This window comes from Papio anubis, chromosome 10, assembly GCF_008728515.1.
Source record: "Papio anubis isolate 15944 chromosome 10, Panubis1.0, whole genome shotgun sequence".
NCBI classification, from domain to species: domain Eukaryota; kingdom Metazoa; phylum Chordata; class Mammalia; order Primates; family Cercopithecidae; genus Papio; species Papio anubis.
In genome coordinates, this window is record NC_044985.1 from 34,899,602 (window position 1) to 35,187,959 (window position 288,358).

Genomic DNA, 288,358 nt, shown 5'->3' on the forward strand with positions numbered 1-288,358 from the left:
TGGGCTAACGAGGTGACTTAGGATGGGGCCCCCAAGTAGCCTCAGGATGAGGCCAGGCACCTGAAAGACGCAGTGCATAGAGGATTAGAAGGTTGAAACTTTCAGCCCTACCCACCAACCTCCAGGAAGAGGGAGGGGAAGTCTGGAGACTAAACTCTATAAAAACTCTTGAACAATGAGACTTGATGAGTTTCCAAGTTGCTGAACACAAGGAGGAGCAAGGAGGGTGGCATGCCCAGAGTGGGCACAGAAGCTTCTTACCCTTTCCCCATCCATACCTTGCCCCAAGAATCTTTTCCATCTGAGTTGTACCCTTTATGACAAACTGGTAAATGTAAGTAAAGTGTTTCCCTGAGCTTGGGGAGCCATTCTGTCAGAGGCGTTTAACCAGAGAGACTCCATCTTGAATAGGGCCTAGGTAAATTAAGGCTGAGACCTACTGGGCTGCATTTCCAGGAGAGAAGGCATTCTTAGTCCCAGGATGAGATTAGGAGGTCGGCACAAGATACAGGTCACAAGGACCTTGCTGATAAAACAGCATGCAGTAACGAAGCCGGTCAAATCCTGCCAAAACCAAGATGGTGATGAGAGTGAGCTCTGCTTCTCCTCATTATACTGCTCATCATACACTCATTATAAAGCATTAGCTACTAAAAGACATTCCCACCATTGCCATGACAGTTTACAGATGCCATGGCAACGTCAGGAAGTTATCCTACATGGTCTAAAAGGGAGTGGAACCCACAGTTCCAGGAACTGCCTGCCCCTTTCCCAGAAGACTCATGAATAATCCACCCCTTGTTTAGCATATAATCAAGAAATAACCATAAAATAGCCAACCATCTGCCTCTGGAGTAGCCATTCTTCGGTTTCTTTACTTCTCTAATAAACTTGCTTTCACTTTATGGATCTGCCACGAATTCTTTCTTGCACAAGATCCAAGAACCCTCTCTTGGGCTCTGGATCAGGATCCCTTCTGGGTAACAATTTAAGCAAATTAGGAGGAGGTGGTCATGGGAACCCCTGATTTATAGTCAGTCAGTCAGAAGTATTGGGGGCCCAGACTTGCAACTGGCATCTGAAGTGGGGCACTCTTGTGGGACTGAGCCTTTAACCTGTGAGATCTGACACTATCTCCAGGTAGACAGTGTCAGAATTGAACTAAATTATAGCACACTCAGTTGGTGTCCAGTGGAGAACTGATGTGCAGTAAAAAGCCAACCCATTGTTCAAAAACGTGTTCTGTGTTTGAGTGCAGACAGAAATGGTGAGTATGTGTTTCACCAGACATATTCTGTCCTATCATTCTGTCAGATAAATGGAAGGATGCATTTCTTTATTTTCTCATAAAGGGAATTTTTCTGAGGCCTCATTCTTAGACACAAAAACTTCCCATTTATCATCTTTTCTAATGGATGTAAACAGTATAACTGCTTTCTGCCACCTGTCTAATGCAGAGCACTAACATATTAAAAAGTGTGTCTTGACCTGTCATCTCCTCCTCTCGACTCATGTCAACATTTCAAATTTTGTCCCATTTAGGAAAACGAGGATTCTTTGTCTGTAGGATGTTTGAGATCGGGTTTATAAACAGGTGGAATTCTCTTTCCAGAGGAACAAGGAAAATAAACTAGGAAAGCCTTTTGGGTGAAGATGCAGGTCATTAGCAGCTCGACACGCAAGAATTCACATTGAACCTGACCATGTCTGACCTTAATGCAAATGCTCACCCTGGCCCCTGCGGGCTGGGGAGTGAGAAAAAAGCATGACAAGATGGATCCTGGCAGCTTTGCACTCGGGCAGAGACAGTAAATGCTCTCGCCACCCCAAAGCCCACCATTCTATGCTGTGAAATGATCTAGGGCTATATGATAAGGAACAGAAAGTAACATTGTTTTGTTGTTGTTTTTATCTGTCGAATCCAAAGAGGCTATACATTTAAGGCAGTAAATGGGCTCAAGAAAAATACCAGAATGAGGAGCAGGCTGTCCTAGGTGGTGGAGGAGCAACAGGTATGTGTGAGATGAAGAAAAGGAACAAGATCCTCTCCACAGTCTTGACCAGCTCCAGAGTTTCTTCTCACCCTCCTCCTCACCTCCTTGCACAAGATAATGTTTGAGATGATGAGACTTGAGGGGCAAACTTCTAGTTCATATCCATTCCCTGCACCCTTGCTGAAACAACTTCCCATGATTCTCACTGTGGTCTCCCTACTTCACAACTCCAGCCAAGCCCGGGGGAAGTCTTAGTTCATGAGGGATTAAAAAGAGATCCTTGTGAGAGGCAGGTGCAGTGCTAAGCACTCAACACACACCATCTCTTTTAATCCTCCCTGAAACTGCATAATTATTACTATTGTTCCCACTTTACTGATGAGAAGATTGAGGCTCAAGCATCTTAAGTGAGCAGCCTCGGGCCACCAGCAAGTCTGAGCTGAGATGTGAATCTAGGTGTTCTGACTCCAGACCAATGGCTCTGGGCCTGTGAATTTCAGTTTCTGCTTCTACAAATCCCCAACCCCACACCCGCACACACTCTAGATTTCCAAAAGCATGAAGCAGAAGCACACATGAAGCAGAAGTGTGCTTGAGGAGAGCACTGAAGGCCCGCTCCAAGTACTTGCTGAAGAAGGGAAATTTACAGGGAAATGAGATTTGCTATGAAAACGGCATGGTCCAGCTCCAGTGCTAGACTCCAGCTTTTGGTGGGGAGGAAACTGAGCCATGGTATAACAAGATTGCCATGGGTAGCTTCATATTTGAGAATAAACCAAGCTCCCGGGCCCTCAGTATGAAGAATTCTGTGGGAACCTGGACTCACACCAAACCCTGGGCCACCAAGTTGCATGGTTTCTTCATGTTCTCTAGTAGTGTTCTGAGTTGACCCAGAAGACAGGGATATGGTAGAAAGGACTGAAGGATTCATTGGATACCTAATTGGATATTTATCCAATTATCCAGAAATATAGTGGAGAGGATTCCAATATGAATCAATTACATTAAATTAGGTGACTTTTGAAATTTGTCCAACCCTAAGATTCCATGAGAAGAAGTATGTCTTTGTATTATTGCATAACTTTGCATATCAGGGAAAAGGAAGATGAGAACAATAATAGAGGTAATCACAAGTATTCACTGAGCTCTCACTAAGTGTCTGGCATTCCTATCTCTTGATTCTTAGATGCTGTAACCCAGCACCATATGGACAAAGTCAGTGGCAAGAGGTAGAACAAGGACAGCAACAAATTAATTAACTAAATAGGAATTTAATTTGAGTGGAGTCCAAGGGGAATTGTAATTCATTTTGGCAGGTTGCACAAGACGTGTCTTGCCCTTCAACAATGCAAAGAAAGCATTCGACAAAGGAAGCTTCATGAGACTGCCCTACCATTGCCAGTGTTCCTGGCAACATACACGTCCACAGGTCTGCAGAAGAAAACACAGAACTACCTAAAATATAATAATTCTGACAAGTTATCCTGACATGAGGGGCAAGTCAGATCTTTCCTCTAAGAGCCTATAGTGATGATCATAGCCATAACCACTATTTGGAAATACACTAACATATGCAGTTTCTCACTTCATTGAGAAACTTCATTGAGTTAAGTGAGTTTACTCCACTTAATTGAATGTTATCTTAGCACCAATTTGCCCGTTTTGGACTCCTTTCCAAATGGCTCCCCAACTAGATCACAAGTTCCTTGAGGACAAAGCCCTGCAAATTTCTCACCCCTCCATAACAATCTCTGATAAGTACAAAGTAGTGTGCAGTAAACACCAAAGGAATGGGAAAAAAAATCAGTTCTGATGTGGAATCAGCAGCCACTTCCGCATAGTGCATCTGTATAAACTGTCCATTGCCGAGACAGCAGCTTCAATATATGGTATCTACCCCAGTCTCCCTGTCTTCTGAAAAGTCTCCTCTAGCCCAGTGGATGCCCATCAGACTGCTCTCTTCTTTCTGTGCTTCAATAGCCCCTTGAAGTTCTCTTTTTTGTTGAGCCTCTTGAGCCTTTAGGGGCCCTGTTGTTTGTCAATCATTTTTCACACACTATAGTCCTATGGAACTTTGCTGTTTTAGCTATCCCAGAGATTCTCAAACTTGAGCAGGGCCCACACTTAGATATTCTGCTCTGGAATAGAATCAGGAATCTACAGTTGTAATCAGCCCCACCAGGTAATTTCTGATACAGGTGGCCCAGGAATCACCCTGAGAGGTGATAATGTGCTAGCAGCCCTCACTCTCAGCGCCTCCTCGGCCTCGGGCCTCGGAGTCCACTCTGGCGGCACTTGAGGAGCCCTTCAGCCCCTCACACGGAGGGGCCAGCCGGCACCGCAGGCCCAGGGCAGTGAGGGGCTTAGCACCCGGGCCAGCAGCTGCAGAGGTTGCGCCAGGTCCCCCAGCAGTGCCGGCCCACGGGCGCTGCACTCAAATACTCACCAGGCCTTAGCTGCCTCCCAGCAGGGCAGGGCTGGGGACCTGCAGCCCTCCATATCTGAGCTCCTCCCCCTGTGGTGGGCTCCCGCGTGGCCTGAGCCTCTCCGACGGGCGCCGCCCCCTGCTCCATGGTGCCCTGTCCCCTGGACAGCCCAAGGCCTGAGGAGTGCAGGCGCGGCTGGGGACTGGTGGGCAGCTCTGCCTGCAGCCCTAGTGCAAGATCCACCGGGTGAAGCCAGCTGGGCTCCTGAACTGGATGGGGACTTGGAGAACTTTTATATCTAGCAGGAGGATCATATGTGTACCAATCAGCACTCTGTGTCTAGCTCAGGGTTTGTAAATACACCAATCAGCACTCTGTGTCTAGCTCAGGGTTTGTGAATACACCGATTGATACTCTGTATCTAGCTAACCTAGTGGGGACTGGAGAACTTTTCCATCTAGCACTCTGTGTCTAGCTCAAGGATTGTAAATGCACCAATCAGCACTCTGTATCTAGCTCAGAGTTTGTAAATACACCAATCAGCATTCTGTGTCTAGCTCAGGGTTTGTGAATACACCAGTTGGTACTCTGTATCTAGCTAACCTAGTGGAGACTTGGAGGACTAGCACTCTGTGACTCTGTGTCTAGCTCAGGGTTTGTAAATACACCAATCAGTACTCTGTGTCTAGCTCAAGGTTTGTGAATACACCAATTGGTACTCTGCATCTAGCTAACTCTGTATCTAGCTAACTAGCACTCTGTGACTCTGTGTCTAGCTCAAGGATTGTAAACACACCAATCAGCACTCTGTCAAAATGGACCAATCAGCTCTCTGTAAAGTGGACCAATCAGCTCTCTGTAAAATGGACCAATCAGCAGGATGTGGGTGGGGCCAGATAAGGCAATAAAAGCAGGCTGCCCAAACCGGAAGTGGCAACCTGCTTGGGTTCTGTTCTACAGGGTGTAAGCTTTGTTCTTTCAGTCTTTGCAATAAATCTTGCTGCTGCTCACTCTTTAGATACACGCTGCCTTTATGAGCTGTAATACTCTGACAGCGAGACCATGAACCCACCAGAAGGAAAAAGCTGCAGACACATCTGAATGTGTGAAGAAACAAACTCTGGACACACCATCTTAAAGTACTGTAAGACTCAAGGCGAGGGTTCGTGGCTTCATTCTGGAAGTCAGTGAGACCAGGAACCCACCAATTCTGGACACAGCCGTTTGAGAAACACTGACTCCGTCAAAGGAATTATGAAAATAGGATTTTAATCTAATGATTGATTATTATTATGATTCCTAGGAGCTAGAATTTCGAGTGTGCTTTGTCTCTGGGGTCCTAGAATCACTGCTGCTGTTCCCAGAATTAGGTTATCAACCAAAGGGTTTTCTGAAAGAAAACACTAGAAACAATCCCTGATTAAGTCAGAAAGCTGTCCATGTGCATAGATACCAAACTGAGAGGGAGTGAAGCCAGAAGTCAGTGGGAAAGCAACCATTTTAGGAGAATGAGGTCAGATGACAAATGTCACGTCACAGTGAAGGGATGTCACAGTTCTTAACAGTGCAAGAGGTCAGTGAATTACCCATGTGGTTTGTCTCTGACTGAAGCCACAAGTTCCTCTCTGTGGCCATGCCATCATTAACTTAAAGCAGCAATAGTCTTTGCTTGCCAGAGTTTATATGTAGTGTGAGGGAGATCCTTAAGCAAAACTGTGAAATAAGTTAGGGTAATCTCCTGTACATTTCTCTTTCTCGGTTATCTTTATCCCTATTTTGTTGTACAAGCTTCCACTTATTCACTTAACAAGGTATTTGAGGGCGTCAGATTTTCTTTCCTCTCCTCCACCTGAACTTACTTTCCAAAAAGCATGTGTACAGTTAAGGCTAAAGAATTTAGATAGCTAAAAACATGTCTCCCAGAATTACTTATATCTTCATATGAATACATTATATTTATTTATGCCTAGTTACATCATTGCAAATTGTCAGCCAATCATGGGGAATATATTTTTTCAAGCAATGGGAATTTATAGTACTTCTTGGCACAGATATGAGACTAGCTGTCTCGTTGCACAAATTTCACAAGACAATTGAACCATCGAGGCCTAGAAGTCATTCACAGAGAAGCCATGGACAAGGTTGGTTGCATGATTTATTCTGTAGGTATCCCCTCCCCTTAGTTCCCATAATACCCAAGTTTGCATTTATCTAGTATTTTTCACACCATTTGTGCTGATCATTTATGTTTCAGTTTCTCCCCTTCCCCCACCAGACTCCATCTCCTCGGTTCAAGTGACTCTCTTGCCTCAGCCTCCCAAGTAGCTGGGATTACAGGCATAAATCACCACGCTTGAGTAATTTTTGTACCTTTTTTTTTGAGATAGAGTTTCTACCACCCAGGCTGGAGTGCAGTGGCACAATCTCAGCTCACTGCAACCTCCATCTCCCTGGTGCAAGTGATTCTCGTGCCTCAGCCTCCCAAGTAGCTGGGATTACTGGCATAAACCACCATACGGACTTATTTTGTATTTTTAGTAGAAACAGGGTTTCACCATGTTGGCCAGGCTGGTCTCAAACTCCTGGCCTCAAGTGACCCACCAACCCCGGCCTCCCAAAGTGCTGAGATTACAGGCATGAGACACTGTCCCTGGTCAGAAACCAAGTCTTTCTTGATCATCACCATTCAGGTACATAACTAGTACTCAAAAAGATACATGCTGAAAAAGTGAACTCAAGTGACACATACACAAGATCCAGGAAAGAAAAAGAAAGGAAATTTACCTTCCCTGCCTCTATAATTCAGATTACCTTACCCATCCACCTCCAACAATAGCTCATGGTATGAGCAAACGATTGGTAACCACGGTTATGTAAGAAAAATGAAAAAGAAGGGGAAAGAACTAAAATGATATAGACATACTAAAAATTTAGAATAATTTGCATCTAATAGGTATAAAAATTTGTAACATTGAGGTTGCATAATTGTTGAGTTTTTTTTTTACCTTTTCATGTTTTTTAAAATTTACCCTAGTTACCGTGATAAATTGGTAACTAAGGAATTAATAATAAAGTGATGAAAAGGCTGTGGCATGGGTTTTTGCAGAGACTGCATTATTGCACACCCATCTTCGACAAGGCAATTTCCCCACAATAACTCTAGTTTCACTGTATAATTATCTCAACCACTGATATTTCTCTAGAACTATAAGAAAGCCAAGTGCTACGTAAACAGGCCTGCTTGTTCACTGCCGATAGACCAGTCTATCTGTAAAAGCAAGTACTCTAAAAGAACGCTCCATGAACGCAAATGAGTCGGCTCTTGATCCCTTCAGATCAATCCTTTTCTTAATCCAAGCTTTGATTTGTTGTTGCTCCTTTGGTTTAAATCAGATAATGTAAGGATTGGAGCTAAAGTAAAATAATAGAGATCATAAGTATTTTATTATTATGTTACTTGCAATGTTATCATTTTGTCAGAGCTATGAAACTACCTTCATTTTAAGGCATGTGTTCTACAGTTTACCCCTCAGATAGGGCTTAAACTATTAGTATAGATAGAGAAGGAATATAAAGGGTTCCTGTGGTTTGGGTGTAGTATGCCCCTGCCAAAACTCATGTCAAAATTTGATTCCTAAATGTAGCAGCGTTGAGAGGTGGGGCCTAGTGGGAGGTGAGCCATAGGGGCAGATTTTTCATTAATGGGTTAGTGTCATCTCACGGGAATGAGTTTTCACTCTCACAGAACTAGTTCAGTTACCACGAGAGCAGGTTGCTCCTTGTGTTTGCTTTCTTTATGCACCCACTCACCTTTCCATGTCTCTACCATGTCTTGATACAGCACGTGGCCCTCACCAGAAGCTGAGCAAATGCCAGCGCCATGATCTTGGACTTCCCAGTCATCAGAATTGTGAGCTTAAAGAAACAAAAACAAAAACAAACCCTTTTCTTTATAAATTACCCAGCCTTTGGTATTCTGTTATAGTATCACGAAATGGACTAAAACAGGAGTAAAGGACATATATGTAAAGGATTTTTTTTTCTCTTTGACTGATGTAGAAATTCACTAGATCCATATGGGACTAGAGTATATATATACATATACATATGTATGTATGTATATATATAATCTAAAATAAAAAGTTATATTTATATAATATTTATAGTATTGACATGCTATAAAATGCATCCATTTGAAGTGTACAATTCAATGACTTTTAAGAAATTTACAGAGTCCTGCAACCATTACCAAAATCCAGTTTGAGAACATTTGATTCCTCTGAAAAGCTCCCTCATGTTCATTTGCAGCCACCACCCCACTGTTTCTACTCCCAACAGCAGGCAAACACTAATCTGCTTTCTGTCTCTGTAGGTTTGCCTGTCTGGACGTGTCATCTATGGGATGTTCATTGAATCATACAATATGTCCTGTTTTGCATATGGCTTCTTTCACTCAAAATTTATCCATGTTATAACATGCATCAGTTACCTATTCTTTTTGTTGTTGCTAAATAGTATTCAATTACAGGCATATATCATTTTTAATCCATTAACAAGTTGATGGGTATTTAGATTATTTCCCACGTTTGTCTATGGTGAATAATGCTGCCATGAACATTTGCATACCAATCTTTGTGTGCTTTGTGTGGATATATGCTTTCATTCCTCTTGGGTAGATTCCTAGCAATGGAATTGCTGGGTCACACAGTAAATTTAAATTTTTGAAAACTGACAAACTATTTTCCAAAGCAGTTCTCCCATTTTAAATTCACACCAGCAATACATGAAAATTCCAGTTTCTCCATATCCTCACCAACACTTGTTACTGTCTTTTTTATTATAGCCATTCTAGTGGATGTGAAATGATATCCCACCGAAATTTAATTTGCATTTCCCTAATGACTAAGGATTTTGAACATCTTTTCATGTTCTTATTAGCAATTCTTGTATCTTCTTTTGTTCGTTGGTTTTGTTTTTGTTTGTTTGTTTGTTGAGATGCAGTTTCACTCTTGTTGCCCAGGCTGGAGTGCAATGGCACGATCTTGGCTCACTGCAACCTCCACCTCCTGGGTTCAAGCGATTCTTCTGCCTCAGCCTCCTCAGTAGCTGGGATTACAGGTGCCTGCAACCACATCCAGCTAATTTTTTGTATTTTCAGTAGAAACAGGGTTTCACTATGTTGGCCAGGCTGGTCTCGAACTCCTGACCTCAGGCGATCCACCTGCCTCAGTCTCCCAAAGATCTGGGATTACCAGCATGAGCTACCACACCTGGCTCATTGGTTTTTTTTAACATGAAGTTTTTAACATTGAATTTTAGAAGTACAAAAATATTTTATAATTGTATGGCCTAACTCCTTTATTTTAGAAGAGAAATGAACACTAGAGATACAAACAGGTTTGCTCAAGGCACAAAAGCAAACTGATGGTAAATTGGCATTTTAATTTCCTAACTCTGAATTGAGTTAAATTCAGATTCACTTCACCTGCAGTAATTAAGTTATTCTCTAATATAGTTATTAGTGGAAATAAACTAATGAAAAGCCAAAATCGTAGATTCCTTGGGAACAAAAATCACGTGTTCCTCATCTCTGTGACCCTCTTTGCACCTACCATAGTCCCTTCTCCATTGTCGGCACTTAAAGAATGTCTGCTTAAATAAGGAGGCATCAGTGAAGCCTCAGTCCAGTCAGAATTATGTAACAGTCAAGTGCAATGATAGTCCTCGACTATATCAAGTATACTCTGGGTTTCATATCATTATACAGCCTTCAAAAAATTATTTTAATTACTGTGGACACCAGCCATCATAAACCTACTATCTCAAAGTGATAAATCATTTGAGCATCTACCTCAGCATTATCCAGCATGTATTCCGAATACAGATGCCCAGGTCTTATTCCAGACTAACTGAATCTAAATCCTTGAAGGCAAGACCTGGGAGTCTACATTTTTCAAATACCTCCAGAAACACTTAAGCATCAAAAGAAAAAAAGAAACGAAAGCCACTGATACAACAGATTCTGTGCAGCACATCATAGGATTATTTACTTGAAAGCATTAGGTAGAACAAGGACTGGTGATTTAGAAGGGATTCTAATCATGGAAAACTAAAAGAATGTCCCAATTGTTGAACTACCTCATGAACGACTAATGGTATACACAACCTCCTAGGAAGTCTTTAAGAAGTTGGGATCAATAATCCATATTGATTTTACAAAAGCATTAAGGGACAAAACACTCCTTGATTGTCACAGACATCATTGCAAAAGGCATTAATGGGCTCTCTGCTGCATCTCACGGAGCTGCCAACACCAAGCTCTGCTCTAGTTATTTGGAACGTAAGATTTTATAGGTAACATCCATCTTGATAACATGTCTGCATTTGCTTTAATTGGATTTCAGAAACTTGTACCACAACCATATCTAAGCAGTCACTATTGCAATGTATCACCTCCAACAAAAAAATTAGGCATAAAAGAAAAATGTAAATGATTAAGAATGAACTAAAGCAAATGCTCAGAGAAGATGGATAAACAAGACTAGTAGAATTTCTGTTTCTCGGCTTGCCGCTTCTCATCCAATCACTGTCATCAGTATCATTAATGAGGCATTATGTGAATGTCAATTGACCATTTGTATAGACTTGCTCAAACTAGAACTTCCTCTATTCCTTTTCATGGCTGGTACCACAACTAAAATAAATGCTCCCACGCCCAACCCTGCAATCCACTCCTCTTTGTGTATGTAGTAGACTGCGTTTTCCAAAGATAGACACTAAAATATTTCCCATCCCACCTGCTGTTCCACAGTGTGACCCTGCCACCTCCCCTTACCCCCCATTTAAGGTTGGAGTCTATTTTTCAACCTCTTCTTGAATTTAGGTGAACTCTGAGACTAATTACACGAGAAGTGACACCGTACCACTGTCAGAATCATCCTTAACTATTTCGACAACTTCTGCTTTGTGACTTTTGGAAGCCAGACATCATGTAAAAAGTATGACCACCCTGAGCAACAATTTTTTGGGAAATCCAAGCCACCTGGAGAGGGCCTAGAAGATGAGACCCCAAGAGGAAGAGGCCAACACCGCTGAGACACTGGATGTGCCAGTGTGGTAGACATGTTGGAGGTAGATCCTCCCCATCCCCCATCCCAGCGAATGCTGTGATTGGCGCTCATCACCCAGCCAAACTCTCTCCACATTCCTGACCTACAAAATCAAAGAGCAAGAGAAAACGGTTGTTTTAAGGCACTAAATTGGGGATGGCTTATTATCTATATAAGAATAGATAACTGAAACAAAACATTGAATAGTGCTTTAGCTTATTTACCTTATGTATTTGTTTACTTACTTGTCCGTCTGAATGTAAGCTTCATCAGGCCATGGCCTTTTCTGTCTTCTTCTCCATTGTGTATGCAGTTCCTGGAATAAAGTAAGTGTTCAATAAATATCTGTTGAATTATTATTGAATTCATTTTTGTCACTGGAGAGTCTGCAGGCAAGCAATAATGTACTCTGGTTGATACCAGTACATTGTGGGACTGCATATTATACCAGTTCTTCTTTCATTTTTATTGGAGGCATTCATCTTTGTGAGGAAATACATGTCATGAGTAGTCCAGAAAACATAGGAACAAGTGTCACATCATCACACTGATTAACCCATTTATGCCAGAGGTTGCAAATTTTTTTGTGTGAAAAATCAGACCTTGGTGATGACCTTTAGCAGTAGGATATAAATAACTCCACAAGCTTAATGTTCCAATAATGGAACACTAGGCAAATGGATTAACTGCAATTTTCAAAAGCAGACCAAGAGACACATTTCATCTGGGGCCACCAACATTTCATTTTTAGTACAACTCCTGAGCTCCCACCAGGGTCACAAAGTAAAGAAACCAATATTTGCTCTATCAGAGCAACTGCTGATACAGGGCCATACAAAAGGAATGAACTTAAGAAATTACTTGGAGAGGGAGTATGGCTTTCAAGGATAAGAAAGGATACGCTGTATCAGAAATACCAGTAAGAGCTTGGATTCACAGTTTTATATGTTTTCAAGGTCCTCAAAGTTCTTCACTAAGGATTTGATTGTCCCAGCATAGTACTGAATATAATTTTCCTCATTGAAAGACTGATATCAAAGTCTATTCATCTCCTCCTTAATGCACAATAAAACCTTGAGAATTTCAGCAGTTTTGTGTCTGCTAGCACATTGGAGTGCTTATAAACTTGCAATTGGAGCCCTTCCTAGAAAGCATATTTATATACCAAATGTATGTTTTTAAAAACAATTTCTCTGCTTCTATAAGTAACATAATAGTAATAGACATATAGTTTCTCCAATTATTTTGTCTACAAATTAACTTAGAACATTAAGCAGCAAGGGTACCCTCACTTTACCAAAGAAAGTCTGTTTCCTCCAAAATGTCAGAAGTTCATTTTCCCTAGCTCAGGGTAGCAAGCAATTACAAACCTATGCCGTTCCATGCTCTGCACAGATGTCATTGGTAGATGAATGTGCATGTCTTATATAGAGCCATTAGCCCTAGAAAAAAAGATTGATAATAGCAATGAGAATGTTAGCGAGCCTTTGTTTGCCCTTCCCTGTTTTATATGAGGTTTTCTTCGTGCTTTTCCCTTTTCTTACAGAGCATTGTAAATGCATTTGCCATTTGGTGATTTTGTCAAGGATTTTTCAGATTTTCTTTACATAGATGCTATTCATCTATTCCCATAAGTGTCTGTGAAACTGATATTCTAATATAAGATTTGGTTTCTAAAGTTGTACAGGATGACCACAAACAGAAATTTACATTAACATGTTAAAATTTCCTGCCTCAATATTTTATCTGTATTCATTAATTTATTTACCTTAATGTCTCAGTTTTAAAACACACTATCCTTAATGCAGGGTGCAAACCATTATACATGTTAAATGAGTCAAATTGCGCCCTCTGCCAATATCAGTATGATACCCATCCTCCCACTACACCCACCATCACTAACACCCACAGCCTAAACAATCACTCTTGGTTCCCAGCTGGGGCTTGCAAACAGAGATTCTTGTTGCTGGCACTTGTATAAAATGAAACTATTAAGGAGTAAAATACCTGAGATGCTTCTAATTGCAGAAAGATGGCTGGGTTGTTAGCAAGAGAGTCTAACGCTCATGTTGATCACAGTTTTTAAAAGTACAGTCATGCACCATGTAACAGTTCCATCAGTGATGGACTGCATATAAAACAGTGGTCTCAGAAGATTATAATGGAGCATACATAGAAACCTGATATATGGTACTTGATATTGGCATTTTAGGTCAAGTAGGGGAAATGATTGATATTCAGTAATGGTGCTTGGATATTTGGTTTTCACATGAAAAATATATGTATCATTTAGGTTGGTAAGTACACTCTATGAGGTTCACACAACGAAATTGCCTAACACATTTCTCCGAACATATCCCTGTCACTAAGCAACACAGAAGTGTACTCTTTTTCCCCCTTAAAGTAATATCATGACATGATGGTCACTGAATTTGTTTGCTCAGGCTATAGTAACAAAATGCCATGGACTGGATGACTTAAACAAAAGGAATTTGTTTCTCATAGGTCTGGAGGCCAGAAAGTCCAAGATCAATGTACTGGCTGATTCAGTGCCAGGTAAAGGCTCTCTTCCTGACCTGTAGACAGCGACTTTCTCATTGTGTCTTCACATGGCAGAGACAGAGAGAGAACAAGCTCTCTGGTGTCTCTTTATAAAAACATGATCCCATCACTAGGTTCTAACCACATGACCTCATCTAAACCTAGTTACCCCCAAAAGGCTCCATCTCTAAATACCATCACCCTGGGAGTTAGGATGTCAACCTATGAATGGAGAGTAAGGGGAGACAATAACTTAGTCCATGGCAGTAATTAAGACCATGATGAAAATTCAGGAACAAAGCAAGGCTAAGAGACCATTAGAGGAACTAGTCAATAGTGTTCTCATATTTTATAATAGCTCCTGTGCCCAACTATATACTGTCTGTCTACAGACTTATTCTCCTTGAAAGCAAAATGTAATATCTATGTTTCTATAAAATAGGAGAGCAGTTTTCAGCTTGTATTTGAAAGTTTAAAAAGTTCTACCAAAATAAGCAAAATGTAATTCCCTCTTACCCTGCCACCAAGGGACCAAATAAGAGAGGCAGCCAACCAGGTAAACAGTGTACTCTCAGTAAAGACACAGAAAGCTACAAAGCTGTAGGAAAGAAAAAGAAGTCACTTCCAGGGCAACTTAACCAGCAGCAGAGATTTCACAGAAGCCCTTACTCAGAAGCAGAGACTCTTGACTTCAGAAGACATCTGCATCTTAAACACAGAAGAGAAAAACATTAATACATTGTGGGAGACCAGAATATGCCACCCCAAAATATGAAGGATTGTTATACTGAATTAAGAACAAGCAGATGCAGAACAGCTCTCTGCCCTCCGTCTATTTGCTGAAAAGCAGGAAGCAGATTTACAAAGATAAAAGGTATCCTGACCCCCTTCTCTAGCAGGGAGAGAAAAAAATTAACCACCGAAGACAGCTTTGGACACATGTCAGCCTGGAGATGGGATCAGAGGAATCTACATTAACAAGCTTCACTAACTCACCTTTATCTGCCTTCCCACCATTTGCTGCCACTGGAGATTCAAAGTCCTCTCTTTTGTCTTGTCACTTCTCTAAAATGTCACTGTTCTTTGTTGAAGATGTATATAATCTGCTCAAAACCACTTCTTTAAGACTTTTCATCTCTTGGGTGTTTCCCATGTTATTTATAAAATATACATGTTAATAAATTTCTGTTTGTTTTTCTCTTATTAATCTGTCTGTTGCTCCAGGGTTCCATTTCAACAAAGAACTTATGAGAGTTGAAGAAAATCTTTTTTTTTCCTAGAACCTCAGAGTAGGATCTATAGAACCTAAAAATTTAAGAAAATTAGACTGGTTTAGAACAGAAATTATTCCCTTAACTATACCTGATTACATATGTTTACCAATGTCTACTAATGGGGCATCAGAAATTAATATCACACTTCCAATTTTTATCAACATTTATGTATTATAATAATATAATTTTCATTCTATAAAATGGCTTAATTCTCAGTCAATCCTTTTTATAATTTTCATAAAGTCATGAAGTTTTAAAACCCTCTAGATACTAAATGTCCAAGCTGAGAAGGTTAAGTAAGTGATATGTTTTAGAATTGCTGTACTCACAAAGATTATTTGTATCTCCCAAGAACTTGGTACCTCTCATTTGCAATGCTGAAATTAGTTTATGAGTCATTGGTGCTAGCTTAGTTCACATAAATCTATACAAGAACAAAGATCATAGATGGCAAATTATTGTCTACTTCCCCTCAATGTACAAATCCAATTGAAATCCTACCCATCAGACGCAAAAAAGAGACAGATGCCACCTAGTGTCTGATAGCCTCAAGTGCATCCCAATGCTACTCTGAGTCTAGTTCCATTTCAGTATTATCCAGATATAGCTACGTCAAAAGTTCCTGTGATATGTTACATGCAAAGAACACTCAACACATTCTGGTGCTAGTTTTCCTATTAACTAGATGTATCATGTTGGGCAAGACCCCCAGGTGTCTTGAATTAGTTGCTCTCCATGACCTCTTATAAGTAATAGACTCTGATTTCAGTTCTGACTAATGCAAAGCCACCTGTGGAAATCTAACCTTTTTACATTGAAATCTTGAGATAGAGCAGAACCAAATTCCAGAAAAGCAAACAACATTTTCCAGGGCTAACCTGTGATGTACATTGACTTCACTCTGGAAAGGAGAATGTTTTCTGTATAAATACAGTACAAACATGAAATTGAGACACAAGTGCACATTACATCACTCCAAGTAATGATTTATCATCAGGTATAGCAAGGAAAAAACGAAATAAAGTCAAGGTGACCAAAACTCTTGGTTTTCAAAAGACCTCTAACAATTCACTACGTAAAGTATGATAGCTGCTCAGACTTTGTCTTATAGTTTAAAATAGTTAAGAAAAATGTTCTCCAGTTTTATGTATTAACAGGTTCTGTAAAATTTCTTTTTAACTAGACCACATAACAAAATCTTTCCCAAAAGAAAAATGAATGGAAAATACAGCAAAACATGGCAACTGCTAAATCTTGTTTCTTACCCCTTTAATTCTTTGTATCATGTTCTATTCTCAAATGATTTTAGTAACCTAGAAGGTAGTCAGGCCCGTGTCCAGTGGTTTATATAGACAGATGACAGTGTCATACACAGGAAATCTGTCCATGTTCTAAGAGATCTGCAATTGATCTGGCCTGCTTGGTGAAGGTATTTCTAACCTGCTACTTAGTCTATAAGATTCAGGTGAACAGTATTTGGGACTCTGACATTGAGAAGTATGAACACAGATTCATTCCATGTGTACTAACACAGTAAAATGTGACAAATGATTTGCACTAATGATGCAGAAAGTCTGTCCACAAACCCATAGAGGACACTTGGTGTTTTGTGCATCTTTTTACCCTGACAGTGCTTTTCAGCCTGGAAAGTCATTCCTACTAACTTGAAACAACTCAAGACAAGTCCTTCAGCCTGACCACAAGCCAAGCTTATCTTGATGTAGATTGAGCTTCTCTGCCTGCCAGTTTCATCCCATATGTCAATTACGGAAAGCTGCTTATTATGTTTTTTCCATCCTTATCTGTCTAATGTGGAGGACGATCTCTTCAGGCAACCAAAGCAGATTCTGTCATCTCTGAAGGCTTAAGAGCTGCTAAGCAGTTACCTCTCCCTGCCTCCTGGCTCTGAACTTTCCTGGTGTCAATCATCAGCTCTTCTCCAAGAGCAGGCTTCAGATCCAGCTCTTCCATGTCATTCCACCCTTAATCCCATCTAGGATCAATTACATCTCTAAAAATGAGAGATGTTTTCACCTCTTTGAAATGATACTAAATGGACTTGATGGCAGAGGGGCCAATGTTCCTGATAGGGCACCTTCCTTCAATTTTCTGACTCTCCCTGAAGGCCAGTGTCTGTGAACTCCAACGGACTTGTGAGTTCTTTGTTGAGTGCCAACTGTACACGGTACTCTACACAATAAATCTCTGTGTTTCCTAAAAGCCAATTATTAGATCATTCTTCAGCGATCTAAAACTGAGTTATCTTTAGTTTTTCCTTCAAGCTAAATAGCCCAAGTATTTTACATTCATTTTCCTCTGCCTGTTCTATTTTCCTCTAGTTCCCTTTAGGTCTTCTTCTATCTTGTCAATGAACAGTGCACATTCTGCAAACAAATACACTTGGGCACAAACTGAAAATAAGATAATTTGTCACTTCCAAATATTTTGTTTCTGCATAGCAACAGCATTATCCTTATTTCATGAGCCATAGCAGAAATTTGCCAACACCTGGTAAGTTTTTTATTTCTTTCATGTGGTGCTTAGTCATTGTCCTTTCTATCTTTGTATTTGGGCTTTTGGTCCCACTACATGTTGGAAATGTCATCTTATTTTCTTGTCTTCCTTGACAATATATACAGGGAGGGGGTGGCCTCTTACCTGACCTGGGATATTATAAAGGACATAGGGTAGCATCGGTAACCCTTTCAGATGTTCTCATTTATGATTACATGACTTGAATAATCTATAAGGTGATTTTGTTGAAAAGACTTAGGGGATGATACTGTAATTCCTACATGTAGAGCACTTTGAAGGACTTTCACATATATAACCCATTTCATTCTCATAGCCTTACTTTGATGGAGGCTGAGCAAGGCAACATATTATTGTCCACTTTTTACAAATGCAAAAACCGAGGCTTAGAGCAATTGATGACTTGCCTATTGTCACATTACTAGTAGAAATGCCAGTCACAACAAAAATCCAGGCTTTCTGATTGTCTATCCAAGAGTCACTTTTCTACACCAGGTTTTTCATTCTTCAGTAGGAGCCGTAAGGACTTCCGTGAACCACTCAGGGACCCGCTACAAAGAAGGAGGCCACATGGCCAGGGCTTTATGCCCTAGCCCCTGTTTCAATCAGGGCAGGTTGACACGTATCTGTTTTATCAATTGAGTTTCTGTTTAATCTTTACTGTATAAAATTTCTGCTTAGAAACATATGCATTGTTTGAATACTCAGCACCATGCTAAAAAGAACATCAAGGGAGTAGAAGCCATAAAGGATGGGTGGGTCCAAAAAAGAATAAACAAGCTAAGACATGAGTAAATTGAGGATCACCAAATATACAGTCAGCTCCAAGTGGCATCTCTGTCTAACAGCAGACCTGCACATGAGTAGATGTTAACCCCTCAGAGAATAGTAAAAGGGCAGCAGACATTGTTTTTATTCTTAGTCAATATGAAATCTGTACAGAAAATGGAATGGCTCTATAGAAAAATGCACAGACACATACAACTCAATTACATTAACACCTATGTAACAATAATAGTTCAGCAACCCCTAGCATTGGCTGCCGCAGCCAACACAAAACCTCACGCCCCTTGCTCACTCTGCCCTCGTTCTCCCTTGCTGAGCCCTTATTCATGTCCAAGGCCCAAACTTCTCATAAATCCTTATCTTTTCTTAGAAAAAAAGGAAGAAAACACCCTGAAAAACAAAGCTTCAAGGAAGTAAGTGCATGTGCCTCTCCTAAGGGATGTAGCATTTTAAAAAGAGGACTCTACCAAGGGAAAGGCTAAGGTTGAAGGGAAAAATATGAATGGTTAATGGTCCAAGTCCAACTTCGATGAAGATGTAATTTATTGATTCATTTATTTTTAATTTTTTAGAGACAGAGTCTTGTTCTGTTGCCCAGGCTGGAGTGCAATGGCACCATCATACCTCACAACAGACTCAAACTCCCGGCCTCAGGCGATCCAAGGAGGTAATTTAGAATAGGAGTTCTCCCTGGGATGCTTCGTGTCTGTCCACAAAGACACACAAACATCCCTTGGCATACGACCACCCCATCTGGGAGCCCAGGCAAATCTATGGTGAAGCAAATGGAGCATAAGCCTTAGAGCCACTTAACACTCCAGACCTCCAGCCACAGCCCTGGGAGAGGTGCTGCAATGTGTTTTTTCAAAATTGGCAACAGTGAGGTTGTTTGTTTGTTTGTTTGTTTGTTTTTAGCTGTAATTGTTTAAGCTACTGGATCTTCCCATTCTGACTTCTCCATCACACTTCTGTCTGTCATGTCAGGCGGCATTAGAGTGGCTACAGGCATTATTGGAATCCTGCTAAGAAGCTGAGTTAAGGTGTATTTAATTTGGTTCAGAGGATATATTTATGTGGCCTACAGCTGTTTCTTTATGTAATTAAATTATTCCTTGCTGTCTGTCCCATTGTGGGAATGACTTCCAGAAACATTTGTATTATCAACTACACCATACTATGAAGGACAAGCACAGAGGTCACTTTGCAATACATTTGTCTCATACAGCACCCAGCTCTAGAAGTATGTGGGCAATAGAGAAGAAACAAATTTTTAATTGTATAGAACCAAAAGCTAGATTATGGAGAATTCTTCAAACCAACAGACTGGTAAAAGTCTAAGTAGAGGATTCATTTACCATTCTTATCAAAACGGAAGTTCTCATCTACTGGGGAAGACTCACTAATGCAGTGTATATGGTTACAGATAAACTATGTTGTTTTCTGGAAATTATGTGAAACTGAATTTTTCAAAACTCCTGTGTTTATTTTATTATTTTATTTCTGAACCAGGGTCCTGCTCTGTCGCCTAGGCTAGAGTGCAATGGGGCAATCATAGCCCACTGCAACTTCCAACTGCTGAGCCCAAGCGACCCTCCCTGCTTGGCCTCCCAAAGTGCTAAGATTACAGGTGTGAGCTGCTGCACCCAGGCCTAGAGTTCTGTGTTTAAAGGGCAACAGTGCTACATAGTCGTGCATTTGCGTGCGGTCAAGCTTAGGCACCCCAACTATTGAAAATAACAAACAGATTTCAGTCAACCATATTACATGAAACACTGAATTGTCTTTGTATTCTTTCCATAGAAAATAATATTACAAAATAATTTCACATAAAAAAGCAACACAAAACTCAACAGCCAAAAATATAAAGAAAGGGGTATTCTCAAGATGTGTCAGACAGTTATAATTTAAAATATCAAGGCATTTTTCAGATATAATGATATCTGTAGTATTTGTCAATTTTATAAAATTTATAATTTGTTTAATTTCTCTTCTCATTCCAAATAACACCATCCTTGGTCCTTGTTATATATTTTTAATCTTCTATTATTTTTCTTTAAAAGGATTCCAAAATTGAATAAACTTCTGGCCTACAAACCTTGGATTTTCTTTTGCTGAGAGTGACATTTGAGGTGAATTATGCTTGGAAAATTTTGTCCTCACAGCTACTCAATGTAAACTTCTTAAACTCAGTAAAGATCAAATGTGATTATTTCCTTTCCTGTCCAAATTTTCTATATGCTTGTGAATTCTCTTTCAGTACATCACTTAAAGCAAAACTGAAGGATTCTTCATAATTTTTAGTACTCTCTTCATCTTCTAGAAAAAGATGAATCATGGTTATAATTTTTATTTTTACCACTGTCCTTTGTTCAGCCCCACAAATGATTTAAAAAGCATAATCATTCTTGCAAAAAAAAATTCAGAATCATTGCCAAATGAAAATGATTCATTCTGTACCAAAAAAGAAAAAACAATGCACTATTAACAATAAAAGCTTTGCAAGCATAAAAGTTGTGAATCCATTTCTCAAAAATCTATTTCACAAGACTATTCATGCCTTTCATTTAAGGAAGCAATACTCATATATTTTAAGTTTGCACATGTATATAATTTACTAAATTTAAATCAAATATAATATAATGTATCTACAACACAGTGTCTAAGTATGAAAGTCGGTATTTTAATATAATTGCCCATTTACATTAAAAGCCTCTTATAAAAATCTTTTCCCCTCCTGAAATATCTTTTTTCCCAATGAGAATAATAGTCATAATTACAGAGTAGTAACACATGACAGATAATGTTCCAATTTTAGAAAATTAGCTCTTTCTTAGTCTTGCAATGAAACCCCTTTTATCTGACTTTGGTATCGGTGTCATATGGAATAAGGGTATTATTTGGCTTTTCAGGGTAAAGAGACACCTAGTAAAGAACTCGCTCGGACAAAATTCTTATATTAACTAACACTGACAACACTCAAAGAAAACCAGGATAACCGAAAAGAATGGTTTTGTTCAACCTGAAACAGTTGTTTAAAATTACATTTAAAGCCATTTTTTTAAGTTAAAATCCAGTTTAATATTCTCAGCACATTGATTTTTTCTTCTGGTAAACCTGAATGTCTAGGGAACCATTTCCAAATGGGTCTTGACATTGTAGAAGTCTAGTGCTACATCCACTCTGTTCAATTAATGCTTCAAAATGTAGTCTTCAACTCCCCAAGCCAGAATATCTAGAACATTCAAATAGTCAATAATAACAACATAGTGAAGAGTACTGGCCAATGTGTCTATGTCCAAGCCTACCGCTGTCCAACCACAATGTACTGGTCTCTAAAGTGAGAAGTAGGAGGATGGGTTAAACAAGGTTTTTGTTTTGTTTTTAAGACTTGCTTTTTGGGTAACTCTCTAACCATGGATAAGGCCATACTCTCTTTAATTCTCCCCATAACCCCAAAAGGTGATTATTATTTTCTCCATTTTACAAATGAGATGAGACTCAGAATGGGAGACAAACAGGTAGAAGTTTCCAATTCTTACGACTGCCAGAGATTTTGCTGGTTATTGTACTTACTATTTAAAAATAACTCTGCCAGATCTTTACTCTTCAGTATAGGAAAGTTGGTCTCAGAAAGTCTAAATTGCATTACTAAGAAGTGGCAAATATGGGGCCAGGCGCGGTGGCTCACGCCTGTAATCCCAGCACTTTGGGAGGCTGAGGTGGGCGGATCACGAGGTCAGGAGATCGAGACCATCCTGGTTAACACAGTGAAACCCCGTCTCTACTAAAAATACAAAAGATTAGCCGGGCGTGGCGGCGGGCACCTGTAGTCCCAGCTACTCAGGAGGCTGAGGCAGGAAAATGGCATGAACCCGGGAGGCGGAGCTTGCAGTGAGCTGAGATCATGCCACTGCATTCCAGCCAGGAAGACAGGGCAAGACTGTCTCAAAAAAAAAGTGAATATGTCTGAATCAAGGTTGCCTTGACTATAAACCTTGTGTTTCTTCTACATAGCTGCTTCTTGAATCGGCTTTTCTCTTAGCTCTTTCCAGTCACATAAATGGGCCAATGAAAGTGAGTGAGCTGCCTAACCTTCAAAGATATTTCAGTGTTCCCCCAAGAAGAGCTCCAATTCTACTTGTGAGGAGATGTCTCCCTGAGCATTTCCATCAACCTAAAGGCAGGTTGGAAGAAAGAAAATTACTAACAGGCTTCAACTTCAAGTTCTGTGGGCCCAGAGAAACTGTAGCTATCATTTTGGAACAAGAACTATAGCATGAACTCTGTTCATAAGAATCATTCATCTTTAAAAATATCACTACTGTAAGTCTGAAAGAAATGCTTTGAAATATAAAGCATTGGGTAACATGAAGGTGAATACGCCTTCAAAATTAACATCAAAGTGCTTAGCACTTTCACTGAATGAACTGATTCAGCCATACTAGACATTATATTTTTTGTTGTTGTTTTGTTTTGAGACAGGTTCTTGCTCTATTGCCCAGGCTGAAGTGTAGTGGCACCATCTTGGCTCACTGCAATTTCTGCCTCCCAGCTCAAGCAATCCTCCTGCCTCAGCCTCCTGAGCAATCCTCCCTCCTCAGCCTCTTGAGCAGCTAGAACCGCAGGCTTATGCCACTATGCCCGGCTAATTTTTTTTGTATTTTTTGTAGAGATGGGGTTTTGCCATGTTGCACAGGCTCAACTCAAGCAGTCTTCCAGCCTCAGCCTTCAAAATGTGGGAATTACAGGTGTGAGCCACTGCGCCTGGCCAAATACGTTTCTAAATCAAGAAAAATTTCTAACAACTTTTCCAGATAATAGTCTTGCTTTTAAAACTGAGACATACTTCTTTCCAAGATCAAGAAGATTCAGTGGCAGCCCCAGAGACCAGACATGGACCAGACATCTGCCTCACCCACAGTGTAGACCAGATATCTGAGCAACCCAAAGAATGAACTAAGGCCTGGTACCCAGCTGATTGTCTATGAAGAAGAACAAGATTAAATCCCACTCTCAACCGTTTGTTAAAATATGACAACATTTTGAAAATTAGTCAGAAGGGCCATTAAAAAGGAACTCACAGATATCTTTTTGGCCCCAAGAATAAAAATAAAGGCTAAGCCAAAAAGAATATTTGAGATATAAGCAATTTAGGGAAAGAATTGTTGCACCAGCCCTAATACAAAGGCACAAACAAAAAAGTTGAATGTTTTATTTATAATCAAAACACAGGGATTTATCAAAAAGAGTCACTTTTTTGGATATTGAGATTCATTTGAATAATTAAATATCCCCTCCTCTTCGAGAGCAGAGAGCAACTGCTGTTTCACTACAGCATGAAATGTAATGTAAGAAGGACTTAATTATGAGGTGAACATCATTTCTCCCAAATGAATCTGCAATAGGGGAATACACATAAAATTTTGTCACATACCACTATCTCATGGACTGTGGGCAAATTTCTGAAACATTAATTTGTCCTTAACCACATGAATGAATCAACGTTTTGAGAGCCCTGTCCTAAGATGGAAAAATAAAATTCTACATATCTTTTGCCTGTTTGATTATAGTATCTTACTAGCAGCACCTGCCATAGCATCTGTTCTCTGACAATAATTAAAAAAAAAAAAAAATCCAGGTTTGTTCTTTGTATTTTTCCTGTTAGTTTCAGCTGTTCCCTGAGCCATAAAGCCTGAGATAAATCAGTTTAAAAGATAAGCTTGAGATTCTAAAAAAGGAGCCAGTGAGATAGTGAAGAAAAGAGATACAAAGGACAAAGCACGCAATCAAAAGCTGAATCCAAGAGGAAACGAGGGTCTGGGGAGCCTTTCATCTCTAGATAATCAATTCAGATCTGTTGCTGATATGTCCCCATTATGTTGTTGCTGGAAATTGCTACCATCTGACAAACACCTAGTGGATGCTAAAATTCTGTTTTTAGATGTACTTTGGGGCAAATCTGAACCAATCTTCCCTCCTTACCTTCACCACACAGTGATCTTTTCCCAAATCCCCTTAACAGATCTGATATCTGGATTCAAGGGAAAACTACTACAGATATAATGCATAACCACCCTCATCATATAGGAAATGTATTCTTCCCTCGGGAGAGCTGTTATATTCTATTATAACTACCTTCCTCCCCTAAGAATTGTATTGGAAATGTCTGTCTCTTTGACAAAGTCACGCCATGTGGATTATCATTTACTGCTCTTCTGACTCAAATTAATTTCTATTCCTAAAATGTGGTGCATTTTATATGCTCCTTCATTCTGATGTGGAAAGGAATACCACACTGTAGAATCTAAAGAAAGACTTCAGGTACTAAAATCTTCCAGTCCATTCCTTTACCTAAAAAAAATTATAAGAGTTCCCTTAGAGATAGTCACAATCTCTGACCCTGTTAGATAAATAAATTGTGACACCCAGGAAAAGCGGTGGGGAGGATTTTGTGATAATCAAAGGAAGGGAAAAGTGGCAATATTTAAGCAGAGTGTTTCCATTGGCATTAGCAAGCTTCTGCTTGAAACACTATCCTGAATGAGTCGTAATATTTCTCCAATAAAATGGTAAGGCCTAGCAGTTCTCTTTCTCTAATGGGTTATATTACACAAGTATCTGTCTATTATGGAAACTGACTTCTTCAATATTCACCAATAGACATGGAATGCCATTAGATAACTGAAATCAGTGAACTACTCCAGAATCCACAGCAGCCCCAGGGTTTCATAGCGCTGGGTATTCCAGGACTGAACTTCACTGGACCCCAAGCACTGTGCTACTCAGCATGTCATTGACACTCCAGTGGCTCTTCAGCTCTCCCAGGTTCACTCAGCGGGTGAGTTTACCCTTCTTAGAAATCCAAGAACACAGATTCAATTTTGTCTTCAGCCAACTGATTCTGCCCCGTTGCAAGATTGTAAACTGATCCCTTAACCGACAGCCTGCATGCAGTTATCCATTCCAGGTCCAGGTGAGGATGGACATCAGGCCCAACTCATCACCTCTGTGAGGAAGCCAATGAAGACCCTGAGGGGTATCTGTTTGCATATTGCTTGTAAGAATGAGGACTCTGTATTTTTCTTGTACCCTCAATGAACAAAGGGCTTATTCAGGACATGGAAACAAAAAGTAATGTCATCCGACAGGGCTAACAAAGGTTAGGTATTACGTGTGTATTGGGAAGAGCCTGTCACGAAAATTCCCCAACCCTTGCCATACTGTGGATTCAAGACAGTGCTTTGGAGTGACAATGATGATATGTCTTTGCAATGCCCAGGAAAGTCAGCTGATGTACTTCCCAACCCCAAGTGGCAGAACCAGGCAAGAGTGGTGGGATCTCTAGGAAACCTGCTGTGTCACCAATAGAACAGCCCATGTGTCTCTTCTACTCTAGGCAGTCTTCTATTCCGATGTTTCTCACAATCCAAGAACACTGATATTGATCCCTAAAAATAATAAAGGCCAGAACCTTCTGATTTTCCTGCTTTGTCTCTTGATAATTCAGTGTTATCTCTTTCATCATGAGTCCCATGAATGAACACTCCCAAATCTCCCCCATGGCTTCCCAATACTCCCTCCTGAACCCCTGCCCTATTTGCCTTATATTGTTGAATACCCAAAGAGTTTAACTGTGTTACTGTAACATAAAAGAAAACAATCCAAGTTGTTATCTTGCATATTGTTTTCTTCACTTTACTAATTATTCCATTCTACCTTAAGAGGTTGTATCACTCCATTTTCAAGCTGTTGATAAAGACACACCTGAGACTGGGAAGCAAAAGAGGTTTAATTGGACTTACAGTTTCACATGGCTGGGGAGGCCTCAGAACCATAGCGGGAGGTGAAAGGCACTTCTTACATGGCGGCAGCAAGAGAAAATGAAGAAGAAATGAAAGTGGAAATCCCTGATATGCCCATGATATCTCAGGAGATTTATTCACTATCACAAGAAGAGCACGGGTAAGAGCAGCCCCCATGATTCAGTTACCTCCCCCTGGGTCTCTCCCACAACACGTGGGAATTCTGGGAGATACAATTCGAGATTTGGGTGGGGACATAGCCAAACCAGATGTTAATGTCAGCTCTGGTATGAACGAAAAAAGATATTAATTCAGATTCTAAACTTTGTAAATAGTTAAAGGCCAACAAAGACTATGATACAGCTCCAACATCATAATGAAGCATAGAGTTTGCCGTCTTAATACTTTGCAGGGAGTGACAACTATCACCCCGGTGAGCCTCGCATGTTTGATTTATGAAAATGTGTGATGACTTACCAAAGGAGATTTATATTTGTTGTCCACTATGAAAACTAACCTTACCAACCAACACAAGAAGCAATTTCAAAGAATTATTTTCTTGCTCTAGTATTGTTGGTTTCTCTTCTGCCATTATCCTTTTAATCTTTATTCTTTTTAGCCCAATCATTGATGTAAACGTGAATCTCTTGTTAATTTGAAAATTGCTCTGTTTGTTTGAAGTGGAGGTAAAATGATTTATCATAAAACTGCCAGAAACTGAGTTTTAATGTATTTCCTCAGTGTCCCATTGCACTTGATACATTTCCAGCCCCAGAAATTCCTCTGTCAGATTAAGTGACACTTCGTGACTAGATGAGACTTCATCCCCACTCTTACCCAATGCTAATCTACTGCCAGAATTGTAAGCAACTGCTTTCATAGCTGAGGCCAACACACAGTCTAACAGGAAATGCCTCAGAATGCTTAGTCTGTCAGGCGGCAGTAGCTAAGGCTCATTAGGGAGGCTCTGGTTCCAGATTTGCCATGGCAACCTCTAGAGATACATATCTAGTATGTTAGTGACATGCTGACATCACAGTTTGCTCCTTGAAAGAGGGGCAAGCAGAGGCACGACTCCCTTATTATCGTGGTGATAATAATGCTGCTGTTAAAATCATGCTGTGTCTGGGGGAGGAAGGCAGAGAGGTGCTTTTACAGTTTAAATCGCTGCCCAAGATAAGAGCATGGAATATGTTACTGTTTTGCATGTTTTTTTTTAAGAAGAAAAGTGGTTTGCTATAGCAGATAAAAGTCTATTAGCATTTAACCAAAAAAAAAAAAAATCTAATGTATTATTCCGCTTCCAACCAATACTTTACTGTAACAATGAACTGTATAATAAATACAGTTTGTTTCTAATTATACAACCAAATTTAGGTCTTTTTCATCTTATTTATTTTATTAAGCATTGAAAAAACAATGGACTATTAATTCAGTGGGAAACTGTAATGGTGGAGCTAAAGCTTGGGACAGGCAGTCAGATTCTTTCAAAACTACTGGATTTCATTTCAGTATCCCCAAAGACAGAATGGGCACACATGGGATGAGGCATGGTGAGAGTTAGTAATGATCTTCAGGAGGCAGCCAGTCTGCACTACTCTTTGAGCTGGAAGAAGGGATGTGGGTGGGAGCGAGCATGTCAGAGAAACAGCAGAGTGCCATGGAAGAATGGGACTGTCATCATCAGGGGCTGGGATGAAGATTATCTTGTTAAATTCTGAATTTTCGCTGGGTGGGAGGTCTAGTTCTGAAAGAGGAGAAATTGCACAGCTGAATTGACAAGGTCCCTGTGAAGGTTGAGCTGTTGTCTTCAGCTTATCAAAATCTGGACCAGATTTCTATTTTATCATAATCAGACAGAAATCACAAGACAGTAGGAGATACAAACTGGCAAAAAAAAAATTTCCTTCTCATTTTATTTCCTTTAAATGCAGTAAAAACTCACATCTAGATATTACCTTTTCTTAACCCCACTTCCCTTACCATCTACCACCCTATTTATTTGCTCTCCTATCTTTTCCCGATGTCTTCTACTTTTCTTCCCCCATTCTCTATTAAATCTAGTCTAAAAAGGATTTTGACCACCTCACTCAAACAAATCTGCTCTTATGAGGTCACCAATGATTTCCACTGGTCCATATTCAGGCCTCATCTTACTTAACCCATCACTAGTTTATGAAGTTTATGATGGAACTGATTCACCGCCATCTTTGACATTGTCTTCACCTGTCTCAGGGATACCAAAGTCTCCAAGTTTTCTTCCTTTGTCAATGAATCATTCCTTTTTCCATATTTTTTTTTCCATTTTTATTATTTTTTTTCTTCTCTTTATCCCCCCTCCCTTCCCCAATTGTTAAGATGTCCCAGAGCGTTGACTCTCTTGGCTACCACTATCTTACTTAGTCTCTTGGTTTTAAACACATTATGTATGCTAGCAACAACCGGATTTAACAGGCCAAACCTGCTCTCTAAACTCCAGATAAAACAGCTTATTTGACATCACCACCTGGCTGCCTAACAGAAATCTCAAATTCAGCATGTCAAACACTCAATCCTTTATTTCTGGCAGTGAGGACAGAGGACAAAGAAGCTGGCTGGGCCTTGCAACTCAGAGCATCTGGGCTGGGAAATGCAGCAGGACATGGAATTGGTCGAGGGTAATTAAAGAACTATGCGAATTCCATTTTAGACCTGGTAGGTATTAGCAGTGAAAGATGTCATTAGGTTTTATGTTTGGCATGTATAATAGGTTCAAATATAAAAGAAGAGACACCACCAAAATAAATAGATCCACAGGGCAGTAAATTCTTCCAGTGGTCTCAACTTCCTCAGTAATTACTTGATAGTTTCCAATAGTAACTGCAACTTTAGCCATGCATATTTCCCCATTTGAGGGAAATCTCATCCCTTGTCTACCTCTAAGATCCACCTTATAGAGGCCATGGGAAAACCTCCTCTTTGCTCTGAAGGTTTGCTCAAAAATCAACTCACAAAAGGCAGATAAATTAGAGAAAAGGCATATAAATTTACTTAATATGTACACAGGAGCCTTCAGAATGAAGACCCAAAGATACACAGAAAATGTTCCATGTTTATGCTTAGGTTAAACAAAGTATTAACATCCATGTAGAAATATTGGACAAAAAGGGTATGATCTAATGCTCATACTGAGTACAGAAGCCCAGCAAGGCCTGTCTGCTTAGATTCTTCTTGGCTTCTCTGTTGTAAGCATTCATTCCTTCTGGGTGTGGGACGGGACTCTCTCTGGAATGGGTGTCTTGTGACCTACAGTCAAACAAGGTAGGTCAGATCATTTCTTTATGTACAGTTTTCACACAGAAAGGCTGAGAGGAAGTTAGGTAATATTTTTAGGCTTTACGGCTGGCTTTGGGGAAAGGGGATCCTGGTTTCTATGATCTGCCCTGGGAAAAAGGAATTCTAGTTTCTGTGGCTAGCCTTGGGGGAGAATGGGACAGAGAGACCAGAGAGAAGGAGAAGGTCAAAGAAAAAATTTTTGCTTCTGAGGCTGCTTCTGAGGCCTTCATTTTGGGGTATTGTTTTCTGTTGAGTCTCAACAATTTCTAGAATGTTGTGCAATTCAGCAACCCGTAGAGATATATTCCTTAGAGTTCTGAGTTATTCAGTCAAATATAGCTTCTTCTGAGGTGTCCCTTTAGTAAGAGGTGCCTTCTCATTCTTCCTTAATTCATATACTAGCTAAATACAGGAACCCACATGCATGCATAAACACATATCTTGAGGAAATATGGTAATCCTCAAAAGAACAGAGTTTCCAGTCACATTAAGAAAGAAAATCATTGTTGTCCACCTTTACACGGTCACTATTAATATTAGTATTTTTGTTATTTTGAAAGGCAGTGGCAGTTGCCCTTTGTAGTCCCTCTTATTCTCACCCTGGGAAAATATTGTGTGTGTATATATTTGTGTGTGTATATATATATATATTCATATAATAAAACAGTTTTTAAGAACTGAGTAAAAATCTGAGGCACCTAAAAAGCCATCTTTCTTTTTTCATTATACTTTAAGTTCTGGGGTACATGTGCAGAACATGCAGGTTTGTTACATAGGTATACATGTGCCATGGTGGTTTGCTGCACCCATCAACCTGTCATCTACATTAGGTATTTCTCCTAATGCTATCCCTCCCCTAGGCCCCCACTCCCCAACAGGCCCCAGTGTCTGATGTTTCCCCACTGTGTCCATGTGTTCTCATTGTTCAACTCCTACTTATGAGTGAGAATATGTGGTGTTTGGTTTTCTGTTCCTGTGTTAGTTTGCTGAGAAAGATGGCTTCCAGCTTCATCCATGTCCTTGCAAAGGACATGAACTCATCCTTTTTTACAGCTGCATAGTATTCCATGGTATATATGTGCCCTATTTTCTTTATTCAGTCTATCATTGATGGGCATTTGGGTTGGGTCCAAGTCTTTGTTATTGTGAATAGTGCTGCAATAAACATATGTGTGCATGTGCCTTTAGAGTAGGATGATGTATAATCCTTTGGGTATATACCCAGTAATGCGATTGCTGAGTCAAATAGTATTTCTGGTTCTAGATCATTGAGGAATTGCCACACTGTCTTCCACAAGGGTTGAACTAATTTACACTCCCACCAACAGTGTAAAAGCATTCCTATTTTCAGATCACATAAATCTTTTGCCTTTTATTAATGAAAAGCCTTCTTTCTATTGATGTCCATCTATTATGACAATGAGGCCCAACAGAAGCTTTGAAATTCAAAATTCTCTCTCAGTTGAACAGCCAGGTGAAAGTCCTGAACTCCCACTTTTCTTCTGTAAAATCAAAACAGGAAACAGTTGTGATCCTTCTGTATGATGAAACCCCAGAGATTGAAGATTGAGTGTGCACATAGACAAACACAAACATACACACACACACACACATCACCTCTCAATACAGATGTTGAAAATAGTAGCTTGATTGCCAAGGACCATAGGAGGCACTGCCTCCCTGCCAAGCCAGTGGATGTCTGCCCCAGGCTGCCAAGGCACAGATTGGGCACGGGTTGACCTCAGTGAAAAGGGAACTAGTACTAAGGTTTAGAGTTCTGGAGAAGATACCTTGCCTTGGACTAATATTGTTGTTGACACCAATAGTATCACCTCTCCTGCTGCCTTAAACACTATTTCCTATCAGAGTAGTATTCTGACGGGTTGCCATCATGTCTTGTACTCAATATCCATCAAAGATAGAAGAGAAAGAGCTCAGGTAGATTTTCAAAGTGTTTTATTTGAAACCTTCTTGCAAAATTTGAATCATAAACATAGTGTTATATAAACACACCTGGAATTACAAGTGTGAGTCACCATTCCCAGCTTTCTCATCTTTAAGATGCATACTACCCTAAGCAAATGGTAAAGATATCGTTTAATAGATGCTAGGTCAGCATCTGAAAGGCAGAACCCACAATATCTGTTGATAAAGAACAAATTAAAGGAGCTCTTAGATTTGCAAAAATACATGGGCTAGCACTTATTTCTGAGAAATAACAATAGTACAAAGAATAAAAATTACGCTAGTTATTTTTACTACTCATTCTACAAGTATTTGTTAGCTACCTACTTTTTAATAGGTGCTATAAGTGACATTGGGAATACAAAATAAACAAACATGATTCATGACTTCAGAGCACTCACATCAGGACTTCAAGAATTGAGAGTAAAGATACACACAAGGATACTCCTATCCAGTAATCTCCCCCACCCGGTTCATTTTATAGTAACTCCTTTTTCTTCCAGTGCTATGAATACACACAAATGAGATTGCCAAAGTTACACTGCAATAAGAATTAAAATTTGCTATGAAGCAGTTTTTTTCTTGACCATAGTTAGGTAATATGAGTTAATAGTTCTCAAAGTAGACTGGAAGAAAAAGCAAGATAAGAGGCAACTGATTATGGTAATAAAATAGTTAAATTCCATTAAGATCAATTACCAACATAGGGATCTTAGCAATTTTCTTTGTAATCATTCTCAATGGTCCTTTCTCTTACTGCCTTATGCCACAATATTTATTATCTAGAAAGGAAATTAACCCAATCCTCTCATCTCTTCCTGGCTTGATTCAGAGGGCTCATTTTCTCATCAGAATGAATCCTGCATTCATTCCATTCTTTGATTGTGTGATATTCACATTTCCTTTGATTTGCCCCAGGACAACAGAATTTCAACACCCAATGTGAAGTCCACATGTTGCAAAGGATAACTGGCTTTTGCTGAGTGTCTATAAACCAGGGCTGGCTTCTTTCCTATTCCTAGTCTACTTTATTGAATACTGTTGTTTTAAGCAAAATCAGATGCTTAACATCCTGAAGTATCCTGTAAGCTTGAACCTGAAAAATAGTTACATATATAATGCTTATGTATTACTGCTATGGATACTTCTAAAATTACATATTAGCTTTCAGAGACAAACCTTATATCTACTCAGCAAATGGCTGTTACGATCCTGAATGCATAGTGTGACCCATTTAAACCAGATCAATCTAAAGTAGTTAAGTCCTTGGACTTCAAACTGTGCTACAAGCTGACCAGCTGCCTATTAATAAAGTAAGTTACCTATATCATCTGTCCTTCAGTTTCTTTACTTTAGTCATTTTTTATTACCATAAAAAATGGTATTACCACTTTTTTATGGTATTACCATAAAAAAGTGTTGAAGTGGGGAGTAAATTAGAAGCTTCTTCTGGATGTGGGGGTAAAAATTATAATAAAATACCAACTAATCCAAGTTGATATTCTCTTCACACACACCCCCAAAAAGGATGCCATTTGAGGTAGTGTGCAATCTTACAATATTCATTTATTCAACAAATATATATTGATCATATAGTATGTGCTAGGCATTGTTCTAGGTATTGAAATAGAGCAGTGAAGAAAACACTCTTGCCCTTATGGAGTTTACATTCTAATAAGGGAAAAATAATCAGGGACAGGAGAAATAATCCAGGAACGTGACAGAATTAGTTACTCATTTGCACAATAATGCAGGACTGATTATTTTATAGGGGGAAAGACTCAGAGTCGTGTGACATAAGTCATTGCCTTTTTCTCAGATGAAATTAGGAAAAAAATTCTCTTCTCAAGATAATGTGCTTACTTTCTTGAGAAACTCATGAGGGAATCAATAATCATGTTCATTATCGGAGAGGCAAAAATAGGAATTGGAGCACCAACATCCATTCTCTGCCATGATATCTAAGCCCACCTCCTCTTGATGAGTGGAGAGAGTCTCCTCTAGCACCTACACAAAGTATGAGGCCCCCCAGTTTCTAAGACCCAAGAAAGGACCAAAGGAAGTGTTGAGAGGGGCATTTCTTCCTCTAATAAAAGACTGAAGATTCCCAAAGCAGCCCCAGGGCACTTGACTAAGGACCATGAGGGGCTATGTTGAAGCTAAAGGGCAAAAAGAAAAGAGAAGGAGGGATTGGGACCAAGCACCCGCAGGTGGGCACCCTCTCCTGGAAGGGGGAAGTCCGTAAGGCCCTTCCCTTGAGTCCTGTAAGGGAACAACAAAGTGGCAACTTTGAGATTCATGTTATCCCCAAGAAAATCAAGTGTGTGTTTGATCTGAGAAAAACTAAGCAGACAGGAGAGTCTCAGGAAAAGGATGGCAATTGTCCCTGAAGCATACTGCTGGGATTTCTATTGGAGACAACACGTGCTCACTCACACACACACACATGCAGACTCGTATATGAAGTTTCCACAGATTATCACCAGCAACACAGTGATGCCCTGATAGATGGCAACAAAACAAAAACAAAAGCTTCTACATATGAGGTTGTAAAACTGAATTCTAGATTATCCCATACACACACATACACACACACACACACACAAGTGAGCAAAAAACTTCTTTAGGACAGAGGAGGGACTTTGCATGGGGAGTAAATAACGCATTCCATACAATGCTTGGAACTTCCTTGGGGAAATGTACTCTGGCATTCCAGAGCATAATCATGCAAATAAAGTTCCCAGCAGCTTCTACATGGTTCTATACCAAGTAAATGGGTCAAAACAGACTCTAAGCCCTGTGTGACCAATTAACTCCACAAAAACACACACTAAACTTTATTGCAAATTTGAGCCACATAATCAAGTGATATAAAAATGTGTATTTATGTTCTGTCTACTTATAGTTTACATATGGATTTGACATGTAAAACAGATTACATTACTGAAAATAAGTCAGAATACATAGCACACTTTTGATTACTATTTCATAGGGGCCTAAGGAACAGAGGGGAGACCATGAGGTAAAGAGTCTCAGCAGTTACAGGACTGACACTTAGGTGAGTATAGGTTACCATATTATGTATTTTTTCCCTTTACTTAAGAACTTGAGCCATGTGCATACTATAAATTATGGAATACATATGTTATTTATTAATTAAATTCTAACTATAAAGTTACAAAGCGGTACAAATATGGATAAGTCATTAAACTATTTTCAAAGGAAATGTTTCAGTGTTTTCGTGTTTGAATAGCTAAGTTAATTGATTGAACATGTTTAAGTTTTATTCATATCCATTTATTATCAATTGAGTAAGGCTTATAATTAATTCTAGAGATACCAAAACGTATGCATTTAAAAAAAATTGCTCAAAATATGTTTCACTTCATATTAAATTATTTCAACTACAAAATACAGCCAAAACAAACACATTTTAAAAGCAAGGCAATTTAAGTACAGAGTTGGTGATATTTTAGGTTATCATTACAAGTTCTCCTAGGCAGTTTATTGGCAAATATGCTCTCAAAGACAAAGCTTTTGAATAGTAAAGAAAATACTTGGTTTAAAAACTACCTTTAGCCTAGACAGTCTTGAGAATCCTAACTTCTTTGGAGTGCAAATAGCTAGACTTCAAAGAGAATGAGAAAGCTGTATACACACACTCCAGAGATGTCCTCAGAGCCCACAGTCAATAAGAGACGTGCTGGGAAAGTGAGCTCTCTTACCTGCCTCCATCACTTCTTCAGAAAAGAAGATGAATACTTTCCAGACAATGCCCTGAGCAGAATCACTCCCAAAGCACTGGGGGAGAACTGCTTCTCCACAGTACAACAATCCCTCTAGTGGCTGGGTCAGTAGGGTAGGTATTTCCATGAGCCTGCTGGAGAAGACCATGTAGCAGTCTGTAATTTTAAGTTTTGGTCTTTCACTGGAGGTTTCCAGAAATTCAGGAAACTAACCCATCCTCTACTCAGTAGCGCCAACGTTTGTCTAAAAGTGACTTCAAGGATAGCTCCTACCAAGTCTAACACACTTATTCATATGAACAAAATGGTAAAGGGAACCTAAATTTTGCTTACTACAAACAAAAATTTTATAAACATCACTGAATTTAGATACAATAAATGTCAATGTAAATACAACAATGTCAAACTTAAATGATATCTGTAAACTCAGTATGTCTGGTCTACTATATACATTTTAAAGAACATCATCCTAGATGAACTGAGATCTAGGTTACCAAATAAAACAAATTAAATTTTTTTAAAATTCCAAACATACAACTTTGAGATCTGAACAAAGGAAAAAAATGACTTACTGTATATCCAATAAGGAAAATGAAAATTGTATAGACCAGTCATCTGGATGGATTACTGACTTCTTTTTGGCTTTCATTTTATTTACTGCATATCTGTTGGGTCCTTTTGCATTTTGTTCAGATCTTACAGTTACTCCTAATGAGGTTTATTTTGACCGTGCTGTTTAAAAAAGTACCACCCTGCCCCCTATTCTTTTATTCTGCTTTGTTTTTCTTTATAACATGTGTGACATCGTATTAACAACATAATATGTTTTTATTTATTTATTGCCATATCCTTCAGTAGAATGCAAGGTTCTTCAAAAATAAGAACTTTGTTTATTTAATTCACTGCTATATCTTCAGGACCTAAGACAAGGCTTTGCAGAAAGTAAGACCTCAATAATTATTTGTGGATAGAAAAGTAAACGGAGACTTTTAGGGCAAGTAGAGTCCATTGACATAAAGTTTCCAAATTTTGACCCTTCCATTATATCAGTAAGATACTGTATTAGTCCATTCTCATGCTCCTATAAGGACATATCTGAGACTGGATAATTTATAAAGGAAAGAGGTTTAATTGACTCACAGTTATGCAGGGCTAGGGAGGCCTCAGGAAACTTACAATCATGGTGGAAGGGGAGGCAAACACGTCCTTCCTCACATGTCAGCAGGAAGAAGTGCCAAGCAAATGGGGAAAGGCCCCTTATAAAACCATCAGATTTCATGAGAACTCACACACTATCACAAGAACAGCATGGGGGGTAACTGCCCCCATGATTTGATTACCTCCCACTCAATCCTTCCCATGATACATGGGAATTATGGGAACTACAATTCAAGATGAGATTTGGGTGGGGACACAGACAAACCATATCAGATAATATACACTACCAAGTGATAAAGTAGTGTATTTCCACTATGTACTTAGGAGAATAAATAATGAAAGAGAAATAGTGTTACAGATTTTGATATGCCAATAAGATGAAATTCACAAAAAATTTAAAACACATTTTTAAAAAATGCACAGCCAAAGTCTTACTGTAGCCATTAATCATTTGAATAGCATCCTCCAAACCACTTGGTAGGCCTTTGTATACTACTAGGACACATGGTGGATATGCCTAGAGAGCCATGTGTCAGCATTCTCTTGTAGTCTAGGCTCCTGGAAAAAGAAATAAGAATTTTGTAAGAACTATAAAATAGAGTAAAATATACCAAGAAACAATTCTACAAAAGAGACTATTATGTCCTTTGGGGAAAGCCCCCTTTCTCTGTATTTCCCGTGGCAGACTCCCAAGTCAGAATGCCTTTTTAAATGTTTATTTTTATTTTACTTTAAGTTGTTCCAGGATACATGTGCAGAACGTGCAGGTTCGTTGCATAGGTATACATGTGCCATGGTGGTCTGCTGCACCTATCAACCCATCACCTAGGTTTTAAGCCCTACATGCATCAGGCATCTGTCCTAATGTTCTCCCTCCCCTTGCCTCCACCTTCCCGACAGGCCCAGTGTGTGTTTGTCCCCTCCCTGTGTCCATGTGTTCTCACTGTTCGACTCCCACTTATGAGTGAGAAAATGCAGTGTTTGGTTTTCTGTCCCTGTGTTACTTCGCTGAGGATGATGGCTTCCAGCTTTATCCATGTCCCTGCAAAGGACGGAGTATGTCTTGAGTTTCATTAAAAAGTAAGTACTCTAACATTGCAGTTTGTGAGAGCTGGTAAAATATAAGAATTGAGAGATCAAATTAAAGGAAAATAGTGTCTCCTTTCATTCCGTTTCTTTGACTAACAGTTTGACCAATATCATTTCTAATGATCAAGCACCACTTACGTAAGAAGTAGTGTAACAATACAATTTCACTTGTTTTCAGAAAAGGGATTAATGTTGAACTTGTGGTTAAATATTGTTCTAGTCCCTCCTGAAACCCACTAAAGTAACAATAAAGAGATGGGTAAAAATGGCAAAGCCCACGAGGCTAAAACAGTTGTAACTGGGAAATCAGTGGATAAATGGCAACTGATATGGCAGAGAGGAGTAAGCCTAGACTTAAGTTAGCAGAGAAAGCCCAGGAGCCCCAGAATATCTCAGGAAGTAGAGACATTAGGTAATCTTAGAAGTGAGGATTCAGGTGAGGTAGAATACAGAATGGTAGATAGAATGTCAGTAGAAACCTATAAATGTCTGTATAGAAAGTACTGCACTCCAGATCCGACATAGACACACACACATACACACACACACACACACACACACACACACATATACCCCTCATTCAGCTGGAAAACTACTTCTCCTCCAATGAGAATAACAGTGTCCTTCACTTCAATATAAATGGAGATGTCTACTGAGTATGATGGAGTAGCTTACAGCAGAGCTAAGAACAACTAGAAAGGTTATTTAAAAAAAAAAAAGTAAAGCTGTTTGAAGACATATAAGAACTACTGAAATAATGGATTGAGAGGAGGAGGGAAACAGCAGAGAATGGGCTGACATTTCTGCAGTGGCATTCCCCTAGTGCATTGCCAATTCTGACAGCAGGGCAAGAAGTTGGCAATGCAGACTTTTCTCAGGCAGAGGAGAAACCAGCAAAGATTTTGGCAGTCTTCTGCTGCTTGGAAGATAAAAATTGTAACAAAGCAACAAACAAATAGAAAGTCCAAAGTCACAGTGAAAAAGAGAGAAATGGAAAAAGAAGACTAATACTCATCTGGTATTACCCTTAAGACATGAGTTCTGAAGTATCATGGAGCAGGAAGCTGAAAGCTAAGCAGAATCTTTCAAGGAACAGAGGGTAGATTTTTATGCTCTTAAAGTGCTAAGAAGGCAGGATTAAAGTTCAGGGTTTGCCAGTGGAAAGGGTCTCAGTGAATAAAATAAGCTCTTGGTTGGAAGACCTGCAGAGCTACACCCCAAGAGTGGACCTAAAACAGAAGTAGAAAAAGACATCCCATATTCACGGATTAGAATAATTAATATTGTTAAAATATCCATGCTACCCAAAGCAATTTACAGATGCAATGTAATCCCTATAAAAATTCCAATGACATTTTTACAGAAATTTTTAAAATAATTTTAAAATTAATATGGAGTCACAAAAGATCCCAAATAGCAAAAACAATCTTGAGCAACAAAAACAAAGCTGCAAGCATCAACTACCCTATTTCAGAGGCTACTACAAAGCTATAGTAATCAATACAGCATGGTATTGGCATAAAAACAGACATATAGACCAATGGAACAGAATAAAGAGCCCAGAAATAAGTCCATACATTTATAGTCAATAACTACAATAACTTGGGAATCTTCTGTAATAACTTGGGGATCTCCAACAGATTCCCCAAGAACACAAAATGTAAAAAGTACAGTCTCTTCAATAAATGATGCTAGGAAAGCTAGATAGCCACATTCAGAAAAATAAAATTAAACCCATATTTCACACCATACACAAAATCAACTCAAAATGGATTAAAAACTTAAATGTAAGACATGAAATTTAAAATACTAGAAGAGAACATAGAGAGAAAGCTCTACAACATTGGTCTTGGCAAAGAATTTTTGGATATAACCCCAAAAGCATAGGCAACAAAAGCAAAAATATACAAATAGGATTGCATCAAACTAAAAAGCTTATGTACAGCAAAGGAAACAATCAACCAAGTGAAGAGGCAAGCTACAAAATGAAAGAAATATATTTGCAAACCATGCATCTGATAAAAGGTTGACATCCAAAACATATAAGGAACTCAAACAACTCAATAGCAAGATAACACATAACTCAATTTAAAAATGGGCAAAGGGGCTGGGTGCAGTGGTTCATGCCTGTAATTTCAGTAATTTGGAAGGTCAAGGCAGGCAGATCACTTGAGCTCAGGAGTTCAAGACCAACCAGGGCAACATGGCAAGACCCTGTCTCTACTAAAAATACAAAAAAAAAAAAAAAATTGCTAGGCGTCATGGCATGCACCTGTGGTCCCAGCTACTCGGGAAGCTAAGGTGAAAAGATCGTTTGAGGCGAAGGTTACAGTGCGCTGAGATTGTGTCACTGCACTCCAGCCTGGGTGACACAGCAAGACCCCGTCTCAAACTTAAAATTTTTTAAAAAAGAAATGGGCAAAGGACCTGAGATGGAATTGCAAATAATACTTATTATCTCACTCAACTTTATCTCTGGGGCTATGGGTAAATTGCTGACATACTATTTTAAGTGCTGGTCCACAATTTTAAAATAGGAGCTGGTCCACAATTTTAAAATAGGACCTCATCTCTGAGAATATCTTGAATCAGTGGACACTTCTACTTAATTTTCACACACTTATCTACCAACTTATTATTGTAGTGGTCCACCTTATTAACCTTTTATGTTCATCAGCTTGGATGATATAGGTTACAGAAAATAAACAAAGAGGTATCCTCAGAATTATTGCTTGTTGGATTATCAGATTCTAGTTTTTTTTTTCCATCATACTTTTTTATAATTGAATGATCTGTCAGTTTTTCACAGAAGGTTTTTGAAGAGAATCTTCAGATATGCCCTTGGTTAAGTCACTTCTTTCTGGGCATCCATTGCTAATCAGAATAGAAGACAGACCACATCAGAGGCACCAATACAGCAAAACTCCAAGTGGATGGAAACTATAGACACATCTTATTTTACCTGCAGAGAGATTTGGCGGGGGGGGGATTATTTATGTGTGTGTGACTGAGAGGGTGGTTGGTTGCCAATATATAAAAATGTTACATAAAGATTCAAACATCCACATTTCTAGCTTCTTCAGAAGTCAGATCTGGCAACACTGGGTCCAAAGTCTCAAGAGGCGGCCAAAGGAAAATTCCCCCTTTGTCTCCAAAGGTTTGCTGAAAAGCCAATTCACAAAAAGCAGATGAATAGGAGGAGAAAGGGCATAGAAATTTATTTTAATGTGCATAGCATGGGGGAATTGTAGGAGAATGATTACCCAATAACCCAAAGGGGTCCAGATTGTTATATACCCTTCTTGTTAGGGAAAAGGAGATGGAGCAGTGTGGATGATGTTAATGGGTTAGTAAATGATCTTTAGAAGAATTCAGTGGGCTTGAGGAATATACAATGGCCTGGGACAAAGTCTGTTGGACCCTCAGAGCAAACAGTGGTTTGTGACAAAAACCTGTCCAGGTGTGTTGACAGACTTTAGTCTTCCTTCCTGCAATATAGTTCAGTTAATAAAAACCCACAGAAGGGACCAGAAGTCATCGTTTCCTTTTTAGGAGGCTCCAGATTTTAGGCAGATGACAGAACATGAAAGAGTAACTTAATCCTGTACTTCGGGGAAACAGAGGACTGAGAGAGGGGAAGGTGGGTGGGTAGGTCAGAAAGATCTTTAGGCTACTTTTTCAGTTTAGCATGTCAAAGGGCCGTATTTTGGGGTATCATTTTCTGAGCCCCAATTTCACATGAGAACAGGTCAGGGCTACCCTCTTCCACAATAGCTTGATTTCTCTGGTTCTCCCAGTGCCCTCAAACCCACATTACCCCTTAATGTGACCTGACCCCTGAAATAGGTGAATCCTGATTTCCTCGTGTATGGAGCATTCTGTTATTTTATAAAATACCATCAATTAGTGTGTTATGTCATTCTTGTATTGCTATAGAGTGCTGCCTTAGATAGACTGGGTAATTTATTTTTAAAAAGAGGTTTAATTGGCTCGCAGTTCTGCAGCCTGTACAAGCATGGCCCTAGCATCTGTTCAACTTCTGGGGAGGCCTCCGGAAGCTTTTACTCATGGTAGAAGATGAAGTGGGAGCAGATATTTCACATGGCAGAGTGGGAGCAAGGGAGAGGTGGGTGCCACACATTTTTAAACAACCAGAACTCATGAGAGGTCACTCATTATCACTCGGAAAACACCAAGCCGTGAAGGATCTGCAGGGACTCAATCACCTCCCACCAGGCCCAACCTCCAACACTGGGGACTACATTTCAACAAGAGGTTTGAGAGGGCACAGATCCAAACTATATCAATTGGTATTGGATGACTAATAAGCATTTCATAAACATGTGCATTGGTTAAAACTATGTTGCCACTATATATGATTTCTTTATGTTTGAGATCATAGGTAAACTCGATGCTCTGAGTCTGAGTTTCCTCACTGGTAATTAAGGGAATGGGTTGCCAAATGAGGGGCTACTGGGGCCTAGTGGTTCTATGCAGCCCACTGCCCTCACTCTGAATTTAAGGCTGCTCCTCACATATGCCCAGATATTGAAACTGAACAACTAGAACCTGGAGAAAATTTCCATTAACACTCCTCTGGTTTATGAAGTAGATAATATAAATTGTAAAATGGTATTTCTAAGAAGCAATAATAAAGGGCTGAGGGCTATCTTCTTAACAGAAATATTGGAAGACAGAAGACAATGAAGTTGTATCTTTAAAAAGCCTTATGACAATAATTGCCAACATGGAATTCTATACTTTGTGAAGATGTTTCAAAAATCCAGATGAAAAAAAGACTTTCCCATCAAGCAAAAGCTTTGAGGATTTGTTGCCAGCACAGCACATCTGAATGAAAAGAAATACTAAAGAAAATTCTTTGGGCAGAGGAAAAACAGTTCCAGAAGCAATGGTGGAAATGAAAAAGGAATGAAGAGCACAAGAAAAGGTAAATTCATGAACTAAATGTAAAAACAAAGGAAGTTTGACTATGCAAAACAATAGGTCTGCAAAACACTCACTATGAAAAATGATGTCTTTGCAGGGTTTCAAATATATGTAAAATAGTCACAAAAATTTATGACAACAGTAATTCAAAAGGAAAGAAGGGGTAGAATTGCAGTAAAGTACTCTAAATTTCTAACATTATCAGATAGGAGGTAAAAGTAAATAGACAGCCCACAGTAAGCAGACATTACAGAAAAGCCCCTCATGTAAAAGACAGAGACCAAAGTAACAACAAGCAAATGGAAATCAGTCTGAAAAGAAACAAATACAATGTAGACAGGGAAAGACAAAACAATAAATAACATACTCAGAGCAAAAAAAAAAAAAAAAAAAATTAATAGACTTAGAAAGATCAGAAAAGATGTTGCATCCATGAAATAAGAAAAGAAAGCAAAAAATGAGCATTCAGAAACCAAAATTTAAAGTACTTTCGGAAATTTAAATGAAAATAGAAACTAAAGACTTGGAACCAACCCAAATGCCCATCAATGATAGACTGGCTAAAGAAGGTGTGATACATACACACCATGGAATACCAGGCAGCCATAAAAAAGGATGAGTTCACGTCCTTTGCAAGGACATGGATGAAGCTGAAAACCATCATTCTCAGCAAACTAACACAGGAACAGAAAACCAAACATCACATGTTCTCACTCATAAGTGGGAGTTGAACAGAGAGAACACATGGACACAGGGAGGGGAACATCACAAACCAGGGCCTGTAGGGGAGTCAGGGGCTAGGAGAGAGATAGCATTAGGAGAAATACCTAATGTATATGACAGGTTGATGGGTGCAGCAAACCACCATGGCACATGTATACCTATGTAACAAACCTGCACGTTCTGCACATGTATCCCAGAACATAACATATAATTAAAAAAAAAAAATCAGCTAGACATGGAGGCACATGCCTGTAGTCCTAGCTACTCAACAGGCTGAGGCAGGAGGATCACTTCAGCCCAGGGAGTTGAGGCTGCAGTGAGCTATGTGTACCACTACACTCCAGCCTGGGCTACAGAGCAAGAGCCTGGGGAAAAAAAAAGAAGAAGAAAAGAAAAGAAAGGTTCAGTATTTAAATAAGTAAAAGTAGTTTTCATTTTCCTAATTTTGCAAATCATGCTCTAGTAAATATCTTTATAATTAAAGTTTATTAAGGAAAAAAATTTCAATAACAGGATTTGAGGATAGTGCTAAGTAATCTCTCAAAAGACAGAGTGAAAAAAAAATAAATAGGTGAAATATAAGAGAGGAAAGAGGAGAAACAATTAGGATCAATCCAGGAGATCCAAAATCAGAATAATAAGAGCATTAGAAAAAAAAAAATAGATAAAACAGAAAGAAGGAAACTATCAAACTTTTTTTTTTTTCAAAAAAATTCTCAAAACTGAAAGGCAGGAGTTTCCAGATTAAAAGTACTAACAAAAGCAATGAAAGAAAAATGCATTATAAGCCACATCATTAAGAAATTTCAGATCACCAGGGACAATAAAAAGGCCCACTCATTTCCAAAGAGAATTAAAGAGCAAACAGTCCATTCAATGGATCAAGAATTAACATCACATCAGATTTCTCAATGGGAACACTGGATGCCCTGACAGCAGGAGCAGAGCTTGCAAAAACTCTGCAGCAACCTGACTTTCATCTTAGAATCTAGACCTGGCTAAACTAGAAATCATGTGTGAGGATAAAATTAAATCATCATCAGACATGTAAGGTCTCCAAAACTTTGCTTCCTATGCCCCTTTCTTGATCAACTCCTAAATGGCATTTTTCTCAACTAAAATATGGGAGAAAACCAAGAAAGGGGAAGACAAGGGATGCAGGATAAAAGAGATCCGTGACAGAGGCAAGTTAAGAGAACCTTCACAAGGTGGCGAGGGGAGGCTGAAGGATGGCAGTTGTGTGTCAGGCCTTGGCAGACAGTCCAGATCAGAACAGGAAAGAGGAGCTCCAGAGGGATGCGCTCCCAGCGCTCTACCTCCCCACAAAAAGGACGTAGATAGGTTGCATTGTTTTCACATGTCCTGGTTGTACTTGAGAGAAGATTTACACTTCTGGCTGACAGTTTGGAAATAAATTAGTGATAATTGGTGTTCAACTACACAGAAACCTAAGGAAAGAGAAAAAGAAAGAGAAACAGACAAAAAGGGTCAATTATTTACCCCAGGAAAACCTAACTTATAAAAGATGAGAACTGTAACCATAGCTTGCTACACTTCACAGCTGTGAATAGTTACATAATACCAACAATGTAAACAGTGAATATTGATTTAATCAAAAATCATAATGCAACAAAAAGAGAGGATGAAGAGGGAGACATATCTTGGGGTTGTGGGAGGTGACTTTAAGAGCACTAAGTTCTTGCCTTCCCTATTAGTAAGGGGCCAGTAAATAAGACCTAGAATGGGAAACAAGTCAAGAAATAACACTACAAGCAAGTTATTTAGAAATATGGCAATAAACAGCAGAAGAAACAGCTTAAAGTTGAAAGAGGTAGTCTCTGGGGAGTTGGAATGGAGGAGGGAAGGGTGAGACAGGATATTGCTGTTTTTTGTTATGAGCTTTGTAGAAGGTTTGACTTTTTAAACAATGTACATGTATAACTTTGATAAAACAATCTTAAATTTAAAAAGAGAGAGGGTGACAAGAAGCTTTGAGAGCTCCAAAATAAAACTAGAATGAAGCATTGGTATGACACTAAACTTGAAATGCTTGAATTCTAAAGCTAAAACCTTGCTTTCTCTAGTCCTCACTTTTCTCAGGGAGATTGATTAATTCAAAGTAAAAAAAAAAAAAAAAGAAAAAAGAAAAAATCCCTGTGAACTACTAATTGCTAGCAATTAATGTTCCCTTTTACTTAAGTCCAGTTACAAATCATTGTTGCCTAAGAACTAGGACTGCCAAGCTTATTCTAAGGAGGCGCGTAGCTCATAAGGTACCTTATAAAAGCCAAGGTGAAAATCTACACTTCTTGTTCTAGTTCCCTTGTGTGACTAAACAAAAGGCATGAATAGTAATGTAACTGTCTGTAAAGCTGAATGTGTACCAGGTGCAAGGACAGATCGCACTTCATGTTAGTGAATACACCAAGGATTTCATTACTAAACGACTTCAATCTGCTGAAAAGAATTACTGCCATCAGAGGACCTTTATTAGCAGAAGCAACTATGAATGAATGAAAATGCAACATAAAGCAATATAGGCATTTCCAAAAAAGCACTGGAAGATGAATAGCTCTTTTAGATTGCTCCAAAGAACAGCTCCTCCTCCCTATTTTCACGTCTAGCGAGAAATGGTGTGCTGCTTTCTGTATCACACTGTTTTTCCAGATAGCTATTAATAAAGAAGGCTCTCCTTTGCTGCTTTCTTCTGCCTATCAGTATTTTAAGCTAGCATTGACCCTAAGAGGGTCAGAGCTTATGCTGATGTCAGGTTAGCACGGCATTGCAGCCATGAATCTCATCCATGGTTTGAGGAATTAAAGTATAATAATGGAATCCTATCAGCTATCTGCTAACTTATGTATTTGCTTCAAATTACTTACTCGCTTAAATATTGATTTTTGCCCAATGACCATAAGTGGTGAAATTTACAATGCAGACAAAAAAGTCCAGTTAGTGAGGTCGGCCGTATCTAGTTTCCCCTATTTTCAGCTGCCAACAAGAGAGTATTTCTCTTATTTTGAAACATATTTTCTCCCATAGAGGGAATAAGAATGACTGTGGAACAAGAATTTAGGCAACATGCATTTTGGAAAGAAACCAATGTGATCTGGGTTTTGAGAAATTCTGGCTATGGAATGTTTCTGAAAATAATTAGTCAGTCGGAGTATTCAGTTAGCCATTTCTGAAAACTTGATTTTCATTGTGCTGGCCACTTTGGCAGGCTTTCTAATTCTCAGATGGTTTCCATCCATTCAACCTGAAAACATAAGTGCTAATTGTCTTGCTCTGGACTCTCTTAGTAGGTGTAAACTTCCCATTTGAGTCATGAGGGTCCAGCCCCATGATTCTTGTTAATGTTAATAAATAAAGCTGTATAGTAAAATCTTGGCCAGAGTGAAACAGCTCTCAGAACATATGGACTCAAGATGATCATTCACACCAGGCACCAAGGAACTCAATCCAAGAACCTCAATGTGTAGTTTCTTCATAGCTCAGACTGGTTTTCTGCCTCATACGAAGGAACAGGTAAAAAGAACTTCTACCTTGACCATTTGATTCCTCACATTACATTTGGCAAAATTATGTCGCACTTTTCCAGTGTAGAGGGGAATTGTTAAGGTGAGCGTTTTTTACTCATCACCACCTTCCTCAAGGAAGAGATTTAAAAGGCATAATATGTGGAGTCCAATCTTTTGGGAGAGACAGGACCTAACTTGAGACAGTTAATTGACAATGATAGGTAGAGTTACCTAAATGACAAATGAATGACACAAATGAAATAATGCTAAAGGAATTGGGGAAGGGGAGGTACATGCTTTGGGCAGGAAAGGTAGATCAGAAAGAAGTGGCAATGAGCTGAGCCTTAGAAAAGTTTGAGATAGAACTAAATGGAGAGGCAACATAATACAATTTTTAAGAGTATGAATTCTGGAAAAATCTACCTGGCTGTGAATCCCACCTCTGCTGTGTAATAGCTGTGTGGTCTTAAACAACTTGTTTAACATTGCCAAGCTTTAATTTTCTCTCTTGTAAAAATAGGATTAAATAGTATCTGCCGTCTTAAGCGGATGCCAGGTTAAATTTAATTAAAACATGTAAAGGACTTAGATCAACGTTTAGCACAGAGTTGCTGTTGTTGCTATATAACAAATAAGAGAGGAGTTCAGAAGGCATTCCAAGAAAGGGAAATATCCCAGCAAATTAATAAAATATATTTAATCACATGATTACACTGAAATGAAAAGCTCATGACAGCACCAGCATCAGAAAGTTTTTCCATTTGTTCCTCATACTGGTGAACTGACAATTTCAAAAGGTAAGTACGTAAGTGGTAAGATTTCACTTAAATAAAGAATTACCCATATCTGTGTTGGAAATTTTGATTATTTGTCTAAAATGTAAAGAGTGGAAGCATATGTCATTAATTTTTAAAAAGGCAGTTCACATATTTTTTTAATGACTTCAGTCAGACATGAAGACCCAGGTGCATTAGAGGCAGGCATTGGTGCAACACTAGAAAACAAGAAAATGAGGTGCCAAACAGTCCACATGATTTAGAACTCATTTCTCCAGTCACTATGAATGCAAATGTCTCATTTACATAAAATCCACTCATATAGATGCTAATCGGGAGCAAAGGAGAGGCTACCACTTTTCCTATCTAGCATCAGAAACAGGAAATCAGAATTCAAATTATTCCCACTGGAAATAGTGATAGGATCTTTCAAATTGTTATGTTGATCAGCTTTAATATTTTGATATTCAAGAAGTATCTATTGAATAAAGAGTATTTATGGAGTGTTAACCATGACCCAGGCATTGTCCTAAATGTTTTTAATGCATTTTTCATATAATTTTTTACAACAACCCTAATTAGAATGTTCCATTATTATTCCTTCTTTTGCTGATAAAGAACTGAGGCTTAGAGAGGTTAGGAAAGTTGCCTTGTATCCCAAAGTAAGTGTGTCTATCTGATTTTAAAGGACATGCTTCCTGCTCAATGTTAAAATGTTTAATCTAACTCCATTGGCACCCACCTCTCACCTGCATCTGCCCAGTTCTACTCCCATTTCCAGAAACAGAGCATCCAAAGAGAGGCTCCTTTTCCTTTAAGCCAGGCAGAAATTTATGCAAGGGAGAAATATGGAAGGAATAAGTATGGTGCTAGGGACTATGACAGAATTGTCCACCTGACTGCAAAGGAAAAAGCCCAATACTTACATGCCATTGCATGCCATTCTGTTTTAATCAGTCAACAGTAGCAACAATCTAATTGAGGAATTGAATTGCCACATTAGGTAGGAGAAGACAAACTGCTTAAGTAGTTGTTTTTAGCAAATATTGAAGACAGTTTCAAAGGCCCAAGGCGAGGAAATAAGATTTGTGCATTTACAGCTAGATGCATCTGATAATTTCTCATAACGTCAGAGTTCTTAAAATGTTTTATTTCCGGCAATCTGTAGGAGTAAGACATTAGAGCCAAGTGAATCAGCCTAGAACCTTGCTGCTGATTCTCTGATTTTGAGAGCAATATTTATTTTCCTTTTGAGAAGATTGTTTTAGGATCTTGCATCTGCTTCTATGCCATTCAGTTGGCAGCTGCTTCTCCCTGTTTCCTCCCACACCCACCAAGGTGTCTCCGCTCTGCCAGGAACTCCCACGCCCCACCTCCATGAGTTCTTACACCCACTCTGCTGTGCAAAGCTCCCTCGGAGGGGTCCGTTAATATTGCATCTCTTAATTCCAATCACCACCCCTATCACAAAATACAGGGTAAGCTCACTCTATGAAAGAGTTGGGGGTAAAGTCATGTCCAGCAGGACATGACTAAAACCTTTAGTTAAATGTAGTTATTCCAGAGTTCATGGGAAAAGTGAAAAAATAAAATAAAAATTTAAAAAGTAAGCCCTTCTCAGGTGAGTCCCATGAAGACACATCCATGTTAGTCTCTTTTGTTCCCCCGTCTTCTCTCTTCTGAGATAGACTCTTTCTACAAACCTTTAAATCACAGGCCTATATCCACCTTTTAGGAGCAATCTACTGCCTGACCCCAAGAGTTTATTTTACTTTAGGATTAAGCCATAAGACACCTGCAGTAGTGGAGTCCCAAATCCACATCTAGCCATGAATAACAGCACAGTGGAGGATAGGCGGCAGGGACGTGAAGTACTAGTTTCCCCCACAGGTCCAGCTGACTCTCTCATTCTTCCTGGTTATCCAGCAGAGAAGCATTGGATTGCTACATACACCGCAATTTTCTGCCAATAGTATCAGAGAATTTTCAGAAAATTGCAATCTCAATTCATATTAAGGAAGATAAATATTTCCTTAAATATAACATGTACTGACTTTTTTCTTCAAAATGTGTCATTTCTCACACATTCATTCTCCTTCTTCTCATGCCCAGGAAAAGCAACACCTTTTATGCCACTGAGCCAGCTGCCCCCGATAACCATCATCTGGTTACATCAAGGCCTGGTCTCAGCATCTAAAAGTCCCTTTTCTTTCCCTCAAACTTGATCAGATTCCTGGACATAGCATCCCTCATACTTGTCTCTGTAAACAGAAGGATCAAGTGAAAGCTCACCATTGTCTTGTTTACAGTAACTGTTCTGTCATCAAGAGAGAGGTGCTACCACCTTCATTTGAAGTCAGAAGAAATGTTACTTAATACAAATAGAAACCAAATAAAAAATTTTTAACATACTTTCATTCTGAATCTGTGGCCTTTTTGGGGAAAGTCCATGCATTAGTTCTATACGTTTTGTAAAATATTTAATGCTTGTTGGTTCCATTGTTCTAGGCAACACCTACTCGGGTTCTATATTTTGTGTGTAGCTCCTGGACAAGGCTGTTGTATTTATACGCTATCCAGTGGCAGGTGTTCCGTAAGTTGCTCTGTATTAGAGTAGTCTGAAGAGTGCCATATATATTTCTGCTCTTCAGAGTTCAGAGTCCCTGCTCCCTCATCTCTTCCCTGTCTTCTCTTTCTCTGACTTCCCTTATTCCGTTTTTCTATCCCTTCCCTTTTCTGTCCATATATTTTCTTCCCAGGATATCTGAGAACTAAGTATCAGAAGCAGATCTGAAGCATCAATAATGAGCAGTTCCAAATTATAGGAAACTAAAATTGAATACTATGTCTTCCCAGGTTCTTAAAAGTCAATGCATGTGAAGCAATATTTAGAGCCTGAAATTGATTTAATATCTGAGACACATTTTTAAAAATCCATAGATGGGAAGATTAAGGAAAGCCTGACAGAAATTAAAAAGTAGTCCCTTTATTCAGTGGTTCCTAACAGAAGGGCAGAGGGAATAATTTGAAAGACATGGATTCGACCCTGCACAATTCCAATGGTAACTGACAAGACAGAAATGATTATCTAAACTAGGGGTAAGGAAATTATGGCGTACAGGCCAAATGCAGCACACTGTCTTTTTGTATTGATAAGGTTTTATTGAAACACAGCCATGTCCATTCATTTGCGTGTTGTTCCTAGCTGCTTTTGCACTGCAGTGGCCAAGTAGTTGCTGCAGAGACCTTGTAATCCACAAAGCCTTAAAGATTTACTCTCTGGCCCTTTACAGAAAAACTATTGTAATATTTGGAAAACATGTGACTAATATGTTAATATGAACAGAAACAAGATCTCTAAAAGTATATTTGTCAATCAAGTTTGTACCTTGCATTGTCTTTGTTTTTTGAAGTTGGCGCTGCTGTTGTGATTGTTAGGACATGCATGTTTATGTCCTCAAGAGCTTATCAGTAGTTAAAAAGATGTTCAGAGTCTTTTTCACACATTAGACACATAAAATTTGGCCTTTGGCTTAGTCATTGTCAAGCCTATCAGCAAAACCTCATATAGGCTTCTTAGAGACTTTTCTTAGTGCTGCTTTTGATTGCTAAAAACCATGACGTTCCAACAACCTAAAGGCATTCATGTGATGGTTAAGAATACAAAGCCAAACTTCATTCCTTCAAATTCTGATTCTACAACTAATAGCTTTGCCTGTTGTCTGTAACAGTGGGGATAATAATAGTACCCATCTCACAGATAAAGGTGTTTAGAATAGTGCTGGGCAATATGTACACTCTGTCAATATTAGCAGTAATCATTACTATTTGAAGGTATACTACTCAGTTCTGAAACATGCGTTGTGTCTTCCAAGGGAGCAGTTATTCACTTTACCTTATAATTCTGCAATTGATTGTGTGGTCCACATGAGGTATCATGATAAGCATGGCCGTGTCATAGAATTAATTCATTAGTCAATCAGTATTTACGGAGCATCCACCCCATGCAGAACAAGATATTAGAAACTGTGGGGATTTAAAGTAAACATGAGATACAGTCTTATTCCTGGTAGAATTACTAGCATTGATATCTGGAGGAACTGACCTATCTACCCACAACACAAGCAAATAGACGAGAGACGGTGATTAGACTCTGGCATTCTTACAGTTAAAAAGGGAAAGGGAAATGAGAACATCTTTAATAAGGAATAAGGCATGGAGATGCAATGTAATTAGTCTGTACCACTCAAGTTACTGTTTATAAAAATTCAGATGGAAAAGAAAGCTCTGCCAAACTTGTGTTGATCATGGAAGAAAGGCTTCATGGACAGGGAGAAATATGAGTTGATGTGAATAGGTAGAGACAGTAAGGGAGGTCTTGCTGAGCAAAGGCTCACAAGGTGGTTTGTTCATGGAATGGGCAGTGAATAGATCACTCTGACTGGATATGAGGTGCAGTGGCCGGGGGCCATACGTGAGATGTAAACTTGACCTCCAATCTAATGGCATGAATCGAAGAAGGAAATGAATGAAGACATAGAGGGGCCCACTGTGGGCTTGGCATAGAAATTGCCAGCCTCTTAAGTTTCCAAACCATGGGCATTGGTTTGATGTTATGTCCTGCATTTAAAAGTTGTGCAGCTCTTGGCTGACTCTTGAATGTAATTCTGACTGTGGAGACAGGAAAGGAGGTTGGGGACAGGTCAGTTTAACATTAATATTGAGTAGCATAATGAAGTGAGATGTTAGATTCCCAACAATTTATCAGATGGTTTGGGGGAGGATCAAATAAAATCGATGAGGAAGCTAATAGGCCACGGTTGAGGTGTAAAGAGGGAAGCGTGTGATGTGGAGATAGATAGGAAAGACTTGCAGAGTGAGAACAGAAAAGGTTTATTACAGACTAGTCACAGGAAATGAAGGAGGGAGATGGGATAAATTACAGATGGCATAAGGGCAGCCCCAGATTACTTTAGGAGTAATGGTGCCCCTGGCCACCATTGGAGAGTGGCAAGGAGAACAGACTCTGCCTTGTTGCTTTTAGTTCCCTGCAGGTATAGGGTGGAAATCAATTGTCAGAAAAAAATGGCTTAACAAACATCACATATAAATGTATGCTGGATTCGTTTTGGGGTGAGCTTCAAAAAAAATGGCCATAGCTCTGGTCATAGCTTATAACATCCATACCTCATTAGCTAGAAAATATTTCCTACAAAATTGAAACTACAGTCTGTATGTGGGGAGCTGACTCAGCACCAAGCTGTCCCTTTGGCAGCAATCTGGGAAGAACTACCCACCGTTGCAAGAGTGAGTGCCTCTCACACTGCGTGTCTGGTTTAAAAAAACTTAGTGCCTAAACACAGTGCTCAGCCACCATGCTCTTTCCAAAATTTATTGTGTGAACAGCCCACCACTCCACAGTCCTAGCCCTCATAGGTCTCTAGAACAGAAGAGGAGGACTTATATACCCAGTGGAGTGATCATAGGATGAAGAAAAAGGTGGGAGTATGTGTCTAAAATTTACCAACTTACAGTAGATCCCACTCTTTCCATTTAAACAGTCTCTTTTAAATAAACAGTCTTTCAGATTTCTTTCTTTCTCTGACACTCCCAAGATGCAGAACTTCAAGCCCCTTGAAAACTCAAGGTGTTAAGATACTCCCAAGATGACATCTGGCTATTTGGAGGGGTTAACAGATGTGAGGTGGCAGGAAGGGGACCCAAGATCTACGCAGTTGGTTTCTTTAGATGGCCTTAGGACTCTATGGCCATGTGGTCATGTGGAGGCCTGGTCCCTTTAATGCAGTATAAGGGAGCTAGCTAGGTAGAGATGCATTGCCCCCGTCTACATCCAAGAAGTTAAGATTACCATTTTCCTGCCTTGTGGGCTCCACTGCATTAGGGTCACTGATGCCCAATGAACAGGGCAGAGTAATGGCAGCCTCAATGCTCCACCAATGGCAGGGCCCACTGCCTCAGCACTGCACACCAGTAGGCACAGAAGCACACAGCTGACTACCCAGAATCCAGGGAAGTGAGTCTGAGCTAGAAATAGAGGAGAAAATAACTGCTGATATTCATAAGCTCATTTGAGCCATACTTCCTGAGTACTTATTAAAAATATATGTATTGGGTTGAGTTTTCAAGGGGCTTGAAGTTCTACAATGTCATTTGGGGATAAAAGCCAGTACAGTATACAAGTTATGTAAATATTCAAACTGTGCATTATCGTGACTGTAGGCAGAGTCTCATTCTGTCGCCATAGTCAGCAGCTTTAAGAGAAGAGACTGCTCTTAGCTTCTGCTTAACAAGCACCCACTGACCCAGCCCTATCCTCTACCTTCTTAGGGCTACTTCTTAGCTCAGCTGTCTTCCACTTCAGCACCTGAGTTCTGGTATCCAGAATCAGTTTTTGAGGGAGAAGGGCCAGTCCCCTTACACTCTCCTTATATACATTTTAAATGTGTTTTAAACTTCAAAGGTTTAACCAGATTATGATAACAATAATGGCTAACATTTGTTGAATTCTTACATTATACTCAGCACATTTACTTATGCAATACACATAGCAACATTTGGAGGTTTTTAAAATTTAAACTTTCTGCCCCCACCTTTTCATGAAGATGCAGGCACAGTGAGGTTACCTTGCTTGCTGTCGGTCACATATCCAGTAAAGTGTCAGAATTAGAACACAAACCCAGGCATTACACTTCCAGAACTATGCTCTTAATCAGAGGTAGATGATAGATTGATAGATAATAGATGATAGATACTGGCATGGTATCTGGAAAATTAGAGGAAAGCAATATTAAAAGTAGAATCTCAGACCTTTATATGTGGAAGGTACTACAGAGCCCATCTAATCCAGTAGTTTTCAAACAAGACTAAATCCCCGCTAGGGAGCAGACTCCAGGGATGTCATAGAGATTGAGGGAAAAAGAACAAGCAAACCAGCAGGGCTCAGAGCTCCTCCTTTCCTGCTATAACTTGTAATTCTGTATTTATCTGTTTTACATTTAGAGATTCTGTGTAAGCATCTTTTTGTAGAAAGAATTATGCTGCTAAAAATAATCTGAGAATCACTGTTATCTATCCCAACACTCTCATCAAGAAAATGGGAAAACTGAGATCCAGGATCATCTGAATCACACAAGAAGGTTACAGCAAAGTTGAACCAAGCACTCACCCTCCTAACTCATTGTGGAAAACATAGAATACCCACAGGTTACTTTCAGCATTCTTGTCAGGCCAGATGACCTACAGGTCACATGTGGCAGACTTCCAAATTAACCCGCCTGAAGGAGGTCTTGGGATATATGGCTTACATCCTGTCCTTGAGTAAAGAATCTTATCTGAGTCCCTCAAATCTTATTGTGAGTTCCTCCAACTGTTGATGTACTGATAAGTACATAACCTGCTGACATTGAAAAGCACACTGACTTAGTTCTGATTCATGAAGTTTTAAGGATTGTCTTGCACATAGAACATTTTGGCCTATATGTTATAATCTATAGCCAATGACTGTAATTTCTGTATTTTACTCTCTACTGAAAAGAACAACTTTGGTATGAGGAGTCCCCTACTCTTCTCCTAAACTTTCCTGTAAAAGCCTTCTGTTTTAGTCCAGTCTTGCACTGCTATAAAGAAATACCTGAGACTGAGTAATTTATAAAGACAAGAGGTTTATAGAGGCAGAAATACCATTTAATCCAGCAATTCCATAATTGGGTTTATACCCAAAGGAATATAAATCATTCTATTATAAAGACACATGCACACATATGTTTATTGCAGCACTATTCACAATAGCAAAGACATAGACTCCATCCAAATGCCCATCAATGATAGACTGGATAAAGAAAATGTGGTACATATACATCATGGAATACTATGCAGCCACAAAAAGGAATGAGATCATGTCCTTGGTGGGGACATGGATGGAGCTGGAAGCCATTATCCTCAGCAAACTAATGCAGGAACAGAAAACCAAACACATAGATACTAAAATACACACACACATACAGAAAACCAAACACCATATGTTCTTGCTTATAAGTAGGAGCTGAATGAGACACAAGGACACATGGTGAGGGGAGCAGCACACAGTGGGGCCTGTCAGAGGGTTGGGGAGGTGGGGGAGGGAGAGCATCAGGAAGAATAGCTAATGGATGCTGAGCTTAATACCTAGGTGATGGGACGATCTGTGCAGCAAACCACCATGGCATACATTTACCTTGTAACAAACCTGCACATTCTGTATATGTACCCCTGAACTTAAAATAAGAGTTGGAAATCAAAGAAAAAAACAGATTTAATTGCACTAACAGCTCTGCAGACTCTACAGACTTCTGCCTCTAGGGAGGCCTCAGGAAACTTACAGTCATGGCGGAAGGTAAAGAGGAAGCAAGCGGCTGGGCGCGGTGGCTCAAGCCTGTAATCCCAGCACTTTGGGAGGCCGAGACGGGCGAATCACGAGGTCAGGAGATCGAGACCATCCTGGCTAACTCGGTGAAACCACGTCTCTACTAAAAAAATACAAAAAACTAGCCGGGCGAAGTGGCAGGCGCCTGTAGTGCCAGCTACTCGGGAGGCTGAGGCAGGAGAATGGCTAAACCCGGGAGGCGGAGCTTGCAGTGAGCTGAGATCCGGCCACTGCACTCCAGCCTGGGCTACAGAGCGAGACTCCGTCCCAAAAAAAAAAAAAAAAAGAGGAAGCAAGCATATCTTCACACGGCCAGAGCAGGAGAAAGAGAGAGGAAGGGGGAGATGCTTCACCCCTTCAAACAACCAGATCTCATAAGAACTCTTTCACGAGAACAGCAAGAGGGAAGTCCAACCCCATGATTCATTCACCTCCCATAAGGCCCCTATTCCAAACTGGGGATTACAATTGAACATGAGATTTGGGTGGGGACACAGAGCCAAACCACATTAGCTTCCAACTTGTAACAGACTCTGGAACACGCCCAACTTTGTTGATGTGTCTTTCCAGGTCCATCCTCACATTTGGTTTCCAGTAAAACTTTATCAGATTTTTTCTGCCTCAAAAGCCTTCATTTTGGCCAACAGGCAGCTATTGTCGATGAAACTGACACTTGATTTTCATAGATTAGGGGAAGGGTGAAGCTTGCCAGGTTCTGACAAATGACAATCCTTCAATATTAAGGTAAATGTGATTCAGAAAAAAAAAAAAAAAAAAATTGTAAAGGCTTCTTATTCTGTCACTTGCCACCTGCCTCTTGGTTAGGAGTTGTTCCTGTGGTTTACTTGAGTTCTTTACTCACATAAGAGAACTATCTGTTAGTGCTGTGTCTGATGCTGTGAGCCAAAACTGCCGAACAGAGAACAAGGGCTTCATAAGCAATCCTTATCCAAGGTCAGCTGTGTCCTTTTAAGTATCAAAGAAGCATTGCTTTGCTGTCAGAGAATTCCTAAGGTTTATATAAGGATGAAGTACAAATGTTTTGCTGCAAGGAGCACATGAAGGCAATACCATCCGCTTGACTGTTTAGATCATTCAAAACAAAAGGTATACCTTGACAGAAGCAACTTACAGGCTCAGAAACCTGAGGTTATTGTTCCAGACCCATCTTGTGAAACAAAGGTTGTTTCACAAGAACAGATGTACATGATTAATCAAACACATAGATACTAAAATACACACACACACACACACACACACACACACACACAGCACAGTGCCCATTTATTAACTCACAATGAGAAATTCTGCAACCAAATAGACGGCATTGTTCATATCCACAAAGTATTGCTTCCTTCCCATTAAGCAAGTGATGCACGTAGCAGGTGATCAATATACATCTATTGAATTAATGAGGGGAATCAAATTATAAGCAGAATGTTAAGTTATTGAATTACAGTGAGAAATGCAATTCTCAAAGAGAGTGGATGATCATACCGTCCCAATCAGCACATTCATTTACCATCAACAAATGGCTTGTATTGGAAACCAGGTTACCAGAAGGCTGGGGAGAAACTGTGGAATCAGAGTTAAGGGGGACAGTATCTTAAGAAATGATTCTCAAAAAGGGACAGTTAAGGCCTGTTCATCTAACATTGAATTAGATATTCCAAGGAAAACACAATGATTGAGTCCACTAGTCGGGACTCCTCTTTCCGTGGTGAGTTGGATGGCGCATGCCCACACCTGCCTCTAATTCCCATTCTGTAATTTTATCTCTCACCAGATTCACAGCAGTCTCACCAGCCTGAAGATGGTTCTAACTCTTTTTCCTTGTGTTGCCCAGCTCTGCTGTGATCCATAAGGCACTGCTTTTAAAATTTAAACTTTCATAAACTGTCTTATTTCCTTTTTTGTGTGGAGGAAGGAAAGAGGAAGAGATGAAACATGTTTTAGCCTCTTGGTAACCACAACCCAAATTACATAAAATGAATCATTTCTTATTTTAGTAATTCTGTAAGTTTAGAAGTCCATACAGAGAGAATGTTTATGCTTGACAAAGTAATATAAAGCATCATTTATGAGACAATTGCTAATATCTATCACATTTAGACTGGTATTATGAATAATTATGAGTCAATTACATTTTCCAACTCTGTACTGAAAGTATGTTTTTAGATCCCTATCAAGCTGATGCTATTTAAAGCATTTAATTTATTGATATATTAAGCATGTATTATAATAAATGCTATGCCAACAAACATAAAGACAGACTCACTAATATTTTATCAGACAAAATAGATCGCTTCTAATAATTTCACATCACATCTTGCTTCCACTAAAACTCAGTCATCCATCCTTCAGTTTCAAACCTACTGCTCCATCCTAAGTACAGCATGGGTTCAAATAGGTGTATCTTATAGCACATCCTCCCATCCTCTGTTTTAGCAAACTTCTACTAGCTTTGTTGGGTGTCCCTATTCTGAATTTAAAGACCTTACATCAAGAACATGTATCTTCTTCTCTTCCTATAATAGTCAGAAATATAACAAAAATGTCACAAAGGCAACAGAGAGTCCAGGAGATGGACAAAGAAACAAAACTCCCCAATGGATGCAAAAGGGTCAAGGCCAGTGAAACTCTATCTGAAATTACCAGCCCTGGGAATTTTCCAAAAACAAATGAAAGCTTACATACAGCATGCATTCCAGGGATTATGAACTCATTTTGGCTTATGCTCTTTAGAAAGGTCTACAGCTGCATTCAAAATATATCCAGCTCATCTGTAGGCTTGGGGACTGACATGAAGCCAAGCGCCCCAGCTGGGACACGCAGGCAGGAATCAATTTAAGCCTTTCTGGCAGGACGTGAGGTGGTTTGCTATAATGAATGTTAAGGAGGGAAACCAAACCATGGAGAATTGGGTGTTTATCCTTCCTGCGTATTAAAGAGATGATAAATTGATGGATGAAAGCATATAGGAGATTCTCAGAAAGCTATTGTTCATGCTGGGTAGGGCTATGTCAGTTTCACCATGAAGACTTAATAAAAATAAATCAGGGTTTGAGGGTTAGGGAAGTCCCAACCATGCTGTTGAGAGGAGAAAGATCACCTGGGGCTTCAAGCCCCGACTTAATAGAAAAGACAAGGCATTCATTTGTAGACATCTCAACATCAGTAAAGTAATAAAGCTCCCAAAGTTCTTAGAATTCTACATTTTTATTAATAACCACTGCCAAGGGAGCTAGTAACTATATTAGAGAACCATATTTCAAAAGTAAAAATGATACAGGAGAGGAATATTTAAAGCCTGAAATCAATTTTATAAGTACCAAGTGAAGTGATCTATAAATATAGTTATAATCCAAGATGTGCCTATTTGGGTTACGAGAATTCAAATTTATGAAGCATTTCATGTAATATCTCCTCCTTTGGCTTCTGAAGTATTTTTTCCCATTAATAGAAACCAATTTGGATTTTCTTTACCTCCGTGCCACATGCAGTCATCTTTGCAGATGTAGTTAGCTCGAATTGCATTAAATTATCCTCTCAGGAAACTCATGGTATGCTCATTTATAGCAGCAGAAATAACCTCAGGAATCATGCCATTTATGACGTCAACTTGTCTATTTAGTATGATGTCACTCGCATTGTTTCACTGCATTCTTTTGTCTTTGAATCGTTTATTGTTGTTACATTTTTACTTGCTTTGCAATACAGTTTCAACTGTGCTATTGTCCTACAATAGTAAAAGAATATTAATATATAATTTGGGGGCATTGACAATATGTGGGGTACTGTGCTAAATATTTTGCACATATTAATTTACTAATCCTCACTCAATCCTAAGAGGTGGGTACTATTATTATCCCATTTTTCTGATGAGGGATCTGAGGCACAGATTAATTAAGCAATCTTAATTAATCTTGAAACTACAGAGGTGGTAAGTGGCAGAACTACATCTGAATGTAGTACCTAGTATACTGTGATAAGGGCTGTAAAATTGCTTAACAAGAGCAAGTAAACAGCTGCTTTCTAATTAGCGAAGGGATAACACCTTGTCAGGGGCTAGCATAACTTATTTTAACAGCTATTAAAATAATTGTGCCCAATTTAATGGGATATTTTGTTGTTTTAGTGTAAGTGAATGCCAGTTTGAGGGCTTAAAAACACATGACTTAACAAAACACCTACAGGATCTGAATACTGAAAACTAGACAATACTGATAAAAAAAAAAAAAAAAAGAAAGAAAACCTAAATAGAAAGACATAGCATTCATATGTTAGAAAATTCTACATAGTGGAGTTATGAAGTATCCCCAAACAGACCTATAGATTTAGCAGAATTTCTATCAAAATCTCAGCAAAGATTTTTATAAACATAATTTATTCTAAAATTCATATGAAAAGGCAAAAAAAATCTAGAATAGCCAAAACAATTTTGAAAAAGGTGAATAAAGTTAAAGGAGTCACTCTAACCAATGCTGAGGCTCATTGCATAACTGCAGTAATCAAGACAGTTAGCACTGGTGGAGGGAAAGACACGTGATCAATGGAACAGAACAAAGAAGCAGAAATGACCCACAGATGTATGTCCGAGTGATTTTTAACAAAAGTGCAAAAGCAATTCAATGGAGGGAGGGTAGCCTTTTCAACAAACAGTTTTGGAACAATTGGACTTCCATAGCAGAATAAAAAAAGGAAAGGAAAAAAAAGAAAGAAAGAAGCTACACTTAAATTTGATACCTTAAAAAAATCAACACAAAATAGATCACAAACTTAAATATGAAATGTAAAACTATAAAACTTTTAGGAAAAAATCTTCAAGATCCAGAGCTAGGCAAAGTGTTCACAGACTTGAAATCAGTAATGCAATTCATAAAAGGAAAAATAGATAGATTGTACTTAATCACAATTAAAAACATTTGCTCTGCAGAAGACCCTGTTAAGAGGATAAAAATATAAGCTAGAGATGGAGAGTAAACATTTACAAATTATGCGTCAAAGGACTAGTATTTAGAATATAAAAAGAACTCTCAAAACTCAATGGTAAAAAAAAGAAATAATTCAGATCAATAGGGAAAAAAAATATTTTTTAGACACAAAAGGAATAAAAGACCAAAAATTGTTTTAAAAAAGCACACAGTCCAATTGAAAGATTGACAAAAGACATAAACATTTCATTGAAGAGGATATATAAATGGTAAATAAATACGCAAAACTATATTCAACATCATTAGCAATTAGAAAAATGTATATTAAAACCAAAATGTTAAAAATGGTTAAAAAAAATTAAAGAATGTCAACACCAAATGTGAGCAAGGATGCAGAGAAACTGGATCATTCTTGCGTTGCTGATGGGAAAGTAAAATGATACAGCCACTCTGAAAAAATATTTGGCAGTTTCCTACAAAATTAAAAATTAAATATGCACTTGTCATATGATTTGGCAATTGCACTCTTATTTATTCCAGAGATATGAAAGTGTTCACCAAAGAATAATCTGTACATAAATGTTCACAGCAGCTTTATTCATAATATACAAAACCCAGAAATAATCCAAATGTCCTTCAGTGGCTAAACAAATAGTGATATATCCATACTATGAAATAGTAGATAGTAATAAAAAGGAATAAAATATTGACAGATAAAACAATTTGGATAGATCTCAAGGAAATTATTCTGGAAAAACAAAGCCAGTCTCAAAAACAGTTACATTCTATATGATTTCATTTATTTAACGTTCTTGAAATAACAAACTTATAGAAATGGAAAACAGATTCGTGGTTGCCAGGGGCTAGGTTTGGTAGGGAAGGTGGTGGGTATGGCTATGAGGAACAACCAGAGGGAGACTCGTGGTAGCAGAAGAGCCTTATAGCTGGATTGTGGTGTTTGTCACACAAACCTACACGTGATAAAATTGTATACAACTACACACAGACACACACACACATGCAGGTACATAGATTGTACCAATGTTGATTTCCTGGTTTTGATGGTTATGCAAAAATATTACCATTGGGGGAAACTTAGTGAAGGGTACCCAGGAACTCCCTGTCCCTGTACATTTTTGGGGGACTTCTTGTGAGTCTATAATTCTTTAAAAACAAAAAGTTAAAACAAAACATGAAATTATTCCCTATTTCAATTATTTGTAATTACATTTTTGATTTATGATTTATTCCTTCAAGAATTTTTTCAGGAATAAATTACGCTTGCAAAACAGGAGAAGGCTGTTCAGATAAAACACTATCCTTTTCGTTTTAAGCAGAATGCTTCCTAGAGGGGTTTGGAATAAGAAGCAATGTACATTACATCCTGGGTTCCCTGCTCTGAAGAACACATGCCAACTCCCAACATTTTGATACCAAAAAACTAGGTTCTAATAACATCAGGGACAAACTTGAGAGCATAAGTCAGCAAAAGACAACATTCAGACTGACAAATTTATGCATTATGGTTTTTGCTGAAATCAAAAACAAGTATTATAAACTTTATAGCAAATTTAAACATTTTTTAACAAACAAAAAATGTACCATATGCAAAAATTTGCATTTAAGCTACATGGCCCTTTATTGGTGTATGTATAGATATCTATACTATATATCTCTACCTATCTGGTTGTTTTTATTTGGCGTATTCCAACATGATTTCTTAGACCATCAGGCTCTCACCATTAGAAGTGGTGGCGGCTTGGGATGGAAAAGCATCTCAAGAGTTTATCAAAAAGGAGTTGAGGCTGAGCATGGTGGCTCACGCCGATAATCCCAGCACTTTGGAAGTCTGAGGCGGGCAGATCACGAGGTCAGGAGTTCGAGACCAGCATGACCAACATGGTGAAACCCCGTCTCTACTAAAAATACAAAAAATTAGCCAAGTGTGGTGGCAGGCACCTGTAATCCCAGCTACTTGGGAGGCTGAGGCAAGAGAATCGCTTGAACTCGGAAGGTGGAGGTTGCAGTGAGCCGAGACCACGCCGCTGCACTCCAGCCTGGGTGACAGAGTGAGACACCATCTCAAAAATAAAGACAAAAGAAAAAGGAGTTGAAAATGACTCCTGTATGGCTTCTGTGCTTTTAATAAACATCATTTGAAAGATTTAACAGTAGATGAGTAGAAATATATAGATCACATTTACCTATCTTTCAAGTTCATATGAATATAAAAGTTGAGGGAAATTTCTTTGGCAAATCTCAGAACATTTTCTCAATGATTTAGTGTATGTATAAACATCAAAATGTGTCTAGGTTTTTCAACTAAAACCTTTCTATGGTGCATATTTATAGTTTTATAGGATGGTTTCAATGTTCATAATAATTTGAAAATTACACATTCAAATCAGAGATTGCTTAGCTCTCCCATAAAATAATAAAAGATGTCTGCTAAAACACTGTATAAAAAACAGCTTGTTCCTGGAGCTAGCTAAGGAAGTAGGTGAGGGTTCTATGATTCCAGTTAACAAACATTTCACGCCGGTGCATGACTCGACGTAGTCTAGGCTGGTTTGCAATGTCCAGCATTCATTGTTTCTTTGTCACAAAATCCAAAGCTCTTCACCATATGGTGTCATTTTTGAAATGTTAATCTGAGTGGAGCTTGTGATGCCACTTAGGTTTCCAGCTGGTCTCTGTATTGGCTATTTCACAGACATTAGCCCTGTTTTGAATTAAACTAAATTAGGGAATAAAATGAGATATTGTCATGCAAAGTCAGGCAATATTATTTGACATCTGCACCATCTCTGAGAGCTTTATTGAGTGGCTATTTTTAAATGTAAACTAAGAAAGAAAGAATACATAAACAACTTAAGACTAGATAACATATTAATGTAGCATCTTAGGAGATAATAACAATACTTGAAGAATGACCTCCATCCACACCCTATGTCTATTTAGGCCAGAGAGAAGGAAGTAAATAGCTTTTTCTAAGACATTTACAGACCGAATGCATCAGTTTTGCCTGGCTAAGGAAACGGCCATTAAGATGTATGTGGATCAGAAATGCACATGTTCACTTTTTATTTTTTCACCTTCCTATCATTTCCAAAAGACACTTATTTGAAAGTAGAGAGATGGATAAAAGGAATTCACTCTGCTTTGCATAATAATTTAGCATACTAAATCCACTGGAAGAGAGGAATCTTGCTGATAACTACACAGGGTTGGCAGTTGGTGTGGCTAAACATTTCTCATTCTCCTGTAGCTTTACTGTCCCCTGCCTGAGAATCAGAATTTGTCCATGGCAGATGTGTATCTGTGTGTCTCCTGTGTGGATGAGGGTGTATCCATGGACACTGTTACTCACAGGAAAATCAGAAACAAAAATTCATATCTGTAACTTACACTGGAGATAGACCTTGAAAAGGACTAGACTTGCAATGCCTAAATTCCTCCCCACCATCCCTCTCTCAAAAGTTTTCTGCAAGACTTGGGAAATCAAGGGTCATTAAAAACTATTCTGCTGTAGCTACAGAGCCTAATTCTACCCCAAATCCCAGGACTTGTTGCAAGGCTTTGCTTTGAGGATAGAGATGGATCCAGTGTGTGCACAACCCCGTGGGTCAGGTGGTTTCCTGTGGAGTCAGTCCAGGTTTGCCCAAGGAGATCTGAAGAGAGACTGTCACAGAGAAGGGCAGACCTGAGATTGTGTGAGCAAGGGCAGGAATCTGGATGTGTCCCAGAGAGGACCACCTGTGAAAGCTTTAACTTCTTGAAAGCTTTCCTTTTGAATTTTTTTCCTTTCGACAGTTCTAAGTATCTTTCCATGTAAGTTCCCTTTAATAGAGCCCCAACCCTTCAGTGACCTCTGGTCTACCCATTCAACTGGATATTCCAGTGGTGCAGAAGAAAGGAAGGACAGGGGTGAAATGTACCTCACATTTGCCCCTAGCCACTTCTTGCCTCTTTCTTACCCTACATCCGTGCCTCATCAAGGAGGCCCGCACTCCCGAGTTCCAGGGCCCCAGCTGATAACTGAAGAGAAGTGATTAGAGACTGTGTTATGGAGTGAATGTTTGTGCCCTCCTCAAAACTCATGTGTTGAAACCCTAACCCTCAATGTGACAGTATTAGGTGGTCGACCTTTGGAAGGTGATTAGGTCAGGAGGCTGGGACTTTCATGATGATATTGTAGAAGGGAAAGAGTTTCCTTACAAAGAATCTTATAGTCTGGGAACAGTGGCTCACGCTTGTAATCTCAACACTGTGGGACGCTGAGGCAGGCGGATCACTGGAGCCCAGGAGTTCCAGACCAGCCTGGGCAACGTGGTGGAACTCCATCTCCAATAAAACTACAAAATTTAGCCAGCTGTGGTGGCACACACCTGTAGTCCCAGATACTCGGGAGGCTGAGATGGGAGGATTGCTTCAGCCTGGGAGGCAGAGGTTGCAGTGAGCTGAGATAGTGCCACTGCACTCCAGCCTGGATGACAGAGTGAAACTCTGTCTCAAAAAAACAAACAAACAAACAAACAAAAAAACCAGAATCTTATGATCTTATGAGGATGTCCTTATAAGAAGAGAAAGAGATATTCTCTCTCTCTCTCTCTCTCTCTCTCTCTTCCTAGGAGAGCCACCCAGGAAAGCATGCACATAGAAAAGGCCATATGAACACACAGAAAAGGCCATATGAACACACAGCTAGAAGGCAGCTGTCTGTAAGCCAGGAAGGCAGCCCTCACCAAAAACTGAATCTGCCAGCACGTTGGTCTTGGACAGACTTCCCAACCTCCAGAATCATGAGAAATAAATATCTATTAAATGTCTATTAAATAATTAAGCCCATCTAGTCTCTGGTACTTTGTTACAGCAGCCCAAGCTAAAACAGATTGCAACTCAGATAAGAAACAGAGATGAAATAATCAGGGTCTGATTTCATACAACTTTCTTTTCCAGAGTGAGTTCATGTTCTTTGCAGGGACATGGATGAAGCTGGAAACCATCATTGTCAGCAAACTAACACAGGAACAGAAAACCAAATACTGCATGTTCTCACTCATAAGTGGGAGTTGAACAATGAGAACACGTGGACACAGGGAGGGGAACACCACACACTGGGGCCTATTGGAGAGTAGGGGGCAAGGGGAGGGAGAGCATTAGGAAAAATAGCTAATGCATGCGGGGCTTAAAACCTAGATGAGGGGTTGATAGGCGCAGCAAACCACCCTGGTACTTTTATACCTATGTAACAAACCTGCACATTCTGCACATGCATCCCAGAACTTAAAGTAAAATAAAAATAAAATAATAAAATTAAATTAAATATAAGAAAAATAACTTTTTTCTTTTCCAAATACCCTACAAGGATAGTGATCCCAAAAGCTGTCAAAACCAACTCTTATGTTAGACTAGATGACATTTATTATTTTCCAAGTGCCAGCTGTCTTGACCACTTCACTTGCATTATATTTGAACAACAATGCTGTGAGGTAAATGCAGTCACTTTCCTTGTTTTACAGATGAATGAGGAGAGACTCGATTAATTAACTTGCCCACTATCAGAGAAATGGAAAGCAGTGAATCCTACTTTGAAAACAGGTGGTTTGACTCCAAAGTCTATGTACCAACCACTATCCTAATCCAGCCATTTTCTGACTTTCCTTGAGTTAATAACTCAATTCTTTTGTACTTTTATGCTCCACATTTTTTCCCAGAAGCTTAAACTTTCCAAAGCTCTACTTCTTGCTTTGACCCTATCATTTTCTGCTCAAGAAGTTTGTTGGCCCCTTCTTCTGTGAAAGACTCTCAGCCCAGAAAGACTTAAGGGTAGGTCTGGGCAGAGTACTTGTCATTAACTAGTATCATCCTTTCAAGAATCTACTTTTCTCAGATGGTATGGTAGTCTGTATTCCTTCTTCCAAACCCATATTTGGTTCCCCTCTATGTGGAAGGATGGCATTTCCCCACCCTACTGCACTCACACAGGGCCCTGTGATTTGCTTTGGTCAATAAAATGTGAGCAGAAGCAACATGTGTCTCTTCCAGACAGAAGTTTTAAGAGCCAGCACCTACTTTGCTATGGGCTATTTTTTCTTTATCTGAGCAACTGGAAATATTCTGTTGGAAGTTACTCCATCTTCCTGGGTCCTAGGCTGAAAATGACATGAGGCAGAACCTCAGCCAAGCCACTATAGATATGGAGCATACTGAGTAAGAGACAAATCTTTGTTGTTGTTGGTCACTGAAATGTTGGGGTCCTTTGTTATGGCAGCAACACCTAACCTAACTGACTGATACAAGTGGATAATCTGTATTTCTAAAGCTGCCTCCTGCAGCTGTGAAGCCCCATCTCATTGTGCCTCTGCTTCTACTTCACAGTTTGATTTATCCTCCGGGGATATTTACCAATGTCTGTAAACATTTTTGGTTGTCACAAGTGGGGCATGCTACTAACACCTGGCTAGGGAATGCTGCCAAATATCCTACAATGAACAGAACAGTCCCCCACAACAAAGAATTATCCAGCCTAAAATGGCAATATTGCCAAAGTTAGGTCTACACTAACCACCAAAATGATCCAACTTATTGATGTATTATTAGGAGTGATTTATTTTCAAGGAAATAAAATGCCCAAGTAGTCTCAATAGCTTAAAAAAATAGTTAATTTTGTTTGTTTTTTTGGCTAATACAAAGGTCAACACTAGGCAGTCCAAGAATGGTATAGAGGCTGAGAGATGTCATCAGGAGTAAGGCTCTTCCTACTATCTGTCCTGCCATTCTTAGTATGTGAGCTCATTAAATTCATGAGCACGAGAAAGCTGCTGCTCCCCCAGCCATACACACAGATTCTAAGCAAGACAAAGCAAAGAGGCAAAGATCTGAGCCAACCACATCAAATCCATTTCATCAAGAAAGCCAAAGCTTGTCCATACACCCCTCAGAAGATCCTCCCTTAGGTCCCATTGGCCAAAGCTTCTCCACTTAGCATCCCAAGTACCAAAGGAAGCTAAGACTGTGCATATTTAGCTTTCCCAGTCTTTATAGTAGAAAAGGCAAGAGGAAAAAAGACTGAGAATCAGTCTTTAGAGAGCAATCTTACAGTATCTGTCTTTCTCTGGTTTTAGGCTGTAGACCAGTTACACTGACTTGTGTCACGAGTAAGGAAGGGGGAAGATGACATGTAAAACTGTTTTGAGATCTATGGTCAGGGTTCCATAGACAGCTTTGTGAAGTGGGATGAAAAGAAGCTCCTCCTTCTCCTTCCAGTGTCCCTTCCAGGCATTCCAGTGAGTCATCCTCCTGTTTCAAGCTCATGCCCAAACTGAAGCACCTGTCCTGTGGTCTTCACAGCCTGCCACAACCTGTAGAACCACATGAAGACAGGTTTTCCCAGCATGGCCTCATGTGAATTCTAGGATGTGAAGGCAATTGACTAGCTAGGAGTCAGGCATTCTTGGACAGTAGTGTGGGAAGCTAGCAGAAAGACAAGAACAGTGACCTTTGGCCTAAAATGTCCTAAATTTTGGCAATGGCTTTGTCTTTCATCTCAACTCTCACCACACCTCCACATCAGACTAGTTAGTCCTTCTGAGGGTTTGCAATCTATGACTCAGTTAATAGGGGCAATATGTGCCCAGGAGGACTTCTAATAGAAAATGCATCCATATGGAAATGCAATCCAAAAGCATCAAGGAGCACAGATGATGCATTATGATAACCTTAGTTCATTCAGTAAGTCAGCAAAAGTGTGTGTCACAGTAAATTAGAAATGACTAAATACTAGCCTTTTTGCCCATTTTAAGTAATATTCCTTAATGACCTTAAATGAAACAGAAAATTAAAAATCTGTGAGATGAAGAGAAGAGCAAATTGAAATACATACTCAGATACAGTATGAAAGCAGCAAAAAGTTAATAGTTATTTCTATGTTTAGTGCACTGATAGAAAAACAGAGCTGTCATAATTGTTTTACAATGTTACAATGTGAGTGTTATTCTTAATGTACTTTTCATTCAAAGGCCAAGAGATAAAAAAGGTAATATATAGGAAAATGACTCAGTGTGTAGGCTAGATCAGAAGTTGGTGCATTATGTACTTAACTTCTTCCAGGTTTTATTATTACAGTGATTCCTTATTTAGGAATAGAACTCTTAGATACTAGCCCCTAAATGAATGGAGAGCTGTATGCCACACAGCTTGGAAATTGGAAAATGATTTGGATGTCATGATTTCTAAGCCTATGTGTTCGCACTTAAAACCTCTCAGAATTAACTTATATATCAAAGCTGACCCAGTGAAATGAAAACACCAAGAGATCATCACACCGTTCTTGGGGATAGGAGGCTTCTTTGGTGTTGTAAACAAGAAAAACAAAAGCACTGAATCTGGGGTCAGAAAATGCACTTCAATCTTTGCCTCCACCATATATTTACTAGATGTGACACTATGGGCAGGCCTTTACATCTCTCTAAACCCCAGTTTCCTCCAAAATCTATGTAAGTTATCTGCTACTGAATAACAATTTACCCCCAAAACTTCGCAGCTTAAAACAACAATAAAAATTTATTATCTCACATAGTTTCTGTGGGAGAGTTCAGAGGCAACCTACCTGGATGGTCCTAATTCAGGGTCTCTAGCGAGCTATTGAGATGCTGACCACAGCAGTGTTCATTTTAAGACGTGACTGGCCCTGGAGAATCCTGTTCCAAGATGCTTACTTATATGGCTTGTAAATTAGTACTGATTATAGGACCACTCACTACGTGGACTGTCCTCAGGCCTGTTTGAGCTTCCTTACAACATGGAAGCTGGCTTCCTCCAGAGGAATAAGCATAAAATGACTTTTTAAACCATAACACTCTTTACAATTATTACAAGTGTTTCATCCTAATTCCATCACGTGATCAAGAATGTAAACTTGGTAACAGGGTTGGTCAAGAAATCTATGTGTATGTCCATATATATATGTGCTTTTTAACTGACTTTTTAATCAAACGTATACATGTACATGGTTTTAAAACTCAGATAGTGAATAGTGCCATCAGGTTTACAGAAAAAAAAAGTCAGGCACATACCCTATTCCTGTACTTCTCAAAAATAGTCACTTTTAATTCTTTTAGCATTTTAACTCAACCTATACAAATAACCTGCATGAACTATTTTTTTAATTTATAATTTTAGAAATAATTTATTGGCTTCCTAATATTAGAAGTTTTAACTCTAATACCATATTCACCTCTTCCTCAATTCCCAAAAATATATATATTATAAATTAAAGAAAATCAATATTCAGTCTGTGCATAATAATATTGGTATAAAGCTGGGTCTTAGCTAAGCTGTATAGGGTATTAGGTAATTTCTTTTTAATGATGATATTCATTTTATCTGCAAAGGAGACTAAAAGCTATAAGATTTTTTTTAGTATTATGAGATACAGAGAAACAGTTTCTTCAAGGTTTAATTAGCAATAAATCATGTTGATTTATTCAATGCTTAGCAAGGTTGTCTGGTGACATTTTTTTAATTGTGTAAAAAAAGCCAAAAGCGGTGGTTCCCACTTGTAATCCTAGCTACTCAGGAGGCTGAGGCAGGAAGATTGCTTGAGACCTGGAGTTTTGAGATTAGCTAGGGCCACAAAGCAAGATTCCATCTTTAAAAATATAAAAAACAAATTAGTTGGGCTCAGTAACATGAGCCTGAAACTTTTGTCCTAGCTATTCAAGGGGCTGAAGTGGGAGGATCACTTGAGCCCAGGAGTTTGAGGCTACAGTGAGCTATGATCACCACTCGGCTTGGTAACCGAGTAAGACCCTGCCTCTAAAATTAATTAACTAAAAAGCTTTTTTAAATAAAATATACTTAACAAAAAATTTATCCTCTTAATCATTTTCAAGCAGACAGTTCAGTGGCATTAAGTACATTCACATTGTTATGTGACTATTACCATCATCCATCTTCAGAACTTTCTCATCTTCCCAAACTGAAACTCTGTACCCACCAAACTATAACTCCCCACTACTTCACTCTTCAGGCAATCGCCATTCTACTTTGTATGAATCTGACTGTTTTAGATACTTCATATAAATGGAATCATAAACAATATTTATCCTTTTGTCACTAATTTATTTCACTTAGCATAATGTCTTCAAGATTCATCCATGTTGTAGCAAGTGTCAGAATTTCCTCCCTTGTTAAGACTTAATAATATTTCATTGTATGTATACACACATGTTGTTTATCTACTCTTTCAGTAGATATTTTGGTTGTTTCCACCTTTTTGCTATTACGAATAATATTGCTATGGACTTCGGAGTACAAATATCTCTTCAAGTCTCTGCTTTCAAGTCTTTGGGGTATATACAAAGAAGTAGAATTGCTAGATCCTAGGATAATTCTCTATGTAATTTTCCTTTTTTTTTTTTTTTTTACATAATGGCCACCCTAATGGATGAAGTGGTATCTCGTTATAGTTTTCATTTGTATTTCTGTAATGAACTCTGATTTTGAACATCCTTTCATGTGCTTATTGCCGTTTATAAATCATCTTTGGAGAAATGTCTAAGTTTTTGTCCATCTTAATTAGGTTGGTTTTTTTCTTATTGGATTGTAGTTCTTTTTCTATCCTGGATATAATCCCTTATCAGATACATTATTTGCAAATATTTTCTCCCATTCTGTGGGTTGCCTTTTCACTCTGATAGTGTCTTTTGATGCACAAAAGTGTTTAATTTTGAGGTAGTCCCGTTTGTCTACTTTTGTCTTTGTTGCTTGTGCTTTTGGTGTCAACATCTAATAAGTCATTGCCAAATCCAGTGTCATGAAGCTTTTTCCCTATGTTTTCTTGTAAAAGCTTGATAGTTTTAGCTTTTGACCTATTTTCAGTTAATTTTTGGATATGGCATAAGGTAAGGTAGGAGTTCAACTTTGTTCTTTTGCAAATGAATATCCAGTTTTTCCTGCACAATTTGTTGAAAAGAATGTCCTCTCCTCATTAAGTAGTCTTGGCAGCCTTGTCAAAAATCATCTGACCATATATCTGAGTTTATTTCTGGGTTTGTATTATGTAATGTACAACTTTTTGTTTTCTTTTGAGTTCATAATTGCCTTATCCTTTCAATTGCTTCATTTCCATGTACTTATCATTAATTCACACCCAACCGGCCCAGACATATAAAATTCCTCTCATTATAGTTTTTAAAATCTGGCAGTAGATGGGGTTTGATGCATTTTCTTGATTGTTTTGAAGACATTGCTCTCAGAGCCCTCTGCCTCCCTGCTCCTCTTTGAGGACTTCTGCACAGCTATTATGTGGATGGGAAATTATGTGGATGGGAAATTTCATGGTCATATCTTTTTCAAGTAGATCACATTGGCTGCTGTATGACAGATGAACCTAAGAGGTGCAGAAACCAGTTGGAAGACTAGCAGCATTCCAAGGAAAAGCTAAAAAAAACCTAAACTAAAAAGAGCATTAGAGATGGAAAGAAAGGGTAGAATTCAATAAATATTTAGGAAAAGATGTGAGTAGGATGAACTGATTATTGGTAGGGTCTAGGATGATTCCCCATATTTGGACAAAAGTAGATAAAACCTGAGCATTTGGAAGTACAATAGATAGATAGATAGAGATACATATCTATACAATAGAGATATCTACATAATCGATTTTTTTAAATATTAAATGTAGTTAACCGCTGTTGATGAGAAAAAGACCAAACTGTAAAATATTTGAAGAGGTTTATTCTGAGTCACTATGAGTGACTCAGGTAATATGAGTCACTACAGCCAGGGACGTAGCCTCATGAAGTCCTGAGAACATGTGCCTGAGGTGACTGGATTACAGCTTGCTTGTATACATCTTAGGGAGACAGAAGTTACAGGCAAAGATATAAATCAACACATGTAAGGTATATACATTGGTTCAGCCTGGAAAGCTGGGACATCTCAAAGGGGGCACATACAGGTCATGAGTAGATTTAAATATTTTCTGATTGGCAATTTCTTAAAAGAGTTAAACTTTGCCTAAAGAGTTGAAGTCAGCAGAAAGAAATGCCTGAGTTAAAATAAGGAGGGTTTGTGAAAGCCAGGGTTCTTGTGATGTAGATAAAGCCTCTAAGTAGCATACTTCAGAGAGACTAGATGGTAAATGTCTCTTTTTGGATCTTAAAAGGTGTCAGATTCTTAGTTAAATCTCTTCTGGATGAGGATAAGACCTAGAAAGGGAAGGAGATTCTCTACAGAACATAAATTTCCCCCACAAGAGATGGCTTGGCAGGACCATTCCAAGATAATGTCAAAGAAATCTATTTTGGGGTAAAATACTTCAATTTCTTTCAGGGCCTTTTATCTGTCATGTGATGCTATACCAGAGTCAGGTTGCAACTTGTCATCTTATTACTACAAAACGTCTGTTTTGTCAGTCTTACGACTTTTATCTTCATGTTAATGCTGGTCAGTTGTGCCTAAACTTCAAAGATAATGGGGTATAATGAGGCATATCTGACCTCTCTTCCTTTCATCGCCTGAACTAGTTTTTTGTTTTTTGTTTTTTTTAAAGAAAAAATATTTTAATAAGCACTTATAATTCAAATAATGAATTAATATAAATTATAGTGTTACATAAGATTATAAACTTAAACAAGATCATTAGAAAACATTTTCTAAAGTTCAATCTCCTAAGTCCAAAAGTATCCTAATTATATAGCTATATTATTATTATTATTATACATTAAGTTCTGAGATACATGTGCAGAACATGCAGGTTTGTTACATAGGTATACACGTGCCATGGTGGTTTGCTGCACCCATCAACCCATCATCTACATTAGGTATTTCTCCTAATGCTATCCCTCCTCTAGCTTTTTAGGTTTCTTTGGAATTCCTTTAGCCAGGAGGGGCTCTGTTCAGCCAGTTGGAGGGCTTAGAAATTTATTTTTGGTTTACTTTGCATCATGAGATAATGGATACCTCATCTCTGGAGACATTTGAGCAAAGACCAAAGGAGTATTTTTAATCTTTTTTAGGTTATGAATCATTTCAGAATTAGATGGAAGCAAAACTACATACATGTGCATGCATGTGCACACACACACACACAAACACACACACACACATTTTTGTATATATATTTAACCTCTAAGTCAATTAGGTGAAGAGAAAGCAAACTAATTGATCTTTTGCAAGGTATAGTCCTTGGGCTGACTGAGGTAGGATCAATGAGCTCTAATTAGCTTCCAACTCTCATTATTCTAATTCTATAAATAATAAAGTACTACCTGTTACTGTGTCCCTGCACCAAGAATGCATTGCCAAACTCACCTCACCATGTTTCCATTTGAGACAGGAGTTTGGCAGGACTGGTTTCACAAGATACAGGTCATAAAGACGCCACTGATAAAACACGATGCAGTGAAGAAGCTGGCCAAAACCAAGATGGCAACAAAAACAACCTCTAGTTGTCCTGGCTGCTTATTATATGCTAATTATAATACATTAGCATATCCAAGGAAACTCTCACCAGCACCATGCCATGGCAACGTCTGGAAGTTACCCTATATGATCTGAAAGGGGGAGGAACCCTCAGTTCCAGGAACTCCCTGCCCCTTTCCTGGAAAACTCACAAATAATTCACCCCTTGTTTAGCATATGATCAATAAACAATCATAAAAATAGCCAAACCAGCAGCCCTCAAGGCTCCTCTGCCTATGAAGTGGCCACCCTTTTATTCCTTTACTTTCTTAATAGACTTGCTTTCACTTCACTCTGTTGGCTTGCTCTCTAATTCCTTCCTGCAGGAAGCCAGGAACACACGTGGTCTCCCAGGCTGAACCCCAGTTTGGGGGTTTACCCTGTAACACATTACTTACTTACATGTATTGACCTCCTTGAGGGAGAAGTCTTTCTTTTACCCCTCTGGATGTCCCTATCATGAAGCACAAGGTTGATTAAATAAATCTTATCAAATAACAACATAGGGAGATCAAAGTGGTATGGTCCTTGCCCTCTAGCAACAGTGTCTGCTCTTTTCCTTCTCTTCCCCAACCACTACCACAATCCTTACCCATTAGAATTACACTAACTACTCAAGTTCAATTCTGTATGCTAAGACATTTAATATTTCTATTGGACCCCAGTCATACCATTAGGGAGTCTATGGAACCCATTTAAGATTTTGAAGGAAATCTTGATAGCCCCAAATTATGTACCCCAGCCCCTCCCCCCAAAAGAGATTTTTATCCTTTGATTACTGCTTAGGAGGGGATATGGTGGTGAAATAGGCACAAGATGGGAATTTGGGGATTATCATCCAGTTCTTAACTTATTCTGGGTCCTAGAATTAGCTCCCTTTCTCTTCTTGGGCTTCAGTGTTTTCATCTGTAAGTGAAAAGACTTAACTGGACCATAATAGCTAATAGGCTTTCTTTTGGCCCATCTCTGATCAGATGGTTCCAACTGCCTGGTGCACTGTGCAGAGGAGGACTATGAGGCTGGGTCTGGGCCAGCGCTGAGCAGCACCCTGTTTGGATGGTTTCTGCAATGGAGGGGCAGGGTATATGCTGGCAATATGCCAGCCCCAAGGTGGATGGTCACTAATGTCCCATTCAGCTCTCTAAGTCTGTGACTAACACTCTTATTTTTCAGCCTGTTAACCTTTTTGTTGGTTTCAATTAATGCATCTCTACATTTTTCATGTCCCTTTTTAATTGAGGAGACTAAAATTGGATAAAGTGTGCTTGAAAACTTATCAGAGATGTATAATGTCATAGTTCCTAAATTCCACATTCCACTTACACGTCATAATAGTTGCTTCTTTAATTAGAATTGAAATGTCAACCCATAATATATGAGACACATGACACTAATAATAACTAATTGCTAGCTGTAGAGAAATATATAATATAAAATAAAATAATTCAGCATAACATATTATATTAGTTTCTTAGACAGTTCCTGTAACAAATTACTACAGACTGGGTGGCTGAAACAACACAAATGTATTCTCCCATGGTCCTGGAAGCCAGATGTCCAGAATTAAGGTATTGGCCATCATGTTCCTTCTGAGGGCCCCAGAGAGGAGTCTTCCTTTTTCTTCCTAGCTTCCGCTGGTTGCTGGCAATTCTTGACATTCCTCAGCTTGCAGCTGTATTGCTCCAGTCTCTGCCCCTGTAGTCACATGGCACTCCTCCCTGGGAATCTGTATCTCCAAATCTCTCTCATTAGAGGAAAGTCAGTGGATTTCGGGCTCACCCTAATCTAGTATGATCTCAACCCAACTTGATTGCATCTGCAAAGACCCTATTTCCAAATAAAGTCACATTCACAGTACCAGAAGTTAAGACTTCAAGACATCATTTTGGGGGACACAATTCCACCCACAACACATATCATAGCAACCTCTACACTTGCCAAATAATTCATTATTAAATCATGACAGACATCCATGCTTCATCTTGCATGTCTTGATGATAATGATCTATAATTATTTACCTGGAATGGTATCATAAGTTCTTGGTGAATAAAAGCACCAGACAATAGTATAATAGAACCTTATTTACAGGATATTATGTAAAATGTCTATATGTAGAAAAATGCATTGAGAAATATTTGAATAAGGCAAGCATCATTTTTATAAGAACAAAGCTTTAGATTTATAAGCTAGACACAATAATAACACCACCAATAAAATATATTGTTTCCAATGCTAATACTTTTCAAAATAATAAAAGCAAAAGTAAAAACAAACATACCAATTTAAAAGACATGTTTTTATATGTTGACAAAAAAACAAAGATAATTGTTGCTTTTATATTTAGTCCTAATCCTTCCAAAACCTTTTGTTAACCAATGATCAAAGATGAAAAGGGTCTTGCCTTCTTCCTCATAAAGGAAGAAATTCTTTCCCCAAAGTCCAAAGTAGCTTTATTTAATAGATCACTTTTGCCCCTTAATATTATTGAAAAGACTGCCCCTATTATGTTATCTCTGACTAAGTTGTGGCAAAAACAAAGTTGACATCAGTTATTTGGCCTCAGATGAAGCTACAATAGAGAAATCAGAAAAGCAGTACAAAGAAGGGAGCCAAGACAAACATGAGCCTGGGGGCTGAACAGAGACCCAAGTATGCACCGTTCAGCAAATCTGCAGGGACAACCTTGGCTAAGAGCTGAAATCAGTGGTCAGTGGGGCATGCAGCTTCACTACCTCCACCTGACTTTTAGTGTGTCATTATTGCAAATTAAATAATTCCATTGAAACATAAAACATTCGCTACACTGGCGGCAAAATCTTTTGATGCCAACATGTGACAAATGTAATTGAGTTCTCTTCTACTAAAAGTCAGACTATCATGGAGTTCAAATCCAAATCTCTCAGACCTTCTTTGTCCCATTTAAGAAGGATGGTCGTATAGGCTCTGACATAGTTGATTTTTTTAACTGCAAAGGAAGGAAGTTCCTTTAAGCCTAAAAAAGCAAAACCATCTGGTATTGCACAGCTGTGGAAATATTGTGTATCTAATTATTTATGGAGATACCTATGATTTGGCCTGGATATATCCCAAAAGACTTTGGAAAAGCAGAGTTTCCTTGCGGGTTCAGATCAATAGCTTCTAAATGGTTATTCTGGTTCAAGATTTTTCTCATTGGAATGAAGAATGGGAAAACCCTGTTTTCATTAAAGAACCACAGAAATGTCATCCTGATTTATGTCAAGACATCAAAGAAGACATGCTATGAAGTCCTATAGGAAAAGTCATTCTGACAGTCATTCCATAACTTTGGCCTTTAAACTTCATTGGTCAGAACAGGTGACAGAAATATATTTAACAACAAGTGTAGTATCTAAACCCCTAGTTATTTATTGCCATATACGTTCTACAGATTAACTACTAAGAAATGATAATCCACCCTCTTTAAATAAAATCACAAAAAATGTAGAACTTTAGAGTTTAACACTCAATAGAGATTTTCTGCTTCATGTCAGGACACAAGACTAGGTTTTTTGATTTTGTTTTTGGTTTTGCCAGACAAATCTTCCCACAGGAAAAAAAAAAATAGAAAATTAGAAAGACATTTTTAAAATATAAATGCTTGAAGGCATCAAAGAGTTTCAAAAACAGATTTTTTAAAAATCTAAGATTTGACAGAGAAAAGGGGTACAGAGAAATGAGATCAACTTTCAGTGTGTTTTACCCTTAAGCCTCTGCCAATTTACCAGTGGTATCTTAAGGACTGAAAAGTTGAGCAGAAGCCTGTGTCTGGAAGGATGAGAGACCAAACAGCACTTCCACTACATCTTAAGAGGCTGAGGAGGACATAAATTGGAATTCAGGATATACCAAGTTCTGTGGTTTGAATGTGTGTCCCAAAGCAATAGCATGGAGAGGTTGTGCCTAATGGAAGGTGTTTAAGTCATGAGGGCTCCTCCCTCATGAATAGATTCATGTTGCTATAGAAAAGGTTCATGGAAGTGGACTCTCTCGCTCCTACTCCTGTTTCTCTGCCATGTGAGGACACAATGTTTCTCATCTCAAGAACTCAGCATTCAAGATGCCATCTTAGAAGCAGATAGACTAGACCCCAACCTGCGAGCACTTAGGTTTTGGACTTCCCAGACCCCAGACCTGTTAGAGAATACATTTCTGTTCTTTATAAATTGTTCAGTCTGTGGTACTCTTTTATATCACCATAAAATAGACTAAGACACCAAGGAAAAGGAATCTTGATAAATAACCAAGACGTTCAGCTAAGACTCCTGAAAGACAATTGGGAATCCTTATAAATATGATGAATCAGAAACAATGTTAGATCAGCCATCAAAAATACCAAAATCTAACTTTGAATCATCTCAATTCCTGGCTATATTAAGGTGACATTCCATTATGCTAACTGTCTAAATCAAAACACAAGCCAATCCTTTTTGAAAAAAGATTAAAATCATTCAGAATCCAATTTCTCATATACGACATCTAGCATTAAATCCAAAATTACCAGGATACAAGAACACTTGACCAAAAATCAAGAGAATAATATATAATAGTAATAGATCTACCAAAACCTCATTAGAGTAATTAGACATGAATTTTTTTAAATTGTGATTAATACCCTCAAGAAGTTAGATGGCAAATTGAAGAATTTCAGCAGAGAAATAGAAATTATGAAAAATATGAATTTTAGAACTAAAAATATATAAGCAAAATCAAGAACACAACTGATGGGTCTAATAGCAAATTAAATACAGCTGATGAGAAGAGTTGTGGACTATAAGTTTGTAAAAATATAGACTGATGCATAGAGAAACAGATAGAAAATGTATAAATAAGCATAAGAGACATATGATATACATATGTACAGTTGAAGCCCCAAAAGGAAAGGAGAGAGAAAATGGAGCAAATGAAACATTTAAGAAAATGGTTTTCCAAAACTGATAAAAGAAACCAAGACACAGATTTTGGATATGTTACGAACCTCAAATAGGATGAATACAAATGAAAGAACACCTTAGCACATCATGGTAAAATTCCTGGAAATTGAAGACAAAAAAAAAATTATAAGCAGACAAGGAGAAAGAAGACAATGTTTTATTCAAAGAAGCAAGAAGACTAACAAATTGACAGATGACTCCACAAAAGAAACAATGAGATCCGGGAAAAGTGGAAAAGCATAATGAAAGTATAGAAATAATCCTGTTGCTTATTTAGTCCCACTCTGACTCACCCATCTCTGATAGAAAACTCCTCCCAGAGAGGTATCTAGCCCAAGATGACAAAGCAAAGTCAGACCAGAATTTTACGTTGCCCTAAAATTCAGTCTTCTAGTTTACTTGTATTCTTCTCACTCAAAGAAGATAAACATTTTACCCTACCAAAGAAACTACTCTTTTCTATGCATACCCTTTTCAAATATGTATTTGGGTATTCCTTCAAAGAAAATACTTTTATTTATTTATTTATTTATTTATTTATTTATTTGAGACAGAATCTCACTCTGTTGCCCAGGTTGGAGTGCAGCGGAGTGATCTCAGCTCACTGCAACCTCCATCTCCTGGGTTCAAGCAATTCTTGTGTCTCAGCCACTTGAGTAGCTTCCAGCAAAAAAAAATTTTTTTGTATTTTTAGTAGAGACAGGGTTTCACTATGTTGGCCAGGCTGGTCTCAAACTCCTGGCCTCAAATGATCCACCCGCCTCAGCTTCCCAAAGTACTGGGATTACAAGTATGGGCCACTGCACCTGACCAGAAAATACTCTTTATATAACCCAACTGCTAAATTTTGACTAGACATACTAACACTTCTGAAAACATACAGATTTCATTTTTGTTCTTAACAAAGAACTCTTGGAACTAGGAGAGTTCCTACTAAAAAAAAAAATCCCTAAAGTATAAAATTCACTGGTTCATTTTAAGTACTGCATTGCCACTTTGTCTAAAAATTGGGTAAAAGGGAATATCATTTGCTGTGTGTGATGCTTTATTCAACGGAATACCTTCAATTCCAATATCTCAAACAGGACACAACCACTTTTTTAGACAACCTCTATAGAACCACTTTTAAAACAAATGTCTTGAACATATGAAAAAAAAAATCTTTCAGTGCTTAAAAACTTGCACTTGCCTAAGTCATCTATTCCACAGCTCTGGCAGTAAAGATTAATAAATGTCATTCTTCTTAATGCCATATCAGAACATGTGGCCTTTCAACATACACATTTGTGCAATTCAAAACCATGGGGGGTCTCCTTAAATGACGTTTCCTGAATACATTCAGGGATACAAATTGCTCTGCATGATGAAAGAGATCATTAATGTTTCTCATTTTTATAAGACATTATTTCCATGTTTTACATAATTGTAATAGTTAAAGAGGGTATAGCAAATAAAATGGAGGCAGCTCACTATTTAGAAAGGTAAAGGTGATTAAACTTGCTATAAGAATTTTCTGTCAAATTTACAGTAAAGAATTAGAGACTGTAAAGCCTGAGGAATTAATTCTGGGAATATGAAAGCATTTTCTGTGTCACTGCATTAGCAGTGCCCTCAGATTGCCTCTTGAAATACTGCATAGCACTGAGGGCACCAAATGAATACGAAAAAGTAGGTTCATTTTGCTGCTACTAAATGCAGAACTTTATATCCCCGACTAATGTTTTAACACTGGTCATTACCTAAAAATAGTCTCATTATTTTTATTAATTGCCGATCAATGTTTGCCCTTTAAGTAAAGTCCATGAGTGGGCAAAAATCTACTTTTGCCATTGAAAATTCTGTATCTTTTCAGTAGTATCTGTTTAACATTGTCTTACCATGGTAAATATCTCAGTAACCACCCATGTCTGTGCCAGATGGAGGTGACTGCTCTAACTCCACATGCACCTGTCAGCAATCCAGCAATCTAAAAGAGTTAAATGACTCCATCTGCTCTTCCTGATTGCCTGGAGACTACCCCTCAAGTGTTAGTGGTTTTGTTTGTTAATAAATAATAAAAGGATGCTTTGTCAATTATGTGACTTGACTGATTCATAATTTGTGCTAACAAATTTCTGTCAATATTGAGTGACTCAATAAAGAAGCATTTATTAGGTACTCACTGTATATCTTTATTTTGCTAGTCGCTATAAGATGTAGGAGAAAATAAATATATCATTTAGAAGGAAAACATACTTAAAATCTTCAGAGAATTTCCTAGAAATTTACCTTCTCCTGGTTGTCACCTCTGGTTTAAGCTCCTAACATTTTTGAATTTGTTTAGGGAACATCTCACCATCCTTTTCATGCATCCTGTTTAATTTCACACTACATTGACCTAGATGTGGAACTGTTTGACTTAATTTCCCACAAAGCAATCAGTCCTCTGGATATCTATATATGAAAAAGATTTGACTGCAAATGTGGGATGTCAGGGAATTTGCACGGCCACAACACAAACAACCTGAAAATGCAAGTTGAGATATTTCTGCTGTGAAAGTCACTTGGCCATTTGCAGAACTAGAATTTCAGTCTTCTACCATGTTATGTTCAACTCTCTGCTCACTCCCTTTTCTCTTTCTTCTTGTGCTTCACTACCAAGTTCTTCTACATTTCAAATTCACAGTAGCTTTTCATCTTGGCTTTTGCCAATCTGTGTATTCAGAATGTCTTTCTCACCCCAAATTGGCTGGTCAAGGTATTTTCCTTAAAAAGTCTATAACCTCCTTAAGAGGAATTCTGGAATCAACCATTAAAGTTATAAAATATTTTACCTGATATATTAATAATTCCCAAAGCTATCAAAGTAGTGGAGAAAGTGGTAAACTCTCGCATTACCTCCCAGCTGTAGAGTCGATTTACACTGCCTCTAGAAATTTAACAACAGTTATTAAAAATAATAACGTTCATATATTTTTGCCCTGGAATTCCACTCCATAGAACTTCACATACTTCACAGTAAATACTCAATATGTGATAGCTATCATTATTGGTTATTATTCTAAGGTAATTAAATTTATACCTCTTAAATGCATAAATTGTTCTTTGCAACATTATACATTATAGAAGAATTTGCAAATGGTATGTAAAATTGGTGAAAAGCTGAACTGAATACTAATATTTGATAGGATATAATGCAGCCACTAAACATTTCCATGTTACTACTGGAATATGCCTTTATCATCTCATAAATTTTTTTGTTAAAAAAAGGATCAGAAAACAAGGTAACATTTATACTCTGATTGAAATCATAAAACAAACATGTACATAAATGAAAATTGGATGAAAACATATACAAAAGAAAAACAGAATATAAGATACAGTAGTGTGCCTATTGGTGTTTTAATATTCCTTTTTATTATTTCCCTTGTTGTAACGGCCTTTATATAATAAAAATCCTAATAGTTCACTGTCACCAACAAGTTCTTTCTCCAAGATGAACCTGAAAGTCAATATAAATTTTTGATGAAGATTTTAGTGAACATTCCATGAACAAAGTCTTTCCTTCAAAGGTGATTGAGATCTCTGGAAACAAACTTGAATATGATTTGTTTCATAATTTAGAGCTCCCTAGAAATGCTCTTGGATTGTCTGCTGCATTTCAATGGTATCATAATCTCTATCCTGCATGGTAAGTGGAGACCTCGGCTGTGAGGCCTACTGGGGAGTTTGAAAGGTTTCTTCCTGGATTCACGGTAAAATGGAAGGCTCACTTCTCTTGAGCCCTTCCTCTAGGGCTGTTGTCTCCAAAGTGAAGTGTGCACATCTCAGGTGGTACACAAATACTAGGGCTTCTGCATACATTTATTTATATCTTATTCTTTTAAAACTTATTTTAAGTGCTTTTAAATTTACATATTATTTTAATAATTAGTTTCTCTAAATAACATAGGGTGATAAATATGTTTATGAGGACACCTGTTCAAAAGCTTTTTTTGACAGATGTTTGAACAAAAAACTTTTAGAGAACACTACTCTGGAGGTGAATTAGAAAAGTCATCATTAAATTTAGCTTCAACAAAAGCAGATGCTTATCCTAACATGATAGGGTATCTCAACCATCACCTCAGTTCAAGCATCTTGCACTGCTCCGTTCTTCCCCCTCACATCCTCTTGACACACATATAATGGCTTCCCCACCATTACCCTGCCAAGTATCCAGGCCCTCTACTTAGCACTAGACTTGGGTTTGTGTGCATCCTAGAGCCTTGAGGAATGTATCCGCAGAGGATAATTAGGGGAGGGGAGTTCACCCAAAGTTTTATGACATGGATGGGTGTCCCTCCTTAAGCAAGTGATAAGTAGAAATGGAGCAAAATGATCTCCAGTTTTAATGGCAGAATCAATTGTCAGAAGCACCCAAAGTCAATGGCAGACTCTCACTCAGTAAAGGCTAAGTGATAGGACAATGAGGACACAACTTTCACAAATACGTGGTCCTCTAGGTGCACTCACTTAGCACTTCCAGAGCATTCTCCCTTCTCCAAGATCACCTTACCAGCTTCAAAGGAGGCCGGGCACAGTGGCTTATGCCTATAATCCTAGCACTTTGAGAGGCTGAGGTCGGGGGATTCCCTGAGCTCAGGAGTTGTAGATCAGCCTCAGCAACGTGGTGAAACCCTGCCTCTACTAAAATGCAAAAAATTAGCCAGGTGTGGTGGCACGTGCCTGTAGTTCCAGCTCCCCTGGAGGCTGAGACATGAGAATTGCTTGAACCTGGGAAGCAGAGGTTGGCAGTGAGCCAAAATCACACTACTACACTCCAGCCTAGGAAACAGAGCAAGACTTTGTCTCCAAAAGAAAGGCGGGGCCTCTAGCCCCCATACTTACTCTTCTTACTCCGCAACCCCAATTTGCAAGTCATAGTATTCATCTGCTGTGACTTCTATCACCACCACTACTAAACTGGTTGTAAACAGGAACAGTAATGATGATGATAATAATATACAACCGCACCATTGTGCACCTGCCATATGCCATTCATTGCACTAGCTCTTTATTGAATGATGGATACTAATAGATTTATAGAGATTCTCACAACAGTGATAGTTTATGGAATCAGTCCAGGGACAATTTTAAATCTTTTTCTACCTAAGAGTCATCCCTTCATAGTTAGCTCTTTACGCGAGTTGCAACTGCCAGTAAACAGGCTGAGTAGGGCTTGCAGAAGTTTTAAATTTGCCCTGGTTCTGTTGCATTGTGCTGTTGTATTTTAAGTTCATATGCCTTTGGTCATAATAAGATCCTCCAGGTTGCCAGAGTTCCTACCTCTCTATATTGTCTTACACTCAGCATCACATGGTTATGTTACCTGTTCAACTCTTCAAGGATTACATTTTCCTACCATTTTACTCTAGACTGAAAAGGATCTTTACAATGGATATTTGCGGCCCTCAGCACAGCTGACTCATTAACCATCTGCATTCACAATTAAACTGATGACCCCAAGAGCTTGAGAAAACTGAACGGAACAAGAATCTTTTGTGATTTAGTGGTGGTCTTTTACTACAGGAGAATCTTTGAAACAGCCTGAAATAGCTTTAGAGTTACTTTTCCTTCTTGGCAGGGCCTTCTGTGTAATTTGTACATCCCAGTATAAAACGACTATGTGGGATCCCACATTCAGAAAACAGGAGAGGGAAAGGCTGCTTACTGTTATGGAAATACAAAGCTTTTTCTTAAAGTACTATATTACTAATAAAACATAGTAGAGTTAAAAGTGATAAATGAGTAACAACTCAAACTTATACATTCCCAAAAATATTTTTGGTGTCCAATTTTTATATGAAGCAATATAAATAACAATTTATTAAGTAACGCCTTGATTGATAAAATTTTTCTGCAACAAAATACTAGCAAATCATTTCCAGCAGGATATCAAAAAGCGAGTTCACCACAATCAAGTAGGCTTTATTCCTGGGATGGAAGGTTGGTTCCACGTATGCGTATCAATAAATACGATTCACCACATAAACAGAATTAACAACAAAAATCACATGAGCATCTCAATAGACACAGAAAAGGCCTTCGATAAAATCCAACATCCCTTCGTGATAAAAACCCTCAACAAATGAGGCATAAAAAAATCTATACCTCAAAATAACAAGAGCCACTTATGACAAACCCACAGCCAACATCATACCGAATAGGCAAAAGCAGGAAGCATTCCCCTTGAGAACTGGACAAGACAAAGATGCCCACTCTCACCACTCCTATTCAACCATAGTACTGGAAATCCTAGCCAGAGCAGTCAGGCAAGAAAAAGAAACAAAAGGCATCCAAATAGGAAGAGGGGAAGTCAAACTATCTCTCTTCACAGACAGTATGATTCTATACCTAGAATGCCCCCAAAGACTCTGCCAGAAGGCTTCTAGAACTGATAAACAACTTCAGTAAAGGTTCAGGACACAAAATTCATATACAATAAATAGTAGCATTTCTATACACCAATAACATCTATGTTCAGAGCCAAATCAAAAATGCCATCTTATTCACAATGGCCACAAAAATAATAAAACACCTAGGAATATAGCTTACCTAAGGAGATAAAAGACTTCTACAATGAGAATTACAAAAACACTGCTGAAAGAAATCAGACAACACAAGTAAAAAAACATTCCATGATCATAAATAGGAAGAATCAATATTTTAAAATGGTCATATTGCCCAAAGCAATTTACAGATTTACTGCTATTCCTATCAAACTACCAACATCATTTTTCACAGAAATGAAAAAAAAAATATTTAAAATTCATATGGAACTAAAAAAGAGCCTGAATCACCAAAGCAATCCTAAGCAAACAGAACAAAGCTGAAGGCATCACACTTCCCAACTAAAACTATACTACAAGGTTATAGTAACCAAAGCATCATGGTACTATTACATAAACAGACACAGGTCAACTAAACAGGATAGAGAACTAGAAATAAAGCCACACACCCACAACCATGCTGGACCCCTTAAAACTGGATCCCTTCCCTTTACCATATACAAAAATTAACTCAAGGTGGATTAAAGACTTAAATGTAAGACCTAAAACATAAAGATAAAATCTCTAGAAGAAAACCTAGGAAATAGCATTCCTGATATTGGCTTTGGCAAAGAATTTATTACTAAGTCCCCAAAAGCAATTGCAACAAAACCGAAAATTGGCAAGTGGAAACAATTAAACTAAAGAGTTTTTGTACAGCAAGAGAAACTATCAACAGATTAAACAGACAATGTACAGAATGGGAGAAAATATTCACAAACTATGCCTCTGACAAAGGTAATATCTAGACTCTATAAGGAACTTAAATCAGCAAGCAAAAAACAATCCCATGAAAAATGGGCAAAGGACATGAACAAACACTTAACAAAAGAGGACATGCATACAGCCAACAAATATACGAAAACGTGCTCATCATCACTAATCATTAGAAAAATGCAAATCAAAACCACGAGACACCACCTGACACCAGGCAGAATGGCTGTTATTAAAAAGTCAGGACAAGCGTGGTGGCTCACGCCCCTAATCCCAGCACCTTGGGAGGCCGAGGCAGGTGGATCACGAGGTCAGGAAATCGAGACCATCCTGGCTAACACGGTGAAATGCCATCTCTACTAAAAATACAAAAAACTTAGCAGGGCATGATGGCAGGCGCCTGTAGTCCCAGCTACTCAGGAGGCTGAGGCAGAAGAATGGCATGAACCTGGGAGGTGGAGGTTGCAGTGAGCTGAGATCACACCACTGCACTCCAGCCTGGGTGAAAGAGTGAGATTCTGTGTCAAAAAAAAAAAAAAAAAAAAAAAAAGTCAAACAACAACAAATGCTGGTGAGGTTGCAGAGAAAAGGGGGAACTCATACACTGCTGGCAGAAAGGTTAGTTTGTTCAGCCACTGTGGAAAGCAGTGTGGAGATTTCTTAAAGAATGTAAAACAGAACTACCATTCGACCCAGCAATCCCATTGAGTACATACCCAAAGGAAAATAAATCATTCTACCAAAAAGACACATGCACTCGTAAGTTCATCACAGCCCTATTCACAATAGCAAAGATGTGAAATCAACCAAGATGTCCATCAATGGTGCACTGGATAAAGAAAATGTGGTGCATATACACCATGTAATACTACATAGTTAATAAAAAGAATGAAATCATGTTCTTTGCAGCAACATGGATGAAGCTGGAGGCCATTATCCTAAGCAAACTAAGGCAGCACAGAAAACTAAATACTGTATGTTCTCACTTACAAGTGGGAGCTAAACACTGAATACACATGGACACAAAGCTGGGAAGAATAGACACTTGGGACTGCTTGAGGGAGGAGGATGGGAAGGGGCCATGGGATGAAAGGCTTCCTATCGGGTACTATGCTCACTACCTTGGTGACAGGATCGTTCATTCACCAAGTCTAAGTGACATGCAATTTACCCATGTAACAAACCTGTACATGTACCCCCTGAACTAGAAATAAAAGAAGGGGGGGAAAAACATATTTTTGGCTTGCTCTTTGGCAAATTCATTTATTAAGATATCAACTTCATTTTAAATCAATGTAATTGAAAGCAATGTCAATTGCTCTTGACAAATACAAGGTTGCAAATATAGTTTGGTAATTTTTAATTCTGAGAAAGATCTTTTTGCTGATGTAACTGTTACAGGAGCTATTAAGTTTTTTTATGGGCTTAATTCTTAACATATGTAAAATAGATGATGATACTGTTAGTGTACGGGGTTTTTTTTCCTACAAATGTATCATCTGTGTCATTTCTAGGACTCCTTTCATTGATTATGTTTCCTATTATAGGCTGCATTTTCCTGCTTCTTTGCATACCTAGTAATTTTTAACTAGATGTCAAATACTGTAAAGTTTACTTTCTTTTTCTTTTTATTATTGAGGAGACATTTCTGTCACACAGGCTGGAGTGCAATGGTGCAATCTTCACTCACAGCAACCGCTGCATGCCGGGCTCAAATAATCCTCCTGCCTTAGCCTCCCAAGTAGCTGGGACTACAGGCAACTACACCTGTCACCACGCCTGGCTAATTTTTGTATTTTTTGGAGAGAGGAGGTTTTGCCAGGTTGCCCAGGCTGGTCTCAAACTCCTGGGCTCAAGCGATCTGCCTGCCTTGGCCTCCCAAAATGTTGGGTTTACAGGTGTGAGCCACCACACCTGGCCTGAAGTTTACTTTAATTAGGTACTAGATATTTCTGCCTCCTAAAAATATCTCTGGGTTTTGTTCTTGGATGCAGCTAAGTCACTTGGCAACACTGTGATCCTTTTGGGTCTTGCTTTTCAGCTTTCTAAAGATAAGACCACAGCAGCATTTAATCTATGGATAACTGTGTCACGCTACTGAGGTAGCAAATGTTTGAGTACTCTACCTAATGCTCCAAGAATCATGAGGTGTTCCACTCTGGCTGGTGGGAACAAGTCCTGTCCTGTTCCTGGCCCTCTGTCACTTGTCAAGACTGTCTTGCTTGTCTCTGCCTGGAGCCTATCCTGTGGCATATACACAAATATTAACTCCTCAGCCTGAGCTCCAGGAAAGAAACTGCTGGTACTCAGAGAAGATATTAAAAGCTCCCAAACTGAACATCGAAGAATGAACAATACAATGTCTGAGATGAAAAACTGAGTAAGAATAAAAGCAGATTTGATATCTCAGGAGAACAGATAATGAAATTGAAGCCATTGAAATAGAAACCAACAAAAAATTAATCACAGAGGGGGAAAAAAGATTTAAAAAGAAATAAAGTACCAGTAAGCTATGGAACAGATTCAAGCAGCTTAATATATATATATATATATGCCCTGGGAGTTCTCAAAAGAATGGAAACAGGGGAAAGATGGGAAAAAACATTTGAATAAGCAATATGCAAAAACTTTTTGGAATTTGATGAAAACTATAAGCCCACAATACAATAAGATTATTAGAAACCAAGCACCAGAAAATAATAAATGTAAAACAATGCACGTTTATAATTAAATTACTTAAAATTGGTAATTAAGAGAAAATCTTAAAACAAGCCAGAGGAGAAAAGGAAACATTGCATACCACTGGGGCTCAGGCCACACCACCCCAAAATATGCCAGGAGACCAGAATATGCCACCAAGGCATGTTGATTACTTTGAGTTAAATGAAACTGAGAACCAGCCAACACAGGAAAAATTCTTCACCTCTCCCCTCAACTCTCTAAAATAAAGCACAAAACTCCCCTTTTGTAAAGGAAATTCACATTTATAAAGGACATTTCCATTAGTAAACTTATCTGTACCAATGACAGAGCTGTTCAGAGAAAACTTTTACCACCTGAGTTTTATCTGCATAATGAGGCAACCTTTATTTACCATGCAATTTCTCCCTTCACGCTGTCATAACTCATCTCCATCCCAGCACTGCACTAGAAGTCTCAAGCCTCTATTCCTTTCTGGAGCTCAGGATGCTATATAAGCTTCAAACATCTGGCCCTTTTTTGAGTCTCACATTTTTGTTGGACTCCATGCGTACGTGCATAATTAAAATGGTTTGTCTCATCTTCATCTGTTTTGTGTCAATTTAATTCATAACCCAGCCAAAGAACCTAGGCAGGGACGACAGAAGCCATTTTTCCTCCTCTGCAATATAGATAACAAAAAATAAGGACAACAAATTTCTCATTTTTTAAAAAAAGGTACAAAACCAAAGTCAATAAAATATCTTTAAAGTAATTAAAAGAAATTAACTGCCAATGTAAAATTGTACATGCACTGAAAATACGTTTTAAAAATTAGTCAAAATAAGGCTTCTTCAGTGAAAAAACAAAAAACAAAACAACAAAACCTGGAAGAATTCGGCACCAGCAGACCTGTGCTGCAAGGAATATTAAAGAAAGTCCTTCACATGAAATGAAAATTATACCAGACATGTCTTGAGCTAAATAAGGAATGAAGAATAGCACAAACGGTAAATATGTGGGTAAATAGAGACGATTTTTTAATGTTTTAAACATATCATTGGAAGTTTAAGAAATGTAAAAGAGGCCGGGCACGGTGGCTCACGCCTGTAATCCCAGCATTTTGGGAGGCCGAGGTGGGCGGATCACAAGGTCAGGAGATGGAGACCATCCTGGCCAACATGGTGAAATCCCGGCTCTACTAAACATACAAGAATTAGCTGGACGTGGTGGCGTATGCCTGTAATCCTAGCTACTCGGGAGGCTGAGGCAGGAGAATCACTTGAACCCGGGAGTCAGAGGTTGCAGTGAACCAGGGAGTCAGAGGTTGCAGTGAGCTGGGATCACACCACTGCACTCCAGCCTGGCGACAGAGCAAGACTCCGTCTCAAAAAAAAAAAAAAAAAAAACTTCAGGACCTTCTAAATTTATTATGCCAAGAGGGAAGTTAAGCCCTGGAGACTGAGTCTTGCAGCATGTCTGCAACTTCTGCTTCTTAGTTGTGGATTAACTCTCTTCTTCATTGTTCTTGTTAAATACATGACTGGGAGAAACCAGAAACCAGAACTTCTCCCCTTCCAATCACTGATCTGTGTTCAAGATTAACTGCCTCCTTTATTGTCCCGCACTTAACTAACCAAATGGCACCCAAGACTTGATGACTATTACGTCTTTAGTGTGGAAGTTAAATATGCCTTTCCCCAAAGAAAAAGACCACCCTGACTAATATCATTGTTACTGTGTCAGCCTTACACAGAAAGATAGGGAAGTTCTGTTAGGCTTCCGTAAGTTTTGTCTATATAAATGATCCCAAACTTCAACATTTCGGAACGCTGACTTCTTTGGAATCTGTGCTTCCCAGGTGACTCGTCCTCAAATTTCTGCACTTGAATAAACCCTCTTTAAATTAAACTCTGACCCTTTTCACTATTTAGGTTGACAGAAAAATTAATAATGTAATAGGGTTTATATACAAACATATTTCAGAGACATTGCAGGTTCAGTTCTAAACCACTGCAAAAAGTGAATATCACAATAAACTGTCACACAAATTTTTTGGTTTCCCAGTGTATTAGTCTGTTCTCATGCTGCTAATAAAGACATACCTGAGACTGGGTAATTTATAAAGAAAACAAGGTTAGTGGACTCACAGATCTACCTGGCTGGGGAGGCCTCACAATTATGGCAGAAGATGAATGAAGAGCAAAGGGACATCTTAGATTGCGGCAGGCAAAAGAAAGCTTGTGTAGGGGAACTCCCCTTTATAAAACCATGGGATCTCATGAGACTCATTCACTGTCCCAGGAACAGCATGGGAAAGACTCGGTCTCATGATTCAATTGCCTCCCACCAAGTCCTTCCCACAACACATGGGAATTATGGGAGCTACAATTCAAGATGAGATTTGGGTGGGAACACAGAGCCAAACCATATCACCCAGTGCATGTAAAAGTTGTTTATAATATACTATAGTCTACTAAGTGTGCAATAGCATTATGTCTGAAAAACTATGAATATACTTTAATTTTAAAATGTATTGGCCAGGTACAGTGACTTACACCTGTAATCCCAACACTTTGGGAGGCCAAGGTGGGAGCATTGCTTCAGGCCAAGAATTTGAAACCAGCCTGGAAAACATAGTGGGATCCCATATCTATAAAAGTAAAAAATTAGGTATGGTGGCAGGTACCTGTAGTCCTAGTTACTTGGGGGGCTGAGGCAGAAGGATTGCTTGAACCCAGAAGGTTGAGGTTGCAGTGAGCCATGATCACTCCACTGCACTCCAGCATGGGTGACAGAGTGAAATCCTGTCTCAAAAAAAAATTATTGTTAAAAAATGTTAATGATCATCCGAACCTTCAGTGAGCCATAATCTTATTGATGGAGGATCTTGCCTCGATGTTGATGGCTGCAGACTGATCAGGGCGGTGGTTGCTGAAGATTGAGGTGGTTGTGGCAATTTCTTAAAATAAGATAAGAATGAAGTTTGCCACATAGGTTGACTATTCCTTTCACAAAGGATTTCTATTTAGCATGCAATGCTATTTGATAGCATTTTTCCCACAATATAATTTTCAAAATTGGAGTCAAACTCTGCCACTGCTTTATCAACAAAATATTGGTAATATTCTAAATCCCTTATTGCCATTTCAACAATGTTCTCAGCAACTTCACCAGGAACAGATTCCATTTGAAGAAACCACTTTCTTTCCTCACAAAAAAGAAACTCCTCATTAGTTGAAGTTTTATCATGAGATTGCAGTAATTCAATTCCATCTTCAGGCTCTACTTCAAATTCTAGTTCTCTTGCTCTTTCCACCACATCTGCAGTTACTTCTAGTGAAGTCTTAAACCTCTCAAAGTCATCCATGAAAGTTGAAATAAACTTTTTCCAAACTCCTGTGAATGTTGATATTTGACCTCCTTCCACTAATCACAAATGTTCTTAATGTCATCTAGAATGAGGACTCTTGTCCAGAAGGTTTTCAATTGAGTTTGTCCAGATCCATTGGAGGATCTCCATATTGCTGATATGGAGAAAATTTTAATGGTTGGTCTTGTCCCTATCCATGGCAGCTACAGCCTTACAAAATGTATATCTTAAATAATAAGACAAAAGTTAAAATTACTCCTTGACCCATAGGCTAAAGAATGGATGTTGTGTTAGCCAGCAGAAAAATGACATTAATATTTTTGTAGATTCAAAGTGAGAGACAGGTGACTATTCCCTTTACTTGAACACTTAGAGGCCATTGAAAGGTTATTAACAGGTCTAACTTCAATATTGTTCTGTCTCAGGGAAAGAGGAGGCCCAAGGAATGGGAGAAAAATGAGAATGGCTGGTGGGTGGAGCAGTCAGAACACACACACACACACACACACACACACACACACACACATCTATTTATTTATTTATTTATTTATTTATTTATTTATTTATTATTTTTTGAGATGGAGTCTTGCCCTGTCACCCAGGCTGGAGTGCAGTGGCGCGATCTCAGCTCACTGCAACCTCTGCTCATCCAAGGTTTAAGCAATTCTCTGCCTCAGCCTCCGGAGTAGCTGGGATTACAGGCGCCCGCCACCACACCCGGCTAAGTTTTTGTATTTTTAGTAGAGACGGGGTTTCACCATCTTGGCCAGGCTGGTCTTGAACTCCTGACCTCATGATCCACCTGCCTCGGCCTCCCAAAGTGCTGGGATTACAGGCATGAGCCACCGCGCCCGGCCTCACACACTTATTGATTAAGTTTGCATCTTCTATGAGTATGGCTGTGGTGCCCTCAAACAATTACAATAGTAACATCAATGATTACTGATCAGAGATCACCGTAAAAAAAATAATGAAAAGTTTGTAATATCACAAGAATCAACAAAATGTGATACAGACATGAAGAAAGCACATGCTGTTGTAAAAAACGGTGCCAATAGACTTCCTGAAAACAGGGTTGTCACAAACTTTCAACTTCTAAAAAAATGTAGTATCTGTGAAGCTTAACAAAAGGAGGTATGCCTGTATATAAAAAGGTAAAACAAAATACAAATAGCACAAAGGCTGGGAGGAAAACAATATGGAAGTATACTATTGAGGGGTCTTTTACCCTACATGAAATGGCACAATATTACTTAAGTTAGGCTTGGATGTGTTAAACTCTAAACCCCAATGCAACTATAGAGGAGCCAGAGATTCACCTCCAACCCCTTTTTTAGCTCTTAATGGGCTTGTCAGCTGGATTTAGAAACCAAATTGACACAGATTAACAAAACAAAGTATAACACTTTTATTAATTTCACGTGTACATTCGGATCTTCACAAGACAGTGAAGTCTAAAGAAGTGGCCAAAGCAAGATGCTTTTATACTTTTTAATCAAAGAAAAACAAATGTGAGATAAAATGATAGGACAGGTTGGGCACAGTGACACATACCTGTAATCATAGTGCTTTGGGAGGCCAAGGCAAGAGGATCTCTTGAGGCCAGGAGGTCAAGACCAGCCTGGGCAACAGAGTGAGATCCTGTCTCTAAAAAAATTTTAAAGTCAAAATATTAAAAACTAGCTTGGCATGGTGGCACAGGCCTATAGCCCCAGCTACTTGGGAGACTAAAATAGGAGCATTCCAGGAATTTGATGCTGCGTTGAGCTATGATCACACCACTGCACTCCACTTTGGATGACAGAGAAAGACAGGGTCTATTTGGAAAAACAAAAGAAATGAGAGGACAGTGAAAATCCGGCTCAGGAAAATCTGGCTAGGGCAGTAATATATTCCAGGGGAGACACTAGGAAATACATGGGAGAGTGTAAAACAGGTGCAAGATAAGGGTTCCTTCATTAAGTATGAATATTGAGGTTCAATGCAGACTTCAATTCCAAGTCACTGGTGATCATGGCTTTCTCACCCTGGTTTGGAGAGGGTACTCCACCAGAGGAATCCTTATCACCTGCTGCATGCAGAAAGATAGGTCAGCTCACCCTTTCTGAAACTAAATCTCTCCAATGTTTTCAACTCAAAATAATCTGTACAACAATTAGGCATATTTTGGGATGGTACTTTCTTCACTTCTTTACCACCTTGCGTGTGTGTTTACACACACATACAATACACCCAATAAGCGGACAAAAGAGAAAAAAACAGAATTCTTTTTATTTCATTGAAAAGAAAATATTCAGCCAGGTGCAGTGGCTAACACTTGTAATCCCAGCACTTTGGGAGGCCAAGGCAGATGGATCACTTAAGGTTGGGAGTTTGAGACCAACATGGTGAAACCCTGTCTCTACTACAAATACAAAATTACCCAGGCATGGTGGCGCATGTCTGTAATCCCAGCTACTCAAGAGGCTGAGGCAGGAGAATCGCTTGAAACCAGGAGGCAGAGGTTGCGGTGAGCCAAGATCACACCATTGCACCCCAGCCTGGGCAACAAGAGTGAAACTCCATCTCAAAAAAAATAAAAAAAAGAAAGGAAAAAACAATATTCAATCAAAAAGGAGGCAGAAAAAGACAAAAAAGGGAAAACTGAGGGACAAGTACAAAATAAATAGCAAGATAATTGCTTTAAAACCAACCAATTTACTAATCATATTATAGGAAACAGTCTAAGCACCGTGGTTGAAAGGCAGAGATTATTCAATTGGATAAAAAACAAACAAGACCAACTGTATGCTATATACAAGAAATGTACTTTAAGCATAAAGACACTAATAGGTCAGCAGTTAAAAAGATGAGTAAAGATAGATCATGCTAACACTAATCAAAAAAAAAATGCCAAAGCAGCTATATTAATATCAGCCAAAGTAGATTTCAAAGCAAAGAATATTACAAAGATAAAAGAGGGTCATTTTATAATAATAAGTTCAATTTCTCACAAAGAGTAAGAATTCCAAAGGTTTAAGTACCAAGTAACAGATCTTCAAAATACATGAGACAAAAAATGACAAAAATACAAAGAGAAATAGGCAAATCCACAATTTTGGTTAGAGATTTTATCATCTCTCACATTCTTTTGGAGGGCACACAGAGCATGTATAAAGATCAACCATTTTCAGGGCCATAAAACAACTCTCAATAAATGTAAAGGTTTTGAATCTTACGATGTATGTTCTCTGATAATAGTAAAACAATAGAAATCAATAATGAAATATACCTGGAAAATCCCCGCATATTTGGAAACTTAATAACACACTCCTGGAGAAACTATTGGTCAAAGAAGAAATCAAAAGCAAATTTAGAAAGTTATTTGGAGCTAAATGAAAATGAAAGCAAAACATATCAACATTTGTGAAATGCAGCAAAAGCAATACTTGGAGGGATATATAGTTCATAATGTATATATTAGGAAAGATAAATATTCTGAAATCAACAACCCCCTTCTATCTTTGGAACGAAGGGGAAAAAAATTAAACCCACAGTAAGCAGAAAAAAAGGAAATAATAAAAATAAAGACAAAAATAAAAACAAAAAATAATGAAGAAAATTTATGAAACCAAAAACTTTTTAGAGATTAGTAAACCTATATCCAGACTGATCAGAAAAAAAGAGCATGAAGACACAAATTACCAATATCAAAATGAGGGAACATCACTATGAATTCTGCATGTATTACAAGGAAAAATACGCTGGGCGCAGTGGCTCACACCTGTAATCCCTGCACTTTGTGAGGCCGAGGCAGGCGGATCACTTGAGGTCAGGAGTTTGAGACCAGCCTGGCTAACGAAAATACAAAATTTAGTCAAGCAAGGTGGAGGGTTCCTGTAATCCCAGCTACTCTTGAAGCTGAGGCACGAGAATCACTTGAACCCAGGAGGCAGAGGTTGCAGTGAGCTGAGATCGCACCACTGTACTCCAGCCTGGGTAACAGAGCAAGACTAAGTCTCGGAGGGGAGGGGAAGGGAGGGGAGGAGAAGAGAGAAGAGAGATAACTTTAAGACAATAATCTTGACACCTTAGATGAAATAGACAAATTTGTTGAAGTCAGACCACCAAAGCTGATGTAAGTGTAAGAAGATAACTTAAATAGTTCTTTATCTATATTTAAGACACTAATAGGTTAGCAGTTAAAAAGATGAGTAAAGATGGACCATGCTAACACTAATCCAAAAAAAAAAAAAAAGCCAAAGCAGCTATATTAATATCAGCCAAAGTAGATTAAATCTATTTTAATCTACTATTTATACTTTAATAGATTTAATAAATCTATTAAAGAAATTAAATTTGTAATTTTAAAACTTTTCATAAAATACAGTAACTCCAGGTCAAATCGCTTCATTGGGGAATTCCATCAAATATAAGGAAGAAATAATACCAATTTGATATGGTTTAGATGTTTGTCCCCTGAAAATCTTATGTCAAAATATAATCGCCAGTGTTGACGTTGGGACCTGATGGGAGGCGTTTGGGTCACGGGGGCAGATCCTTCATGAACAGCTTGGTGCTGTCCTAGTGATCGTGACTAAGTTCTTGCTCAGTTAATTCACATTGGATCTAATTGGTTTAAAAGATTGTGGCACCTCCCCACTTTCCCTCTCTTGCTCCCACTCTCACCACATGACACGTCTGCTCCCCCTTTGCCTTCTGCCATGATCGGAAGCTTCCTGAGGCCTCACCAGGAGCAGATGTCAGCACCACACTTCCTGCAGAGCCTGCAGAACTGTGTGTCAGTTAAATCTCTTTTCTTCATAAATTACCCAGTCCCAGGTATTCCTTTAGAGTAATACAAAAATGACTAACACACAATTCTACACAAATTCAGAAAATTTAAAGAGAAATACTTCCCAATTCATTCTATGAGGCCAGCTTTACTCTGATTCCAAAACCAGACAAAAACTTTACAATAAAAGAAAGCTATAGACCAACATTCCTCATAAATATAGATGTATGAATTCTCTTAAGAAGTGTGGAATATAAGATTGGTTTAACATTCAAAAATCAATATGATTAACTACATTAACCAATTAAAAAAGGAAAACCATATGATCATCCCAAAAGAGGCATAAAGAAGCATTTGACAAAATCCAACATCCATTTAAAAAAAAAACAAAACTTAAAAATAAAAACCTCTCAGCTAACTGAAAATGGAAGGGAATTTCTGCAGTCTAATAATGGATTTCTATGAAAAATCTATAGTTAACATGCAAATAAAGATAAGGAACAAGAATTTCCACCATGAAAACCCTTCATTCAGCACTGTAGTGACAGTTCCATCCAATACTATAAGGAAATATGTATACATACATACATACATACATACATACATACATGGCATTCACATTGGAAAGAAGGCAGTAAGCATTTGTCTGCAGATAATATACTTACCTACCAAATTTACCAAAAGCCACTGGAACTAGTAAATGAGTTTAGTAAGGCTGCAGGATACAAGATCAGTGTATAAAGAGCAATTGCATGCCTATATACTAGCAACAAACAATCAAATTAAAATTTTAAAACATCTTTTACAATAGCACAAAAATAGATCTGTACCAAAAAAAAAAAAAAAACTGCAAAATGATACTGGTTCCTATGTTTTTGCTAGATTTCTATACTGCCCACAATTTCCTTCCCATACTTCTTGGCTGTATCAGTTATCTCATGGAAATTGGAAAGATTGTCATCCAGGCCTCCAAAGAGCCATTCTCACCTGATCAGCACCCTCTATAATGGACTGAATTAAACTGCTCTGGAAATAGTTTCAATTAAATCGAAGTATAAATATTTTGGGGCATCACAGGCAGGAATATCATCCCCTTGGTTTCCTATTTCTAAGGAAAAATATATTTGCCAACCATAAAGTGAATTGGGACATTATTCTAGTTCCACAACAAGAAAAGGAATATTTTTTATTTTTAAATGACACCTAATAACTGTAAATATTTTTGTGGTACTGAGTGATATTTTCAAACAAGTATACAATATATAATGATCAAATCAGGGTAATCAGCATATTTATCACCTCAAATATTTATCGTTTCTTAATGTTGGGCTGAGATACAGAATCAACTTAAGTGTCCATCAACAGGTGAATGGGGCTGGGTGTGATGGCTCACAATTTCAGCCCTTACGGGAGGTCAAGGAAGGAGAATCACTTGAGTCCAGAAGTTCAAGACCAATCTGGGCAACATAGTGAGACCACATCTCTACAAAAAAAAAAAAAAAAATTTAATTAGCCAAGCAAGGTAGCACACACCTGCAGTCCTAGCTACTTGGGAGGCTGAAACAGGAAGATCACTTGGGCCCGAGAGTTCGAGGTTACAGTGAGCTATAATCATGCCACTGTACTCCAGAAAGGGATGGAATATTGATTTAATTTTCCAAACCTGAGATCAAAGGAGGAATATTTGAAATACTGTACACAGCTCTTTTCAAATTGTTTTATTTAAAAGAAGATGTATTACAGCCGGGCATGGTGGCTCACCCATGTAATCCTAGCACTTTGGGAGATCGAGGCAGGATGATCACTTGAGGTCAGGAGTTTGACACCAGTCTGGCCAACATAGTGAAATACAAAAATGCTAAAAACACAAAAATTACCCAGAAATCTTGAACCCAGGAGGCAGAGGCTGCAGGGAGCTGAGATCATTCCACTGCATTCCAGCCTGGGCAACAGAGTGAGACCCCGTATCAGAAAAAAAAAAAAAAAAAAAAAAGATGTTTTTGGGAAGAAAACAGTTACACAATTTTGGAATTCCACACTTGCAGAGCTTTTCTTGTAACTAGGACACAGTTCCAACGCCTGGAGGCTCCAGACCTGGATGGAATTGTTGTTAATGCTCCTTCGAGATTGGCCTCACGCAAGTTTTCTCTCAGATGTATTGTCATCAGCTACATTTACTTTAACAGACATAAAGCAGGAAAATATTTCAGAAAAATATTGTAAATGCATTATCAATCAGTAGTGACTAGAGGTTTTTCTCCTAGCAAATTATCATAAAGCTTTCTGAGGCAGATTGAAAAGCCACTGGTGAACAGTCTTATTTATTTCTGCCTATAGATATTTTGTGATCAATTGTAATAATATTACATCCCTCATTTCTGCTGTAATATATTCAATTACATAGTTAACATTTCCTGCTAACCTTTTCAAATACAGGAAAGCGAATTCCACCTACCTGATTGGTGTGTTTGTCTAATGCATATGTTATTCTCATTATCCTTAATTCAAGTGGACATTTGCTTTCTTTGGTTACATAGCTGGGTAACCAGTTATTTACCTGATTTGGAGATGCATTTAAACTCCTATGTCTCAGGGGATTGATTCATACATATTGTTGTCATTATACTTTCTCTTAACAATTTATCTCTCCCAACAGTCTCATAAAACAGGTTGGTATAACTTTACCCCTTTTATAGGAACCCAGAGACATTACTACTATATTTTGGGGCAAATTTGTGCCAGCCAGCCAGAAATGTTGTCTTAGAGCTCATGAGGTTCCAATCTATCACATATCCCAGACATACCCCACCTCCCAGGAGAGGCACAATTTGGGGGACTGTTATAGCAAAGAGCTAAGAAAGAAGAAACCATTTTGAAAAACATTTATAATACAGGTCCTTAATAATTAGCCGTGCTAAGTAATTGTAATACCATGGGGCACAGAGGACCTTGTCCAAATATATTTTTCTTTCATAATTAAGATGTATTCACGGAGTTAGGAAAAATGGAAAGAACATAAACTATTCCATATAAGGTTCATATTTCTAGGAGTGTTCTGTTTTGTTTGGCATAAGCAATGAACTTGAAGGCAGAAGCATAGCTGGAAATGCAAAATGTGCATCTGTGCTTAATTAAGAACATTTTGAGGACTGCATATTAAGCAATATAATTTTAAGGTTCAATCATTATAAAATGACCAAAAGCTAAGAGTAAGTCAGTCAGCTGGTTGTTTTGTCTATAGACTCTAATTTTTGTTTTCACTTAACTGATTTTTTTTTTGTCTAAACAAGCCGATAGTATTAATTCTATTTAATACATACTTATCCAAGAAATAAGTTTTCAAAACCACAGGTGTCATGAAATCCACTGTAATTTGGTTTATGAAAATTAGAAAAGTAGACCAAACTCTATGTAAAATTATCTTAAGGGTTTTCAGGCCTAGTCAATTCTCTCCATCCAATTAATTTCTGCCTCCATTCATTTTTCTGAGAAAAATGAAGTATTTGATGGTCTTTTTATAAGGTTCCGGCTATAGGTTGGTGCAAAAGTAATTGCCATTTTGGCCATTTTTTTTTTAAACACCTCAAATCAGGTCCTAAAGATAGTAAAAGGACAGTGCAGAGGCCTGAAGGCACCAGGGATTTGCTGTTCATAGCGCCCCCAAGCAACCATCTGAGCGCAATCATACCAGGAGCCCAAGCCAAACTTTCCGCTGCCCAAAGCAGAGATTTTGGCCCAAACCACTGGTAGGACAGACTTCCACAAAGCCCCTCAAGATCTTTAATATTCATCTACAACAGGGTAGCTGCAGCCAAGGCTAGAGTTTAAGGCTGGGTCTAGAACATACTTACATGAAACAACTTTGTACAACTGAAGTTTACCCAAAGAAGTTTCAGTTAGTTTGAAGTGCAGTCAGCCATTTTTGGACAACTAGGCTGAACTATATCTATAAATTTAAATATATTTATATACAAATACCTTATAAAATATAAAAATAAAAATAACCTGAGGTTTATCATTTGTTTACCTATTAGAGAGCAACAAATTCTACTGATAGAGACACAGAGAGAGAAACAGAGACCTTATTTCAGAAATTCTCTGTCCTTAAGAATGGTATTTTTTTTAAATTTTTATTGAAATATATACTCAAAAAATGCAGCCATTGTACAGTTTGAAGAATTTTTGCAAGCTAGACATACCTGTTTAGCTGACAGATCCAGAAAGAGAAAATATCAGCTCCCCAACAGCCCGTAGGCTCACAGCCCTCACTTCCCTCCCCTGCACCTGCCTCCCTGAATTCCAGCCCCCAGGGGCCTGTTCCAGCCCTGCATTGGAACAAAATGCTCCCAAGGCCTGCTTCAGTCACTCCTGCAGTGCCAAGACTCTGTACAAATACCTCAGAATGCATTTATATCACCAGAGCCAGGGTGTGAGGGGAGCACAGAGGAAAATCCTGAATTTATTGAGTTTGAACCTTAAATTACTTTGTTGACCAAAATGGGCTGGGGAGTGAGGATCACCTGAACCCAGGAGTTTGAGGTGACCATGAACAATGATCAACACTGAACTCCAGCCTGGGTGACCAGAGTAAGACTCTATCAAATAAACAAAGTTCCTCATGGAAACAGCTTATGTATTTCTGCCTTTGGATTATCTCTCCATAGAGGTTAGACCAGGTGGAGAAATTAATGTCATAATGGCTTTCAACACCACCCTTTGTTTCTGTCCTTATAGTCACACATGTCTACTTTATGAAAATTCCTGGCCCCCAGTACAAAAACTCAAAATATTTGTCATCAGGTTTCCACCAATAAACTCACTAGCTCCATGTAAATTCTGAATTGTGACCTCAGCTCAGCTGAGACCTCCACTACAATAAAATGGATCCTTTTCTACAACTGAAGCAGCAGGCTGATATAGAGGAAAGACCCCTGACACGCCTGGGTTTCAAATCTAGTCTCTGTCACTTACCACTTGTGTAACCTTAGGCAGGCTACTTAATGTCTCCAAGTCTTTGGTTACTTATCCATAAAATGGATTAGAATGTCTATTTATTCAATGGAGAACTATAAAACAGCTCAGTACTTGAAATAACTATGTATTCAACAAGTATTGGCTCGTGTGTACTTTTGCCAGCCTCCAAGAATTACGTAGAGGTGTAGACTTCAATGTTGTACCCTACATCTGAATTGCCATGGGTGCCACAGAAACTGATATCCTCCTCTGTCTGATACTTGGCTTTCTTTCAAGTCTGTTCAAGTCAAGCAAAGAAGATTTACAAAAACATTAGGCTATATTTTCATTAAAATATCACTCCAGATACTACCACCTTTGAAAAACCCAAACAAGTACAAATGGGTCTTCTTTTTAATATAAAATTAATTTCAGTTCAGTATTATGAGTTTTGCCACTTTCAACATAAATAGAAAATCTGAATTTCCTTGGTTGAAATTCCAATAAGATCTACCTTGTTGGGTCCTTTTAATTTTTCCTACTTTTTCCTTTTCAATATTATCTATCAATATTAATATAAACCCAACTTTTTCTTTCTAGAAAATCAGAGCGAATATCAAGATACACATAAAGCATATTAGGAAGCATTTCTGTTGGATTTATCACTATACTCTTTGAAACTTAGAGTCAAGAAAAGACTTACACACAGGGAGAACACATATCCCAGTTTTCCCAGGACATCTGCCCAACTTATCCTTGTGTTCACCTATTGTCCTGAGTAAACTGTTAATAGTACCTTTCACTCTCAAAAGTGATTAGCTTAAATGATAAATTGTATGGTCATGGACATATCATGTAGTCAAACTGTTCAGATACCTGGTGCATTATCAAAATAGCCTGAGAGGCATTTTAAAAGTATATACTCATGGCCAAATTCAGTGGCTCACACCTGTATTCCCAATACTGTGGAAGGCCGAGACAAGAGAATTACTTAAGCCCAGTAGTTCGAGAGCAGCCTAGGCACCATAAGGAGACCTCATCTCTACAAAAAAATTTTAAAAATTAGTCGAGTGCAGTGGCACACGCCTGTGGTCCCAGCTACTTGGGAGGCTATGGTGGGAGGATTGCTTTAGCCTGAGGGGTCAAGGCTGCAGCGAGCTGTGATCGCGCCCCTGCACTCCAGCCTGGGCAACAGGGCGAGACTCCATCTCAAAGTAATTAATTAATTAATTAAGTTAAATAAATAAAAGTATTTACTCTTTAGCCCTATCATGTACATAAAAATCAGTATGGGACTCAGAAATTTATCTTATGAAGGTTCTCAAACAGTTCGAGTAGTCAGCCAGTTTTTAAAATAGCCTTGTCTACTTTTGCCCCTTGTCTACTCTTCTCTAGCAAGGGAGGAACTTCCCCCAGAGAAGGCTGAGAGATACCAGAGTGTGTTGGTTTTTCCTCAATTAGAGACTTTTTAGAAAAAGACTGATATCATTTCTAAGAATGCAGATGAGGTGTCCTGCCAGCTTCTTCAGGTAGCTTCCCAGGATGATTTCAGCATTCTAATAATGAGAAAAGGTAATATTTATGGAGAATTTACCGTATGTCAGATGCTATATTGAGTACTTGATTTGTATTGTTTTATGTAACTCACTTAAAAACTCTTTAAAGTCTCACCAAACGCGATATATGGATGGGAAATAAGTATATTTAAAAAAATGTTCACCATCATATATCATGAGGGAATTGCAAATTCAAACAATGAGACACCACTACACACCTATTAGAATAACTAAAATCTAAAGCACTGACACCACCAAATGCTGGTCGGGATGCAGAAAGGCAGAGCCTCTCATTCATTGCTACTGGAAAATGCAAAATGTTATAGCCACACTGGATAACAGTCTGGCAGTTTCTTACAAAGTTAAACGTATTCATACCCTACGATCAAGCAATTGCACTCCTTGGAATTTAACCAAATGAATGAAAAACACAAAAACCTGCAGCATTATTCTTTATCACCAAAAGTTGGAAGCAATCAAGATGTTTTTCCATTAGTGAATGGATAAATAAACTGTGGCAGATTCAAGCAATGGAATATTATTCAGCAATAAAAAGAAATGAGCTATCAAGCCATAAAAAGGCATGAAGGAATCTTAAATGCAAATGGAAGAAAGCAATCTGAAAAGACTACATATTGTATGATTCCAACCATATGACATCCTGTAAGAGACAAAACTATGGAGACATCAAAAAGATTATTGGCTGTCCACTAATCCAGGGGCTGGGGTGGGGAGAGGGATGAATAGGCAGAGCACAGAGGATTTTGAGGGCAGTGAAACTATTCTGCATGATACTGTAATGGCAAGTACATGTCATCACACAATTTGTCAAAACCCAGAGGATGTACAATCCAAAGAGCAAACCCTAATGCAAACTATGGACATTAATAAAATGTATCAATATGGGCTCATTAATTGTAACAAATGTACCATAGTAATGCAAATGTTCCTAGTACCAGGAAACCTAAAATGGCTCAAAAAATAAAGTCTATTCAGTTCAAAAAAATTATATGAGATAAAGACTATCGCCATACCCATTTTATCAATAAGAAAACTGAGGTATTAAAAAAAAAAAAAAAAAAAAAAAAGTCACTTGCTCAAGATCATATTATCAGCAAATCAAAATTTGAATCCAGGCAGCCTAACCCCAGAGCCCATGATTTTTACCTCTACACCTCAATTTTCTAACCTGTGTATCTATTGAAAGCCTATACAAAACCTAAATCCTTTTTTTCTTTAAGTACTATAGAAGTGTCTGTTAAAATGAACCAATTTCTCCCCAGGGCCTAATTTACTGCCTCCTTATAATAAGTGCCCTCAGGCTCACCAAGAACATAACCAAACATTACCTCCTTCAACACTCTGGGGCACCTTTGTGACTGCGATAGTAATTCACTTCATTAGCCATATCTCTTAGCAGTCTCCGTAATTTTAATGAAGAATTGCTTCCCTAGTGTCAATGTCATCCAAGATATTTTTAAAAAGAACCACACGGGAAGTCACCTGTTGGAGTTGGTTACTGTGGAACTTCAGATACCCAGGACATTTGCTTGATTTTTTTTTCCCCCACTAGAAAGTCAACTAGATGCTGGGAGAAATTAGACTCATTAACTGTTACTGTGTCTACCAAGGATTGCTGCCTTAGGGTAGGAATCAGAGGAACAGAAGGGGCACTGCAGGTTTCCGAGTCTATGTCATCCAGTCACAGCAGCTGATACCTGGTAACACTTGTGATATAAACACACCAGCCCTTCAGAGGGATTGCCTGCTGGGGAAGACGCAGGGTTCATAAAGTACTCTGAGCAATGGCAACCTCACTGAACTTCCTAGGGTGAGGAATCTAAAGATCAAATCTCTTTTGGATGTGTTGATACGATGGTTTAAAAAGACAGCCTCACTATTTCATAGACATCTCCTGTAATGTTAAGGGTCCATATAAAGGGAAACAAAAATGAGAAAATACTAAGATTAGTATCAAAAGGCTGAGTGTCCCCGGAGGCCTTGTCTGAGTCCCAAGGTATCTGTCATCCTTTCTCTCAGCAAATGCATACTGAGTGCTTGCTGTGTGCCAAATATTGTCCTGGATGCTGCAGATGGATCGGTAAATAAATGGATGAGGCACACTCCATCAAACTATTACCCCATTAGCTCCATGAACAAACTATCAGCACATGTCTCAAAACCAAGAATTAGTTTGTTTACATGAGGTTTCTAAATTTTCTTTGTTGACAAATATTTCTGCTTCTTATGTAAAACGTTATTGAGTCATACGCAGATATTGGGTAGGAGGAAGAGGTTGACAATGTATAAGTGGCAGAAATGTGTGAGAAGTATCTGTAAGGTAAGGTTTGAAGAGGGCTACATAATGAGAAGCCCCATCATCATTCCATGCCCAGAGTTCACCTGCTAAAAATGCTAACAAGCCTTTAGGGAGGAAGAGAGTAATAACAGTCATGGCAAAGATCCAGAAGGCCAGAACCCTGAGGCTGGATACATCAGTCCTGGGAACTTAGCTTCTGGTATGAAATAAACAACTTAGTTCAAATTCATTTACAAAATGAAATAACACTTTAACTTACTAATTATCACATGACCATACATATTACAGGCTATACTAAAGCTCTCTCAAGCAAATAAACCATTCGTTGAGAGTTAAACACATAGAGAAAAACACAACTAAGGAATGTCTTCCTCTTTTTTGTTTTGAGACAGGGTCTTGCTCTGTCACCCAGGCTAGAATGCAGTGGTGCAATCACAGCTTACTGTAGCCTTAAAGTCCTGGGCCCAAGCAGTCATCCCACTTCAACCTCCTGAATAGCTAGAGCCACAGGTACATGCCACGACACCTGGATACTTTTTTATTTTTTGTAGAGACTGGGTGTCGTCATGTTGCCCAGGCTGGTCTCAAAATCCCGGGCTCAAGCGATCTTCCTGCCTCAGCCTCCAAAAGCGCTTTGATTACAAGTGTGAGCCACTGTGCCCGACCTTAGTTGTTTTTGTTTTGTTTTGTTTTGTTTTACTAAAGACATTGCCATTGCCCCTAGACAGATAAGATAAATTAGATATAAATAGCTTCATTTGGGGGCCACTTTTTCCTGCCATAATCACCTCACTTAACATTTTGCACATGTATGATTAGAAATGCTAAAATAAAATGTCAAGTATATTTTGGAAATTAGAATATAAAATAGGCAGCTGGTGACATTATGGTCTTAATGTGGCAGGATGAGCTTTCCTTTTCCTATCAATGCCTTCTAGCTTTGCCGCCTCACTCCTTCCTGGGTGGGGTAGAGGCGACTTAGGTGAAAAAGGAAATTAGATGGAAATACTTTTGGTATAATGACTGTATCAGTCAGGATAGACAAAATTATGCTGTGGTGATAAACGCCCCCAAGAGCTTGGTAACTCACAGCTACAAAGGTTTTCGCCCTGCTCAGGCTGCGTGTCCACTGGCCCTTGGAAGAGGCTCTACTCCATGCTGTCTTCACTCTGGCACCCAGTCCAGAGTGACATCTCAAAAGAGGTCTTGTAGCAGAGGAAAGAAAGAGAGTGATTGAAGCCCAGACAGATTCCTACAGCTTCTGCCAAAGTGATACATTTTATTAATTAATTTTACCTTTATCAATCAGTGGTGCAGGGGAAGTATAATTCTTCCTAGGGTGAAAGGAAACAGGTATTGGTTTTTACAAAAAATCCAGGCCGGGCGTGGTGGCTCACACCTGTAATCCCAGCACGTTGGGAGGCTGAGGCAGGTAGATCATAAGTTCAGGAGTTCAAGCCCAGCTGGCCAACATGGTAAAACCCCGTCTCTACTAAAAACACAAAAAAGTAGCTGGGCGTAGTGGCGGGCGCCTATAATCTCAGCTACTTGGGAGGCTGAGGCAGGAGGATTGCTTGAACCCAGGAGTTGGAGGCTGCAATGAGCTAAGATCATGCCACCGCATCTCAGCCTGGGCGACAGAGAGAGACTCTGTCTTAAAAAAAAAAAAAAAAAAAAAGCAATCCACCACAATAGTGCATCAATATTTTCTATGAAATGCAGCTTACTTCAGCAAAATGAAGTATTGCTCTCTTCTAGAAGGTTACTTCTGACCAATGGAAAGGAGCTATGGCAATGAACAATATAGAAGGATTGGGAATCTCCTATAGAACTGAGCCCTGGAGGAGAGCCAAGCTTAGAAGAAATATCAGAGGACACTGGGGAGGGAAAGATCAATACTTGGGAAAGAAAGGATATAAAGAACTCCAACTCTCAAAGACTGCCAATTTTGCTTCTAATACGCATGTTTTCTTCTTCTGTCATAAACACATTTTAGCAGGGCATATAGTGTCCCATAATAAAGATAATTCCCAGCCACCTTTCAGCTGATGTGGACATGTGACTGCATTCTGGCCAAGAAGCTAGAAGCAGAGGTAAAATATGGCAGCTTCCAGGATACTCCTTTAAGAGAAAGTAGACTGGTGTCGTTTGCCCTCTTCTTTATCCCATCCTTCGTCCTGCTGCCTTTCAACAATGCTGCCACCTTGGATTTCGTGTATGACTACCACACCCTGGAGCAGTGGGGCTGAGAGTTGGAAGAAGCCTGGGCAGATGGGAGATTCTTGCTGTGTGTTATAAGCCTCTATACTATTAGGCTGGTACAAAAGTAATTGTGGTTTTTGCCATTACTTTTACTTGCTCAGAGTTGTACAGCTAGTAACTGGCAGAGCTATAACTTTTAATTGCAAAAACCACAATAACTTTTGCACCAACCTAATATTTCTGTTGTATTATCAGTTTAATTTTTAAATATTTACACAAAGAAAAGAAAAGGAGATTGTTTTTTTAAAAGTCAAGCAAGCACACATAAAGGAGGTGGGATTTGAACTGGGTCTTAAAGAATCCATAAAATTTAGAGAAGCAAGAGTTAAAGAGGAGGACGGCAAACTGACATTTGTGAAGTATCTCTTAATAATAACTTGCAATTTCTGAGCAGTTTCTCTATACCATGCGCTTGTGCTAAGCACATTATTTTATTCAGCTTTCACACCAACCCAGAAATGCCATCATCACCATTTTCAGATGAAAAGACTGAAATTTTTAAAAAGTGTTTAAAACCTCTCTCAGAGTTGTATAGCTAGTCACTGGTGGAGCTATAACTTTAACCTAGATTTGTCTACCACAGAAGCTCTTCTCTTTATTTAAGGTTAAAAAAAAAAAAAAAAAAAAAAAAAAACCACCCAGGAAGACCAGGAAGAAATGCACCTGATATTTTTTTTTTTGGAGAGTTGGGTGACATGCTGGAACCATGTTCACTTAGAGAAACACTAAAACTTCCTCCCATCAATTGGTGAATGCCCTCTGAACTAAAACTAAATTTAATATTAGCTTTAAAAGAACACAATTACAAAGATATAGCATTTGCAATCAAAATAAAAATTGCATAATACTTTCTAAAGTCAAGTAAAACATGTTTAGATTATGTGCATTTAAAAATTATTTATGCTACTATTTCTGTCTATCTATCTAGAAAATTAAGTTATCTGTATTCTACATAAAGCAGGCCTTTAGATTAAGGAGAATCTTACAGAGCTTACATTTCAAAGATATATTTCATATTATACTCATTTAACCATCTCAATTATCTTACTTAACTTTGAAATAACACCTGTATTTGCAATAGACTTTGCAAACCCATTACTCCAGTGCATAGTCAGTTAGCAACACCACATAGATAGAAAAAGCATTTGGGAAAACAATCTAGTTCTGTCTAATGGAATGTTTTGCTGTGGTTACTAACTTTTGTTTTCAATATTCTCATCAGTGGTAGAAATGACTGCTGAATTTATAGTCTTCAGAATTTCATTTGAATAAGCAAATATAATTCTGTGCAATATCCCAAATTTAATATACATTATATGCTTCTTTAGAGAACTATAACTACAGAATCTCTGCCTATAATAAGTAAACCTGCAATTGTCTAGCATTGAGATGCTTCAGTGAATAAAACAGCTGATTGAAAATAGAAAATTTCTGCATTTTCCCACTTTAAAGTTATACATTTCCAATAATTTCACATACACCAAACTGTAAATATGTGTAAAATTTGTATTTTATCAGGATGTGAGCTCAGTATCTACAACAATTTTTAAAACTGGAATGAATTATTTCAAATGACCTATAGTTGACAAAGGTTGTAACACAATGATATCTAATGCCAAGTTCTATGGCAGGAAAAGTGGTACAAATTGAAAACGCATTGATTTCTTACTAAATTTTACATAGGAAGCATTTAAGTAGCCCTTTAATGTCTGTTTCTTGTCTGAGATGATATGTTTTCATAAATGCAAATAGCTCTTTCATCAGGTTTAAATCATGTTAATACTTGGGGTTCATTTCTTCTCTATACAAACCTATGAAAATACAAGTATTTGTTCAAACTCATTCAAACCATGTCATTTGCAAATCTTATTAGAAGACGTGTAAGAAGGTCTTGGCAACACTCTCTACTGTATTTCTTGATTTAAAACTATCAAAGAGTCCTTTTCAGTATATATATTAAAATGCCCAATTATTCTAGAAAAATATACTTCTCCTCTTTGTATTATTCATCATTTCTCATTGTCCAACTACCCCAAAGAAGTCCACTGAGTAAGCTCAAATTAAAAAATCAAAATAAAAGACTCAGCTATTGGTTTCCTGCAAACACATACACATTTCTTCTTTGGGTGCTTCTCAGCACACCCTGGTGTGTAGTAGCAAATAGGTAATCTCATGAAAACAGTGATAGGGCTGTTCTGGATGCTGCACAAATCCACTTTATGAAGGTGTCCATGGTTTTGAAAAGTATTTGAAACTTTTTTCATGCTATGTAAACCAATGAGAAAATACGATCAAAGTTGCCTTTGGCACAATCAGAATATTTTACAAATATTTATTTGCTTTCTCTTCACAAGTTATGGAGATGTAGGCATTCAGATCATTGCAAATGACAATTCTTTATTGAGCCAAATGTTTTCTACCAGCCTACAAAATATATTCATGTCATACTTCAAAACAGGTGGAAGTTTTCTGCATATAATACATGTTTGAGATAAAAGCCAAATTCCCTATAATCATCAAAATTTTGCATACTTCTCTAAACACAACCTGATTGACTTCTTCCATTGTTTCACCTATTTGCCACTGACCCACTTTTTAAATCTTAAAATCAACAGTTAGAAGGATGAACAGTGGAGGAATGTCCTCACTAAAGAGACCAATCCAAACTAATTGTAAAGGCTAACAGTAATGATATGAAGCACCTACAACAGAGGCAAAGGATAGGTCTGCTGTGGAGAAATAAGTCCAAGATCACTGAGTATTAAATGCAAAACAGATAACAGTGTGGTGGGAGTGGAGAAAGTAAAATTCATAACAAAGTAGACAGAGAGAGAGCCATTCTTCCATCTTCTTTGAAGGTTTTTTAAGCAAAAAGAGAGACAGAAGCCTACCTCAATGTCACACTTCCAATGACCACTCCCACAGTGCTAGTGGGAGTATAAATTGGTACACTATTGGTGGGAAATTACTGTCATCAACAACCTTAGAAATGTTCAAAAACTTTTGTGAGGCACAATGACTCATGCCTGTAATCCCAGCTCTTACAGAGGCAGAGGCAGGATGATAGCTTAAGCCCAGGAGTTTAAGACCTGCCTGGGCAATATAGCAAGACCCTGTTCTCCACAAAAAGGGGGGGGAAAAAAAAAGGCCAAAAAAAAAAGAAATGTTTAAAACTTTTATCGGGGGCGGAGCAAGATGGCCGAATAGGAACAGCTCCAGTCTCCAACTCCCAGCGCCAGCGACACAGAAGACCGGTGATTTCTGCATTTTCAACTGAGGTACTGGGTTCATCTCACTGGGGAGTGCCGGACGATCGGTGCTGGTCAGCTGCTGCCGCCCGACCAGCGAGAGCTGAAGCAGGGCGAGGCATCGCCTCACCTGGGAAGCGCAAGGGGGAAGGGAATCCCTTTTCCTAGCCAGGGGAACTGAGACACACAACACCTGGAAAATCGGGTAACTCCCACCCCAATATTGCGCTTTAAGCAAACAGGCACACCAGGAGATCATATCCCACACCTGGCCGGGAGGGTCCCACGCCCACGGAGCCTCCCTCATTGCTAGCACAGCAGTCTGTGATCTACCGGCAAGGCAGCAGCGAGGCTGGGGGAGGGGCGCCCGCCATTGCTGAGGCTTAAGTAGGTAAACAAAGCTGCTGGGAAGATCCAACTGGGTGGAGCTCACAGCAGCTCAAGGAAACCTGCCTGTCTCTGTAGACTCCACCTCTGGGGACAGGGCACAGCTACACAACAACAACAACAACAACAAAGCAGCAGAAACCTCTGCAGACGCAAACGACTCTGTCTGACAGCTTTGAAGAGAGCAGTGGATCTCCCAACACGGAGGTTGAGATCTGAGAAGGGACAGACTGCCTGCTCAAGTGGGTCCCTGACCCCTGAGTAGCCTAACTGGGAGACATCCCCCACTAGGGGCAGTCTGACACCCCACACCTCACAGGGTGGAGTATACCCCTGAGAGGAAGCTTCCAAAGCAAGAATCAGACAGGTACACTCGCTGTTCAGAAATATTCTATCTTCTGCAGCCTCTGCTGCTGATACCCAGGCAAACAGGGTCTGGAGTGGACCTCAAGCAATCTCCAACAGACCTACAGCTGAGGGTCCTGACTGTTAGAAGGAAAACTATCAAACAGGAAGGACACCTACACCAAAACCCCATCAGTACATCACCATCATCAAAGACCAGAGGCAGATAAAACCACAAAGATGGGGAAAAAGCAGGGCAGAAAAGCTGGAAATTCAAAAAATAAGAGCGCATCTCCCCCGGCAAAGGAGCGCAGCTCATCGCCAGCAACGGATCAAAGCTGGACGGAGAATGACTTTGACGAGATGAGAGAAGAAGGCTTCAGTCCATCAAATTTCTCAGAGCTAAAGGAGGAATTACGTACCCAGCGCAAAGAAACTAAAAATCTTGAAAAAAAAGTGGAAGAATTGATGGCTAGAGTAATTAATGCAGAGAAGGTCATAAACGAAATGAAAGAGATGAAAACCATGACACGAGAAATACGTGACAAATGCACAAGCTTCAGTAACCGACTCGATCAACTGGAAGAAAGAGTATCAGCGATTGAGGATCAAATGAATGAAATGAAGCGAGAAGAGAAACCAAAAGAAAAAAGAAGAAAAAGGAATGAACAAAGCCTGCAAGAAGTATGGGATTATGTAAAAAGACCAAATTTACGTCTGATTGGGGTGCCTGAAAGTGAGGGGGAAAATGGAACCAAGTTGGAAAACACTCTTCAGGATATCATCCAGGAGAACTTCCCCAACCTAGTAGGGCAGGCCAACATTCAAATCCAGGAAATACAGAGAACGCCACAAAGATACTCCTCGAGAAGAGCAACTCCAAGACACATAATTGCCAGATTCACCAAAGTTGAAATGAAGGAAAAAATCTTAAGGGCAGCCAGAGAGAAAGGTCGGGTTACCCACAAAGGGAAGCCCATCAGACTCACAGCAGATCTCTCGGCAGAAACTCTCCAAGCCAGAAGAGAGTGGGGGCCAATATTCAACATTCTTAAAGAAAAGAATTTTAAACCCAGAATTTCATATCCAGCCAAACTAAGTTTCATAAGTGAAGGAGAAATAAAATCCTTTACAGATAAGCAAATGCTTAGAGATTTTGTCACCACCAGGCCTGCCTTACAAGAGACCCTGAAGGAAGCACTCAACATGGAAAGGAACAACCGGTACCAGCCATTGCAAAAACATGCCAAAATGTAAAGACCATCGAGGCTAGGAAGAAACTGCATCAACTAACGAGCAAAATAACCAGTTAATATCATAATGGCAGGATCAAGTTCACACATAACAATCTTAACCTTAAATGTAAATGGACTAAATGCTCCAATTAAAAGACACAGACTGGCAAACTGGATAAAGAGTCAAGACCCATCAGTCTGCTGTATTCAGGAGACCCATCTCACACGCAGAGACATACATAGGCTCAAAATAAAGGGATGGAGGAAGATTTACCAAGCAAATGGAGAACAAAAAAAAGCAGGGGTTGCAATCCTAGTCTCTGATAAAACAGACTTTAAACCATCAAAGATCAAAAGAGACAAAGAAGGCCATTACATAATGGTCAAGGGATCAATTCAACAGGAAGAGCTAACTATCCTAAATATATATGCACCCAATACAGGAGCACCCAGATTCATAAAGCAAGTCCTTAGAGACTTACAAAGAGACTTAGACTCCCATACAATAATAATGGGAGACTTCAACACTCCACTGTCACCATTAGACAGATCAACGAGACAGAAAGTTAACAAGGATATCCAGGAATTGAACTCATCTCTGCAGCAAGCAGACCTAATAGACATCTATAGAACTCTCCACCCCAAATCAACAGAATATACATTCTTCTCAGCACCACATCGTACTTATTCCAAAATTGACCACGTAATTGGAAGTAAAGCACTCCTCAGCAAATGTACAAGAACAGAAATTATTACAAACTGTCTCTCAGACCACAGTGCAATCAAACTAGAACTCAGGACTAAGAAACTCAATCAAAACCGCTCAACTACATGGAAACTGAACAACCTGCTCCTGAATGACTACTGGGTACATAACGAAATGAAGGCAGAAATAAAGATGTTCTTTGAAACCAATGAGAACAAAGATACAACATACCAGAATCTCTGGGACACATTTAAAGCAGTGTGTAGAGGGAAATTTATAGCACTAAATGCCCACAAGAGAAAGCAGGAAAGATCTAAAATTGACACTCTAACATCGCAATTAAAAGAATTAGAGAAGCAAGAGCAAACACATTCGAAAGCTAGCAGAAGGCTAGAAATAACTAAGATCAGAGCAGAACTGAAGGAGATAGAGACACAAAAAACCCTCCAAAAAATCAATGAATCCAGGAGTTGGTTTTTTGAAAAGATCAACAAAATTGACAGACCACTAGCAAGACTAATAAAGAAGAAAAGAGAGAAGAATCAAACAGACGCAATTAAAAATGATAAAGGGAATATCACCACCGACCCCACAGAAATACAAACTACCATCAGAGAATACTATAAACACCTCTACGCAAATAAACTGGAAAACCTAGAAGAAATGGATAATTTCCTGGACACTTACACTCTTCCAAGACTAAACCAGGAAGAAGTTGAATCCCTGAATAGACCAATAGTAGGCTCTGAAATTGAGGCAATAATTAATAGCCTACCAACCAAAAAAAGTCCAGGACCAGATGGATTCACAGCTGAATTCTACCAGAGGTATAAGGAGGAGTTGGTACCATTCCTTCTGAAACTATTCCAATCAATAGAAAAAGAGGGAATCCTCCCTAACTCATTTTATGAGGCCAACATCATCCTGATACCAAAGCCTGGCAGAGATACAACAAAAAAAGAGAATTTTAGACCAATATCCCTGATGAACATCGATGCAAAAATCCTCAATAAAATACTGGCAAACCGGATTCAACAACACATCAAAAAGCTTATCCACCATGATCAAGTGGGCTTCATCCCTGGGATGCAAGGCTGGTTCAACATTCGCAAATCAATAAACATAATCCAGCATATAAACAGAACCAAAGACAAGAACCACATGATTATCTCAATAGATGCAGAAAAGGCTTTTGACAAAATTCAACAGCCCTTCATGCTAAAAACGCTCAATAAATTCGGTATTGATGGAACGTACCTCAAAATCATAAGAGCTATTTATGACAAACCCACAGCCAATATCATACTGAATGGGCAAAAACTGGAAAAATTCCCTTTGAAAACTGGCACAAGACAGGGATGCCCTCTCTCACCACTCCTATTCAACATAGTGTTGGAAGTTCTGGCTAGGGCAATTAGGCAAGAGAAAGAAATCAGGGGTATTCAGTTAGGAAAAGAAGAAGTCAAATTGTCCCTGTTTGCAGATGACATGATTGTATATTTAGAAAACCCCATTGTCTCAGCCCAAAATCTCCTTAAGCTGATAAGCAACTTCAGCAAAGTCTCAGGATACAAAATTAATGTGCAAAAATCACAAGCATTCTTATACACCAATAACAGACAAACACAGAGCCAAATCATGAATGAACTTCCATTCACAATTGCTTCAAAGAGAATCAAATACCTAGGAATCCAACTTACAAGGGATGTAAAGGACCTCTTCAAGGAGAACTACAAACCACTGCTCAGTGAAATAAAAGAGGACACAAACAAATGGAAGAACATACCATGCTCATGGATAGGAAGAATCAATATCGTGAAAATGGCCATACTGCCCAAGGTAATTTATAGATTCAATGCCATCCCCATCAAGCTACCAATGAGTTTCTTCACAGAATTGGAAAAAACTGCTTTAAAGTTCATATGGAACCAAAAAAGAGCCCGCATCTCCAAGACAATCCTAAGTCAAAAGAACAAAGCTGGAGGCATCACGCTACCTGACTTCAAACTATACTACAAGGCTACAGTAACCAAAACAGCATGGTACTGGTACCAAAACAGAGATATAGACCAATGGAACAGAACAGAGTCCTCAGAAATAATACCACACATCTACAGCCATCTGATCTTTGACAAACCTGAGAAAAACAAGAAATGGGGAAAGGATTCCCTATTTAATAAATGGTGCTGGGAAAATTGGCTAGCCATAAGTAGAAAGCTGAAACTGGATCCTTTCCTTACTCCTTATACGAAAATTAATTCAAGATGGATTAGAGACTTAAATGTTAGACCTAATACCATAAAAATCCTAGAGGAAAACCTAGGTAGTACCATTCAGGACATAGGCATGGGCAAAGACTTCATGTCTAAAACACCAAAAGCAACGGCAGCAAAAGCTAAAATTGACAAATGGGATCTAATTAAACTAAAGAGCTTCTGCACAGCAAAAGAAACTACCATCAGAGTGAACAGGCAACCTACAGAATGGGAGAAAATTTTTGCAATCTACTCATCTGACAAAGGGCTAATATCCAGAACCTACAAAGAACTCAAACAAATTTACAAGAAAAAAACAAACAACCCCATCAAAAAGTGGGCAAAGGATATGAACAGACATTTCTCAAAAGAAGACATTCATACAGCCAACAGACATATGAAAAAATGCTCATCATCACTGGCCATCAGAGAAATGCAAATCAAAACCACAATGAGATACCATCTCACACCAGTTAGAATGGCGATCATTCAAAAGTCAGGAAACAACAGGTGCTGGAGAGGATGTGGAGAAATAGGAACACTTTTACACTGTTGGTGGGATTGTAAACTAGTTCAACCATTATGGAAAACAGTATGGCGATTCCTCAAGGATCTAGAACTAGATGTACCATATGACCCAGCCATCCCATTACTGGGGATATACCCAAAGGATTATAAATTATGCTGCTATAAAGACACATGCACACGTATGTTTATTGCAGCACTATTCACAATAGCAAAGACTTGGAATCAACCCAAATGTCCATCAGTGACAGATTGGATTAAGAAAATGTGGCACATATACACCATGGAATACTATGCAGCCATAAAAAAGGATGAGTTTGCGTCCTTTGTAGGGACATGGATGCAGCTGGAAACCATCATTCTTAGCAAACTATCACAAGAACAGAAAACCAAACACCGCATGTTCTCACTCATAGGTGGGAACTGAACAATGAGATCACTTGGACTCAGGAAGGGGAACATCACACACCGGGGCCTATCATGGGGAGGGGGGAGGGGGGAGGGATTGCACTGGGAGTTATACCTGATGTAAATGACGAGTTGATGGGTGCAGCAGACCAACATGGCACAAGTATACGTATGTAACAAACCTGCATGTTATGCACATGTACCCTACAACTTAAAGTATAATAATAATAAATAAATAAATAAATAAATAAATAAACTTTTATCCCTGTTGGATCAATTCTAAAAAGTCTGACCAATTCTAGAAAATCTATCTTAAGGAAACACTTCCAAATAAGGGAAACAGCTTTATGCACAAAATGTTGTTTAGGGATTAATGATTTACAACAAACAAATGGTAAGAATAACACACTAGTAGACCCATTAAATAAATTATTTCCCAAAGGAATATAGCCACTTAAAGTGGAACACTCTTGCCACAGGTAAATAAAAATGTTTATGATGAGTGAAAATACAGTATGATCAAACTATGTCGAAAAACTAGTAAGCTAAAACTATGCGTAAGCAAAAAATGAAATGTGTGCACACTGGTTTTCCTTTCAGCGGTGGAGTAACATTTCTCCTTTTCTGTATTTGTCTTTAAAGAACATATATTACTTTTGCAATGAATAATAATCTGACAAATGTTATCGTTACATAAATAAACCCAAAAACCCTCTATAAAAAGTTAAATGAGGACAAAACCCAAAGGAGGAAGTAGAGCGACAAAGTGATTATTTTCTCTTTCCCACCAGCTAAATATAGTACTGAAATGTTGATCCGGGCATTGGGTTTTCCTACTTCTAATGAGGGGTCTGCCACTAGTCTCTGTGTAAGGATCTTCATTATTCAGTGCAGGCTAGCGTTCAAAGCTCACTTGGCAGTGTGGATTAAACAAGGAGGCTGCGCACATTCCTCAGTTTATCAGCAAATCCACAGTGACATGCATTTTCTCTTTTTCCTCTACTCATGAATACTAAAACCATGAGCTGTGCAAGGCTCTCTATTACATGTGTGCTGCGGGCTAAGAGGCCATCTTTATCACCCCCTCCTGAGGGTGGGCAGGCAGCTCGGTTTCACAGCACTTTACTGTTTACTAGTAAGGCTGGTGGGTCAGCCAAGAGCCAAGAGTTACATGAGCAATTTCTTTGAATAATGATTAAGAAGGGGTGTGTGGATGTGAATAGATGAAAGAAAAACTAAATTTTATCTTTCTAGTGAAAGAAGGCCAGCTTAGCCACAATTTAAACATCAAAGTCAGAGACTATTTTTAAAAGCTGAAAATTCCAAGCAGTGGTTGAAACAGAAAAGCTTAACTTTGGCAAATGGAAGCCATATCCCTCTTTATTTATTCCACCCATCCCCCTTTCCCTGTTCCTTTTGAAAAGCCCTATGGGGCCATATTATGCTGTCAAAATATAGCCTCTATCAGACCATATCAGGCCATAATTAGTTTCCTCTTGTTTGGGGTCATTTCATTTGTTCAAAAACACTAATTTTAAAACCAGGGCAGAGATATCTGGTTGACTCTTTGTTTGTTGTTTGCTCTTGTACAACTGACCTAGAAAGCCCTTATCTGTGTTATTAAAAAGCATTATTCTGTAATTCAGCCACTGGAATGCCAGAAGTCACAGTGCTTACTCATCATTTGGGGTATAACCTCTCTGAGCAAGCAGACAGTTGATACAAAGGAAAAACAAATGGATATTTTCTGTAAAGGAATATTTTATACCTCTTCACTCAGAGCCTGACAATGTGGGTGCTCAAAAAATATTTGATGAGCCCATGAAAGCTGTCTCGTATTGTCTTAAGATCATTTTATAGGCAAGAACCATATCTTATAAATTCCTTTGTCTCTTCCAGCACATAACACAGCTATGGCTTCAGAATAGGTAGTTAATCAATATTTTCAGGTCAATAAACAAAAAATTATTTTTAAAGTAAACATATAAATCCTGCTAAGCAAGCTCTATGCAAGCTACCCAAGAATACATTTGTCTCTTTGTCTCTACTTTCTGATAGCCAACTGATTTTCATACACTGATATCCAATCCTTCTCTGTCTTTTCAATTTCATCATACACTATGACTCCCCATTTATACCAGCTTGAATGGAATTTTATCTTGAGTGTGAATAATTAAAAATTATAACTCATAATGAGTCCCTCCCATACCCCTCTTTGTGAGACCTCATGTACTATAATAAGCATACCCTGCCACCCCTGTAAAGAAATGCCTTAGCCCCAAGGCAATATCAAACCACCACATACCCAGCTAAAGGAATCAATAACCACTTTACACTGGGATTTGACCAGAAGCAAGGCAACTATTTTTTCAAATCTAATTTTTTTGGAAAAGGTAGTGATAAAATAACGCTGATTATACAGACATTTAGAGTCTGTCTGAAACCTCCCGAAACAATTTTGTCTGTAAGACAGTAGTGGCTCAATAAATACGGCACCATATAAATATATAGCACAATGCATTCAAGTAACTTATATAGTCATTCAGAGCCACAGATAATTTCTCAGGGCTCTGTGAGAAAACTGACATGCTACATAACTTAATTATCAATGCCTTACCCAAGACTCAAGGCAAATATTACCCATCAATAAGAGGCAGAATTGGGAATTAGGTTTGTCTAAGGAAACCTAGTCGTTCATTGGAAGTTCTGTCTAGCAGACCTTGTTTAAAAAAAGAAAGGAGGAGGATATTAAAAACAGTCTAGTTGGACTGGAAACTTGAATAAAACATCTTGGAAAAATAAGTATGTCCAGGATATCAGCATTTCTATTAGATTTGGGGAACAAAATGTTGGCGGTTTTCAAATTGCTTCAGGAGATTCAGCTTGTGTGAAAACTACACTCAGTCTTGTCTTTGAGGTCCTATTTGGCTTAATCAGACCAAAACTTTGCTCAACTTCATTCTGTTGCCCAACTACAGCTCCTGCTGATGCTCTGCTTCCCTGAGAAAACCCAAGTCCTCAGGATGTCTCTAAACAAGCTACCAGTCCTCCTCTTACCTCTCAGACTTCCTCTCCTAATTCCCTCTCCCTCGTTCCCTCCTTTCTGCCATCGCAGCCTCCTTGCTGTTCTTAGTGTAAACTAGGCCCCATCCCACCCCTGGGCCCTTGCAGTTGCTATTCCTTCTGACCAGAATAGTACCAGTCTTCATGCTCCTACATGGCTTCCTCCCTCACCTCCTGCTCAGAGAGCATCTTCCCATTACACCCGCTCTGATGCCCCTATCTAATACTGGAGCTTCAAATTCACTCTCTCTTTCTCTCATCAAGATATAAGCTCCATTAAGGCAAGAATTTCTGTTGGTTTTGTTCACTACTCTCTTCCAAGAGCCTAGAAGACTGCTTGGAACATAGGCTTTCACTAAGTATTTATTGAATAAATAAAGGACTAGATGCTAGTTTGAGGTTAATTTATTTGCTTTAAATCTCAATTGATAACACATTAAGTTTGCTTTCACATGGTTTTAGATACCAATGCCAAAATAAAATGTAGATCAAACCTTCTCTCTCCGACCATAACTGTGATCATCAATGTTTCGTTAAACAATGTCGTTTTAAAACCTATGCCCATTGTATGCATTTGTTGAGGTTACCAAGCTGGGGGAAGGGAATGGAAGGAGGTGTAGATGAAAGAAGAATGACAGATGTTGACAGCTGTTGACTCTGGGTGGTAGGGGCATGGATGTTCAATATGCTACACTGTCTGCTTGTATACATTTGAAATGTTTCATAATGCAAAGATCTTTTAAAAACCTATATTGAAGTCCCTTTCCAAATCAAACTGGGAATAAGGAAAAAGAAGATTTATAATTTTCATGTTAGCCTGTAGGCTGTTACATAGTGTCTTTCTTTATATTCACATTTTTAAAACTCTGCACTTTCTTCAGAAAATTGCTCAAAAACACAGCCTCTAGGAGTTGGAATTCCCCTGGATAGACTGTAGTGGCTTTCCAGCCTTGAACAAGGTCTTAAAACCATCAAAGTCTGAGGCCAACCATAGAACACGCTGTTTGGAAAGAAGGATTGTAGATCACAGCCTTGGGTGGCAGTTAAGGGATGCAACTCCCAACCGGGGTGAAAGCAGGTAAAGGCACGTTGTATACACCTGCACAACCTCCTCCTGCTGCCTGGAAGTGGGAAATAGCCCTGATTACACACCCAGCTGTGGTAAGCCAGTTCTCCTCCCCCTGACTCATCTCTGTAAAATATAGCCAATCTACAGCTCCAGGAATAGCTAAAAATCTTTTACAGATAATGACAGATTTTTGCATTAAAAAAACTTTTTGGAATTCTAAAATAGTCCTAAAACAAATAGAACTCAGTACTGGGTTTTTGATATTCCTTTTAAGATGTCTACAATCTTTAAAATTCAAAAGACACATGATTTTACACAAGAAATTTTGTCTGTCTTGCAACATGGTGATCATTCAACCTTGTTGATGTGCTTTTTAATTTATTCAGAATATGAAGTGTGTTTTCAAGCTGGAAGAAGTTCTAGTCTCATAGTTGCAGAAACATGTATCCTCTGAAACAGTCAGGAAGTATATATTACAGTTCTCATCAGCTTAATCAAGTGAATTTGACATGGCTTAATGATTCTACTGTGACCCCAATCCATTCGCCAGCCACAATTTATCAATTCATTAAGGCTCTAACTTGAGTAAAAACAGAAACATCATCTTAAGCCACAAGTCCTTGATTCCTTAGCCAGTTATTACATAGCAGATGAGTGATATGAAATTTTCAAGAATAAACTATTTGAACTGGAGGTTTTAAAGACTGGTAACTAGCAACAGCTCAATGAGGTTGGCTGTATCTGCTGCCCACCTTACATATTTGTCATAAACAATTGCAGAAAAATAATTTTTAAATGCAATAAGATATTAATTTAACAGAATAAGACATGAATTCAACAAAAAGCCTTTTGTCACCATCTCACACCCATTAGGATGACTACTACACACACACAAAAAAAAAAAAAAAAAACAGAAAATAACAAGTGTTGGCAAGGTTGTGGAGAAACTGGAACCCTTGTGCACTATTGGTGGGAATGTAAATGGTGCTATATTTAGCCACTATAAAAAACTGTATGGTGGTTCCTCAAAAAATTAAAAATAGAATCACTACATGATCTGGCAATTCCACTTCTGTATGCATACCAAAAAGAATTGAAAGGTCTCAAAAAGATATTTGTATGCCCGTGTTCAGAGCAGCATTATACACAATAGCCAAAAGGTGGAAACCACCCAAGTGTCCAATGACAGAAGAAGAGAAAAACAAAAATCAGCCTTAAAAAGGAAGGAAATTCCAGACATTTCCTACAAGAAGATATACAAACATCCAAAAAACATGAAAAAATGCTCAAAATCACTAATCATCAGGGAAATGCAAATTAAAACCACAATACCACCTTACTGCTGCAAGAATAATCATAATCAAAAAATCAAAAAAATAATAGATGTTGGCATGGATGTGGTGAAAAGGGAACAACACTTTTACACTGCAGAGAGAATGTAAATTAGTACAACTACTATGGAAAACAGTATGGAGAGTCCTTGTAGAACTAAAAGTAGAACTACAATTCAATCCACCAATCCCACTACTGGGTATCTATCTAAAGGGAAAAAAAAGTCATTTTATGAAAAAGACACATTCACACACATTTATAGCAGCACAATTCACAATGCAAAGATATGGAATCAACCTAAGAACCCATCAACCAATGAGTGGATAAAGAAAATGTGGTATATGTACAACACCATTGAATACTAGTCAGCCATAAAAAGGAAGGAAATAATGTCTTTTGCAGCAACTTGGATGGAGCTGAACACCATTATTCTAAGTGAAATAACTCAGGAACTGAAAACCAAGCATCGTATGTTCTCACTTATAAGTGGGAGCTAAGCTATGAAGACACAACGGCATAAGAATGATATAATGGGCTTTGGGGACTTACAGGGAAGTGGTGGAAGGGGGTAAGAGATAAAAGAGTGCATATTGGGTACAGTTTACACTGCTCGGGTGATGGGTGCCCCAAAATCTCAGAAATCACCACTAAAAAACTTATCCATATGCCCAAAATCCACCTATACCCAAGAACTATTGAAAGAAAATAATAATATTCACATTAAAAAGGAAGGAAATTCTGGCACATGGCACAACATGGATGAATCTTGAGGACATTAAGTGAAGTAAGCCAGTCACAAAAAGACAAATACTGTATGATTCCACTTAGACAAGAAGCTTAGAGTAGTCAAAATCACAGAGACAGAAAGTAGAATCATGGTTGTCAGGGGCTGGAGAGAGGGGAGAATAGGGAGTTGTTATTTAACGGGTATAGGGTTTTCGTTTTGCAAGATGAATGGAGTTTTGGAAAATTGGTGCATAATAATGTAAATTAATTAACACTATTGTTCTATTCACTTAAAATGGCTAATTTGGTACATTTTTATGTTATGTGTACTTTAACACAATTTTTAAGAAGTCAAGGAGGAAAAGAGAAAAGGCTTTTGTCTATCTGTTGGATCAAAACCTTAACTCCTATTCTCTAGTCTTTTGAAACCATTCCTGACAATAGACGCCCAGGTAGCCATGCTTCTAACTCAGCACTCAGATGAGCTGCTCCAGGGATACAGTGTAAACCAGTTGGGAGCACCAGTGCCTGGCTGCAGACAGCAGAGACGAATCTGGGTCTGGTGCTGTTGACGAGGTGCCACTTTGAGGGACAGGGAGATTGAATTTGGCTGTGTCCAATACCACAAAATGCACTTGATTTTAAAAGTCCAAATCAGGGCTTTCAACTAACTTGACAAGTGGCACACATTGTAGCAAGGGCCATCTTATCAGATGTACCATTCAGGGCAGAAAAATGTAATGGTACAGACACAATTTTGGGTTAAACAAATGCGTCAAGAATGGTACTCAGACCACAGCTTCCTGCTGCCCACTCATCCTTGAGGCTCCTAACCCACCCACAGATGTACTGAACCACAACTAAAACCAACTATGGGATACAACTGTAGAAGTCTGGAGCCAAAAGAACTTTCTGAGATATCTGTCTCAAGAATAAAAAAGAAATTTTAACTTACGTGGCCTCCCCAATCATTTGGTAATAGCTGCCTTAAATGTGATGCTGGAGAAAGATTCTAAATCTACATCTGGACACAGTGGGAAATCGTGCCTTGATGGGTTGGTTATGTCTGTCCAAGATTATTGAGACCGAAACAGAGCTGGAAATAAAATTACCAGCTGAGTCTGATCTGTTGAAGAGCAGAGTGAATTCCCAAGTATGAAAAAGTAAGTCGCTAAGCTATAAAAGAGAATTTGTTTTACATATCCTTGCCAAACTTCAGCCCACAGAATAGGAAATTACCTGGGGCAAAAGGTAATTCCAGCTGTGTTGAAGAAGATAATCAAAACTCACTTCCTTTTTCTGGGGTGGGAGGGAAAAGGAAGTGAGTTTTGGATAACTTCTTCAACACAGCTAGAATTTTCCTGTGAGATGAGCCTCCAGACATGAGTGAGCTCATCAGAAAGGAGGCGGTAGAGAATCACAGAGGCATGAGGCCACCACGTCATCCCTCTATGAGGAATACAAACAAAAAGGCAAATAAGAACAAAACATCCATAACAATATGTGCTTTTTAAGAACCAGAAGGGAACTTAGAAACTTCTAGTCTAACTTTTTTTATGTGACTTTTTTTATAGAAATTATCTCTTATCTCTGTTCCTTTACTTATTAATCGCTGTTGTTTTAGAGTTTGTGTCTAATAGCCCTGACATCTGGATCACATATGGATTTGTTTCTGTTTTTCCTTTGGTTTTGAATCACATGGTCCTATCTTGCTGTATCCCAGTTAGCTCCTAATTACCATATTTGTATATGAAAAATTACAGAGGATATGCTAGCCTACTCCACAGAGTGATTTTCTTCACAAAGGCAGTTAGACCAAAGACAGATCCAAGTAGGAGCCGAGATGCTTTGAGACTGGGTTTCAGCCTTTGAGAGGGCTGGTCTATTTCTGGTTTGCTCTTTTTCCTGGGGTCTAGTCTTTCAAAAGTCTCAACTCAGGTGTTCACCATGGCTCTTCCTCCTTGGTTGGTTCTGAGCCAGTTTTCTTTGTGGTATTTTTGGGCGGTTGTTTGTTGGGTTTTGTCTCCCTAGCTTTACGAGAAAGCTGAAAATACTCAGCCACCACTTCTTACCCAGCCTGTCATCCCTGCTTACAAATCAGCAGCAAATGTAGAGAGGAAAGTAGTAGAGAATTTTCAGGATCACCTCGATGTGTTTCCCTTCTCTCTGTCTTGACTCTTGAAATTCTGGCTGCCTTGGTTGCTTTCTGATGACTTCAAATAGTTATAATATATTTATATCTGTTCTTGGTGATAACAGTGATGTGATAGAGGCTTTTTTTTTTTTTTTTTTGAGATAGAATCTCACTCTGTCGCCCAGGCTGGAGTGCAGCGGCATGATCTCAGCTCACTGCAACCTCCACCTCCCAAGTTCAAGTTATTCTCCTGACTCAGCCTCCTGAGTAGCTGGGATTACAGGCATGTACCACGACGCCCAGCTAATTTTTGTGTTTTTAGTGGAGACAGGGTTTCACCATGTTGGCCAGGCTGGTCTTGAACTCCTGACCTCAAGTGATCCACCCACCTCAGCCTCCCAAAGTGCTGGGATTATAGGTGTGAGCCACCACACCCAGCCTGATGTAGGCTTTCTATGATAGCCAGGAGCAGAAGTATATTTAATTTTAACAGATTAGTTTTTCTACTACTGGATAGTTCCAAAAATTATAAAATTGAAAAATACAGAAAGAAAACATTCACCCATAATTCTATCATCTATCGATTTAGTATTTTAGTATTTTCTGAAATTCTTTTCTCCTATGCATTTGTGTTGGCCCTTTTACTTCGTCATAATAATAGTGTGACTATAATCTTATATATTAGCAAGAACTCTAAGGAAAAGCATATAATTGTTAAAGTGTAAATTTCATTAGAACTCTTTATTAAACAATATGAAGATTCAAATAGTCAGATGTAGTCTACAATACCAAAGATCTTATGATCTAATTAAGGAGACACACACGAAAAATAACACTTTATAGGTTTTCAACTCAATAACGAGGCAGAGTCTATTATCTAATTGCTTGATTTAGCAACAAATAATGAAAATACTTTCAACTTTTTCACAGACAAATGGCCAAAGAGAACTTTAAACTTAAATTTACACCACAGATCAAACAAACAAACAAAAAAAAAACATGGATTTTCTAGGGTGCTTGCTTAAGCTTCTTCTTTTGCTTAAAAAATATATATATAAAAATATTTTTCCCCTGCCTTTTATTTATTGTTTTTTTCCCAATAGCAAATACCCTACATGTGTTTGTGAGCCAGTAAGCTTTTAGCTGACCTATATATCTACTTAATTTAAGATCAACCCACCTGGGTACTAAGCTGACCACAACCCTGACTCCTGACAAGCTGTTATCCCGTGAAGTCCATGTTCTAAGTATAGAATTTCACAGTAGGGATTTTCTACATCTATGTTGTAGAGAAAATTATGTGTGTAATAATAGATTTTTTTTTTTTTTTTTTTTTGCTAGGCCAACTGAGTCAGCACTTTGTAGTGTTAACATTTAATCCCTCTTCCCTCTTAGGTTTTTGATTCACACTTGTCCTGGAATCAAGGCAGGCCAGCATGATGCCTTGGAAGTCATTCTTCGGGCCAGAGAGGACCAGGGAAGGCTCATGACATTTCTAATTCTTTTGCTGCCAGACCTGATGAGCAGCTGCTTTCAGAGGGGTCTCCACCTCCAGGGTGCTTAAACCACTTAGCCAACAAATCTGTGAAGCATATCATGTATACTGTAAACTGGTAGTGCGCATGAATCTAAAGATTTCTCAAAAATGGAGTGTAATGTCCTGCATGTGTATCCCAGAACTTAAAGTAAAATAAAATTAAAAATGGAGTGTAAAATTATGAAAATATTTGAAGCTAATTCATCCTTCTGAACAAAGTGACAGCTACTTCTATTTGCATATCCAAACTGAAATTTCTTTAAAAATAAAGTCTGGTGTGTTATGAAGTTTATGTTTCAAATAAAATGATTCATAATACCTTGAGTTTTATAATATCTATTATAGTCAACATAAACAAATTAACAAGCCCATCAATGCAAGTAAATGATTTAACACGAATGAAGCTAAGAGGTATTTCATGTAAGTCACAGAGGACTTTGCAAGGGATGTAACACTTTTTTATTCTTATTTTGTATAATTTCTGGATTTCTTCAAAATGTATATAAACTAGCCCTTTGGCACTTACATATTCCCAGACACTCACAAATTCCCAACTTTTAATTGAGAATTTTTTTGATACCTCCTGGCTCTCTTCCAAATTATGTTTTCATCATAAGCCAACTTTCCTGGACAGATCTTCACATCACTAAAGTTTTACCCTCTCACTCAATGGCTATGTTCATACACACATATACACACACACACACACACACACACACCCCTAATGTGATATAATTAAAACTATATTGATGTAAAGGTGATGGACAATGGACAGCTGTCTAGGCTCACCAGGAAGCAAATGTTCAGCTGGCACCTACTACCCTGAATCCAACCTCAATTCACACCTTTTCAAAATTGTGATAACGTATCTATCATGGACACTGAGATCCAAGAGAAATCACTACAACCTGCAAATGCCAAAGCCTTGAAGGATAAAGATCAATTGTTATTGACTATCTAATACTGATACAAAGCTCACAGTGCAGTATATAAATATTCTTAGAAGGGCTTTAAAAAGGCAGCAAGGGGACCCTGATGACTTGAAATAGATTCACCACTCAGAAAAGGAGAACATTGTGGAATTATCAAAAGGTTCGCTTTAAAAAAATGGCTAGTACAAGTACAGAGGATCAAATAAACAAGCCTTAGAGATTCTCAATCAAATCTGCTCTTCCTTGTGCTGGTTGTGTCTTTGAGGGATCACTGAAGGTGGATGTCCCACTTAATACTAGTATCATTCTAACGTATTAGAACAAGCATCCCCTTTATTCTACCCACATTTATGGCAGACTTATTTCCATAAGCATTTTTGTAAATAATTATACCTTAAGTTCTTCTAAGAACTTTCTGCTGCTATAGCACCCAAAGAAAAATATTTCAAGTTTTGGCCGGGCGCGGTGGCTCAAGCCTGTAATCCCAGCACTTTGGGAGGCCGAGACGGGCGGATCACGAGGTCAGGAGATCGAGACCATCCTGGCTAACACGGTGAAACCCCGTCTCTACTAAAAAATACAAAAAACTAGCCGGGCGAAGTGGCGGGTGCCTGTGGTCCCAGCTACTCGGGAGGCTGAGGCAAGAGAATGGCGTGAACCCGGGAGGCGGAGTTGCAGTGAGCTGAGATCCCGCCACCGGCATCTCCAGCCTGGGCGACAGACAGACTCAGTCTCAAAAAAAAAAAAAAAAAATATTTCAAGTTTTTTAGAGGTCATAAAAGAAACCCAAATAGAAAAGCAGAGAAATGTAATAACAAGGATCATTTATTATGCCAAGAAATAAGCTTCAGTTTCCACAGTTGAAATCAAAGTCAAAGCCAGAAAAAAACTTGAGCAATAACCAAGAAAAATGGTTTTCATCTTTTAATAACTCTTTCTATTCCTTTAAGATTTTCAAAAAATCACTAGAGTAATTCAAATAAACCACAGAAAGAAATGGGTGGCAAATGACAGTGATGGGATTACAGCATGATAGTTGCTAGAACCTAGAATATAATGAAATGAAATTTTAGCTCCATAGATTGTAACAGCATAGGAACTGCTAAAAGGCAGCACTAGACAGGCTTTTCTCACTAGCTCAAAGACTCAGCCAAATGCCTGAATCTGACAAATTCATTTCCCATCCAGAATTTTTTTAATCTTTAAAAATCTAAAGACATGTAAAGGGAAGAAGTCTTCTAGTGTCGATTGACAAAAACCGTGCATTAGAAATGCAAGGGAAGAAAAACTTTCCTTCATCCAGTGTTTGCAAGACTAGAATACTTTGAGGAAGTATCCAGGCGTACCCAAGATTTAAGAGTGCAAAAGCCTTTTGCATTCACCCTGCCGTTCTTTGCATTTAACATCTGTCAAGTGTCAAGGAATGAAGGACAAAAGAAAAAGGAGGAGATAAAGAAACACATCCCAGCAAGTTGTTTAGGCTTTTCCTCTGTCCAGTGTTGATTGGAAAATGCATGGTACCACTGTCTTTCTCTGAGTGGTTGACAATTGAGTAAATAAAATGGAAAAGAGAATCTGAACATGTGCTCAAGGAGGATTTTTTAGACCTGGGAACTTTTGTGTGATGATTGGTTAATTCTTATAAAGCAAGAGTCTAATAACGAATTCCTGATGTTTATGTCACACGATGTAGCATCCCAGGAAGCCTGTCATGGAGCAAGTCAGTTTAGCTCTCTGGGCCTCAGCTTCGTATATACATAATGAAGACAGACAGATCATAAACCCCATCTTCAGTCTTAGCTCGAAAAGCCCTTCAACCTGTAAACAAGAAAGACTCTTTTATATGTGTGCACAAGGCTAGTTATTACCATTGTCATTCCTTCTAAGTCAAAACCATCCCTTGGATTCACGGCCCAGCAGCCTAACAAAAGCAACATATGTAATTCATTTATGATTCTCATGAGTGAAGTATACTAGGTGGGAAATTATACACTAGGATTACATGGGCAATTAACCAGCTTTGTCAATTGAAGGAGTGACAGCTGTTAATCATATCTCTTAATTCTTCTCTATTTTTAATGTTATTATTACCCTTATAACAATTTTCTGATTGCTTTACTTTCTCCCAGTCTTTTTTTTTTCCTTCAGAAAATCCTAACTGAACTCTTCCTGACCTTCTCTTATGCTTGATAATTTTCCCCCTGGAAACTCTTGCTTCATTTCATTTCAGCCTTCTAGTTTCCTGATTCTTCTAGCTCCCTCTGCTGATTGTAACCAATTTGCTTTCAGGGTCTAGACAGTTATCAAATAAAGGACTAACTCACACTCCTGCTCTGTAACCTCCACTGACGGGAGAAAAGAATGTGTTATTTGGTTGCATTTGGAGGCACCTTTCATACCATATAGTTCAAGCTTTTAGGAATAAGAAAACTAAGTTCCCTCAAATATGCCACTGAAAACAACTGAACTACATGATTTTTAACATCCTTTAGTAGTTAACCATTGCCACACACATCTGGGGGACCCTAACGAGTTTTCACACTGATTTTAAGTCCATATCTCCAAACAAACCACATTTTTATTACCATCACTACCCCCTAAAAATTCTGGACAAGAGAAGTTAGTTCAACAGCTTCTCTATTCCTCAGGGTTTTTGGTGGAAAACAGCAGACTCTCCTTTGGCTAATTTAAGCAGTAAGGAGATTTATTAGGGGATAATTTGGTAACTTACAGAAATCATAGGGAGACTAGAAGTTCTGTTTCCAGGAAAATGCCCCCAAATGATGCCACAGAACTAGAGTAATGAGGATGCTGATGCTAGTAATGCTACCTTCATGAATTAAATTCCAGGGCTTGACTTCACTGTACCTGCCACCACCTCCAGTACAAATGCTCCTCTTCTTACCACCTCTACTGCACCTGCAAGTCAGCTGCCTCCATAGCAATGCGTTGGGGCTCAGAAACCAATACGCCCAAAATATGGTGCTCTGACATGCTGAGCTGAGGAAGAAGCCTCAAGATCTCTCTGACCTCCCCTCTGCCTCACTCCTGTCTCTCAGTCCTCTGTCTCCCCCACAGTATAGGATAAAGTTTTTCTCTGAAGTTCCCTTATCTGCCTGAAGTCCGGACCCACCAAAGAAGAAACAATTATTTCTGGTCCCATCCCAGAGTGTTCATTAACTGAACTCATATGACAGGAAGAAAGCCTGAAGCCTGTCCACACACCTGGACACATTTTTGTCACAAATCACCATCTGTTCTGTGGGCCCAAGAGACTTTGTCCTAGGCCATTGTGTATGTTTCAAGCCCATTGAAATCCCTCCAAAAATCATCTACTATCCCCCTAAAGTCATCCATACTTGCCCATCTCCCTTTCCTTTAAAAAAAAAAGGGTATACCCCTTTTGTACCCCATTGTGTGGTGTGGGGTAATCACGCTGTTATTTTCCCTGTGCATGTTAATAGATTTGTATGCCTTTTCCCCTATTAATCTGCCTTTTTTTGTTGTTGTTTGTTTTATTTTCAGCAAATCTTTGGAGGTCATAGGGAAGTTTTCCCTTGGCCCCTACATATGCAAACCAGAGAGGTCAGCATAAGCCTGTTTCCTCATGCCCTTTCAAACCAAAGCCTCACATAAGCATGCCTTATTGAAAGCCTAGCATGCCACGCTTATGCCACAAGGGACACTGAGACCCATAACATGGAAATTGCCCCAGATACGCGAAGGCTATTCAAAAACGGATGGGCATCCAAAGAGCTCCCAAACGTGGACCTCAGGCACTAAATGAAAAGCAGAATCTGAACCCCTTCCTGCTCCATTCCCCTGGCCTTGCCCATTTTATTAAGGCACAATTACATTCACAGATGATTTGGATTTGGCAGTCAACAGGGAGCAAGAAACATTCTTTTTATCCATATGCACATCCAGAGCAATACTGGGCACACAATAAGTGTCCAGCCAGACTTATCCAAAAATGGAATGCTTATACAGTGCTTATATTTAATCCAACAAACAAATATCAAGCATCTGCTATATCCAAGGCTTGTTTTGGATGCTGAAGGATAATACATTGATGAATTAAATATGGTCCAGTCCTCAAGGAATTTACCTCTTGGGAACAGGAAAAATATGTAGGGACTAAATTTAATGTATTTTTACAAATACTATGCAATACAGATATATGTAAAATGTGCCAGGAAAACGTAAGAGGGACAAGAAATTAATTCTCCCTCGAGTTAGAAAGCCGGGGAAGAAGCGTAACGATGTTGAACCCAAGGTGCAAAGAGTTTTATAGAGGAGGTAAAATTGCATTTCAAGCAGAGGACTAGTGAGAGCTAGAGCTTATAAGCACTTGACCATGCCAGGCATTCTCCCAAACATTTCACATGTAGTAAGTCGTTGAACTCAGTCACCAAACCCATGGGGTGGCTACTATTTATATTTGTGTTTCACATAGGATTCGGACATGGGAGTCCTGATTCCAGCATCTGGGCTCCACGCTGTGACCCCCCACACTCATGCTGCAATAGCACAGGCACAGGCTCAGAGGTATGAAGAGCATCGTGCATTCAACGAAGAGCAGCAAGTTCAACAGCCTTAAGGATGGTTACCGGATATAATGGTTTGGAGGTAAAGACAAGCCTGAAACATATAATCAGCCTTAAGCACCTTAAACATCACTTTTAATCAACAAGTATTTAAGACCAGTGTGACTTATATTTTCCAGAACAATAGTGGAGGAAGGGAAGGTGACCTTTGTTTTCTTTTTTCAAAATTGGCAATAGAAAAATTAAACGCTGTGCTAAGAGGCTAGAGTCTTTCTCTGTTCCTAAGTGCTCCTCCAATTAACTCTGGGCCTGCCTGAGTACACCTAGCATGGGACCATCCTCTCCCTCTGACAGTGTATGCCTGAGGTGCCTCTGTTCTTCATCCCTTACACCACATCCCTGGGACCACAGTTGCTTCAGACGGAGCACAGCAAATATTCTATTAAAGGCAAGTTCAGAAACCTCGTCACTTGAGGCGCACAAAGTGAAAGCCACCTATTTTTTTTTAAAACCTCCTAAACAGAACCATTTCCCACTAGAAAAGAAGGATCAGCTGGTTTACTTATGTGACTCGGCCATCCCTGACGTCTGTGATCCTGTGATATGATTCCAATTTGCCTTCATGGAGGGCCGTCTGCTGAATTAATTGTATGCACTCCTTTGTGCTCGCCTCTAATGTTTATTTCATTACAATATTTACAAAGGGACTTGAGAAATAAGTCACTATGCAAATGGAAGTATGAATACAAGATTCAGAGGAATATTAAAATTCATTAACCTTATTTACATTTAAACTATTATCATGTATATTTGAGCATGGTGCACCTGCCAGAATGGATGTGGAACCACATCAGCAATCCATTGAATAATCTATTCACTGTCTTTATTTCCTTGTCAAGTAAAGTAAAAACTTCCTCATCTTGGACACATTTAAAATCACTACCAAGCTGATTTATTCATTAGTGGTTCTTATTTCTAGAGAAGTCTAATACAAATTTCAAGTTGTCCTTTGGCATTTAGAGGATCTACTCCCTTAAATAATTTTTCCGTCTTTGTGAATTTTGAAGTACAGTGTTTCTCTTATCACCCACTTAGAAATGAACTAGACCAAGCTTATCATTTTGGAGGCTGACAAACAAAGGCTATGCCGGCCTGACCCCTTCCCCCAGCCCAGAAACCTCAGTTCTATAAGAAAAGAAAAATTAAGAAAGGAAAACAGTCAAACTGGTGGCTTTCTATTGTTTTCCAGTCCTTTATTCAGCATGGTCTTGATTCAGTTAACGTATGGGATCAAGTGGCAGGTCAAAACAGTAAAAGCCACCATGATGAGATTTGATGCCTTCTGTCCCTATGAGAACTGAATCTGCCTTAGTCCACTTGGCTTTGGGTTAAGCAGCCAAAAAAAAGAAAAAAGACAAAAAAGGGTGATCTATAACTGCTGTCTGACAGGGTAGATGCAATTAAAGGGCAAGCTTTTGTTCAACAAAAGTTGTTCAAAACCATTTGAATGCAAGTTGGCAAGTAGACACTGATGAGAGATCAACACAACAGAAGGATGATTTTCTGAAAATCCAAAGGAGCTCACAAGAAGGGAAGAAGCCCAGTGGTGCACGTTGCAAGGTTCAGAAGAACAGACCCAAGGATACTACAGTTGAAAAGAGAGAACAGGGATTTCTAACAGACCCTTGTTACCTTATTTCTTCTGGGTTTGTGATACAAACACCTCCTCACCACTCCTCCACATATCTTCGTAAAGTTTGTATGTCCATAAAGGCTTTCTGAGTGAGTGGATTCTTTGGAGGGGTGTAGAGACTTCCACCAAAGTCAACGTGCTGCCAGTCAGCCACAAGGACCTGGAGCAGAGGACTTAGTGAGAAGAGATCCAGAGAATGTGTGGAAGTCTAGGAGATGCCTTGATTATCATCAAGCCGTGGAAACGGTGGGTTTGAGCAGTGGTTCTTAAGCTGCAACCTCCATCAGAATCACGTGGAGTGCTTGTTAAAACAGATCGCTGGGCCCCACCCCCAGAGTTTCTCCTTTAGTAGGTCTGGAGCAGGCTGGGGAATCTGTAGTTTTAGCAAATTCCCAGGTGATGCTGATACTGCTAGAATGGGGGAAACACCTGGAGAATGTTCCTATCCAGCGCTGGAGACCTGGGGAGGCCTCAGCTGACAAGACTTGGGTGACTATCACCTAAAAGCCCTGCTAACTAGAAGGCAGTGATTCTTTGGTCTGGATGTATGTTTGAATCACCTGGGGAGCTTTTACGAACTATAGAGGCCTGGGCCCACCCCTCCAGTTAAATAAGAACTCTTAGAAATGAGAGACTAGGCCTTGGTATTTGTAAAAACTCTCCAGACAGTTGGCTGTATCGGCAGTATCAGGAGGCACTGATGTAAAATAACAGTCAAGGACAAATTCCTGGAGAGCAGAAGCTGTGCTTTCTGGCACATAGAATTCACACGTGGAGAATGGACAACCCCAGGCAGTGGGAAGACAGCAGAATTTAAGGAATCACACCATAGCTGCCCACTGCAAGGGCACAAGGGCAGCAGGCAGTCAGGAGTGGAGTAGTTCTTTCTGAGAAAAGGCCTGGAGATCAACACACTTCAAAATAAGAGTGGGAAGGAGTAAGAGCTTTAGAAATGGCATCTACAAGGTCACATATAGAGGGAATCATTTATAAGTCTTTGCATTAGGCCATTTTTGCGTTGCTATAAAGAAATACCTAAAACCGGGTCATTTGGAAGCTTCCAATCATGACAGAAGGTAAAGCGGGAACAGATGTTTCACATGGTGGGGGCAGAAGAAAGAGAGCGAGGCGGGAGGTGCCCCACACTTTTAAGCAACCAGAGCTCGCGAGAACCTACTCACTATCACGAGGAGGTACTAAACCATTCATGAGAAATCAGCCCCCATGATCCAATCACCTCCCAACAGGCCCCACCTCCAACATTGGGGGTTACATTTCTACATGAGATTTGGACAAAATCCAAGCTATATCAGACCTGTAGGAAGAAAGAAACTTATCAATCTCTTTAGTTAAATCTATGTGTAGCAGTAATAACAACCATTGTAATGCCATGTGCACAAGTTAGAAAGTGGGAGCTGAAGAGAGATAAACTCAACAGGGAGAAAATATGGTACAGATCCAACAGAGCTAATGTTTATTGTTTACACGTGTGCATGTGTGTGTGCATGTCCCAGAAGGGTTGAAGCTAGGGCCTGAGGGCATCTCACTTGGGCTCTCCATCTTCTGTCTAGTTAAGTCTTCTGATGTGCTGGGAGCCAACAGACTCATAAAGGACATGAAGTGCATGGACCCTTGGGAATCCAAAGTCACAGACTTGTGTGTCCGCCTTGCAGAGAGGACCCAAGTTGGCTAAATTATGTGGATCTCTATGGAGCAGAGCTTTTTAGGAAAAAAATAATGGTGGTTCGGGGGGAATGGTGAGAGGAAATGCCCAGCCACCCACAAAACTATCCAAGCATCTGGAGAAAGCAGTGGTTCCAGGAGCCTTTATTTGAATCACTTTGCATGCCCTAGAAATCCTTTTGTAAAGCAAATAGCCATCACATCAAGATTTTCACACTTTATTTTTAGCATAAAAACAGCCATCAAACAAAATCATATTGGAAATTGAATTATAATGCAAATAGAGACAGAGTTTCTCCAGAGAAAACAGGGGCAAGTCCCAACTCCCACCCCAGACTCCCAGATTGAGGTTCCCCTTATTCCCTAATGCCATCCCTGGGAAGCCTTGTCGATCACAGTTTGAAACCCACAGGATAACTTCATTAGTATTATGAATCTGAATTTTTCACTCAGAAAGCTGATCTTGCTCTATACAAGATAAAAACAGAACTGTGGTGTTTTCATTGAACTCTGGCAAATAAGAGATTAGGCCATTCTTTGGTTTTCAAATGATGAGAGATGCCAGAGGAAAAACTGTCAGCATAATTCAGGATAGCTCAAAGAGCAATACCATGGTTGATATGGAGTGGAGCCTCCTTGTCTGGCAAACCAGTTGAGGCATCTTCATTTTATGCAGAAGTCTGTAGAGGTTGAGTAAATCACTGCCCCAGGCTTGTCTTCTTGGTGTATTTATTTTCCTAAGTACAAAAGATGTAGACTAGAAGTACCTTTACCCCTGAGCTCCAAAGTCAACCTGCCTGGAACCGAATCCTATGGCATAAACACTTTTACAGCTGGGTGGTTTCATTACTAGATTTAAAACCTTCTATCACCAACAACAGAAGGTCTCTATAAAATAGGAGGCATAGCAATAAAGACAGACAAATGAAAATGGGAATATGTATAGGTGGCACATCTGGCCTAGATGGGTAAAATCGGAGCCCATCAGATGGCCCATTGGAGTTATCTTGGTACCATGAACATCCCTGCTTGCTTCCCTTCACTCTGCCCTAGTATTTTCTAAATTGAATCTTTAGTCCACCTTCATTCACTTAATGCTTTTCTCTCCTCCCTACCCCAAACCTTCTTTTTTGTATAATCCAGACTCCCAGCATAGAATCTAAATGCTATGTCCTATCTGGGTATGTCCAACAGTGAAAATATTTCCAGATCCCAGGAAAAGCTGGAGCAATTACTCTCAGCCATGCTTTCCCAGCTACACTATTCTTTTCTTAGCCATGCTTTCCCAGCTACACTATTCAAAGTTGTGCTTATCCAAGGTTGATAGTTAAAATATTTAATGATGGGAATTGAAGGGGCATCCATGTCCTTACTGGCACCTGCCTATTGAACATCAGTCCGCTATTTAGGACATAGACTATTACGATCTGGCATAAACACTTTGAATCCTCAATAAAACAATAGCATTCCAGACCCCAAGAAACAGGGTAAAATGAATGTTTTATTGTATTTTACATATTTCAGGTGTATAATTTGTTTTGATATACACACCGCTATGTGTCGCTAACAACACGGATATGTTCTGAGAAACATGTTGGTAGGCAATTTCATCATTGTGTAAACACCACAGAGTGCACTTACCCAAACTCAGATGGTACAGCCCATTACACACCCAGCTATATGGCATAGCCTATTGCTCCTAAGCTACAAACCTGTACAGCATGTTACTGCACTGAATACTGTAGGCAATTGTAACAGAGCAGTAAGTATGTGGTATCTAAACATATCCAAACACAGAAAAGGTACAGTAAAAAAATGGCATAAATAAAAAATGGTACACCTGTATGTGGTACTTACCGTGAATGGAGCTTGCAGACCGGAGGTTGCTACGGGTGAGTCAGTGAGTGAGTGGTGAGTGATGAGAAGGCCTAGGACATTACTGTCCACTACTATAGACTTTATGCACACTGTATACTTAGGCTACACTAAATTTATTTTTAAAAATTTTTTCTTCAATAATAAATTAATGTTAGTTTACTGTAACTTTTTTACTTTATAAACTGTTATCGTTTTTTGAAATTTTTGACTCTTTTGTAATAACACTTAGTTTAAAACACACTTCATACGACTGTACAAAAATATTTTCTTGTTTATATCCTCATTCTATGAGCTTTTTTCTGTTTTTAACATTTTCAATTCTTTTTTTACTTTTTAAACTTTCTTATTAAAAACGAAGACATAAGCACACATGTTAGCCTGGGCCTACACAGGGTCAGGATCATCAATATCACTGTCTTCCACCACCACATCTTGTCCCACTGGAAAGTCTTCAGGGGCAATAACATGCATGGAACTGAGGCTGTTTACAGTTAACTGTTTTTTAATAACGAGAAGAAGGACACTCTAAAATTAACATAAAAACTATAGTGTAGTTAATACATACATCAGTGACATCGTCATTTATTGTCATTATCAAGTATTCTGTATGTGCATGATTATACGTGTTCTACGTTTGTACAACTGGCAGCACAGTAGGTTTGTTTACACCAGCTTGTTTACAGCACAAGCACATGAGTAATTGTTGCTCTACAATATTACCACGGACCAGACTTCACTAGGTGATAGGAATTTTTCTGCTCTATTATAATCTTTTTTTTTTTTTTAGACAGTCTCACTCTGTTGCCAGGCTAGAGTGCAGTGGAGTGACCTTGGCTCACTGCAACCTCCGCCTCCCAGGTTCAAACGATTCTCCTGCCTCAGCCTCCTGAGTAGCTGGGACTACAGGTGTGTACCACCAAGCCCAGCTAATTTTTGTATTTTCAGTAGAGACGGGGTTTCACCATGCTGGCCAGGGTGGTCTCAATCTCTTGACCTTGTGATCTGCCCACCTCCGCCTCCCAAAGTGCTAGGATTACAGGTGTGAGCCACCGCGCCTGGCCTATAATCTTATGAGGCCTACTTTGTGTATGTAGTCCATTGTTACCTGAAACATGGTTATGCAGCACATAACTGTACATATGGACAGTGAAAAGTCACTATAGCCAAGTAAATTTAACATGTCCATCATCACACATAGTGATCAATTTTTTCTTTGTGGCAAGAGCACCTAAAATCTATTCTTTTGGCAAAAATCCCAAGTACAGTACGATATTATTCAGTACAGTCCTCATGTTGCATATTAGATCTCTAGACTTGTTCATCCTTTGTGTCCTCTGACCTGTATCTCTCTCTCTCTCCCGCTCCTGGTAATCACTGTTTTATTCTTTATCTCTATGTTGTGACTTTTTAAAAAAGAGTTTACTAATGTACCGGTAGCTACATCACTGTTAAACAGATCCAGGTGGACTTGTGCTCTTTTAAATACATTGTTATAGCAGATCATGTTACAATAAGGGTTCATTGTATATTTAATTAGCATTCACTACACTCTATTTTTAGCTGAGTCCTGTTATTTCCACACATCTCACCACACTAACATATATGCATCTGTTTTCTGGTAAAAACATATACCAGAAAAAAAAATGATAAAATCAGAAATTAAGTTTACTTATGAAAGTCAAACGTCTTAAACAAAAGGTGGCCCAACCTCTACTGAACATGTTTCCCACTCAAGCATTAGTTCTTTTCTAACAGAAGCTGTACCATCCTCAAATTCTTCTTTTTTTCTTTTGAAATGGAGTCTCCCTCCATCGCCCAGGCTGGAGTGCAGTGGTGCAATCTCGGCTCACTGCAACCTCTGCCCCCCTCCGGGGTTCAAGCGATTCTCCTGCCTCAGCCTCCCGAGTAGCTGGGATTACAGGAGCATGCCACCATACCCGGCTAATTTTTATATTATTAGTGGAGACGGGGGTTTCACCATGTTGGACAGGCTGGTCTCAAACTCCTGACCTCAGGTGATCCGCCCGCCTCGACCTCCCAAAGTGCTGGGATGAACCACCGTGAACCACTGTGCCCAGCCCTCAAATTCTTCTCTTGCATGCACCTGCTTTCGTCTTCAGGGACAAGAATTACAATGTAGTCATAAAGCAGGGAAGATTTAGGACATTCCCTGCCAGAATAAATCAAATCAGACTTAGAGGTAAATATATTTCATTTTCAAGATATTTTATGAGGAAAAAAAAAGTCATTAATTTTGATAGCTTTTAGTATAAACAGGTAAACAAACAAAGCCCCCTATATATTATTAACCTTTTTATTAATGTATGTTGAGTTTAGTTGTACAGCTAAACTTTATTCTAAAGTGTTTAAACCAGCAAATCATCTTAGCTAGCCAGAAAAATATATTTGCCATATTCTCCGTCTTATCTACGTATTGTCAATGGCTAATTAGCTAGCCGGGTGTGGTGGCTATGCCTGTGATCCCAGCACTCTAGGAGGCTGAGGTTGGGGGGATCACTTGAGGTCAGGAGTTCAAGACCAGCCTGGCCAACATGGTGAAACGCCATCTCTACTAAAAATACAAAAATTAGTCAGGCATGGAAGCACGCACCTGTAATCCCAGCTACTCAGGAGGCTGAGGAAGGAGAATCACTTGAACCCGGGAGGCAGAGGTTGTCGTGAGCTGAGTTCGTGCCACTGTACTCTAGCCTGGGCAAGAAAGCAAGACTCTGTGTCAAAGAAAAAAAATAGCTAATTAGCTGATGCTGGACTGTTTACATTCTGGATTATTGGTGGCAAATCTGATTTTTTTAGCTTTGGAAAGTCTTTTTAAATTAAAAAAAAAAAAAACCTAAACTTTATTATGATTTGGAATGCTCTTATTGTAGGAGAGATGAATAAAGAGAGGTCCAATGCTTCAGAATGAGGCTCCCCTTGGTAAAAGAATTAACTCAAATTTAGGAACATGATATGAGTGGTTCACCTAGGGCCCTTGGGAGGAAGGGACTACATCTTACACGACATTGATTCGAAATGCAAAATGCCAGCTTCTTAATTTACCATCACAGGATATTCCCTCTGGAGGTGATCACCAGGAGGCCAAGTTACAAATCAGAACGATGTGTGCCACCCTACAATTTGGTGGGTGGGGGGCAACAGTCTTGGTTAGTCTAACATATGGAAATTAATCTAAAGCATGAAAATGAATCTGAAGCAATGATTCTCAATCTTTAACTCGCATCAAAATCACCTAGAGAGCTTGTTAAAACACAACTCCTAGCATTTCCAAGTCAGTAGGTCTGTAATGGGACAAAATAATTTGCATTTCTACAAATTCCCAAGTGAGGCTATGCTGCTGATCCCAAGCCCACAACTGGAAGGAACTAGATAAATTGTATTTTTATCCATTTATGTGTATTTTTGTCTGCATAATTCATATTGGTGTTTAAAACTAAAGTCCATCCTCCCTGAACAATGGTGGATTCACAAATGTTTTACTCTCCAGATGAAATATTCTTCATCAGTCAGTCAACTATGAGACATCTTTATTTCATGTCATAATTCTCAAAAACTTAGTGTATACTACTTGTGCTTTAGATTAAAGCCTTCCTGGTGCAATTATTTGGAAACATGCTATTCTCTCGTTAAAAACACATGTTTGCAATAGGTCTCTTAAATGTGCTACTTTGGCTGGTTATTTCCGCACATTGTATAATGATTATTGCTAGCTTCTACTTCAGTCTTCAACATTTTACTAATTTCAAGGACTAAAGATGCCAATCTAGATCAGTAAGAATTACATTCATCTATAACAAAAAACTTGATTTACAGAAGCTCTGACCTAAATGTTTATTTTTCCACATAAAAAGAAATCTGAATTGAAACCCTCCAGAGCTACTGCAGCTTTTCAAATATGTGGTCAAGGACCCAGACTCTTGCATTCTACTCTGCCTTCTGGTGAATGTTGGATTTGGTTACTTGATTGTTGCCTCATTGTAACAAAACGGTTGCAGCATCCCCAGACTCCAATCATTATTTCAGAAGGAAAGAGTAATAAAATAAGGAGGAAGAGTACTTATATCTGAAACTCAAAAGTTTGCCATGAAATCCTCAATTCAAATCTCTCTGGCTGGCACCATGAAAAATGACCACTGCTAGTTGTTCAGAAGGGTGATCATTTTTAGGTGGATATGTGACCGCCCCTCTCCCACTAAAACTGGCATTCAATTAGGAAAGAAAGCAGAGAGATTTCATTTACCAATGTATGCTCTACTGCTACAGTTGGATATTTCACCCTGTCAGACCTCAGCTCTCACTACAATAAAGGACATCAAGACTGTTCTGGGAGTCTTCAACCTAGACACAAGATCACCAGACTGCTTCCTAAATAAAGTAGGCAAGCATCCTTTTCTTCTTTAGAAAGAGCTGCAAATCCCACCAAATCATTAGCATGAAATATGCTAGCACCAGTGATGCCCAAAGTGCTAGAGATTTGTGAACACATCTGCGAATAAAAGTATTTTCATCAAATATTCCTAAAGCGGCCCGCAGGCCCACCCACAGGTAGCCAGAACTCCATGAAGAGTGTTTCAGTCATTCCCTTAACACATTGCATGCTAAGGTATCGCCTGTCTAATAAAAGGTTATGACACTGAATAAGACATCACCACTAACCTCAAGAAACTTAGAGACGAATGTGAGAATGATCAGAGTAAGAAGGGGGATGACACACTGGACCTTGTTCCTCTTATGTCCATTTCTTCTCCCACTACATCAGGGAAGCTGATCTCTGCATAAAGAAACCACAAGGTGATGTGCCTGGGTCATAATGAAACAGAATTCCTGGCCTATGGCAGCAGAGCGTCACTGTCCAATCACTGTGTCTCCTCCATTCTCAAGAAAACTACCCTTCAAACCCAGTGTGGCATAGCAGCAAAAGCTCAAGCTCTGGGGTTGGCCCCCTCTTTTCCACTTACCTGTAGGAAACTCAGGCAGGCGCTTAGCTTCTGCACCTCAGTCTTTCCACCTGAATATGAGCATGATGATAACAGTGTCAAACATATAGAATTTGTCATAGATTTCAAATATATGTACAAACTTAGAACTGTGCTTGAGAGATAAGCACTAGAGGAGGGTTAGCTGTTGCTTATAAACACCAAGAAACTGAGTTTCATCACCTATAGCACTGCATATTCATACTCTGCCCACGAAGTGCCTGAACCTTCATCAAAGTCCCCAAAATTCTTGCTCAGAAATTTCCACTGTAAAAGGAAGGCTCTGTTCCACATCCCACGGCCTGTGCCTAAGATCAATCTCAATGAGCATCAGATCTTTTGTTTCTCAGAGTAGAAAGCCACAGGATGGACTTTCTCACTTTTACAATAAAAGAGCTGGCAGGACCCAGGGAAAACAGTTCCTCTCTTTAGGGGAGAGTCTCAGATACAAAACAATTGAAGTAGAAACTCAACTTCATTAGAATTCTTTTGACCACCTGAGCTCATTTCTCCATGTGCTTAAACAATGCAAAATAAGCCACAAAGGACTCAGCCTGGCAGAAGTTGAAACATAAGGAGTATTATTTTAACCTTAAATTGGCAACTAAAAGACTCCCAACCAGGCTGTCCCAAATAGATCTGGCACTCGCACCCTGAGATTTGGGATTTGGCTGCAGCTGGTTCCAAAAGGTTGAGCTAAGGCTTACGAGCCTCAACTACCCTCGTAATCAATGATGCTAACCAGGCTCGGTGCTCATCAGCTCACTCACAGACACAACCAGCTCCCTGAGGAGGGGGATTTTCACAGTCCAGGGCAGTCCAAGATGCAAACAGAAACATTTCCTTTTTACACTAACATATAAAGGAGTCCCTTGCAGTTCAGCGTTCCAGGTAACGTGTTAGTCTCTTCCTTTAATCTTCCTGAGTCCAAGGCTGTGTGTGCCTCTCTAATCGCAATACCTAGTCCTGTATCTGAAGCCCTGTGGGTGTTCAATAAATATTTGCTAAATATATAAATGCCTCATAATCCAAAGGCCACCTTGGGTGTGATAACTGCTGGCTGATTATCTCTGAATGAGATCTTCCTGACTGCATCCCATTCCAAAATAGGATTAGAGACAGCCTCCATGGGCACACAAGAGAACTACAGCCAAGAGAATCTTGGCCCTGACTTCAGCATTCAGCACCATAGGGACCTAGCCTTGGAAGCCTGACAGAGAATCTATACCAAGAGTCTTGTCTGATGAGGCCCTCAAGGATGCAGGAGGAAGGAGTGCCAGGTTGGCTCAGCTGTTTGGATCCCTTCGCACTATCCTCTCCTTGATTTGTCAGGTTAATCACAGCTGCCTAAATCCTACTAAAATTGGGAAATTAAAGCACAGTAGCACTGTTCCATTATCCCATTAGGGATACATCCTACTCCGATTTCCATTCCAGTAGGCAGATAGAAGTGTTCATTCATCACCCTTAAAGGGGTGGCCATCTCAATTGTTCTCCTTACCTTGAGAACAGATGTAAAGCTGCAATTCCCAACTATCACCACGATTGAATTCCCTCCAGCTTTGGGTGATTCTGTGGTTGCCTCCTTCCAAAGTGAGGAAAGAAGTTTTCTTGATTCTCCTTTCTGAACACTTTCTATTCACTTAGGCACAAATCTCTCGGCCTTCCTACGCATGGTGGTTTCAGCATGGCTGTTTTCTGCCTAGGTGGATATTTGACATTCATCTTGGCTGCTTCTATGTTTGGTGCATTCTTTTTTTTTTTTTTTTTTTTTTTAATTTATTTATTATTATTATACTTTAAGTTGTAGGGTACATGTGCATAACGTGCAGGTTTGTTACATATGTATACTTGTGCCATGTTGGTCTACTGCACCCATCAACTCGTCATTTACATCAGGTATAACTCCCAATGCAATCCCTCCCCCCTCCCCCCTCCCCATGATAGGCCCCGGTGTGTGATGTTCCCCTTCCTGAGTCCAAGTGATCTCGTTGTTCAGTTCCCACCTATGAGTGAGAACATGCGGTGTTTGGTTTTCTGTTCTTGTGATAGTTTGCTAAGAATGATGGTTTCCAGCTGCATCCATGTCCCTACAAAGGACGCAAACTCATCCTTTTTTATGGCTGCATAGTATTCCATGGTGTATATGTGCCACATTTTCTTAATCCAATCTGTCACTGATGGACATTTGGGTTGATTCCAAGTCTTTGCTATTGTGAATAGTGCTGCAATAAACATACGTGTGCATGTGTCTTTATAGCAGCATAATTTATAATCCTTTGGGTATATCCCCAGTAATGGGATGGCTGGGTCATATGGTACATCTAGTTCTAGATCCTTGAGGAATCGCCATACTGTTTTCCATAATGGTTGAACTAGTTTACAATCCCACCAACAGTGTAAAAGTGTTCCTATTTCTCCACATCCTCTCCAGCACCTGTTGTTTCCTGACTTTTGAATGATCGCCATTCTAACTGGTGTGAGATGGTATCTCATTGTGGTTTTGATTTGCATTTCTCTGATGGCCAGTGATGATGAGCATTTTTTCATATGTCTGTTGGCTGTATGAATGTCTTCTTTTGAGAAATGTCTGTTCATATCCTTTGCCCACTTTTTGATGGGGTTGTTTGTTTTTTTTCTTGTAAATTTGTTTGAGTTCTTTGTAGGTTCTGGATATTAGCCCTTTGTCAGATGAGTAGATTGCAAAAATTTTCTCCCATTCTGTAGGTTGCCTGTTCACTCTGATGGTAGTTTCTTTTGCTGTGCAGAAGCTCTTTAGTTTAATTAGATCCCATTTGTCAATTTTAGCTTTTGCTGCCGTTGCTTTTGGTGTTTTAGACATGAAGTCTTTGCCCATGCCTATGTCCTGAATGGTACTACCTAGGTTTTCCTCTAGGATTTTTATGGTATTAGGTCTAACATTTAAGTCTCTAATCCATCTTGAATTAATTTTCGTATAAGGAGTAAGGAAAGGATCCAGTTTCAGCTTTCTACTTATGGCTAGCCAATTTTCCCAGCCCCATTTATTAAATAGGGAATCCTTTCCCCATTTCTTGTTTCTCTCAGGTTTGTCAAAGATCAGATGGCTGTAGATGTGTGGTATTATTTCTGAGGACTCTGTTCTGTTCCATTGGTCTGTATCTCTGTTTTGGTACCAGTACCATGCTGTTTTGGTTACTGTAGCCTTGTAGTATAGTTTGAAGTCAGGTAGCATGATGCCTCCAGCTTTGTTCTTTTGACTTAGGATTGTCTTGGAGATGCGGGCTCTTTTTTGGTTCCATATGAACTTTAAAGCAGTTTTTTCCAATTCTGTGAAGAAACTCATTGGTAGCTTGATGGGGATGGCATTGAATCTATAAATTACCCGGTGCATTCTTATCTAAAGAACTTGCTCTCAAAGCTGAAAATAAATGATCGGTACTCGCTCTCCTAGCATTATTTACAGCCAGAATCAAATTTGTAACCAAAGTTTCAGCAAAAAAAGACCCATCCACACTGGAGTTAGGAAAAAATGGGGAGATTTTCTCTCTCCCTCTCTCTCTCTCTCCCCCCATCTCTATCATGAAGTGGCAGCAGAGGACAGTGGCTACAAGGTTGAGTCCTTGACACAAGAATTGGGGGTGGTGCGGGTGGGGAGTGTTTGTCAGCTTTGGTTGGGCTAAAAATGATTCTCTGGTGCACAGTGGTACAAATGTTTGCATCTATGTCTCGGTGGCAGCTGAAAACCAGTTCTGATTCAGGGTTTGGGATGTTGATTACCTCTGGTTTGGCACTGCAGCCCTCCCAAAAATTCCGTAAGTTACTCTATATCCTTTTGACAAACTCTTTTTCTGTTTAGTCACCGAGAGTTGAAGTCTATTATTTCTAACTTACAGCCCTGACTAACCCAGTAAATTTCCTGCAGAACTGATGCTTTTCCTCAAATTCTCCTCTCATAATAGTGATGGCTTTGGACCCCCCATGTAAAGGTGACTGTAAAGCTTTACTCAGGATACAACTTTCATACACCCAGATGGGCACATTGAGATGGTGTTCAAGTGAAGCCCAAGCTCACCCAGCTAGTGAGTAGAAGAGTAGAGACTTGGACCCAGGTTTTCTGACTCCAAGTCATGTACATTTTTTTAGAGACAGGGTCTCACTCTGTTGCTCAGGCTGGGAAGCAGTGGTGCAATCATAGCTCACTGTAGCGTAAAAGTCCTGGACTCTAGTGATCCTCCCACCTCAGCCTCCCAAGTAGCTGAGACTGTAGGTGCGTGACACCATACCCAGCTAACTTTTTTTGTTTTTTTTTTTTTTTTTGGAGAGAACTGTTGTCGCTATGTTGCTCAGGTTGATCTCGAACTCATGGCTTCAAGTGATCTCCCCTGCCTTGGCCTCCCAAAGTGCTAGGATTACAGGTGAGAGCTATTCTGTTTTTCTCAGCAAAAAGAAACAAATTCCTTTTGAGTTGTCAAGCCAACTTAAGTAAGTGCTGTACCTTACATTCACTTGTAACAAATTTATACTAAAAGTGGGAGCTACACATCATTGCTCAATGAAAGCCTTACATGTTGTTTTCCGTAGTCACACAGCGTAGATCATTAATAATACCACAGTTTTGCAGGCCACCCAAGGCAAAGCTGGTGCTAAAACTCCAAAACCTTTTTTTCACGCGTAGTTAATTGGCTGCTTCTCTGTAGTGTGTATCTGCGTGTCTGCTCCCACCCATGGAGTTATATTCTTATTAAGAATCAGTTGTGTTTGTTCTGAAACCTCGTTAGGACCATTGTACTTGTTATTGCAAATTCATAATTGAATAAAATATGGGGAAAGCCAATTAAATACTAATTTTTTAAATTTATTATTTTGAAAAGATACAATAGAGGCAAGTAACTAAAACTGCTGAGGAATTAGGAAGCTTACAACTGTCCAGCTGTAAAGTCACAAAAGTAAAGAAAGATTCTATCCTCAGAATACTTTTCAAAGGACTTTCAATTCTCAATTCACATTCTCGTTCTGATTCTTAAAGTTCTCCATTTAAAGACACTGACACTGGCAATTATGGAAGATGCGTTATGTACACAGTTTATGCAACAAAGAAATAAAGGTATTCCAATCAGCACAACAATACTTAGAGAATGCCCCGAACATACCTCATCATATTGAAGAGTCAATATGCATATGCGTGCTTTAAAGTACACGTAAATGTAATGCGTACATTATTATGCATCCTTTTTTGTGACTCTCCACTTTTAGCTGTCAGTAGATTAGCTGGGTCCGGTTGCATCAGATAGGAAACCAGTTGTTTTCTTTTTTTTGCAGTCACTCTTCTGGAAGAGAAATCCACCTGTTCTGGATGATGCAGTTATGGGACAAACTTAATTACCTGTCGTGTGTCTGGGTGCTGTTGATCCACCTTTCTAGACCATTTTTGCTACGTACACCAGCTTCTGTGAGGTGGGCTCTTCCTCCCATTCACAGAGAATTGGGAATTCATTGATTGCAGAATTCTCAGAGACACAGCTGGGCACGGTGGCTCACGCCTGTAATCCCAGCATTTTCGGAGGGAGAGGTAGGTGGATCACCTGAGGTCAGGAGTTCGAGACCAGCCTGGCCAACATAGTGAAACCCCTGTCTCTACTAAAAATGAAAAAATTAGCCGGGCATGGTGGCAGGTGCCTGTAATCCCGGCTACTCAGGAGGCTGAGGCAGGAGAATCACTTGAACCCAGGAGGCAGAGGTTGCAGTGAACTGAGATTGTGCCACTGCACTCCAGCCTGGGTGACAAGTGTGAAATTCTGTCTCGCTTGGCGTGGTGGCTCACACCTGTAATCCCAGCACTTTGGGAGGCCGAGGCAGGCAAATCATGAGGTCAGGAGATTGAGACCATCCTGGCTAACACGGTGAAACCCCGTCTCTACTAAAAATACAGAAAAAAAAAAAAAATTAGCCGGGCTTTGTGGAGGGCGCCTGTAGTCCCAGCTACTCAGGAGGCTGAGACAGGAGAATGGTGTGAACCCAGGAGGCGGAGCTTGCAGTGAGCTGAGATCACGCCACTGCACTCCAGCCTGGGTGACAGAGCGAGACTCCATCTCAAAAAAAAAAAAAAAACACTGTCCTAATGACAGTGGAGAATACATTTTATTGACATTTCTCCAAACCCATGGAAGGTACACCACCAAGAGTGAGCCCTAATGTAACTGGGGACTCTGGGTGATAATGACGCATCAATGCAGGCTCATCAGTTGTGACAAATGTACCACTTCAGTGGCAGGGATGATGATGGAGAAGGCTACATGTATTGTGGGGGCAGGGGATACGTAGAATATCTCTGTTCCTTCTGCTCAATTTTGCTGTGAACCTAAAACTACACTAAAAAATTAAATCTATTTTTAAAAATACTCTGTTCTTTAAAAACGTCTTCTTCAAACAGATATTAATATTTATTAGCCACAGCAGCATAAAAGCCTAATGCTGCTCTCAGAGAAGACTAGGGGTGGAGGATTCATTTTAAATGTCTTTAACTGGTGTAATAATCATCAAGAGGATGAAAGGAGAAAAATGCAACAATGTATTTATCAGAAAAACTGAGAATTCAGGGTCTCAGAATAAACTCTGACATCTACGTCTGTTTACCTGAACCTTTAGATGGCTCGCCCAGTTTGTAATCTTTCAGAAACAAAAGAGCAAACAGTGAAAAATCATTCACGCCCTCTGCACAACTGCCAGCCCATTTCTAAAGTACCTCACTACAAGGAGCTAAGAATGTGGACAAAGAGAAATCAAATGGGATTTTTTAAATGCTTTCTTTAAAAAACTGAATGTGCTTTTCCATCTTGTGCTATTTTTCTTCTCTATATGCACTGCTTCTCCTGGATGAAGCTGTTATGCAACTGCTCTCGTGGACAGGAGATCATTTCCTGGCCCCAAAGGAGTTCTCGCATATTGAGAGAACATGTTACAAGGTGGACCCCAAAAGAAGAGCATCTGGTTGCCCTAAGTATAACGCTCGCAGTAGAGAAATCACCATAAATAGCTTTAACAGAGACCAAACGTGTCCGTTTCAATCCAGTGTTTTATCACCCACCAAGGGAATTTATCTGGGTGAAGGGAGAGACGGGGAGTGAAGTCATTTAGCAGGGCATGGTTCATAACTCTTTTATTGGGACCAACAGGTCAAGGTCTTTAATAGCTGTAAGATGGCAAGTTAAAGTCATTGTTATCCAACCACATTTAAAGAATGAAAACATAATTGAGAGAGAAGAAAACTAGTTCCTGCAAAGGTTACGGAAAAGAGAGGGGGCTGTATTTAAAAGGCGATTTGGAGAATTAGAGAGGGAGATTGTACGTGCTTTTTTGCTTAATCAGAATATACTTGTAAAAAATCGTAAGTAAAATTTCCTGAGTAGTACTATCTTCTGATCCTGATACATTTGGGGTTTTCTTACTGTCTCCAACGAAATGAGTTGAGGATGCTAGTCTTAGGAGAATTAGCATGTACTAAAAGTGAACTAACAGGCTTGTCATAGGAGAAATATAACCATGGAACACACTGATTTGCTGCGAACTAACAAAAACCACAACAAACAGTTGGTAATTCAAGCACATGTCTATGCAAAGAATACATGCATATTTAAGAATTATTTATTTTATTTAAATAGGAAGAAGCAGTCATATGGCAAGGAACGGATAAGATATTTTAGTGCGCTGTAAAAGGTGCATCTCACTCTATGAGGAGGTTAGGAGAAACTCCACAAATAAAACTTAATGGATTGAATTCTGGTGAGACACGGTGACTCTCTCAAATGGAAATTCAGGCATTCCATGGAGAGCCTGTAGGATTAACTAAATTGCTGGCATTTTTCCTTGTCAGGATGGCAGAAAACACCAAAACACCAATGTACCACTACTGCTGGAGGCTTTGCCGTATGTCCTGGCATCACCAAAATCCTCTTGCTTTGGAAAATTAATCTGAACTGTGAAATTTGACCACAGTATCCACTGGAAGAATCTATTTTAACTATCCTGAATCCACTCTCCAGAGAAGTCCTTACTTGTTAGATGTCTTATGGACCAAGTTGCAAGTATTTCAATTTAGATAATGTGGCATAAATGGAATAATTAAAAAATAAATAGAGCCTGGCACATGGGCAAAACTGAGACTTTTTTCTTATTTGTCTTCCAAACTATTCTTTTCAGATCGGATCATGTGTAGACAATTTAAATCAGAACTAGCTTGAGTGTTTCCCCTGCTGCAGTCCTACCATTCTTACAATGAAAGAGCTAACTGCCATCTTCACCAGCACATTACAGCATGCAAACAATCCAAGCCTTACTACAGATGATTGATTGAGCCACTAAAGGCATCAAAATCCTCTAATTGAGCTGTCTGAACAATATCAAACGCCCACAGAGATGTGGTGGGAAAAGAATTCAGACCTATCTCATCAAAAATAAACCCTGTTTAATTGAAATCAGCAGCTTCCTTGCCTTTGTTTCATCCTATCATCCACTATATCCACCACCATGAAGTCCTATGTCTGCCTTGCCCAGGCAGAATTGTTTGATTTATTGACGGCTCAATATCTTGACCAGTATTAGGTATACCCGTATACTTATTACTGAGAACATACCTCTAACGCCATTTTACTCTCTGGCAGCTGCCTTTGATCCCTGCTCCAAACCTGCATTTGTTGAATAACCAGGCTCTCTGACCTCTACCACATCTGACATTTTCCCCTCCAGGTCATCTTGCTGTCCTTCATTGCAGATGTCGACTATAATTTATCCCTTTTGCTAACACCACAGGAAACCAAGTCCCTCTGAGGCCAATACCAGCATCCTGAGCTGATTGTGGTTATAATAAACCGCTGCCCACCATCCATCCACCCACCTCCACTGTCTCTTCCCCTCCTCCTCTTTGAGCTGCCAGTCATTGCAGGAGCGCATTGACTGCCTGCGTGTGTCTACTTATAATAAAGTCATTACAGTGAGTGTTGCTTTTGTTAAAGGAAAACCACACTGTTACAACTGGGTTTAAAGGATATGTTTTCTCCTAAGAATGACAGTCTCTGATGGGCGTTCTTCCTTGTCACTTTGAGACTGGCATGAGGAACAGTTGGAGGGGATGGAAATGTCCTATATCTTGCTTCAAGTGGTGGTTACCTAAATATATACAAAACTCGATGAACTCTATACTTTAAAAGATACCTATTCTTGCATAAAAAGTACACTTCAAAAAGGTGATTGGACAAAACAATAGACAGATTGATAGACAAAACGAAGCATCAGCTAACAGCAAAACCAAATTCATCCAAATAACGAACCATCTCCAATTTTCTAACTTTACACTTAGGATCCAATTCCCTAAACTGAATATAATTTAGAGTTTTTATTTCATTCAGAGTTTGTTAATGCAAAATTCAAAACGGTTGACATGTCACCGAAGCCCTGCCCAGTGTTTGATGAGACGGCATAAGCTATTACCTTGACACAACTTTAGAAAAAACAGGCAGCCTAATTTCCCCTATATACATACGGCTGGAGGCAAGAAATGTGATTTCAATGGAGAATTTCAAATAATCAGCATCCTCCACAACCCATATAAAGTGAGGCTAGGTTTGGAGGGATTCCAAAGCCAGGGGTAGCAAGAAGCCTTAGGCCAAATAGATGATTTAAAAGCCATGGGAAGAAAAATTTCAAATATAATGTTTATAGAGCAAAATAACATTTGTTTTTTTCATTGTGCAAGGATATCTTGAAGGTGAGAGCCAAGCTCAGCTGCTGCTTGTAAATCAAAATAACCCTTTCATTTTTACCTAACAAAGACGAGAAAGGGGAGAGAACAAGGTTACAAGGTGATATTCTTACCTAGTGGGAATACTAAAGGGAATGCCATTGTTGTCAAAATGTGTAAGGTCTATAAATCACGTGGGTTAGAGTTACAGGACACACAATTAAGTATAATATTGGGAAAGCATGATTTTTCCTTGACAAGGATGAATTGTTCAATATAAACCCTGGGAAGAACTAATATGAACAAAGAAAAAAAATAAAGAGAATCCAGAATCAGGTAGTTTCTGATGATACACAGCAAAGGAAAAAATATCATAAAATATTTTGTGCATAAAACCTTGATTATTCAAATTTTTGGTACATAGGAATAGCACATATATTGCAAAATAGAAGGTGATTAAGAAACAAGTTATTTCATTTTAGAGGGTAGTCACACATATGGACCCTACACACACATACACACACACACTTTTACACTCCCTGGTCTTAACACTCTTCACACTCCAGCTTATTGTTCACAGTGTAGATCCCAGCTGAAGGCTGGTGTGGAAGAAGCCAGGCAACAAAAGATGTACATATGTGTTTAAGAATTTTCACTGTATTTTTAGGATGGATATTGACAAACGACTTTAAAGTAGCTCAAAGAGAGGGGCATCATTTCTTGAAAAACGATGCTCCCTGGTTCATATAAGCTGACATATTATAACATTTATTTTGGTTTAACAAGCTGACAGCCTTCCAGCTGTAAATTAAGAGGCATTTCTAAATCAGCTGCACTGAGTCTTTATCAAGGCAGTTCTTGACCATTCAAGAGACTGCTGCCTAACCAGTCAAGAGACTCGATCTAATCAAGTACATCATATCCTTTCAAAGGTTTCAATAAAAACACTTCCATGTGTTAGCATTTAAATACTGAAACACTGAAACATTTAGAAATATACAACTCTCTAGTATACTGCATGAGGTAGGTGTTATTATATCACCATATAACAGACAGAAGAGCTGTGGTTTAGAGAGGGTAAGTAATGGGCATAAAGTCACATGCAATAAACAGAGGCGCCAGATAGGTCTGACACCTAAGGTCATGCAGCTGCAGAAGGCCAAATTGAATTTTGGTCACTGGTAGGGCACCTCTGTAATTAGGACATTAAAAATACTGAAAGATAAAACCTTGTATTCAGCTGGGCGTGGTGGCTCACGCCTGTAATCCCAGCACTTTGGGAGGCTGAGGTGGGTGGATCACAGGAGACCACGAGTTCGAGACCAGCCTGGCCAACATTGTGAGACCCCCCCCCCCCCCCCGTCTTTACTAAAAATACAAAAAAATTAGCCAGGCATGGTGGCGCACGCCTGTAGTCCAAGCTACCGGGGAGGCTGAGGTTGGAGAATCACTCCAACCCGGGAGGCGGAAGTTGCAGTGGGCCGAGACCACGCCACTGCACTCCAGACTGGGCCACAGAGCAAGACTGTCTCAAAACAAACAAACAAAAAACCTTGTATTCATTAAGAAGAAATTGTGTATTGCATTATTTTTTCACTTGAGAAGCTGGTATTTCAAAATGGTTAAGAACACAAACTAGCAGGCTGCCCACACCGCCCCGCAGCCCCGCAGCCCCGCAGCCCCGCACGATGGAGCCACTGTTCATTAGCTGGAAGGAAGATGGCGCCTGGTGGACAGCAAAGGCTTTGATGCATACATGAAGACACTAGGAGTGGGAATATCTTTGCAAAATACGGGCGCAGTGGCCAAACCAGACTGTATCATCACTTGTGATGGCAAAAACCTCACCATAAAAACTGAGAGCACTTTGAAAACAACACAGTTTTCTTGTGCCCTGAGAGAGAAGTTTGAAGAAACCACAGCTGATGGCAGAAAAACTCAGACTGTCTCCAACTTTGCAGATGGTGCATTGGTTCAGCATCAGGAGTGGGATGAGAAGGAAAACACAGTAACAAGAAAATTGAAAGATGCAATCAGTGGTGGATTGTGTCACGAACGGTGTCACCTGTACTCGGATCTATGAAAAAGCTGAATAAAAATTCCATCATCACTTTGGACAGGAATTAACTACAAGAATGAACAAGCTCAGTTCAATGAGCAAATCTCCATACTGCTGCTTTTTTTTTTTTTTTTATTGCTGTGTTCAATTATCTTTATCACAAACATTTTACATGCAACTATTTCAAAGTGTTGGATTAATTAGGATCATCCCTTTGGTTAATAAATGTGTTTGTGCGAAAGAAAAAAGAAAAGAAAGAAGGAAGGAAGGAGGGAAGGAAGGAAGGAAGGAGGAAAGGAAGAAAGAAAGAAAAAGAAAAGAAAAAAAGAAAGAGGAAAGGAAGAAAGGAAGAAAGAAAGAAAAAGAAAAGAAAGAGAGAGAGAGAAAGAAAGACAGACAGACAGAAGGACAGAAAGAAAGAAAGAAAGAAAGAAAGAAAGAAAGAAAGAAAGAAAGAAAGAAAGAAAGAAAGAAAGAAAGAAAGAAAGAAAGAAACAGACTAGCCAGATTACCTGGTTTCAAATTCCAAATCTGGCACTTAGTAGCTGTGTGACCTTAGGCAAGTTACTTAACTTATCTGTGCCTTGGTTTCTTCATCTATGAAATGGAGATAATAATACTACTTGATGCGTAAAGTTTTTATAAGGGCTGTATTTATACATAGTACTGGTATTGTGAATATCTTTCTTTAAAGGTCTTTATGTTTTTGAGAAGCACATTGAACTACATAGAGAAAAATGTTTATGATATCGAGATAGTTGGGGTACAAGGGTATAGACAAAATTGTCTATGAGTGGATAATAGTTAAAAATGAATTGTCAAAAAACCTACAAATATTAGCTGGGCATGGTGGTAGACTCCTGCAATAAGTCCCAGCTACTTGGGACGCTGAGGTGAGAGGACCGCTTGGACACAGGAGGTTGAGGCTGTACAGAGCCATGATGGCAACACTGTACTCCAGACTGGGTGACAGAGCAAGACCCTGTCTCAAAAAAAAAAAAAGAATTGTAAGTATACAGAGGTTCATATACTATACATACACAGGCACTCCTGTATAGTTTTGGAATTTTTTATAACAAAAAGTTTTTAAATATTTTTATGTAAAACATTTATAATTATACCTGGAACATAGTAAATACCATATAATAGCTCTGATTATTACAGCAAAATTCCATTTTTGTGTGGATCTGTATCCATGTAAAATAGATCTGCATATGGATCTACTTTAATGCTATTTACATACAGCCCCTTTTTCATTTCTAGGACATAATGAAAAATAAGCAATAGAGATTTATTCTTTACATCTATAGTTGGCTTACAAGAAAAGATAACTGAAGTCATACAAGGAACTGTTATCAAAGAAGATGGAAGGCTCATCCATCATTTTGATAGTGTTGAGTTGAAGAATCTGAGTTAGTATGGTGTAATAGAGAATAAGATGTAGTCAGGTAATAAAAATTAATAATCATAGTTTACATGTATTGAGGAGATATTATGTGTGAGGTAGAGTCACAAGTGTTTGCCCATTTGTTACCTCATTTAATCCTCTCAACCACGCAGCCTATGAAGTAAGCATCATAATAAATAGCTCCTTTTTTTTTTTTTTTTTTGAGACAGGGTCTCGCTCTGTCACCCAGGCTGGAGTGCGGTAATGTGATCTCGGCTCACTGCAACCTACACCTACACCTTCCCGGTTAAAGCAATTCTCCTGCCTCAGCCTCCCGAGTAGCTGGGATTACAGGCGCCTGCCCCCACGCCTGGCTAATTTTTGTATTTTTAGTAGAGATGGGGTTTCACATCTTGGCCAGGCTGGTCTTGAACTCCTGACCTGGTGATCCACCCGCCTCAGCCTCCCAGAGTGCTAGGATTACAGGCATGAGAACACTGGCCAAGAGAGGTTAAGTAGCTAAAACCTGCTACATAAGACTGACACTAATGCCATATTTTTCTTTCCCAAACATCACTGGCTCAGGAACTGAGAGGTTACAAATCTTTACCAGGCAGACAAAAAAAATAACATGCTCACCATCCCTCAACCAGATAGTTACTGTAGGAGCCAACACATCCAAGCCAACAGTCTGACTCCAGAGCCCTGACCCTCAAGTGCATCACTATAGAAGACCTGAGTTCAAGTCGTGACTCCACTAAGGTGTTGTTTTTTATTTTTTTTACATTATTTTTTATTATACTTTAAGTTCCAGGGTACATGTGCACATGTATGCATATGTATACATGTGCCATGTTGGTGTGCTGCACCCATTAACTCGTCATTTACATTAGGTATATCTCCTAATGCTATCCCTCCCCCCACCCCCCACCCCATGACAGGCCCCAGTGTGTCGTGTTCCCCTTCCTGTGTCCAAGTGTTCTCATGTTCAATTCCCACCTGTGAGTGAGAACATGGGGTGTTTGGTTTTCTGTCCTTCTGACAGTTTGCTGAGAATGATGCTTTCCAGCTTCATCCATGTCCCTACAAAGGACATGACCTCATCCTTTTTTATGGCTGCATAGTATTCCATGGCATATATGTGCCACATTTTCTTAATCCAGTCTATCATTGATGGACGTTTGGGTTGGTTCCAAGTTTTTGCTATTGTGAATAGTGCTGCAATAAACATACGTGTGCATGTGTCTTTATAGCACCATGATTTATTATCCTTTGGGTATATACCCAGTAATGGGATCGCTGGGTCAAATGGTATTTCTAGTTCTAGATCCTTGAGGAATTGCCACACTGTCTTCCACAATGGTTGAACTAGTTTACAGTCCCATCAACAGTGTAAAAGTGTTCCTGTTTCTCCACATCCTCTCCAGCACCTGTTGTTTCCTGACTTTTTAATGATCGCCATTCTAACTGGTGTGAGATGGTATCTCATTGTGGTTTTGATTTGCATTTCTCTGATGGCCAGTGATGATAAGCATTTTTTCATGTGTCTGTTGGCTGCCTAAGTGTCTTCCTTTGAGAAGTGTCTGTTCGTATCCTTTGCCCACTTTTTGATGGGGTTGTTTGTTTTTTTCTTGTAAATTTGTTTGAGTTCTTTGTAGATTCTGGATATTAGCCCTTTGTCAGATGAGTAGATTGCAAAAATTTTCTCCCATTCTGTAGGTTGCCTGTTTGCTCTGATGGTAGTTTCTTTTGCTGTGCAGAAGCTCTTTAGTTTAATTAGATCCCATGTGTCAATTTTGGCTTTTGTTGCCATGCTTTTGGTGTTTTAGACATGAAGTCCTTGCCCATACCTATGTCCTGAATGGTATTTCCTAAGTTTTCTTCTAGGGTTTTTATGGTTTTAGGTCTAACATTTAAGTCTTTAATCCATCTTGAATTAATTTTTGCATAAGGTGTACAGAAGGGATCCAGTTTCAGCTTTCTACATATGGCTATCCAGTTATCCTGGCACCATTTATTAAATAGGGAATCCTTTCCCCATTTCTTGTTTTTGCCAGGTTTGTCAAAGATCAGATGGTTATAGATATGTGGTATTATTTCTGAAAGCTCTATTCTGTTTCATTGGTCTATATCTCTGTTTTGGTACCAGTACCATGCTGTTTTGGTTACTGTAGCCTTGTAGTATAGTTTGAAGGCAGATAACGTGATGCCTCCAGTTTTGTTCTTTTGACTTAGGATTGTCTTGCCAATGCAGGCTCTTTTTTGGTTCCATACGAACTTTAAAGTAGTTTTTTTCAATTCTGTGAAGAAAGTCATTGGTAGCTTGATGGGGGTGGCATTGAATCTAAAAATTACCTTGGGCAGTATGGCCATTTTCACGATACTGATTCTTCCTATCCATGAGCATGGAATGTTCTTCCATTTGTTTGTGTCCTCTTTTATTTTGTTGAGCATCCACTAAGGTTTTTAATCTTGTGCGAATTGCCCAACTTTTAGGTCCTCCTCAGTCCTTTCCCTTGCTTTGTTCTTCCTGGGTGTTTTGCCTGAAGCTATAGACGGTGCCCTTCCAAAGGCCTCAGCATCTCTAGGTTCCAGCAACAACCACAATGAGTCAGGAAAAATATCCGCAAACTCAGGATCACCAAATAGCTGTCGATAAGTACTGCCAGGGACTGCTTGTCAACGCGTGGCTAAAGCAGTTGCTGTCGACCCTAGCTGCACATTAGAATCACCAAGGGAGCTTTTAAAAATCACCAATACCCAACCCTACTCCCAAACCAATTAAATCAGAATCTCTGGGGATGGAGTCTGGGCACTAGAATTTTTTTTTAAGTTACCCAGATAATTCTATTGAATCCAGTGTTGACAGCTGCTGAGCTAAAAGATGAGAAAACCCATAGATAGGCACAGGGATTTAATAGAAGCCAAAGAACCTAAATGTTCAAGTAAATCTTTCAAAATGATGCTTCCCCATATTACTATACTCTATATCTGCTTATTTTTAAAATTCTAATTCCAAAATAAGTATACTATTCACAAATTTACAAGGTATGCATACATGTTTATGCACATATACATAAACACAAACACACATGTGATAAGTATGCTTGTGTAAGTGCATTATTTTTATACCACTGCAGTCAAATATGCTATAGATCTGGTTTGGGGGATAAAATTAGTATTAAAATATCAGTAGTATTTCCATTCTACCACCACACACACACACACACACACACACACACAGGCACATGCACCACTTCCTGCTAGTTCTCTCTAAGGCTAGAATCTCACCCTTGCATCTTTCTAAAATTGAAGAACACAGGAAGTCATTTCAGCTACTGACAAATGAGAATAACTTGACTCTAGGTATAGTCATATACTTTAATCAAGGAAATAAATGCCTTAAATTTCTGCTGGTTTCCTATTGTAATTAAAATGGGAACATCTTAATTTTTAGAGGAACTACTGTTGGATTTTTATAGAGATGTGTGTTTAATAATTTTTCCTGTGTCACACAAAGAATGTAATGTGGACAACTGAAAGGGGAAAAGGCAATGGTGTTCAGAGGTTTAAAATAAATTAAACATTCCTTCCAGGTTTTTCTGGATGACTTCCCTCCATAAATTACATCTTTTGCACTATGCCATTTGTGTCCCCCAACTATTTCTATATGGTGTAATAATTACATGCTCCATTGAACTCAAAAGGGTTAGTGAAAGGTTAGGTGAACAGAGCAAAGATAAGAAAATGTAAAGAAAAAGCTGCAGTTTGGTCTTTGTTGGTACATAAAAAAAAAAAAATTTAAGTGAACAGAAATTTCACGGAAAAGACAGAAAGCACCATCATTCTGTTCAGGTTACATTTTACACAAAGTTCAATGTAAGAAGACATTTAAGGCACTTTAAACATAGTGTCTCTTTATTACTCATGACTCCTTTTCCTTTCATAAGCAATGAAGAAGCACACAATGATATTAAGAAAATATTTGAATATCATTCTCGTAGCACATAAGAACAAATAGATAATTTACACTATAAAAATTACAGATAAAAATAAACAGGATTTAAGCTGGGCATGATAGTGTGCACCTGTAAGTCCCAGCTGTGCAGGAGGCTGAGGCAGGAGGATTGCTTGAACCCAGTAGTTCAAGGCTGCAGTGAGTTATGATCACATCTGGGGATAGCCACTGTACTCCAGCCTGGGCAACAGAGCAAGACCCTGCCTCTTAAAAAATGAAATACAGGCTGAGCACGGTGGCTCACGCCTGTAATCTCAGCACTTTGGGAGGCCAAGGTGCGTGGATCAGGAGCTCAGGAGATCAAGACCATCCTGGCTAACACAGTGAAACCCCATCTCTACTGAAAATACAAAAAATTAGCCAGGCGTAGTGGCGGGCGCCTATAGTCCCAGCTACTCGGGAGGCTGAGGCAGGAGAATGGCGTGAACCCAGGGGGCAGAGCTTGCAGTGAGCCGAGATCGCGCCACTGCACTCCAGCCTGGGCAATAGAGCGAAACTCCGTCTCAAAAAAAAAAAAAGAAAGAAAAGAAAAGAAATACAATACACAGGATTGGATTATCTGTCCTCACGGACCTATGAGCAATTCAAATCTCAGCACATCCTTTACAATATGTCCAGTTTGTCTTAGTATCTTTGATGTTTAAATCTGAAAAAGCTAATAAAGCTTACTAGTGCAAAAGCCAGTAGGTGTCAAGAAAACCGCAGCAACCTATGTACAGATTTAATTTCCAGATAGCTCTTCCACCTCCTGCATTAGTAAGGTAAGGAATGGATGCTGCTGTGTACCTCCCTGCACTCTGCACATACTGTGCTTTAGGAACCACTTTTCAAGGGTGCCCTTGGTATTCTTTTTACTACATCAAAACTTGGCATTTGAAAGGAGGGGCAGATGAGAAAGTAGGAAAAGAAAATACACTATGATTTGCCCTGGACCTTAGTTGCCCTATGAAGAGCCCAGTATTCTCCAAAAGCATTTGTGCTGAATTTCTAAATACATTCCTAATAGCGTAAGAACTAAAATTATCTCATTGCCAGACAAAGGCTTCTGCATTGAAATGTGACAGCTCGCTGCTCAGGCGGCTTGTTGCCAGAAGGATACACACAATTTCCAGCAGAAAATTGGTTTCAGGATTTCACCCAATAGTCCAGACATAAAATAAACTTCCCTAGCTCTTTGCAACAGGGCAAGGCCATTGGGATTCACCCCTGCTCGATCCAACAGAGAGCCCTGAATTTCCTTCCAATGTAAGAACTCAAAGTAACTAAACCAGATCATGTCTCAAATGTTATAGACCAGCATTGCATTCTGAGGCATTTCTATTTCTTCGGTGATTTTATTCCACAGAATCGCTCATGACTTCAGACAGTATTGCTTAATTAAGCCCCAGTAGAACTGAATTTAAGCCTTCACCTAAGAAAATATATTCCACCATTACTCAAGAATGCAGTTTGCCACTGCTGGACATGACATGAATCGTTTAGCTCTATTAAATAGAAGTTTCCCAAAAGTTCCAAGCCATTTTTTGCCTTCATAAAAGCGCAACACATGTCCTTGCTAGTTAGCATTTGAATATGAATAGAGAAATTCGTGAGTTGGTGGCATTTTCAAAAATGGACTTTCAAAATTATTTTCGTTTTTTAAAATTGCACTACCAGATGCAAATTTAGTGATCATTAAGCCTACTCTTCTCATTTTACTGATTAGAAAGGAGACCCGGAAACACCAACTGATTGGTTCAAATCAGGCAGCCATCTAGGGTAGAACCTAGACCAAATTCCAGCTTTCCTGCTTCCATATGTCTCTTTTCAAAGGAACAGAAAAAGGACTTGAAAAACAGAAGGTCTAGAGAATACTGATTCCCTCACGGAAGACATGGCCTTCCAGGCGACTGGCTCCTATAAGCCTTGCAAAAGCTGCCAGGGGGAACAGTCACTTGTCCATCTGAAGGGAAAGAAGCAACTTAAAAGATGAAAGAATCACGAAAGACCCCTGCCGCAGCCCCAGCCCCCCATAAAACTGTTAGGTTTTTTAAGTTTTATAGGCATATTTGGCTTTAAAGAAAATCTGAAACATAAAATCAAAATTTATAGATCAGATATGTCAGAAAGCACAGTTTATGTTACCAAAAAAAAAAAATGGAATATTTGCTTTACTAAGCTCTTCACTACAGTTTTCTCTGAAATAATGACCTCCCTTATGATTAATAAATATCCCATTCAGGTGCAACATTCAGGGCTATTTCTATGGCATTCAGCAAGGTACACCTCTGCACTGTTGACGTCACTAAATTTAGCTTACTTTCTTACTGCAATTGGGAGGAAAACACATAGTGTGAGATGCACATGGACAATGCTCTACTGGTGCCAGGTCGTGCCCACTCACAAGAACCTATTGTGGGCCTATCTTCCCAATTCTGCGTTCAGTGGTTAAGGGGTCTGATAGTTGGTCCTTGGTGGATGAACACAGTGAGGAATGGAGAAGGCATGAGACTGTGAAGCAGGTTCACTTTGTACCAGTTGCCAACTTGTCTGAGTCTAGTGACAAAACACATTCCTATGCAACAAGTTACAGGAAGCAGATGCGTTACTTACAGATAGGTAGCAAGGAACAGAAGAAGCATGATATCCATGGTGAGCCAGTTCCCCAAGGCTCAAGGAAGCTGCCCAGGCTGGATGGAGTCTTGACAGCACGTGCCCCACTTTCAGCACAGCTGAGGACCCTGAAAGCAGCCACCCTGGGTTGTATACCTCAGGGACATGCAATTCACTGGGCTAAAGAACATCCTGCTTCCAGGGGAGAAAGGAACAAAGCCCAGACTGTCCCATGCAGTTCCTGCCTAACTCAAGTGTTACATCCCCTAGGAAGGACACAAACAAAGCCTGGATTGTTTCAGGCAACTCCTCCCTATCTCAGCTATTGCCTTCCCAGCACATTCTATAGTTACATATATAGAACTACAGGAACTACAAAAAGCGGGGATAACTGAGCCAGTTCAAGGCCACCTAAAAAACTGTTCTTCAAAAGCAAGCTTGTTTAGGTTCCACAAGTTGCTTAGAACAAAAAATAAAGGATCATACAGAAATGGTCCAGGGCCCTGGTGAGATTCCATGTAGCCTGGAGTTTGGGCCTTAGCAGCTTAACTCCCTGCAAAAAGAAAGAAAAGGGAAGTATACCCTACTGGGGAATGGAAGTTTGGGGAAGCCATGCCAAAGGCCTCAAGTTCTGTGCCAGGCACAGAGACCATGGCCCAGGCAATGTGCCAGCATCAACAGGGTAATGACAGTGACACAGAGCAGCCAGGACTACGCTGGGCAGGGGATGCCTGGACTTCATGCCCCCAGGTGTACCCATAAAAGAGGATTGACTGGGGCCATCTCACAGCTACCACCTGGTAGCTTAAAAGCCCATGGAAATATGAGAGAGGACAATTGGTGGGACCAAGTAGGAAAAAAGACACATCTGTACCTCTAAGCTAGTGTCGTCAGGAGACATCTGGTAAGCGGAGCATGAGAGATGGGAAAACACTAAATGAAAGCTACTGCTTTGGCCTAATTGGCCCAGACCTGTCCTCCTAACAATCAAATTTCATTTAGCCTGAATTATTTGGTCTCAAAGCCTTAATGACAGAAAAAAAAGAGCTGAATCGAGAAATAGCACATCCCCCACCCACCAGGGAGGGGTCAGGAGTCACTGAGACTATTTGTATGTGGGAGTAATCTCTGGGCTCACAGGATGTTAATGACAATATCTAATGAGGTGCACTATTTCACTCTAGCAGAGACTAGAAAGTATTTATAGTTAGCAAAGTTCTAATGGATTTTATACTGCAATAGGTGCTTGTGTGGGGAAAAGCATATTTAGGGTCCATTTAGCATCATTATGTTCCTTATGGCCTCTTTTGTGATCTTTATCCACCTAACCCATGAGTAGGGTGATATGAACCTATTGAACTGTTTGTTATCTCTTGCTAAACATAATTGGCCTTGCATTAAAGACACAGCATGCGAGTTACCTAACATCCAAGTCTACGGCCAAACCATCCCATTATTGTCTTAATGCAACTGTGGCTTCCCAAAATTCAGACAATGCACACAAACAATATGTTAAAATCATATCTGCCATTCAAACGGACTTCCCAATTCGACCAGAGGATTATGATGGACATGTACATGTGTAACAAATAGTCAATTTTAATCAGGTAACCAAATATTTCTTTTTTTATAGGCCAATTCCTGACTATAAATAAAAACTTTAATTGTGACTAAGATTTGCTTATCTTTTCATTGTTGATATATTTTGCTCCATTTATATCATTGAGATTAATGAAAATATTTGGGATAGGAAACATTTTTAAATCTTGTAAAGTTTATTAGTCCAGTGCTTTTTAAAAGTATTATCTAATACATTTGTATCAGGTTAATGATGAAATATTTTGGCATAAAGAACAAAAGGAATTTTTCCTAAGGCTCTTCTCATTTGCAAAATGAACTAAAAAATGAAGCCCAATATTCTTCTTATCCCACAATCCTATTATGGGCTCAACTGGCCAATAAAAAGTATCCAGCTGGGTACATGAATTGGGGGTCCAACCTTTATTTATTCAGTTTGAATCTTTCCAAATAATCGCCTCAGTTCAATAATTTTCAACTCTTCTTTCATTTTGTCCCAGATAGATCCGGCCTAAATGACTGTTTTAGAAGAAAGTGGATATTCCACCAGTCAATCAAGAAATTTCCACAAGAAGATAAAAGGCAAGCAGATTGAATATGGAAATGTACCCAATTCCAAGAGAATTTGTTGTGTCCTGCAATCATTTGCTTTTACATCTGTGTCCCATCTAGGAGCAGTCACCCAGTCATTTAACCAAATACCAAATCCTCAAATTGTCTGCAAAAATTTGTCTGAACTGCAGTTCATTTGGGTAGGTTTCTTTTTAAAGAAAGTCTGTATGTTATTATTAAAATAATAGCACATGTTTATTAGTAGACAATTTAGAAAGTATATTCAAACCAAAAAAGAAAAGAAAATGAAATTATCCATATTTTCCTCCTACTTCTAAAATATGTTTTGTGACCCTTGTGTTCCATCATGTTCCCATCCTCTCTCCCTCTGTATAGGTGGGTGTATGTGTGTGTATGTGATGTTTATGGGGTGTGTGTGTGTGATATTGGGGGGGGTGTCGGGGGTTGTGGGAGTGTCATGTTGAAACTCTGTTAACCCTATTGAGGGTTCAAGGGCCAAAGAGAGACCCAGAGCCAGCAAACAAGTGATGGGGTTTTACTGGGGGCTTACACACAGCGGGAAGAGTCCAGTGGCAGGTGCTGGACAGGAGAACCGCAACCGCTTGCAAATAGCATGCAGGTTATACAGCATTTTCACTTAACATCCTCCCTCTAACTATCTCCACCCAGCAATCTTCATTTAACCCAAAACTCAGGGCCTCGATCCCCTGCACACATCCCAGGGGATGTGTGGTGCGCGTGTGTCTACTCTAGAGATCTGAGTGTTGGAATTCATTGTCCACGTTACTTGCTTTGCCACATGCACCTATGTAACTCCACCACACTAAGACGACACCTGGTCTCAAGACGTTTTGAGCTCAGAACCCTAAGTGTTGACCTTAGGATCTTTGTTGCTTCTCATGCCCCAAAACTATTACTGAATTGCTTGCCTGGATTCTGGCCTCACCTTACTCTGCATACTTTTAGTTGACATTTTGTTTTATTCCCACCTATGAGACCTGCTGGGCTTGTCTTATCCCAGGACACCTGGCCCTGCTGGGCCCTTTTGATACCAGTCTCTGCCTCAGTTTCACCCTCTGCTCTGATGTCCAACCTCCAGTCCACCTCTGCTTCCTACCTACACTCTCTCGCACTCTACCTAGACGTCTTTTCCTCTTCCTAGATCTCCTGACATTGCTGTTTCCTTTGCCAGAGGTTCCTAGGTGTGCCTACCTAATCTCCAGATCCCAGTCTTCTGGTCTGTCACATCCCTCTACTAAAGAAACCCACTTCTGACTTGTGGTGTGTGTAGATAGACCTTTAAGGACTCTGTTTACTCAGCAATTGAAGCCTATGGAGATTTCTTACCACTTTCTTTTTTGGATTAGAATGATCTTTTTTGTAGAACAATATTTTAAAGCAGCTACCTGCACTTTCAAGAATGGTAAACTTTAGCAATTGTAAAACAAGTATAACTTCCAGTCTTGGAAAGCAAACCACAGATCCACATAGCTTCTAATGTCCGCCCGAAATAAGAAGGACTGCTGCAACTTTTACAAGTTCAGGGAGTTGCGATATCCTCCAATGCCATTGAATGTTGTAAACAACATATTGGACTTAGAAATAACTTTTCAATTTCCCGTAAGACTCTCTACTTCATCCTGGCTCTGCCCCTTCTGGTCCTACATTCTTACCTTGAGTCCATGCCCCAACTTCTTTCCCAACTCTAACACTGACAGTTACCATGATAGGAGAAGTTTGCAATTTTTTTTTAGGAAAATAAATAAATGCATTAATGTAACCATCATTACTTGGAAGTTTTAATTGTTTTATGCTGTTTGAATATACTACTTTTAACTCACAACATCCACTTGTTGTGAAATAGCTAGTAAGTCCATAATTTCGGCTCTCAAGAGTTCTGATTTCTTCCCTAATACATAACTCATCCACTCCGCTACCTTGTTCAGAGCGCCAAAGCAGGAATTGGGCAACAGAGAACAAGACAGGAAACCTCTTGATGAAAGACAAAAAGCAAAGGTCCAGGGAGGCAGACAGGATTACTAGCTCCCATCCCTCCCCTCCCTCCTCCTGTTTACGGAATTACCCCAGCAAGTCTCTTCCCTCTTGTACATCAAGTTTTCTGTTCCTAATGTATCATTTCCAGCAATCGCAACTTGAGACATCAAATAATGATTTTAGCTTCCCTACTCCCTCAAACAACTCTCTACTTTCAAAACAAACACCCAGCAACCCAACAACACACACACACACATACACACACACACACACACACACACACACACACACACACACACTCTTCCAGAGGACAAAATATAAAACAAGTTGGGAAAGTGCATTGGAGAAAAGAAGTAAAAATTATACTTAAGACACCCGCACACCACTTCCTACTGCCATCCCAGAGACAGAATGGGTGCCTGAGAGAATCTCCCCAGAAGTGTGAGAGGGATTTTGAGTGGAGGGAATTGCTCACCACTTCTCTGGCAGACCCAGTGGGATGCCTGGTAAGGAATGGAAAAATGGTCAGCAGAGAGAAGGAGGAGGGAAATTAGGCAAGATAAGGCAAGCATCACCTCTGGTTTCATAAACAGCCAAGTGTGGTGGAGTGGGGATTTCTAGGTTTTTCATGAACTTAAGAGTAGACATTTGGCCGGGCACGGTGGCTCACACCTGTAATCCCAGCACTTTGGGAGGCCGAGGAGGGTGGATCACGAGGTCAGGAGATCGAGACCATCCTGGCTAACACAGTGAAACCCCATCTCTACTAAAAATACAAAAAATTAGCCAGGCGTGGTGGCAGGCGCCTGTAGTCCCAGCTACTGGGAGGCTGAGGCAGGAGAATGGTGTGAACCCGGGAGGTGGAGCTTGCAGTGAGCCTAGATCTTGCCACTGTACTCCAACCTGGGCGACAAAGCAAGACTCCATCTCAAAAAAATAAAAATAAAAAATATAAAAAAATAAAGAGTAGACATTTGAAGATACCTAGAGAGAAGATCCAGCTTGCTAACTAGCCCCAAGAGAAGCCAGCCAGAAGAATGAAGGTATATTAGTCTGTTTTCACGCTGCTGATAAAGACATACCCAAGAATGGACAATTTACAAAAGAAAGAGGTTTAATGGACTTTTAGTTCCACGTGGCTGGGGAAGCCTCACAATCATGGCTGAAGGCAAGGAGGAATGAGTCACATCTTACGTGGATGGCAGCAGGCAAAGAGAAAGAGAGCGTGTGCAGGGGAACTCCTCCTTTTAAAACCATCAGATCTCGAGACTTATTCATTTTCACAAGAACAGCACACGAAAGACTTGCCCTGTGCTTTAATTACCTCCCACCAGGTCCCTCCCACAACATGTGGGAATTCAAGTTGAGATTTGAGTGGAGACACACCCAAACCATATCAGAAGGGAACCACATTCTTGAACATTGGAGAGCAGGGGAGGGGAAGCAGTGGTGCCTCCACAGGACCCCTTACAGTACTCTGTAAACGGCACCAGCCCAGACACCAAAGATCATCCCATGTGACACACAGAGAGCCAACACTGGAAGTCATCCATGCCTAGAGGCTCAACCATGGACATCAGTAGCTGGACTGCATTAGCACTGGAGTGGGAAACAAAAAATAAGGCAGTAAACCAACTTTTATGTTGCCAAACTGTACCCGGGCACATAAACAAACTCCCCCTCTGCCTTACACTGCCAGGGGATGGACCCTGAAGCTTAATGGGATAGCATCAGGACCATGAGTGAGGGAAGGGAAGCCTCAGAGAGGGAGCTGTGAACTGTGATGTGAAGCAGATAGTAACCTGTCAATTTGACGGACGATTTACACAACAGGAAGTTTTTAAATGTAGTTGACTGAAATACATGGTCATGCCAAGATTATTTTCCACTGCCCAGTGAAAATAGTGGCTTTAAAAAGAATTAAATTCGGCCAGGCGCGGTGGCTCAAGCCTGTAATCCCAGCACTTTGGGAGGCCGAGACGGGTGGATCACGAGGTCAGGAGATCGAGACCATCCTGGCTAACACGGTGAAACCCTGTCTCTACTAAAACTACAAAAAAAAAACTAGCCGGGCGAGGTGGCGGGCGCCTGTAGTCCTAGCTACTCGGGAGGCTGAGGCAGGAGAATGGCGTGAACCCGGGAGGCGGAGCTTGCAGTGAGCTGAGATCCGGCCACTGCACTTCAGCCTGGGCGACAGAGCGAGACTCTGTCTCAAAAAAAAAAAAAAAAGAAAAAAAGAATTAAATTCTGTTAAATAAATATATATTTTTCCCATCTGATTTGTAATCACTTAACTCACTTCTGATGGCATATATACGTAAAAGTCAGAAGGAAGAGAGCTGCTGACCCATTGTGAAGAGGACTGAGACATTGAATAACGAATTGAATGAGATCACAGTGATGATGTCAGGCAGAGGATATTAGCCTGATGTAAGACTAGTTTTCTAGGTCCAAGGTGAATCCAAGAACAGGTTTTTTTCTACCCAGGAAAGTGTACCTTCACACAGAAAAACAGACTTACAGAACGCGATATTAACGAAAAGGACAAGCAGAGTTTAATGCCTCCTCCCAACTTCTCAAATCCAATGGGAAAGAAATGGTATACTTCTAGCCACAGAGAGGAGATCATTTCTTCTCAACATTCCAAGTAGTATGTGGCCCATGCTGATGACTGAGGAGTCACGCTGGGGAACGGGTGCAGGTCAGCGGCCAGAAGGCCTCGGGAAACTGGCTTCTATATCATCAGTCCAGCTCAGGGAAGACCTTCCATCAGAAAAGCCTAGGAGATGCAATGCCGCAGCATGGGTCAAACATTTGTCCCACTGTCTAATGCTCCTCAGAAAGACACCAGGGGGTCCTGCTTCAAATAAGGCAGCTGATTTTAGTCTTACTTACAGGGAATGTCCAGGCAAACGGCAAGTAGCCTAGATACACTGAGAAGCCAGCCTCCCAGCATAGCAGGGTGGTCAGGAAGATGGAGCTGAAGTTTTTCAAGGACATGGGGTGGGTGGGGAGAAAGGAATGAACAAGCATTTTTAAATGCACAATTAAAAGCCAATTCGACCATTTTGCTTCAAAAATCAAAGTGGGGCCAGGCCCCGTGGCTCACGCCTGTAATCCCAGCACTTTGGGAGGCCAAGGCAGGCAGATCACTTGAGGTCAGGAGTTCAAGACCAGCCTGACTCACATGGCAAAACCCCATCTCTACTAAAAAATACAAAAATTAGCAAGGTGTGGTGGTGCATACTTGTAATCCCAGCTACTTGGGTGGTTGAGGGAGGAGAACTGCTTGAACCCGGGAGGCAGAGGTTGCAGTGAGCCAAGATTGTGCCACTGCACTCCAGCCTGGGGGACAGAGTAAGACTCCATCTCAAAAAAAAAAAAAAAAAAAAGTGCATTTTTAGGCAACTTGCACCAGTCAACTTTATATCTAAGGTCTGTAGGCTTCTATTGCAAATGTGTAGAGGATAGGGAAACCAAAGAAAGAAAAATCTCAATTCTAAGTGGAATTTGCTTGGACGGGCCTACTGTGAAGGAAGGCCAATCCATGCAGGATTGTCTAAGAGATCCCTCACCAAGCCTCCTTCACTGCCAATTTCTTAATACTCCTTTACCGCATACCACAAAAGTCTATCATAGTTTCAGAGTGCCACTGAGGAAATGGAACTATTAGTGTCAATACATGTTTATATACAGAAACGAAACATTTTAAAATTTCTTCGAGTTTAATTATAAAAATATGTCTGCAACTAACAGAACCCAGTGTACATTTAGCCAAGCATGAGGTCTGAGCAAAGAAAAATAAGCTGTATAGATAGTGGCAAGTCAAACAAATATCTGCATAAATAATCTTAATATTTTTATTATTTGTATGGCTCCCCAGTTACAGTTACAAAAGAGTTGAGAGATAAGAAATCATTGAATTCTGTTTTAAAATAGCCTGGAATCTTAATCTCCACTGTAAACGGCCAAAATATTTAAGAAGATGTTTAACTACACTCCCACTTAGCTTCATTTAATTTTTTATAAATGTGTTTACCATCATGATTATAACTTTGAAAATACTGCCTTATAAATATTTTATCAACAAGAAGTTTTAGCACTTCCCCACCCACTGATTTTGAGAGAAAACAAAACTGTCTTTCTTGATTTGAGTGGAAGAAAATTTTCCATATATAGCCACAAGTTTTGACAAATTTTGTCTTGAGTCATTCTGAATGGAAGCTTCTAAATTCCAGTATAAGAGGCTTGCAAAGGACATCAGTTATTGAGCTTTTAGGATTGAAACTCTGCTGTTATTTTGTGATACCAATCTTGGTAATATAGAGATAATTCAGCTAATGTACTTGGAAGAGCTACAGTGAGACTGGATTCAAAGGATGTTTGTTAGAAATTAGATGTGTTTTCCTCCTATAGTTAATAGCTTTAAAAAGTAGTGATTCTATCCTACTTCCTGACACACATGTAAAAGCATCAATAAATGTCTTCTTTTATCTCAGTTTGCCTTTTAGCAGAAAATTACTTGAACTTGCAATGGTGTTAACTTATAGGAAAATGAGAAAGGGGCATTTTGACTTTCTTTAAAAGATAGTACTAGCCTCTGCCCTAGACCAAATCCTTTGAGCCTGATTTCAAAGACTAAGTAAATGATACATGAGCACACTGATAGCCTTGTGGCTGTAAATCATTCTCTACCTCTAGAATCTAAAAAAAAAAAAAAAAAAAAAAAAAAAGGAGAAGATAAGTGTTCAGAAGAAAAGCACAAGAATTTGGGGGGAGGGGAAGAGTGGCAATAAAAACGTATGCCTGTTGAAGTGTTTTTTTAAACCGCTTCCAGAAATAACTGGCAAAATAAAGCCTCTAAATGTTTAAGCCAAATTAAATTGCTTACAAATGATCAGTAAAACATGGTTGCCATGGTTTCAGGTGCCCACAATGTGGTGTATGGGCTAAATACTGCCTTGTAGCAAAAATGCCTGTGTGTTAAGCATGAGTCACAAACAAAAAAATAAATAAATAAATAAATTATAGTGTCCTTAAGTGTTCAAAATCTTTCAAAAATAAAATAATGATTAATTATAATTTTTAAGTGTCAGCTGATCTTACCTGTTAGTGTGACAGCCGTCAGCCGTTCCTGCTTCAAGTCCTGAGGCTTATCTTTGCACTAAAACCCAAGCCCTCCCCAGATGTCTAGCAGAGAACTGCATAGCCTCTGATCATGATAAAGTCACAAATATCTCTGACCCTACAGGTATTCTAAATGCTCAATAAGAAAACTTTGATTTTCTAGGAAGTTGTTTAAAGCCATTTTCCCAAAAGAATCTGAAACTTCATTGTGGGTTTCAGTTGGGTTTTGTTTTGTGTGTTTGTTTGTTTAATTTCACCAAAGAAGACCCCTGTTTTCTATTCCTTTACCCCTTATTTCCTCCATCACACTCCAATATGGAATTTTGTGGACTTAAAAATCAGTCCCTTGATCAGTGAGCATTTACTGAGCAGTACTATTAGGCCAGATGCTATTTAGACATTAAGGTTACAAAGATAAATAAGATACAGCTTCTTTCCTCATAGAAGACATTGGTTAGTCAGTCTAATTTTTTAGACCAGTAACTTCTAATATACTGTGGTAAAGCAGTGGTAGAAATATGGGCAGCATGTTATTCACAGAAGAAAGAGCACAGAGGAGAGGCACAAACTTTAGCCTGGGAAATCTAAGAGAGCCAGGAATCTTCTAGAGTTTACCCTTGACTTGTATGTCAGCCCATAGTAGGAATGAGCCAAGTGTAAGGGGAAGCTGAAGAGAATTCCAGTTAGAGGAAGAGCAGAGTCCCAACTTAGTATGTTCAAGGAGTTATAATACTGTATGTCTCAATGTGGCATAACATGTAAGGTAAGAGGTGGCACAAAACGAAGTCGGAGAGATGGACAACAATGAGGTCCTAGATTCTCATGATATGATTTTTATCCTAGACTCTTGTAGGATCCTAAATCCTGTTGGTTCTGTTTCTCTGGAGAACCAGCCATGTTTAGGAATACGAGGTTAATGTGGAATCATTGAAGGTTTTGGGTAGGAGGGTCATGTGGTCTGATTTGTCTTTCAGATAGATGACTTTGAAGGGCAAATTTGAAAGGGACAAAAGTGAAAACAAGGAAATCACTTAGGAGACTACGTGTGACTGTTATTTTTATGTCAATTTGGCTGGGACACAGGATACCCAGATATTTGGTCAAATATTATTTGGGTATTTCTGTAAAGGTGTTTTTGGATGAGACTGACATTGAAATTGGGTGAATTTGAGTAAAGCAAATTGTCCACCATAATGTGGGTGAGCCTCATCCAAGCAGTGGAAGGCCTGAGTAGAAAAAGAAACCAACCCGCCCCTGAGGAAGGAAGAGTTCTCCAGCTGACTGCCTTCAGACTCAGATTCATCTGCACCATTGGTTCTTCCTGCCTGACATCCTGAGAGAAGCTCTGCTCTCCCAGGATCTCCTGCACCACTGACCTGACCTGCAGATTTTGGACTTACCAGTCACTATAATACCATAAGTGAATTCTTTATAGTTAATCAACTCATTGATTAATTGATTTTCTATTGGTTCTGTTTCTTGAAAACACCTGAGTATTACACTGTGTGTCCCAAGACATAGATAATGAGGCGCAAACTGGGGTAGTGATAATAAAGGTGGGACTTAATATAATTTAAGAAGAAAAATCAGCAATACTAGTGACTAAAGTGTGGGGAGGTGTGAGGAGGTGCTGTGTACCCAAGTACTTTGCTAAGCGATGGTCTTTGACTCCTGTGCTCTAGCACAGGTTTATGAAGTGGAAGAAACTCGAAGACTTTACTTCATTGCAAAATATGGTGCCTCTATGGTGCCTCTTTGACTCTAGCACAGGAGTCAAAGACCATCACTTAGCTAAGTGCCTGGGTGCGTAGCTGTACCATCAACTAACGTAGAGACCCTAGAGGAGGCAAAGTCCCAGGCAGGCTAATACAAGTCATGAGTTTGAGACATGTTGAGTTTGAGGTGCCCTGGGCATCAGAGTTGAATATATGAGTCCAGAGTTCAGAGGAGAGGATGGCTGGAAATGCAGATTTGGAGTTCATCCTTTATCATTTAGAACTGTACACATGAGACTTAATACAAACACTCAGAAAAAGGATGAGGCAGAATTTTGGGAACCACCCAAGTTTAATGAGTGGGCAAAGAAAGTAGACCCCAGACAGCTTATCACCAAAGTTTAAGAACTGTGAAGAGTCAGCTTGTACTCTACTTGCTGAAGACACAAGACTCCTGGGTTGGAGACAAAGGGTTTCATTACTGATAATAGTTGCAGTAGCCTGAACATCAGCATTATCTTGCACAAGTTTCCCAAACACAAATTCCCACAGGGTGGTGCTTTATCACATCTCTTCCTTCCCCTATAAAGAAATGGTTAAAGAAAGGAAAATGCTTGGTAGATTTGTGAGAAGTCATTACTGATAGTGGAGCTAAAACAATTGGCCAAAGGGAATAAGCCCACTATAAGGTGACCAGAATTACTTCCCATCATGGGCCAGAGGTATGACAGTCACCAAGCTAAATGGATTTACTGTGTTTTTCAATCATCCACACAGGCTACCACTGGACCTACATCATTGAGAATAAACCAGGATCAAACCATTATGGGAAGACACCCTAGATTTAGTTACAGCAACACCAAGGAATGGTAAGAAACCCTAACAAGGGAAACTAATCACCATGGTTTCTTTTTTTCTTTTTTTTTTTTTTTGAGACAGAGTCTTGCTCTGTCGCCCAGGCTGGAGTGCGGTGGCGCGACCTCAGCTCACTGCAAGCTCCGCCTCCCGGGTTCCCGCCATTCTCCTGCCTCAGCCTCCCGAGTAGCTGGGACTACAGTTGCCCGCCACCTCGCCCGGAGAATTTTTTGTATTTTTAGTAGAGACAGGGTTTCACCATGTTAGCCAGGATGGTCTCGATCGCCTGATCCCGTGATCCATCCGCCTTGGCCTCCCAAAGTGCTGGGATTACAGGCGTGAGCCACCGCGCCCGGCCATTACCATGGTTTTCTAACCCACAGGACCCCCAAGCCACAAGTTCAGCATTATGTTCTCAGCACAGTGAAACAAAAACAAACATAGAATCAAATCTCTGCATTGAGGAAAACTAGTCATAAAGCTCAGTGGCACAAATCACTATTGCATTGAGACCCGCCATAACCTGCTAGGCAAGTAGTTCTCTGGGAAAGTACTTACAGACTTGTTTGGGAATTTCAAGCATGTTTTAACCCCATAAGTTCCTTTAATTACTTGAGCATATGTGTTTTATGACTTAGTGAGGGAGTTACAATCTCTGGACAGAGGTTTATGAATTTAAAGAAACTCAAAGACCTTACTTCATTGCAAAATATGGTGCCTCCATGGAGAGCTAAACGATCCTTTTTAAAAGAGCAGCTTTTTAAAAACTAAAAGAAAAAGAATCAATTGCAGGTCATAAAAACGTGTATAGTTCCTATAATTACACATGTGTATATTTTTAATTATATGAATTACACACTTTGTATGACATCTACATGTCTTATTAAATGATATAGTCATTAAGACAACAAAATCACCCAAGTACTATTTATATTGTTTGTATAAGTTTTTATACAAGCATGTGGTATATAAAGAGATCATCATCCACAGCTTCATAACTCCTTTGAAAAAACTTAACCAGCCATACAAATCAACATTAACAGTAGTTTCTATCATGCAGTACTTCAATTCTGATATTTTTAAACTCATACAAGTCTTTCATGATCCTTTTATCCCCATACTTCATAATGGAGTTTATTTGTCTCTCAAAACTCAGATCAGATTATACTTGCCCAAATGTCACACCCCATTCACCACTCCCACCCTAACAGAGCTTCTCACTCTCTCCAGGATTTATTGTAAGTCTGTCTATTGTTGTTCTTCCAATCCTGTATGGTAATTTATTCACTCAAGCATTTGCCTCCCCAGTAGACTTTCCAGCAGGCTGGGACTCCGTCTTGTACATCTTTGAAGGGGATGGCAGAGCAAGTGCAGAATCATTTCCAAACCTAATAAGGCAAGTAAAGAAATTCCAGTGAAAAAGTGCTGCCACCTCCAAATAAGTTTTTAATGAGTTGCTTCCTCCAACGGTCATAGCTCCCTCTGGTCCTGCCGCCTTTGAAATCTGTTTTTTTATTGTTGTTGTTATTTGTTTGGGATTGAATATCACCTAAAACAAACCAGTACCAGATGATATAACTATATCCCCGGAGAAACAGATTAGAAATTCAGGAATATAATCAGCCACTTCAAAAATCTGACTCAGTGACACAGTCAGCTGGGAGTTCTGGGCCCAGAACTAGTAGCCAGCCTGGATCTCCAGAATCAGGTAGGGATGCCCCACTGTGTGTGTTTTAATGGAATTTTGGAGCCTTTGAAAAAGTACTGCAAAACCTAACAATCCACAAAATCACAGCTAGGAGGCTTCTGATAACCTGGAAGCAAAGATAGAAAGATCTTAGAAGTCATTTAGGTATTTGTTAATCAAGAAAATACAGAAATCAAGAAAATACAGAAGGTATTTGTTAATCAAGTTAATACAGAAAGAGAATTTAAGTTCTTACTGTGTACCTAGTGATGTTCCTGGAGATTTTGTTTCTGTTATCAAGAGTAAAAGTCACAGTGCTCGTAAGTAACTGAGACTTAAAATGTGGAACAAAATGTCACATATAAAACTACAAAATAACAGTAACAGGCAGTGCATAATGAATGCTAACATTGAATAGATTAGCATACTGTATAGGATGACCACATGTCACTGTTAATCCAGAATTCTCCTGGTTTATGCCTTTGTCCCCGTTTGGATTATAAATTATATATAGTATGGTGTCATTTCAAAGAAAGGATTTTCCCTCCTTAGGGTAAAGGCATGCATTGTTAATTCTTTACTAGGATAGAAGGAGAATAGCCATCATCTTCTGTCCTTGGAAATGACACCTAGTAATCATATATTAAGGAATTTTGTGATTTTTTTTGGTTTTTGTTTTTTGTTTTTTGCTTTGTTTTGCTTTTCTGCTATTGTACTGCTATCAATGATCAATTATTTTGGTTTTGTGAATACAACTCAATCTTTTGAAGTAATTGGTAGCATCCTTAGTCAATATTTACATTTCTCACACTTATAAAAAGACAAAAATCTATTTTTGAGCCAAAGTGGAGACAAGGAACAAGAGAATTTTACTATTTTTTTTCTTTTCCATAAGGTTTTAATTTTTCCATGTGAATGTGCTATCTTTTGTATAATTTGAAAGTATGATTTTTTATTGTGACTTCATCTTTATAATAAAAATAACATTTAAAAAGGAAAGGTAGAATGAGGAATACAATTCATGCAAATGTTGACTTCCTGTTGACAGCTCTCTTACATTTAAAAACAGACAAACAAAATACATAAAATTAGCCATAAAATTATAAAATACATAAAATTACAAGGGCGCCTGTAATCCCAGCTACTCAGGAGGCTGAGGCAGGAGAATTGCTTGAAACCAGGAGGCAGAGGTTGCAGTGAGCCAAGATCGCACCATTGCACTCCAGCCTGGGCAACAAGAGTGAAACTCTGTCTCAAAAAGAAAAAAAAAAGGTCCGTAAGAATGTCTGAAAAGCCTAACACACTTGGCACAGGTTTTTAGAGGCCCTGACAAGCCTGTGTTCATAGCATGCACAGTGCAACGTGTGCTGCTACAGAGGAATTGTTTTTATAGACTGTGTTTGTTTTGTTTTACATTCACTTTAAAAACCTAAGAAAAGCTGGGGGAAGGATTAAAGGTTCATAATAAATTTTACAAGCTTGGACAGTGAAGAAACACCCCAGAGTGTTATGAGGTGTTAAATAAATTGAATTGACTAAACTTTCTGCCCCATTGTCATGATGGCCTTTACACATCTCACAATGTGGAGACTATTAGGTGTTAGCCTGGCTTAGAAAGATAAATTTTCAACTTCCAGACAGAAGTGTTGATTTAGGGTATACTGTGTGAGCCACAGCATTCTTGTTCTAATCAATTCTGGCTTTAGTATTTGCAAAAATGCATATGAGTAAAAAGAAAGACAGAAAAATGACGGTAAAACTTATTCATAATGCAAATATTTTCATTGTCTCCCTCATTATTGAAGTCTTCCTGCAGGTATAGTCATAAAAGGACCCCAAGGGCAAAATAGAATTGGTACAGCTATTTTAAAATATTACCAAGAAGCCAGTCTTCTGTGACATTTTAGGTGCAGGCTCAAAATTGATGCACAATTTTAGTGCAAACCCATTTATCTATTCTGCTATATAAATTGGTTTGCCAAAGGGGCTTTTTCTCTGTCCATTATGTAATCTTCTTATCGCTTTATCATATTATGCATTATGGAGAGGTCTACAGTAATAACTGAACAATTATTTTTCATGCATGGGGATCATTTTGATTCCATCCAAGCCAGTTTGTTAAAGACAAAATACCCTGACATTCTCATGGGATGTATCCTGAGATCTCTGAAAATCTGCAAATCTGTGAATACTACTGTAGAATAAAGTTTCTTCCTTCTGACAAAAACAAGAACAGAAAAGTTTAAGCAACTCAAAACTTCTACTGGTTTGGACCTGTTTGGGCCTCTGTTTCAATCACCAGCATGTTTCTAGTCAATTTTTTTTAGTAAAAAATTAGTTTTTTAAATGGTTCTTTGGAGTTATCTTGTTTATTCAAAAAATAGAAATCAATAAAGCAATCAAGTAAATACAAAATTGATTATTGCAGAAAGCCAATAAAATAGGAAAATTTTTGTCAGTTTGACTAAAGAAAACACAAGTAATAAATTAAGGTAGAATCAAGAAAGACAATATAATGATATCAACCTAAAACAATCAAAAAAGGTCAAATTTTAGTTTAAAGAGAGTTTGTTCAAACGCAAAGTTTGAGGAGGGCCTACCAAGAAATACAGATTCCAAAGAAGGGAAGTCAGTGTTCCTCAGTGTAGAAGTTTCAGGTCATTTATGTACACAAAGTTTAAGAAAACAGAACAGTATTTCAATATCTTTTTACATAAAGCTTAATGCATAATTGCAACAATCTGATGAGCAAGGTGGTCTAGGTATGAGACAGTAAAGGATTCAGTAAATGTATATTGAAGATCAGCGATTGAAAAGAGAGGAGATCTGGTGTCTGGTTGTCCCTAGTCATTCACAGAACAAGAACAATGAGGAAGAGAGTTCATCCATAAACTAAGAGGCAGAAGTTGTAAACATGCTACATGACTCAAGGGCTTAATTTCTCCCTTGGCATAATGAATTTACAGGGTCCTGAAATCTTATTTTCTTTTACAATGATATATGTAAAGAAGGTTATTTCCAATTTTAAAATAATGTGGTATAACTTTATACCAGTAAACCTGAAAATCTAGATAAAATAGAAAATATAGGAAAATTAAAATGAACAAAATTGACTTAAAAAGACTTATTAAACCAAAATTCATCTATAAATATAGAAGTAGTAAAAAGTTGTGAGAAAAAAAAAAAAAACAGTGTCTCATAGTAAAAGTACTAGTCCAAGATAGTTTTACAAGAAAGTATTATGAAATCCTCAAGGAACAAATAATTTCTATGTCATATGAACCAAGTAGCATTTTTTCCAATAATACAAGAATGGTCAACATGAGGAAACCTACTGATGCTAATGACTTTATTAAAAGATTAAAGGGGGCAGGGCACAATGGCTCATGCCTGTAATACCAGCACTTTGAGAGGCTGATGCAGGTAGATCACTTGAGGTCAGGAGTTCCAGACCAGCCTGGTCAACATGGTGAAACCCCGTATCTACTAAAAATATACAAATCTGTCGGGTGTGATGGCTCATGCTTGTAATCCCAGCTACTTGGAAGGCTGAGGCAGGAGAATCACTTGAACCCAGAGAAAGTATTTAATAAATGTACCATTAATTTCAAATTTTAAAAAATCTTATTAATAGAAGAATAGAAGAAAATTACTTAAACTTGATAAATTGCTTCCACCAGCAACCCTCAGGAAACTTCATACTTAATGACGAAAGCTAACATTCACATTAAAGTTAGGAATAACTTTAATGCTATCATTAATACTCTTTTACATTGTTTCTGTTTAACCTGTGGAAGCTAAATGACTTGTTATGAGTCTTTGTTTTTAGCACTTAGTCATTTACACAATTGAAGATACACAGTCTACATCATGAGGATCACAGGTAGAAAAATTAGAAAGATCAAACAAAAACCAGGCGCTGTGGCTCACGCCTGTAACCCCAGCACTTTGGGAGGCTGAAGCAGGTGGATCACATGAGGTCTGGAGTTCGAGACCAGCCTGACCAAGATGGAGAAACCCTGTCTCTACTAAAAATACAATATTAGCCAGGCGTTAGTGGCGCATGCCTGTAGTCCCAGCTACTCAGGAGGCTGAGGCAGGAGAATGGCGTAGACCTGGGAGGCAGAGCTTGCAGTGAGCTGAGATCCGGCCACTGCACTCCAGCCTGGGCGATAGAGCCAGACTCCGTCTCAAAAAAAAAAAAAAGAGTTATTCAAAATGTAATATCCAAACCTTTTGAGGATTTTTGTTGTTGTTGTTTTTATTATTATTTTATTACTGTTGTTATACTTTCAGTTCTAGGGTACATGTGCATAACGTGCAGGTTTGTTACATACGTACACATGTGCCATGTTGGTGTGCAGCACCCATCAACTCGTCATTTACATTAGGTATTTCTCCTAATGCTATCCCTCCCCCAACTCCCCACCCCCCGACAGGCCCTGGTGTGTGATGTTCCCCACCCTGTGTCCGTGTGTTCTCGTTGTTCAACTCCCACCTATGAGTGAGAACACGCAGTGTTCGGTTTTCTGTCCTTGTGATAGTGTGCTTAGAATTGTGGTTTCCAGCTTCATCGGATTGGTTTTTTGGTAAGGTTGCCTAAGCCTAAGAAGCTCTGTTTACTCTAAACATAATTCTCTACTGTAAAGTCATTTAGAAATTAAATAAAATACATTTTCTTACGTACACTGCTTGACGGGAATATAAGTGCAATGACAATCAGTGGAGTAAAAAGCATTTTAATGCCTCAGGTTCCATAGCAGCTCGGTTAACTACAGCGTAAATTCTTCTCTACAGACCTAATTCAGGAGAAATGTTACAGTAACTGAACAGATCGTAAGCTCCACAGGCGCCATGCTTTCCGCGGAACAGTTTTCATTGCTAACAGAGAATGCTGACTGCATTTATTTTAATAAAAGTCTGTGACTTGTGTACGAGTAGAAGAGCATTTTTTCACTACATTAATTTTATATGTTTTAGAATCTAGACTAAAGGCTATAAATTAGAAGAAAGACGACTAGAATATCCTGGGTCTCTGTGACATAACACCTCTGAAATAAGTATTACAAAAAGAAAGTACAGCAAAATAAATATAGTAATATTGGATTATAACCCAAAGTATAAGACAAGCACCCATGAGTCAATGCTAGTATAAATAAGTGAGTGAATAAATAAATAGGGAGAGAAAAGATAAATCTACCATGCAGAAGAATTCCAAACAATTTGTGTGGCTCTTCCACCCTCAGGGAAGTGGAGCGTAACTCTCACCTTCAAGGGTAGGCTGCACATCCTGACTTCCAACAAGTACAGCAAGCAAAGGAGGGAAAGAGTAACTTGACGGTGGAGAAACCTGATAAACACACCTAAGCGAGGTGCTTCTGGTAAACATCAAGAGTGGTAAGTCATGTGGATAGCATGCGCCCTTGATAGGATGTGATGGGACTGGCACTTTACCTCCTCGAAACCCATAATCCCAACCTAATCATGAGAAAAACATCAGGCAAATCTCAGTTGAGGGGCATTCTACAAAATGCCTGACCAGTACTCCTTGAAATTGTCAGGGTCATCAAAAACAAGGAAAGTTTGTGAAACTGTCACAATCAAGAGGAGCCTAAGGAGTTGTGATATCTAAGTGTAACCTGGTCTCCTGGATGGGAAACTAGAGCAGAAAAAGGACTTTAGGTTAAAACTCAGGAAAAGTGAATAAAGCATGGACTTTAGTTCATAATGATGTATCCATACTGGGTCCTATATTGTGACAAACATGCTACACTAATGCAAAATGTTAATAACAGGGGAAACTGGGCATGGACTAATGGAGAACTCTGTACTATGTTCACACTGTTTTGTAAATCTGAAACTATTCCACAATTAAAATGTATTTAAAGATAACAAAAAGGAAATACAGATAAATGAGCTGATGTATTACTTTTTGTTTTTTGTTTTCTGTTTTTGAGGTGCAGTCTCACTGTTTTGCCCATGCTGGAGTGCAGTGGCACGATCTCAGCTCACTGTAACCCCCACCTCCTAGGTTCAAGCAATTCTCCTGCCTCAGCCTCCTGAGTAGCTGTGATTACAGGCGCACACCACCGTGCCCAGCTAATTTTTGTATTTTTAGTAGAGACAGGGTTTCACCATGTTGGCCAAGCTGGTCTGGAACTCCTGACCTCAAGTAACCCACCTGCCTCAGCCTCCCAAAGTGCTGGCATAAGCCACCATGCCGGGCCTGAGCTGACGTTTTTATTTTTGCAATGCTACTCAGCAAATCAAGTGATAAAGTAGAGCCTTGACACTTACAAATTTAATATTCATTGGATACCTTGATTAATAAATTAGCTGGACAAAGAATTTTAAATTGGAGATCATTTTCTATTATAATTTTGAAGACATTTCTCTATTATCTTAGAGTTTCTAGCATTGCTGTTGCAATATTGATGCCATTCTAACTGAATTCTTTTTTATCTTTCTTTGTAAAAAAAATAAAATAAAATAAAATTGGTAGAGTTCACTTATTGTCCCTGGTGCCCTGAGATTTCATCATGCTGTGCCATTGTGTAGCGAATGAGGTAGACCCTTCAACTGAGAAATTCATGTACTTCAGTTCTGCATAAATTTTGTAATTATTTTGTTGATGAATTCCTCTCCTCTATCTGTTCTCTCTTTGTAAAATTCTTATTATTTTGGATTTTAGGTTTCCTGACCTTGTGCTTTAATTTTCTTACCTTTTTTCTCTCATTTTTCATCCTTTTTCTCTTTTACCACTTTCTGAGAAATTATTCAACTTTATATTTCAACCATTCTTTCAGGTTTTCCCAATAACACTTTGTTTTTGTTTTTATTGATCTTTTTGTTCTATTCTATTCTTATTCTCTTCTTGCTTCCTGTATGGAATCTCCTATTCTCTGAGGTTTTTGGTTTTTTTTTTTCAGATAGAGTCTCCCCCTGTTGCCCAGGCTGGAGTGCAGTGGTGTGATCTCGGCTCACTGCAACCTCCACTTTCCAAGTTCAAACGATTCTCCTGCCTCAGCCTCCCGAGTAGCTAGGACTACAGGTGCATGCCACCACGCCCGGCTAATTTTTGTGTTTTTAGTTTTGCCATGTTGGCCAGGGGTTTTGCCATGTTGGCCAGGCTGGTCTTGAACTCCTGACCTCAGGTAATCTGCCTGCCTCGGCCTCCCAAAGTGCTGGGATTACAGGCATGAGCCACCATGCCCAGCCTTCTCTGAGGTTTTAAGTGACAGTTTTTGTAAAGTTATCTTATCCCTGAGTAGTTTGGCGTTTTATGTTTGTTTCTCTTTATCATGACTCAAGAAGCTTTGCTCTGATGCCTGAGTTGCAGATTGTCTGCACATACTTAAGAGTGGAACTTTACAAGTCGATTAAAAGCTGGAATATTTTATATTAAATAAAGAAGGAAATCTTGTCACATGCTATACAACAAGGATGCAACTTGAGGACATTATGCTAAGTGAAATAAGCCAGTCACAGAAGGCAAATACTGTATGAGTCTACTTATGCGAGAGATCTAAAGTGGTCAAACTCATAGAAACAGAAGCATGGTGTTCTCCAGGGAAGAGGGAGAGGATACAGTTTCAGTTTTGCAAGACGAAAATGGTTTTGAGATCTGTTGCACAGCAATGTGAATATTCTGAAATACTGTTACTGAAGTCTACACTTTAAAATGGTTAAGATGAAAAATTTCATGTGTTTTTTTTTTACCACAATTAAAATTTTTGTTTACATTTATTAAAAAATTGATTAGAAGCTTTGGGCACCAAGGTGGGGCTGTTTTGCCATGGGCTCCAGTTCCAAGCGATGAGGACCACTATTTCACTAAGGAATCCCTAGCATTAATGTCATTAGGTCTCTCCTCTTGGAAAGTCATGGGCTGCTGAGATTCCTCAGAGAATGATCATCCAAATCCCTCTCCTATAGGGTATGGGACTGGCTGCTGGCTTTCTGTGAGGTTTGTAGGAAAAGACAGTGATTCAGTGATTTTGGAATTGAGTATACAAATTTTACCTCCTTCTCCCCACTTTCAGTATGGTCCCCTGTCCTAAGTTGTGCTTGGAATTATTTCTACATTACGCCTTCTATGTTACATTTCCAGGGAATATAGCTTCAATCTTCTTCCTTGATGAGGGAAGAGCAAGCCATCATACAACTCTGTAGAATTGGGACATAGGCCTAGGGAGCTTAACTGCTTCAAAAAGAAATCAGACTACTTTCTTTGCACTTACAGAGGTATCCACTCTAATTGAGCCTTAGGGATTCAACTCAGTGTAAATCAATTTGTTTCTCAAGTTTCTCCACTGCTTAGTGAGGATTCAGTCATGTCAAGTCTGCTTAATCAATTACCACTTTCCCGTCTACTTACCAATTTTCAAAATTTTGTTCATTTTCTCTCCCATTCTCTTGTCCTCGAGTGGTTCATTTGAGGTCAGGAGTTTGAGACCAGCCTGGCCAACATGGAAAAACCCCGTCTCTACTAAAAACACACAAAAAATTAGCTGAGCCTGGTGGCACACGCCTATAATCTTAGCTACTTGGGAGGCTGAGGTGAGAGAATTGCTTGAACCCGGGAGGTGAAGGTTGCAGTGAGCCAAGATCGCAAGATCGCACCACTGCACTCCAGCCTGGGTGACAGAGCAAGACTCCATCTCAAAAAAAAAAAAAAAAGTTTAGATTAGAGGGGCTTGGGGCTTGGGGCTTGACAAGAGGGTGATGGCTATTGCCTATATTCATCTACCATCTTCACCCAGAAAAGGTGGCTTGTTTTCTGTACTTTCAGATTTAATAACTAATTTCTTGGTTGGAGGTGATGTCGTGGAAAGTGTCAACGATTTAGAATCAGTCAACCTGAGCCAGATTCTGGATCTGCCATTTTCTTGTGTGGCCACAAATTAACTAGCTTCTCATCTCAGTTTCTCTGTTTATAAAATTAAGGTGTTAACACATAGGCTTCTTTTGAGGATAATGTGAAAAAAACATATGAAAGGCATATGTAAAATAACATATGCAAATCTCATGTAAAACATAATACTTGCTTAACAAATATTAATTCTTCTTTCCTTCCCAATATTAGTTGTTCAATTTACCTTCCACTAGCAACTATAACATTCTGGTAATAACCTCATTTTGGGCTCAATTTCTATAATATTATTTCAAATCACACTAGCCATCCTCTCCTGGCTGTACTTGCCACCTTGAGATCTGCCCTCCGATTATGACATTCAGTCTCAGTTGGGTGCTATGTCATTCAGTTGGAATAAATGCAAATTTTAAATTTAAAAAAAAATTCAAAAATAAATGCATTACTTTTGAGTCATTTATTCGAATCTACTTTTACCTTACTATTGATATTTCCAAAACTGACATTGATATTTCCAAAATTTCCCTTAAAAACTAAAATGGACTTTGGTTAGATATCAAGATTTGGACAGTTGTGTAGAACTTTAACCATCTGAGCCCAGAGTTTTGTTCATACCCTTGGAGATGGAAGGCAGCTGGTTACTGTCCTCATGTTATTACATTTTCTCCCAACCCACACAGTGATAACACACCAAACCATCTGCAGCAAAAACATGCCAAGGTTTTACAACAAACTGGGCACTAAGCATTACTCCATATAGACCATCAAGAAATTCACAAATCAGTGGCTTAAAGACTTTATTAAATTTACAAATATTTCTTGAGTACCTACTATGTTCCACTAATTGTCATAGGTATTTGGGATACACGAGTCAAAGAAACACGTTTAAATCAAGAATCCTTGCATTCATAGAGCTTATATTTTAGTGAAAGAGATAGACAACAAACACAATAAGTAAATTATAAAGTGTGTGTTTTTTAAACAGAGCAAAGAAAGGAGGATCAGAACTGCTAGAAGAGGTATTGCAATTAAAATAGACAAGATTTCTTATGTACTCCAGAGATCACCACTAAATCAGTGATAGTTTTTTGGTCACAAGTAACAAACAACTTTAAACAGAACATGAATGTATTAGGTAGATATCAGGGGATATACAAAATTGACAGCAATACTAGAGAAACAAGTCGAAAAAAGGTTAAGAATCAGGGTAGCTCCAAAGCAAGTGGAATTAATCAACATTCTCCACATCTACCATCACTGGAACGAATAATCTCCTAGCATCTCGTACCCTTTCTGCATTGCTCCAATCAAGACTGGAAGTTCCAGGAGCGTCTCATTAACCAAGCTGGAGTCACTTGCCCTCTTAGGAGGTAGACAATCCCAAAAAGAAAATTTCCAGAGGGAGAGTTAATTCTTCAAAAGGAAATCAGTGTGTGTGCCAAAGTAAGGGAAATGGGTGATGGGCAACCAAAACAGTACATGTTCACTATCGCAAGTGCGCGCTCCAGAATATCTACATAGACAGGGTATAGAGAAGCAATCTGATTGGAAAGAGGCAGTAGGGCACTGTTCTTAATCTGCATTTTGATAGCACACTGTTTTGACTTAGATTGTTTATTTATGTTCGTAGTTTTGAAGAGTTGCTTAAGATTATTGAGCCGGGTGTGGTGGCTCATACCTGCAATCCCAGCACTTTGGCAGGCCAAGGCAGGTGAAGTTTGAGACCAGCCTGGCCAACATGGTGAAACCCCATCTCTACTAAAAATACAAAAATTAGCTGGGCATGGTGGTGCGCACCTGTAATCCCAGCTACTTGGGAGGCTGAGGCAGGAGAATCACTTGAACCCAGGAGGCAGAGGTTGCAGTGAGCCGAGATCACGCCATTGCACTCCAGCCTGAGCAACGAGTGAAACTGGGATTCAAAAAAAAAAAAAAAAAAAGATTATTGGCTAGATTAAACCTCTACAAGCCATGCCTGGGGCTGTCGACTGATCACAGCCCCAGAGACATCCTCTGACTGCTATCGCAGCTTGACTGACCTTATTCTAGAATCCCCAGTAGGATGAACCACGAGAGACCACCATGTGGACTCCTTTCGCTACAATGGCCTTTAGTAGTGAGCTACAAAGCACACCCTAGACTAAATTAAACAGTCATCAACCAATTGGACTACTCTTTGTGTATTTTTAATTATCCAGGGAAGAATATTTCAGAACTTTTCAAAAGGGGATTTGGAACACATGCCACTATAGGAACAGTAGCATAGATTTGAATCCCCCCAAATCCCCACATGAAAACAGACAAAACAAATATACAGCAAAACCAAAAGCCACAGACAATAGTTACAACAAAACTAAGTCTTTTCTGTGATCATATTGGCAGTGGTTGTATTAATATTACTATTCTGAGATGATTCTGTGTATAATAGAGAATAAAGCAAATTAGTAATGATAGAATATTCTAATTTTCTCGTCCCTCATGTTGTTATCAGTGGAAAGTATCCGTACGCGGCTGCAGTAACCTCATTTCTTGCCTCCTCACAACAAAGAATTCACCTGAGGGACATAAGGCAGAACGGGAGACTGAGGCGAGTTTTACAGCAAGAGTGAAAGTGTATTAAAAAGCTTTCGAACAGGAATGAAAGGAAATAAAATACACCTGGAAGAGGGCAAGCAGGCAATTGGAGAGATCAAGTGAGTGGTTGGACCTTTTGACTTGGGGTTTATACACTGGCATGCTTCCGGGGTCTTGTGTTACTTCTCCCCTGAGTCTTCCCTTGGGATAGACTGTCTGCATGCTCATGCTTGAACCCACTCGCCCAACTCCTGACATCTTATTGGGAAGCAGCTAATCACCAGTTTCAGGTGTTTCCTATCTATTGGAAGACTGCTTTTCCCTGGCACCAGCTATGACCAATTGTTACTTTAGACAGTGAACAACAGCCTGACCATCACCAGATGGTCACCTGACACTCAGGGTGTGGTGGGGGAGGGGAGCCCTCTCCTGCCTGCTTATACCAGACTAGCTACCCACTGTAACAACACCCTTAACACCCATGATTTCCAGTGCTGCAGAAGACACAGATTTAATAGATGAAAATGTAAGTACAAATCTTGCATTCCTGAATTTGAATTGGAAGTATCACTATGAACTCATGGGGTTTTCATCTTTAAATATGTATGTATACACTGAACTAGACATAATATATATACACATTTTATATATATTTAAATGTAACATATATGTGTATGTATATGTGTGTGTATATGAATATATAGAAGATATTTAATTTTTTAGCTCTGTTAACTGAAAAGTCCTAGAAACAATGACCAACCCAGTAGCAATGAGCACCGCAACACATAGATGGTGTCTGGAAATTGTATTTCCCATAAAAGAAATCAAGATTTCTTGAGGAAATAACTAATTCCAATGTTAAGAGCAAGAAATGTACAGAAGAATCAGGAAAATTTGTCTTACCAGATAATAAGTTATCAATGACTGCTGGTATCCTGTCAAAAGAACCTGGAAGACAACTTGAGGAAGTCCCCATTAGCAAAAAAGAGAGTGCTTCATAGGCGTTGAGTGAACAAATATGCCAAGTTTTCATATTGATATGGATATGATTCTGGACATTTTTCCCAAAGACTTATCTATCTCTGTACTAATAGTACCTGTTTTGATTCGATATTTAATAGTATATTTAAAATAACTAACTCTTGATATCTGGTAGCAGGACTACTGTCCTTGTTCTTCTTCAAAATTTCCTTGGCTCAGGATCCCAAGTTTTATGGAAAAAAAAATTCTACTATTATTATCTTTTAAATACCATTGTTTATAAACTAGGAACAGTTGCCATATGGCATTAGGTAACCTCATTCATAAACTGAGAGTCTTCTCATTTACTTAGATTTTCCTTCATACTTTTTAATAAAGGTGTATAATTTTAGAAGTAAGGTCTTGCATATCTTATCTTAAATTTATTCCTGGGTCCCTTATAATTTTTCTTGCCATTATATACAAGATTTCTATTCTAATTACCTTTTCTAATTGCATTTTGTCTCTGAATAAAATGTCATAGACTGTTTTCTAATTACACTGTATCTAGTAACTGATTGAATTTTCTTATCAGTTGCAATTATCTTGGATTGTCTACATAGACAGTCATATCATCTACGAATCACAACATTTTGTTTCTTGATTTCCAGCCCTTATACCTATTTTATTTTTTGGTTATAGCATACAATTGCAAGAGTCTCAGTATAATGTTTATATAGCACTCATTGCTGTCATATTACATAAATTAATGGCAATGTCTGTGTCATAAATTTTTCCAATGACTGGATGTTTTATTTACATATGGGTAAGATATTGTGTGAAATGTATATATAACCAGATTCAGGGAGAGTTTAAGATGGAATGCTCTAAAATATAAGTAGTCTGTCTTTGTCTGAATGTCAAAACCAAACATCTAGCACTGATATCTGGAAGTGCTTGAATGAACTGGTTGACACATGAGAATAAACTATTTGTAGATCACAGCTTTTCTGACATGAACTGCATTTTATCATTCAGTATAAAAGTTTTCAAATACAGAGTTCTTTGGGAAACAAAAGAGAACATTCCCCAGTCATTCTAAATAAAACCTAAAAAGACAACATGTCTGCTGAGCAGAGTGCAGTCTGTTTTCTTTTCAAATGCATCACCACTAAGTATGATCCTTGCTGTGGGTTTGACAGATACGCTTTTTCAGCTTAAGGAAGTGTTCCTGGTTTACAGTTACATTTACATTTTGTGTAAAGTTAATGTCTTTTATTCCTGAAGTAAAATCAACCTAGACATGATCTATTTGATCATGATAAGCAGTTGCAAATTTTATTGGCCGATATTTTATTTAGTATATGTGTTCATAATTTTTTATTTTTTCTGAGACAGGTCTCTCTCTGTCATTCAGGCTGAAGTGCAATGGCACGATCATGGCTCACTGCAGACGAGACCTCCTGGGCTCAAGAGATCCTCCCTCCTCAACCCCCAAGGAGCTGGGACTACAGGCGCACACTACCACACCTGGCTAGGTATTTTTTATTATTTTTAGTAGAGACGAGGTCTCACGATGTAACCCAGGCTAATCTCGAACTCCTGAGCTCAAGCAATCTTCCCACCTTAGCCCCTCAAAGTGCTGGGATTACAGGCATGAGCCACCATGCCCAGCTCATACATTTTTTATATCGTTCTTGTACATTTGGTTTTTTACCAAAATTATATAGGTATCATAAAATGAGTCTGGAAATAGAAAAATTCCTTTTTATTTATTACAGTAATCTGTATCCAGTCAGCCCTCCATATCCAGGGATTATGCATCCACAGATTCAAGCAACTTCTAAGAGAAAATATTTGAAAAATAATGAAAAATAATTTGGCAATAAAAATAACACAAATTTTTAAACAATACAGTATAACAACTGTTGAATTAGCTAATATCAGTAATGTAGAGATGATTTAAAGTGTACGGGAGGATGTGCATAGGTTATATGCAGATACTATGCCATTTTACGAAAGAGACTTGAGCATCTGTGGATTTTGGTATCTTTGAGGGTCCTGGAGCCAATCCCCTGCAGACACTGAGTGACAGCTATATAGTTAATCTGTTTCTTGCAGGTTGTAGGAATTCACCCTTAAATTATCTGGGCTTTTTTACATGAGTTGATTGTATTTTATCCATTGTTGTTAATGAATCCTGGTCTGTTCCAGTATGCTATTTCTTCTTTAATTCAATTTGAAAACTTTTTTTAAGAAAATTATTCCTTTAACAAAAGGTTTAAAATGCATTGGTGGAAAGTTGTTCATGATCATCTCTTCCACTTGTTTCAATCTCTCCAGCATCAGTAGTTATGGCTCCCCTTTCCCCCATACAATATTGTTTTGTTCTCCGTTCTCGCTTCTTAGTAACATGAGCCACTTCACAGTTCTTAGCAAAGTTATGGGAGAATTAAATTATTTGAATCTTTCTCTGAAAATGTCTTTATTTCACCCTTTCTCTTGAATAAAAGTTTAGCTTCAAATAGAATTCTAGGTAGGTAGCTCAGCACTTCAAATATATTGTTTCACTCTCTTTTGGCCTCTATTTCTGCTGATGTGAAATGTGTTGTCAATCACCGCTCTTTGGTAAGTAATCTTTTTTTTTTCAGGTTGCTTTGTGGATTTTTCTCTTTGTCTTTGGCGATGTGCAATTTTACAATGATGTGTCTAAATGAAAGACAAAAATTCAAAAATAAGGAAAATGGAGGAGCTATATTCAACTAAAACAATGGCAGGAAAATTTCCAGAACTGGTAAAAGATGTGTCTCCTTTGGTCGGAGAAATGTAACAATATCCCAAACAGAATAATTACAAATACATCTATTACATGGAATATCCAAAAATATGTATCCAAAAATATGTATTCCATAAACAGAAATAACAAGAGAATTTAGCAAAGTCACAAGATGCAAGATCAATATTTAAAAATCAATTGTATATCTTTATAAGCAATAAACTTTTTAAAAATTTCATTTGTAGGTCAGGCGAGGTGGCATATCTTTATCAGCAATAAACTTTTTAAAAAATATAATTTATAGGCCAGGTGAGGTGTCTCACACCTGTAATCCCAGCACTTTGGGAGGCCAAGACAGAAGGATCACTTGAGTGCGGGAGTTCAAGACTAGCCTGGGCAACAAAGTAAGAACCTGTCTCTACAAAAAAAAATAAAATTTAGCTGGATGTGGTGGCACATACCTGTGGTTCCAGCTACACAGAAGGCTGAGGCAGGAAAATTGCTTGAGCCCAGGAGGTCAAGGCTGCAGTAAGCCATGTTTACACCACTGCACTCCATCCTGGGTGACAAAACAAGACCCTGTCTCAGAAAAAAAAAAAAAAAAACTGACAGTATTAAGTGTTGGTGAGGATGTGAGTAACTGGTACTTTCATATGCTGCTGATGAGAGTGTAAATTTGTACAATTTGGAAAACTATTGACAGTATTTAATAAAGCTAAACATACCCCTTCCCTATGGCCCAATAGTTCCCCTCATAGGATATATCCACAAGAAATCAGTGTATATGTGCACCAAAAGTCATGTACAAGCATGCTCATAGAGCTTTATTCATAATAGCAAATATAGGACATAACTCAAATATCCATAAACAATAGAATAAATAAATTATGATATATTCTTACAATAGAATACTACTCAGTTTGAAAAATAATAAACTACAGCTACAAACAACATGAATAATTCTGACAGACAAAATGTTGAAAGAGGACAAACACAATGGATTATATATGTATGATTCCACTTTTTTATTTCAATAGTTTGGGGGAACAAAACTATTTGCTTTGCTTTTTGGTTACATAGATAAGTTTTGTTTTGTTCTTTGAGACGGAGTTTTGCTCTTTTTGCCCAAGCTGGAGTGCAATGGCACGATCTTGGCTCACCGCAACCTCCGCCTCCCAGGTTCAAGCAATTATCCTGCCTCAGCCTCCTGAGCAGCTGGGATTACGGGCATGTGCCACCACGTCCAGCTTTTTTTTTTTTTTTTTTTTTTTTTTTTTTTTTTTTTTTTCAGTAGAGATGGGTTTTCTCCATGTTGGTCAGGCTGGTCTCGAACTCCTGACCTCAGGTGATCTGCCCGCCTCAGCCTCCCAAAGTGCTGGGATTACAGGTGTAAGCCACCACGCCTAGCCATACATGGATAAGTTCTTTAGCAGTCATTACTGAGATTTTGGTGCACCCATCACCTGAGCAGTGTACACTGTAGCCCGTGTGTAGTCTTTCATCTCTTGCACCCTGCTCCCCTTCCCCCCGCATCCCTAAAGTCCATTGTATCATTCTTATGCCTTCATGTCTTCATAGCTTAGCTCCTACTTATAAGTGAGAACATACGATATCTGGTTTTCCATTCCTGAGTTGCTTCACTTACAATAATGGTCTCCAACTCCACCCAGGTTGCTGTGAATGCCATTATTTCGTTCCTTTTTATGGCTGAGTAGTATTCCATGGTGTATACATATATATATATGATTCCACTTTTTGAAGTTCAAAAACTTGTAAAACTGATCTGTGAAGTTGGAAACTTGAATAATGATTACCTATAGGACAATGATTGCAAGAGAGACTTCTGGGGTGATGGTGATGTACCATATCTTATTCTAGTGGTAAACAGGTGTGATGGTTAATATTAAGTGTCAACCTGATTGGATTGAAGGATGCAAAGTATTGTTTCTGTGTGTATCTGGGTGTTTCTGGGTGTTGCCAGAAGAGGTTAACATTGGAGTCAGTGGACTGGGAGAGAAAGACCCACCCTCAGGAAGACACATCCACAATGTGAGTGGGCACCATCCAACTGGCTGCCAGTGTGGCTAGGAAAAGCAGGCAGAGGAAGGTGGAAGAGGCTGACTTGCTGAGTCTTCTGGCCCTCGTCTTTCTCCCATGCTGGATGTTTCCTGCCCCCGAAATCAGACTCCACGTTCTGCAGCTTTCGAACTCTTTCACCTACACCAGTGGTTTGCCAGGGGCTCTCAGGCCTTCAGCCAAGACTGAAGGCTGCACTGTTGGCTTCCCTACTTTTGAGGTTTTGGGACTCGGACTGAGCCACTACTGGCTTCCTTGCTCCTCAGCTTGCAGATGGCCTATCGTGGGACCTTACTTTGTGATCATGTAAATCATTATATACAAAGGGGAGTTTATATATATATATATTTAAATACATATATCCTATTAGTTCTATCCCTCTAGAGAACCCTAATACAACAGGTATTTTTTTTTAATTTGATTGAACACACATAAGATTAGTGTACTACTATGTTACACATCAATTTTTTTAAATTTACACAATGACCTAGATCCACACATAGTCATATTGTATTTCAATTTTTTTTTTTTTTTTTTTTGAGCTAGTGTCTCGCTCTGTGGCCCAGACTGGAAGGCAGTGGCGCCATCTCAGCTCACTGCAGCCTCCGCCTCTCGGGTTCAAGCGATTCTCATGCCTCAGACTCTTAAGTAGCTGGGATTACAGGTGTTTGCCACCACGCCCAGCTAATTTTTGTATTTTTAGTAGAGGTGGGGTTTCTCCATGTTGCCCTGGCTGGTCTTGAACTCCTGACCTCAGGTGATTTGCCAGCCTCAGCCTCCCAAAGTGCTGGGATTACAGGTGTGAGTCACAACGCCTGGCCTGTATTTCAATTTCTATTCTTTTAGTATTAACTTTAAATTTTCAACATGCATACTTAGCCAAATATCTGAAGTTATTCAGTATTTCTATAATATTCCCGAATGATTTTTAAAAATTAGGACACTAATTTCAATCATTCCCTTCTATCTTCCATTTATCATTTTTCAGTATTTTAGTTTCACCCTATTTTTTAAGTACTACCATCTACATCCCCTCAAAAAATCAATTTTTTTTTTATTGTGGAGTTCTTTGATCATCAGTTTATTCAGATTTAACCAGGTTTACAATTTATTTGTTTTCCTTGCACCTTATATCTCACTCCTTCCTTCTGAGCTTATTTGCATTTTTAGTGAAATATATCATGTGCCATTTGTGTTTGTGCAAACTTGTTTTCACATTATTTCTGTAAAACACACTGGAAATTTCACTTAGCTGAAGTTGGTTTTTATTTTTACTTTTTTGGATAAGTTGTTCTTACACTAGGTGAATAGCACACATTCGGATTTCACATTCATACAGGGATTTTCTTTTTTTTCTTTTTTTGAGACAGAATCTAACTCTTTTGTCCAGGCTGGAGTACAGTTGGTGTGATCTTGGCTCACTGCAACCTATGCCTCCCAGGTTCAAGCAATTCTCATGCCTCAGCCTCCTGAGTAGCTGGGATTACAGGTGTGCACCACCATACCCGACTAATTTTTGTATTTTTAGTAGAGATGGGGTTTGCCATTGTTGGCCAGGTTGGTCTCAAACTCCTGGCCTCAAGTAATCTATCAACCTCAAGCAATCCACCCTCCTCAGCCTCCCAAAGTGCTGGGATTACAAGCGTGCACCACCACATCCAGTCAGGGGGTTTATTTTCTAATAGGGATTTTTTTTTTTTCCATTTAGGCAAAAGAAAACACTCTTGTGATTTATCTGGGCTAGTTGTTACAGTTCTAGTATCCATTCTGTTATGGAGAGGGAAGACTATATTTTGTTCACAGAGTATAAATCAGACATCAGTAGTTACCCCAAGAGACAAATGTTTTATTTTGCTATGTGAAGTGTTTTATAAATTGTACTGAAAGTGATACCCCAATGTAAATTGCTTTGGTTGAAATTAATTATCATTTAATATCTATCAAAATTAATACAAATGTAGAAGCTACATACTGGCATTTTATTATAGTCAATATTTATATTCTTTGAAGACAGCTATTTCTGGCCAAAATAATATGTAAAATAGTCCATAATTTGAGACATCAACATTGAGAAAAATGAATGGATTGAAATGAATTGAAATAGCTTTATAGAATATAAAGATGTCTGTGCATGTGAGGTGTATGTGTGTGTGTGTCCAGGAATCAATTTCTATGTCAGTAACTATATTATCTACACAGGCCAACTCCTCTTATGTCTCCATAATATTGGGTCAATAATGGCTTCTCACCTTGTGAAATTTGGGCAATAGAATCCCTTTCAGGCAAAATTCCACTAGTGAGTTTGCCTTAGAGGAAATCAATAAGTTCCATCCTACACATCTTCTTTCCCATAGCAACAGGAATAAGAGACAAAATAGGCCTACTTAATGTGCAAGATATGTGCCATGCTTCTAAGTGCCACTAGGCCAAAAGAGAAGCCATTTTTGTTTCAGTACTATTAAGTCTTTTAACATTTTCTTGCCCTACGCTATATGGCAGGTTATATTCTTCATATGTGAGGGTTTTGCCAATTATCCAGGGTGAATATAAACATAACTCAATTGTTTAGCATAAAGATAAAGAGCAAATACAAATACCTCTGACAGCCTAGCTCTGTCACTGACCAGTTGCTTAATTTTACGAGCTTTAGTATATTCATTTAAGTGTATTAGATATATACATAAAATGAAAGCAATAATAATACCTTTCTGCCAGGTTCAGTATTGCAAACTGACCTAAGCCCAACTGTCTATTTAGCAATTATTGGGGTTTTTTTGGTAAATGTCGAAAGCCTCCTTGATAGAGTCACAATCAGAAGTAGGTAGAGGCATCTTTCACTACTCCACAATTTCCTTCCTGGTTGCATATTACAATGAAAAACAAGTGTTAGACAAAATGATACCAAAATGCACCAATAATTACTAGCAAGCAAACAGACAAAAAAAGCCACATAGTTTATTCTTGTAAGTTTGAGAAAGGCCTTGTCTCTGTGTTCAAGTCCTCCAAAAATCACCTTGCATTAAGGGCTCTTCATACACAGGGCCTCTGTGTAAGTACCTGGTCATCCTAAAGACTGGCCAGAGAGGCCCCTGTGGAAGATACCAATGAATATGCTCTTTCATTCATCCACTCACTTACATAGATCATGGAAGAGACTTTAACACGACACCAAAAATTTAAGTCCAAAATTACAAAATGAGAGGATTTACTTTGTCATTCACATACACTCTGCCATAGTCTACAAAGAGTCAAAATTTTAGTTTCACAAAACTACAAGAATGGAACAGATTTTCATAGCTGAGCCCAGAACTACAAAAAGATACCATATTGTACATAAAATTCCAACTTCTGTTGAAATGGTGAGCATGTTTGCAAATATCTTGATGTATGATGTGTCAGATAATATGACTTGTTTTTCAGATCACCATAAATACTGAGCATAGAAAAATATACACAAAAAAACATATATAGCATTAGGAAAAACTGGGAGGGTTGCTTTTGGTTATAACTTCTAGACTGGCAGTCTTACTTGTCACATTCAATTTGTACTCAGACTTTAATGGCTTAAGCAGCATTCCCAATCTCTCCTCCCTTTTGGCCCCAACCCCAATAAGAAAGAGACCCACATCTAAATTTTTAAAAGATAAGAATATTCAGCACCCTCTAGAAAACACTGGAACTTACTGGAAAAAGTCAGTTGTTTGAATGGCAAGATAGCTGAGTGTTCTAAAATTCAAGAAACAATTGACTCACTGCCCCCCGTACTGTGATGAAATATGTAGTACCTGTCAGGCCTTGGGCCAAAATGAAAACTGTCCAGAAGAATGTCTATTGTTACTGAACTATGCTGTAACATCTCAAGAGAAATCATTGAACACGGAATTGAACATCTTTATACCCCTTTACTTAACCCAAACCTACTCCTTGAATTATCCTCAAGTGTAATGAAATGATTAAATGAGATGTTACATGTAAAATACTCAGCACAATGCTTGGTAGAGAAAAAGCGTTCAATAAATAATAGCAATGTTGAATCTGATGCTGACAATGATGATGAATGTTGCCATTGAAACAGAAGATCATGACTGGGCCTTTAATAAACTAGGCTTCCCAAAAAAACCTACCCGCAGAAGGAGTGAAATGAACTAAACCTAGCAGGAAACTTCCATGATGGCTATTCATCCCTGGAACCCATCTGAACTCAGGAGAGGCAACAGAGTCCTCCATAAACCACAAGGACATAAGACCAAACCAAGCACTAGACCACAAAGGGAAGTCACTTGGGAGAATGGATGCGCTGGGTGCCAGTTAGCTCTTATCACAATGTTGAGAAAGTTTGGTTATAAAGACTACAAATCATAGATCTTAAAATGCAAATGAAGAAGAATAGCTTTACAGTGGATTACAGAATGGATACATAAAGAATCCCCTTTTGTTTCTTCAGTACATGGCAAGTCTGGGCTTTGTTTTCCCATATGCTAAGTGAAAGTCTCTGAAAACCATGGACCTACCAAAAGAGCTCCCAATGAGGCAGTGAGCAAATATTTTATTTGGCATTACCATAAGCTTAAAACCATGCTAAGGGTGATTCAATATGCAAAAGAAATATGACTTTTTTCTGCTTTCAAAGAGTTTATGAACAAAATGAGGAGGCAAGGAAAACACAAGTGAAGTAATAGTAAAAAACCAATATTGTATATATAAACATATATATAATAAGTTTTGTACAAAAACTACAAATGCCTTAGAAGATCATGAAGAAAGAAATCAAAGAGGACAGAGTTACCACGAGAAGTCTCAGTTAAGAGGCAAGATTTCAGCATGAACCTTAAATAATGAGTAGGATTTTTATGGATCAAAGAAAAGACATTCCCAGTGAGAGAGCTGACACAAACAAGGGCACAGAAGTTTGACTAAATATACAAAGACTAGCCTATCACAACAGAGGTTAAATGCAAGGAAGAAGTGAGGGTTGAAATTAGAAAGAAGGGACTCCAAATATAAAAGGCCTTAAAAACACTAAAATAAATATGAATTTGCATGGGAAGAAGTAAGAAGCCACTGAAGATGTCTAGCAGGAGCCAATTTAGTTGTGAAGCACAATATTAATGGGTATATGGTAAACTGAAAAATAGCCTGCCAAAGAAATCTATATCCTAATCTCTAGAACCTGTGAATATGTTATACCTTACACAGCAAGAGAGACTGCATATGTGATTATGTTAAGGATTTTGAGATGTGGAGATTATTCTGGATTATCCGGTGGGGCCTATGTAATCACAGGAGTCCTTATAAGAGGGAAGAAAGAGGGTCAGAGTGATATGGAGCCATGCCACCAGAAAGGCTGGCAGCCTCTAAGCTAGGAATGGTGAAGTATGATTTCTCCTCTAAAGTCTCTGGAAGAACCAGCCCTGTCAATACCTTGATTTTAGCCTATAAGACACCTTTTAGACTTCCGCCCTCAGAACTATAATACATCAGTGTTATCTTAAAGCCACTACATTGGTGGTAATTTATCAAAGAAATAGGACATTAATACAGGACAGATGTGGTGAAAGTCTGAACTCAAGAAGGTTAATCACCAAATGAACCTAACAGACATCCACAGAACTCTCCACCCAAAAACAACAGAATATACATTCTTCTCATCTGCATATGGCACAGGCTCTAAAATTGACTACACAATCAGCCGTAACACAATACTCAGCAAATTTTTAAAAACCAAAATCATACCAACCACATTCTCAGACCACAGTGCAATAAAAATAGAAATCAATACGAAGAAGATTACTCAAAGCCATACAATTATATGGAAATTACACAACCTGCTTCTGAATGGCCTTTGGGTAAATGACGAAATTAAGGCATAAACCAACAAATCATTTGAAAGTAATGAGAACAAAGATATAATATACCAGAATCTCTGGGACACAGCTAAAGCAGTATTAAGACAAAAAATTATAGCACTAAACACCCACATCAAAAAGTTAGAAAGATCTCAAATTAACAAACTAACATCACACCTTGAGGAACTAGAAAAACAAGAGCAAATCAAGCCCAAAGCTAGCAGAAGACAATAAATCACCAAAAGCAGAGCTGAACTGAATGAAACTGAGTCATGAAAAACCATACAAAAGATTAATAAAACAGAAGTTGTTGTTTGAAAGAATAAATAAGATAGATGGCTAGCTAGACTAATAAAGAAAAAGAGAAAGAAAATCCAAATAAACACAATAGGAAATGACAGAGGAGACATTACCACTAACCCCACAGAAATATAAAAAACCATCAGAGACTATTAGAACACCTCTATGCACACAAACTAGAAAACCTAGAAAAAAATGTATAAATTCCTGGAAACACAATCTTCCAAGACTGAACAAGGAAGAAATTCAAACCCGGAATAGATCAATAACGAGTTTAGAAATTGAATAAGTAATAGAAATCCTACCAACCATAAAGCCCAGGACCAGACAGATTCACAGCCAAATTCTATTAGATGTACAAAAAACAGCTAATACCATTTCTACTGAAACTATTCTAAAAAATTGAGGACAAGGGACTCCTCTCCAACTCATTCGATGAGGCCAGCATCATTCTGATATCAAAACCTGGCAGAGAAAGACAAAAAAAAGGAAACTTCAGGCCAATAGCCTTGATAAACATAGATACAAAAATCCTCAACAAAATATTTGCAAACCAAATCCAGCAACACATCAAAAAGCTAATTCACTGTGATTAAGTAGGCTTTATTCCTGGAATACAGGGTTGATTCAACATATGCAAATCAATAAATGTGATTCATCACATAACAGAATTAAAAACAAAAACCACACAATCAATAGATGCAGAAAAGTCTTTTGATAAAATTTAGCATCCCTTCATATTAAAAATCCTCAAAAAACTAGGCATTGAAGGAACATACCTCAAAATAATAAAAGCCATTTATGACAGACCCACAACCAACATCACACTGAACAGGCAAAAGCTGAAAGCATTCCCCTGGAGAACTAGAGCAAGACAAGGATATCCACTTTTACTACTCCTATTCAACATAATACTGGAAGTCCTAGCCAGAGCAATCGGTCAAGAGAAAGAAATAAAAGGCATACAAATAGGAAGTCAGGAAGTCAAATTATCTCTGTTTGCAGACTATCTGACTTTATACCTAGAAAACCTCACACATAGTCTCTGCTCAAAAGCTCCTAGATTTGACAAACAACTTCAGCAAAGTCTCAAGATACAAAATCCATGTATGAAAATCAAGATCATTTCTATACACTAATACTCTCCAAGCTGAATGCCAAATCAAGAATGCAGTCTCATTCACAACAGCCACAAAAAATTAAAATAAAATACCTAGGAACACAGCTAACCAGGGAGATGAAAGAACTCTACAACTCTACAAAGCACTGCTCAAATATATCAGATATAACACAAATGAATGGAAAGATTTTCTATGTTGATGGATAGGAAGAATCAACCTTATTAAAATGGCCACATGGCCCAAAGCAATTTATAGATTCAATGCTATTCCCATCAAACTACCAATAACATTTTTCACAAAATTGGGGGGGAAAAAATTTAATTCATATGGAACCAAAAAAAGAGCCTGAATAGCCAAGGCAATCCTAACCAAAAAGAACAAAGCTGAAGATATCACATTATCATAATTCAAACTATGCTACAAGGCTACAATAACCAAAACAGCATGGTACTGGTACAAAAACAGACACATAGACCAATGGAACAGGATAAAAAGCCCAGAAATAAAGCTGTGCACCTATGACCATCTGATCTTTGACAAAGTCAACAATAAATGGAACTCTCTATTCAATAAATAGTGCTGGGATAACTGGCTAGCAATATGCAGAAGGTTGAAACTGAACTCCTTCCTTACACCATATACAAAAATCAACTCAAGATGGATTAAAGATTTAAATGTAAAACCTAAAACTATAAAAACCCTTGAAGAAAACCTAGTAAATATAGTTCTAGACATAGGCCCTGGCAAAGATTTTATGACAAACACACCAAAATCAATTGCAACAAACACAAAAACTGACAAATGAAACCAAATTAAACTAAAGAGTTTCTTCATAGCAAAAGAAACTATCAACAGAGCAAATAGACAACCTACAGACTGGGAGAAAGTATTCATAAACTATGCATCTGACAAAGGTGTAATATCCAGAATTTATAAGAAAAACAAATTAACAAGCAGGAAATAACCCCACTAAAACATGGGCAAAGGACATGAACACATACTTTTCAAGAGAAGACATATACATATGTCTTGTGGGCAACAAGCATATGAAGATGAGATCATCATCACTGATCACTAGTGAAATGCAAATCAAAACCACAATAAGATACCTCTCACACCAGTCAGAATGGCTAGTATTAAAAAGTCAAAAGCCGGGCACCAGTGGCTCACTGTAATCCCAACATTTTAGGAGGCCAAAGTGGGTGGATAACCTGAGGTCAGGAGTTTGAGACCAGCCTGACCAACATGATGAAACCCTGTCTCTACTAAAAATACAAAAATTAGCCGGGCGTGGTGGCACACGCCTGTAATCCCAGCTACTCGGGAGGCTGAGGCAGGAGAATTGCTTGAATCCAGGAGGCAAAGGTTGCAGTGAGCAGGGATCGTGCCACTGCACTCCAACCTGGGCAACAGAGCAAGACTGTGTCTAAAAAAAAAAAAAAAGTCAAAAAATAACAGATGCTGGCAAGGCTATGGAGAAAAGGGTCTGCTTATACACTGCTGGTGGGAATGTAAATTAGTTCAGCCATTATGGAAAGCAGTTTGGCAATTTCTCAAAGAACCTCAAACAGAACTACCATTCAACCCAGCAATCTCATTATTTAGTATACACCAAAAGGAATATAAATCGTTTTACCATAAAGATATATGCATACGTATGTTCATCACAGCACTATTCACAATAGCAAAGACATGAAATCAACCTAAATGCCCACGAACGTTAGACTGGATCAAGAAAATACAGTATATATACACAAGAAAATACTACACAGCCATTTAAAGCCCGGGCGGTGGCTCAAGCCTGTAATCCCAGCACTTTGGGAGGCCCGAGGCAGGTAGTTGAGTCCAGGAGAAGTCCAGGGCCCATCCTAGCTAACATGGTGAAACCCGTCTCTAAAATACAAAAAAAAGCAACCCGGGGCGGTGGCCAGGCGCTTGTAGTCCCAACTACCGGGAAGCTGAGGCAGGAGGAGTAAAGCGTAAACCGGGCCCGAGGCTTGCAGTGAGCTGAGATCCGGCCACTGCACTCCAGCCTGGGCTACAAGCCAGACTCCGTCTCTCAAAAAAAAAAAAAAAAAAACATGAGATAATGTCCTTTGCAGCAGCATATATGGAGCTGAAGGCCATTATCTTAAGCTTGCGGAAACAGAAAACCAAACATCCCATGTTCTTACTTATAAGTGGGAGCTAAACATTGATACACATGGACACAAAGAAGGGGACAATAGACACCAGGGCCTGCTTGAGGGTGGAAGTTGAGAGGAGGGTGAGGATCGGAAAACAACCTATCAGGTACTATGTTTATTACCCGGCTCACAAAACACACCAAACCCCCACAACACACAATTTATCTACAGAACAAACCTGTATGTGTATCCTTAAAACTAAAATAAATGTGTTTTTTGTTTTTTGTTTTTAAGAAAAGAACGTCAGTCACAGGGGTTTTTATCTAGGCAACGTAGACAGGATCCACTAGCCAATAATTCTTATAATCTTATCCCATAGAACATACACATAGTTATTTTGCCTTCTCTCTCAAAGACTACATTAACGATTTAGCCCAACAATCCTATTTCTATAAGAAAGCTATTATCTCAAATTTGCTTGCTACCAGAAAACTGAAAATCCTGTAAGAACCAACTAAAAGTTTATACGTATGTAGAATCTGAAATCTTGTTTACATGAATGTGCTTTGGAAAATTATAAATCATTTTAGAGAATTCAGAAAATAGTAACACTGAGAAAAACTTGTGCATGCATTTTGTAATCATGGAAGAGTCAAAATTCTACAGGTAGGAAACAGGCTGATAATACTACTCACCTGCAAACACATGCTAGCCTTCATGAAGAAGAAAGGATGACTTCAAGGGCAGAGCCTTCAGCCCAGAGGGCAAAGCTGCAAAACAGAGGATTATTCCCAAGCCTTGAAACCTAATGTTGTTTGCCCTGCTGGATTTCAAAGTCACTTGAAACTGATGACTCCTTTTTTCCTTTCATTTTCTCCCCTTCTGAACTGGAATGTTCTGTATCTGTTATCCTATGCCTGTCCCACTACTGTATTTGGAGAACAAATAACTTGCTTCTTGAGTTGAGTTCACAACTTCCCAGATGGAGATGAATTGTGCCTCAGGATGAATTATACCCAAAGCCTTACCCAGACCTGATGAGATTTGGGACTTTTGAGCTGATGAAATTTAGATGAGATTTCGGACATTGAGTTGATGCTGTAATGGATTGAGACCTTTGGAGATGGGATGAGATGAATGTATTTTACATGTGGATGGAAGTAAAGATTTGGGGGCAGAGGTGGACTGTGGATGGTAGAATTAAAACCCCCAAAGATGTCCATATCCTAACCCCTAAAACCTGAGGATAATGTTACTTTATATGGCAAAAGTGACTTTGAAGGGAGGATTATGTTAAGGATCTTGAGACGAAGAAATTATCTGGATTATCTTGATGGACCCAACATAATCATAGGGGTTAGAGCAGCAATAGGAAATGAATACAGATGCCCACCAAGGACATATGTTAAAAATACCCTAGTCTGAGAGGTTAATGTTAAATAATAGTGCAACATCAATTGATTTCTCAATATGAGTCGCATTTTTTCACAGAACCTACTTTAAGCACTAAAGCATTAAAGCTTAGTGAAATACTCTGGGTGCATAAGGTTAATTAATAGATTGCATCTGAATAGAGAGCCTGTATGTATCTAAGACTGCAGTTTTCCACTCCAAGCCAATTCTTGGTAGCTTACCAGCACCATGCTGCCTCTGGAAGGAGGCTAATTACAAAACTGGACATCTCTATCCAGGGGGTTAAAATCTAACCTCCAAGAACAAAGAGAAATCAGAAGCCAGTTCAGCATGGAATCCCTGTCAAGGCCTCCTCGGAAAACAGAGCAGCAGTGGATCTTTCTCTCCTAGCCAGAACACCAAAGTCATCGAAGCAGGGGAGATGGGTGCCTGAATAAAGTAACTTTGCTTTTTCTTACAATGCTGGAAACGAACATGGCATTCGTGTGGATATTCTTTTCACTCTGAGCAGAAGGTCCTGGCAAAAAATATCTAGAAATTGTCCACTATAAATGGTTTGGTTTCATTTCTCCTCTTTCGTGAGGTCATGGTGATATTATACTCTTGGAATTCCTCTTTTCATCTGCTTCCTTTCCACTGACAGTTCATAAAGAATGGGCCACATTAGAAATAAAGTCTAAGCAGTTATTTCTTAAAATGGCCTGGGAGTTTGGGCTCCATGTACCTTGCAGTGGATACCAGAGAGAATTTTTTTTAACTGTGGTCATTTCTGTGCCCCGGGCTGCACCCAGATTCCTATGTGGTTCTTTGAGATCTGAGCTAATAACTTAGGAAGTCATAGGAGAAAGGTTCATTAACCAGACGCAAAAATTGCATAACGGACTTTTCCTGCCTGTTTGCTATTCTTAATAATAAAAATGGTTGCCATTTATAGGTTTATACAAAGGGCCAAACTCTATGTGCACTTTATATACATATTCTTGTTAAACCCTCCCCGAAAACATTGCACAGTAGATATTACTACCTCTGCTTTATGAATTAAAAACATAAGATTTAGAAACCTTAATTTGTGCCCGATCCCTACTAAAAAGACAGAGGAAGGATTAGAACACTGATCTCTAAGCCCAGAAACTGCATTCACAACTACTATTTACTACTGCTTCCCTAGTTTACTTCTGTGGTGAGAAGCAAATGTTAAGTTTTGAATTAAAATTATTCAATAGCACAATATTTTATTGTTAATTGAAAAAAATTTTTTCTTCATTATTTCTGTGAACCTGTGACCTTTCTCTGCATCCAGAGCTCTGAAGGACTTTGGGTATGTTTTTGCTATAAGCAATCATAGATTATGAGCTAAGTCTCCCCACCAGACCAGACAAAGACACCACAGGCTTCAGGAAGAGATATTAGACACTGAAGTATTTTCTTAAGAATGTGGCCTGTGTATATCCCTAGTCTCTGAGGACTGAACCCTGAAGCCCCTAGATTTGTTAAGGATTTGAAAGCAGAAAATGCCTTTGTTCCCAAATAGAACCTGTGGAAGTGGCAAATGTCCTAAAGAAGTGTTCCAGGACCTTCCATGACGAACATAGTATTGGAGAAATACACCGGAAATGACTACAAGGGCAGAGCTGAGAAAGCCAGCGTGAAAGCCTCTGAATGTTTCCCCATCCCCAGGAAGGTTTGACAGAGCTAGGGAGAAGCACATCTGGAGAGATTTTGTGGATAGTCATCAGACAACGTGGCTGTCATTTGCAAGGACAAACCTACCTAAGAGAAGGTGAAGGTTGTCTGACTAGATGTCTGACTCAGGAGGTGACAACCAAGGACCAGTCCCTGACTCAGCATCACCACCTCTCACTCACTTGCTTTCACCTAGCAATTCTGCTGGCAGATGAGGTGGAAAAATCCCAAATTGACCAAGATGATCTTGAATTAATTTTTTGACTCGGTGCAATGTGAGATTACTCTGAATTAATTGATACTTGGTTTCTGACAGCTAGTAAAATAAAAATTCAAACTAGAAATTAAAATCAGTTATGGGGAAAGGTGATATTTTCTTGCAAAACTGAGTTTGCAACCTAAGAAATATACATTAGCCATAAATGGTGGTAAACTACATCATAAATATATATTGTAAGAATATAATGTCTCTACTTTTTCATTTTCACTTTTAAAGGTAAATTTAAAACATTCACAAAGGGAGAATAAATAGCATAATGAACTCCAGCTCCGACAATTATCAGATGTTGTCAATCTTGTTTCTTCTATTATCTTCCCACCCCTCTCCACACACGCACACATACTTTCAATTCCCCTATGTATCTTTAATAGAAAAGGGATTTCAGCATTACCAAGATATCATAATATTTTTTATTTTTTATTTTTTTGTGGAAACGGGGTCTTGCCATGTTGCCCAGGCTGGTCTCAGACTCCTGGGCTCAGGCAGTCCTCCCACCACCGCCTCCCAAAGTGCTAAGATTACAGGCATGAGCCACAATGCCCAGTCCCAAGATATCATTATGACACCTAAAAAGATTAACAGTAATTCTATAATATGGTTTAAGATTGTCTTCCTGTTCAAATTTCCATAGTTGTCTCACCGGCATCTTTTTGGTTTGTTTGTTTGTTTTGAGACAGAGTCTTGCTCTGTCGCCCAGACTGGAGTGCAGTGGTGCGATCTCGGCTCACTGCAACCTCCGCCTCCCGGGTTCAAGCGATTCTCCTGCCTCAGCCTCCTGAGTAGCTGGGACTACAGGCACCCGCCACCACGGCTGGCTAATTTTTTGTATTTTTAGTGGAGACGCCGTTTCACCGTATTAGCCAGGATGGTCTCCATTTCCTGACTTCGTGATCCGCCCGCCTCGGCTTGCCAAAGTGCTGGGATTACAGGCGTGGGCCACGGCGCCCGGCCCTCACTAGCATCTTCTTATGGCTGTTTTGTTTGAATCATAATCCAAACACGCTCCACCGATTGTATTTGGAAGTCTCCTAGGTCCCTTTATTGTGTAACACTTTACCCTCTAAAGTCTGTGATTTCTACATTTCTAATGCACGTGGAATCTTGCCTGTGAACTAAGGCCGAGCACGAAATTCACAAGTCTGCAAGCTGATTTGTAAGTACCACGCTAACTGATTGCGCCTCTGGAGCCACCACAGCTGATTTAAATGTGGGCTACAGCAGTGTTTCAGCATAAGAGCAAAGAATTCCTCAGACAGAGATCTGGCTCCCTCTAGTGCTTTTTCAGATTATAACAGCCTCTGATTCTCAAACCAAATAAGAACTAGAAAAATGATCCCAATGTAAATAATTCCATGATGTATGCCCTTTTAGCTGCATATTTCTTACATCACACCATTCAACGAGGAAGGAATTATTTTATTTTCTTTAATAATGAAAGATAACGATTACTGAATATTAAGTACAGAGTCAGAAGCTACATGTTTATTCCACAGTCTATGGGAGAAGATGTCATATTTCATCATTTAAAGTAACATCATCATATAGGAGTGCAAAGACTTACTTAAAACAACAACAGCAACAACATCAAAATAACATCATCTCTGCCAGAAGTCTTGCTGCTGTTTCCAAGGTACTCCTATTGTTTTAACAGCTCCTTTATTTCAAACTGCCACTTTCTCATTTTACTCCACTGCATTTGGGTTAGAATTGGGAGTAGATGGAGGTTTCTTGAAAGAGAAATAAATTCTTACAGCTGTTTCTGATATGGCATCAAATGGATGAAAATAGAACAGAAGAGAAGGCCAGGCACGATGGTTCACACCTGTAATCCCAGCACTTTGGGAGGCCGAGTCGGACGGATAGCTTGAGCCCAGGAGTTCGACATCAGCCTAGCCAACATGGCGAAACCCTGTTCTACAAAAAGTAGAAAAATTAGCCAGGCGTGGTGGTGTGCACCTCTAGTTACAGCTACTCGGGAGGCTGAGGTAGGAGAATCGCTTGAGCCCAGAAGGGCAAGGCTGCACCAAGATTGCACCACTGCAACCGAGACTGCACCACTGCACTCCAGCCTGGATGACAGAGTGAGACCCTGCCTCAAAAAAAAAAAAAAAAAAATATATATATATATATATAAAAAAGATGAGAGACAAAATCGTTAAGACCAGGCCTTGGCACCAGGTGGCAGGAAAAGGGAAGCATAGAAAGTGTTACAAATAATTGACATCTACTAAATTAATGTACTTTAAAATAATAATTGATTGTACAAAGTATTATAACTGGTATTAAAAAAAAAAAGAAAGCAAGGGCAAGAAAACATACACCTAATCTAGGAAGGCTTATTTACCATGAATAACCTCTTCATCTCTGAGTATATAGAAATACATAGTTTTATAGACACTTTTGTATATTTATGTTTTAAAACTATAGCTACTCTGCCACAAGCCATTTTTAAAAGGGGCATTCCTGAAAGAAGAAATAAAGCTGAATTGAAGTTGAGAGTGAGGCCAGGTGTAAATTAGTTTCATCTAATGAACATATCCTGAGAATATAGGAATTCTCAGGGTAGCAATAACATAGCTCTTCAAGCCTGGTCTCTTGCACATGTAAGAAATATTTTCAGCTGTGTCGAGAGAATGCCAAATTTAGGAGAACATTGCCACCTTTGAATTCTTCACCAAAAGCTAAGGTTCAGCAACAAATCCAATACAGTTTTGATTGATTGTGAATTCAATCCAGCCCAGCTCAAACCCGATTTGACTGTGGACAGTGTTGATTTACTCCTCGCTCTCCAGTGAATCCTGAAGTTTTATTCTAGTTAAATAGGACCCACAGATAACTGTTTATAGCGTTTACATCATTCTCTACCAGGATGACCTTGGCTACAAGTGGACAGCTCAGATCTCAGGAAATGTACCAGTGTCAGATTGTTTTATTTTTGCAATTATATGTTGGGAAGATGAGAGCAAGACAGTAAATATTCCCACTACAAATCATTCTGAGGCTGGAATGAGAAATTTTCTCCATATCTGGGCCAAAAATAAAAAAAGACCACAGGAGTAGAGCTGGAAGAAGACTGCCTGAGATGGGCAAGGGTGATTTGCACCATCGTATCTCTGAATTACCCTTCCACCTTATGCCATATCACTGCCACCCCTCCCCAGCTAATGGCAGTGACAAAGGGGACAGAGTCCCCTTGTTTAGGGAACACGGGTAAGTACCAGGCCACAGAAAAACAGCAAGAGGAATAGGGATAGTCTTTTAGAAACTAGGAGAGGCTGGACACAGTGGTTCATCTGTAATCCCAGGATTTTGGGAGGCCGAGGCAGGTGGATCACCTGAGGTCAGAAGTTCAAGACCAGCCTGGCCAACAAGGTGAGATCCCATCTCTACTGAAAACACAAAAAATATTAGCCAGGCATGGTGGCATGCACCTGTAGTCCCAGCTACTAGGGAGGCTGAGACAGGAGAATCACTTGAACCTAGGAGGTGGAGGTTGCAATGAGCCGAGATTGTGCGACTGAACTCTAGCCTGGGTGACAGAGCAAGACTCCATCACAAAAAAAAAAAAAAAAAAGTAGAAACTAGGAACTAGGAGAGTCTGGTCCTTCCACAAATTCATACAGAAAGAATTTCTGACTCATCCTCTCTGGCATTATTGGGTCACCTTAGGGAAATGGCTGTATATGTTGCTGATTGTTGACAGTTGTGTCCTATAAAGTTTTCGAGAATAACAAATCCACAAATATTAAACCATCACTCTCAGGAGAAATAGAAGATTAGGTTCCCACAAGCCACTGGTCACATTTTCATTAATCAATCAATACATAGCCTTGTTTGGTGTGTGTTTCTGTTTAAAGACACCTTATTTAATACATACTGTTGATTCATTAGCAAGGAACTCACAGCCAACAGCACTGAAACTCATGCCTAGAAGAAACTTATCTAATATATGTATTTTCTCTGTAAAGCACATCCCAGTCTTCTCACACTTAGGAACTCTAGAAAACACTTCAAACACTAAGCTTGGGGCTCATTCTAAACAGCAAAATCACCAACTAAATGCACAAAAACGTAGGGCAGGTGTGGTGGCTCAAGTCCGTAATCCCAGTGCTTTAGAAGGCTGGGGTGGGAGGATGAGGTAGGAGAATCACTTGAGGCCAGGAGTCTAAGACCAGCCTGGGCAACAAAGTGAGACCCCCCATCTCTACAAAAAATAAAAAGTAAATTAGCTGGGCATGGTGGCACACCTATAGTCCTAGCAACTTAAGAGACTGAGGCAGGAGGATCCCTTGAGCCCAGGAATTCAAGCCATTTTTAAAAGGTGCATTCCTGAAAGCAAGCCGAATTGAAGTTGAGAGTGAGGCCAGGTGTAAATGAGTTTCATCTCAGGAACACACCCAAAGTCCCTTATATAGAAATTCTCAGGATAGCAATAACATAGCTTTTCAAGACTGGTTTCTCGCACGTGTAAGAAATTTTTTCAGCTGTGTCAAGAGACTGCCAAATTCACACCTGGCCTCACTCTCAACTTCAATTGAGCTTTATTTCTTCTTTCAGGAATGTACTTTTTAAAAATGACCTGAACTGAGCCAGGCACAGTGGCTCACACCTTAAATCCCAGCACTTTGGGAGGCCAAGGCAGGTGGATCACCTGAGGGCCTGGCCAACATGGTGAAACCCTGCTGTCTCTACTAAAAATATAAAAATTAGCCAGGCATGGTGGTGGGCACCTGTAATCCCAGCTACTCAGGAGGCTGAGGCAGGAGAACTGCTTGAACCCAGGAGGCAGAGGTTGCAGTGAGCCGAGATCGCGCCATTGCACTCCAGCCTGGGCAACAAGAGTGAAACTCTGTCTTAAAAAAAAAAAAATGGCTTGAACTTCTGGGCTCAAGGGATCCTCCTGCCTCAGCCTCTTAAATTGCTAGGAATAAAGGTGTGTGCCACCATGCCCAGCTAATTTATTTTTTATTTTTTGTAGAGATGGGGGTCTCACTTTGTTGCCCAGGCTGGTCTCAGACTCCTGGCTTCAAGCGATTCTCCTACCTCAGCCTCCCACCCCAGTGTTCTAAAGCACTAGGATTACAGGCTTGAGCTACCACACCTGCCCTACATTTTTGTGCATTTAGTTGGTGATTTTGCTGTTTAGAATGAGCCCAAGCTTAGTGTTTGAACCGAATAAACCATGATCACACCACTGCATTCCAGCCTAGGCAACAGAGCAAGACCCTGTCTCTAAAAATAAAAAATAAATAAAAACATGGAAAATGCATCATTAAATAGACCTCAAAAGAGACACTTGTTTACAATAAGAGAGCTGAAACAGGAAGGTCACATCTGGGAACATACAGGTGGTTCAAATTTTTTGCCATTTTGTGCACATGGAGTGGGGCTTACTGATAAATGTTTGCAAGTAAGCAGATGTCTAAACATGGAATCCGTGAATAATGAGGGCCAACTCTGTAAGAGGAGAGGGCTCTGTCCCTAAAGATGTGCGTTCCCAGGAGCTGGCCTACCTCGCTATGTAATGAACACGGCTGAGTCTAACTGGGCAGACTCTTCTTTTTTCACCTGTGGAAAGTACTGCCATCAGCAATGGCCACAGGACTTGGTCAGCATGATGACAAGGACTGCACTAAAATGACAGACCACTGGAGACAACTTGTTAAACAGGATGGGTTCCCATGGCAAACTGGGCAATTTTAACAGGTTTCTTTCCTTTAGGCCTGACACCCTCTGCTGAGTAAGTATCCCTGGGAGTTAGAGAGAGAATCAAAAAAAAAAAAGAAAGAAAGAAAAAAGCCACCTTAAAACGGAAAAGAAAAAAAAATAATAAGGATTAGGGTCACTCATTTAAATATTTAAAAAGACTGACCTTATCTTGTGCCCCAGTGTGGTTTGAAATAAAATTTATAAGAGGCCATTGGTTTGGACTGAGCTCTTGCACTAGACCCAACAGACCAAACCAAAATGGAGTCACTCATGCTAAAGTGACTACTTTACTAACGTTTACGCTACTAACCTGAAACTCAGTTGTTTCTCTGAACTGAGAAATCAGAAGAAAGAAAACAGCCAAATCCCCAAACAATTTCAGCCAGCAGGATAAAGAAGTGCCCTCTGCTTTCACCCTTACACGAAAAGTAACTTTGAATCAAGCAGTCCACTTTTTGTTGTCTCTTTCTGCTCTCTTCAGCCCTGTTATGTCTATAAAGCCAACCTTGTCTGCACAGTTCATCAAAACACTCATTCTATCTTATAGAACGCAGTGTTGCCCAATTTTAGAATTGCAAATAAAAGCCAATTAAGAACTTCAACTAAATTTGTTGTCACTTTGTCTTTTGACAGTGGTGAAACAGAATGGATCAGTTAAAAGGGTTGAAGCAATTTTCTGACCATGTGGCATGGTTTACAATATATAGCCAACCGCAGAAGTCCAACCCTGACCCTGCTTTAAAAAATAAATCAGAGGGGAAATTCGAAAACCGAATTTCTGATCCACACTCCTAGAGGCACTACATAGAGCTATCTCCGTGGTTCCTTTAAGATGCTCCAGACTAGAGAAGAACCCGGCGGTTCCTTAACATAATAAAGCCAGAGCTCTGCCCTCTCAAAAGCAGGAGTCGCCTATTGTCTTCCACCAGGACACAAACCACTCCCTCTGCCCTATGGCATGAAAAACATCAGAACAGAATTCTGATATTCCCTCTCAAAACCATGTTGTGAAACAACGAACTCTGCTTCAGTTATACCTCTGTGTCTGTGGGATAAGAGATTTGTAATGTCAAGCATGGTCTTCCCGTTTTTCTACTACAGAAAAAGGCCTGAAGCAAAAGCAAATCGCCTTCCCTTCTTACTGTGAACTGCATCACTTTCTCTCCCTTGACTGGCAGGAATTAGAGGAACGGCCACCGTTAGTTATACAAAGAGTCCAGCCCCAGGCGGAGAACTTCACCTGATTGTCACAAAATCTGATGAGGTAATAGTGTTACAGGAAAGGGGTCCAGATCCAGACCCCAGAAAGGATTCTTGGATCTCGTGCAAGAAAGAATTTAGGGTGAGTCCATAAAGTAAAGCAAAAACAAGTTTATTAAGAAAGTAAAGGAATAAAAGAATGGCTACTTCACAGACAGTCCGGGCTGCTGGTTGCCCATTTTTATGGTTATCTCTTGATGATATGCTAAACAAGCAGTGAATTATTCATACCTCCCCTTTTTAGACCATATAGGGTAACTTTATGATATTACCATGGCATTTGCAAACTCTCAGGGCGCTGGTGGGAGTGTAGCAGTGAGGATCACCAGAGGTCACTCTCGTCACCATCTTGGTTTTGGTGGGTTATAGCCAGTTTCTTTACTGCAACCTGTTTTATCAGCAAGGACTTTATGACATGTATCTTGAGCCAACTTCCTGTCTCATCCTGTGACTTAGAATACCTTACCCATCTGGGAATGCAGCCCAGTAGGTCTCAGCCTCATTTCACCCAGCTCCTATTCAAGATGGAGATGTTCTGGTTCACACGCTTCTAACAGTAGCTATTATCTCCATTTTATACATGTGCAATGGAAGTCAAAAGTCAGTAAGCAGTGTTGCCAAAATTCAGCCTCAGATCTATCAAGCTACAAAACCCATGCCCTCAGCCACTCTGCTCTGACTGCCATATAGGCGGTATCCTTCTAACACACAGGACTGCCTGTAAGTAAATGATGCTTACTAGCTTTGGGGGTACTGACGAAGAGTCAAACTCTGTAAAATATTTGAAGAGATTTATTCTGAGCCTAATATGAGTGACCATGGCCTGTGACACAGCCCTCAGGAGGTCCTGAGAACATGTACCCACCGTGGTCAGGGTACAGCTTAGTTTTACACATTTTAGGAAGGCATGAGACATTTAAGAAATACGTTGGTTTGGTTCAGAAAGGCAGGACAACTCAAAGTGGGGGCTTCCAGGCTACAGGTAAATTTAAACATTTTCTGGTTGACAGTTGGATGACTTTATCTGAAGACCTGGGATCCATAGAAAGGAAATGTTCCAGTTAAGATAAAGGATTGTGGAGACCAAGTTTTATTGTGCAGAGGAAGCTCTCAGATAGCAGACTTCAGAGAGAGCAGGTTGTAAAATGTTTCTTACTGGACTTAAAACGGTGCCTGGCTCTTAGTTGATTGTCTCCTAGATCTGGAAAGGAAGAAGGAAAACAAAGGGGGAAAGGGATTCTCTATAGAATGTGGATTTTTCCCACAAGAGACTTTGCAGGGCAATTTCAAGTTATGGCAAGGAAATATATGTTGGGGTAAAACATTTTTATTTTCTTCCTTGTCATGCCAGATTAGAAAGCAAGTCACAATATACAGGGTTAAATAAAACCCATCTGATGAGAGTTTATGGTTTGTAGGGCATGACTCCCCAGACCCCTTAGACAAGAATTTGGGCAAGATACAAAATCAGACCTTAGTCCTCAGGAGAAGGGAAAGAAAGTGACTCAAATCTAAAAACAGACATTTTAAAAAAAACCAAAGAGTATCAGTGAATACATAATGAAATACTACATTTTTATGGTTGTGAACAAGCTATATCTTTCAGAAAATACATGCTATAAATGGGTAAAAAAGACAATATAAGATAAATATTATTTAATAAAATGATTTATTAAAATAAATTAATTTAAATATTTAATTAAATATTAAATATTGCAGTCCACTTTCAGAGTGAGTCAATTAACACCAGACCTCCAGTCTAAGCCTCCCAGATCCCAGGAATCGCTTCAGACACATGAACTTGGTAGTGGTGTACAAGGCCCACGTAGAAGACTCTTGCAAATAATCCAAGAAGGAGCTCATTATGTAACCCAGGATGCCCAGGTTTTTGGGGGTATGTGCTATGAAAAAGTATCCACCTGTAATTGTTGCACCTTGAGTTCTTGTTGTTTCAAAAAGTTCCAGGAAGATGGGAGGCCAAGGTGGGTGGATCACTTGAGGTCAAGAGTTTGAGACCTGCCTGGCCAACATGGTGAAAGCCCCCTCTCTACTAAAAGTACAAAAATTAGCCGGGCGTGGTGGTGCACGCCTGTAATTCTAGCTACTAGGGAGACTGAGGCAGGATAATTGCTTGAACCCGGGAGGCAGAGGTTGCCGTGAGCCAAGATCGCGCCACTGCACTCCAGCCCGGGTGACAGCGCGAGACTCTGCCTCAAAAAAAAAAAAAAAAAAAAAAAAATGTATTAGCCGGGTGTGGTTGCAGGTGCCTGTAATCCCACCTACTTGGGAGGCTGAGGCAGGAGAACTGCTTGAACCCAGGAGGTGAAGTTGCAGTGAGCTGGGACCACACCATTGCACTCTAGCCTGGGCAATAAGAGCAAAACTCTCTCAAAAAATAAAAATAAAAAATTAAAATTTTAACAACCAATTATTTTATCTTAGGATAAAAATTTACCATATAAGTTTTTTTACTATATCAATTGTATTTTCCTAAATTTATATTTTGATTAATAGACCTAAATACTTTTAGTCCTTTTATAAAACCTAAGAAGCCAAGAACAAACGTCTATGTATTTAGCAATTTGTTTTTTATTTTTAAATTGGGATATGATCCAGACATTTAATAAGTATCATTTAACATAATTTTAACATTTTGAAATTACATGAAAAGCTCATTTATAAATGTTTATTTCATTTATAATATTTATTTATTTCTCAATTATTATTCCTAAATTTATGAAAATTGAGATAGAACTAGTCATTTTTTTTATTAATCAGTTTTATAGACTGTTACCATCAAGGGTTTATCTTGATATTAAGGTTTAAGTAAGAACCTTAAAGTTAAAAACAGCCACCCTGTTGATAACTCAGAAAAGTTATAGCTATTTTTATTAAATCAACAATATTAATCATATTTATTTTAAAACTATATAAACAAAGATAATTTTGTTTTAGGCTTTATGACTTTAAAACATCTAGCAGAGGCAAATATAAAACTATCTGACCAGTAAACCCAGATAAAAATGTATGCTGACAATTTTGAAGACATTTCTAATTTTATTTTATCCACAATTTTAAAACCAATTAATTTATCAAAGATTTACTTAAGCCACATCAACTAAAAAAAACTGGGAGTTAATTACTATACATTTTATATGAGTGCTAATTTATTTAAACAAATCAGAATAAAATTTCTTAAGGGATTTCTGGCTGACTACACCAGGTTTTATGTAGATACAACATATAACATAAAATATGTACATACACATAAACATAAACACATATACATACATATAAAGATATCAGAACTTTTATTTTAGAATTTTAGTCGTGATATAGTAAAACACAAAAAAATTCACCAGTTTATAAAAATGATTAGACGCAAATTATTTTTCTGACAAAATGGGCTAAGGATAAGCTTTAAGCTTTTTTAATAGGCAATCTTATAAAGGCTGTGAATCAAATTTGGGATAAAGCAGTTTGAGTCACTCACCAATGCACTGAATTGAACAAAGAATAGTTAACTGTGAAAGTGTGCTGAATTATGTGAGTAGGACCAAAAGACAAGAGTGATTTTTAACAAGGTTTATACAGTATTTTCTTGGACTCAATTCTTTGTTGTTGAAGATAAGAATGTTGCCATTCTTTTTTGTATAGGAAGGAAGGTTTTACATGGGAATTTCATCTTTGCTTTAAAAAAAAAAAAAACAGTAGGAAGGTCAAAATGACTTTCTTTTATATCTGCTGGTTTTCAAGTGTTTTTGTTTTTTATGTAGTATGTTAGAATAGCTGTTTAGAGAAGGATAAAGTGGGGATATTGTAAGAAGGGGAGGTGAAAGGTCAGGAAAAGAAAAAGTTCCAGCCACCTTTGAGACAGTATTTTTTAACAAGGCAATTATTTGCATCCTGAATGTATTTTGTTTTAATTTTTTTTAGCCTCAAGATATCAATGAAATATGCATATCTTATTTGGAGTATATGATTTTATAGCCTCCATCTTTTAGTTCAGTTTTAAGAACAACAGACTAAATGATCCCTGTAATGTTTGAATATGTTTCTAGCTGGAGTTCTAGAAAATATTCTGGCATGACTTTGAACTTTGAGAGCTCATTTCGTGGGTGCTCTGATTTAATGCCAACTATGCAAAACCCAAGTAAATGCAAGCACTGAATACAAAAACGCCAATTAAATAAAAGCCCAGGCAGAAAATAAACTACATGCTTACCAGTAAGAATGATAAGCCTTCTCCAAAGAAAGGGAAAAATTCCCTCATCCAAGCCTCAAGGTCCAAACCTTGCAGCTGAGGTCAACTGGGGGAAAATAATTCTACCCAACAGATCTACCAAACAAGAGGGGGAATGACCTCTCCCTAATCATATCCTAAATAAAACAGAACTCAAACCATATTTGAGAGTTCTGTCCTAGAGATACTCACTGGGAGGAGAAAGGATGACCTGTGAAAGTCGTGGGGGTGTGGGGGGTTCAAAGGGCCCCAACACAGGTACCTCATGCCATAGCCCCAAAGGCCAGTGATTCTCCCTGAGGTGAGTCAGCTTTGTATCTCACTTCTGACACCATGTATGTCAAAGTCAAAATGAAAATATAGACACAAAACTCTAAATTTAGTGTTTTATTTGAGAAGGAAGAATTTCAATTCTAGGTGATCTTTAGTGTGTTCAACAAAGAGAAGGTTGAGGGTTTTATTTTAAACGAAGAATGTTACTTGTGGTCTTAAGAGAAAGCTCATTGGTATTAGTAAAGCTCTAGGGAGCTGGCAAGTTCCAACTGGTGAGCAATGGCCATAGGCAAAATTAGTCCTAGAGTTACAGCAAGTTATCTCAACAGCTATAGACAAAACTGGTCTCAGGTTACAGCAAGTAGTTTCAGTAGCCAGGCTCACAGAGAATTATATTCTTTGAGAAATATTATGTGTGTCAAGTACTTTTTCCCCCTAGCTTCTTGACTCTGTTTTAGTTGGGTGTGACAAGAATGACTCAATTCATATGAGAATCACAATTATAAGAGAACAATTATAAGAGAATCACAAATTTATGTAATCACTTAGGCTAAAAAAGTAGTAGTAAAAACATCCTATGTGGCCAGCAGCCTTGAAACAATAGAATTTAGTCAAATAATGATTACCTGCATCAGATATGCTTTCCACCTAAGTAGTTTCCCCAGTGATTTTTGCCAGTATTCTAATTCTACATGGAGTAAACACAAACTGTAAACGTTAAGAAATTGCCCATAGCATAATAATCACCTTTCAAACCTCTCATATGTTAAAGTTACTTTTTAATAAATATTATTTTCTAATAATTTGGAGTTACAGAGAAAGTAAGATTCCTTCAAAGTTTGGTGAGTTTGCCGGTCACGGTGGCTCACGCCTGTAATCCCAGCACTTTGGGAGGCCAAGGAGAGCAGATCATGAGGTCAGGAGATCGAGACCATCCTGACTAACATGGTGAAACCCCGTTTCTACTAAAAAAATACAAAAAGATGAGCCGGGCGTGGTGGCGGGTGCCTGTAGTCCCAGCTACTCCGGAGGCTGAGGCAGGAGAATGGTGTGAACCCAGGAGGCGGAGGTTGCAGTGAGCCGAGATAACGCCACTGCACTCCAGCCTGGGTGACAGAGCAAGACTCTGTCTCAAAAACAAACAACAAACAAAAAAAAAGTTTGGTGAGTTTTTTTTCAAAGTTTTATTCCTTAGATATTACCTGTATAATCAGATAGACTGGGCTAAGCCACAGCCTCATTCCTTGTCAACTGGATAACTTCAGAAAAGTGTTTTAACTTCTCCAAATCCTAGTTTCTTCCACTATAACATGAGAATAGTCAACACTGACAATGAAGGATGAGCATAAGGATTAATGAGATAGGGTGTGTAAAGCTAGCCTCATTCATGGCAATGGTCACTGCTCAGCAAGGGAAAGCAGCCCTTATGACTATATTGCTGAGATTTCATTAACTAACCTTTTGCCCTATTAATTTCATGACCCCTTTTTTAAACAGGTAAGTGTCAGAAGAAGATCCTATAATGTCAACGTGTGTCCTATAAAAGTTAATCAGGACTTCAGGGTATCTCGAACTTAATTGTTCACATGCCCATTTGATCATTCTTTTCTCTTTCTTTTCCTTTCCTTCCAAAATAAATGTCTCTTTTCTAAGCTTTAAGTAAAGAGCATGTGACCATTCCTCAATGAGCTCTTTTACATGTTTTGCATTGTTTGGCTGAGAACCAACTTGAATGTTTTTTAGACAAATTGTGGTGATTTCACCATCCACTTTCTCCTGACTCAGAATGCAGAATTTTTTCAGTGTGCTTTCGTAAGATCTACACTTGTGGTGCAGGTAAAGAAAAACATCTGTGTCAAGCACAAGCATTTCTCCACTTCTAGCAGTCTCAGGTACTAAAGTCCTGACTGATGCCAAAGGGTTATTACTTCTCTGTAGACTCCTTTGGGGATTTTGTCTATTCCACTTTCTTCCCTCACTGGTAAAATTTCTGTCTTTTTCTAAGAGAGAACATGCTCTTACTAGCAAAGATTCTTTGAGCCTCTTGACAGCCAGAAATGATCCTTCCACGGAGATTCTTCCATTGGGTTTCAAAGGACTGAAGTTTAAACTCGGGATTTTTTTTTTCAGGTCCTTTACCAGAGTTTCTAGAGTAACTTCTTTCCCAAAAACAGAAAGATCAAGGATGGCATTTACAGAGCTGAAGATCTAAAATTAAAAAGAGAGAAAAGAAAACAGTACTGCTTAGTGGGAGAGACTACATAAACATGTTCTTTTCTGCCATTTTCTTGTCTCTGCAGAAATTGCACTAAACCAGGCCCCAGGTGCCTGCCCCAGACTTCCTGACTTCTTGTACCAGGGCAGCCCATCAAAGTGATCCCATTTTGTTCAATTTGGGATTCACACTCCCTCACCACATACCCCAAAACAGAGGTGCTCAAATAATTTTGAGAGGCAGAATTTTTTTTGAAACAGTTTTATGCAGAACCATACATATAAATTGCTCTGGTTCTGCTTGGATAGGGGTCCCCCAAGAGTCATTCCCACCCCCAGTCTAAAGTTCATCAGATGGCTGCATACAACTCTGAGTGTCTTACAGAATCAAGTTAGTAAACCATTGCTTTGTATTTTAACTTTTTCCTCTTTTTCTTATTTCCTGTCTCTTCAAAGCTTCTTTTTAATGTTCATTCTAATTGTGTTTTCCCAAAACAAGCCTTTAGGTTGGTACCTGCCATCATCCATGACAGTATAAGAGCTTACCATCACTTTAAAAGCATTAAGTGAGGCTCGGCGTGGTGGCTCACCCCCGTAATCCCAGCACTTTGTGGGGCTGAGGTGGGAGGATTGCTTGAGTCCAGGAGTTTAAGACCAGCCTGGGCAACATAGGGACACCCTGTCTCTACAAAAACTGCAAAAATTAGCCAGGCCTGGTGGTGCACACCTATAGTCCCAGCTACTCGGGAGGTTGAGGCAGGAGAATCACCTGAGCCCAAGAGGCAGAGGTTAGAGTGAGCCAAGAGTATGCCACTGCCTAGGTGACAGAGCAAGACCTTGTCTCAAAAAATACACATTTTGTAAAATAAAACATTAAGTGACACACATAGAAAGATAAAAACAGATAAGGTGATAACCAAAATTTCAAGGGCCAGGGTTGGCCTTTAACACTGACTCAGGGAGTTTGCATTTTCTTTCCTAGAAGTCATGGAGTGAGAGCACTTTGTGTCTCCTGCCGTAAGAAAAACTTCAAAGAAGAAATGGGATACAGGACTATCAGTACACCTTCAGCATCACACCTTACCTTGTCACTAAAATGAGAGACTGTGAGTTCAGCATGTCTAGCCTTCCTTGCTAGCCGGTGTTTCTTTTGTCTGATGACATTCTCTGCAACTAAGTGGAAACACTGGCATCAAAAGTGTTTATGGCACGATACACTAATAATTTTTTAATAAAATAGGCATATTCAATTATACAAGAATGTCTAAGCTTTTTTCTACATTTTTCCTCTAAATTCAACATTCAGATCACTTTTTTGTTGCACTTTAACTCATTAAAGTTCATTTTATGTGTAAGTATGATCCAAATCACATGTTATAAAACACACAAGGCATTATATGCATGAATAAAACAAAATAAAGGTATATCCCCATCTCTGTTAACTCACAAGAAGACTTTACATTATTGATTCAAGTTATCATACTATTCTGGTTTTCCTCCCAATTCACTGGCTGACCTGCTGAGTCTCCTTCCTAATCCTCCTCTCTTCCCATTCTCTAGACGTTGGCAAGACCTGGACCTCAGGCCTCATGCTTCTTTGCTAACCTATACCCATTCCCTGGGTGATCTCAACAATCTCCATGGCTTTAGACACCATCTCTACATGAATCGTTTTCAGAATTCTATCTTCAGCCTCCATCTTTCTCCCTTCTGCCTATAGAACTCTCTACCTCATTATCCTAATAGGCATCTCATTGACCCAAACTGAACTCTTGATAACTATCTCCCTTCCAAATGTATTCTATCCCCAGTGTTCTCTACCGCAGAAAATGACATTTAATCCATTAACATGTCCCGAATACCCACCAGTTCTTATCACCTGCCCTGCTACTGCCCTATCAAAACCAACGATGAATAGTAATTCCTCTTCTTCAAACAGCCACTAGGTTGCTCATTTAAGAAAAGGCAGTCCAATCTTGTCAATCCCCTGCTTGAAACCTTCCCTGTCACCCAGAATAAAATCCCAGACACCTTGCCATGATCCAGCAATTACTGAACATCAACTGGCCCCAGCTCCCCATCTAACCACATTTCCTATCACTATCCCCCAGCTCATTCCACTCCAGCCACACAGGCCTCTTTGCTGTTCTTCCACACACCCAGCATGCTCCCCACTCACAGAATTACCAGTCCTTCCCTTGGCCTAGAATGTTCTCCCTGCTTATCTGCATGAATCATTCCCTTACTTGGCTTCTGCTCAAATGTCACCTAAACAGAGCATTTCCCTTCCTATTCATCTAAAACAGCACTTTCCATCATATTCTATCCCTTTATTCTTCTTTATATCTTGTCGTAGCACTTATTATTTATGAATATATAATCATAAATAAAAATATTTAAATAAACAAATATCTAAGTTGTATATAAATAAAGCACCCAACATATTATAGATTCATTTGTTTAAAATCTGTCCAGATGTACATTTCAAGAAGAAAAAGACTCTGCCTATTTCACTCATTGCTGTATCCTCAAGACCTAGCATGTTGCCTGGTAAATAATAGGTACTCAGAAAATATTTATGAATGAATGACCAAGGCCAATCTCTCCCTCTCAATCTCTCTCTGAGTTGCCAATTCAACATATAAAATATTAACTTTCAAAAACACTACCATCTCCTTAGAGAAATACTGAGCCACTGAGCCCCCGAGCCCCCTCCTGCCATCCCTTACCTGAACATCCCCATTGAGAAGAAATGACTTAATTAATGGTGACAGCTAAAGGTACTGAAAATCCATAGTGCCTTGGATCTTTCTCTGGACTCTGTCTTCCCTCAAGCAAAGCAAGGTCTCTTCCTCTGCTCCTACCCCCATGTGGTATGTTCACCTCCAAGAGCCTGGCATGGAGACTTGTTTTTCTCTGGCAATGTATTTTCTGCCAGCCACTAAGTTGTAAAGAAGGTTGCCCGTTCCATGAGGCTGAAGGGGTGTGTGTGCTCTGCCAACCCAGTTTCCTCACCATCGAAGTCAGGAATTGGGTGCAGGGAGCAGAATGACTCAATCTGATCTCAGAGTCAAGCCATACTTCTCAATTCAACTTTGCCAGTAATGAGGCAGATATGATATTAGAATATCTACTTATTCTAAAAGATATAGTTGAGGCCACCTGAAAATTCCCAAAGTAGTCATCTTGTTTATGAGATTATATATCATCTTTATGGGGTTTTTCTCCATTTTGTCTGTATTTTACAGGTTTTCTACAATAAAATGTAACACTTTCACCCCAAGATATAGACAGATTCAAAATTCAGAAAAAAGTTTTCAAGAATTTGCCAGTCACTAGCAACTTTATCATGAGCCATTTTCATATCTTTTCTTCCTAAAGCAGTATCATGCCATTTGTATATTCACAATAAAATATTTTTTTTAAAAAAAGTTACTTCAGCCAGGCGTGGTGGCTCACGCCTGTAATGCCAGTACTTTGGGAGGCCAAGGCAGGCAGCTCACTTGAGGTCAGGAGTTTGAGACCAACCTGGCCAACATGGTGAAACTCCGTCTCTACTAAAAATACAAAAATTAGTTGGGTGTGATGGTGGACACCTCCTGTAATCCCAGCTATTCAGGAGGCTGAGGCAGGAGAATCACTTGAACCTGGGAGGTGGAGGTTGCAGTGAGCTGAGATCACACCACTGCACTCTAACCTGGGCAACAGAGTGAGACTGTCTCAAAACAAAAAAAAAGAAAAAAAAAGCTACTTTAAAATTTACCAGTTCTGTGGATCATTTTAATAAAATGTAATTTTTAAATTTCATTGAAGAAGTATTTCTAAAATTACAAAAATTTGATTTAGAAATACCTTTTTTTTCTTTGAATATTACATATGCAACTCCCTTGGTTCTTGTCGGATATATCACGTCTTCAACATCTCCACCCTCATTCTTAATGTCTTGGAAGTGGCTCTTTACTAATAGGGCCAATAATTGATCACTAAAAAGGCCAACTGGAAGACCAGCAACTACAGCCGTTCTTTCAGGAGCTTTGGATTCCTTGACATTCAAAACTGATGCCTGTAAGAGAAACAGTAGGTTATTCTTTAAAAATACAAGACTCTACGTAATAAAGGTGACATCACACTTCAGTAGAGAGAATATCTGATTCTATAAAAGTACTGGTGCAGCTGTTTAGATACTTTTTAAAAGGGGTGTAGGGGAGTAAATCCTTGCTTCACACCATATACCAACATAAACTCTGTATGAATTTAAGAGTTAAATGTAAAAATTAAACCTTTCTTTTTTTTTTTTTTTTTTTGAAATGGAGTCCCTGTTACCCAGGCTGGAGTGCAGTGGCGTGATCTCAGCTCACTACAACCTCTGCCTCCTGGGTTCAAGCAATTTTCCTGCCTCAGCCTCTCAAGTAGCTGGGATTGCAGGTGTCCACCACCACACCCAGCTAATTTTTGTATTTTTAGTAGACACGAGGTTTCACCGTGTTGGCCAGGCTGGTCTCAAACTCCTGACCTCAAGTGATCTGCTGCCTCAGCTGCTCAAAGTGCTGGGATTACAGGCATGAGCCACCACACCCAGCCACCCTTTTTTTCATAAGTTGAAAATACTGGTTGCCGGGCGCGGTGGCTCAAGCCTGTAATCCCAGCACTTTGGGAGGCCGAGACGGGCGGATCACGAGGTCGGGAGATCGAGACCATCCTGGCTAACATGGTGAAACCCCGTCTCTACTAAAAAATACAAAAAAAAAAACTAGCCGGGCGACGTGGCGGGCGCCTGTAATTCCCAGCTACTTGGGAGGCTGAGGCAGGAGAATGGCGTAAACCCGGGCGGCGGAGCTGGCGGTGGGGGACCCGGCCCCCGGCCCCCACCCCGGGGGAAAAAGAAAAACACCCCGTCTAAAAAAAAAAAAAAAAAAAAAAAGAAAATACTGGTTAATATTTGTCTGATTTAGGAAGCCCTAAAAATAATGGAAGAAGTTACCATCCTTTTTTTAATAAGTTGAAAATATTGGTTAATATTTGTCTGATTTAGGAAGGTCTAAAAATAATAGAAGAAGTTACAAAGGAAAAGATCAAAAATATAAATTTAAAAATTTATTAATTAAAAATAAGTCAAACTAATCACAAAATATGGTATTTGGAGGTGGCTATATGTTTTCTTTACATTGTAGAGTCTAAAGTATGTGAGAGACTAAGAAACACATTCCCTACTTTGTCAGAATCAGGAAAGTTATCATAAAAAAAAAAAAAAAAAAAACCCTGGGCCATGTATAGTGGTTCATGCCTGTAATCCCAGCACTTTGGGAGGCTGAAGCAGGCAGATCACCTGAGGTCAGGAGTTCAAGACCAGCCTGGCCAACATGGTGAAACCCCGTCTCTACTAAAAATACAAAAAGTAGCTGGGCGTGGTGGCGGGCGCCTGTAATCCCAGCCACTCGGTAAAGTGAGACAGGAGAATCACCTGAACCCAGGAGGCGGAGGTTGCAGTGAGCCCAGATCATACCACTGCACTCCAGCCTGGGCAGCAAGAGACTCCGTTTCTAAATAAATAAACAAACAAACAAACAAACAAAGCCCTGGCAATATCATAGGGACTGCAACGGAGTAAATCCTGCCTTCCAGCACATATCTGACATGAAAGTCAGCCATAGCAAATACACACTATTGCAGACCCTGCCACCATGCTGGACACAGAGTATCAACTGCAAGTAAATCCTTCCTTGGGCTCATTCTCTTTGAACTTTTATTATCCAGTTAAGGCTTCTATTTAAATGCTTTAATTTGTACCTCAGCCTCATTTAGGGAAATGGATTTATAAGCTTCTCCCAATTTTTATACAGTTAGTCCACCCGAGCTCAAACATAAGCTGTCCTAAGTTACCTGGGGTTGGACAGGACAGCTCATGGGCTACAGTAATGGTTAGCAGACCAGAAAGGAATTTGGGGCCCTCAGTCCAGAGGCCTCTCTATTCAATAGGACTCCACTGAAACTATTTCTGACCTACCAGATCAGGAAGACAGTGTAAGCACCCGCACACACACATACACACACATACACACACACACACCACACACACAATGTCCTGTCCATCCCAAGAGCCCCGTAAAATGAAAGTAAAACAATTTTAAAAAGAAGCCCGGGCACGGTGGCTCACACCTGTAATCCTAGCACTTTGGGAGGCCGAGGCGGATGGATCACCTGAGGTCAGGAATTCTAGACCAGCCTGGTCAACGTGGTGAAATGCCGCCTCTACTACAAATAAGCTGGGTGTGGTGGCAGGCGCCTGTAATCCAGATGAAACCCGGTCTCTACCAAAAACACAAAAAATTACCCAGGTGTGGTGGTGCACACCTGTAGTCCCAGCTAGTTACTCCAGAGGTGGAGATAGGAGGATCGGAGGATCGCTTGAGCCCAGGAGCTCGAGGCTGCAGTGAGCCAAGATGGCACCACGGCACTCCAGCCTGGGTGACAGAACAAGGTTCTGTCTAAAAAAAAAAAAAAAAAAAAAAAAAAAAAAAAAAGGCCTGAATGAACACTCCAGAGAGAATCTGCTAGCATTTATATCCCAGAGCAAGTTCTCCCCCATTTATGGGATTTGAAGGGGCCCCAGCCTAAAAATCATAAGTACTTGCATGATTTTAAGTAAAGTATGGAATGCAGACTGGGCAAGGTGGCTCACACCTGTAATCCCTGAACTTTGGGAGGCCAAGGCAGGCGGATCACCTGAGGTCAGGAGTTCGAGGACAGCCTGCCAACCTGGTGAAGTCCCATCTCTACCAAAAATAACAAAAATTATCTGGGCGTGGTGGCACATGCCTATAGTCCCAGCTACTACTTGGGAGGCTGAGACAGGAGAATGGCTTGAATCTGGGAGGTGAAGGTTGTAGTGAGCACCACTGCACTCCAGCCTGCCTAGGCCATAGAGGGAGACTTTGTCCCAAAAAAAAAAAAAAAAAAAAAAAATCATGGAATGCAAAAAGAAAAGAAAGAAAAGGGAAAGAAAGAAAAATAAGAAAAAGAAAGAAAGAAATAAAAAGAAAAGAAAAGAAAGAAAGAAGAGAAATAAAGAAAAGAAAAGAGAAAGGACAAAAGAAGAGAAAGAGGAAGGAAGAGAGGAAGGAAGGAAGGGAGGGAGGGAGGGAGGGAATCCATTTGACCCATTTGCTGGGAACATTTTCCTAGAAGTGGAAAAGGAAAAATACACATAACATTGGACCAAAAGGAGAAAAAGTAATCACAGCACACTATTGGGACCTGCTATAAACAATATTTACTGTTTATATTATTATTGGTTTTTACTTTTAGACAAACCTGCTAACTCTTAAAAAAGGCCAGGTGCAATAGCTCACGACTGTAACCCCAGCACTTTGGGAAGCTGAGGTGGGCAGATCACTTGAGGTCAGAAGTTTGAGATCAGCCTGGCCAATATGGTGAAACCCCATCTCTACTAAAAATACAAAAATTAGTGGTGGCAGGCGCCTGTAATCCCAGCTACTCCAGAGGCTGAGGAACCAGAATGGCTTGAACACGGGAGGTGAGGGTTGCAGTGGGCCAAGATCGTGCCACTGCACTCCAGCCTGGGTGACAGAGTGAGACTGTCTCAAAAAAAAATAAAATAAAAACAAAAATATTGAAGATTTAAATATGGCTACAAAAAAATAGAAGTGCTCAACCCTGTCAATGTAAGAATAAAGGCAGGGACGTCATATCAGAAAGCAAAAAGGCATAAAGAAAAACTTTATTTTTCCAGTGAAGATTCACTCACTCATTTGTGTTTATTTCTTTTGGGAGATCTTTCTCTTTTTTTCTTTTTTCTTTTTTTTTTGAGACGGAATCTCGCTCTGTCACCCACCCTGGAGTGCAGTGGTGTGATCTTGGCTCACTGCAACCTCCACCTCCCAGGTTCAAGTGATTCTCCTGCCTCAGCCTCCCGAGTAGCTGGGACTACAGGCACCAGCCACCATGCCCGGCTAATTTTTGAATTTTTAGTAGAGACGGGGGTTTCACCATTTTGGCCAGGCTGGCCTCGAACTCCTGACCTCGTGCTCCACAACCCCCTTGGCCTCTCAAAGTCTTTTTTTTTTTAAGACGGAGCCTCGCTCTGTTGTCCAGGCTGGAGTACAATGGCACGACCTTGGCTCACTGCAACCTCCGCCTCCCGGGTTCAAGTGATCCTCCTACCTCAGCCTCCCGAGTAGCTGAGACTACAGGTGCGTGCCATCACGCCCGGCTAATTTTTGTATTTTTAGTAGAGACTCCTGACCTCACGTGATCCGCCCGCCTTGGCCTCGCAAAGCGCTGGGATTACAGGAGTGAGCCACCGCGCCCGGCAGGGAGATCTTTTTCTGCACTCCAACAATATCAAAGAAAAACATGCAATTAATTTAAACTCAGGAAATCTTACTTCAGTTCCATGCCCTCATTAGTACTAATACTGTATTTCTTTATTTGAATGTCTACATGTAATTTATCTTTAAAATCAAAGAAACTTCTCCCTGAACCAGTATTTTTAGGAGAAAAAAACATAAAGGTGTAAATTTTGTTTGGTAAGAACTAGTTTCTATGAATCATCTAATGAATTAGTACTTCAATGACTTGCCAGTATTTGTCCTTCGTTTCGTAGGTTGGAGAAAGTATGGCTAATACAGATAATTTTACTGAGGTCAGTTATGAATAATGAGGGTTATTAATCTCTTCTACCCACGATTAAGATAAAGAATTGTCCTAGAGAAAGACAGTCCTTTCAAGGACTTTGCAACCAGCAGCTTTTAGCCAAGAGATACTAAGGTGATGGCGCTTTTCCTTGCATCAGTATTGTGTTATAACAGACTTGGCCATCTTATCAGAAAGCAAAAAGTATATAGAAAAACTTTACTTTTGTAAGTAAGGCATTGGGAAGAAAAAGAAGATTCATTCACTGCATTTGTTTATATTGATTTTCTCAAAATCAGTTGTTCATTTTGAATGACGACGCCTTTACCGCCACCAAGGTCAACAAAAACGTACTTGCCTCTCACAATTGCTTTTGCATTTCCGGGACTCTAGCATTTCAGAGCAGGAATTAAAGGCCTTGCCAAGGCTTTTAAGCGATTGATGGAAACAAAACAAAACACAGAGGCTACATTTTGAATTTGCTAACTTTTCTTCCTCACCAGCACTAATAGTAAAAACGTCCTTTGTGTCTCTAGAGGGAAAACTAAGACCACAAAAGACAAGAATTCGCACCAAGGCAGACATAAGACATGAGGATGTCTTCCTGACTTGCGTCCTCGTTCTTACTAGCCCTTTTCTACAGGCACTGTGGCCTCCATTTCTGGCTAATCAGTCCACTTTTGTTCCCCCCGAGGCGTGGGAGGCCAACAGTTAAGCCCTAATAGCCTGCGAAGCAGCTCCTCGAGGAAACGGCTGCGTCCCCGTCGCCTGTGCAGTGGGTGCGGGAGGTGGCAGCCTAGTCCTGCGCTTCTGGAGCGGGCCTACACCGCACCGCCGTATGTGAATTTCAGGAGCACGCAGTGCCGCCACCCGGGAAGTTGCAGCGAGGCTGACCTGAGTTTGCCCGCCGGGGTGGACGGCTCTCCGGGATCCCCAGGGCCCCTCCGCGCGCCGCCCCTTCCCGCGCAGCCCTGCACCCTGGCCCGTCGCGCCCGGTTCCGCGCCCTTCTAGGGGACCATGGCGACGGTGCAGGCACGGACCTGCTCCGCAAAATCCAAAGCAAAAGGAACTTGCCATGGCGGAGGAGAGACGCGCCCTCGGCGGCCGCAGGAAGCCCACAACCAGCGGAACGCGGGGGATGGGGAGAGGAGCGAGCAGGCAGGTTTTGGTTTCGTTTTTTTGTTCCCGCTCCCTTGGAGGCTACGAAGGAAAGGGCGGCCCTTCCACCCGATCCGGCTGTCTGCTACCTCGTGGCCTGTGGGTGGGAGCTCGGACTCAGGAGTGCTGTTGCCAGCGCCTGCCCAGACGCCCTCCGTATTTTTGCAACTTTTGGAAGCACGCTGGAGAGAGGCCGAGAGGATTCCTCTACAGGAAATTTGGGGATTCTGTGGGTGATGCATCAATGATTGCAATTTTGTTTTTACCCGTTTTGCTAAGCAGCAGCAACAACAGCAGAGTTGATTTTAAAAAAGAAAAAACGCAAAAAGGGAAAACACATAGGAGGTGGTGGCCGCTTCCTGTGTTGATACTTGGGGGGCTACGCTTTTCGTAACGTCAATCATCTCGTAGTTGCAGAGAGCCCTAGATGTCACGACAGTTTTGAATCGCATGCATTATGCATTATGCGATATGTAAGGGAGTTACATATCTTGCATGCATGCTGTCTTCTGTGTTTATATATTCGATGCCTTGAAGTTGAAGGGCATGTGGCTAAAACCTTTTTACTACATGAAACTTTACAACACTTTTGAAAACAATTCAATGTGGTTTATGCGCACTGTAATATTTCTCCAGATAATTGTCCAAAATTTCCCATAGAGAAGGCTTTTGTCCTCATTAGTTGCTGGCCTCAACCTAACCATCTAGGATATTAAACTGCTACCAGAATTTTACATCCAGCTACCTTTACTTTTTAGAACGTATTCTCTATAATGTTATTGATACCAATTTCTACTTCACACAGATGGTTTTTTACAACAGCAAGTAAAGTTTTTCTAGCATCAGTTTTTAAAAGCCCTTCGCTCAGTGAAATCTGAATGTCTTTCCTACGCCCTTATTATCTGTCCAGCCATCTTCGCCTTCCCCCACCCCTCACCTGTGCCTTTTCCTCTGTACAACCTACCCCAGTTCCCCGACCCCCACCTCAACCCCCAACCCCGTGTTGGTCACCTTCCCAGCCCAGACCAGGAGCCCCCTTGGACCTCTGCCGGGTGCTAAGGACACAGGATGAAAGCGCCAGGTCCCTGCCAACAGAGAGCTCACCACTTTGTCCATGCCTTAGTATAGGACCCCTGAATGGCACCTATGGGGACACAGAGAATCTCTGGACAAACTTCAAAATCAAATCAATGAATGCATGAAGAACAAAGGTAGATAGCTAGCAGATATGAAGAAACCCAATCCCACTCCTAAGAAATGGAAATTGAAATAATAAGATACCATTTTTCCACAGCTAGATCTGGAAAACTAAAAAGCGTTAGCCTGAATGTAAGAAAGCATCAGAGTTGCTGCAAGCATAGATAGATGCTAATACGTCTAAAGATTTTTATCAAAATGTAAAGTGCAAAAAAATGTAAAACGCACATATTCTTAGTCTCAGCAATTCTACTTTTAGAACTGAACTTGAAGTTATAGTGCACAAATGGTACTAAGATATTGTATAGAAATTTTATTTTATTGCTTGAAATACAGGTAGTAATTTTTTTTATAAACTGGGATCCACCTAGTTTATCATTGAATGGAGCTATTTATTATATGGCTGATGGTATATCAGTAAGGCACAAGGCTATGAAGATTTTAAAACAGAATGAGGAAGGGAGCAGTGGCTCCCACCTGCATTCCCAGAGCTTTGGGAGGCCAAGGTGGGTGGATCACTTTGAGCTCATGAATTCAAGACCAGCTTGAGCAACATGGCGAAACCCGTCTGTACTAAAAATACAAAAATTAGCCGGGCGTGGTGGCACACACCTGTAATCTCAGCTACTCGGGAGGCTGAGGCTAGAGAATCCCTTGAACCCTGGAAACAGAGTGAGCCAAGATCACACCACTGTACTCCAGCCTGGGCGACAGAGCAAGACTCTGTCTCAAGAAGAAAAAAAAAAAGAAAAACAGAATGAAGTAGATCTGTAAGTAATTCCCCAATTTATCTTTTCTTTCCAGATGTATGTATCTAAGTGCCGACTTGAATGTCAAGCAAGCATCTGAAATTTAACAAGTAGAACTCTTCTTCTCTTCTCCCCTTCTTAATTCCCCCTCAAGAATTGGCAGCACTGTCCACCCATGAGCTCAAGCTCATGACCCAGTCCTTGATTTCTCTTTTCCTCATCCTTCTTTGTATACCCCAACAACAGGCCTTCCAGAGGGACCTAGTATCAGTCCCTCTTTCCAGCTGCATCCCTACCATCCTCATCCAGTCTCCATCCTCTCTAGCTCCTCACTCCATTCTTGCTACCACACCCAGAAGGATCTTTTTAAAATGTAAATCAGATTTGACTTCTGTTTAAGCACGTCATTGTTTTCATTGCTTTCACCTGAGCCACAATGACCTTGATCCTTTTTTTCTGGCCAGATCTCCTACCACTGCCATGACCCTCTGCTGCAATCACAACAAGCTATCAGCCTGGGAGTTTTCCCTGACCTATGTACTGTGTCCCTGCCTCAATAGCTCCGCCCTGATCTTCACTTGACTGGCTCCTGCTGTCACTTGGGTCTTAGCTACAATAATGTTGGAGGCCGAAAGATTGAGGGTCGTGATCAACTCAGTATACCACTGAAGGCTGTATGAGTAAACAGCAAACTGTTCTCATAAATGCATAATGTTGGCAAACTGACAAACTGAGTATGCCACCCAGAAGGAATGCTGAGGGCAGTCACGCCCCCTCAGTCTTTCAGCTTCCAACACAGTAACCTCTCTTCAGAAAGACTAGCTCTCATCACCCAGTCTATCTTCCTTGTTAATCATTATTCCATCACCCCGTTATACCATCTTAATAGCCCTGGCCCCTTTCTGAAAATATCTTTATATATTTGCTCATATTGAATGTCTTTCTTGCTTTCCCTAACTCGTAACTGAAGTCTCCATTCTCTTCCAGAAAATGATGGGAGGTCTAGGATTAGAGTTGGGAATTCAGGTCAACCTGTCTGTGCCATCGAACATGACCTAGAGTAACCTTTAATCATATATGTGCCAAACTATTCCAACACCCTTGAAGAAAGAGGACTCCAAATGTGGCCAAATTATTTTAGCAGCATATTACTAACTAGAACTGCATCAAAGAAAATCTTTTAACATCTTATAGCCCTGATTATAAGGCCTCTTGCCTCACTGTACTTTTCTGTCTTGAAGCTTTAATAAAATCAAATTGGAGGGCCTGACGCGGTGGCTCATGCCTGTAATCCCAGCACTTTGGAAGGCCGAGTTGGACAGATAACGAGGTCAAGAGATCGAGACCATCCTGGCTAACACGGTGAAACCTCGTCTCTACTAAAAATACAAAAAAATTAGCCGGGCAAGTTGGCACACCCCTGTAGTCCCAGCTATTCAGGAGGCTGAGGCAGAAGAATCGCTTGAACCCGGGAGGTAGAGGTTGCAGTGAGCCGAGATTGTGCCACTGCAACCAGCCTGGGCGACAGAGTGAGACTCCGTCTCTAAAGAAATAAAGAAATAAAATCAACATTTTCCTGAACATTTTTCATTTGTGATACCAAAAAACTAAAGCAAAACCCATTACAGGATGTTTCACCTGTATCTTGGTAATTACTTATTTTCGTAAAACCCTGGGATGTGTTATGAAAATTTCCAAAAATAGAATAAAGAAAACATGTTTAGGTAAGTCGGATTCAGTGCTGAAATGGAGCAATGAGGTAGTCCTTGGTTACACTATTAGTGAAAGTACAAACCAATGCCTACCTTTCTAGTAAGCAATGCTGGCCTCACTTAACAAGATCCTTAAAAGAGTTTTTCATCCTTCTGCCTTTCAACCTAGTAATTATCACCTTGAAGTAAGGTCAGAACTGCAGAAAATGACTTATGTACCAAGACATATAAGGACTTATGTACATCAGAATATTTATAAGTGTGAAGAAATTAGAAACAACCTCATTCCCAACAATAAGGAAGTAACAAATAGCATAGGATATATGGGTATGTTTACAGCATTAAATGTGATGTGGTTAGGGGGGAAAAAAAAGAATGGAAAGGAGAACACAAAAATATTCACCATTATCTCTGGAGATGTACTTTTGGCGATTCTTATTATCTCCATTATACTATGTGTATTTTTCAAGATTGAGCATCTTTTCTTTTTTAATACCCAGCAGGTATCATTAATGCTATTCTCCATACAGTTTTGGCTTTCTGCCTTCCAACCATATGGTAAGAATGAACATCCAGGCTCCTTTATGGTTGGGTAGGTCCATATGCTTAGTTCTGAGTTGTGAGTGGAAGTGACAAGTATCATTTCTGGGCCAAAAATTTAATTACCAGTTAAAGACCCTGCAAAGCTCTTTTCTTCCTCTGGCATGACATCTAGCAGTAGTAGAGATGGTGGCTGCCATGAGCTCGGGTCCTTAAGTGTTTACCATGAGCAGAGCTCTTTTTGTTGAACCATCAATGGCCATGTAGCTTGAGGAAGGAATAAATGTGTGTTGTTTTAAATCTCTGAAATTTAAAAATATTTAACATTTAAAAATTTTAAATTTTAAACATTTTCACATCAGCATCACATAGCCTATTCTGATTAATACAGAAATTGGTATTCTGAAGTAGAGTACTACTATGGCCAAGAGAAAAACACACAATCCAAACACTAATTGAAATACATGACTTTGGCTTAGAGGCCAAGTGGCAGATAATAAGAGAATAGATATCAGAGATTAGAAGGATGGTGACCCACATTATGTAGTATAAAAGTACTTTGTAAAACTGTCGTGTGATAGCTTGGAAAGCAGATAATGTACCTAAGTAGCTTGTGGTTTTGGGAGTTTTTTTTTAAGTATGGGAAGCAGAAAGTTACTAGCATTTGTCTGTTATCATTGAGTGCATTTAACAAAGTAATACAAGAAAGAAATGATTTTAGACAAGAACTGACCGGTTTGAAAGCAGGAATGAAAGGGAATAGAGAAAATCCAGAAATGTGAACTTCCAACTTATGGGGTTGGAAGAAACATTTCTCATTCCCAAACAATAAACGATAAAACCAAGAAACCTGTTGAATAACAAAGACTGATTAGAACTCCGGTTTACGGGCCGGGCGCGGTGGCTCAAGCCTGTAATCCCAGCACTTTGGGAGGCCGAGACGGGCAGATCACAAGGTCAGGAGATCGAGACCATCCTGGCGAACATGGTGAAACCCCGGCTCTACTAAAAAAAAAAAAAATACAAAAAACTAGCCGGGCAAGGTGGCGGGTGCCTGTAGTCCCAGATACTCGGGAGGCTGAGGCAGGAGAATGGAGTAAACCCGGGAGGGGGAGCTTGCAGTGAGCTGAGATCTGGCCACTGCACTCCAGTCTGGGCGACAGAGCGAGACTCCATCTCCAAAAAAAAAGAACTCCGGTTTATGGTGGGGATCAAATCAAGGTGTAAATCTCTAAATAGATTAAGATCTCTCAGAGTGAAAACACCAATTAAGGTTGTGGAACACAGTAAACCCTTTCAATTGGACAAAATAGCTCAAGGAAATGAAAGCAAAAGTGTGGCCTGATAGACCCAAAGTATTTGTAATTAAATGAGGAGAGTGAAAGAAGCATGAGGCTAAGAAAGCAGAGAATAGTAGCAACTCTAAAAAGTAAGTCTAGAAAAGAACTGTGGATGTGTAAGCTTGCCGGAATAAAATAGACAAGATGCCTATTGAGTTTTTCCATTTTACCAGCTAAATAACCACCACTCCAGACTAAAGAGAACATGACTGTTCAAAACTTTAATAATTTTGGTCACAAACATTGATCATAGGAAGTGCACTAGGGAAGCTTTTCAGTTTCCAAGAAGAGATTTCAAATGCCCATTCTAGGTATGGCCAAGAAGAATAATGGAAAAAGAAGAATGTTCAACTGGGAGGCGGAGGTTACAGTGAGCTGAGATCACACCACTGCACTCCAGCCTGGGTGACAGAGTGAAAATCCACGTCAAAAAAAAAAAAAAAGAAGAAGAAGAAGAATGTTCAAGAGCCATAAGGACAATGAGCAGGAGAATTCTTAGAGAATGGAATCAGGACCTAATCCAAATTCCACACCCTTGGAGTATGGAGCACACATCTACTGAATGGGATTTCAGAATTGCTTTGGCCTAGTGACTGCTGTGTGTCTCCCATTCTTTCCCCTCCCAAGTGTAAGAGTTTATTGCAATTATCTTATTCAAGTTCCACTACGCTATATTGGATGCGTGGGGGTCTCTGCATAAAGAGGAGTAACATTCAGACCTGATGTAGAGCACTTAGGATTCATGCACTTTGAATTTAATATCACGATTGGATGGAACTTTTTGTTTTTTGTTTTGCTCCCTTAAGGATGAGATGACTTTGAGTGTATTTTGTGTGAGAAGAGGAATGAACTAAATACTGGTGGTAAGATAGGTAGGACAGGTAGGATATGCTGGTTATTATTCTGGCTCAGAGATATCTGGTTCTCCTAACTTTTGAAAAGACAGAATTTCCTAGTCATCAAATATATATTTAGATTTAAAAGAGAGATATATAAGCATATATATGTATATATTTACATTTTAAATAGAGATAGGGTGTCACTATGTTGCCCAGGCTGGTCTCAAACTCCTGGCCTCAAGTGATCCTCCTATTTTGCCCTCCCAAAGTGCTGGGATTACACAGATGAGCCACCATGCCCAGCCCAAGTCCCTCCTATTTGAATAGGGCCATGTGACTATTTCTGACCAACGAGATGTGAGAAGAAATGACAAGAAGCACTTCTGGGTCATAGCATTTAGTTGCTAATACAAGACTTTCCAGATTTCATGTTTCCTCCCTCTCCTCCACCTCCATGATTCTTGTCTCAAGATGGAGTCTCTAAGTGATGAGGATAAACACAGTCCCCCTGCCAACCTGTGCTGGATAGTCAGCACGGGTAAGAATTGTTTAGGCCCATGAGGTTTGGCAGGTTGTTTGTTACCATGGCATTACCTAGCCCGTCCTGCCTGATAAATCAACAAACAGCAAGAGGAACTTGTAATTCCACATATGTATCTATCTGACTTATCGTATTGGCAATATCTGGAGTTAGCTCATCTTGGACATACATGTGAAGGCCCCTTTCTTAATATTCAGTATATTAAATAGTCAATATGTACTTTTGGTAAGTTTTCAAAGACAGCTGTCCTTCTGTAAAATCTCTAAAACTCTAGGAATAAGCAGGAGAGCCAATACTTGTTTTCTGACATCCAGCCAGACTGCTCTTGGGTGAGGGGGAAAGGAATCCAAAGGAAAAGTATCATTTTCTAAGCTAGAAATGTTTATCAAAAAACACATATGAAAATTTAGAATTGAATTATCGATTTTACTGCCTGAAGTGGCCCCCCCAAAAAACAAAAGTGACTATTTCACCTTTGTCCTAAATAAATATTAACATAAAATTCTTCCTGGTAGGCAATCTGCCATAGACTATCAACAATGTCTTCTGTGCCTATGACACTGGCACAATGGAAATTAAAAAGGTACTTTAAAGTTTTCTTCTTACTATTTTTGAGAGCTTTAAATAGTCATTCTATTTTAAAAGAATAATAGACACGAGGGATTTGTTTAAATGGTAAACATGAAGATTTATAAATTGTAGTTTTTAGGCACCATCTCTCATTCCTTAAAGGTGAAAATCAGTACTCCTGAGAATAATATAACTTTAAAAACTAAAAATGAAACATCAGAAGCAAAACTCGAGCTTTTCCTTTTGTTTGTTTTAGATGCCAGGCAGCATTCAATAGGTTTAGAACCTTTTCTAAAAGCCTTTCATTTCTGCCAGCATTTTAATATGAATTTAATTCTGCTGCCAGCTCTTCATGAAACCTACCATGTCAGAATAGAAGTTGTCCAAAGGTTCTTTTTTTCCTTTTCTTTTTTTTTTTTTTTTTTTTGTTCAAGACAGAGTCTCGCTGCAACACCCAGGATGGAGTGTAATGGCGCCATCTCAGCTCACTACAACCTCCGCCTCCCAGGTTCAAGCAATTCTGCCTCAGCCTCCCAAGTAGCTGGGATTACAGGCACCCACCACCATGTCCGGCTAATTTTTGTATTTTTAGTAGAGACGGGGTTTCACCATGTTGGCCAGGCTGGTTTCAAACTCCTGACCTCAAGTGATCCGCCCACCTCAGCCTCCTAAAGTGCTGGTGGCGTGAGCCACCGCATCCGGCCTAAAGGTTCTTTACCAAAAAGACTTTTACCTTCTCTGAATAGGAATCTTTAATTTTTTATCATTAAAGTTTCTGCAAGTTTTTAAAAACAGTGAGATGCTAGTAAACTGGGTCTCTTTCCAACTAAACCTTAAGCCCTTGGAGGGCAGGTACTGTGTTTTTACCTCCAGGCATTCCCCAGCACCGAGCATGATGAGTGATGAGTCACTAACTTTGTATTTACCTCTCTCTCCATGCCAAGGTTTTCAAACTCTTATACCAACTGTTTCCATTGTAAGTGCAAAAGAAAGAAAAAGCTAGTCCTTTACGAGCTCTATTTGGAGAGGGGATGGCTTGGAAGGAATCAAGGGACACATGGCACTTGCGTGAACAAAAATTCAAGAAAAAGACCATGCTCAGCTCTGAGAACCTTTAGAGTTGTGGAGTGAAACACTACACACAGTGGAAAATTGTTGCTCTTGGAGTCCTTCGAATCTTCAGTTGAGTTTACAGGAATCACAAACTGCTGAATGTAACTGCCTTTGTTTTGGAAAATGTTAAGAGTCAAGTCTGCATATTGGTGGGCATGGGGCCACAACTGAATTGGCCCACAAGACCATAACAGGATAAGCCAGCACTAGCAGGGGACATCTGAATCACTTAAGGTTGATTTCAGCAGACATGGCACCAATACACATAATCTATAAACAAAACCTTTTATTACAGTGCATTTATTGTAATTGAAAACATGCAGCAAGCACCATTTGAAACAACGAAGATTCAGACACATGGAAATAAGTTTTGTATCTAAAAATAAATGGATGATAAAAATTAAAGTTTTCTTTTTTTTTTTTTTTTTTTGAGACGGAGTCTTGCTCTGTCTCCCAGGCTGGAGTGCAGTGGCCGGATCTCAGCTCACTGCAAGCTCCGCCTCCCGGGTTCACGCCATTCTCCGGCCTCAGCCTCCCGAGTAGCTGGGACTACAGGCGCCCGCCACCTCGCCCGGCTAGTTTTTTGTATTTCTTAATAGAGACGGGGTTTCACCATGTTAGCCAGGATGGTCTCGATCTCCTGACCTCGTGATCCGCCCGTCTCAGCCTCCCAAAGTGCTGAGATTACAGGCTTGAGCCACCGCGCCCGGCCAAAGTTTTCATTTTTTTAAGGAAAAGCATATTTATTTTTTTTAAGGAAAGCATATTTTTTTTAAGGAAAGCATATTTATATTTTTTAAGGAAAAGCATATTTATTTTTGTCAAACATTTACAGTAATCTGCGTTAAAAAGCTATAGTTTTCATGATTCTGTTAAGTCTATTCTTCAAAGTATGCTATGTGAGGTTGATCTAGAGAACACTTGACCACATCTACTTCTCCACCTCCATTCTTTGCCCGTTGAAAGTGAATGTTAATTAAATCCTCCACACTTTCTTCATCCATTTGAATGCCTTCCATTCCTGTCAGAAGCACTGTCCTCTTAGATGTTCCTGAAAATATCTAAGTAGGAAAAACAATGATAAATAGAAAGATTTCTGAGAGCTTTGAATTACAAAACTTTACATTCATAATCTGCTTAATATTTTGTACTTTATCTTAGAAGAGACAAGAAATCTTAGGAAGATTTTCCAAGCAAGAGAATATCCAAGTCAGATCTGAGTTTTAGAAAGAGAACTCTGATGGCATTATGGAACATAGAGGAAAGGGGGGAAGCTCTGGGGACAGTTTTAGAAAAAGAACTCTGGTGGCATTATGGAACATAGAGGAAAGGAGGGATGCTCTGGGAACAGAAAGACCAGGTAAAGAGGTAGTCAGAAGCGGAGCTGGCAAGATTTAGTGACCAAATGAATGTTGGAGGTGAAGCAAACTGAAGAGTTAAGTGAGTTCTAGCTTTTAAGTCAGTGGACTAGGTAGATGGTGGTACCATTGGATACCTGAGAAGGAAGAGGAAAAGGCAGCAGGTCTGGGATAAAGGTACTGAGTTCAGAGGAAGTAGGCAGGAATTCTTTCTCATGCTCACTGACAGTAGACACATGAGAGAAATGCAGCTATGTCTCCATGTACAAAAATAAAAATTGTGCCATTATCTGAGTAATTCCAGTTTTTTAAATTGTATACTAAAGTACAGTTTTGCATTAAAACACTCCTTCAAAAGACAAACTCATTTTGCACTAAGCAAAAATGAAGTAAAGAAACCATTTGGCTATCCCTCATTGATAAGATTCATATAGTAACAGACTCACAACAACTTTATTTTTTGTGGGGTGGGTTTGGGCAGTAAGTTCTCAAAATGAGAGAAAAGAGATGACTTTACCTGATACTTTCTCAAGTGTATTTCTGTGTATGGAGAAACAGTAACTCTATGGCAGGTTTCATTTATATAAAGAGGATATTCTTTCTTTTTCAAAATCTTGTCAGCAACTAAAAGCAAAGCAAAAACAATACTTGTCTCTTTTATATCATAAACATTTTTAACCAAAGTTAAAACTTCCTTCAAAAAGAACACTATTACAGTAAATACTGAGTTAAAAGATTAATTTTTAAGAAATTCTAAAACCCACTTTGAAGACTTCACAGTACATAATTTTGAAAACTACAAGACCAAACAATAATGAGGTTTAAAGGCTTCATTCCATCTTGAATTATTCACTGCAGTCAATCAATGCACAAAGGGTTGCAATGTCCTCAGACAGATCTACTTTGAGCTACAAAAAATACGATAGTTTTTTGCAGAAAGTAACCCACTCATCTAACAAGACTGGAATGTTTCCCAGTTTCTCAAAAGCTATAAGTGAAAACTATGATTAGAATACTATTAAAAAAATATTTTTTTCAATATATTCAATAAACTTAAGTAATGATGTTAACCAAAGCAGGGAGGGGACTGAATGTCATCTAGAAAAGCTGAAAGGAAATAAAAATTCATCAGTTTTCTACAACACAAAGAATAGTCTATTTTTTAGCAGTATTTTTGTCTCCTAGAGGGATGAAAGGATGTGTATCAAGACTGTAATGTGTAACAGAAACAGTTCTTAGGAATATCCAACCATCTTTTTTATGACTCTTCTCACTCATCTACCTTGGATCAATCAGCAATATGGTACGATGATTAAGAGTGTAGGCCCTTATTGGCGAGGATATGGAGAAATTGCAACCCTGAGGCATTGCTGGTAGGAATGTAAAATGGTACAGCCACTGTGGAAAACAGTATGACAGTTCCCCAAAATATTAAAATAGAACATGATATGATCCAGCAATTCACTTCAGGGTATATACCCGAAATAACTGAAAGCAGGGACTCGGGCAGATACTTGCTCATTAATGCTCAGAGCAGTATTTTTCACAATAGGCCAATAGGCAAAAGGTGGAAGTAACCCAAGTGTCCACCAACAGATGAATAGATAAACAAAATGGGTATATAAAATACACACACACACACACACACACACACGGAGAATATTATTCAGCCTTTAAAAAGGATGAAATTCTGATACCTACCACAACATGGATGGACCCTGATAACATTATGCTAACCAAAATAAGACAGACATGAAACGGACAAATATTGTATAATTCCACTCGAGTGAGGTACCTAGAATAGGCAAATTCATAGCAACAGAAAGTAGAATGGTGGTTACCAGGGGCTAGAAGAAGTAGTAATGGAGAATTATTGTTAAATGGGTACAGAGTTTCAGTTTGGGGTGATTAAAAAGTTCTAGAGATGGATAGTGGTGATGGCTGTACAACATTGTGAATGTACTTAGTACCTTTGAATTGTATATTTAAAAATTGTTAAAATGGTAAATTTTATGTTATATATATTTTACCACAGTTTAAAAAAAAAAAAAAAAAGAGTACAGGTCCTGAGTCAAATAGTCCAGCTTCAGTCCTAGCTCTGCTACTTATGAGCTATGTGGCCTTGGACATGTTGCTTGACTTCTTAAAGTCTCAGTTTCCTTTTCTGTAAAATAAGCATAATTACAGTAACTACCCTGTAGATTATTGTGATGAGTCAGTAAGACACAGTTTATGAAGTATCTGGAATATTTATCTCCAGAATACCTTCATATCCTTCAGTAGTTACCTATAGGATCACCTATAACCTGCAAAAGTATTCTTCCCCGTCTGGCTAGATGTAACCTCTAGGAGAGCATCCCCAGATGGACACAGGTTCCATAGCTAGTACTATCTCTCACAGTAGAGTTATAAATTGCATTCTAGTTTATTTTATTTTATTTGGTTTTTTTTTTTTGAGACCGAGTCTTGCTCTGTCACCCAGACTAGAGTGCAGTGATGCAATCTCGGCTCTCTGCAACCTCTGCCCCTCAGGTTCAAGCAATTCTCCTGCCTCAGCCCCCCAAGTAGTTGGGACTATAGGGGTGGGACAGCACATCGGCTAATTTTTGTATTTTTAGTGGAGACGGGGTCTCACGATGTTGGCCAGACTGGTCTTGAACTCCTGGCCTCAAGGGATCCACCCGCCTCAGCCTCCCAAAGTGCTGGGATTACAGGCGTGAGCCACTGCGCCTGGTCAGATATTTTAAAATCCAAGATACGGACAAACTAACAGCAAATAGGCCAAATGAATATAGGAATTTGGCAAATTAAAATCTGGATGCTTGACTATGGAAATTTCCACCAAGTTACTGTTAATTTTCAAGACAACATATTATGGTAGCCCTCAAGACCCCTTCCTTTTGTAGCTCTCCCTAACACATCCCACCAGGATGTCCTAAACATCATCCAAAAGCTCAGGTCAAAAATGCACATTGGGCCGGGAGCAGTGGTTCACGTTTGTAATCTTAGCACTTTGGGAAGCCAAGGCGGGTGTATCACTTGAAGTCAGGAGCTTGACACCAGACTGACCAACATGGTGAAACCCCGTCTCTACCAAAAATACAAAAATTAGTCAGGCATGGTGGCATGCACTTGTAATTCCAGCTACTCGGGAGGCTGAAGTGGGAGAATTGCTTGAACCAGGGAAGCGGACGTTGCAGTGAGCTGCGATAGTACCACTGCACTCTAGCCTGGGTGACAGAGCAAGACTCTGTCTCACAAAAAAAAAAAAAAAAAGAAAAAAAAGAAAAAAAAAAGCATATTGATATTGTTTTAATGTGTCCAAAGAAAGACCTGGAAAGACACCGAAATAACCATAATGAACTAAATAGTAGGAGAAAAGGAAGTTTGAGAAAATGTATCTCTTTTTTTTTTTTTTTTTTTTTTTGAGACGGAGTCTCACTCTGTCACCCAAGCTAGAGTGCAATGGTGCAATCTCGGTTCACTGCAACCTCCACCTCCCGGGTTCAAGCTGTTCTCCTGCCTCAGCCACCCAAGTAGCTGGGATTACAGGCGAGCGCCACCACACCGGCTAATTTTTTTGTATTTTTAGTAGAGACGGGGTTTCACCATGTTAGTCAGGCTGGTCTCAAACTCCTGACCTCATGATCTGCCTGCCTCGGCCTCCCAAAGTGCTGGGATTACAGGCATGAGCCACTGGGCCCGGCTGAAATGTCTCATTTTTACTAAACGTGTGTTCTGTATTATTTCACCCTCTTTAAAAAAGCATGTATTACTTTGTCATGAAAAAATCTAATCCATCAATTTTCTTTTTTAATTTTGTTTTTTGAGACAGTGTCTCACTCTGTCTCCCAGGCTGTAATGCAGTGGTGCAATCACAGGTCACTGCAGCCTCGACCTCCTGGGCTCAAGTAATCCTCCCTCTTCAGCCTCCTGAGTAGCTGGGACCACAGGCATGCACCACTATGCCTGGCTATCTTGGCTCACTGCAACCTCCACCTCCCGGGTTCAAGCGATTCTCCCTGCCTCAGCCTCCCGAGTAGCTGGAATTACTGGCACCCGCCACCATGCCCAGCTCATTTTTGTCGTTTTAGTTGAGATGGGGTTTCGCCATGTTGGACAAGCTGGTGTCGAATTCCTGACCTCAAGTGATCTGCCTGCCTCGGTCTCCCAAAGTGCTGGGATTACAGGGTGAGCCACCGCACCCTGCCTATATGCAGCAATATTATTGTTCCTAGCACTGTCCCTAGAAATAATTTCCTACACTCTACTGTTTTATAAGATTTTTTAAAATCCCCAATTATCATGCTAATACATTCCAAATAAAAGAAGTAGAATAGGAATACTTTCAGAAACAACAGAACATGACTGAAATGGCAGAGCGTCTGTTAACCTTCTACACCCTTGAGTACCTCCAGTCTCCACGAACGTGATGACCGCACTCCCGGACTGTCTGTCATAGTCCACGTGGTCCACCTCTCCACCTCCATTTCGGGACTTACAAAAGCTCAGCTCTAGTTTGTCTCTCATCTGATCTTCAGGCAGTGTGTCAGGAATTTCAGTAACATTGATTTTCATTTTAGAAACTTCTATATAAACCTGGAAAATGATTTGATGTTCAGAAATATGGATAAGAGAAGTGCCTATGATGAACAGAAATCCAAAAAATTTTAATCATCCTGTTACCTGGAATCTGACTCCTGAGTTTAATGGGACAGGCTTGGCCGTAACCTCCAGATTTACATCTTTTATCCGCACCTGATGTTTACTCATGCTTACCACATTTTGGGCAACTGAAAAATAATTCGGGAAGGAAGTATTAATTTCCAATATTTTAAGAATTGTTATGCTTTTGGTTTAAGAACAAATTATCCTGAATATTTTTAATTTTCTTTAATATTAAAGGGTCTAATTTAAAAAATTTGGCAGGGGGTGGTTCCAAGTGATAATGGTCTTGCCACCAAAATAGAATATATATTTTGGGGGGTCAGGGAGAAGGGGGACCGGATCTCACTCTGTCACTGAGGCTGGAATGCAGTGGTGTGATCATAGCCCACTGTAACTTCAAACTCCTGGGCTCAAGAGATCCTCCCACCTCAGCTTCCAGAATAGCTAGGATTACAGATACATGCCACCACGCCTAGCTAATTTTTTAAACTTTTTGTAGAGACGAGGTCTCGCTTTGTTGCCCAGGCTGCCCTGGAACTCTTGGACTCAAGTGATCCTCCCACAGCAGACTCCCAAAGTACTGAGATTACAGGCATGAGTCACTGCTCTTGGTTCCAAAGTAGAATATATTAATGTCAAAGTACATCAGCAAAATCACAATGTAGAAGTTCTCAAGTTCTAGATTCACCTCATAAGATGAATCTTTTCTCTTATCTCTTGAGATAAGCCTAACGATCTTCCAGAATTCATATATTACTTCAGCTCAGCCACATACCCTTCCTTCCACTGTTAACCATTACCAGAGGATTCCTCTAGTACATTAATGCACAGCCAGAAATTCTCCCATGTTCAGTAAGCTGGGAAAACTTTCATGGCTAAGTGTCATTTGTACAATTAGTCTTGATTTTACTTAACCTTATCATTTGTTACTCCTTCATGTTACAAGCACTAGAGCAATATATATTCATTTTCTTTGTCTCCTCAAAGACTACATGTTAAAGACTACATAGGCTGGAATATCAAAGAGTGAGTCTTTTTTTCTGTCATACTTAATGATGAATTTCACTTTTGCAAAAATACTCTTGAAATCATTCTTTAAAAAGTTGATAGTCCTGCTATATTGATCACAAAGCCGTCAAGTCTAATTTACCTATGCAAATGGGAGCAGTTTAGTAAAATGCTAAAAGTCACTAGCACTCCAAAAAGCAACTCTATGTCAATTAAAAATGTGAGTGGGCATTTATTTTTAATTGTGTGGCATGAGTTTATAACACTTCACTTGTTGATATTCGGGACTGCTATTCCAATGTATCATGAAAATAAGTGACATTCACTCTCTGTCTTATAAAATCTCATATGTGTTTATGACAACCAGACCAGATGGCACCACATCACAGCTGGAGGAAGAGGAAAAAAGGGCCAGAAGGCAGGGCTTTGGCCATGTGGGAATTCAACTCAATGTACCAAAATATGACTCTATAACTTGGATGATGGTTTTTTGTTATTTTGTGTTTTTGTGTTTTTTTGCTAATGACAACAGACAGTAACAGAAAATATCAATGAGTAATACTCAGATGATCCTCCTTCCCTCCCACTCCTCCGCAAACCCCCAACATCTGGTGATCTGATGCAGCTGAGAGGGACCTCTTGTGTTTCAACTTTTGTGACTCTGACAATCAAGAGCCAACTCCTACTTAATTGTGTTTCAAACCTATTGCTGTCCCAGGAGATCGGGAGCTCAGAGCCTCGTCAAGGGTAGAACCAATGATGTAGGTGCTTCTTTAGAGAATTCCATTTCCAACATTCCCAGGAAATTGCTGTGCAGAAACCCTGCCTCCCAAATCCTCATTTATATCTATCTTTTAGTTATATCCCGTTTACCAGGGACAGTCACCAATATGAGTCCTGAACTCCTCTTCTACCTGTAGCAGTAGCTCCAGGGTGAAGGAAAACACACTGGCAATGTATGTCTTCTACATGCAGATACTGACCTGCTGGACATTTATTTTCAGGCTACAGTGGTGCACCAGTTGTCAGGAAACATGGGTTATAGACTGTCAGAAAATGAGCACTGGAAGAGCTGGGAACACCATCTGGTTCCTCACCACATAACTTAATAAAAGAACAAAGGCCTGAGCTGGTGGCCTACCGAGAGAAATATTGGCCCAGTGGAAGTACATGGACTCTCAGGGTTTGGCTCTCAGCTCTGCAATTAACTGTAAAGACTTTAACCAAGTTACTTATCTTCTTTAAGTTTCTGTTTCCTTATCTGAAAAAGTCCTAACATGTAGCAATAATAACAACTACCATTCATTAAGTTTGTATTAAGTGTCCGACATTGTGTGAAGTATTTTATCAACATTTCTCATTTAATACTCAAAGTAGCCTCATGAAGTAGGAACTACCATGAAGCACCTGTATAAAACGCTGAGGTTTATAAAGAACCCATCCCAAATCATGCTTCTAGGAAGGGACAAGGCTGGCACTCAAAGCCAGATCCTCCCCATTCAGGAACCCCCAGCTCTGACTAGGGGCCCTCACCATGGCAGACTTAGCAAACATCAGGTCTCATCCCAAATCTCTAACTCCCAGGCTCTTTCCATTCGTCGGCTATGTGCCCTTAGGTAAATCACTTAAACATCCTCAGAATCTGTTTTCTGGGCTCTGGCATGTCTATATTTAAAGTACACAATAATAACTATCCTATCCTCCTACATTTATGGAATTGTGTGAATATAAGATGTGATAATGTTTCTGAGAACTGTACAAGCTCTACTACCTTGATATATTACTATCATTATTTGGAGGTAGCATGTGGAGTAGAAAGAGGCTGGTATTGGACATCATCGCAACACCTGGATTTAAGTCCCACAGTCATGGCTTTCTGAATAAGAGATCATATTCAAGGCACTTGTCTCAGAGTCAGTTTTCTCATCTGTAAAATGGGAATAATCATACCTGCCTCCGAATGTCACTATGAGGATAAGAAATAATATAAGCAAAGTAATATTAGCGAAGTAATAGCTAAATGTCTATGAAAGTGCTTTCCAAATAACATCGTCATATTTTTTAACATTAGTCATACCTTCTTCTTTTTCAAAGGTGATAAGTGCTTGTCCCTTTTGTAGCTCATAAGGAACTTTCGAGCTCACTTGAAATGAACAGGAGATATTTGACAACTGGCTGTCATTCTCAGGAGTTTCAACTGATAAGAGTTTCATCTTTGTTTCAGGAATATCCTCTTTAATCTAATCCAAATGAAAATGTTTGATTAAAATCAAGACAAGAAATAACTTAAGTTATTCTAATGATAATGTAATTTGGTCAACCAATAATTCATTCCCCACTGATTTTAGAACCTTATAGAATATTGAGTATGGTCTTACTTAACATCTTTAGTAATTGCTTTATCCCATGTAAGTACTCAGTAAAGTAATCAAATGCTGATCTTTTAATATCATTTCACAGATGAAATTTAAAATACATAATCCTCTCACTTTTTTCTAATCAATGTTTAAACTGTCAATATTGTATGGTGTTCAATTCTAAAGCCTACATCATTCATGTAAATAAGGAATTTTTAAACAAGTGTCAATAACAGACTATCTCAAAAGGAAGTCATTAGATAGCATGTTTAATTTTGCTGCAAAGTATGAAATATAGTGTTGGGTATAACATGGTATTTCAAATCCAGATAATTTCATCCAAAAAGAAAGACTCCAGAATTAGATAATTTTATTTATTTATTTATTTATTTATTTAGAGACAAAGTCTCACTCTGTTGCCAGGCTGGAGTACAGTGGTGTGATCTCGGTTCACTGCAACCTCCATCTCCCAGGTTCAAGCAATTTTCCTGCCTCAGTCTCCCAAGTAGCTGGAACTACAGGCATGCGCTACCACACCCAGCTAATTTTCGTATTTTGTATTTTCAGTAAAGACAGAGTTTCACCATGTTGACCAGGATGGTCTCAATCTCTTCACCTCATGATCCACCTGCCTTGGCCTCCCAAAGTTCTGGGATTACAGGCATGAGCCACCACACCTGGCCTAGAATTAGATGATGTTAAATTTATCAAATTTACAAATTCCACCTTCCCCAACACCTGCCCATCAACTTTTTAACCATTACCACAACTTAGGTTCATAAAAAACGAGAAGGGACAGTATCAACAAAAATTGTAAGCTGAGGCTGGGCAGGTGGCTCACACTCGTAATCCCAGCACTTTGGGAGGCCGAAGCAGGCAGATCACCTGAGGTCAGGAGTTGGAGACCAGCCTGGCCAACATGGTAAAACCTGTCTCTAATAAAAATACAAAAGTTAGCTAGGCGTGGTGGCAACCACCTGTAATCCCGGCTATTCAGGAGGCTGAGGCAGGAGAATCGCTTGAACCAGGGAGGCAGATGTTGTAGTGAACCGAGATCGCACCATTGCACTCCAGCCTGAGCAACAAGAACAAAACTCTGTCTCAAAAACAAACAAACAAACAAACAAATTGTAACCTGAAAGATAAAGGTAGGTGGCTATACTTAGCCGCTTAGAATTATTGGGATTAACAGATATGTATAACCACACATAAAAGCACAAATGAGCTAGGTGCTTGCATTTCTATTTCCCATGGTTATTTTACATGCTGAAAATGACAGAGATGAGAAATATTCAGTGAGTCATTCGATTTAATCTTACATTTATTCTTTGCCTATACACATAACTCCAGTGGAACTTCTGATTACGGTAAGGCTGACATCAAAACAATCTACAATGTCTGAGAAAAGGCAGACTGTCACCCAATAATGCAGAAATACCCAGTATATGCTGAGGAACCAAGGCCTTTCTGAAATTAGAGAAAGCTTGATTCTATTTCTGACCACACTGTGACAGAGCAAATTCACTTCAGCTCTCTGATCATGGGTTCGGTCCCCTGCAAAGTGGGTGGACTAAGGCTGGCTGGTTTCTAAAGGCTCTCTGGGTTGTAAGACTGCTTGATTCTAGCTCCAGTCTGAGAAGTAACCCAAATCTTAACAGAGTCTTCTGCAAACACCCATCTCATAAACACAGAAAACCTCACTTCCTGATATTCAATATCCTATCTCCCACTTCAGAAACAAAAAGTGTCAATGTTTTAATTTTTTTTTTTTTTTTTTTTTTAGGCGGAGTCTCGCTCTGTCACTCAGGCTGGAGCACAGTGGCGCAATCTCAACTCACCGCAACCTCCGCCTCCCAGGTTCAAGCAATTCTCTGCCTCAGCCTCCCAAGTAAAGCTGGGATTACAGCTACCCGCCACCATGCCCGGCTAATTTTTTTTTTTTTTTTTTTGTATTTTTGGTAGAGACGGGGTTTCACCATCTTGGTCAGGCTGGTCTTGAACTCCTGACCCCATGATCCACCTGCCTCAGCCTCCCAAAGTGCTGGGATTACAGACATGAGCCACCACGCCCAGCCTGAATGCTTTAATTTTTTAACAATCTGAGTTGTTAAGAAAAAAATGGGTGAAAATTATGTATAATTAAAATACAGGAAAATTTAGGAGAGAATTTAAATAGTGAGGATTAATATATGTCCAATTTTTTAAACTGTGAAACTCATTTAAATTAGCAAAGCACCTTGGATGAGAATACTAATAAAAGAACTCAGTGAGAAAAGCCAGAATTTGATCCAACAGTGATTTGCTAATGACCATCTTTTTTTGGTAAATTTTATTAATGTTTGCTTTGGTAAATTTATTAAAGTGTATATACATAATAGAAAAATGCATGTATCATAAGTACAGCGAGATGCAATTTTACAAAGCTAACACATATGTGATTGGCACACAGATGACAGGCAGAACATGACAACACTCCAGAAACTCCCTTGGGTTCCCTTCCGGGTCTTACCTGCTTCCAAAAGTAACCACTGTTTTAACTTTGAACATCCTGCTTTTGCTTAATTTAAAGGGAAGCATATGGTACGTCCTCATCTGTCTTTTTTGTGTTAACATTGTGTTTATGAAACCCATTTGTGTTGCTGCATGTCGTTATGATCTGTTCGTTCTCATTGCTCTGTAGTTTTCTATCATATGACTATACCCCACTTCACTAACTCATTCTATTATGAAGGAATCATTGGGCTGTTTTCCATTTTGAACTATTACAAATGGTGGTGCCATGGATGATAAGGTTTTAAAAATGAATTTTATATAATTAAAGTGCTTTTTCCAAAAACCATGCGTCCATCAAAAATGTACTGTATAAAATAATTAAGAGAGTACCTGGAATTCTCTGGTAGCCTCTTGTAACTCCGTTTCGAGCTTTTGGATCTCCTCCTTTAGTTGAATATTTTTCTTTGTCATTTCATCAGTTAGTTCCTTAAAAATATCAAACGGTACCAAAGAAAGTAAATAGCCCCAAACTCATTTTTCTGAATGAACTAAAGACTATAAATTTCTCTCATCCTGAGCAAAGAAAGACATTAGACAGTCTCAGAATAAATATGACTATGTGCATAATGCATTTGTTGAATATTTTACATCATCACCTGTCCATTCTAACATTGCCAACTAGTACTATCTCCATCATCTATATCAGGAAACCACCTTTTACACTAGGCCAAAGTCACAGAAATTTGTATAGTAAGGCAAAGATTGAGATCAGATCTTCTGAATATTACTTCAGTGCTGCATCAACTCCTTTCTTAGCTATTTGTGACCACGATAAGACTTTTAAATTGCACTGTAATAGCGGACATATTCTGGGGCAGTTTCTTGGTGGTGGTGGTGGTGGTGGTGTTTTTAATTATCTGTGATTCCCATAGTATCCCATAGTACACAGCTGCCTTAACAAGCCAGACATATGACCTTGGGGAAGTAGTTGAATCTACCTGGCCTCTGTTCCCTCTTGGGGTCTAATGAGATACTTGCTAACTATGCTCTTAACTTGTTGATGCAAATCCAAGAAATGAGGGTGTGAGTGAGAAAGCAGCTAGTGTTGTAACCCTTATATGAGAAAGAATAAAAATACGACACTTCTTGTAAGACTTAAATAACATAATGGAAGTTAAAAAATTTTTTAAAGCCTAACAGCCTCCCAAATTCAAGGTAATGTTGGACAACGACATACAAAACATGCCTTACTGCAAAACTAATAGATAAAAATTAATTTTTAGTAATACCCAGTAATTTCCTTTTTACCTTATTTTGTTCATCTTTTATAAATTCATGTGGCCCATGCTCCTTAAGAACTTGTTGTGTGTTGTCTTTATCAGCTTCCATGATTCCCTGACATTATAAAAAATAAATATTGTAAGCATAGCATATATACACAAATTTCAGAACAAAGAAATAACAACTTTTACCCTTTTATGGAAGAAACATCTCTTTTCTTTGCTATATCTTTTTTCCTATCATCAAAGGCTTTATTCTCATATGGCTTATATCCAAACAAAGTCTGTATTTCAATAACTCCTTTTTTTTTTTTTTTTTTTTTTGAGACAGAGTCTCACTCTGTCACTCAGGCTGGAAGGCAATAGTCCAATCTCGGCTCACTGCAATCTCTGCCTCCCAGGTTCAAGAGATTCTCCTGCCTCAGCCTCCCAAGTAGCTGGGATTACAGCTACCTGCCACCATGCCTGGCTAATTTTTGTATTTTTAGTAGAGATGGGGTTTCACCATTTTGGTCAGGCTGGTCTTGAACTCTTGTCTTCAAGTGATGCGCCCCCCTCAGCCTCCCAAAGTGTTGGGATTACAGGTGTGAGTCACCACGCCTGGCCACTATTTCAAATAACTTTCACATCTATAATATATAAAAAGATTCTAAAAATCCTTTGCTTTTCAACAAAATAATATACAGAAACTAATGAACATTAATGTTCCTTTGTAGTTCATATTCCAATCATAGTATCATGCTCCATTTTAAAAGAATACTATTTTGGTTTTCCAACGTTTTTCAAAGGTTTTGATTAAAATATTTAATTCTCCCTATTGTTCTCCCCAAATATAAACAAAGTCAAAGTCAAGAGGCCTCCAACATATGCTTTCTCTACACAGGTGTTCTTACCTGGAGCTTTCACTAACTCTCCTGTTGGGTCCATAAACATGGATTGGGAAGAAATTACATGTTTATTTCTAATAACCTCTAATTGAAGCTTAGCATTCTCTTCAATTATGAATATTGTAACAAACTATAGTAGTATTCACAGCACCTGTGATAGTCACCAGTAGAAAGCACAGATAGTTTCACAGAATATTGTTGCAGATATGCTAAAATAGTTTGTGTCTAACGTTGCTTCTACATTTGTTACTAACCTCAACACTAGGTCTTGTAATATATTGTAATACATTGATATATATCACTATATCAAACATTTGCTTTTAAAATAGTCTGGTAACCATATTTCAACACAATTGATTTCTGGCCAGGCGCAGTGGTTCACGGCTGTAATCCCAGCACTTTGGGATGCTAAGGCGGGTGGATCACGAGGTCAAGAGTTTGAGACCAGCCTGACCAACATGGTGAAACCCCATCTCTACTAAAAATACAAAAAGAATTAGCTGGGTGTGGTGGCAGGTGCCTATAATCCCAGCCATATTTCAATACAATTAATTTCCTTTGTAATTCTAAGTATTTTATTTTATGCATTTAATTTTTTTTTTTTTTTTTTAGATAGGGTCTCACTTTGTTGCCCAGGCTGGAGTGCAGTAGGGCACGAACACGGCTCACTGCAGCCTCAACATCCCACCCAAGCTCAAGTGATCCTCCCACCTCAGCCCCCCAAGTAGTTGGGACTACAGGTGTGTGCCACCATGCCCAGCTAATTTTTGTATTTTTTGTAGAGATGGGTTTTCGCCAAGTTGCCTAGACTGGTCTCGAACTTCTGGGCTCAAATAATCCGCCCCCTTTGGACTCCCAAAATGCTGGGATAAGCCACCATGCCTGCCCCCACCAAATTTTTTTTTTTTTTTTTTTTTTTTTTTTGGAGAAAGGCCCATAGGATTTGCCAAGCTGGCAAAGGAATCTACGATACAAAAAAATTTAAGAACTCTTGCCTACATATGAAATTACTGAGATGAAAAACTCCCGGATCAAAAATGGGACAAAGGATATCATGATTCTATGTTTTTAGATACACATTAATAAACAGTCTGCAATATAATTTTCCAAGATATCAAGTGGCTAAATTCTCAATATTCTTGAAAGAGAAATAAAAGACATCTATTCCTCCTTAAAAATAAAATAGAAGACTAGCAAATACTTAGCCATGTCTCAGTTTAGTTAGAAAAGTGTCAAAAAAAAAAAAGAGGAGAGTCGCATAACACCCAGATCTTGGTTTCTAATAATATTCTTCAATATAAGAAACCAGGGCTCATTGGAGCAATGGCTGATTCTGGGTCTGGGGCATAAAATATACAAAATAAGCTTGGAATATCTTGTAGAGCTAGAAAAGTAAAAAGCACTAAAACACACGCACAGACACATACAATATGATGGGAGTATGTGAAAAGGACATGGGCAGCCAACTGAAAGAGCTCCAGTGGCCAAAGGTACATACAGATAATTGATCAAGTAAGTAAATATATGGAGGATAATAGGAGCCAAGTTTTTCACCATTGAGAAGATAATTATAAATATGGAAAGGGAGAAAACGAGAATAAATACTGTTGATTGGAACTAGATTTCAATGTAATCCTACGGCTGTGGTTTTTGATTGATGAGATAGATAGATAGATAGATAGATAGATAGATAGATAGATAGATAGATAGATAGATAGATATGCCTGTGTGTGATTACCTGGATGTGGTGGTGCGTGCCTGTAATCCTAGCTACTTGAGAGGCTGAGGCAGGAGAATTGCTTGAACCCTGGAGCTGGAGGTTGCAGTGAGCTAAGATTGAGCCATGGCACTCCAGCCTGGGCAACAGAGTGAGTCTCCGTCTCAGGAAAAAAAAAAAAAAAGAAATGCCTATGTGTGTATTTGGATATATACAAATATGTAAATACCCTAGTTCTGTCTGTTGAGAAGGCCTGGAAGAGTAGATACAACCACAATGAGCAATGAGCACACTCAGCACCCAGACTTTGGTTTCTAATACTATTCTCCACTAAAAGGAACCAGGACTCTTTAGAGAAATGGTTGATCCCAAAACCAGGACGGAAAAACTGCAAGATGAGCCTGGGACATCTTATGATGCCAAAAAGCAAGGAAATGCTTAAAGAATGATGACGTGTCGGAAGGACACAGAATCCACCTTGAGATGGTTTTCAGTGGCCAAATCTGGGGATAAATTAAAGATTAAAATAGAGAATGGTAGTAATAATTAAATCTGTTGATTAAAGTAAAAAACTGAGTCCAGATAAATTAGAAATGTTGGTGAAGAAAGGAATTTTTAGTTACCTTCAAAATAGTTCCCCACAAAATGTTTATTAATTTCAAAGAAGAAAAGAGTAACTTTATACTGGAGAAGTCTGGCAGACATCAACATAATGAGATAATCAAAGTAAATAATGGAATAAATCAAAATAACGTAACATATTACAAGGTGCACTGAGAACACAATGTAACTTCGACGATAGTCCTGCCAAAGATGCATAATCTGAATCTAAGCATGAAGAAACATCAGACAAACTCAAATTGAGGGGTTCTACAATACAACTGCCCTGTTCTCTTCAAAAGTTTCAAGTTCAGAAGGCCAAGGAAAGACTAAGAAATGTCCACACTGAAGGGGACTAAAGAGACATCACAACTAAATAGAAAGCATGATCCTCAACTGGATCCTTTTGCTATCATTGGGGCTCAGACACTGATACCCTGAAGTATGGCACTTTGACATCCTGAAGTGAAGATGGCTCAAGGTCTCTCTGACCTCCCCCTCCTCCTCTGTCTCTCCCAAAGCACAGCATGAAGGTGCACTGATGTTTTCTTATCTGCCTAATTGTGGGACCTGACAGAAAACAGAACAATTACCTCTAGTCCCTTCCCTGAGTTTTTATTCTGAATTCATATCACAGAAAGAAGACTGAAGTCTGTCAACAAACCTGGACAGATACGTGTTACAACCACTGTCTGCTCTGCAAGCCCAACAGGCTTTGTACAAGGCCATTGTGTGTTCTTCGAGTCCCTTGAATTCCCTTAGAAATCATTTACTAACCCCCTATAATCATCCACGCTTCCCCATCTCCCTTTCCCCTAAAAAGTAGGGAATATAACCATCTGTACCCCACTGTGCAGTACAATCACTATGTGATTTTTTCCCCTGTGCACATTAATAAATGTGTATGCCATTTCTCCTATTTCATCTGCCTTTGCCCTTCAGAGAGCAAAGAGGAAGTTTTCCTTTGACCGCTACACTATCCAAGACATTATCAGGACAACTGGTGAAATTCACATTGGATCTGATTATTAAATTGTAGTAAGGTAGCACTCCACATTCCTGATTTTGATGACGGTATTGTGGTTACGTTGGAGCACATCTTTTTTGTAGGAAATATATACTCAATTATATAATGAAAGATGATAGGTCACCAGATTGGAAATTTATTCTTAAATAATTTAGGAAAAGGAAAAGTTGTTTTACTGTACTTGCAACTTTTCTGTAAGTTTGAGATGGTTTGAGACGATATATATATACACACACACACATATATATACACACATATATATACATATATATATTTAAACCACATCTCTCTCTATCTCTGACACATACACACACACACAGAGCATACATATATATCGCTATTTTTTTTTTTTTTTTTTTGCTATTTTTTTTTTTTTTTTGAGACGGAGTCTCGCTCTGTCTCCCAGGCTGGAGTGCAGTGGCCGGATCTCAGCTCACTGCAAGCTCCGCCTCCCGGGTTCACGCCATTCTCCGGCCTCAGCCTCCGGAGTAGCTGGGACTACAGGCGCCCGCCACCTCGCCCGGCTAGTTTTTTGTATTTCTTAGTAGAGACGGGGTTTCACCGTGTTAGCCAGGATGGTCTCGATCTCCTGACCTCGTGATCCACCCGTCTCGGCCTCCCAAAGTGCTGGGATTACAGGCTTGAGCCACCGCGCCCGGCCATATATCGCTATTGTATCAACTGCAAAATCTTCCTAATGGTCAGCCATGGTCTGCTGCATTCTAACTCCAACTCACTTTCCAGTCTTATTTAGTCAATTCCACAACCCAGTTCCCTAACCACACTGAACACGTGCATAGTTCCTTTTCTTTCCTCTGTCCCTCAAACTGTCACATCCTTCCTCCTCTCCTAACCTTCATCTCCATCTAATGAAATCTTACTCTTCTTCAAGGTCCATTCCAAATTTTCCCCAAGTTCCCAAAGCCTTTTCTGATTCCCCTAAAGGATGTTACTCCCCCTCCTTTATCTCTTTTGTGGCACTTTAATTATGTGTGTACCTGTGTCATTTTTCCATGACACGTCAGTAAAGATGTTGAGGGCTGGGATTATGTCTACTCCTCCCTGCAGACCTTCAGAGCACTTTCTCAGTATAAGCTTACACACTGAAAACACTCAATTTAGATAATTATGTGGGATCTTCAGTATTTGTTGGACTCAGGACGTCAAGTGCATATGAAGTCCTCATTACATTTCAGAAGACAGAAACTGCAATGTTATTTAGTTGCTTTTTATCTTTATTATTGTGACAATGCCAATCTTCCTAAGAGCCTGTAATAAAGGTTCTCAGCATAAATGGCCTACTGTCTAACACCCCAAGAACGCTTTTGGCATCTTTACCGTCGGGATACTTTTGCTTTACGCATGAGTGGGATGTATGGTCATTCCTTTTATGCAATCATGTAGTAGGCAAAACAATGGCTCCCTCAAAGGTGTCCACATCCTAATCCCAAGAATCTGTGATTACGTTTGTTTACATTGCAAATGCGAATGAAGGCTGCAGATTGAATTAAGGTTGCTAATCAGCTTGCTTTTAAATATGGAGAGAATCCTGGATTACCTGTGGGGGCCCACTGTAATCATGAAGATACTTAAAAGTGAAAGCGGAAGACAGAAGAGAGTCAAGAGTGCGATGTGAACCCAGAACTCTCAGAGGTGCAATGTTGCTGGCCCTGCAGATGGAGGAAGGGCTACTGAGCCAAATGAGGTAGGTGACCTCCGGAAGATGGAAAGGGGATTCACCCCAAGAGCTTCCAGAAAGGAAGGCAACCCTGCCAACACTTTGATTTTAACCCAGTGAGACCTCGGTAGGACTGCTACGGAATCCTAAGATAGTAAATTGTGTGTGTGAGAGTGTGTGTATGTATGTGTGCGCGCGCGCGTTCCTATGTGTTTAAGCCACTAAATCCATGTAATTTGTTATGGCAGCGAATAAAAAAAAAAAAACTAATACAAATCACCATCACCGTATTTCCCTAAGTATAGGCATATCACTGCGGTGCCAGGCCGTGTAGAATCGAATCTTCCTATATGCATGCCCGGCAGCAAAAAGAAAGAAAGGCAATAGAGCGCCTGCCTGTTGTACAGACTGGAAACATAGTATTCTCCTTAGGATGTCTCCTTCAAGAAAAACCTTGCCTATTCTGAAATGCCAGCCATGAATGCACAACACTGCCCCTGCCAAGAACCGTTTTCTTAAGAAATCCGTTTTCCGAAGAACTGTATCTAGAGACACTCCGAGAAAACAGCGAGGAAACACAAATAACTTTATGTTTCAATTTCCTGAATGAAGCAAAGCAAACAAGTGACAGGGCTCGAAGCCCTGACGGCCCAGAGACTGCACAGCCGGCCCAGGAGCAGGTGCGCCCCCTCGAAGGCAGCGTGGCCTCTGCGACCCGCCTGCGGGCAGCTCCCGGGAGCACGATCTCAACCCTGGCGCTGTCCCACTCCCGTCGGCGCTGAGGTCCCAAGCCTCCCTTTCCACCCCCGCTCTCCAGCCCGGGAATGCCAGCAGCGGGAGTGGCAGCCGGGAAACGGACTCCCCACTCACCCGCGTCCGCCCGCCGAGCGCAGCTCGCAGAGGCCCAGCGCGCCAGCTCTTCCCGGAAAACAGCAGCGCCCGGGCCCGGGACGCCGGAACCCCCGGAGGCACTGGGAGGGGAAGGGCCGGGCTGTCGAAACTGGCGCTGCCTCCTGCAGAAGCGCCTCGGGAGAGCTGGGGTGTAGTTCTGAGGAGGTGGGCCTCGCAGGAACAGCTCAGGTCCCTGCGAAAGGAAAAAGTGAAAAAGAAAACTGCTTTAAGGGCGATTTTTCTTTAGCACTTAACCACTGCTCAAATACTAAATCTGGTGTCTCCCATGATGATGAGTCACTAACAGAAAAAAAAAGTTAGAACTAATTTCACTTTCGATTTTTAAAAAGGGGTGGTTTTGCGGAGAAAAGCAGAAGTATCCCTGAAGTTTCTGTACACACTAATTTTAGGGAATGTTTTCTAAAACCAGTTTTTGCATGTATTTTACAAGGCATGTAGGAAAAGTGGATAGAAACCAAACAAAGTCAAAGCAGGAATCGCTCTTCAGATTGTAACTCTTGTAATTTCTTAGTCATTGTAGCACTAGTTTATACATTTTTACAGCCCGCACAAGATCGGAGTTTCTGTGTCTTTGGTAACATCCCCCGGGCCATGAAGTTGGGAAAGCTGTGGTGTTCCTGTTGGTTTCTATGACCCGTGTCCCTTGAAAGTTTTCTTATAATCTCTTGTTTTGTTGCGGAGCTTGTAAATAAATACTTCACTAGGTGTGAACTTTTCCTTTGAAAATTCAAACATCTGCTTTATTTCAAGAACTGCAGTGTCTCTTAATCCCACACAAAGAACCACCCCACAGCTGCCCCTGCTCATAAATACAGATGTGGAAAGAAAATGAATCAAAACGATTTCAAGGCATAAATTCTAGGTTATCATGCTTCCTAGTCACATATAATAACTGATATAGTTGTCTAAAATAACAGATTAACAAAAGCAAATTTTCTGTATATCAAAAAGATGGGAACCAGTTTAAAGTGGTGACATTTCTTTTTCCTTTTTTTTTTTTTTTTTTTTTTTTGAGATTGAGCTCAAAGCAGTCCTCCCACTTCCACTCCCAAGTAGCTGGGATTACAGGAATTCACGACCGCACCCAGATTTTTTGTACTTTTAATTTGGGGGCTGCAGGCAGGTATCTAACTGTGTTTCCTAGGCTGATCTTGAGCTCTGTCCCCAAGTGATCCCATTACCTCAGCCTCCTGTAAAGTGGCATTTCTATGTAAAAAAAACTAGACTTCTTTGGGCTTATCAGACCAGTTAGAAAATACAAAAATTTGGCCGGGCGAGGTGGCTCACGCCTGTAATCCCAGCACTTTGGGAGGCGGAGACTGGCGGATCACAAGGTTAAGAGATCGAGACCATCCTGGCTAATACGGTGAACCTCCGTCTCTACCAAAAATACAAAAAATTAGCTGGGCGTGGTGGCAGGTGCCTGTAGTCGCAGCTACTCAGGAGGCTGAGGCAGGAGAATGGCGTGAACCCGGGAGGCAGAGCTTGCGGTGAGATCACGCCACTGCACTCCAGCCTGGGCAACAGAGCAAGACTCCATCAAAAAAAAAAGAAAAGAAAATACAAAAACTCCATCTGCTGCAACTTGGGAAAGAATTACTTTGGTTTTACCTTGAAATTTTAGAGGGAATATGAACTTCCAAGTTTATTTAGTTGAACCTCATTTCTTCTTTTATTTTTATTTTTTATAAGAAGATACGAAAGGACAGGACTGTCTCATGGGTCCGTGTGAAGAGACCACCAAACAGACTTTGTTTTGTGAGCAACAAGGCTGTTTATTTCACCTGGGTGCAGGTGGGCTAAGTCTGAAGAGAGAGTCAGCAAAGGGTGGTGGGATTGTCATTGGTTCTTACAGGTTTTGGGATAGGTGGTGGAGTTAAAAGCAATGTTTTGGGGGCAGGGAGTGGATCTCACAAAGTACATTCTCAAGGGTGGGGAGAATTACAAAGAAATTTCTTAAGGGTGGGGAAGATTATAAAGAACCTTCTTAAGGGTGGGGGAGATTACAAAGTACATTGATTAGTTAGGGTGGGGCAGAAACAAATCACAATGGTGGAATGTCATCAGTTAAGCTATTTTCACTTCTGTGGATCTTCAGTTGCTTCAGGCCATCTGGATGTATACGTGCAGGTCACTGGGGATATGATGGCTTAGCTTGGGCTCAGAGGTCTGACATTCCTGTGTTCTTATGTTAATAAGAAAAATAAAACAAAATAGTGGTAAAGTGTTAGGGCGGCGAAAATTTTTGGGGGTGGGTTGGAGAGATAATGGGCAATGTTTCTCAGGGCTGCTTCGAGCAGGACTAGGGGCAGCGTGGGAACCTACCGTGGGAGAGATTCAACTGAAGAAAGATTTTGAGGTAAGGGGTGATATTGTGGGGTTGTTAGAAGGAGCATTTGTCATATAGAATTATTGGTGATGGCCTGGATGCAGTTTTGTATGAATTGAGAAACTAAATGAAAGACATAAGGTACGAATAAAAGAAAGAGAAAAATTGGTATTAAAAGACTAAGAATTGAGAGTACCCAGGATGTCCAATTAGAGAGTGCCCAAGGGGGTTCAGCGTAATTGCTTGCTTGGTTGACAAGTTTTTAAGCTCTCTCCTTGAGTTGTTTTATGTTGTCATACACCATGCCAGATTGATTTAGGTAAAAACAGCGCTCTTCATTTAAAAATATACAGAGTCCACCTTTTTTTTTTAGCAGTAAGTCAAGGCCTCGGAGATTATGGAGGAAAGAAAAATGCAAAGCCAGCAACTGTTTGTTAAAGAAGGATTAGAAATGGCTAAGAGGGAGTGAGATTGATAGTGTGGTGGAGATAACTGGGGAGAGGTAGAGGGTGGCATAAGAGCGGGAACCAGAGTAAGAGTGAGTATAAAAGTAAAGAATAGGACTTCATCAGGGTGAAAGTATTGGCGGATACTGAAGATCTTCTATCCACTTCAAGAGAGACTTAAGGGTGGCGATTTGAGGTAAAACCAGTAGCCACTAAATACCAAGAGCCTGAGAAACTGAGGTGGGAAGGCCAAACTGAGGAATTATATCTGACAGAAGAGAAGGGACAGAAGTTGGAATGCTAGCTGCTTTTTTAGCTACGTTATCAGCATAAGCCTTGCTCTGAGCAATGAGACCTAATGCCTTTTGGTGGCCCTTGCAGTGTATGACTCCAGCTTCCTTTGGAAGTAAAGTGGCCTTGAGAAGAGTTTTTATTGAAGAGGCATTAATGATGGAGGACCCTTGCAAAGTTAGGAAACCTTTCAGTCCATAAAACAGCATGGTGGTGCAGGATATGGGGTCAGTATAAATATTGATGCATAGTCCCTTTGCAAGAGTGAGGGCCCGAGTTAAGGCAATGAGGTCGGCTTGCTGAGAGGTAGTGGAGCGGGGTAGAGTGGTAGCCTCAATGATAGATGTGGAAGATACTATAGCATAGCCTGCCTTTGCTGGTATGTGGCAATTAGGCCTGGTGGAACTGCCATCAATAAACCAAGTGTAATCAGGGTGAGGAACAGGAAAGAAGGAAATATGGGGAAATGGAGTGAATGTCAGGTGGATCAGAGAGATACAGACATGGGAGTCAGGTATGGTATCAGCAATAATGTGGGAGGCTGGATTGAAGTCCAGGCCAGGAACAATGGTAATTGTGGGAGACTCAACAAAGAGTGAGTACAGCTGAAGGAGCTGGGGCAGGGGGCAGAAAGTATATGTGTCAGGTGTGAGGAGGAAAATAGATTTTGGAAGTTATGAGAACTGTAGAGAGTGAATTGAGCATACTTTGTGATTTTGAGGGCCTCTAAAAGTATTAGGGCGGCGGCAGCCACTGCACGGAGGCATGATGGCTAGGCTAAACAGTTAAGGTCAAGTTGTTTGGATAAAAAGGCTACAGGGTGCACTCCTGGCTCTTGTGTAAGAATTTCAACCACACAGCCCTGCACTTTGGCTGTGTGTAATGAAAAAGGGTTGGGATTAGTTAGGGAGAGTTAGTGTGGGGGCAGCTTCTAAGGCTGTTTTTTAAGGAACGGAAAGGAGTGGCAAAAGTATTTAGGATCTGTGGGGTCAGCTAGGTTTGCTTTTATGAGTTTATATAATGGTTTAGTCAGGATGGTGAAACTAGGTATCCAAAGGCGAAAGTATCCTACCATGCCCAGGAAGGAAAGGAGTTGTTGTTCTGTTGAAGCGGTTGGGGTTTGGGAGATTAACTGGACACGATCAGCAGGGAGAGCACAGGTGTTTTCATGAAGAGTTATGTCGAGATAGGTAATGGATGAGGAAGAAATTTGGGCTTGACTGAAGTAATGGCGGCTGTCCATGAAGTCTTGCAGCAGTACAGCCCAGGTAATTTACTGAGCCTGGTGGGTGTCAGAGTCAGTCCAAGTGAAAGCAAAGAGCAGCTGGGATGAAGGGTGCAAGGAATAGTAAAGAAAGCATGTTTGAGATCCAGAACAGAATACTGGGTTATGGAGGGGTTGTGGAGGGAGGTATTGAGGAGAGTATATGGGTCTGGCACCACGAGGTGGATAGGCAAGACAATTTGGTTGGGCTCAGAGGTCTGACATTCCTGTCTTCTTATGTTAATAAGAAAAATAAAACAAAATAGCGGTAAAGTGTTGGGGCGGCGAAAATTTTTGGGGGTGGGTTGGAGAGATAATGGGTATTGTTTCTCAGGGCTGCTTCGAGCAGGACTAGGGGCAGCGTGGGAACAAGGCGCAGATCCTGAACTAACCTATAAGTTTTTTCTGGTTTTAGGACAGGTAAAATGGGGGAACTGTAAGGAGAGTTTATAGGTTTTAGAAGCCCATGCTGTAACAGGCGAGTGATAACAGGCTTTAATTCTTTTAAAGCGTGCTATAGGATGGGATATTGGCATTGAGTGGGGTAAGGGTAATTAGGTTTTAATGGGATGGTTAGGGGTGCATGATCGGTCGCCAAGGAGGAAGTAGAGGCATCCTATACTTGTGGATTAAGGTGGGGAGATACAGGAGAGGATGTGAAGGAAGCTTTGAACTGGGGAAAAACACGGCAATGAGGTATGGCTGTAGGCCAGAAATAGTCAGGGAAGCAGATAATTTAGTTAAAATATCTCCATCTAATAAGGAAACTGGGCAGGTGGGGATAACTAAAAAGGAGTGCATAAAAGAATGTTGTCCAAGTTGGCACCAGAGTTCGGGAGTTTTAAGAGGTTTAGAAGCCTGGCCATCAATACCCACAACAGTTATGGAGGCGAAGGAAAAAGGCTTTTGAAAAGAAGGTAATGTGTCCAGAATTGGTGGGTTCTTGGTCTCGCTGACTTAAAGAATGAAGCCGCGGACCATCGCGGTAAGCGTTACAGTTCTTAAGGATAGTAGTCCGGAGTTTGTTTCTTCAGTTGTTCAGATGTGTCCGCAGTTTCTTCCTTCTGGTGGGTTCGTGGTGTCGCTGACAGGAGTGAAGCTTCAGACCTTCGCGGTGAGTGTTGCAGCTCTTAAAGGTGGAGCGTCTGGAGTTGTTCATTCTTCCCGGTGGGTTCGTGGTCTCGCTGGCTTCAGGAGTGAAGCTGCAGACCTTTGCGGTGAGTGTTACAGCTCATAAAGGCGGCGTGGACCCGAAGAGTGAGCAGCAGCAAGATTTATTGTAAAGAGCAAAAGAATCAAGCCTCCACAGTGTGGAAGGGGACCCAAGCGGGTTGCCACTGCTGCCTGGGGCACCTTGCTTTTATTCCCTTATCTGACTGCACCCACATCCTGCTGATTGGTCTATTTTACAGAGAGCTGATTGGCCCATTTTGACAGAATGCTGATTGGTGCATTTACACTCCTCTAGCTAAACATGAAAGTTCTCCAAGTCCCCACTAGGTTAGCTAGATACAGAGTACTGGTTGGTGTGTTTACAAACCTTGAGCTAGACACAGAGTGCTGATTGGTGTATTTATAAACCCTGAGCTAGACACAGAGTGCTGATTGGTGTGTTTACAATCCGTTAGCTAAACACAGAGTGCTAGACAGAAAAGTTCTCCAAGTCCCCACTAGGTTAGCTAGATACAGAGTACTGGTTGGTGTGTTTACAAACCTTGAGCTAGACACAGAGTGCTGATTGGTGCATTTACAATCCCTTAGTTAGACAGAAAAGTTCTCCAAGTCCCCACTAGACTCAGGAGCCCAGCTGGCTTCACCTAGTGGATTCCTCACCCTGGCCACAGGCAGAGCTGCCTGCCAGTCCTGCACCATGCACCCGCACTGCTCAGCTCCTGGGCTGTTGATGGGGACTGAGTGCTGTGGAGCAGAGGGCGGTGCTCATTGGGGAGGCTCAGGCCGCGTGGGAGCCCACTGTGGGGTGGGGGGGTTGGGGCATGGCAGGCTGCAGGTCCCAAGCCCTGCCCCATGGGACGGCAGCTGAGGCCTAGCGAGAACTCCAGTGCAGCACTGGCGGGCTAGCACTGCCAGGGGACCCGGGGCAACCTCCGCAGCTGCTGGCCTGGGTGCTAAGCCCCTCACTGCCCTGGGCTGGTGGCAACGGCCGGCTGCTCCGAGTGCGGGGCCCGCTGAGCCCACACCGGCGGGAACTCGCACTGGCAGACCCCATCCACAGGGACGTGGGCTGGCCTCTGTGCACTGCACACAGCCCGGGTTCCTGCCCGCGCCTCTCCCTGCACACCTCCCCGAAAGCAGAGAGAGCCAGCTCCAGCCTTGGCCAGCCCAGAGAGGGGCTCCCACAGTGCAGTGGCAAGCTGAAGGGCTCCTCAAGTGCCGCCAGAGTGGACGCTGAGGCCGAGGAGACACTGAGAGCAAGGGCTGCTAGCACGTTGTCACCTCTCAGTAATGTGGAGTGGGTAGCCTCTGTATTAATTAAGAAGGGGACGGACTTACCTTCCACTGTAAGAGTTACCCAAAGCATCTGTGATGGTCCAGGAGGCTTCCTAGGTGATCGGGCAGTGTCAGTCTTCAGCTGCTAAGCCCTGATGATCTGGGAAGGAGTAAGAGCCTTGGGCCAGTTGGACAGTCCAATTTCCAGTGGGGTCCCGCATAGATGGGATATGGCTTAGAGGAAATCCCGGGCTGTGGGCATTCCTTGACCCAGTGGCCAGATTTCTGGCACTTGTAGCAAGCTCCTGGGGGAGGAGGTGCTGGAGGAACCCCTGGCAGCTGGGGTTCAGGCGTCTGGAGTTCCTGTGTGCTGGAGATGTGGCTGTGGTTTGTCTCACAGTGGAAGCAAGGAATTGCAACTCAGAAATACATTGCTACTTGGCTACCTCTCCTCTATTATTGTACACCTTGAAGGCGAGGTTAATTAACTCCTGTTATGGGCTTTGAGGGCCAGAATTTAATTTTTGGAGCTTTATTTAATGTCAGGAGCAGATTGGGTAATAAAACAAAATGCATGTTGAGAATAAGACGGCCTTCTGACCTTTCAGAGTCTAGGGCTGTAAAGCATCTCAGGGTTGCTGCCAAATGGGCCATGAACTGGGCTGGGTTTTTATATTTGATGAAAAAGAGCCTAAATGCTGATTTGGGAGAGGTCGGACAAAGAAAAGGAGCACTAACCTTGACTATGCCTTTAGCTCCAGCCACCTTTTTAAGAGGAAAATGCTGGACAGGTGGGGGAGGACTAGTCTCAGAAGGAAACTGTAAGCTGGGACCAGGTGTGAGGAGGGGAGATGATAAAAGGATTATAGGGTTGGGGAGTAGAGGCTGAGGAAAAATTGGGTCCTAGCTCGGCCTGGCAAGGAGTAGCCTGGGGAAAAGGGGAGAGGTCAGATGAGTCCATAGAAAAGAAGGACTCACATAAATCCAAGCAAACTAATAATAATAAAATTAAAGAATTAAGGACTTTATTCTTGTCAAATCTGCCTGGACCACTGATTTATCATATAAACATAAATGATCAGTTAGAAAATTTTGTTGTGTTAAATAAAGTACATAGAGAATAAAGTTGGTATCCTTGACAATGCTATAAAGAAGAACAGTTAGTGTTTTGCTTATAAACTAAAGGCTCAAAAATAAACATTTATCTGTAGTATTCAAGGCTGTAAGATAGCAGTAAATCTCAATATCAGGTTAAGGAAATTTCTTAAAGGAAATCTGAGAATACTGCTGATGTTTTCCTGCTTTGCTTGTCTCAATTACAATCCAAAAATGGCTTCTGACAGAACTGTCATAGGATGAACTGATGGTCGGACAAACCCAACTGTTTGCTTTGAACTTAAAATCATAAAGGAGAAAAAGCCCAGTGAATCTTGAGGTTTTCAGAGACCCAAAGAGAACATAGCCTTGGAAAGTTGGAAAAACAAAAATATTAACTTTATCGCCAAAAATCTCAAATGAGAAAGAATTGAGCAAAGCATCCAAATATGTCAAGTCAGCTTCTCAGGGAGCTCAGTTTTTAAGAAAACATGCATAAACATAGTGAAAACAGCTAAGGAAATATTAAAAGACATTTATTTTGCTTTGGTATGTTTTTTGTTTGTTTGTTTTGTTTTAGTTTTTGTTTTGTTTGTTTTTGAGACGGAGTCTCACTCTGTCACCCAAGCTGGAGTGCAATGGCAAGATCTCGGCTCACTGTAAGCTCTACCTCCTGGGTTCATGCCATTCTCCTGCCTCAGCCTCCTGAGTAGCTGGGATTACAGGTGCCCGCTACCATACCTAGCAAATTTTTTTTTTTTTTTTTTTTTTGTATTTTTAGTAGAGACAGGGTTTCACCGTGTTAGCCAGGATGGTCTCTATCTCCTGACCTCGTGATCCGCCCACCTCGGCCTCCCAAAATGCTGGGATTATAGGCGTGAGCCACTGTGCCCGGCCTTGACTATGTTTTTTGATTTGGGAATTTGTAGTCTGTTTTGCCTGAGGGGGCTGCTGGAGGCATTCTAGAAATTGTCAAGCAGCAAGATTTAGATTGGTGTTTGAATATGTTGTTTCTGATTATTTTCCTGTCTGAAATAGTACTTTACAAAAGGTATCAAATGATTGCAACAAAGAAAGTCACTAGTCACTAACCCATTCAGAATTTTAAAAAACGTAAGAGGCAAAAGAGCTCAACTTTTTGTATTACGTTAAATTTGTCTTCTGGTTGGTCTTAGTGAGCCTAGATATAGGAATGTAATTTCCCCCGCCCCCCCCCCCACACACACACATATGTATTTTGAGAAAGGGTCTCACTCACCTAGGCCGGAGTGTTGTGGCCTGATCTTGGCTCACTACAATCTCTGCCGTGGGGCTCAAGAGATCCTCCCACCTCAGCCTCCCCAGTAGCTGAAACCAGAGGTGTGCACCACCACGCCCGGCCAGCTAATTTTTTGTGTGTATATTTTTGATACAGATTGGGGTTTTGCCACATTTCCCAGGCTGGTCTCAAACTCCTGGACTCAAGCAATCCACCAGCCTCAGCCTCCCAAAGTACTGGGATTACAGGCATGAGCCACCACCTAATTAATCTAGCAAGATAGATTAATATATATCTATGAAGATACATATTAGCCCAGCCTAATATATACCTTGATATAATAAATTATTTCTGTTCATCTCCCTTGAAATGTGTGGCATAGTTACAAGAAAGGGGAAAATATGTTTCTGGGCAAGAAGACTTTCTGTAGACCAGTGTTTCACAAACTTCCATGTCCATACAAATCAGTTGAAGATCATGTTAAAATATACAGTGTGATTCTGTAGGATTAGGGTTGTTTCTGAATATGTTGTTTCTGATTATTTTCCTGTCTGAAATAGTACTTTACAAAAGGTATCAAATGATTGCAACAAAGAAAGTCACTAGTCACTAATCTATTCAGAATTTTAAAAAACGTAAGAGGCAAAAGAGCTCAACTTTTTGTATTATGTTAAATTTGTCTTCTAGTTGGTCTTAGTGAGCCTAGATATAGGAATGTAATTCCCACCCCCCAACGCCGCTGCCCACACACATATGTATTTTGAGAAAGGGTCTCACTCACCTAGGCTGGAGTGTTGTGGTGTGATCTTGGCTCACTACGACCTCTGCCTTGGGACAGAGGAATTTGGAATTTTGCATTCCAAAAGCTCCTAGATGATGCTGATGGTGCTGTTCCTTGGACTACTCTTTGAGTAACAAGGCTGTAGACTAACTGATTCACTAAAAGCATGACCAGAAATCGTCATTCTGGTGGATGGGTTTTATGTGCTACCTGGCTTTCAGGTCCTGGCTATGAGGAAGCACAGAACCCTCTTCCTCTTTGCCAGCCTGGTTGGTGAGTCCATAGTCGGAAAGTGAGGTATTTCTAGGTGTCCCTGTGTTTCAAGAAGGGGCTGTATATGCAAAGCAGCCCCCAAATGCCAAAGGAGCTGAGATACCAAAGAACAAAGCAGACAAATCCAGTTTGTCAGTAAGGAGTGTTCCAATGGAAACTTAAGATGGAAGTATGGCCGCAAAACAGCTCTCTGCACTGTTACTCCCCAGACCCAGGGCTTATATACCATGGGGAAAGGGTATGTGTGCTCCAGCAAGACAATTAAAAGCAACCCTCCAAAACAGGCAAGAATGCCATATGCATTATAGCCTATAATTTGTGTGATAACATCAGGGTTGACATGTTCTTACACTAAGGACCATAAATAAATGTGGAATTAGGAGGCATTCATGGAACTGGGGCTAATCAGAACTCAACATGGCAGATCGGCATCCAAGATGGAGACCTTTTGTCTCCACACCCTGGTGTGCTTTTCCTGAGGAAAGAACAGCTGTTCCTGTCTTTCATGCCATCTCCTTCAGAGAGCATTGGCTTCATGCTTGTAGCTAGGCTGCCATTATAGCTACTCTGATGGAAAGGAAGGAATAAACAGTGAGGGGAAATGAGTCAAAATGACATTAAAGAGTGGAAAGAGGAAGTAGGAGAAGCCAAGAACAAAGAACAGGGCAAGTGTATACGGGATCTTGAAAGGGGTATTCTTTTCTCTTTAATTATTCATTTCAATTTATTCTAAAGAGTTTGCCCTAGTGTACAATGTAACAAGATAGAATGATCTCACACACAGGACTCATTTTAATAACATGATATCTGCATGGGGCAGTTTGATGATGTTTAATATACAAAGCCACGGTTAATTCATCCTTCTCAGGGCTTAAACCCCTCCAGGGAAATTATAAATAAAAACAAGCTTCATCTCCAATAAAAATAAACAAAACAGTGTCCTTCAGATCTTACTGCTTGGCGACTTTATGAATTGGAATGGAAACATTGTTGCCTTTTCGGAGATTGACCTCAGCTGTTTTTCAACCTTTTGAAGAATAAGAAACTCTAATTTTAGTGCCAATACTCAAATAGAAGTTTTCTCAGGTGGACAAACAACACCTGGTAGGCGGTTTGTTATGGAAATTGCACCACCTTAAAATCACCAGGAGAACCAAGCTGAGTCTTTGCTTTGACCCTGACTGGCTCTGTGAACTTGGGCATACGTAAAGGGTACATAATAGGTGCTCAAAAAAATGTCACCACTGATCGCATTTCCCTTTAGCTTTCTGAGGATCCATTTCTCAGTTTCTCAAAAGTAAAAATGATGACAATAATGTTTACCTACCAATTATAGGGTGTTTTGTGAGGATTAATTTAGCTAATGTACATAAAACAGTAAATGCAAAATTAAATAATATTATTAATATTAATATTATCATCTGATTTTAAGCTATGATTATAAGAGTTGAAAGGGATGACTGTTGCATAGGAAAAATAATTGGATAGGTTAAAATATAAAATGCAAGACCTGAATAGAGTCACCAAGACAACTGCATAAAATGACACTGGATGGGCACCGCACAATGCCTCCTCATGTCCCCTGGAATTGTGCAGTGTGTGCCAGGAACGGATTCTGGGCTGCCAAGACTTAGTCGTTTGCTGATCTAGATTTAGTTAGAACACATAAAAACAAGTAAGTCAAAGAATAAGTCTAAGATTCTCTCTTACTCACTCTGTTTCTCTTATTTTTGCCATATTCTTTTTTCCTTTTTTTTTTTTTTTTTTTTTTTTTTGAGACGGAGTCTCTGGCTCTGTCGCCCAGGCCGGAGTGCAGTAGCCGGATCTCGGCTCACTGCAAGCACCGCCTCCCGGGTTCACGCCATTCTCCTGCCTTAGCCTTCCGAGTAGCTGGGAGTACAGGCGCCCACGACCACGCCCAGTTAATTTTTTTTGTATTTGTAGTAGAGACGGGGTTTCACCCTGTTAGCCAGGATGGTCTCCATCTCCTGACCTCGTGATCCGCCCCCCTCGGTCTCCCAAAGTGCTGGGATTACAGGCGTGAGCCACCGCACCTGGCCATTTTTGCCCTATTCTTTAATGAACTACACATAAGAAAGACAGGTAATATTGAGTGGGTTTTTTGTGATGTAGTCTCTGAAGATATACCAATCAGCAATTCAGTTTTTTCTGCTGCTCACACAGCCCCTTCTGTGGCCACAAACCTCATCTGGCCTCCTGCAAAGGGCAATGTGACCAGATGGCACAGATTTCTTAAAACTTGATTTCAAAAATTCTGCCCAGTTTCATTTCTCATGCCACAGCCAGTGTCTCTTTTTCCCCATACTCTCTTGTATGAAAATTCATAGTTGATTGCTTTATTCCCACAGGACTTTTCATGGGGCTAATCTACATCTGGAATTTACCCTGCTAATGATTCTCTTTCCTTTCATCCGGCATACTCATGCCAGATTATTCTTCTAAAAAGGTTAGTAACGTCATGTCATTCGACATGTTAAGCACTTGCAGATGACATTCCATATATACAATCCAAATTCCAGAGTGTAAGATGTACGCTCCCTCCCATCACTCCCGATACCAAACTTTTCACTAGAAGCTGACTACAGTTTATCTGTAACTTCATCATTCATTACTCCCTTCCACATCCCTCTGAATTAGTCAGCTATCCAACTCCAGAACAAACTAGGCCTCTTCTCTCTCTTACTATTTTCCTCTCCTGAGTTGTTTCCTCTTTCCTATTATTTCAGTCATACAGTCAGACAAGTGAACTTTCAACAAAACACTATTCATGCAGTGGTGATAGTGAAAACACAACTGCTCAGCATGGACATTGAACCATGAGAATGGCTCTCACCAGAGTGCTGGAGCAGTGTCCCAGAGAATTCTTTCTAGGCTGGCCTTTAATCCCTCAGTTGCTAGATCTTAAGAAGGTCAGGGGAAGAGAAGTTGGGAATTCCTGGTGGAGGAACAGGTATGGCCAGGTTGGTGGAGGCGCTAGGATGGAGGTGGGGAAAGACTGCTACTGCTTACCAAAGGACACAAAAGTAGTTCATTATTTAACAACTGGTCTAAACCTCTAGCGCATGCTGACTGAACACCAGTGTCAGGCTTTGCTGATGCATCTTCAGGCTCAATTTAAGCTCCTTTTCCAACAACCCAAGGGCCACTAGTGATCCCTCCCTTCTCTAAATGATTTTAGCACATTTTGTCCATACCACTTACTGGGCACATTTACAGCCTTGCGTTACTGTCTTTGGGGAACCATTATACAATTCATTCTCCCAAAGATGGTAATCTTTTCCAAAATAAGAGTTGTGCTGTATCTGTGTTTCTCCCAAAAATGTCTAACATAGAGCCTGTGGTTATGAATTTTATGGGTCAGTTTGACTGGGCTATGGGATGCTCAGAGAGCTGGGAAAACATTATTTCTGGGCATGTCTGTGAAGGTGTTTCCAGAAGAGAGTAGCTTTTGAATTGGTGGAGTGAGTAAAGGAGATCTGCCCTTTCCAATGTGGGCAGGCATCATCCAATCTATTGAGGGCCTAAACAGAACAAAAAGGCAAAGAAAAGGTGAATTTATTCTGTCTGCTTGAGCTGAGACATCCATCTACTTCTACCCTTGGACACCAGAGCTCCTGGTTCTCAGGGCTTTGGGCTTGAACTCTAACTACACTACTGGTTTTCCTGGGGCTCCAGCTTGCAGATGGCAGGTCGTGGGTCTTCTCAACCTTCACAGTTACATGAGGCAATCTCTTATAATCAATCTCTTTCCATATATCTATAAATATCCTATTGGTTCTGTTTCTCTTGAGAACCCTCACTAATGCAGTGCCCTTCTCAGGCAATCATTTATCCTGTGTTTATTAATAAAGGTTAATTGACTAAATGATTGGGAACTATTATACATATATCATAATGCAATCACCCAAATCACTTCAAGAGTGAGGGAGGGACAGGTATATTTGAGACTCTGACGAGAGCTAGGAATTCTTTTCCCAGAAGCATTCCTACATACAAAAAACCTGCATAAAATTTCAGGTGTTTCACTTAACGCCTAAGCCATTCATAGACCCCTGGGAGTCCATGGAACCTAGATTAAGGGCTCTGGTTTAAATGAAATTTTACAGGGTAAAATATTAACCTAAAGAATTACCTTTAGAAATAAGCGAGGCACAAGAGAGACAAATATCACAGGTTCTTACTCATACATGGAGCTAAAAACATTGATCTCATAGAGGTAGAGAGTGGAATAGTAGTTACTGTAGGCTGGGAAGAGTGTGGCAGGGATGAAAACAGGTTAGTTAATAGGTACAAATATACAGTTAGATAGAAAAACTAAGTTCTAATATTCTATAGCAGAATAGAACATCGTATTGTATATTTCAAATTAGCCAGAAGAGAGGACTTGAAATGTTCCCAGGACAAAGAAATACAAATAAATAAATACTGGAAATAAATGTTCCCAGTACAAAAATATAAATACCCTAAATACCCTGACTTGATCATTATACATTCTATGCCTATAAAAAATATATGAACCCCATAAAAAGGTACAAATACTATATATCAATTAGAAATTGTTTAAATTAACTTTAATGTTATTCTTACTAGAATAACAGTGAAGAAGCTGCTTTAGGGAAGCCTATACTTTATTAGCCCTAGATCATTGCATCTATGTGGCCATCTCCCAGCCTTTATGTGGGAGGCAGAAAGCAGCAGGGCGTGCATGCTAGCTGTGATGGTCCCGTCTCCTGGAATATTGTGCTGCTGACTGAGGATTTTAGATAAAGCCCACTCATTACCAGTTGTACCCAAAGATGTCAAATAACAAGTGCCAGTAACAATCTGGCATGGGACTGTCTTTAACTGGCTGAATTAATTAATAACTACTACATGCCAAAATATGAAGAGTGTGATTCATGTCCTCCTGGGAGGACACATTAAAAGGCAAGAACAACTTTGTCACACACAGGACATTTTTCATCAGGGAAAGGAACTTTTTTACATAAACTAAAGTGTAGACATGAGGTGTAAAATAGTGAGATCATCGACACCAAAACTCCGTGTGGAATTGACTCCCACTGAGTTACGCACCCCAGGCAAAGAGACGGGACTTTCATCAACTCCCAGGAGTGCTTAATAAGCCTCCTTGCAATAAACTTCTTTTTGGCAAAAACAAGATAACTCATTCACAAGGGAACCCCCCTGCTGTGGTACAGACATAAACATCTAGAAAAATTACACTTTCTTATATTTCATTCTGATTAGCTTCACTTTTTGGAAAAAAAGTAGAAAATCTTGTATATGCTATTAATCTTTAGATCTGTTTCTGCTGTCTGAAACTTTTTCTTGGGGCACACTAGTCTATGAGAAAAGAATTAGATGTGGATATTGAAGAAAACCTTAGGGAAGAAATAAGAAAAAAATTGTTCATTGAGGGCTAATTAAGATTACAGCCAACCTATGCTTTTATGAGCATAAACCAAAGTAATATTACTGGGGGATACACACAAAGAATCACTTTTTCCTGAGAAATCTCTTAAGAAATTACATCAGTTCCCTGGACACATGAAGGAGAAGGGGGTGTGCCATTGTGGAGGCTGTGACTCAGCGGCAACCTGATTTTTCATCTGCTTTGACAACAGTGATAACATAAAATGTGTCTGGAAAGGGAAAATTCATTCTCTCTACGTCATTCTGCATAGTACCATGCCCTGTACCACATGTGGTGAGGTCCTTACCAGAAATACTGAAAATACAGGGAGGGGGACTTGTATGGTGTAGGGAAAGAACGTTAGGAGAAACGTCTTCCCAGGTCCTCTTTTGCAGCTAATTTACAACGTGGCCTCAAAACCAAGCCACCAGCAGGAGGGGGTTGGGGTAAGGAGGGTGAGTTGTGAAGGGAAGATGGGAGGCAGAGTCTCTTGTCCATCTTCTGCTGTTTCTTTTTCTTTTTTTTTTTTTTTTTTTTTTTGAGATGGAGTCTCACTGTGGCACCCAGGCTGGAGTACAGCGGCACAATCTCAGCTCACTGCAACCTCTGCCTCCCGGGTTCAAGTGATTCTCCTGCCTCAGTCTCCTGAGTAGCTGGGACTATAGGCACACACCACCATGCTCAGGTAGTTTTTGTATCTTGAGTAGAGATGGCAGTTTCACCATGTTGACCAGGATGGTCTTGATCTCTTGACCTTGTGATCCGCCCGCCTTGACTGCCCAAAGTGCTAAGATTACAGGCGTGAGACACCGCGTCCGGCATCTTCTGCTGTTTCTTGACTTGTGGAAATGCCTGCATGTGTGTGAAAAGCACAACTTCTCTGTAAGAGTCTATCTTGGTTGTTGAGTCCAGAGTCTAAGTAGTGTCAAGTCCGTTGATTTACAAATTACATTACTCTCTCCACCCAAAGGCCACCTGGCCATTGTGATATAGAGTAGCTACCGTAGCAACTAAGGTGGTGTTTTCCAAAAAGAGTGACCTGTGAATACTTGTTGAATAAGGTAATATTAACCTACTTGTGGCCTTGATCTCACCCTTCTTCCTATTTAACCACAGCCCTGGCCCTAAGATACCCTGATCCCTGAAAGAACAGCAGCTATGTCTGAGAATAAAAAGCATCTCAAAGAATTCTAGGCTGTAAAACAAAATCAGGAAATGTTGGGAAACTTTTAAGTGATACAGTGGTGACTTTAGCAGGCCCAAAAAGAAGTCTGTGGCCTTAATGGATCTATGGGCTACAGGATTCTCATCAAAATAATTTTAGTTAGATGAATCAATAAATAAAATGTGGCATAGAGACGCAATGGAGTATTATTTGGCCTTAAAAAGGAAGGAAAATCTGATACAGGATAGAGTATGTATGAACCTTGAGGACATTATGCTAAGTGAAATAAGTCATCTACAAAAGGACAAGTATTATATGGTTCCATTTATATAAGGTACCTAGAATAATCCAAGTTACAGAGGAAGTAGAATGGTGGTTGCCAGGGGATGAGGGAAGGCGGGAATGGGGGGTTATTGTTGAATGAGCATAGAGCTTCAGTTTGTTTGTCTTTTGTTTGTTTTTGTTTTTATTTTTGTCTTTTTGAGACAAAGTCTTGCTCTTGTCCCCCAGGCTGGAATGCAATGGCACCATCTCGGCTCACTGCAACCTCTGCCTCTTGGGTTCAAGCGATTCTCCTGCCTCAGCCTCCTGAGTAGCTGGGATTACAGGCACCTGCCACCAGGCCCAGCTAATTTTTTTTGTATGTTCAGTAGAGACGGGGTTTCACCATGTTGGCCAGGCTGGTCTCAAACACCTGACCTCAGGTGATCCGCCCACCTCGGCCTCCCAAAATGCTGGGATTACAGGTGTGAGCCACTGCATTCAGCCGAGTTTCAGTTTTGCAAGATGAAAAGAGTTCTGGAGATGGATGGTAGTGATGGTTGTACAACAATGTGAATGTACTTAATACCACTGGAATGTACACTTAAAAATGGTTGATGATAAATTTTGTTATGTGTATTTTACCACAATTAAAAATAAATAGTAAAAATTGTAGTAAGTCCTATTTGCATGCAAGTCTTTGTATACTATTGTAAGATGATGTAGGTAAAACTAGTCCCTGTCTTTATGGAGATTTACTGTTTTCAGATTTATAGGAAAAGAGAGGATAGATTTGTGTATCTGGCATAGAACTTTCCTTCATTATGTGCGAAGTGAGTTCAAGTTACTTCATATGGGAATTCAAGGAAGAGGAGGTTCACAAAAGTGAGAGAATTTGATGTTCATTTTCTATAAAAGTTAGAAAAGAGGAAGACGAAAAGAGAGAAGAAGAAGAAAGAAGAAGAAAAAAGAAGAGGAGGAGGAGGAAGAAGAAAAAGAAGAAGGAGAAGAAAAAAGAAGAAGGAGGAGGAGGAGGAGCAGGAGAAGAAGAAGATTATTCCTGATCTTGTCACTCTTCTTTCATGTGCATTTGCTCCCAACATGCATCTGCATGCCCAGCTGGAGAGCCAAGATGTAAATGCGACCAGGCCATAATCTGCCTTTGCAACCTAATTTCCCAGAACTCCCTTATACCAGTAATTCAGTCTTTTTAGTCCAATTGGCCTTACAAATTCCTATCTCCTGTCTCCATGCACAGAATCTCAGAGTTGGAGAAATCAGAGGTCATCTTGTCCAACCACTCACCAGATGCCGAAGTCCTTAAATTGGGTTGACATCTTACTTAGTTGAACTTCCATTCATTTTCCCAGTTGGGCTCATAGAATAATGTTCTATGTTATGAAAGGTATAAAAAGAAATACTGTCAAAGAAAAGAGAAAAAGAAGAAGAAGCACACTCTAAACTCAAAGTTAAGTTCCCACTTATTAATTGTTACTTATATTTAAAAAGAATATTTAAATACAATTGCAAAACATTAAGTCTACAGTGATCCCACTTTTGTCACCCCCACAAAATGTGTGTGTGTGTGTGTGTGTGCGCGCGCGTTTATATACATAGAAAAAAGTCCCTGCATAAATCTTTAAAGTCTCTTTGAAGGTAAAGTTATGGGTACCCTTTATTTCTACACTTATTTGTATTCATAATTTTTATTCAATTAAATTTTATTTTCTTTAACAAATGAAGAAAATATGTATATAGCATGTTTGTACACATAAGTAAATATAACTGAGGTGGCAATTAGTTATCAAGTGACACAAAAATTTGCAACAGAACAAAAAATAAAAATTATTTTGTAAATGTACATTGGAAATTGGGTTTAGCATATTTAATCAAACAAATGGAGGGCCGGGCATGGTGGCTTATGCCTGTAATCCCAGCACTTTGGGAGGCCAAGACAGGCAGATTGCTTGAGTTCAGGAGTTTGAGACTAGCTGAGCTGGGTATTTTTCTGTCTCTACAAAAAGTACAAAAATTAGCCGGACTCAGTGGTGCATGCTTGTGGTCCCAGATACTTGGGAGGCCAAGGATGGAGGATCGCTTGAGCTCAGGAGGTTGCAGTGAGCTGAGATCACGCCACTGCACTCTAGCCTGGGTGACAGAGTGAGACCCTGTCTCAAAAAAAAAAAAGCTGGGCGCGGTGGCTCACACCTGTAATCCCAGCACTTTGGGAGGCCGAGGTGGGTGGATCACGGAGTCAGGAGATCGAGACCATCCTGGCTAACATGGTGAAACCCCGTCTCTACTAAAAAAACATGCAAAAAATTAGCCAGGCGTGGTGGGAAGCACCTGTAGTCTCAGCTACTCTGTAGGCTGAGGCAGGAGAATGGCGAGAGCCCGGGAGGTGGAGGTTGCAGTGAGCCGAGATCACACCACTGCAATCCAGGCTGGGTGCAAAGCGAGACTCCGTCTCAAACAAAAAAAAAAAAAAAAAAGGAGCAAAGGAATTGATTATGATCTAATGTTTCCCAGGAAAGAGAAATTAGCCTTAATGGGATCATAGCCAAACCACAAAACATAAATTTGATATTGAGGTTACAGCATACAAAGGGCTGGGCTATCCTCTGGGACAATTATCATTTTTCCCTTTGCTTAAATCTTCACTCAGCTCTTGCAATGTATTGTGTCATGCATTCTGCTAATCCTTGGGTGGGAATTCAAACATGACTAAGTCGTGGCCCGAGCCCTTAGGACACTCACATATTTCCTATTTGGCTAGAAAAGTAGCCAAAGCTCCAGTAGGCAGCCTGATGGTCTTCTCCTAGAAGGCATTTTTGAAAAAGACTTTAGTTAACCATGTTCCATTGTCTCTCCACATCTCACATTCACTGACACACCTAAACAAAAGGCCCAGGAGGTCCTTTTGTGCTGGCATCTTCAGCTTCTGATATTGTTGGCACCTCAGTAGATGTTATGGGTCTCTTGCTGGTTGGTTTTGCTATCTTGCTAGGGCATATTAAACATTGTTAGCCAAAGCACTCCCCTCCTCAAGAAAATGCTTAGTATCCCCAAGGTCAGCCTCTGTCCAAAAACAAGTCTTCTCTACCTTTCCACTTGACCCAGCAGCCATCAGCAAGGATGTGCAAAGGGATTCCACACTCTTTTCTTTCCTAACTAATACTTAGTGCTAAATTCCTGGTCACAAAGGTGAATAAAATCCTTCGTACTAAATTTGTGGTAACAAAAGTGAATAAAGGATTTGCATTCATCAAACTATCTTTGAAAGCTGTTACTCCCTCAAGAGCAAACCTCCAAAATGACCCTGAACCAGTCCACTTTTTTCCCTTCTCCATTTCTGCCATCACCATCCAAGCCACCATCCCATCAACTCTCCCTGGACAACTGCAGTAGCCTCCCAAGATGACTCCCCGCTCCCCCTCTTTTTTTTTTTTTTTTTTTTTTTTTGAGACGGAGTCTCGCTCTGTCACCCAGGCTGGAGTGCAGTGGCCAGATCTCAGCTCACTGCAAGCTCTGCCTCCACCTCCCGAGTTGCTGGGACTACAGGCGCCTGCCACCACACCCGGCTAATTTTTTTGTATTTTTTAGTAGAGATGGGTTTCACCATGTTAGCCAGGATGGTCTCGATCTCCTGACCTAGTGATCCACCCGTCTCAGCCTCCCAAAATGCTGGGATTACAAAGTGCTTGAGCCACCGCGCCCAGCCCCTGCTCCCCTTCTTAATCCACTATAAGTTGTTCTCTGATGAGACATCAGAGCAATCTTTTTAAAACATAAATTAAATCATGTTGTCACCTGCTGAAAAACCTCCTGCTGCGTATAAATTCAACTCCATATGCCCAACCTGGCTTACACAGTCCCATAGTACCCGCCACTGCCTACCTTTCCCCTCTCAGTAAGTTCCCCCTTTCACTAAGCTCTTTCATGATTTTGTTCTCCCTTTTGTTTTTGGAGAATTGGTCAACTCCATTCTTGCCGCACGGCTTTTGCTCCAGCCTTCCCATCTGTCTGGCATGGCTGGCTCCTTCAGGTCATTCAGATCTAAGCTTCAATGTCACCTCCTCAGAGAGGCCTTCCCTGACCCTCTTTTCTAATAGCTACCCAGTCTTTCTCTATCATATCAGCCTATGCTGAGTCTTTCAAAGCACTCATCATTATCTGATAATTTCCTTGTTTACTTATTTCTCAGGTTTTTTTCTGTCACTGCTGCTAGAATGTAAACTCCATGAAAGCAGTGACTTTGTGTGTCTTGCTCATTGGCTGTACTGGATTGATGCCTCACATAAAGTAGACATGAAACAAATAACTGCCAAATAAATGTGTTAAATGAGTAAAAGAAGATGGCTGTCACTCCATAGTTAAGTGAGTGAATCTTGTATTCATTACATAGGTTTATTCATTCATTCATTAACTCATTGAGTTTTTATTACATGCCTGGTACTATTTTTTAAAATAAACAGGCCAGGTGCTGTGGCTCATATCTGTAATCCCAGCACTTTGGGAGGCCAAGGCAGGTGGATCACCTGAGGTCAGGAGTTCGAGACCAACCTGGGCAACACGGTGAAACCTTGTTTCTACTAAAAATAGAAAAATTAGCTGGGCGTGGTGGCACACGCCTGTAGTCCCAGTTACTCGGGAGGCTGAGGCAGGAGAATTGCTTGAACCCCCAAGGTGGAGATTGCAGTGAGCTGAGATCACGCCACTGCATTCCAGCCTAGGTGACAAAGCGAGACTCTGTCTCAAAAACAAAAACAAAGAAACAAACAAAATAAATTCAGGTAATCGCTCTCATGAAACTGAGGTTTCCTATACTCAAAGGAGAGACATAGATCAAACAAAAATTTCTAACGTGATATGCTAAGTGATATCCTAGAGATGTGCAAAAGATGGTTGGAAGTGGTCTCACAGGGAATGTGAGGCTTTACCTGTATTTTGAAGAATGAATTCACCAAATGTATTTTAGAGAGAAGGGACAAAAGAGACTTGAGAACGTCATGGCAGATGGGAGGCAGGACAGGTTTGCAGCTCCCACTCCGGACAACAGAGCAGTGTGTGGACACTCTCATCGTGAACTTTTGCTCCAGAACTACTGCAGGAATAAATCAGGAAAGCCAAGAACACCCAAAGACCCTCTGAAGGAAGAAGATTGCTCCTGCAGAACCTGGGAGACAGCCCAAACACAGTGATTGCCCAAACTGTGGAAGTGGGAAAGGGGGATTGTCTGTCCCCTAACACACACCCTCACTGGGGAACCTGAAGGTCTAGATAACAGGAGGAGATTCTGACCTTACCTGGAGCTGAGTCAATTTAGAGAGCTGAGTGAAATACAGGGGTAGAGGAAGCAGTGGGAAAAGCCCTGTGGGCTCTCTGGGGTCCCTGGGGAAGCCATTTCCGCCTTGTCTCACAGGAGTCCTTGGGGAGGGCTGCCAGAGGAACTTGGAAAGGACCACAGGGAAAAGGAAACCTCCAGCTGAACTTTGTAACAATTCCAACAGAACACAAAATCTCCTGGCCAGAATTCCGGGGAGGGAGTGATTCTGGTGTGCAGACTCCACAAGCGGGTAGACACGAAAGCCCTGCTTGCTTTTGCTGCTGGGAGACTGGTAGCCTGTGGCAAGTTCTCAGCCCTGTTCCCCCACTGCTGGAAACAGACTTGGTGCTGTTGGGAGTCGGGGGCAAGGTGGGAATGAGACCAGCCTTTTGGGTTGCATGGGAACTGGGTGAGGCCTGTGACGGCCAGCTTTCCCCCACTTCCCTGACAACCGGCATGACACAGCAGAGGCAGACATAATCCTCCTGGGAACATTACTCCATTGACTTGGGAACCACACTCCCATCCCCCAAAGCAGCTGCAGCAAGATCTGCCCAAAGACAGTCTGAGCTCAGACCCTTCTAGCCCTTCCCCCACCTGATGGTCTTTCCCTATCTACCCTGGTAGCTGAAGACAAAGAACTCTTGGGAGTTCGAGGCCCCAACCCACCACCTGATCCTCCCTATAATACCACAGCTGATGCTCTCTTGAAAGCACCACCTCCTGGCAGGAGGCCAACCAACACAAAAATAGAGCATTAAACAACCAAAAATAAGGACCCTCGCAGAGTCCATTTCACTTCCCTGCCACCTCCACCAGAACAGGTGCTGGTATCTACAACTGAGAGACCCACAGATGGTTCACATCACACGACTCTGTGCAGACAACCCCGAGTACCAGGCAAGAGCCTGGTAGACCTCCTGGGTAGCTAGATCCAGAAGAGAAATAACAATACAGCTCGGCTTTCAGGAATCCATATCCATAGGAAAAGGGGACAAGTACTACATCAAGGGAACACCCCATGGTACAAAAGAATCTGAACAGCAGCCTTGAGCCCTAGACCTTTCCTCTGACATAGACTATCCAAATGACAAGGAACCAGAAAAACAATCCTGGTAATATGACAAAGCAAGGCTCTTTAACACCCCCCAAAAATGACACTAGCTCACCAGCAGTGAATCTAAACCAAGAAGAAATCTATGATTTTCCTAAAAAAGAATTCAGAAAATCAGTAATTAAACTAATCAAGGAGGCACCAGAGAAAGATGAAGTCCAATTTAAGGGAATTTTAAAAAAATTAGGCCGGGCACGGTGGCTCACACTTGTAACCCCAGCACTTTGGGAGGCCGAGGTGGGCGGATCACCTGAGGTCAGGAGTTCGAGACCAGCCTGGCCAACATGGTGAAACCCCGTCTCTACTAAAAATACAAAAATTAGCCCGGCGTGGTGGCACACCTGTAATCCCAGCTACTCGGGAGGCTGACGCAGGAGAATCGCTTGAACTCAGGAGGCAGAGGTTGCAGTGAGCCAAGATTACCCCATTGCACTCCAGCCTGGGGGACAAGAGCGAGACTTTGTCTCAAAAAAAGAAAAAAAGAATACAAAGCTGGGCATGGTGGGTCACTCCTGTAATGCCAGCACTTTGGGAGGCCGAGGCGGGTGGATCACCCAAGGTCAGACGTTTGGGACCAGCCTGTCCAACATAGTGAAACCCCGTCTGTACTAAAAATACAAAAATTAGCCAGGCGTGGTGGCAGGTGCCTATAATCCCAGTTACTCGGGAGGCTGAGGCAAAAGAATTGCTTGAACCCGAAAGGTGGAGATTGCAGTGAGCCAGGATCACACCACTGCACTCCAGCCTGGGCAACAAGTGTGAAACTTTGTCTTGAAAAATAAATAAATAAATAAGGATACAAGAAATGAGGGGAGAAATTGTCAGTGAAATAGATAACATAAATAAAAAATAATAAAAACTTTAGGAAATAATGGACTCACTTAGAGAAATGCAAAATGTTCTGGAAAGTCTCTGCAATAGAATCGAACAAGCAGAAGAAAGAACTTCAAAGCCCAAAAATAAGATTTTCAAATTAACCCAATCCAACAAAGACAAAGAAAAAAGAATAAGAAAAAATGAACAAAGCCTCCAAGAAATTTGGGATTATGTTCAGTGACTAAACCTAAGAATAATTGGCATTCCCAAGGAAGAAGAGAATTCTAAAATTTTGGAAAACATTTGGGGGAATAATTGAGGAAAACTTCCCTGACCTTGCTAGAGACCTAGACATCCAAATACAAGAAGGTCAAAGAACATCTGGGAAATTATTGCAAAAAGATCATCGCCTAAACACATTGTCATCAGGTTATCTAAAGTTAAGATGAAGGAAAGAATCTTAACAGCGATGAGGCAAAAGCACCAGATAACCTATAAAGAAAAATCTATCAGATTAACAGCATATTTCTCAGCAGAAACCCAAGAAGCTAGAAGGATCCGGGACTCTATCTTCAGCCTCCTTAAACAAAACAATTATCAGCCAAGAATTTTGTATCCAGTGAAACTAAGCTTCATAAATTAAGGAAAGATACAGTCTTTTTCATACAAACACACACTGAGAGAATTCGCCAATACCAAGCCAGCCCTACAAAACTGCTAAAAGGAGCTCTAAATCTTGAAACAAATCTTGAAAACATATCAAAACAGAACCTCTTTAAAGCGTAAGTCTTACAGGATCTATAAAACAAAAATACAATAAAAAAAAAAACTATACAGGCAACAAGTAGCACAATGAATGGAATAGTACCTCACATCTCAATACTAACACTGAATGAAAATGGCCTAAATGCCCTACTTAAAAGATACAGAATTGCACAATGGATAAGAATTCACCAACCAACAATCTGCTACCTTCATGAGACTCACCTAACACATAAGTACTCACATAAACTTGAGGTAAAGGGGTGGAAAAAGCCATTCCATGCAAATGGACACCAAAAGCGAGCAGAAGTAGCTATTCTTATATCAGACAAAACAAACTTTAAAGCAAGAGCAGTTAAAAGACAAAGAGGGACATTATATAATGATAAAAGGCCTTGTCAAACAGGAAAATATTGCAATCCTAAACATATATGCACCTAACACTGGAGCTCCCAAATTTATAAAACAATTACTACTAGATCTCAGAAATGAGATGGACAGCAACACAATAATAGTGGTGGACTTCAATACTCCACTGACAGCACTAGACAGGTCATCAAGACAGAAAGTCAACAAAGAAACAATGGACTTAAACCCTTAAACAAATGGACTTAACAGATATTTACAGAACATTCTACCCAGCAACCGCAAAATATACATCCTATTCATCAGCACATGGAACTTTCTTCGAGATAGACCATATGATAAGCCATAAAACAAGTCTCAATAAATTTAAGTAAATTGAAATTATATCAAGTACTCTCTCAGACCACAGTGAGATAAAACTGGAAATCAACTCCAAAAGGAACCTTCAAAACCATGCAAATCCATGGAAATTAAATAACCGGATCCTGAATGATCATTGGGTCAACAATGAAATCAAGATGGAAATTTAAAAATTCTTCTAACTGCACAATAGTGCAACAACATATCAAAACCTCTGGGATACAGCAAAGGCAGTGTTAACAGGAAAGTTCATAGCCCTAAATGCCTACATCAAAAAGTCTGAAAGAGCACAAATAGACAATCTAAAGTCACACCTCAAGGAACTAGAGAAACAAGAACAAACCAAACTCAAACCCAGCAGAAGAAAGGAAATAACCAAGATCAGAGCAGAACTAAATGAAATTGAAACAGCAACAACAAAATACAAAAGATAAATGAAACAAAAAGCTGGTTCTTTGAAAATATAAAATTGATAGACCATTAACAAGATTAACCAAGAAACAAGGAGAAAAAATCCAAATAAGCTCAATTAGAAACAAAATGGGAGATATTACAACTGACACCACTGAAATACAAAAGATCATTCAAGGCTACTATGAAGACATTTATGTGCATAAACTAGAAAACCTAGAGGAGATAGATAAATTCCTGGAAAGATACAACCCTCGTAATTTAAATCAGGAAAAATTAGATACCTTGAACAGACCAATCACAAGCAATAAGATTGAACTGGTAATAAAAAAAGATACCAACAAAAAAAAAGCCCAAGACTAGACAGAGTCATAGCTGAATTCTACTAGACATTCAAAGAAGAACTGGTAACAATCCTATTGACACTATTGCACAAGACAGAGAAAGCGGGAATCCTCCCTAAATCATTCTTTGAAGCCAGTCTCGCCCTAATACCAAAACCAGGAAAGGATATAACCAAAAAAGAAAATTACAGACCAATATCCCTGATGAACATAGATACAAAAATCTTAACAGAATACTAGCTAACCAAATCCAACAGCATATCAAAAAGATAATCCACCATGATCAAGTGGGTTTCATACCAAGGATGCAGGGATGGTTTGACATACACAATTCAATAAATGTGATACAACACATAAACAGAATTTAAAACAAAAATAAAATGATCATCTCAATAGATGCAGAAAAAGCATTTGATAAAATCCAGCATCACTTTATGATTAAAACTCTCAGCAAAATTGGGCATACAAGGGGCATACCTCAATGTAATAAAAGTTATCTATGACAAAACCACCACCAACAAAATACTAAACGGGGAAAAGTTGAAATCATTCCCTCTAGAACTGGAACCAGACAAGGATGCCCACTCTCACCACTCCCCTTCAACATAATACTAGAAGTCCTAGCCAGAGCAATCAGACAAGAGAAAGAAATAAAGGGCATCCAAATCCATAAAGAGAAAGTCAAACTGTTGCTGTTGGCTGATGATATGATTGTATACCTAGAAAACTCTAAAGACTCCTCCAAAAAGCTCCAAGAACTGATAAAAGAATTCAGCAAAATTTCAGGATACAAAATTAATATACAAATCTTTACCCTCCTATACATCAACAGACACCAAGCTGAGAATCAAATAAAGAACTCAAATCCTTTCAAAACAGTTACAAAAAATCAAAATACTTAGAAATATACCTAACCAAAGAGGTGAAAGACCTCTGCAAGGAAAACTACAAAACACTGCTGAAATAAATCATAGACAACACAAACAAATGGAAACACATCCCATGCTCATGGATGGGTAGAATCAATATTCTGAAAATAACCACACTGCCAAAAGCAATCTACATACAAATTCAGTGTAATTCCCATCAAAATATCACCATCATTCTTCAGAAAAACAATCCTAAAATTCATATGAAAGCAAAAAAGCACCTGCATAGCCGAAACAAGACTAAACGAAAAGAACAAATCTGGAGGCATCATATCACCTGACTTCAAACTATAGTATAAGGTCATAGTCACCAAAACAGCATGGTACTGGTATAAAAATAGGCACGTAGAACAATGAAACAGAATAGAGGACCCAGAAATAAACCCAAATACTTACAGCCAACTGATCTTCAACTAAGCAAACAAAATATAAAGTAGGGGAAAGGACATCCTATTCAATAAATGGTGCTGGGGTAATTGGCAAGCCACATGTAGGAGAATGAAACTGGATCCTCATCGCTCACCTTATACAAAAATCAACTCAAGATGGATCAAAGACTTAATCTAAGACCTAAAACTGTAAAAATTCTAGGGCCGGGCATGGTGGCTTATGCCTATAATCCCAGCACTTCGGGAGGCCAAGGCAGGTGGATCACGAGATCAGGAGTTTGAGACCAGCCTGGCCAACATAGTGAAACGTCTCTACTAAAAATATAAAAATTAGGCAGGCATGGTGGCATGTGTCTGTAGTCTCAGTTACCTGCGAGGCTCAGGCAGGAGAATCGCTTGAACCCAGGAGGTGGAGGTTGTGGTGAGCTGAGATCGTGCCACTGCACTCCAGCCTGGGCAACAGAGCAAGACTCTGTCTCAAAAAAAAAAAAAAAAAAATTCTGAAGATAACATTGGAAAAACCCTTCTAGACATTGGCTTAGGCAAGGATTTCGTGACCAAGAAAGCAAAAGCAAATGCAGTAAAAACAAAGATAAATAGCTAGGACCTAATTAAACTAAAGAGCTTTTGCATGGCAAAAGGAATAGTCATAAGAGTAAACAGACAACCCACAGAGTGAGAGAAAATCTTCACAATCATGATACATCCGACAAAGGACTAATATCCAGAATCTACAAATAACTCAAACAAATTAGCAAGAAAAATAAATCCCATCAAAAAGGACATGAATAGACAATTCTCAAAAGAAGATAGACAAATGGTCAATAAACATACGAAACAATGCTCAACATCACTAATGATCAGGGAAATGCAAATCAAAACCACAATGCAATACCACCTTACTCCTGCAAAAATGGCCATAATTTAAAAACAAAAAAAATAGATGTTGGCATGAATGTGGTAAAAAGGGAACACTTTCACACTGCTGGTGGAAATGTAAACTAGTGCAAGCATTATGGAAAACAGTGTGGAGATTCTTTAAAGAACTAAAAGTAGCACTACAATTTGACCCAGCAATCCCAATACTGGGTATCTACCCAGAGGAAAAGAAGTCATTATACAAAAAAGATACTTACACACACATGTTTATAGCAGAAAAATTTGCAATTGCAAAAATATGGAACCAACTCATATGCCCATAAATCAATGAGTGGATAAAGAAACTGTGGTGTAGATATATAATAGAATACTACTCAGCCATAAAAAGGAATGAGTTAATGACGTTTGCAGCAATCTGGATGGGATTGCAGACTATTATTCTAAGTGAAGTAATTCAGGAATGGCAAACCAAACACCATATGTTCTCACTTATAAGTGGGAGCTAAACTATGAGGATGTAAAGGCATAAGAATGACACAATGGACTTTGGGAAATCAAGTGGAAGGGGTGGGAAGGGCTGAGGGATAAAAGACTACAAATTGGATTCAGTGTATACTGCTCGGGTGATGGGTGCACCAAAATCTCACAAATTACCACTAAAGAACTTACTCATGTAACCAAATACCACCTGTTCCCCAAAAACTGATGGAAATAAAATTTTTTTAAAAAAATCATTCTTGTAGCGTGATAAATGAGCTAGGGGGGAAACAAATGCAGAATCATCAGGTGATGACAACTGAATTAAGGTAAGGG

At 39.7% G+C, this 288,358-nt stretch overlaps 2 protein-coding genes, 3 long non-coding RNA genes and 1 pseudogene across 6 annotated transcripts; 1 reads left to right on the top strand and 5 right to left on the bottom strand.

Moving 5' to 3' along the window:
• Positions 1 to 7,021: 7,021 nt before the first annotated feature.
• Positions 7,022 to 145,129, bottom strand: LOC110740868. Of its 2 annotated transcripts, XR_002516088.2 has the most exons (5): positions 15,067 to 20,880; positions 14,587 to 14,668; positions 12,827 to 12,971; positions 11,775 to 11,845; positions 7,022 to 8,335 (listed from the first exon to the last, which is right to left on the bottom strand). It is a non-coding gene; the product is annotated as an uncharacterized LOC110740868 (long non-coding RNA). The 2 variants fall into 2 exon arrangements; XR_002516089.2 differs by lacking the exons at positions 14,587 to 14,668; positions 15,067 to 20,880 and adding an exon at positions 143,061 to 145,129.
• Positions 35,128 to 55,403, bottom strand: LOC110740869. The gene is made up of 4 exons (XR_002516090.2): positions 54,316 to 55,403; positions 51,600 to 51,730; positions 49,500 to 49,667; positions 35,128 to 37,206 (listed from the first exon to the last, which is right to left on the bottom strand). It is a non-coding gene; the product is annotated as an uncharacterized LOC110740869 (long non-coding RNA).
• On the bottom strand, positions 56,443 to 60,372 carry LOC110740870. Its single transcript, XR_002516091.2, has 3 exons — positions 59,613 to 60,372; positions 57,910 to 58,034; positions 56,443 to 57,526 (listed from the first exon to the last, which is right to left on the bottom strand). It is a non-coding gene; the product is annotated as an uncharacterized LOC110740870 (long non-coding RNA).
• A 9,658-nt stretch (positions 145,130 to 154,787) lies between the features above and the next one.
• LOC101020964 lies at positions 154,788 to 155,483 on the top strand (annotated as a pseudogene).
• Positions 155,484 to 216,246: 60,763 nt separating this feature from the next.
• On the bottom strand, positions 216,247 to 230,289 carry RBM43 (RNA binding motif protein 43). Its single transcript, XM_003907468.3, has 4 exons — positions 230,135 to 230,289; positions 224,260 to 224,470; positions 221,492 to 221,580; positions 216,247 to 220,401 (listed from the first exon to the last, which is right to left on the bottom strand). The coding sequence occupies exons 1-4, from the start codon at positions 230,135 to 230,137 to the stop codon at positions 219,643 to 219,645; spliced, it is 1,062 nt and encodes a 353-aa protein (XP_003907517.1). The 5' UTR covers positions 230,138 to 230,289; the 3' UTR covers positions 216,247 to 219,642.
• A 9,316-nt stretch (positions 230,290 to 239,605) lies between these two features.
• NMI (N-myc and STAT interactor) lies at positions 239,606 to 259,099 on the bottom strand. The gene is made up of 8 exons (XM_021923591.2): positions 258,763 to 259,099; positions 252,012 to 252,098; positions 251,094 to 251,189; positions 247,931 to 248,093; positions 244,864 to 244,970; positions 244,590 to 244,776; positions 240,695 to 240,801; positions 239,606 to 239,880 (listed from the first exon to the last, which is right to left on the bottom strand). The coding sequence occupies exons 2-8, from the start codon at positions 252,090 to 252,092 to the stop codon at positions 239,698 to 239,700; spliced, it is 924 nt and encodes a 307-aa protein (XP_021779283.1). The 5' UTR covers positions 252,093 to 252,098; positions 258,763 to 259,099; the 3' UTR covers positions 239,606 to 239,697.
• Between the last annotated feature and the right edge of the window lie 29,259 nt (positions 259,100 to 288,358).

Coding starts and splice junctions, on each gene's coding strand:
- RBM43 (XM_003907468.3), bottom strand. Junction 221,581..224,259: donor AATATTCAAAGAAAAAAAAG/GTATTTCTAAAT, acceptor GTTTCCACTTAG/TTGCAGAGAATGTCATCAGA. Junction 220,402..221,491: donor TCTCTCATTTTAGTGACAAG/GTAAGGTGTGAT, acceptor TTTTAATTTTAG/ATCTTCAGCTCTGTAAATGC.
- NMI (XM_021923591.2), bottom strand. CDS start 252,092: ATGGAAGCTGATAAAGACAACACACAACAAGTTCTTAAGGAGCATGGG. Junction 244,777..244,863: donor ACTCAGGAGTCAGATTCCAG/GTAACAGGATGA, acceptor ATCATTTTCCAG/GTTTATATAGAAGTTTCTAA. Junction 239,881..240,694: donor TACACTTGAGAAAGTATCAG/GTAAAGTCATCT, acceptor TTTCCTACTTAG/ATATTTTCAGGAACATCTAA.